Here is a 211,464-nt window from a genome sequence, read left to right on the forward strand (position 1 = left end):
ACATGCAGACCATAGAGGACCGCCCAACCCTACCCCTCCTGGCTACCAGCCATCAATGGATTCACCATCCCACCACTGAGCTCATCTCTGTGGAACCCAGTTATTCTTTTGGTCTACACAGCATCCCCTAGCAGAAGGTTTGGGATAAGAAACAACTTCCATGGGAGGAAATTAACAAGCTTGCCCCCAGGCTGGTTGCATTGTGTGAGGTGCTTCCTTGCCTTGGGTTTAAACCTGCTGCCCAGTAATTCCATGGGGTGGCCCTGGTTCTTGTGTTACTCAAAGGGACAAATAACACTTCCCTCCCTTCCAGGCCTCTGATGGTTTTATACACAGCTGTTGTGTTCCTCCCTTGCCTCCAAGGCTACGGCTACACAAGCCCCAAACTTCGAAATGGCCACACAAATGGCCATTTCGAAGTTTACTAATGAAGCGCTGAAATGCATATTCAGTGCTTCATTAGCATGCGGGTGGCCACGGCACTTCGAAATTGATGCGCCTCACTGCCGCGCGGCTCGTCCCAACAGGGCTCCTTTTCAAAAGGACCCCGCCTACTTCGAAGTCCCCTTATTCCCATCAGCTCATTCCCATGGCCATTTCGAAGTTTGGGGCTAGTGTAGACACGGCCCAAGTCTTATTAATCCAGCCTCATATGGAAGCTGTTCCAGTTCCCCTTCCCTGGATGTGTTCTAACAGAAGAATAAGAAATAAAAAAGGCTTTTGTGTTTACTGACTCAAAGGTTCGCAAAACAAATATTCATGTCAATTTGTCTGTAGTAATTGGATTTAGCCACAGAAATATGCTGGCAATTGATTATGTAAGTTGCTAAAGTTTTCCCACAGAACATACTTTCTCACCAACGCTACTTTTTCAAACGCTGTTTTGTTTTCATCTATTGGAGGAATACGAGGCTGAGTGTTGGACACTCAGATAATTTTTTACAATTCTTTTAAAACATCTTATTTTAAACTCCAGCACCTACTTCTCTTGCACGTGAGCAGTTGGAGAAATGCTTTCCTAACAGGCCAAGCATCTGATCCAAAGGTACTTGTCTGTTGGCAGGGTTGCCTCCAAATGCCACTCTTGCCAGGCTGTGTATCAGTGGGAATTCTGGGGCAGTTTCTCCTGTGCACAATCAGGTTCTGCTCCAAAGCCCCAACCAGGCGTTGATTTAAATGGGCTCCACCTAGCTCCACAACCTCACCCCCTTATCCAGGCATAACTCCTACCAGACCTGCTCTTTCTGTTTCTGTGGGTGCACCTCGGACATAGCTCCTCTGCGACACTGGCAGCCAGGTGCAGCTCATGCCGAAGTGTGCATCACCACAGCAGTCTGACAGATGGACCCAACCTGGCCTGTGTGTCAGAATTGTTAAACTAATAGAGGCTGAACCTCTCTAATCCGGAACTCTCTCATCTGGCAACCTCCTTAATCTGGCATAATTTTAGTTAGCTGAACAGCCATGTATCATGGGTGTGACCAAATTTCCGACAGTCCCATCAAGTTTGTTTCTAGCTGCCAGTCCTGCCCCTCAGTGTTCTGTGCTGTTATTTATCTGGAATTACCCCTAAATGTCTTCAAAGAGCCCAGTAAGCAGTGGAAGTGTTGGTAATGTGCTAGACAATATTGACCTCTCATGATCAGGCAAATTCTCTTGTTCGGCACCAGTCAGGTCCCCAGGTGCTGGACGAAAGAGGTTCAACCTGTGTTAGGATGATGAGAATGTGTCTGGTGTTTAGACTTTATGGTAAATTGCTGCTGGTGTGAATCCCCCAGACAACATCCATGTCCCATATTGTAAGTGAACATCTGAGTGGTTGCATTGTGAGCCTCTGTAACCAAAGGTGCTGGAACTAAGGGGGCGGGGTGCCGCAGCACCCCTGCCTTGATGTGGACAGGATTTCTGGTTGGGTTCAAGAGCTCTCAGCACCCCTACTCTAAAAACTGGAACTGTGTCTGTAACTCTGTAAATCACCAGACAGGAGAGACGTTAACTAGTGTGAAACACCGGTCCCCGCACAAGGTGTTCCAGCCTGCCTGATCCGCAAGGCCCAGTAACACCCGAAGGACTAACATGGATGGTTAAAGAGGACAAAAGACTTTGTTGTTTACTTTTCTGCCCCCCCTCCCCACCCGCCATCTTATGAAGATGAATCTGGCAAGAGCGTTCTGCCCATCTGCTGAGTTTGCGGGGCAGAGCGGATGGGGAAAGGGACCATTGGCCTGCTAAACCGGGGGGGGGGTGAATGCAATTGTTAAGGGGGTCATTTAGGGACCTGGGGCAAGTAAATTTGAAAAAAAAAAACCAAAGGGGCTGGTGCTTGGTCCTGTCAAGAGGGCAGGGGACTGGACCTGCTGTCCTCCCAAGGTCCTTTCCAGTTTTAGGAAATGTGTATCTCCATATATACAAACCCTAGTAAGGGGACAAAATCTTTATGCATATGCTTGGCCTCTGGGGCTGGGTCTCCACGGAGCTCAGGCATAAGGGACTGGCAACAGAGGGGGGTTTAGCCAGCAGAGGCACATCCACACAGCCTCTGCAGTGCCGGCACCACCTTCTGCCAGCACCGAATTTTCGCGTGGCTATCGTCATGAGCTTTGGGAGTATGCAAATAAGCAGCTATTTACAATCTCGAGAAGCTCACTTTGCATAGCTCTGCTGGTAGTGGCGCTGAGCAGAGCTCTGTGTAAAGCCAGTATGGGGGTTTGTTTGTACAGCAAAGTTATTTCGGAATAGTGGCCAGTATTCTGAAATAACTTTGCAAGAGTTTACACAATGCAACTGCAATTTGGAAATAATTTCAAAATGGCGGATGGCTTATTTGATTTCTGTAAACCTCATTCTATGAACAACAGCGCCTATTCTGATATAGATATTTTGGAATACGGGCTGTGTAGACAGATAATAGGGGCTATTTCAAAATAAACTATTCTGGAATAACTGCGTAGACATGGTATTTTGGATTAGAGCCCCAGTGCTTCCAGGGGCTGTAATTTGAAATAGGCTCTATTGTATGTGGACACACTATTTTGGAATAAGGTTTGCTTATTTTGGAGCTTCCCTGTGGTGTAGCTTCATTATTACAGAATAGTTTATTCTGGAATAATAACTCTGGAGTAAGGTATTCAAGAATAACTCGGTAGTGTAGACATACCCTGAGGGGCCAGGAGTAGTAGGCATAAGCAAAAGATCCCCAGCGCTTGGGCCTGAGTTGGACATAAAGGACACACAGGGCTTGCTTATTGTAGGAGCGTCTATTACTGCTAAAACCTTAGATTGGCATTCATTCACGTGCATCTGTGTGTCCCACCTTCAACCTTGCGTGCAACTCTCTAGGCTTCTTTTCCTACATTATAAATCCGTAGATAGTTTATCAGAGGATTGGCTTCTGGTGTGAGGTCTGAGGTGCAGATGAGCAGGGGAAAGTGAGACTGAGAGTGACCTGAATATAACTGCAATGCTGGGTGTAAGGGCCCAGCTATCACAAACACAGGCTTACCTTGTGGCAGGACACAAGTGCCCATAGAGTGTCTCTGACTCCATCTTCAAGCTCTCAAATCACCTGAAAGGTTTATACTTGGTATATGGACAGATCGTGCCGCCGAGGTGGGGTTCATGCCCTGATTCCCAGCACTCATCCAGTGGCTGCGACTCATGATCTTGAGTCATTGCAGATTAGCTTGACACTGTGTTAGGGAAATTGCCCCAGATTTGCATCTGCAAAACTGGCAGCAGAATCTGCCTCGTGAACTCCAGCCAGTGTTTCCCTGGGTCCCACAGCTATGCCCTGTCCAGACCCGTTGAGTTGTGTGGAGAATGAGACCCAATAAAATCAAACTCCAAGAGGCAAATTCTGATCTCCTTCATACCATTTTTGGTTTTGCAATTGATTAAAATTCCAAGATTATTTCTCCCTCTTTCTGAGCTTTAAGGAGAAACAAAGGCCTCATTTTTGTACTCCAGCAGCTGCCAGAAAGCACGCGCCAAACACTGGCCATGTAGTTCCTTTGTGACGCAGATATTTAAGAGTTAATCGTCCATGTGTCTGAGCCATTTTACAAGTATTACTCCAATTTGCAGAGACTTGTTGTATGCAAATATTTGTTCCTATCACACCAACTTTTAAAAGAGACAGTCTCCTCACATCACTACTTTCATTTTCTGATCTGGGTGAGCTAGAACAAAGCTGTCGTACCTCCCCTTCTTCCAGTGCTGCAAGGGAATGGGGAAATTCCTTTGCCACCAGAAACTGTTTGAAATGAAATATTAATATTTCTATTTATACTAGGATCTTTCCCTGCTGCTTTTGTAAATCCCAGTTTTGGGCCTGAGGCTAGCTGACACTGCTTCTTTAATTGCTGTAACATAGAGAAATGTCTGCAGTGTCTCTTGGCTACCACCATGGCTACTTGGAGCTTTTTGGTGGTAACAGGGTTTGACCTGAGATCCTCTTGCTTCTAAAGCACAGATTCCTCCTATCCTTTGACCTAAAGGAGGACAACTATTACCTGTGAGCAGTACAAAGCCTATGAAATATGCTTCCAGCTAGCAGGGGAGCGCCAATGACACCTACTGAGTAGTCATCTTAAGGTCTCACTATGAAATAAAGTTAAGAGTTTTATATGACTTAGATTGCGAGGGACAGTCTGTTCTGCACCTGGTCTGGGGAGCAATTAATAATAATAATAATAATAATAATAATAATAATAATTTGGACCTGTTCAACAAATGAAAAAAACTCGCACAGGCTAATTTTCAAAAATGTTTTCATTAAAAAAAGTCAACACTTCAGAAAATTTGTAATTTTTGAAAAAAGGTGCCCATCCTGTAAAAAACTAGCATACTAAAGCTAGTCAAAAATGAAGGGACTTTTTTTGTAAATATTTTGTGGCAAGGTGTGAATTGTTTTTTAAAAGATTGTGCTGAGATTTCTGAAAAATATCAATCTACCTACCTTTTTTACAAATGTACAATTAGAATATATATTGCAGAACTACATAAATATATGTAACAGAGGACCAGATCCAAAAATCTACTGATCGTGACCATTGATATAATATAATATAATATAATATAATATAATATAATATAATTCGAATCCTGTAAACACTCATCAATAAGGCTTAGTTCTAAATCAATCAGTGCTTAAAGTTAAGTCCATGTAGGACCCAACCACTAATTTTGCAGTTGACTATAAAATGCAAAAAACTCTGCTGGTGAAAGTAATTGAGGTTAAAGTTCTCTTTTTGTCAGGTAAATCCAAGATCTCCAATGTTGATCAGAAGCAAGCCTGGTCACATAGCAAAATCTCTCAATCTGGAGGAATTATCACAAGCAGTTTTTGCTGGCTGGCTGTTTTCTGATATTTTCTGGTTTCTGGAAAAGCAGTAGGAATGAGAACTGTCTCAAATTTCCTGTGAAAATAAAAACTGCCCGCAAATGTGCAGAAAAGAATTTGCAAGAATCTCTTTTTTGATTTTTATCAGAATTCCCCAATAGTAGGAAATTTTGGAATAGACATAAAGGTGGTTAAAATAATATGTAAATACAGGGGCAAGTCCACTTACAATTTTGCAGAGTCCTTCACTCCTTTTCATCTAGATTTTGAACTTTTCATGTTTTTCAATCAAAGACAAGCACACGTGTATACAAGAATACAACGAAAAAGGAAAATAGTTGTATAGCTAAGACTTACAGACATTCAGCCAACGTAAGTGATCAGAGCTCTGTTTACTTCGTGATTTATGTAAGTTAAGGATCTGGTCCAAAGAGCTCTAAACGTTAATGGCTTTTCCAGAAGCCAGCAAAGGAAGAATATTGCTCCTTAGATTTAATCAAACTGCATACAAATTATGCAAATTAATCCAGACATGAAAGTCCCAAAACTTCTCTACCACAGTCTCATTTCAGGGATCCAATTTCCCCCAATTATCACTTCGTATGTAAGTCTGTGACTTGCGTGGCAGCCGTACACTGGAACCAAGAGTCGAATTCTACCACAACTGGGGACAGCGCAAGAGCGAGGGAGACGCTGCTATTCTGAGAGTAAAAAGTTGCTGGTGACTGTGTTGTCTTCCCCTGGGTGATAAGGGAATCGGACACAGCAGCTCATTACTGAAAAGGTGACTGGGTGCATTTTGCTGAAACCAGCATCCTGACAGTTGACACAAGAGTGCTTGTCCCTATAAATAAATCGGGAGATCCCTCCCCGCACACACTTTTCTTTAAATAAAGCTTTTGACAGGGATGTTGTCCCAAACACAACGTTTTAACCTGGATCTGAAGTGCCTCAAAATTCAGGGGATGCTTAGTTCTGAGGGATTGATTTGGTCTCTTAATGGGGGGGAGGCAAGAAAGTAAGACAAGGCCCTGGGCTTCCTCCATTTTGTAGAACCTTCAGAGCTAGTGTTTCGGCCTCGTGCTCCCAACCAGCACAAGTGCTAGCTATCACTTGGGGGGATTTAAGTCGTGCGTAGGCTTTGCACATCAGTGTCTTTATTTCCATGTAGATCCCATTTGGGGAGTTGTCTCAGAGGTGCTCTGGAAAAGAAAAACTGGTTCTGATTTGACCCCTCACCCTGTGGCTGCTCTTCATGTCCATCAGCTAACTGAACAATGTAGTGAAGCCGGGATAAAAGCACATCCAGAAAGAGGAGACCCCCCCGCCGACCCACCCAAAACATAAATTTGTTTATTTTAAAGATGACTTGCAAAGATAAATTAAATCGGGCTCATGTCTGTTTCTGCTGCCTTAAAGAAGGCTTAGAAAAGGATTTTTGAAAAACATGTTCTCATTTTGTCCGGGGATTATACATGAGTAACTAAGGGCACAGCTACTTGCAGAAGGCCTGTGGCTCACAGGGGAGCTAGTGGCCTGAGCTGACAGAGAACTAGACTTGAACAAAGCCCTGGAGTCTGGCCCTGCTTCCTGTTCCATGTCCATGGGACTGTTCATCATGGCAGGTACAATCAGGCACACACATACATTTTTGCAGGATCAGGGCCTTAGATTGTAAGATCTTTGAGACGACGACTTTCCTTTCCTGATATTTTCCCTGCCTTTGTGCATTTCCCTCCAGGTGCTACAATTACAATCGTTAATATATTTATATGTTAGAGCAGGTCAAAAACAGGAGAGGGGAGAATTGCACAGACATATTTTCAGTTTTTTCCTCTCTTTTTAGTCAGTATCTATCACTGCATCTCCCTCACTGTGGTTTATGAAATCTTTCTAATGGGTGGTGAGGGATGTTAATTCCTATTTGGCCTGTCTAAAGCCCTCTAATACTTGTTCCCCTCTCATACTTGTGCAATAAGGTCTCTTTGATGATCCAGTACAGTACTCCCAGTCTTCCAGTTTAGGGGTGAAAAGGGCCCACTTTTGAATAATCTGACAATTGTTTAACAATAGAGGGAAATGTGGGGGAGGAGGAAGAAACATGCTTTGCCAGTCCCGATTATACACCCCGAGATGCAGACACAAGAATCTGGCAGAGATCCATGCACCAAAGAGGAAAAACCAAAACAAAATGGGAAGGGCACGACCCCATTTCTTTGCCCGCTTTGCAGATATCTTTTGTATTTCCCTTCAGACCCGTGGACCCACACTATCGCTAGCTGGTCCCTACATTTACATGTCGTGGGGATCCCAGCCTGCCAGCAATCACAAGTGCCACCTCTTGTTTACAATCCTTTCGGCTTATGCGCTTCAAAAAGCCAGCAGTTATTAAAAACACCCTGTCCATGTATTTCATGGCACACCTCTGCTGATACAACCTTGGGAACTTTCAGAACTGCTGAGTACTTTCCCTTTATGCCTCAGATTTGGCCTGAGAACAACTACGATTTATTAAACCAGATTTGTGTGGTGTGGAGGTGAGAACATCAATTTTGATGCAAAACCAAAAGATAATGAAAGTGCCCAGCATAATGAAGTCACAATTTTGGGCTGGGCTTCCAGGAGCCACAGTGATACAAAATAATAATATAAAAACATTTTGGGAAGAAATTCAAACTTCTAATACTCTGCCCAGCACAACTCCTAAACCACTGAGTCAGAAGCATTAAGAAATTAGCAAGTTCTTTTCAATATTTATTTTTTCTTAGTTTTTTTATGCTAAATATATAAATTAAAAACTATAGACTCCTTAGCAAAGCAACGGTCACTTTCAGATTTAATTTGCATGAGACTTATTTAGTTGGGACAATACAAATTAATTACTTATTTTAACCATGAGGTTGTTTATACTCACAACAGGGAAGTGCTTTTTGTTAGGGAGCAGATGGTGATTTAAAAAAAGTTTTACAGCTGTAAATATAAATGTTTTTGGATAAAAAGTAAAAGCAAAATTAGATCTTCATTTACCTAAGGCAAAGTCAGTGATTGACAGACCACAGACAAATTGAACAGCAATAAAATATAGATGATATCAATACACAGATTACTCCATGCAATATACATGATTTTATTATGTGCAGTGTGTATTTTTATGGGCATGGTGTGTGTGTGCATGCATTAATCTTCAGAGTATACATACATTACCCCTGTTAAAAATTATCATTATTCTCTGATCTATTTTGCACCAGAAAAAAATAAATGGAAGAAAACTCTAAAATTAAAATATTACAAAATAGTGCCTATGCAGCCTTCTGTAATTTAAAAACAAAAACAAAAGCAAAAACAAGCTATTTAGTCTGTTTTACCATTTTAGGATTTTAACCAGAAAAATAACACTAGATTATGGTATATTTTGTTAAATATGCCATATGTATTAAATATAAAAATATAAACACACATTTAACCGCCACAAACACTAAAAAAAAAATCCCAATTAGTTCCCTTTATATAAAAAATTAAAAAGCTTTTGCTGGTTGTACTACTGCAATAGAAATATGTGTTACAAACACAAGCCCTTGTCAGAGAATTCAGCAAAATTATGTCTTTAAAATATTTCACTATCACTAGACCTTTGTAAATTACCATAGAAATAAATAAATATGGATGTTGGTGCAAAATAGGGTTTTAAAATATTTTTTAGTTACAGCTAATATTTATACAGCTACGGATTAGTAAACTCCAGACTGAGAGACAGCGTTAACTTTTATACTATAGCCAATGTGTAACTTCACAACCCAACAGTCGTTTGGCCAACCCAGTTAGCCTGCTGTTAAAGTTATACCATGGGGTTGAAGATAAGTCACTGATCGCCTGGGAGTACGATGAACCCAGCTGGCCCCAATGGGAAGTTACCCCCCAAAAAGGAGCGTTCCTCTGAGTTAAATATTAAGAATTTTAGGAACATTCAAATGCTCATTAATTTAAAAGCCATAGCAAATCAGCAGTCAGAGATGAAAGTGGAGTGACAGACTCCAGAACATCTGGCAGATGATTCCAACCAAAGAGTCACTTTTTCCTCCTCACTCTGGTCTTTGTACCCACTCGGTGTGGTGTAGAGGAAGAGGAAGGGTGCCTGTCTTACATGCGCCCCACTTTCCCTTTTCTTTGCACTTCACAGGCTGCACAGGGGGCCTGTTTTTCCCAAGTAGCCCAGGGGAAGTCAGTGACAGCTGAGAACAGGCCTCTAGCAGCCTAGAAGGGCTGGGTGCACCCGCAGGCCTTCCTGGCCTCCCTAGCCAGGCTCCCTCCTTTGCTCCTGCCCTGCCAGCCACTCAGAAGTTGGAGGGCACGTTTCAAATGAAACCACTTGCCCGCTGGTGCGTGGCAGGCTCCTGCCCTGCCCGGCCTGAGCTTCATTGAGTTCATGGAGGAAGACAGTCGTTAATGTTTGGTGCTGTATTTTCACACGCACACACACGCACACACACAGGCAGAGCTTTTATTCAAGGGGGGGGATCTGCTGGGAACTCGGATCCAGTGCACCAGCCTCCCTTTTGACAAGGGTGTGTAGCTTTAAGAGAGCGATGGGGAGGGCTGAGCAGAGGGGGAGGGGTGCCCTGATGGGGGGGGGGGGTGAGGGCGCTCTGTGATGCACAACTCTCCAGCTGGCCTGACAGTGTCACCTCTACAGCAAGGGGGTGGATGCCGCCCGCCCCCCATGTCACCAGCCCCGCAATCCCCGCCGAGGTGCCTTCGCCTGCACAAAGCTGGCGCGTCTCTGCGGCCGGGCGCGCACCCTCTGCAGCACGCGCAGGTGTGTGTGCGCCCGGCGGGGGGTGCACGCCCGGTGCGGTGACACGGCGGCTCACACGCGCACACGCACACTCACACTCCCCCTCCCCCTCCCCCCCATGGCTCGGTCTCGCCTGCGGGCTGCTGCTGGGATGCGGGCACAGCCCGGCCCCGCCGCCAGCCCGCGGCCCTACCAGCGCGGCATCCCGGGGGCTGCGCAGCGGCGCCTCTTCTCCCCCTGGGCGCGTGGCGTGGGGGGCGAGCGACCCCGTTCCCCGCCCCCGCCGGGAGAGGGATCCCCGCGCGGCTCTGCCCGGTGTCCTGGCGAGGGGGAGGAGGAAGAGGAGGAGGCTGCGGAGCGGCGGGGGGAGGAGAGAAGGGGAGGGGGTGCCGGCGGGCGGCTGCAATCCGGAGCGGGGCCTGTCCGGAGCTGGGGAGGGGGGGACCTTTTATTTTCCATAGCCGGCCCGAGACAGAGGCAGCGCTGCCTTCCCCCAGCCGCGGGGCCGCCATCCCCGGCCAGCCGCCGCCGCCCGGCACGGAAGAGCCTTGGCAAGGTCGCTCCGCCGGAGCCTGGGGAGAGCCGGGAGCGCGGCGGCGTTTGCCCGGCGCCCGCGGCCGCCTGCGCGCCACTCGATCCCGCTTGCCAGCCTCCCGCCGCGCCGAAGAGCGAGCCCGTGCGGGCTGCCTGACAGTGTCTGTGCTCCCCACCAGCCCAGCCCCTGCCAGCCCACAACAGTCCCACACACGTGGAGAGGTGGGGGCATGGCCAGCCCCAGCGAGCCGGAGCCGGAGCCGGAGCCGGAGCGGAGCCAACTCTGAGGACACTCCGGGGGTTTTTCTTCCTCTCTCCTTTGGTTGGTGGAAAACACAAATCGCAGAATTTTTCTTTTCCTCCCCCCTGCCCCCCCCTTGGGCTGCAACTTGGGCCGGAGCCGCGTTAATATCCCCGGGCGATGGTAGGTCCCTGTCAGTTTCATTTTCTCTTCTGCCCCCCCGCGCCGGTGCGGGTACCAAACACCAAAAGTTTCGGGGTGGGGGAGGAGGCGGGGGGGGGGGCGTTGTGGCTTGGCCCGGACTGGCAAAGTCTGTGCGTGGAGGCCCGGGGGGAGGGGGCCGCCCTGCATGAGCCGTGCGTGGGGCTAGGCGGGCGGATCGGGACCCCGGGCCTGCGCGCTCCGGGCAGCCGGGGGAGGGCGGGGGGGTGCAGAAGTGGCCAGGGCCGGCTCGGGGGCAGAGCCGAGCGCTGTGCTGGGGGCAGGGCGGCGGCGTGAAGCTGGTTGTGGCTGGGGAAGGTCCTCGGGCGCTCCTCTCCGCCCCCTCCCGCCGGGGCAGAGGCGGAGGGAGGGGTGGGGGACTCTCCGCAGCCCAGGGCGGCTCAGCAGGCGAGGAGCTGGATGTAGCGGAAAATGGCCGCTACAAAGGGGCGGAGAGGACTGCAAGCCGCACCGACTTGAACTTGGCAGTGACGCCCAGCAGCGGCGCGATCCAGCCCCGGCTGCGCACCCTGCACGGCTGTCCCCCTCCCCCGGGGCGTTTTCGTGCCCACCTGCCTGGGCTAGCCCGGGTCTGCCCGACAGGGCCCGGGGGGGACGGAGCGCGATTCCCCCCCCCCCCAGCCAACTCCCCCGCCCCCGGCCTGCGCGCCAGCGGCAGAAGTAGCTGCTGCTCTACGCAGCGGGCAGCCCGGCCTGCCAGCCCCAGCTAAGTTGCAGTTTGCGAGCTGCGGGGAGGCGGGAGCCCGGGCGCGTGAGCCGGGCCCCAGGCCACCGCCTTGCCGGCCAGGGCTGCGCCCGGGCCCCTCCCCGCCCCTCCCCCAGGGTCACTACAAGCAGTTCTGGGGCGGCCACGGCGCGGTCCGGTGTGGATGTATTTTTACCCCTCCCCCCCAGGTGCTCCAAGCAAATCTGCTGCCCCGGCCCGGGGCCGCCCAGCCGCTCACCCCGAAGGGCTTTTCTCTCGGCCCCACGCGAGTTTTCTTAGTGCCCAATGCCGCCGGGGGTGGGGGTGGGGTGTCTCCGGCTGCTCTGCCCCGGCCGCGAGCGGGGCTGGCGCGGGGGCGCTGCTGCGGGGTTCCCGGGGTCGGGGGGACGCGCCCCAGCAGTTGTACCCGCGCAGAAGCCCCTGTGGCCTAGGCGCGGAGAGCGAGGGGGTGGGGGAGCCGCGGGCCGGCGTCTGCGGAGCGAGCTGCCTGCTGCAGTGGCTGGGTGCTGGGCACAGAACGTCTCACCGCAGGGCCTCCTCGGGCGGGATCGATCCGAGCCGGTCTAGGCCTTGAATCCCTTCCCGGCTGCCTGCACTGCCGAGGGCAGCCCGGTGCCTCCTCCCCCGAGCTTGGCGGCGGCTGCTCGCTCGCTCCCCGCCGACCAACTTGGCGGCCCGGAGTGTCTTGGGGCGTCTCGGGCGAGCCCTGCTCCCTGCGGGCGGAAAACCGAACGTGCGGAGCGACTCGCAGGGGCTGCCTCGGAGCTGTCATGCCGGGAGAGGCTCGCGGGCACTGTCCCTGGGGCGCGCCAGTGTCCGGGTAAAACAAGGGGCTGTGATTTAATTAGGCTTTTGAACTAGCAGGAAAATAAGGTGGCAAAGGCGCGACTCCGTTCTGCCCGGCTCGAGCACTAAGGAGACGCTCCTGCCTTTGCGTCCTGGAGAGGGGTGTAGTTGTAACCTGGGTAGCCCACGGAGAATGGGGACCTGCCTACAACTCAGAGCTCAGCCAGGGCTGCAGGGGGGCGCTGCCTTTCAGAGCCCTCTCCAAAGTGCGGCTTAGCCCGTGGACCCGAACCCCCGAGAGGGACGTTTTGCCCGGGCCCTGGAGGACTCGGTTTCGGAATTACGCAGCAGGGATCCCCCGGGTTGCTCTGTCCGGGCTCGCTCCCCTCTCGCTCTAATTACTGTGATTAAAGCCTCCCGAAAGGTTTGGTCGCTGTGGTGTGGTTTGGAGCCGGCTGCGGGGCTGGGCTGGGCGCTGTGTTTCCTTTGGGGGCTGCTTGTTTTGAGGAAGGAGGCGAAAAGCGGTTTCTAATTCGGACCGGATCCGCTGCCTTCCCCCCGGCGCTGCGAACGCGGAGCTGACCGACGGGCCGGGCTGCGGGAGCGGAGTATCTTGGCGGTGGTTTTCAGCCGCGGTTTCGCTGCGTCTCGCCCCGCGCCCCTTCCCGACGCCGAGTGGCACCAGGAGAAGTTGCGCGCTCTGGCTGCGGCGAGGCGAGGGCCGGGGAGTCCCTGAGGCAGGGCAGGGCAGGGCAGGGCGAGCGCGGGTAGTGCCCGGCGGCGGCTGGACGGTTGCTGGGGGGCACTCGGAGGCAGAGCGCTCGGTCACGGTTTCGCATTGGGGCTGCTTCGGAGCGCTGGGGGCGCGGGAGGCGGGTCTGGGTTTAGCTGTCAGCGGTTTTGTGGCTGTGCCTGGGCCCCGCGTCGCTGGGGTCGCTTGGGGTCTCGGCTCTTTCCCTCCGAGCTGGCGGCGGGGTCGGAGGGAGGAGGCCGGCCGCGGCTGACTAGCTCCTGGGTGGTTCTTGTTTTGTCTACGCGCCCTCAGTCCAGATGTTAACAGGAGATTCCCCCCGACATAACATGGGGGCGGGGGACGAAACCTCCGGCCATGCCCTCCCTCAGCCCCTTTTCCAGGGGGCACTGACCCCCCCACAGCAGTGTTCCTCGGCTGTGTGTGTGTGTTTATGTGCCTGTGTATGTGTGTGTGCTCTGTGTGTGTTTCCGTGCCTGTGTGTGTGCTGGTGGGCCTGTGTGTATGTGCCTGTGTTTGTGTGTACCTGTGTGTAAGTGCGTTTTGTGTGTGCCCGTGTGTGTGTGTTTATGTGCCTGTGTGTGTGCTGGTGGGCCTGTGTGTATGTGCCTGCGTTTGTGTGTGTGCCCGTGTGTGTGTGTTTATGTGCCTGTGTGTGTGCTGGTGGGCCTGTGTTTGTGTGTAGCTGTGTGTAAGTGCGTTTGTGTGTGTGCCCGTGTGTGTGTTTATGTGCCTGTGTGTGTGTGCCTGTGTTTGTGTGTGCCTGTGTGTAAGTGCGTTTGTGTGTGTGCCCGTGTGTGTGTGTTTATGTGCCTGTGTGTGTGCTGATGGGCCTGTGTTTGTGTGTATCTGTGTGTAAGTGCGTTTGTGTGTGTGCCCGTGTGTGTGTATTTACGTGCCTGTGTGTGTGCTGGTGGGCCTGTGTGTATGGGCCTGTGTTTGTGTGTGCCTGTGTGTAAGTGCGTTTGTGTGTTGGCCTGGGGGGCAGTGAACGCGGTGGGGGGAGATGAGCGTGGCTATCTAGACATGAAGTTGGGGACATGTTAGCAGACCGGTGTGACACTCGAGGGTCTGGGAAGCGGGTGTGAGTGTCCGCGTGTCCCCGGCCCAGTGAACCCCCACGAACCCATAGCCCTGAATCGCCCGCGTCCCCTTGGGCTTCTGCCCGGCGGAGGGACACGAATCTGCAGTTTAGAGCCGCTGGGCTCTGTGCGGCGCCCCCCGGCCCTGGCTAGTGCAGCTCCTGGCCCGCGAGTCGCCGGCCCCCGCCAGGGACTCCCTCTCCCCTCTCCTACCCCGCCCGCACGGCCCTCCCGGGGCAGCTCTGCCCTGGCGCGGCCGCAGCCCTCGGCCGAAAGGGGGATCCTGCATCTTTAAATGGGATGTAATATTTTGGGATGGGCTTTTTCATCACGTCACTTCATTCCTCGCTCCTTTTTTTTTTTCATTTTCTCATTCTTTCTTCCCTCGCTCTCGCGTGCCTCTGTCTCCAATGGAGCGGACTGCCCCGTAACTCCCCGGGCTCTCCCCTTCTGCCCCCCATTTGACCGGGGGGGTCTCGCGGGGGGCCGGAGATCCTGCCCCTCCCCCCACTTTCTGAGGATGGTTATTTTTTGTCCTAAATTTTAGTCTGCTTTTTTTTTTTATCCCTGTGAAAGTTGGATCTTTTGCTCCTTCTTTTTTGGGGGGCCCCCACCCCGCCGCCCGCGATCCATCTCCAGGCAAGAGAGAGACTCCGGAGAAGGAGCGGGCGGGGGGGACCCGGCTACAGCCTCTGAAATGACTCAGTAACTTTTGCGCCTTGGCTCGCTCTCTTCTGCAATTGCTCGGGTTCCCAGGTCGGCTCGGGATGTATTCCTCTCCGCTGTGCTTAACGCAGGTAACACTCCTCACCCCTCCCCCGCCCGCCCGGCCCCAGATCCCCTTCGGCGGCCCCCCCTTCGCCCCTGCTTGGTTACTGGCTGGCCCCGAGAGAGACGGGCTTGCTCTGTGGCTGCCGAGCAGGGTGGGATCCTTCGCTGGAGTCATTTCTCAGCCACCATTATTAGTGCAAAATAGTTTTGCAGTGGGGGGGAGGGCGGGATTTTGTGTGTGTGTGTGTGCGCGCGCGGGCGGGCGGGCTCTGCAGTCGAGGGACGATCAGGTCTTGTCATTTGTTTTTATGAGGGCGGTTGGGGGTTCCTGCGAGGCGGTGGTGGGTTTTTTTTTCACTCCCCGCCTGGCGATTCCCCTCTTCCCTTTCCCCGGCTTGGGTTGCGCGCAGCCGGGCTGCGAGTGCGGGTTTGTGTAATGCGGCGGGAGGCGGGTGGGTGCGGGGCGCGGGTGCCCTTCGGGGGGGAGGGGGGAATGGGGGTGTCATTAAACAGGGCGGCTGGCGGCTCGCAGGCGGCTGGCCCCGGGGCACGCCTGCCTTCCCGGCACTTCAGGGGAGATAATCAGGCTTGCTTTTACCCCTGGCCTGCGGTAGCACACTCGGGGCTCCCCTCCGCGCGGAGCCTCACAAGTCCCCGGGCCGGACCGGCGGGGAGCGCCGCTGGTTTTTCTGCGAAATGAGTTAAACTTTGTCCGAAGTTGGAATCACATGGGCTCCTTTTTGTCAGTGTGTGAGTGTGCGCGTGTGAGTGTGTGTGTGTGTGTGTGCGCGCGCGCGTGTGCTCTCCGGAGCCACTCTGGGCGTGCGCGCGCGTTCTCTGAGGGGGATCGCTCTGCGCAGGGTGGCGAGTGTGTGTTAGGTCCCCAATATTCACGGCGTGTGATCTGTGTGTGGGATTCTGAGGGCCAATATTCTGGTGCATATTGTGTGTGTTGTAACACATTCATTTTGTGTGGTACTTTATAGGATAACCTGTTCCTCTTGGGCGGTTGTGTTACTTTAGGTGATGAAATAGCCTCTGGACGTTGTGTATTTTTATGTGCAGGTTATTTGCAAGGGGGTGGTAAGGCTCACTGCCTGTGTTGTGCATTGTGTCATTAAATAGTCCCTCCCTGCGCCTTGTTGGAGGGGATCGCTGTTGTATGAGTTCAGATCCCCTTGGGTTATAACATACTGAACACAGGTGTTACCGTAGAGGACAGCACAGTCACCCTGTGTTGTGTGTGTTAGTTCATAAATTATAGGCTGCACTACATGGGTATGAGGTTGTTAAATTCTGTTCACAGTCGGTGTTGTGTGTGTGTATTTGACAGGAGAGACTATTCCCTGGTTATGTTGTGTATTTCCGTTGGGGGCTCTGTGAGTATTGCTGATTTCTTTGTGAGGCTAAAATATTCACTTTACCTGTTTCTCCCAAACTCGGCAGAGGCAGGAGCAGGCTGCGGGGGGGGTGGGGTTTGGATGGCTTCTTCTGTCCATATTGATTTTTGATATGTATTTAATTATTGAGCAGCCAGCCTTCCCTTTGCACTGGCGTAACCCTTTCCCTGCTGCTGGGCCAGCTGGCTGCAGCCACAGGAATCTCTTCCGCCCAGTAGTGAGAGTCTGTTCCAGGTTTGGGAGCAACACCAGAAGAACAGTTCACGTGCCGCCCCCTCGGCTGAGTGTGGGTCAGAGCCCACAGATCTGCACCTGGAGGAGACGGACAACCCGGGAAGGGCAGGAGGACCCCTTAGGTTTAGCTGACTCCACAGGAGGCAGTACTTAGGAACAGGCTAACCTCCCTTGTTCTAGCCCCATCCCCTATGCCAAATTTGCCAGGTATTACACCTGCCTGTATCTGCGTCTGGCCCCTGCTACGGGTGTTCGTATTTCTGGGAGGTTCACAAACCTTGTGTCTAAGATGGGCCTCAGGCTCCTGCCCCGGGACCATGGCAAATGTCACTGTCCCCCACCTCCCCGCCTTTTGTAAATAAAGTAACGGAGTTTGCACAAGGCCTCATCTGGAAATAGAACCCAGGGGTCCCAGCTGCCACACCTGCATCTCCTCCAGTCAGCCAGGTTGCCTCTTGGAGGGAAGGTGCCAAATCTGTGTTCTTAACTTTGCCGGCTGCAATCAGTGCTCTAACCGCTAGACCACAAGCTGCTCCCCACCTCAGGAAGGGGACCCCGGCAGCCCAAGAACTGCAGCCGCTGTGTAGCCCGCTGGCAGAGCGTGCACCCCGCCCCTCGCCAGAGCTCTAGGGGGACAGGTCTGTGGCTGGGATCACAAGGGCCTAGGTTTAAAGGCTGCTGTTGAGCCACATGGGGGGAAGATGGTGTGTGGTCAGTTAAGCACATGTGCGAGCAGCTGAACCCTTTCTGAGGGTTAGACTTTGTAACCTGCCAGGTCCTTAACCCAGGCCATCGTTTCTCCCCACCTCCCCTTCCCTCCAGGGAGCTATTGCTGGGGGACAGATGCCTGGGGGAGCTGACAGTGGGCTTCCACCCGTCAGTCTCCAGTGAGAATCTAGCCCAGTGCAGCAGGGACGCGCACCATGCCCATCGGGAGGGACTGAGACAGGCCACGAACATAAGCTGCCATCCATTGCTCGTGGGGCTTAGGGAGCTGCTGGTATGGGCCGAACTCCTACCTGCCCTCCCCACCCCTGCACTGATGAGATGGACCTGGCCCAGGTCTGGCTGTGCAGGACTCCCTACAGCCAGCATACTCTGTCCTCAATCATGGGCTGGCAGAGTCCTGGCCAGGGAGGGGGATCAGGAACAACAGCTCTGGGATTGTCCCTTCCCTGCCAGAGCTTGTCCGAGGCTGGCGCTCATAGACTCTGAGATCAACCCAGCAGCACCAAAATAGCCCTGGCAAGGCACCACCACCTACTGCTGCGCTGGCCAGGGCTCTGCAGTGCTGTGCTTGGTTCTGATCCAGACGCGCGATGACGCCAGTGCACTCGCTCCAGCTATCTCCCTTGCTGGGGCTTCCCTCCACTGAGACTCAGATTCACCGCTGTCCCGACGCAGGGAGGGAAGGGGCAGCAGCAGGAGCTAGTGGTTAGCGCAAAGCGCTCTTGGCACTGCAACTAATTCCTGGGGTGCGACCTCCAGCCAAATATTTCTCCCTCCTTTGCCTTGGTTTGTCCATCTGTAAAATAGGAGCAGTGATAATAACCTGCCTCCACCGAGGGTGGAGCTGGGAGACTGAATTAATAACTGCAAAGTGCTTTGAGATCCTCTCATGGAAGGGCCTTAGATGAGCAATTTATTATGAGTGCAGTTGATTGTTGGGAGTGCAAGGAGCCCTGGGTGTGTGCAATACGCTTGGCCTACAGAAGCCAGGAAGCATGTGACGTGCTGTTAATTAGGATTATTTTATTATTATTATTTCTGGTTGAGTCCCTTCATCTTCTGGTTTTCCATAATGCGGGACTGGCGCAGCTGGGGGTTGGAGAGGTCACTTTTGTCGTGACTTTCTAAAGTTATTTCTGAAGAGCAAATGTTTCTGCTTTGAAATCCCTCAGTGGCACCAAATCACAGCCCCACCCCACCCTCACCCCACGTTTCTGGGGAAGAGTCCTCCAGTTTAAGGGCAAAGGGGCCCACTGTGATCTGCCTCCTCCACAGCATGGGCCAGAGACTCCACCCAGCAGTTTGTGCACCGTGGCCACATCTGCTGTGGGCAGCCACCCCTGACCATGTGCCCTCAGTTGCCAGTGCATGGTGAGTGTAAACTGTGTGCCAGGCTGGGGTAAATGGCCAAATGCAGCGCTGGAGAAAATGTTCACCTCCGGTGTTAGCTCCCACCGTCTTATTCCAGGTCTTGGCCTCAGACAGGCTTTTCACTGGCCTTAGAGGGCCCTTTATGAGCTGTGCTTTTCTCCCCTGCTGTGGGTTTGGTCCCATCTCAGGCCCGGGTTCCATGCTGAGTGTGGCAGAGCTGAGAGATGCTGGTGGGATTTCAGAGAAGGGCAGGCGTCAGGTGGAGGGTCCCACAGGGCTGAGTTGGGAGTAAGGTGAAATTCAGGCCCAGAGTCGCATTCAGGTGCAAGGCTGGAGGGGGCTGGATTCTGGTTCTGGGTGGATCAACCTCTGGTTTGTGATGAGAGCCCAGAAGCAATGTGAGCCCAGGACAGCCCTGCGTGAGGATTTAGAGTGCCCTACGGAGGGGGCGCTGATGCCTGAGGTCTTTCCCATGTGTCCTTGCTACAACTCTGGGATACAGACCTGGGCCCTGCAGCCACATGGCCTTGCAGACTCATTCGATAAGCTCCCACCTGCTGGGCGCCGTCCCACCTTGGATAGTCTTATCTGGGTGGGGGTGGGGCGGGAGAGGTGCTTAGCTGTTGGGCCCTTCTGGCCTCATTCCCCAGCCTGGGCAGGGGTTTCTGGGAGGCAGCTGGACCTTTAGCTCCACTCACACCTGGGTTCTGCAGCTTTACGGCCACTGGTCCCATTCATGCCTTCAGGACAGTGACACCTGATTTACCCTGGCATCAGGCAGAGAACCAGATCCCCGGGTGCGGGTATCAGTGGAGGAATATTCCTCCCTGGGAGGGAGTGCCGTGAAAACTCACTTCACATAACGCTCAGTCGAATTGTGCTGGAGAATGACTTGGCAGGGCTGGTGGCTCAAAGCCCAGGTCGGAGAGTGCTGGCTGGCTGGGCGCCAGGGCCCTGCGGAGCTGGGCCCTGGAGGTTCCAAAAGGGGAGCGCTGGCACCTTGTTGCCAGGGGAGGGCAGACGAGATGGGGGAGTCGGTAGGGCAGTGAATTCCAGCCTTGATCTCCGATCATGTGCTGAACCATGAGGAGTAACTAGCTAGGAACTCGTGGGCTGTGTGTAGTGGGGACAGGACGGGAGGTTGCAACATACTTTCATTTCTCCCATCTGCTGCACATTGTTTGGGAAAAACAATGGGCCCTTCTCTAGATGTAACCTTCGCCTTTCTCTCGCTCATTCAGGCTGCCACCGCCTGTGCCCACCCTCCAGCGTGCAGGACACCGCTGGCTGGGGGCCCGGCCATGTTTCCCCGCTGGGCTCGGCAATGGCTTAGCCGAGGATTTGGCTCCTTCTGCCCGTTCTAATTTTAAAACCTAGGTCGATAAAAATAGATCCCCTTTTGAGTGCAATTTACAAACCCGGATATGAGCAGAATCACAGGCAGCAGAGCAGGCAGGGAGCTCAGACCTGGCACTGGGGAGACGAGTGGTGGATCAGCATCATGGAGCTGGCAGGGTCTTGCATTGCACACGATGGCATACAGATGCCTATGTGTGTGTGCACCAGAGCCACCGTCCTCTCTCAGGGTAATTCTGTGGACTCCCAGGGAGCTGGGGCCGACTGGACTCCTCTGTGAGCCCTTTTACACACGGTTCCTTTAAAGCCACCGGCCAGATCTGTTTGGATTTACAAACTGCGTCAGTTTCGATGGACTCACAGGAGAGCTAAGAGCAGACTTGGGCTCCATACATTAAATTATTAACCCTCATCTGTGTTACCAAAATACCGTTCAATAATTAATGTGAGGCATCTAATTTTCTTTTCCTCCTCGCTGCGGTTGGTTTAGTTGCAGCATTTCACTCAGCCTGGCCAGGAAAACAGGCTCCTCTCTCGGCAGCCTCAGCTTCCCCTGTGCTGGCACCACACTGCAATGGTTGTGGGTGGAGAGATTACATTAAGATAAAGAAACTGCGTCCAATGACGTTTGGGGGGGAATCAAGAGAGTGTCTCTCTTAGTAAGGGATTTTAATGAACAAAATCTCACAGCTGGGCCTGGCTGAAGGGACAGTGTCTCTTTAAGGGCTGCTGGGAACTGATAAACAAGGTCTGTGGCTTTATTTTAGGGCTGGTCACAGGAGCATTCTGGGAGCTGTAGTTCCAGTGGCCGCAGTGGACCAGCTGCCTTGTGCTGCGCCCTTTCTCTCTGCCCAGCAGCTCTGGCAGTTCAGCCAGTTCTAAAATTAGAGCTGGGCCCCAGCAGCGAAATCAGGAGGCGGATCATAAATAAGGGAGGTGGGAGCGGGGTGCCTGCACCAGGAAATGCAGCAGTGGCAGCGAAAGAGAGGAACTGGCCTTGTGCAGTGGTCCCTCTCTTTTTCCATCCATGGGTGGAATACATTTTGCTACCTGCACCGAGGCATGTGTAAGTGTGTACCACCAATACAAACACACGCTGGCGGCTGTGGGTGCTGTGCCAATCAGCTGGGTGGCATTTGAATCTCTGCAGGGCAGTCCCCCCAAGCTCTCTGCAGACCGTGCGCCAGTTTTTCCCCTCTGTGATGGTGGAGGAGGGCCTGACTGCTGTTTTATTTTCCCCTGGCTTGGCTGGGCTTTGTCTGAGAAACTCTGGCAGACGGGGGGTGGGTGACTGGCGTCCCCAGGCGCTGGCAGAGCTCCGCCTTGTGCTGGCCTGGACCCGCCGGCCGGTCATCTGTGGCGCCTGGCGAATTTGTGAAATTGCGTTTGCAAGGACCTGGGGACCTTGGTAGGAAAGTGCTCATACCAGCAGTGAGCCCCATGCAGGATGGGCTGTGCTGGCCGGCACCTTTACATCAGCTTGCCTGCACCCACCGGTGAGGTGGTAGGGGGGTAACAGAGCCGATGGTGCTCCAGGCTGGGGATCCGCTGGCTAAGTAGCAGTGCAGCAGAAGAGGACACGGAGATTTAACTTAGGCTCCAACCTGACTCACTCCTGCCCACCAACAAAACCCTCTGGCCAAAGCGGGCAGTGGTGGTGGAGCCCTGAGCTGAACTGCCCAGCTGGTCAGACATCAGGCCCACTCACTTTGCAGTGTGGCTGTGGTCAAACCACTGTATGCCACTAGTCCTCCAGCGCCGGCCCACAGTTCCCTGCTGTGCCCCGCAGGCCAGAGGGTTCTCCCACAGCAAGCTGGGGGAAGGGAATTACCACAAGCCTCAGTTGGCCGCAGCAGGGTATGTGCCCAGGGTATGTCCCAGCAATAGGCTGGGCAAGTGCAGTGCCAGTGAAGGCCCAGCCTTGGGCAGGGCTTTACAGTGGGGCTGCTCCCCACGAGGCCCCCCTAAGCCGTGGGCTCACACCTGGGCACTACGCTGTGAGAGGTGGGTTTGGTTTTATTCACCCTGGGGCCTGTGGTGGTGGACAAAGACTGAGCACCCCCAAGCAGAGGGGGCCAATGCATGGCCCCTGAGGTCCCAAACAAGGCCCCAACTCAGCTGGCTCCTCCCTGCTCACCACAGTACCAGGTGATTCGGCACTTCCCACCTGCCTGCCTGGCCCACCCCAGCAGCATGGCCTGAAATGCATGGGGCGGTGGGGCCCGAGCAGCAGGCTGCCTCAGGAGCCAGGTGAGCAGCTACCCCTCCTCCAGCGCACCAGGGAATGGCAGCGCTGATGCTGCTGGCACTTCTCCAGTAAAACCAAGCCCCCTGGTGTCACGCCCTGTGCACACTCATAGTGAGCCAGCCCCTACCCTGAAGTGTGTCCATCTAAACAGACCAGGCCCACCAAGGGAAACTGAGGCACGCAGCCTTACAAGCCAGCAGAGGGGCTGAACCCCTCCGAGTGCCCTCCCCCAAGACCAGAAGCTAACCTGACCTTACTCAAACCCATGAAACCCAGGCCCACATCTGGCCCTGCCCTCCTCAGCACAGCTTCCAGGCAGACGGGGGGTGGGTGACTGGCGACCCCGGGTGCTGGCAGAGCTCTGCCTTGTGCTGGCCTGGCCCCGCCGGCTGGAACAGGCCAAACCAACCCCCTCAGGAGCGCAGGGCGGGTTGTGACCTGGGGCTGAACTCTGCGGCTCTGGTTCCCTCTAATTAGAAGGGGCTCAGCAGAGTCCGGCCCTCTGCGTCTGAGCCCACGCCCGGCCCAGGCGCGCTGTAGGCCTGTAATTTCTCCGCGGGCAGATCCGACCTGGCCGGCCGGCCGGGGACTCTGCTTTCTGGGTGTCTGCTGTCCGCAGGGCTACAGCAGCTCCCCCGGGCTTGGGCAGCGCCAGGGACAATCGCTTCAGCGCAGTGGGGTGCGCTCAGCCGCCGCCGGCCTCCCGGCACAGGGCACCTTTTCCGGCCCCGCTGGTTCTCCCGCGCGCCGGCCCTGGCTGTGCAGCGGGGTGGACGGACAGCCGGGCGTCGCGAGAGGGGAGGGTGCAGGGAGGGCCACCCAGCTGGGCGGGGGGCGGTGCAGCTCCCGAGGGCTCCCAACGCTCAGCCCCGCCCGCCCAGGCACTGCCCCCCATTTGAGCGCCGGGAGGGGGCTTTCGGTGCACCCCCTTCACAAGGGGGGCAGGGGCGGGACCTGAAAGCAGCAGGGGCCGCTGGGGGCGGGGAAAGGAACTACTTCCCAGCCCAGCTGAACGCCCCCAGCCCCGGGCAGCACGGAGCCAGCCAGTCGGAGTCGCCGGAGCGGACAGATCCCCTGGTACCCGCGCACAGCTGGACTCGGCTCCCCTGCAGTCCTACGCCCGGGCGTGGGGCCCGTTGGCAGGCCGCTCCCTGGCCCCGCCAGCCCCAGCGCTCCCAGCCGGGCTGCAGGTGGGGCCGCCCCGAGCTGCCCACTTGGCGCCTCCCCGGGCCCCGACCCCCAGCGCAGCGCTTAAGGCCCCAAAGGGTCCGACGCTCTCGTCCGCCTGCGTAGCGCCCGGGAATCCCTCTCCCCAGAGGCGCCGCCGCTAGCGGGTGGCCTGGATGGGCCGGGGGTGCTCAGGGCTGATGGCCGCAGCTGCGCCAAGCCTCCCCAGGCGCCTGTCACGGCGCTGGCCTATCAGGCTGGCCGGGGCACCGCGGGCCAGACCCTGATCCCTCCCTGCTCCAGGCCCGGGCAGAAATCAGGGGAGAGACTCCCCCGTTATCCCCGTCCCCTGGCAAGCTGCTCCCCGCCCGGCTTGTCACTGCGGCCCCAGCCCTGTGCCGGGGCCGGGGATACCGGCAGGGCCCCGCTGACCTTGTCTGATCTCCAGGCCCGGGGGGCGCGGAGCTGCTGTGCCGGTCGGGGACTTTGGACACCCTGGAACACGGAGAGGGGCGCAGGTCCCGCTGGCAGCCGAGAGCCGGGCTGCGCTGGTGCCTGCGTGTGCCCCTCGTGCTGACCGGGGCTGTGGCAGACCCCAGCAGTGAGGGCCCAGGTGGCCTCCTCCATCCATCCTGCTCCCTGCACCGGCTCAGCTCCCCGCCTCCCGGGCCAGCCAGAGCAGGGGCTCCGCGCGGGGGCGGGGGCGGCCCGACGGCTCCCTTCCCTCTGGCAAAGCCCTGCTAGGGAATTTGGCCTGGGTTCCCGCTCCCCGGCCTAACGCAAACCGGGCCCACGTTTGTGGCATGGAAAATCCTGCGCCAAGGATTGATTTATTGACCAGCGATCTCTCTCCCAGCGCATTAACGCCCGTGGCTCCCGCCTCTCCTGCCGGAGCCCCTCCGTCCACTGCTACTGCGGGGCTGCCGTCCCCAGGGAAACGGGGGGGCAGCTCTTTCCACAGCTTTTCACCCCGGTCCTGCGAGGTGCCGAGCGCTGGGGGCTGCGAGCCCAGGCTTTCCTGCAAACGGGCATCTGGGGCGCAAAGTGTCTTGCTGTCCAAATCCCACGCCCTGGGGGCGTCTGGATCCGGTCACATGTCAGGGGAAGCGGCTCGTTGGAGTCCCTTTCCCTCCGGCAGCGGCTGGAGAGAGAAGAGAAGTTGGGTTTGACCAAAGCCTGAAAATCAACGAGGGGAAACTTCTGGGAACCTTTTGGGGAGTTCGCTGACATTTTTCACACCTCCAAAAGCCCCACCCTGCTGCCGTCTGTCATGGGCCTGGCCACTGAGATTACTGACTCGTGGTCTGTCAGAGACTCTGCGCCCCACCAGCCCCTCCAATGTCTGCAGCAGCCGTGCCCTGCAGCTGGGCAGGCCAGTTTGGTAGCTTGCCAGCTTTTTCTCGGTAGCTTCCTATCATGGCGTTTTCGGCACAACGCTGGGCTGAAACTCCAGCAGCTTCAGCTCCCCCTGCTCACGGGGGAGACAAATCAGGGCTGGATGGGCTCAGCCCCAGCCGTGCTTGCCTGGCGCTGGGCCCCTCGTGCCTTCCCCGGTTTCACCTCCCGCAGGGCCAGCGAGACAGTGGAGAGAACTGTAACGTGAACCTTTCCAAGGAGGGCTGTAAAATCTCCGCTAGTAACCTGTCGGCCTGGGCTGGAGCGCACCGCCGGGCGCATACAAATGAGGCGGCGCAGCTGAAAAGTGCCGAGTAAAGGGTTTTCTGATGGAAGTGGCCGTGCATGCAAGATGCTATGGGCGTGGGGGGGAGGGGGCTGGAGAGAGTGTCTGAGGCAGGCGGCAGGATGGCGCGTTTGTGTGCAAGGGGTGCGTGCACGAGGGAGTGTGTGCGCAAGGGCTGCGTGCACGAGAGGGTGTGTGTGCAAGGTGTGCTCGGGGGCGTGTGTGTGTGTTCCTTGGAGGGGGCAGGCGGGGCGCGTGGCGATGCCCGGGCCCAGGCTGGTGCGAGGAGTGTGTGCAGGCTGGTGCCAGGGGAGGGAGCGTGCACCGGCCGGGTGGGTGCGTGTGCTCGGTGATGAAGGGAAGCCTTGGGAAGCTCCCATCCGAATGCTCATTGCCACCTACCTGGGCTTTGCAGGCCGGAATCGCTTGGTTCGGCCCCTAGCTGCGAGCAGGAGCAAGGCTCAGTGCGGCCGGGGCCTGTGGCGGCCCCCCTGGGGCCCGGGGTAGGTTTGCTCTTCCCATGGTCCCCCAGGGGGCCTGCCCGGGCGGGGGAGTGGGCACTGTGTCCCGCCGGGGCGAGGGGCGGAGCAGCGGGCAGCCCGGGAGGGGCGCTGTGCGCCACCAACGGCGTGTTCCGACACACGCGGGTGGGGTAAGTCTCTGCCGGGATCACTGCCCCAGACAGACGGCAAATCCCCACCCTCCGGGGCGCATCCGGGAAGCTGGAGGAGCTGGGAGCCGCTGAGCGGGGCACGTCTGAGCACAGCCGCTGGCTCCGGGCCCATCCCGCCTTCCCGCCCTGCCCTACAGGGAGTTGATTAAACAAATCTCCTTAATTGCACCTGGAGAGCAGCTCGCAGGGAAAGCGAGGGAAAATCCCGGCCGCCCCGGGATCAGCCGCTTTCCCAGCCCCGGCCCGCTCTTTTCCTCCGGCTTCTCCTGCAGCAGCGCCCGGGGTGCTCGGAGCTGGGCGTGCAGAGGAGACACGGTCCCGGCCTCGCCCGCGCAGCGCCCCCGCTCGGGTGGGAACGGCGAAGGCCCTGGCGCGCAGAGCGCCGGCAGAGCTGGGCTTAGCCCCCGGGCCGCTGGCCCATTGCACCGCCCTGGCTCGCCGCTGGGACCCTGGGGCGCGGAACTCCGGGCCTTGGGCAGGTCTCCGCGCTCGTTTCACCCCGCTGGGCGGCGCCCCGGCTGGCGCAGGGGGCACAGATCTGCCCCCTCCCGGGGAGCATCGGCGCCGCCCAGCTCCGGCCGTAGGCCTAGCCCGTAGGGGAGGCTCCTCTGGAGCCGGCGGTGGGGAGCACAGCGTGCCTGTGGGAGCAGGAGCAGCTCAGCTCTTCGCCGGCGGCCACTGCCGCGCACAGCCCGCGACAGCCCTGCCGCTGGTGGTTGCTGTCCTGCGCCGCTGCCTGCAGCCCGCATTGTCCTGGGCAGTGGCTCCCTTGCCTGGCCGCCTCCCCTCCCGTCTGCCTGCAGCCAGCTCTGCCGCTGCTCTGGCCAAGCCCTGGTCACCAGCCCTGCAAAGGCGCCGGGCCCGCTGGAGCCCCTGTGCAATAGAAGCGGAACAGGCCCAGGGAGGTGCCCTGCCCTGTCCCTGTCCCTGGGGGCCCAGGGAGAAGGGCTGGTGCTGACCCCTCCCTCCTCAGGCGGAGGGCAGGGGCCCAGAGCTTTGCCCTTCCCTGAGCCACCGGCCCAGGAAGGACCAATGTGTGAGAGTTACCCCAGGGTGAGAGCTGCTGGTGGCCCCCATCTCTCTAGGGTCAGATTTCCCAAAGGTCCTAAGTGACTTAGGAGCTGAACTCCCATTTTCAAAAGTGATTTAGGCACATAAAGCCCAGGTTACTAAATGAATTTAGGTGCCCAAAAATGCTGATGGGAGCCTAGTTGGATTTATTACCCCGTCCTCCAGCAGGATGGGTGTCTCGGGTTGACTTTTAGTGGGAGTTAGGTACCCAAGTCACTTAGGCACTCATAAACTCCGCATTGTACTTAAATCCCTTGCAGAGTCTGGCTTTGAGCCTCACAGAAAGTCAGTGGCTCCTGAGCGAGCTGCCGTGGTACAAACTGCTAGGCAGACGTTACTGCCTGGGCCCTGACGCCTGCAAGGAGGCATCCTTCAGCCTTGGGTCCTGGAGGCAAAGCTACAGGCGCCCCTCACTGTGCAGACGTACCGTGGGAGCTCCCAGACCTTGAGCCTGGCTCTCCAGCTTAGGCCGCCTTGAGCTCGGCAGCTCCCCGGTTCTGGGCCAAGATGCTGGTTGTCTCATGCCAGGCTCCAGATCTGGTCCCAATTTAAACCAGAGAATTAGCTGTCCTCTCTTGGACTGTCTGACATGCATCATATGCCAGCCAGCAAGCAGAGGCCCTGGCCAGGCCCCTGCCCTGAACAGAGCTGCTGGTGCTGAGGGCAGAGGGAATTTCTTGGCCTTTGGAGGCTGACGAGGGAGCTGGGGCAGGGCGGATGGGAGGGAACCACACATTTAAGGTACCTATGGGCTGATGGGGGACAGCTGCGCCAATTCAGGTCTGCCCTGCCCAGTTGAGTGCTGCACCAGATAAAGCAGGGTGTCAGATTCACTTTTGTTGGAGCTTGTTGCCAGTCGGTCTCTGTTCTTGGCTGCGGGATTTGCTGGGGAGATGTTGGCTGTGGAGCGGTTGATTGTCGAAAGAAGCCACAGTGGACTAAATTCTGGTCCCAGTCAGCAATCTGGCAAACCCTTCCTGGAAGACTCTGGGCTGCGCCCATTGGAGCAGTAGGCCTGGTGCCTGGCTTCATGTGCTGCGCCCAGAGCTTTGTCCTTGCCTGAGTCGCTGGCCCAGGAAGGACAGATGTGTGAGAGGTGCTGATGGCCCCCATCCCCCTAGTGTCAAATTTCCCAAAGCTACTATGTGACTTAGGAGCTGAACTCCCATTTTCAAAAGTGATTTAGGCACATAAAACCCAGGTTGCAAAGTGAATTTAGGTGCCCAAAATGCTGATGGGAGCTTAGTTGGATTTATTACCCCCCCCAAGCCAGATGGGCATCTCAGGTTAACTTTTAGTGGGAATTAGGTACCCAAGTCACTTAGGCACTCATAAACTCCACATTGCACCCAAATCCCTTGCACAGTCTGGCTCTGAGCCTTGCAGAAAGTCAGTGGCTCCTAAGGCCATTTAGGTGCTTTTGGAAGTGTTGCCCAAGTGGCTGCGGGTCCTTTAAGGACTTTGTGTAACAAGGTGGGGATGTGTTTTGGAGGAGGCCTTGTTGATGAGGGTTCTAAAAATAGGCTCATACTGGGATCTTAATGGGACTTTGTGGGAAACCTGGAAACATTTCCTCATCTCTGTAAATGCACCCAGATGCATTAGCAGCGACTGCAGCGCATCCTGAGGTACCACCGGAGGAAGCAGGGCCAGGTTTCAATTTCTCCCCTGGTTGCGGCAGCAAAGCGGCTCAGAAATGGGCCGCCACCTCCAGTCCCCCAGTCAGCCCTGCAGCTGCCTCCTGGGCTCTGCCCAGTGCCGTGGCTGCGGGGGACACCGGGACCGAAACTCTCTTCCTGCTTCCACCGGTGGTTGGTGCAGCCTCAGGGCTCATTCACGCTCCGCGGGAGCCGCCATGGAGGTGGCCTTTTGGCTAGGAGAGGAAGAGGCGCTGCAGAGTTCCTGTGTGCTGGGGGGTGGCCTAGGGCACTGCCCTGCCCACAGCTGTCCCTCGTGCTGTGAGAGCCGCTCCCCAGGGAGAGCGAGGCCCCTCCCAGAGCCCGCGGAGCCGGGCATGCTGCGGTGGTCGCCAGTGTGGCTGATGGAGGTTGGCCTGCAGCCCCCGCTCACCACTGCCTGGCTTCACAGCCCGGCCCCAGCCCGCCCAAGCCATGGAGGCGCCAGCCGCTGGGCAAGGCCCCGCTCGAGCCCCAGAGCGCCCCAAGCTGTGGGTCTTGGGCGCATTCTTCCGGCAGCTGCCGCAGAAGCAGGGTCGTGGCGGGGCTGTTCCCTGGGCTGGAGCCACACTGCAGCATCGCAGCTTGACCCCAAGGCTGGGAAGCCAGCAGGCGCTCAGCACAGCAGCGCCCCACTGGGGGTGGCCCAAGCGAGGACAAGGCCCCAGTGGAGCGCCAGGACAGGTGCAGGGTGCTGCGGGTGGGGCTCATGCTGGAAAGGGGCAGGCAGGGAGGGGGCGGAAGAGGCTGGCTGCCCTGCCGCAGAGCCATTCAGTGTGGGGACGGGGTCCTGTACCTCACCCCTCCCCACACCCACCCACACCCACACCCATACCCACTAACACACCCACACACACCCATACCCACTCACCGACACCCACCCACCTCCCCACACCCACTCACCGACACCCACCCACCTCCCCACACCCACACCCACTCACCGACACCCACCCACCTGCCCACACCCACACCTGCCCACACACCCATACCCACTCACCCACACCCACAGCACACCTCCCACTCCCACGTCCACACACCAATCCTGTACCCCGTCACTCTCCAACCGCACACACCCCTGTACACACCTACCTTGTACCCCATCACTCCCCACACCCACCCTACACCCCACCTCGCCCACCTCCACATTGGACCAAGAACATCCCACTATCTAACTGCTTTGTGCCCCCCACACCCCTCTGGGCTGGGGCTGCCCTCGCACCTCCCTGCGCGGTGCCATGCGGGGCTCAGGCTGTGAGCAGCACTGCCCTATCTTATCGCTGACCTAGAGAGGGTGTGATAAGGGCCCTGCAGCCTGGGCCGAGCAGATAACGCGCCAGCCCGACACTTTCCAAGTTTTCCAGCCGCCCTTCTGCCCCGAGCTCCGCTTTGCTGCCACCAGATCCACCTGCCTCCCTCGCCCGGAGGTGCCTGGTGCGGCCGCCGCCTCCACCCTGGGCCTGCACAGGTGCAGAAAGCGCCCGAGAGCGGGGCTCTGGGGTCAAGTGCCGGGTGCCACTCCAGGGTGTGGGGCTGTGGCCAGGCGGGTCCCACACCACTCCAGGGTGGGGCAGACCGGCCCCATTGCCCCGCTGAGAGCGCGCACCATGCCAGGCCTCCCGGGGAGGTGGTGGGGTCCCCGCTGCTGCGCTCTCCACCGCTGAACCGGGGCTGCTCCCCAGCGCTCTGACTTGCAGCTCCTGCCTGGCCCCAGCCTGGCCTGGTGGTCTCCCTCCCTCCCTCCCTTCCTGTGGGCTGGGCCAGGCCGGGCCAGGCTGAGCTGAGCACTGAGCTGGCCCCTGGTGCTGTCCTGCGGGTGGCACTGGCGGGGACCGAGCCCGGATCGCCCCGGTTGCTCCTCAGCCCTCCAGGGCCCTGTGACCAAGCGCAACTGCTCCCCGCTGGCTGGAGCTGGGCGCTGGGAGCTGGGTCCCGTTTGGGGGGCTGCGCCCAGCTGTGTGTCTGGGAGCCAGGCCCCACCCGCCGGATCGGGCCCCTGGTGCCCCTTGCACCTCTCACCCTCCTCGGGGCAGCCTGCGGCGTGGGGCGCAGAACACTCGCTCCTTCCCTGGGGCGTCCCCTCTGGAAGTCCCGGCTCAGAGCCCTGGGACAGAGTGGATCCCATGGGCGCTGTGCGAACGCCCGCCTCCAGCCGAGCCCTCAGCCAGCCAGGACCTCAGCTGCTCTGCTACCCGGCCCCGCTCCCCAGCCAGGCACCGGGCACAGCCCCAAAGGGGAGACCTGGGGTGTCTGGACAGAGCCCTGAGCTTCCCCGCCTGGCTGGGATGTTAATTGCTCCTCAGTCTGCCCTGTGGTCAGGGCCCTGGGAAAGCCCTGCAGCTGGGCCTTGCCAACGGGGCTCCACCACCCCTCTCACTGGTTTCCGAGGGTGCAGCCAGCCCTGGCTGGCCTCCATTAGAGGGAGAGGGGCACGGGGGGTGGGCCAGGGGAGCCCTGGTTCTGTGCTTGTAGGAACCTGCTCGGTGGCTAGCAACTAAGCTCGGTCCTTGGTTCTGCCACTGATGTGACCTGTGGCCATGGGCATGTCACTCGTCTTTGCTTGCTGGTTGTTTGCTTGATGAAACCATGGGCTATTCAGAGCAGGGTCTGTCCCCCTGGCTGTGGGTGCTGTGCCCAGTGAACAAAGTAGTAACACCCATTTCAGTGATGGTGGGGTGGCAAGAGGTTAACACAGACTTGAAACGCATTTACTCCGTGAGCCTGGGGAGGTCATGCTCCTGGTCTGCGCCTCAGTTTCCCAAACAGGCATCCTACTGCTGAGTGAGAGAAGTTTGCCAAGTGCTGCCCCTCTGGCTGCACTGGTGATCAGTGGGGCTGTGAGAGCATGTGTGTGTGTGCAGGAGCCAGCTGTGGGGCCTCTGGGGCAGGCCTGGGTTATGTTAGTAGGTTTTATGTCCTGTTGGAGTTTGTATTTTCCAATTTTTCTCTATATCTTTAAAAAAAGTGTAAGCCACTTTGAATATTTTAAACAGACAGGTGGGGTACAAATATTTTAAATAAATAAATAAATAAATAGATGCGGGGCTGACCCAGGCCTTTATGGGGATGGAGCCTGCTCCACTCAGTTAGCACACACACGAGTGAACCGGGTGGCTCCTCTGGTTTCTGAGACCTCCATGGATTTGTGGCTCTGACTGGAGCAATGGGGCTGCCAGAGGGTTGTGTTACCAGTGCTGGGAGAACCTGGCAGTGATCTGATATGGGCAGATAGGGACCTTCAGGATCTGAGTTTTGAAGCTGGGCTCTGAATCAGATCCTTCCTCACCATTCAGATCCAGAGGTTTGGGTTGTCCAGGTGTCGAGATGGGCCTAGCTGCCCAGCATTGCTCTGGGGCAAGACCAAACCCCGCCAAGGTTCTGAAGTGGCTACATTTTAGTCCAAGCCTCTGCCTTGGAGCATTTCATAACCAACATATAATTGTTTTGTTTCGGTAGCCTCCGGTGGTGGGACTGTAACAGCCCCATCTAGTGGAGGTGTGATTGCATAAAAACATGTTTGACCCCTGCAGGCTCCTTGCCCTCACCAGCCTGCATCTTTAAATGTCTTTCAGAAGGTCAGCATGATACTAGGCCCAAGCTCACCCTGTATGTCTCTGTGAACCCAGGTCTAACCCCAGCTCTGCCACTGCCTGACTTTGTATCCATGGGCAACTCACTTAATGATGCTGTGAAACAGGGATATTGTGTTGATACCTGCTCACTGTGGTGAATGGCTTCGAGACTGTGAGATGAAAAGAACTATGTAAGGCCCTCTGCAGACAACCTAAGCAATGTGGCTGGACCGCAACTGTTTGTAGCAGGGAACAAAGGTGTGCAAGCCTCCATGCCAACCTTTGTGAACGTGTCTGCTCCCTGCCGTTTGCTCCAGGTAAAACTCTCTCATGTGGACAAACCCCCGCAAAGCACTGTTGTTACTTGTGAAAAGTTCCCCGTGATTCTCCTCTGGCTGATCCAAAACCCCAGGTCCCCAAAGCTTTTGATGTCTCTAGAACTTTTCAGAAAGGCTGTGTTTCCACCCCTGGCAGCCCAAGCCCGTGAGAGAGCCCTTCAGATCAGGAGAGTAACTTAAAAATCGGCAGCTGTTTTTAAAAATAATCCAACTGGGGTTCTTTTTATTGGCTTTTTAGCCTTTATATCACCCAGAGGCTCCTCTTTTCAGCTTTTCTCTTTAACCAGAAGGGGTAAAAAGCTGAGAATCACAGGCTTCCGGGAGCTGAGGCTTTAATGAAAACAGACAGCTGTGAGAGTTAGGAGAATGTGGTGAGAGTTATCAGTGCTGCCAATGGAGTTTACAGCTCCTCCAACAAGAACATTGGCGCCTCCAGGCTGAAGGGCTTAGACAGCAGAAAGCCCGTGCCACTTCAGTTCAAATTCCCAGCTGGCAATGCAGTGCCATGTGGCATGCTGTGAGATCTGTAGCCACACAGGGGTATTACTGTCTGCAGGCGGCAGGTTTAAGTGTCCAGGAGGCGGCTGTTGGCAGAGGTTGGCTGTCATTTTGTGCGGCCAAGTGCATACAGCGTGGTACAAAACACACGCTGTGCTCCCTTTCTCGGAGGGACTTTACTTTGGTCTTTCTTGATTTAGACCCTGCCCTGCTTATCAGGATATGTAAAGAAGCCAGCCCACGTTTTTTGTTTGGACAGAAATAACAAAATGAGAGAAGAAAAATAAAATCTAAAGACACAGTGCAAGAGCCCCAAGTGCTGTGTAACACATTGCACCCCCCGTGCCTCAGTTTCCCAGTCTGATACTTCCTTGTAAGGATTTTAATGGGAAGTGCTAGACGTGTGCTGAGTATTCTTTGAAAAAGAGCTGAGTGAAGCCAAGTGACTGAAACCTTCCTGGGGGTGACAGTAACCCCTTCCGTCTGGGGATTAACCAGCCTTCATGTACTAACCCAGTCTACAGATGAGGAAACTGAGGCACAGAACAGCCGTTAGCCCAGGGTCACCAGCAACACTGGGAACAGAGCTCAGCACTCTTATTCCCCAGCCTGTCCTCCTACCACTAGGCTGTGCTTCCTCTGCTGAAGGGAGCTAAGCCCTTGAGTCTGCCTGACGCTATGTGCACAGGTGTCCTCTCGGCTCCCAGCCAGGCTGCTGGAGCGCATGTGGCTGCGTCACGGGGACGTGCTGAGCCGCTGCAGATCTTCCGTGTCCCAGGGACTCGGCAGCTTTGCGCCTTGCCGGGGCCGTGAACTTTTCACCTCCGGCTGTAGGGACAGGAAGGCTGTCGGCCTGCGCCAGCCAATCCCCTCGCCATGCTGCCAGCGCCCCTGCAAAAGGCCTTGGTTATTTTTAACCAGTGACAGGCTCCTTCTGCCCGCCCTGCCATTCCAGTGCTGAGCCCACACCACACAAGGCGGGAGAGCAGAGAATTCACAGCCTGCCCTGGCTCTCGGCCTCGGCCTGGGGGATGGAGCTGGGCTGTGGGGTGTCCATGCATGTGGCTGGCCTGTGGGGTTAGAAAGCTGCAGGGTGGGTGTCGGGGTGGGAGCTGGAGCCTCCCCAGCTGCTGGGGGTGTCCCCAGTCCCACGGGTGCACTTTGCCCCCAGGCTGCCCAGGAAAGCCCAAAACTGCATCGTAGCTGTGGCCCCGGAGCCAGCTGAACTGGGGGGGTGCAGCTCCTGGCCTGGGGGCTGTGTGTGTTGTGGGGTGGCCGTGTGGTTCTTGGGCCAGGGGCTGTGTGTGTTGGGGGGCGGCCGTGTGGCTCCTGGGCCGGGGGCTGTGTGTGTCGGGGGGGTTGTGCGACTCCTGGGCTGGGGGCTGTGTGTGTCTCAGGGGTTGTGCGACTCTTGTGTTGGGGCTTGTGTGTCGGGGGGAAGCCGTGTGGCTCCTGGGCTGGGGGTTGTGTGTGTCGGGGGGCGGCTGTGCGGCTCCCGGGCTGGAGGCTGTGTGTGGCGGAGGGTTGTGCAGTTCCCGGGCTGGGGGCTGTGTGAGTTGGGGGGGTTGCGCAACTCCTGGGCCGGGGGCTGTGTGTGTCGGGGGGGTTGCACAACTCCTGTGCTGGGGGCTGTGTGTGTTGCAGGGCAGCCGTGCGACTGCTGGGCTGGGGGCTGTGTGTGTCAGGGGGGTTGTGTGACTCTTGTGCCGGGGGTTGTGTGTGTCGGGGGGAGGCCATGCGGCTCCTGGCCTGCTGAGTGTGTTGTGGGGGTTGCGCAACTCCTGTGCTGGGGGCTGTGTGTGTCGGGGGCCAGCCGTGTGACTCCCGGGCTGGAGGCTGTGTGTGGCGGAGGGTTGTGCAGTTCCCGGGCTGGGGGCTGTGTGAGTTGGGGGGGTTGCGCAACTCCTGGGCCGGGGGCTGTGTGTGTCGGGGGGGTTGCACAACTCCTGTGCTGGGGGCTGTGTGTGTTGCGGGGCAGCCGTGCGACTGCTGGGCTGGGGGCTGTGTGTGTCAGGGGGGTTGTGTGACTCTTGTGCCGGGGGTTGTGTGTGTCGGGGGGAGGCCATGCGGCTCCTGGCCTGCTGAGTGTGTTGTGGGGGTTGCGCAACTCCTGTGCTGGGGGCTGTGTGTGTCGGGGGCCAGCCGTGTGACTCCCGGGCTGGAGGCTGTGTGTGGCGGAGGGTTGTGCAGTTCCCGGGCTGGGGGCTGTGTGAGTTGGGGGGGTTGCGCAACTCCTGGGCCGGGGGCTGTGTGTGTCGGGGGGGTTGCACAACTCCTGTGCTGGGGGCTGTGTGTGTTGCGGGGCAGCCGTGCGACTGCTGGGCTGGGGGCTGTGTGTGTCAGGGGGGTTGTGTGACTCTTGTGCCGGGGGTTGTGTGTGTCGGGGGGAGGCCATGCGGCTCCTGGCCTGCTGAGTGTGTTGTGGGGGTTGCGCAACTCCTGTGCTGGGGGCTGTGTGTGTCGGGGGCCAGCCGTGTGACTCCTGGGCTGGGGGTTGTGTGTGTTGGGGGGTGGCCGTGCAGCTCCTGGGCTGGGGACTGTGTGTTTTGGGGGGGTTGTGCGACTCCTGGGCTGAGGCTTGTGTGTGTCGGGGGGCGGCCGTGCGGCTCCTGGGCTGGGGGCTGTGTGTTTTGGGGGGGTTGTGCGACTCCTGGGCTGAGGCTTGTGTGTGTCGGGGGGCGGCCGTGCGACTCCTGGGCTGGGGGCAGTGCTTGGGGGCGGCCATTGGCTGGCTGGGTGGGTCTGATGGAGCTGGTGACCCTCTTCCAGGCTGTGTGTTATGGAAGGTGCTGTCTGTTTGTGGGGACAGTCCACCTGTTCTTAGGGCAGGGGGCACCTCTCACTGTGCGGGACTGTGGGCTTGGGGGGTTGCACAGACCTCTGACTGGCCCTGCTGCTCCCCCAGAGAGGGCACAGGGGTCCCCACTCTCTGGTTTGAGGGATTAGAATCCCTCCACCACTGGGGACACTGCCCCCCAATTGCAGCGTCTGCCTGGTCCCCTCGCCGTGCTATGGGTAGATAAGTCCTTGCACTGCCAGGCCTGCCCCCGGGAGCCCTGTGTGTCCGGCTGGCCGTCCACTTCCTTGGGCATTCCCATGTCAGCCTCCCCCGAGAGGCACCCCCCAGCTGGAACGAGACGTGATTGTCCCCAAGGGGGGAGCTCACTGCAGCTGGGCTGATCCCATTGCTCCCCTGTGGGGCCCAGGGATCGGCCACTCTCCCACTCACCTCCCCCCATACCCACCCTGCCATCCCGTCCGTCAGTCCAGCCAGCCAGCCACCTGGATTAAGTTAGACAAGAGCAGGAAGTCCCACTGGGGCCCAGAGATTCCCTAGGCAAAAAGATGTGCCACAGATGGGGACTGTCACTTGGGTGGGGGGACAAGGGGAGACCTCAGAGTAACCAATGTGGGGAGCTCCCTGCCCAGGAAACCTTTGAGCTCAAGAATTTAGCAAGAGTCCCCAGGGACTGGGCATTTCTAAAGCGAATGGGATGTCCCAGGGAGTGGACCTCCTAGGTCAGGGCTTAAAACAATCTCTGCTGGGCTCTGGTGCCAATGTCAGAGCCAAGTGGGCTGGCCCCAGTGCCCAGCAGCCCCCAGAGGAGAAGTGGGGTTGGCACTGGATGGCCTGGGGGCATCTGGGCCTTTGGGGGAACTTTGTGCAGCTTTCCACAGCTTCTGTTCTTGATCTAAGCCAGGAGCGAGGCGGGGGCTGGGGGAGATCGGGGCTGAAACTCGGGGCCTGGGACTTGCTGTGGCTTCCCTAAGGTGCTGCTTGCTGTGGGAAAGGGCAGGGCTGCCCCACCCCAATCACAGACTATTAGGGCAGGAGGAGGTCTTAGGAGATTCTTGTCCAACCCCTGCTCAAAGCAGGATCAACCCCAACTACATCATCCCAGTTGAGGCTTTGTCCAACCAGGCCTTAAAAACCACTAGGGATGGAGATTCCACCACCTCTCTGGGTAACACATTCCAGTGCTTCACCACCTCCTGGGGAAATAGTTTTCCCTAATATCCAACCTGCACCTCTCCCTCTGTAACGTCAGCCCATTGCTCCTTGTTCGGCCATCTGTCGCCACTGAGAGCAGCCTCTCTCCAGCCTCCTTAGAGCCCCCCTGCAGGAAGTTGAAGGCTGCTATCAAATCACTCTTCAATCTTCTCTTCTGTAGACTAAATAAGCCCAAGTCCCTCAGCCTCTCCTCGTAGGTCATGTGCTCCAGCCTCTGAATCATTTTCATTGCCCTCCGCTGAACCTTCTCCAATGCGTCCACATCCTTTTTATAGTGGGTGGCCCAGAACTGGACACAGTACTCCAGATGTGGTCTTACTGGTGCTGAATAGAGGGGAACAATAACCTCTAGATCTGCTGGAAATGCTCCTCCTAATGCACCTCAATATGTCATTAGCCTTCTTGGCTACCAGGACACACTGTTGACTTATGTCCAGCCTCTCATCCACGGTAATCCCCAGGTCCTTTTCTGCTGCACGGCTACTTAGCCAGTCAGTCCCCAGCCTGTAACAATGTTTGGGATTCTTCTGTCCCAGACACAGGACTCTGCACTTGTCCTTGTTGAACCTCATCAGATTTCATTTGGCCCAATCCTCCAATTTATCCAGGTCACTCTGGATCCTATCCCTACCCTCCAGCCTGTTCCTCCGCTTAGTGTCATCCGCACACTTGGTGAGGGCGCAATCCATTCCCTCATCCAGGCCATTCATAAAGATGGTGAACAAAACTGGCCCCAGGACTGACTCTTGGAGGACTCTGCTTGATACTGGCTGCCAGTCAGATATCAGGCTGTTGATCACAACCCACCGAGCCAGAGGACCTAGCCAGCTTTCTATCCACGTTACAGTCCATTCATCTAGACCAGGCTTCTTAATAATTTGCTGGCAAGAATACCGTGGGAGACCTTATCAGAGGCTTTCCTAAAATCCAGGTGTATCACACCCACCAGTTTGCCCACATTCATGCAGCCAGTTCCCTCATCACAGAAGGCCATCGGCTGGTCAGGCATGACTTGTCCTTGGAGAATCCAGGCCTCTTTGGTGAAGGAAATCCGTAAGCTGCATCCCCGCTTCTCACTGGCTGCAGTGATCACCGCGGTTCAGGCCCACAAAGAAACCCAGTGAATTCCTGCCTGACTCTTCTGGGAGGGCTCCGTTTCTCCATGCCCCAATGCAGCCTCTCGCTCCTGCTCTGAACAACTCCAGTCTCAGGTGAAGGGGAAGTGACAACAAACAAGAATAAGAGAAACACCCTACACACACACACACACACACACACAGAGCACATCCAGTGCAAAGAAGCATCTGGCTGCACTGTGAGTTTCTCTTGCTTTCGCAATCCGGGGAGCTAGGCCTCTGATACAACCTGCTGTTGGTTCTGTCTGATCTGGACTCAGAGAAGAGCCCTCTCCTGCCTCCATCTCTGGGTATGTATCTGCTGCAGTCAATTCGCTGGCTGGCTCCCTAACCATTAGGTCATCTTTCCCCTCCTGTCCCTGCTGTATGGCAGCTCAGCCGGCTCCTCGCTGCCTTCGGGAGCCCTGGCACTGACCCAGCCAATGGTCACAGCAGCAGAGAGCCAAACCTCCAAGGAAGGGGTGGCCTTGCAGCCCTGAGACGCCTTGTCACAGCCACCTCCTGACGGTGTCCATGGACCAGCACCTCTGGAGAAGTTACCAGCCCCTGAGCTGGCCAACCATGTGTCCTCTGGAACACTTTGGGCCCTGAGGGATGCTGCTCCTTCACCCTCTGGGTGGCTCTTCCCAGCCCTGTTCTCCTGTTCTCTCACCTCCGTCTGTCCATCCGTCCATCCGTCCGTCTGCCCCACAGGGGTGGGCAGCCCTCAGGCCTCCAGCTGCCCATCTGTCTCCGCCGCTTCCCCACGGCAGGCCGGTTTGGACGCTGTCCCTGTGCCCTCTGCGCAGAGACTGCTCAGGAGAGGGTCTGTCAGGACAGGAGAATCCCAGGTTGTTCCTCACTCATCGTGCCCCAGCCGTGGCCATCACGGTGCTGGGTCTGCGCTGCGTCTTGGCTCCTGCACGTCCTCCTAGGGTAGGGACCCACCCGCGTCCCTGGGGCTCTCGGCAGCCAGAGGGCTCTTTCAGCCCTTCATTTCCAGGCTTCCCACTGCCACCCCCTCACAGGCCAGCCATAGCAGCTAGCGAGCCGCCGGCCAGCCAGGCCAGGAGCCCACCTGTGAGCTGCCTGGGCCAGCGGTGCCTCAGGGCACTGCCTGCAAAGGTGGGAGGGGACCTGCGTAGTCCCAGAGCAGCACTGATAGGCCTCGCCCCTCCTGTGTGGGGCAGACTGCAGAACCCCCACCCCATGTACCCTGCACTGTTTGGCCCTTGGCACGGGGCCAGGGACCGGCCTTGCACACGCTGGGATTGGATGGGAAATTGCTTGGAGGAGGCAATGTGCTGTCCTAGCACCTAGCGCCGTGGGGCTGGGCCTGTGTTCTGTGTCTGTGCAGCACCCAGCGCCGTGGGGCTGGGCCTGTGTTCTGTGTCTGTGCAGCACCCAGCGCCGTGGGGCTGGACCTGTGTTCTGTGTCTGTGCAGCACCCAGCGCCGTGGGGCTGGGCCTGTGTTCTGTGTCCGTGCAGCACCTAGCGCCGTGGGGCTGGGCCTGTGTTCTGTGTCTGTGCAGCACCCAGCGCCGTGGGGCTGAGCCTGTGTTCTGTGTCTGTGCAGCACCCAGCGCCGTGGGGCTGGGCCTGTGTTCTGTGTCTGTGCAGCACCCAGCGCCGTGGGGCTGGGCCTGTGTTCTGTGTCTGTGCAGCACCTAGTGCCGTGGGGCTGGGCCTGTGTTCTGTGTCTGTGCAGCACCCAGCGCCGTGGGGCTGGGCCTGTGTTCTGTGTCTGTGCAGCACCCAGCACCGTGGGGCTGGGCCTGTGTTCTGTGTCTGTGCAGCACCCAGCGCCGTGGGGCTGGGCCTGTGTTCTGTGTCCGTGCAGCACCCAGCGCCGTGGGGCTGGGCCTGTGTTCTGTGTCCGTGCAGCACCCAGCGCCGTGGGGCTGGGCCTGTGTTCTGTGTCCGTGCAGCACCCAGCGCCATGGGGCTGGGCCTGTGTTCTGTGTCCGTGCAGCACCGAGCACCATGGGGCTGGGCCTGTGTTCTGTGTCCGTGCAGCACCGAGCACCATGGGGCTGGGCCTGTGTTCTGTGTCCGTGCAGCACCGAGCACCGTGGGGCTGGGCCTGTGTTCTGTGTCTGTGCAGCACCTAGCGCCGTGGGGCTGGGCCTGTGTTCTGTGTCTGTGCAGCACCTAGCGCCGTGGGGCTGGGCCTGTGTTCTGTGTCTGTGCAGCACCCAGCGCCGTGGGGCTGGGCCTGTGTTCTGTGTCCGTGCAGCACCCAGCGCCGTGGGGCTGGGCCTGTGTTCTGTGTCTGTGCAGCACCCAGCGCCGTGGGGCTGGACCTGTGTTCTGTGTCTGTGCAGCACCCAGCGCCGTGGGGCTGGGCCTGTGTTCTGTGTCCGTGCAGCACCGAGCACCGTGGGGCTGGGCCTGTGTTCTGTGTCTGTGCAGCACCGAGCACCGTGGGGCTGGGCCTGTGTTCTGTGTCTGTGCAGCACCCAGCGCCGTGGGGCTGGGCCTGTGTTCTGTGTCCGTGCAGCACCTAGTGCCGTGGGGCTGGGCCTGGGGGCGGCTGGGTTTGTTCTGTGTCTATGAGGACCCTAGAAGGTGGGGTCTGGGCTGGGTCCAGGCAGGAACCGTGATTGCTCAGTGTCTGTGCAGCACCTAGCACGGTGGAGCTGAGTCGGGGCCGGGGCTCTGTTTGTTCCCTGTCTGTGCAGTGCCTGGGGCTCTAGGGCTGGGCAGGACCAGGGCAGGGGCTGTGTTTGTTCTCTGTCTGTGCAGTTCCTAGAGCCAGGGGCTGCTGGGTACTACCACAGTCCAAACCACTGGCACTAACTAATCATCTGCCCCTCACTTCTATTGAGTAGGAGCCTGTCTGAGACGCTCTGGGATCGGGAACTGCCACAGACCCCTGGGGACTGGGCCCTGCATGACTCTGGGGAAGGGGCGGCGGATCAGACCCAGGGATACTGCAAAGCTGCTGGTCAGCTGTGGCTGACTCTGCCTGGGGGTCTGGGAGTCGTGACAGCTGTAGCTGCTGGCTGGGCTGTGGCTGGTGCCTGCTAGCAGCCGGGGGCGTGGGCAGCCGTGCCCATGTCTCACACCACCCATGGACCCTGCATTGATGTCAGTCGTGAGACCCCAGCCCTGTCCTCGCAGCCATGCTAGCACCCTGCTGCACGAGCCAGCCTGGGGCGATTGCTTTCCACTCGCTGGGCGGCTCAGCCTGCCTGCACAAAGCACTCCGCATGGCTCGACCTGAGTGACTCTCGTGACCCTGCATGTTCCACCCCAGAGGTGGCTGCAGTTGAGTGTTCCCTGCCTCGCTCTGGTTGGTCAGGGCTGCTCAGGTGTGTTCTGATCACACCCCATGGCCTCCAGCCAGGCCAGGAGGAGGCACAAAGGCACATTTTATGTTGCTCCTCTGTCTGCTTTCTGAGCTGGCTGGGGACTTGGGATTCACTGCCACCCGCTGAGCCTCAGAACAGGTGCTAACTCGGGGTCTGGGTGTGATTCACCCAGCAGAGATCACAGCCCAGAACCAGCAATTCCCAGGCCCTGAGCCTGCAAAGGCTGCCGGCTTATCACCCCAGTACCTGATCCCTGCTCTGCAGGGTCAGATTGCGCTCTGCCCAGGGCCCCTCTCCTGTGCCCAGGGGGTGCTCAGACTCTGGGCCCTGTCTGCAGGGGCTGCGAGTGTGAGGCAGCTGATTGATCCTGCGTGTGCTGAGGCCCAGGCTCACTGCTCTCTAGGCGGGGCCCATGCCTGCAGGCTGTGGGAGCATGAGAGGCCAGGCCCTGAGGGTACCACTCCCCCTGCTCCTCCCCGCCCCCCTGACTCTAGATCCTAGCAGAGCCCCTGGATAGCTCACATTCAGATACCAGCATTTCTGGCCTCTGAAGACCCTGTGGCCTGGTGGTTAGAGCAAAGGTTCCCCTCCGGGAGGCTGCTGCATTCAGTGAGTGCAAGGCCAAAGCTGCTGGGGCTCTGGCATCACCAGGCACACCAGGCTCCCTCCTCCACTCCTAGGGGCACAGCTGCAGCTCCCTTGGCCGGAGGCTGCTCTGCATGGCTACTGGAGAAGCCCCATGGGCTCAGCGCCGTACAGCCCCATAAATGGCGTGTGTCCAGGTATTGGTCGTTTCCCATGCCTGGTGGAATCCTCACACCCCTGGGGGCAGGTGGGTCTCAGATCCCCCCAGAGGGCACAGGGAGACACCAGAGGAGCAGAGCAGAACAGGCCAGGGGTGGAATGCAGGTCTCCCCAGCTCTAGCTCAGCCTGTCCTGCTGTGCCCTACACAGCCAGCGGTCTCAGTTCAAACTTGCCTCACAGACAGTCTGGGACTCACCAGGCCCCATTGGGGATTGGAGGCCTCTCTGCTAGGTCCTTGGCTGGCTACGGGGGGCCTTGTCAGTCTCTCTTCCCTGCAGGCAGCTTCCCGGTCGGGGTGGGGGTGAGGTTGAAATTTCCCAATTGCTGTGCTCCTAACCTTGTCCTGCCAATGGGAAATGACAGCAGAGGAAATCACCCCAGGCCTTCCCCAGCCAGAACCCCAGCCCTGTGCCCTCCCCGACCTGAGCACCAGCCCCTTGCTTTCCCCATCTCAGCACTCCCTCAGCCCCAGGCCTGCCCGACTGCACACTCTCCCGCCAGAACTGAGTAGAGATCCTGTGTTCCAGAGTTTCAGGTTCTTTCTGCCCCCGGGACAGCAGCGCCTGGGGGCCAGGCTGTTCATCTGCGGCCAGAAATCTGTGCTGGCGTGAGCTAGGCTGTGGTGGCAGTTGAACCTCACGCCATCGGGAGAACTTTGCTTTGGGCAGTGCAGGCCAGTGGGCCCAGCCAGGAGTCAGGAGCGCCTGAGTTCTAGACCAGGCTCTGCAACTGACTCAGGGCATGTCCTTGTGTGATGCCCTTTGCTGTGGATTCTCCATGTGTAACTCCCTGCCCTAGCAGGACAGTGGTGGCTTTGGTCTGCCCGGGCAGGGCTCTGAAATAGCCATCTGGACAGGGCTATGGAAGAGTAAGAAAAAGATGGGCTAATTCTGCTCCCAGTGAAATCAAATGGCAGCTGTGTGAGCAGGATCCGGCCCCATTTTGACAAGAGCAGCGCCTCCCAAGCTGGCGCCTTTCCCCCGATCTCGTGGGCTCTATAAAACGGGCTTGGCCGTGGCCCAAGGACAGGATCTCCTGCCAGACTGCTGGCCGGAAATGCCACGAGAACAGCCTCTCAGTGGTATTTCAGCGCGGCTGTCTCCAAGCCCAGCGCGAGTGCAGCAGCACAAATGAAAAACAACAGAGGAGAAGTTAACCAAACTTCTGCTGAGCCTCAGAGACCGGCCAGTGGGAGTCTGAGACACAGGGGTGTCCAGCTTTTAGCAAAGCCTGGCCTCCCATCCCTGATTGTTTGGCGCTGTACCAAACCACCAGTGCACCATTGCCCTCTACTGGATGTACCTGGAGGTGCTCCATGTGTGCCATATGCCCTATACTGGTGTCTGATACCCCAGATCGTCTCTTTGAGGGGGAGGGCTCCTGGAGCCAGGCGGTGGTGTTTTCTCACCAGCAGCTCGTGCTGTGAGTGTTCAGAGGTAGCGAGAGACAAAGCGATGGTCGGTGGAGCAGGCTGGGCTCGGAGCTGTCTTTCTGCTGGGAGAGGAGGCCAGTAAAGGAACATCTCTTGGGGGTGAATTCAGCATCATCTGGCTCAGAGGTTACAGTCCCAAGGTGGGACCCTGCTGTCTGGGTGCTGACAGAGAGAGCCAGACAGGGCCTGCCCCAAAGAACTTGTGGTCAGGCAGAGATGGGAGAGGAAACTGAGGCACAGAGAGGGCCATGGACCTGCCCAGGCTTTTCCAGCATCAGCAGGCCAGTAGCAGAGCCAGGCATAAACCCACAGGTCCCATCCAATGTTCCCGCTGAATATTTTCCATCCAGGCAGAATAAATTTTGTTGTGTGCACCAGCACCCCTGCAGGTGTACACCACCCATAGGAATACATGCTGCTGGCTGTGGGCAGCTGTGGGCATTCTGCTGAGCAGCACCTGACTCTCTCCTGGCTGGCTGCCTTCCGCTCACCTTTACAGGGGACACACTATCCCCTACCAGTGCCTGTCTTTCTCTCTGTTCTCTTGTGCACCCACTTCCATTCAGCCCCACAGTGCCTCAACCGCCTACTCCTGTCCATCGCTCTGTCCTGCCCACATGTATTTAGATTGTCAGCTCTCTGGGGCAGGGGCTTTTTGTTTGGGGGCCTTGGGGCTCTCATGCTACCAGGCTGTACCTAATAGATCATGTACAGCCCCTAGCACAGTGCCAGCCTGGGCCCTGGCTGGGGATGTGACAAACGAAGGGGATGCAAAGAAAAACAATATCAGAGCTCCACCCTGCCGTGGCTGCTCCCGTGAGGGCCAGATCCTCCCCAGCTGGCCCCGGCGTGCGGGAAAACACGGGAATGGGACGCTTAGCCCTCGGGGAAGTATTTTCCTCTCCTTACGCACTCACCACAGGGACTGCTCCTTACACATTTCAGGGCCTTCCTGCTCACACAGAGCACCCCTCTCTGGAAGGGTGGGAAAGACCTGAGGGTTCTCTCAGGCTCCTTGGCTGAGGAGATTGGGCATGCGCACCCCCCAAGTGTGGCAGGCAGGGCTCCCCCAGTCGCAGTGCCTGCCCATCTGTTTGTGGGCCCCCCAGTCTATATTTACAGCACATGAAGTGGTGCCTTGTTGGGCCTGGCCCGCTGAGGCAGATTAACGAGATGTGGCGTCTTTGTTCAGCGCAGATAATCCGCGAGGGAGGGAAAGTTGTCAGAGGGGCTGATCGGATTTCAGGGGCTGCCCCGGCTTTCAGTCCATCGCTGGTCCTGGCTTAATCCCAGTGTGGAAAGCAGCCTCCGGGGCCTGGGGGCTTTGCTGCCCCAGGGGAACAGCGTGTGGGCAGGGGGTAGCCGGGTGAACTGGGATGCAGCAGAACCTGGAGCGGCGGGCCCTGGGGGAGCCTGGTCTATGCTGGGGACTGGGACAGCCGCCCGCAAGGAGTTCTTCACAGTGAAGAAGGCCAGGGAGATGCCCCAGAGCAGGAGGGGCCAGAACTGGGGCTGGTGTTGGAGCTTCAGGGCCAAGACTTAGGGACCCAGCTGGAGTGGGGAGGCTGCCCCATTGCCCCTCGAGCACAGGAATGCTCTGCCCCACTCTTGAGATTCCCTGGCTAGGCCGCAGCCCTGGGGGAAAGCAGAGACACCAACTCCCAGCCTAGGACGCCCCCGACTCGCTGGGCTGCCCCTTGCTCTGCACTCCCAACCTGCAGCCCTAGCCTGGCCCCCCAGCTGTGCCGCTGCCCCTCACTGCACTGTGCCTGGTGCTGCAGAGGGACACTTGCTGCCCAATGGGTTGCAGGAGCCAGCTGTGGGGCCTCTGGGGCAGGCCTGGGTTATGGTGCACAGATGCCGTCCCTCAGGGTGCAGGAGGTGACTGTAGGCAGGGAGCCCACAAACCTTCAGGATGGAATGGGGCTCCCAGTGTCCAGCCTGCAGACTCAGGGCAGGGCCTTGTCCTCCAGCCTGTGCTCAGCCGCCACCCAACCTCCTCAACCAAGGAGCCTGGGAGCAATTAACCCTTGGGTCCTTCCAACCCTGCCAGAGAAAGGCGCCCTATGTGTGAGCAGGAAGGCCCTCAAGTGTTTAAGGAGCAGTCCCTGTGGTGGGTGTGTAAGGAGAGGTGCCTTGTTCTCAGTGTGCAAGGAGACGTGCCTGTGGTGGGTGTGTAAGGAGTGCCCCTTGTGGTTGTGTAAGAAGCACCATGTGCAGGGTGTGTGAGGAGAGGTGCCAGCAGTGGGTGTGCAAGAACTGTGACAGGCTGGCCGGGGGTGGAGCTGGGGCAGGGAAGCCCCCCCCGGCCCAGGTGGGGGAGTGACCCTGAGCTGGAGAAGGGGTGGCCAGGCAGGTTGGGGGACCTTGGGTGTTTGCGGAATGGGCGGCTGCTGGTTTCAGCTCCTGTCTTGCTCTGCCTCGACCTCCGCCCTGACCGGCTCCCGGATTAGCAGCTGCTGCTGGAACCAGTGGGCAGCCAGGCTACCTGCTCCTGCCACTTGCTCCACCAGGCACTGGGATGGGCACAGAGGGGCAGCACCCAGAGCCCTTGGTCCCCACTGACCGAGTGGCCCTAAGATTTGGCTGTGTGCCCCACCCATCTGCCCCCCCACCCCGACTTGGCTGGGCTGCCCAGCGAGACAGCACCATGCGCCCGGCTGTCTGAGCCAGCAGCCCATCACCACTGAGCTCTGGCAGTGGAGCGGGACTGGGACATCAGGTTGCAGCCACTCGGCACTGCTGTCCTGGGGCACCCTGATCCAGTGGGGGCTTCGTGGGGGAGGGGGAGCAACTGAAACCGAACCTGTAGCAAGGGTGTGGGGGGTGGGTTCGCTGGGTCAAGGTACAAGGGGGTCAGTGCTGGGGTCCCTGAATCTGGGCACTGCAGGGTCGGTATTGGGCTGATTGGAGGATCCCTGGGTCAGGGCACTGCAGGGTTGGTATGGGGCTGGTCAGAGGATCCCTGGGTCAGGGCACTGCAGGGTTGGTATGGGGCTGGTCAGAGGATCCCTGGGTCAGGGCACTGCAGGGTTGGTATGGGGCCGGTCAGAGGATCGCTGGGTCAGGGCACTGCAGGGTTGGTATGGGGCTGGTCGGAGGATCCCTGGGTCAGGGCACTGCAGGGTCAGTATTGGGCTGATTGGAGGATCCCTGGGTCAGGGCACTGCAGGGTTGGTATGGGGCTGGTCAGAGGATCCCTGGGTCAGGGCACTGCAGGGTTGGTATGGGGCTGGTCAGAGGATCGCTGGGTCAGGGCACTGCAGGGTTGGTATGGGGCTGGTCGGAGGATCGCTGGGTCAGGGCACTGCAGGGTTGGTATGGGGCTGGTCAGAGGATCGCTGGGTCAGGGCACTGCAGGGTTGGTATGGGGCTGATCTGGGGGCCCCCAGCCAAGGCATTTCAGGGTCAGGGTCAGGGTGAGCTGGGGGATGGTGAATCTAAGATGGGGATCTGATGAAGCAGGTCTTTGCCCACGAAAGCTCATGCTCCAAAATACCTGTTAGTCTATAGTCTACCTGCCACTGGACTTCTTGTTGTTCTGGGGGTGGGGTATCCCTGGTCTGGAACTAGCAGATTGTGCCATGGGGTCTGTGGGGCCTGCCCCATGCTGAGCTAGCTGGGCTGTGTCCCAGCCCTGGACCATCTCCTTTGCCAGCTCTGATTGGCTGTGTGCATCCCCAGCCCTCTCTCACCAGCCACCCACAAGGCAGCGAGTGCCTGGCACTGTGCAGAATGGCGCTGCCCATGGGCCTCCCCCTGTGCCCAGCGGAGTGTGTGCCCCCACCCGGCGCCCTCAGAGGTGAGGGGCTGACTGGTCTGTGGCCAGCACCGCCGGCTAAAAGACACGGTGGCTGTGTTGGCCTCTTGGCCCAGCTGGGGATCTGAGTCCAGCTGGGCCCCTTCTTTGCTGCACCCCCTGCTTGGGCTGGAGCTGGGGGCTGGGGGGCTGCAGCAGACAGGGAGGTTCTATCCGGCCCTGCTTGGGACGCCCCGTTTCTCATGGTGCCGCTCTCAGCAGAGGCTGTCCGCGATGCCCCGAGAGAAGCTGGGGGCTGGGCAGGCAGCTGGGTCACTTGCCCCAGCACCGGCCAACCCGGGAGGCCGAGGGCGTCAGGAGCAAAGGGTCACCCAGCCCAGCGCAAAGGAAAATACTTCCCCGAGGGCTAAGCAGCCCATTCCCTTGTTTTCCCGCACCCTGGGGCCAGCTGGGAAGGATCCGGCCCTCGCGGGAGCAGCCAGCAGCTCCTGTGCGAGGCAGCTCCTGGTGAACCCCTTGTGGCTGGGGGCGCCAGGCCCGTCCTGATGCAACCTGTCCCCCGGCCGCCCCGGGCCACATTCCCCGCAGCCCATGCCCGGAGGAGCTGGGAGGTCGGGCACAGAGTGTGGCCTCGGGGGCAGCCGAGCTGGGGCCGGGGGCAAACGGCTCGTGAGAGTGTCTCCCCCAGGCTGGGAGGAGGGCCCTGGCCCCCGGTGCTGCAGCATGCTCCCGGTGTGCCCCCGCGGGAGGGGCTCTTCGCTGGGCCAGACTCTGCCCGAGCTGCTGGCCAAGTGGAAAAAGCCCGTCAGCCCGTGACTCACCAGGGTGGGGGGGGCGTTCCCTGGCCGGGGCTGTGATTGGCCCCATGGTTCGGGGGGCACACAGCCTCTGGCAGCCTGAGGCCGGTGGTCTGGGAAAGGGGACGCTGCTCCTGGACCCGGGCCCTGGCCCATGTCCCCGGCCCGTGGGCTCAGTCTGCTGCCCGGGGCCGCTGATCTCAGGCTCCGGGGCGGGCTGGGCTCACGCCTCTGGGCTGCTGGCCTGTGTGCAGCCCCCCAGCTCTGTCCGGCTGGGCAGAGAACACGGCGATCCCAGCCTGGCACTGGGCCCTGGTGTCATCAGAGGGAGCTGTGCACCTAGTGCGGCCTCGGGGAAACCTGAGCCTGGATTTCTGGGCTGGGCAGGAGGGCAGGGGAGCAGTCCGGTTACAGCAGCAGCAGCAGCAAACCAGGCAGCGACCCCTGTCCTGCCCCGAGGCTGTTCGCTCCCTTACACTTGGAGTCAGAGTCTCCCCCAGGCTCTTCTCACCCCGACCCCCCAGGCCCATGGTCATGGGAATTTGAGTGCCTCCAGAGGAGCCAGGGGGACCCCCAGCCCCACAGGGGAGCAGCCCAGAGGTGCAGGGAGGCACAGGAGCTCCCAGCTGGGCAGCAAAGGGTCTGAACTCCTAGCAGGGGAGCCCACCACCTTCTCCAGGCAAGGCCCAGCCAGGGCTGGCTGAGCTTCTCCATTGCACAGGGAAGAGGATGACCTTGCAATCATCTACCTTATCAAACAGCTGCAGCAAAATTCCCTGCATGAGGGAGGGGGGAACATCCCCAGTGCACCAATTCCGCGTCTTCTCCCAGCCCCCGGGAGCCTCTGCCCCTGCGCTAGCCTGGCCCTGATCGGACACTCCCATGGCGGGGGTGGAGCTCAGGATTCCCCAGGTCTATCCACTAGCCCCCACTCTCCTCCCATTGCTGGAAGCAGAACCCAGGCATCCTGGCTCCCAGTGCTGGGGAGAGAACTCAGGAGTCCTGGCTCCCAGCCTGCCCTGCCCTAACCACTAGACACCACTCCCCTCACGTCCAGCACTCCTGAGGCCCTGGTCCATGGTGGAGACCAGTACTTAGTGTGGTAAGGGGCTGGAGCCAGGACACCTGGGTTCTGTTCCAGTTCTGTCAGAGAACCCAGGTGTCCTGTTTCCCCATCCCCCCACTTTAGTAGCTGGAGTCCCCTCCTTTCCCATGGCTGGGAAGATAACCCAGGAGTCCTGAGTGCCCCCAGCCATACCCCACTGAGCAGGGGCTCTGCAGAATCCCCCGGCGCAGCCTAGGCCCCGCCCCGTCATCCGTGCATCTGTCTGACGGTGGCCCCGTCTGCTTGCTCCACAGGATGAGTTCCACCCGTTCATCGAGGCACTGCTGCCCCACGTCCGGGCCTTCGCCTACACCTGGTTCAACCTGCAGGCCCGCAAGCGCAAGTACTTCAAGAAGCACGAGAAGAGGATGACGAAGGACGAGGAGCGGGCAGTGAAGGACGAACTGCTGAGCGAGAAGCCCGAGGTGAAGCAGAAGTGGGCGTCCCGGCTGCTGGCCAAGCTGCGCAAGGACATCCGGCCCGAGTGCCGGGAGGACTTCGTGCTGTCCATCACGGGCAAGAAGCCCCCATGCTGTGTCCTCTCCAACCCTGACCAGAAGGGCAAGATGCGACGCATCGACTGCCTGCGCCAGGCGGACAAGGTGTGGCGCCTGGACCTGGTCATGGTCATCCTCTTCAAGGGCATCCCTCTGGAGAGCACAGACGGGGAGAGGCTGGTCAAGGCCGCCCAGTGCACCAACCCCGTCCTGTGCGTCCAGCCCCACCACATCAGCGTCTCTGTCAAGGAGCTCGACCTCTACCTGGCCTACTTCGTCCGCGAGAGAGGTGGGTGCCCGGCGGAGGCGTGGGGGTGGGGACTGGGGGCTCCCAGGGTCCAGCCCCAGGGCACTGGAGTCCAGCCCAGGCACTGAGCTCTCTGCAGGCTTGTCCCTGCGCCCCTTCTATTGAGCATGTAAATCCGCGGCCGAGGCGTCCCTGGCTGGCTGAGCCCTTCCCAGCAGGCAGGACTCCTGCTGGTGAGGCCCTGCAGAGGAACCTAGGAGCCAGCTTGCCCCCAATTGTCTTCCTGGCAGACAGGTGCCCCTGCCAGCCCTCCCCACTCCCCGAGTGCAGTACAGCCCCCACTGCCCCGATCCCCACTTTGCAGAACTACCGGCCTGCCTGGGCTACCTCTTGCCCCTGGGGATGGGTCCTGGCTGCCAGGGGCATGGGGTTGTCCTTGAGGAGTTGACAGAGGCAGCTGCATGCCAGTGAGGGTGGCTGTGTGCAGTATGGGGGGCCCTTGAGAAGACTTGTGGGATCTAGGTACTGGCACCAGGTGCTCTCTGCCAGCAGCAGGGGTTTGTTCTCACGAAGAGCTGTGGGGTGCTTTGGAGAGTAGGCAGGTGGCCTGGGCAGTGCAGAGACAGCCTCTTCCCAGCACATCTCTGGGGGGCCAGATGCTGGGGGGTGGGGTCTAGCAATGCCAGGCACGGCCCTGTCACCAGCCAGGCTTGGGGGCTCTCACCCTGCATCTGTAGCAGCTCCCGGCCTTGGCAGGACTGGACTCAGCTGCAAGAAGTGCCCCGAAGGGTGGGTGCTGAGCCAGGCAGCTCTCGTGGCACAATGGGGTGAGGGCAGGCAGAGGGGCTGCGTGGCTGGAGCCAGGGCAAGAATCAGGCACGGCTGGGAATGTGGGTGAGCAGGTGGAATGCCAGGGGAACATCAGTCCAGCACTGCTGGGAGCCAGAGGAGGCAGAGGGCTGTGAAGGGGATGTGGCAGACAACGGGGGCTTGGGAAGCCTGGCAGGAATACCAGCGTTCCTTTGGCTCCCATGGTGCTGCAAGGAGTGCCAAGGGTGGGCATTGTGCCCTGGTTACAGAGCCCTGATTTGCTGAGTGCCTAAAGCCAGGGGTGCCACAACCCCCCGACTTCCCTGGGGCCAGGGACTCGTGAGCTGAGCTGGGCTGTGGTGGGAAATCCCCTTGAGTGATTTGGAGGGGAGCCAGGTCTGGACCAGGAGCACTGGGCTGGCTCTGCAGTGGGAGTGCTGTTGGGGCTGTGGGATGGGACCAGGAGGCAGCGCCCACCCTGCGAGGGGCCAGAGGTGGCTGCCTTGGGCTGCCCCAGCATTAGCTCCTCGGGTTCTGCAGGCGGTTTGTCCCTGGTGCCTGGGCATGCAGCAGGGAGCTCTTGTTAGCTCTGGACTATAACACCCCAGGTTCTGCTGAGCTGAGGGTCCCATTGCACTTGGTGCTCTACAGGTGTCAAGCGAGAACTTGGCTCCATGAGAACGCTGGATGGGAGTGTGGGCATCTCTAGCCCCTGGCCCTCAGAGATACTGAACCCCCTCCCGGCCACCGATTGCAGCGCAAAGGCCTCGGTGGAACTGAGCAAAGAGATGGCGCTTCCCGGAAAAGCTCTGTCCCAACAGCCGAAACACAGAGGGGAAACTGAGGCACAGTTCAGGAAATTGACTTGCCCATGTTCTAGCAGCAGGTCCGTGGCAGAGCTGGGCCTAGAGGCAGCTGTCAGCCCTGTGCCTTGGCCACTCGTGTGTCAGAGCGGGTCCAGCAGGTGTGTGATGCAGGAGGGCAGGTGTGCTCCAGGGTCGCTGTCCCAGCGCAGGAGGTTTGAGGCCACAGGAGACTGGCTGCAGCGTGAGCACTAGCAGTGATGTGCTGGGCCTGGCCTGACTGGCCGCTCTCCCTGGGTTGTGCCTGATGCTCCAGAGCAGAACCTCCGGGGCCAGCTGGGCCCTCTTCCCGCTAAGCTGCTCCCAGAACACAGTGTGTAATTTGCCCTGGCCAGCGGCAGTCCCCTGCATGGCTGGGGTGGAAGGAGAACTGGCAGGGACCAGGCAAAACTCAGGAATCAGGGCTGGCCACACCCTGGGAGGTTCTGCACCTTGCCTGGGGTTTGCTCCTTGTTTACTGGTAGATGCTGAGACCCTGGCCAGGGTCCCTCTCATTTTTAACATTCGGGGCAGAATAAACATTGTTCTGTGCACCAAGGCCTATGTGAATGTGCACCACCAATAGAAACACAGGCTGCCAGCTGTGGGCACTCTGCTAAGCAGCTGGGTGGTGTTGGAATCTCTCCTGGTGGTCACCCCAGCGCTCAGCTCCCCACGAACTCTGTCCTGGCTGTTTTCATTCCAAGCCTCGCGTCATGCCTGGGGCCAGGCCAGGGCTCCTGGTGTCCATTCCCCTGGGGAATGATAGGGGAACCAGCCAGGCAGGAAGGGGCTTCCCCTCAGGACAGCCCCCAGGGCCTAGGGGAGAGGGCCTGGGCTCCATCCACCGCCACAGGTGGGTAAGGACCAGAGTGGGCATTTCAGTAGCTGCTGTCTGCTGCAGGGACCCAGCAACACCAGAACGCACCCAAGGAGCAGGCACTTCAGGCGGGGTAGTGGGAGGTTGGGCTTGTTCCGTGCTGGCCCTGCCCCCTACAAGGGGGTTGCTCCTGCAGGCGCTGGGGGTGGTGGGTAGCGGGATGGATGAGGGACAGGGGAGATCACCGGAGATCAGGGCAGAGCCTCTTGCTGCTGGGCATTGAGCACCAGTCCTGGGGCCTGCTGGGCTGTGGTGCAGGGTGAGCCGGCTGAACTATGCTTTTCTCATCCAGTCAGTGCCTGGGGGGCTGGAGGAGCCCAGACTGGGCTGAGCGTCACCTAAAGGATGTGCTGTGGAGGCAGCTGGACAGGCGCTGTGGCTCTCTCCTGGCCCAGCGCAGGGTCTGCTGCCTCCCCTGAGGAGGAAATGAGGTTGACACATGTCTGATTGATGCTGGGCCTGGCTGAGGCCAACTGACTTTCTCACATTGCCCCTGGGGGCGCTGGCTGGGGTGCTGGGACAGGCACTTCTGCCGCTGTCCGGCTGAGCGCAGGGATGCGGCAGGTGAGCAGCGTGCTCTTGGGGGCAGCACTCACCTCAGGAGCCTGCTGAGAGAGCAGCTGGGACAGGACTGCCCCATACACGCCGTCTCACCCCCACCTCCCCCAGCGCAAACCTGCTGCAGTGCAGGGAGCATCCAGGAGCAGAAAACAGCAGCACCTGCACCTTCTTACCGCCCCACTCTGGAGAGACACAGCTGGGCAGGCTGGGGGGGCCCAGGGCCGCTCAGAGAAGTGCCCCCCGAGCGGGGGTGGGGCGGCCCCGAAAGCTGGCAGGCTGTGGGGTGCAAGCGGCTGGAAAAGCCCGGTCAGGCCTGGGGAGATGGGCACCAGCATCCTGTTGGGTGCTTCCTGCCCACGCTGGCACCCGTGGCAGGCACAGACGAGCTGGGAGCGTGCGGGGGGGGACCCCGGAACATGCAGGAGAGTGAGAGCCAGGGTGGGGGGCACAGGGGACCCGGGAGGCCTTGGGTGGCCGGGGAGGACCCTGGCTGGCCTGCATGCCCACAGCGCACACCCGGTCACCCCAGGCTCCTACAGAGAGTGCGCCCCCAGCTCCGCCGGGCCCCGGAGGGGCTCAGCGCTGGCAGGATCTGAGCCGTGCCAGGCAGCTGCACAGTCCCACGGGCGCGGTGGTGCTACCCAGGGGCCCAGCCAAGCTGGGGCCGGCACTGGGTAGAGGGAGACCCCGGCCCCCCAGAGGAGAGGCAGCCGGGCAAGAGGGAGTGATGGGGGCCCGAGAACCCCCCCCCCCCCACGCTGGGAGACCCCGGGCAGGCCGGCGGGGACAGCGTGTGGCCCCCCAAGCTGGGAGCGGAGCAGCGGGGGGAGGGGCGGCCCGACCTTGACCCCAGCCGTCTGGGTCCCCGGGCAGCGCGCCCCGCCCCGCCCGGCTGCAGCGCTCAGCTGATAAGGCTCCGGAGATGTCCCCGGCCCGGCCGGCTCTTAAGGTGGCGCCGCCGCTCCCGTTAAGGTGGGACGGAGCGTCCGAGACGTGTCTTGACTACCCGAGAAAGAGGCGGCCCCGGGGCCTCGGGAGCCGGGCGGGCTGGATCTGCACCCCGCAGTTCTGCGTCCCCGAGCCGCGGCCGGGCGGGGCAACGCCTGGGGCCCGGTGTGCTCCCCCTGCCGCTGGTGTGAACCCAGGGTAACCTGACTGTCAATCCAGATTTACACCTGTGTGAATTTAGTGTAACCCAGCTGTCACTCCAGTTTTACACCCATTTGAATACAGGATAATCCAGCTGTCACTCCAGCTTTACACCCATGTGTACCCAAAGTAACCCTGCTGTCACTCCAGATTTACACCCATTTGAATCCAGGGTAACCCTGCTGTCACTCCAGATTTACACCCATTTGAATCCAGGGTAACCCTGCTGTCACTCCAGATTTACACCCATTTGAATCCGGGGTAACCCTGCTGTCTCTCCAGATTTACACTGGTGCAGCTGAAATTGGGCTTTAAGGCCCTGATCCTGCAGGGGGACATGAACTGGCAGGGGAGGGAGAACCCAGGAGTTCGGGCTCCTAGTCCCACACTGGAATCACTAGAGTGCATTTCCCCAGGTGGTCTGATGCTTGGTCTCCTGCTCCATCCACTAGAGCGGGTCTCAGGGAGGGGAACTAAGGATTCTCCCTCCAGGGGCTCAGGAGCTGGGCCACAGTCCCTGGGGAACAGGCTAATTAGCAATGTGAGCTGCAGGGGGAGATGTCTGCAATCCCCCCAAAGCGCCTTTGGTGCTGGTCTCCTCTGCGGCACAGACATGAGTCAGGACGGAGCATTGCTGAGGCCCGAGAGGCCCCATTCGCACCAGGGCAGGGCAGCTTGACAGGGGTGTCCCAGGAGGATGTGTGTTCCAGGGCACCAGGCCTTTGCCGCGGTGGTCAGCTCCCTGCCCCAGCCGAGAGCAGCAGTGTTGTGCTGGCTCTGCCAGGCTCCCGCACAGGGCAAAGCCGCTGGATGAAACCCTCAGAGCCTCTGGCATTGGGCACCTCCATGGAGCTGGGCAGGGCATTGCTGGCTGCCGGCGCAGCTTTGCTGGGCCTGTCACTGCTGTATCTAACCACTGGGCCACTCTGTCCACCCCGCCTCCAGGCCAATCTCCCAGCTCCCCGGACTCCTGCTCCCTGGGCTACTGCTCTGTCCACTCCAGGCTGTCACCTCCACCTCGCCAGGGGTCCATGGTTCCCCCAGCAGCACAGCCCGGTGCTCCCCCCAGCTCTGCCGGTGCCCCTCACCGGGCAGGGACTGTCGGCCATTCCAGCTGCCAGGGCATGAGGGGACGTCTGGGGCAGAGGAGGCGAGAGACCCCTCCCTGCCCTCCTCTCCTGACCTCGCAAGAGTTAAAGGTCTCCAGGAGGCCAAAACTCATCAATTATTCCTCAGGCCCTCTGTGTTCCTGGCAGCCTGCCAAATCCTCCCTCCACCCCATAACTTGCCCCTGCCCCATAGCCAGACCGTCCCTTTCCCCTCCCCCGTCCCATAGTCAGCCCCTCCCCTGACCCATAGCCACCCCTCCCCCTGCCCCACAGCCAGCCCCTCCCCCTTCCCCCTCCCCCTGCCCCAAAATTAGCTTGCCAAATCTTCCCTCCATTGCCCCATAGACAGCCTGCTAAATCCTCCCTCTGCCCCAAAGGCAACCTTTCTCCCCTCTTCCCCTGCCCCACAGCCAGCCCTCGCCTCTGCCCCAAAGCCAGCTTCTCACACAACCCTTCTCATCCCACCCTTAGTTCCCAAGCTCAGGCCTGCCCCCCCATCTCTCTGTCTCCCTCTCACTAGTGCTTCCTCGCACCCCCCATTTGCTCCTGCCCCCCATCTGACTCACCCACTCACTGCCCCAGGGAGCTGCCCCCAAGTGGCACCTCAGGAAAGCCAGCTCCTCTGGCCCAGTGGGTCTCCATGGTCGCTGGTGGAGCGGGGAGGGCTGGAGGTTTTGCCCACCCCAGCCCCAGCATTGCTGAAGGGTTAAGGCCAGGTGGTCCCTGCCCGGGATAGCTGCCCAGACTCCAGCCCCCGGGGGGACCCCGCCATCAGCCCAGTGCCACCTGCACTGCCCCCCCAAGAAAATGGGCTGAGCCCAGAACTGTCCTGGTGGGGGGGCTGGGCCTCTCCACCCCTTCCACCCACCCCCAGAGCCTTTGCCCTCCCCTCCCCCCAGGTCCCCTACTCCCACCCCTCATCCCACCCCTACCATGACTCTTTGCTCAGAGGTCCAGGAGGCCCACGAGTCCTGGCTGGGGGTGGGGAGCGGGGCAGGAACCCACATCCCCAGTGAGACCATCAAGCCCTGTCCGGCCCATGGGAGAGGCCTGGCACCTTGGGGCTGGGACCAGAGGGCTGCAGTGGGGGCTGGGAGCCCTGGGACAGGCGCTAGGGAGGTGGCGGATGACAGGCAGAAGCTTGGCAGGACACCAAGAATCGATGGCCGGATCGTTTGTGCTGGGGCCTGCGGAGCATCCCGGGAGGTTCCTGCAGAGCCGCGAGCAGCTGATGCCGGCCTCAGGGGAGCCTCCCAGGCTGGGGGAGCACTGGGTACTGGGCTACAGTGTGGGCGGGTGGGGCCTGGGGGAGAGGCAGCAGGGGGCAGTGAGCTACCCTCCAATAACAGAGCCGTGCGTACGGCCCTGCCGGGCCAAGCTACCCTACGATAACAGAGCCATGTGTACGGCCCTGCTGGGCCCAGCTACCCTATGATAACAGAGCTGTGTGTACGGCCCCGCTGGGCTGAGCTACCCTACGATAACAGAGCCGTGTGTATGGCCCTGCCAGGCCAAGCTACCCTACGATAACAGAGCCGTGCGTACAGCCCTGCTGGGCCCAGCTACCCAGCCGCGTGTACGGCCCTGCCGGGCCCAGCTACCCTACGATAACTGAGCCATGTGTACGGCCCTGCTGGGCCCAGCTACCCTATGATAACAGAGCTGTGTGTACGGCCCCGCTGGGCTGAGTTACCCTACGATAACAGAGCCGTGTGTATGGCCCTGCCAGGCCAAGCTACCCTACGATAACAGAGCTGTGTGTACGGCCCCGCCGGGCCGAGCTACCCTACGATAACAGAGCTGTGTGTACGGCCCCGCCGCGCCGAGCTACCCAGCCGCGTGTACGGCCCTGCTGGGCCCAGCTACCCTACGATAACAGAGCCACGTGTATGGCCCTGCCGGGCTGAGCTACCCTACGATAACAGAGCTGTGTGTACGGCCCCGCTGGGCTGAGTTACCCTACGATAACAGAGCCATGTGTATGGCCCCGCCGGGCCGAGCTACCCTATGATAACAGAGCTGTGTGTACGGCCCCGCCGGGCCGAGCTACTCTACGATAACAGAGCCGTGTGTATGGCCCCGCCGGGCTGAGCTACCCTATGATAACAGAGCTGTGTGTAAGGCCCCACCAGGCCCAGCTACCCTACGAAAACAGAGGAGTCTTCCAGGTCCAGCCCTGCATAAGGGACCTGGGGGAGCTGGGGTGTCTGAGGGTGCTCAGCCCGGCCCACAGCCCTGGCCAGGTCCCAGCCAGTGGGGGGAGGAAGGTCTCCAGCTCTGTAGGGCTGAGTGACAGCAGAGGGCTCTCCTGGGAGAAGGCCTGGAGCTGGGTTCTGCCGCCCACCTGGAATAGACTCTGCCCACAGATTTGCAGAACTGGCCTCAGGGATGAGAGAAGAATCGGGGCGTGTTTGGTTCACCAGTGAAATGGGCCCAGCCAGGCTTCCTGTCAGCTGAGCACTTGGGTGGCCATGATGGGGTTCAGGGGTCCCCAAGCTCTGCCCCCATCTGCAGGCAGGAGTGACTCTCACTCAGCAGGAGAACAGTGGGTTTATTAGCCAGCAGAGCACAGCATTGTGCAGAGGTGTCAATACAGCTGGCAGGGACAGCCAGTCCAATCCACGTTGGGGAGAGGAGTCGCTGAGAGGTCCCCTGAGCCAGGGCCTTGCCCCCTCCTTTGTCTCTCTCTCTCCCAGCCCAGACTCACTGCTTCCCAACTCCCAGTTCCAATTCAAACCCCTCAGGCTCCACCTCCTCCTTTGTCTGCAGCCCAGAGGTGTCATCTGTTGGCCTAGGTTACCCTCAGCAGGAGCCCCCCACCCTCTGTGAGCCCCCACCCCACATATCTCCCACATCACAGTGGCCACCAGGAGAGATTCAGGCAGCGCCCAGCGGATCAGCAGATGACCCAGCCGGCAGTGTGTGGTGCACCTTGGTGCACAGAACAGCATTTATTCTGCCTCTGGATGTTAAAAATGAGAGGGACCCCTGGATCCAACCCCACTCAGGAGGGAAACGTGGTCTGGATTTCTGTGCCCTGGGGAATGGGCTCTTCCCATGGCAAGGCTCAAACCCAGCAGGCTAGTTCCCGTTACCGAACCCTGCTGCAGGGCCCGATTCTGCAGAGCACTTAGCCCATGCTGAGCTGTCAGCATAGGTTCAATCCATCCCAATTCATCGTCCTTCCACCCAAGCCTCACGTGCCAGGCTGACCTCGGTGGCGCCGGGCTGCAGGGCAGGCACCCCCACAGTGCTCTGCTGAGTCAGGGGTCAGGGCACGGCTGGCCGGGGTGATGGCAGCCACAGCACTGCTATTCTCTGGCTGCTTCCTGGCCTCTCCCCTTGCGGGGGCGGGAGGCAGCTGCCGACCCTGTTCTGTGGCTGAGCATTTGTGGGTGGATGGAAAAGAGAGAGGAAGATGCCCAGATTCAGGGAGGGGCACTTGCTGTCCCAGGGCCCCAAAGCTAGTTCAGCTCCTGCCGGCCATTGAATTTGAGGCCCTGAGTCTGGGCCTTGAAGTCTAGATGGCCTGAGGGACACGGAGCAGGGAACGGGCTTGGCAGAGGCTGCGTGGCACTCCCGTGTGCCAGCTGCTGCTACGTGTGCCGCAGGGTTTCTCACTGGGGACGTGAGAGGCCGTGTTTTGTGTGTGACACCCCCTTTCCCAGCTCCTCCCAGTGAGCTCCCTCCCTGGCATCTCCCCAGATGGGAAGGGAAGGCCACGGGGGAAGCCAGCGTGTCTGAATTCCTCCCTGGCTTGGCAGCTGCGTCGCCGACTCCCAGGCTTGGCGTGAGCCTGGAGAGAAGCAAGGCAGCTGGCAGCAATCTGCCTGGTACCATATGCCAAGCCTCTTGTCCAGAGCATGCCGTGTGTCTCCAAGAGGCCCCCCGCCAAAGCTGCACTGCCCTCCCATCTGGAATGCAGACTTCTCTCGCATGCTGCAGCACACTGAGCACCGGGCTCACTAGGAAACACACACTTTGCCTTTGGCAGAGGTATGCACGTGCATAACCAGCGCCCAGGGGCATGTGCTTGTGCATGTATTGTTTCACACACACACACTGGTGCACATCCAGCTTCATATCGATACACACACACGTGCACACCTTCCCGTGCACACGTGTATTTACCTGAACAGGTGTGCCCATACACACGTATCAGTGCTGGTGCACATCTATTCTTGCTCACCCACATTTCCAGACCAGAGGACTGCAAAGTACATCGGGGAGGAGAACTGCCAGCAGCTGTGATTATCCCCAGCCCAGCACTACGGCAGGAGGAAATGCAGAGCCGAGGTTACGCTGACGAGCAGCCACCTGGAATTGCACATGAGCAGCGTGAAGCTGCCCAGTCGTGAAGCGCACAGTCCTCCTGAGGTTAGGGTGTTTAGGGCGAGTGGCTCTGTTGTTCGAGGGCTCTAGTCCGGATGGGGGTTCGTCTTCCCCCTCTTCTTAGAGCCAGTCCTGGAGGGAGAATTGGCCAGGAATAGCCTTTGCAGTTGATGTGGAATTGTGCTGTGCTCCTGTAGGGCGGGGATGTGGGGTGACTTGCTTTGGGCCGACTGTTGCTTGCCGCCAGGTGTTTGACCCGCCATATGTGTGCACCCAGTGTTTTTTTTTATGCTGGTACTTGCCGGGCACCTCGGCAGCCCCAACCGTGGGATTGGCTGAGTGTCGGCTCCTCTTTTTTAAAGCTGTGTGTGCCTCTCTGCAGGGCAGGGTGGTTACACAGCCTGTTTCTAGAGCACATTTAGGAGGAAAAGATCAAGGCCTGCCTTAGGAGCGGGCCACCTGGGCCACCAGCCCAAGGCCACCTGGGCAGCCCCCTGGGACACTGAGTCGGTATAGAGGTATGTGCAGCAGTGCAGAGGTGGCTGTGAAAGTGCAGGGGTGCTCAGGGCCGTGCAGAGGTGTGTCTGGCAGTGCAGAGGTGCATGTGGCACTGCAGAGGTGTGTGCAGCAGTGCAGAGGAGTGTATGGCTGTGCAGAGGGGTGTGCAGCAATGCAGAGGTGCATTCGGCAGTGCAGATGTGCTCATGGCACTGCAGAGGTACATGTGGCAGTGCAGAGGTGTGTGTGGCACTGCAGAGCTGTACACAGAAGTGCAGAGGTGTGTGAGGCAATGAGGAGGTGTAGGTGGCACCGTACAGGTGCACGCAGCAGTGCAGAGGTGCATGAGGCAGTGGAGTGGTGCAGGTGGCACTTCAGAGCTGTGAGGTGCATGCAGAGGAGCAAGTGACAGTGCAGCAGTGTGTGAGGCCCTGCAGAGGTGTGTATGGCAGTGCATACGTGCATGCGGCAGTGCATGAGGCAGTGCAGAGGTGCATGTGGCAGTGCAGCAGTGCATGAGGCAGTGCAGAGGTGCGTGTGGCAGTACAGCAGTGAGTGTGACAGTGCAGCAGAGGTGCATGTGGCAGTGTAATGGTGCATGAGACACTGCAGAGGTGCATGTGGCAGTGCAATGGTGCATGAGACATTGCAGAGGTGTGTGTGGCAGTGCAGAGGAACATGTTGCAGTGCAGAGGTGCATGCAGCAGTCCAGCAGTGCATGAGACACTGCAGAGGTGCATGTGGCAGTGCAGAAATACATGTGGCAGTGCAGAAGTACACGTGGCAGTGCAAAGGTGCATGCAGCAGTACAGAGGTGTGTGCGGCAGTGCAGCAGTGCGTGTGGCAGTGCAGAAGTGTGTGAGACACTGCAGAGGAGTGTGCAGCAGTGTAGAGGTGTGTGCAGCAGTGCAGAGGTGCATGTGGCAGTGCAGAGGTGCGTGAGGCAGTGCAGCAGTGCGTGCAGCAGTGCAGCGGTGTGTGCAGCAGTGCAGAGGTGCGTGAGGCAGTGCAACAGTGCATGCGGCAGTGCAGCGGTGCGTGCGGCAGTGCAGAGGTGCGTGCGGCAGTGCAGCAGTGTGTGCTGCAGTGCAGAGGTGCGTGCAGAAGTGCAGCAGTGCGTGAGGCAGTGCAGAGGTGCATGCAGCAGTGCAGCAGTGTGTGTGGCAGTGCAGAGGTGCGTGTGGCAGTGCAGAGGTGCGTGCGGCAGTGTAGTCACAAGCAGCACCTGGCTGGCAGGGTTGCGCTGCATGGGAAGCTCCCAGCTTTCACCTCCTGGAAGGGAGCCCAGCGGGGGTGGAGAAGCGGTGACACGGACACGCCATACCCAGGCCTGTGCCCCAAGAAGCATGAAGAGAAGCTGCTCCCTGCCCTCCCCTTTGCTGTCCAGTGGTGGGGGAGAGCCGGATGCAGGGAATCCGGACAGCCCTGCCCCATGCAGGGGGTGTTTGAGGAGGGAGCAAGGAGCAGGGCCCAGGTACTCCATGCACCCAGGTCGGCTCCCCACAGGGAGGCAGGAGGGGAGTGCACCAGGGGTGTGGTGGTGGAGGGCAGGAGTTAGGGACAAAGTAGGCACGTGGCAGGGATTAGGGATGAAGCGGGGTGACGAGCCCTGTGGGACAGGGACAGGGGAGGGGCTGGGGACGGTGAAGGGGCCGTGCCGGGGGGCTGGGGATGGTGGAGGGGCTGTGCCGGGGGACTGGGGACGGTGGAGAGGCCGTGCCGGGGGGCTGGGGACAGTGTTGGCTGAGGATGGTGGAGGGGGGGCTGCAGGGGGTGGGCGTCTGGCTCAGGTGGGTCCCACCCAGCCCCATGGCAAATGCCCCGGATGCTGCTGGGCACAGGGGAGCACTCCCGGCCCCACACGTCTGCCTTATTCACAGCCAGCCAGGCCGCCGGGCCCGGGGCGGGGAGCTCTGTGTGGAGGTGCTGTGGGGGGGCAGGGCAGGATTCTGGGGAGACTTGGGACAAGGAGGGCGGTGGCAGCAGGTGGGGAGTGTAGATGGGGGTGAGGGGCAAGTGCTGGCCCATGAGGCAGAAGGGCACATCTTGAGGGACTTAACACATGCTGGCCCATGGGGGCTGGAGATGCCCTGGTGGTTGGGAGCTGGCTGGGGGGCACATTCACCAGTCAGGGCAGGGGTGACCCACTGGCAGCTCAGAAGGGGGCAGGCAGCCAGGTCTCTATGGGGCCCATCTCCTGCGTTGTCTGACCCCTTACTGCACCCCACTCTGCTGCGGAGGGTCTGGGCTGCTAAGCAGGGACGCTACCGACCCCTTGCACCCGCTGTGGGGCTGGCCTTTTGCTCTGGCCATGGGGCTGACCCCTGCTGCAGCTGTGGGAATGACCCCCTGCTCCGGCCATGGGGCTGACCCCTGCTGTTGGGAGTTGCTGTTGCAGCCTGGAGGCAATGCAGGTGGTGAAGATAATCTCACACAACCCACCCTGCCCGCTGGCGCCCAGGCACAGGAATGGGGGGAGGCAGGTGCATGGGGTGCAGGCTGGGCAGGGGATCGGCCCCCCAGGAAGGGGTGCACTCAGAGCGGAGGGGCACAGACACAGGGGCCAGAGCCCTCCCCCCCCGTGAGCAGGGGCCACAGTGACTCCCAGGGGCTGTGTGCACCCAGGACACGCCGCTGGGCACGCCCGGGCGTAGGGGGCAATCCCCGGCCAGTGCTGCAGGGCCAGTGAGTTAGCGCTGAGCTGGCTGCTCCGTGCCGCACTGGTTAGCAGGCGCCGTGCCCACTAATGGGTCTGCAGTCGCAGCTGGCAGGCTGCCCGTGCTCGCTCTGTGCTCCGCAAGGGGAGGGGTGCTGGGCTAGCAGATGCTCCCCACCTCCTTGGCACCCCACCTCCCGGCACTGGCCAGAGGCTAGCACAGGCTGGCACTGGGGCACTCCTGCCCTCCCAATGGCCCTACGCAGGCCCCGGCCTGGGGACACTCCTGAATGGCCCAGCAGAGCCTTTGCTGCAGGGAACTGGGGCTCCCCAGCCAGGCCCAGAGAGCTCCCAGGAGACCCCCGACCCAGAGAGAACCAGGGCTGGCCCCGGCTCGCCACAGGGGACTGGCAGGGCTGAGGTGAGACACGCTGGTCTGGCAAACCTCCTCCCTGCAGATCTGTCTCACCCCCCTCGGGCCGGTTCCGGTACCAGCTGCGCTCAGCTGGAGATGGACTGCCCAGCCCGGCTGACAGGTGCCAGAGGGAGTGGCTGGTGCCAAAGCCAGAGGCCTGTTCTGTGGCCACGCCTCCGAAGGTTCGGGAGCAGCAGCTCACAGGAGCTGGACTCACTCCTGCTCTGTCCAGGCCCCTGGGTCTGGGGCAGGATGGAGCTGAGCCAGGGCCAAGTTCAGGGGAGCTGCTGGCGTGATGGGGTGGGGCTGAGAGCCGGGGCCCAGGCCGTGAGCTCATCCGGCAGCTGTGGAGCTCAGTGGGAAAGGCTGGCAAACAGCAACCCCCTCTCTGCTGACACCAGAGCAGCCTGCTGGTTCCCACCGGCCCCCCGCGAAGGGGACTGGAGCACGTGCTGGGAGCTGTGTGCGTGGGATCGCCCAGGAGAGATTCAAATGCTGCCCAACTGGTTAGCAGAGTGCTCACAATGGCAGCAGCCAGCAGCACGTTTCAACTGGTGGTGCGTAGCCATGCATGCTTGGGCGCACATCACAAAATTTATTCTGCCCATAGGTGCAAAAACTGAGAGGGACCCTGGCAGAGGGACACTGCTCAGGCTGGAGTTGTGATTCCCTGGAAACTTCCCAGCTGCTTACAGCCTCTCTAGGGATTGCTCTTTCCTTCCTGCCCCCCCCGACCCTGTTTGCCCCACCTCAGCTCCCGACCCACTGCTTAGCCCCCAACCCAACGCCCTGCTGCCTCTGGTGCAGCTGCCAGCCTCTGGATTCTCCTCAGGCACCCAGGGGGACACGCTCGAGCTGGTTGAGACGGGGTCAAGTCTGCTCATCCTGTTTCTGCCTAACTCGGTGCGTTGTGCCTCAGTTTCCCTCTGTGACCTGGGGCTGGGGCTGATGCCTGACCGTGTCAAAGTGTGTTGGGACCCTCAGGAGAGGCCGGCGTCCTGCTCAGCGTACTGTCCACCGGCCCGGAGGCAGACACCAAGCCGCAAGACTTCGCGAAACGCTGGTTCCAAAGCTCCCACCCTCGTCACAGTGAAGCTGGGAGCTTGTACCACCCAGGCCCATCCCCTCCCTTTTCACCCGGCGCCACTGGGGGAGCAGGAGGGGACCCGCTCACCCCGGCCGGCTCTCACAGCACCGTTTGCTGGCGTGGTGCCCGAGTGCCCAAAATCACGGCCTCGCCAGCTCCGTGCTGGGCGGGGGTGGGGCTGGGCGGGGGCAGGGCAGGCCCGGCTAGCGGGGCCGGGGAATGTGGGGCTGGGCGGCACTTTGCTCACGAAGGTCCGTCTGCCCTGGGGGTGATTCCAGGGCCCCTGAGAAGCGCCGGCTCCTGCTGGTCCCGGGGGGCCGTCCAGCTGAGTTGCTGCAGCCCGTTTTGTGCCCACCCGGTGTTACTATGGTAACCACGTTGCCAGGGTCCAGCCTGGTGCAGTGCTGCCTTCCCGTGCCGAGAGCCCCGGCCTGGCTGGCGGGCATCCCACAATGCCCTGGGGTGCTGCGTGCCTGGCAGGGGCACGAGAGATCTGCCCAAACTTTCCCAGAATGCACCAGAACAAGCCCCGCCCCCAGGGTGCGGGGGCCTGCTGTGAGAGGGGGGTCCCAGAGCGCTGGGGCCTGGTGGCAAAGGCTGTGCGGTGCTACCAGGGTTAAGTGCCCCCCGGGCAGGTTCTGCCCTGGCCCCTCCTCTGGTGAGTCCCCGGGAAGGCCAAGTACTCAGTGGGGCAGGGGACCTCCCCTCACGCCCCCCCGGCCGTTTTTCCTATGTGTATAATAGGCGGGAGAGCCAGTCCCTGCCCCAGGCCCCACAGCTACATGGACCCAGCTGAAATATTCCCCACGCACCCACCCGCTGCAGGGAGCAGAGAGAAGCAGCGACCGGCCCAAGGTCTCTTTGCAGCACCTTACACCCCCAGAGCCGCCGGTCGGTCGGCTGCAGGCGGGGTCAGAGTCCCCCCTGACCCCAGAGCCAGAGCGGGCTCCTGGCTGACCTCAGGGGCTGCCCTTGGCTGCGTGGGCTGGGCTGGGAGTGGGCTCCAGCCAGCCAGCAACTCGACTCCCCAGCTACCCAGCCCGGCTGTGGCTGCCGCTCTAATGAGAGATCTGCCGGGGCAGCAGGAAGCTCCCTTGCCAGCTGGTGGCACTCGGAGGATGCCAGGAGGGTGGAGCGGCTCAGAGCCGGGAGGGCAGGCAGGTGGCTGAGTGTGTCTGTGACATGGTGGGATGCACCGGAGTCTCCCAAGCCATTACTTGATCAAGACGCCCTCCTGCAGCTGGCTGCCCTGACAGCTGGCACAGGAGCCCCCAGTGGGATGCTGCAGTCAGGCCCAGGCAGGTCCCTGTCTCCAGGCTTGTCTGCCAGGCCCAGGGCTTGCAGTAGCACTGCCAGGAGGGAGGCTGGTTGTTTTCTTCTTCCTCGTTCAGGTCGTCTCTCCAGCCCGGCCGGGCCGGGAGCGCCAGCATGCCTGAGTCACAGAGCGGGACAGGGATGAGCGCAGGCAGAGCTGCCTCCCACCCCAGGCTGTTTGGGTGCCCAGGGACAGTGCAGTGCCCCCAGCGTCCTGCCCGCCAAGTGCAGGTGTGAGCCACAGGTGGAGGGCGCAAGGGCCCAGATGGCTGTGCCAGGGGCTGCAGGCAGGACAATCAGGGCAGGACTCGGGGGAGGGGGGCCAAGGACACACACCAGCCCCTCCACATCCTGGTGCACCCACGTGATGCCAGCGCTGACTGGGAGAGAGGCGATGTGGCTCAGGCAGAGGGCACTGGTGTGAGGGTGGCACGGGGGAGGGTCACAGGCAGCTGGCTCTTGGGAGAGCAGGGTGGGGCTGGTGCCCGTCTCAGACGCAGGGAGCTCCAAACTGCTGCTTCTTGGGTGACACTTTGGGGCATTAGACACCCCACAGCCTCTTCCCTAAGAACAGGCTTAGCCCCAGATGCCTCGGCCACGCACTGGTGGCCAGTCTGATGCTGCCCTAGGGGTTACCATGTGCTTAACTTCTTGTCCCGGCTGCAGAGTTGCTGCGCGCTGTTTGGCTGTGCTGCGTTCCACCCCAGCAGTGGCTGCATGTCAGCCCTGGCTGACTTAATCTTCAGTGGGGGGTGGAGGGGGCTGTGCTGTGTTCCACCCCAGCAGTGGCTGCATGTCAGCCCTGGCTGACTTAATCTTCAGTGGGGGGTGGAGGGGGCTGTGCTGTGTTCCACCCCAGCAGTGGCTGCATGTCAGCCCTGAGTGACTTGATCTGCAGTGGGGGGCAGGGGGGGCTGTGCTGCGTTCCACCCCAGCAGTGGCTGCGTGTCAGCCCTGGGTGACTTGATCTGCAGTGGGGGGCAGGGGGGGCTGTGCTGCGTTCCACCCCAGCAGTGGCTGCATGTCAGCCCTGGGTGACTTGATCTGCAGTGGGGGGCAGGGGGGGCTGTGCTGCGTTCCACCCCAGCAGTGGCTGCGTGTCAGCCCTGGGTGACTTGATCTGCAGTGGGGGGCAGGGGGGGCTGTGCTGCGTTCCACCCCAGCAGTGGCTGCATGTCAGCCCTGGGTGACTGATCTTCAGTGGGGGGCAGGAGGGAGCTGTACTGTGAGAGCTCTGTGGGGCTGTGGAGGGTCAGATACGGCTGTTTTGTGAGGCAAAGGGGGATGTAAATGAACCAAGGCTGTTGTTTCCCAGCCCTCCAGGCCTGCAAACTGCCTGCTCCCCTCACCCACTCCCCCGTGGGTCCCCAGTAGTCTGTAAGGCACACAGCAGCTCCAGACCCCTGCCAGCCGCACCGGCAGGCATCTGCTGCCTGCAGCCTGGGAACTCCCACCGACCCCCCAGCCTTGGCTCCGCCAGTCACCCACTCAGGCTGCCAGCAGCTGCCAGTCGGCTGCTTGAGGCATCTCAATGAGAGGCCGAAGCAGCTGGTGGTGCCAGGCCCTGGCAGATGGCAGCAGGTGGCGAGCGCCCAAGAGCCAGGACCCATGGGCGAGCAGAGTGGCTTTCTCAGCTTGGCAGGCCGAGGCTTTTATGGGCTGGCAGATGTCTCCCTGGCCCGGCACGCACTGCGCCTCCCGCCGCCTGCCAGCCTGCCCCGGCCATCACGTCACTGCCCACCCAGGAGAGACCCACGCACATTCCTAGAGCTGCCTGGAAACGCGCTGGGGCCTGGCCCACTCAGTGCCACTTTCTGCCGCTCCCCTGACGTGGGTCAGGGCACCTCCCGCCAGCCTTGCTCCCTCCTCTCCAGCCTTGCTGGGTCCCCCCGTGCCCCGGCTCTTCCTCCCTTCCTCCGGCTCACTCCTTCCTTCTCCGTCCGTCTGTCCTGTGTTCTCCCTCCCAGCCCCTCATGGGAATGCAGCCCCCCTCGCGCCCACGGCGCAGGGTAACCGTGGCGCAGTGATGTCCCAGAACAGCCCTGGGGACTGCTGCCGAGAGGGGCTGCTGGGGAAGGAGAGCGGGCCCAGCTGCCTGGAGGGCCTTGCAGTGTGCCTTGCCTGGCAAGAGCTGGGTGGACTGGGGCCCTCCCTTTGCCCCGGGGAGAGGCTCGGGGCCATGGCATCCTGCAGCAGTGCTCCTGGGTGAGCCAGGCCCTGTGGTGCTGTGGGAGGAGGCCTTGGCGTCAGCCCTCTCGCTGGGCATGGCCAGCGCTCGGGGGCTCCCTGACACAGGGTTCACCCTGGCTCGGGGCAGGAGGGGCCCCAGACAAGGCAGACGCCATGGAGCTCAGCCGTGTGGGAGTGGGGACAGCAACAATGCAGCCAGGCGGCCCCCCCGCAAAGCACCAGCCCCCCAGGCTGGCAGCTTTAGGGGGTGCCCAGGCCCAGCGCTCTTCAGCCACAGTGAGGGGCCACAGGCCACCACTCAGGGTCTTCCCCAGAGATGGGGGACTCGGGGGTGGCAGGTTTGTCAGGCCCCTGGAGTCCCACTGGGAGTCCAGACAAGCCCCCAAGCCCCCCAGCCCAAGCCAGGCGAGAGACCAGGCTCCCTCCGGCAGGGCTCTCCTGGACAGACTGGCCCCGTACCCAGGCGCCGTGCTCCAGCACCGTCCAGCAGGAGCCACGGAGGGGCCATGCAGAGCCCAGTGTGACACTGGGTGTCGGGTTCCCCCTCACACAGATGAGGGCCGGCCCAGCCCCTCTGGTTCTCACTGCCCCAGGGCCGAGGGTGGCTCGCTGCCCCGCTCGGCTCCACGTTCCCAGGGAATGGGCCACCTGCTGGCTGCCAGCCTCGGGGTTCTGCCAGCCCTGCCTTCTGCCTGTGGCTCCTGGAGAGCCCAGAGGCTGCCCGGCAGTGCAGGGGGGGGTCTGTCCTTGTGTCTGTGCCTTCCACCCTCTCCCTGTCACACTGACCCCACTTACCCTTCCCACCCTCCCGCAGCTTACCGATCCTCCCTTGCCACCCAGCCTGCACCCCCTGGCTCGGGCCCAGGCCTGGCAGGAACCAGCCCCCACCACGACCTCCCTCTGAGTGGTTCCCAGCTCAGAGCCCCTGAAGACACCTGCAGGGTCTGGTCCTCCTGGTTTGCAGCCCGTGGCCAGGTGGGCCCTGCAGCTTGGGGTGTGACCAGGCTGCCGCAGGCCTGGCTCACTGGCCCTGAGCAGGCGACTGGCCACGTAGAGGCGTGGGGTTGCTCCCAGTCAGCACAGGCCAGGGAGGTTGCTCTGAGGTGCTGGGCTGGCATCCCTTACCCAGGAGCCTAGGGCTGAGGCTGGTCTCTGCCTTGTAGCTTGGCTCTCATGCAAGACAGAGAATTCTGGCCAGCACCAGGAAACGGGTTCTTGCAAGGCCCCTGCACCAGAGCACTGATGTTGTGATCTTCCTCCGCGCAGTGCCATACAAACACTGACTGGGAGCCTCTTTGGACCTGGGGCACTGGTCACAATGGGCCAGGAGAGGCAGCCCCGAAAGCTGCAGTGCCGGGAGTCCTCCCTGTGAACTTCCCCACCCACCCAGTGTCTGCAGGCACCCTCCCCTGGGAGCTTCCCCAGCAGTGACAGCCAAAGTGGGGAGTGCTGCGCTCTTCCTTCTAGCAGTGCCATGATCGGTTGTTTTTCCCAGCTCCTTTGCAGGGCCTGGGGATGAGAGCACCGTGTGCAGGGGGCACTGGCGGGGCGGGGGACGGGCAGGTTGATGCTGAGCCAGAGGCAGCTTTATAGCGCTTAGGCCCAGTTGCAAAGGCCGAGCTGGGGGGAGAGATGAGTTGGAAAAACTTGACTTGGTTAGAAATCTTTAGAGGCTTCCGGAGGGCACCTGTAGCAAGCAGAGCTGGGGCCCGGGAGCCTCGGCCAGGACCAAGGGAATGCGGATGTCTGCCCAGGGGAGTGGGGAGAGCCAGGGAGCATCTGTGCCCTCTGCGCTCCAGCTGGAGAAGCAGCCAGAAAGGTGGGTGTTTCTTGGCCCCCAGCATGGGCAAAATCAGGTCCCATCAGGCCCCTGGTGTTTCCCAGCTCCTGGATGTGCAGCCAGCAAGGCAAGTGGGGACCCAGCCGCTGGCTGGTGCAAAGCGGGGAGCTGATGCCTGAGGAGGGGGAAGGCCTCCGAGCCCCAGGCAGGTGGGGGCTGATTTGGGGCTGAGGTTCCATTGGCTCAGAACCGGCTGCTTGGCCCTTGCCCAGAGAAAGGAGCTTTTCACCCCGCCCCAGTTCTGCCTTCCCATTCGCTGCACGCCTGGGCTTTGGGCCCTGGCCTCCCTTCCAGTCGGCAGCCAAGTCCTCGGGGTGGGGGGACCAGGGCCCTGGGGTGAGGCCTCGCCCGGGGCCTGGTGAACAGCCAGGGGACAGCGCCCCGGTGTTCCTGTCTGTCGCCAGCGCGGCAGCAGTTAATAGCAGCTGCTCTGCCGGGATTTCCAGTCCAGCCTCTGGAAAGCTCTTAATGAAATGAGCTGACAGCCCCTCCCACCTGCCCACTCTTCCTTTGCCATGTTGAGCTCCTGCCACCCAAAGCCCAGAGGCAGGGCAGGGCGCCAGGATGGGGGGTGCCGGAGGCTGCCTTGCCGCAGTCCCAGCTGCAAAGCAGCCAGGCAGGAGGGAAGCTCTCCCCGGGATGGGCTCTTGTGCCCAGTTTGGTAACTGGGGTGCTGGTGCTGCCCCATTAGTGTATTTACCCTAGGGGGTGGGGACAGGGCGGCACTGTTACCTTCACTGGACAGATGGGGAAACTGAGACCCAGGAGGGAGAAAGCACAGTGGTGGCTCGTCAGCTCTTTCTGCAGAGGTGCAGCACAGCGTCTCCTCAGCGCGTGGGATGGGGAGGAGGGTAGCCTGGGTCCCTTCTGCCCAGGGCAGGCTGGGCTGGCCTCACAGAGGCACTGGGTTGGTCTGAAGGGCTCGTGGCATGCCAGGCCCCTTAGCCAGCACCCATGCTTACTCCCTGCTCCCAGGGCTTTATTAACCTGCAGGGGGCCCTGGGCTGTTAGGCTTTGCAGAGCCCCCAGGCTCTGGGGCAGGGCCAAAACGGACGGGATCCAAGTGCGAGAGGGGCTGCAGGATCCGACTGGGGTGCAGGCTCTGGGGTGGGGCTGGGAATGAAGCATCTGGGGTGCAGCAGGTCTGGGAGGGGCTCAGGGCTGGGGGTGGAGGGTGCAGGCGGCTCAGTGATGGGTGAGCAGAGCCAGGCGTTATCCCATGAATTCTTTCCCAGGTGTCTTCCGGGTGGCTCCTGCCCAGCCAGTCGCCAGAGTTGGGGCTGGGAGGGAACTGTCTCCCTTTGAGTCCCACCTTCTTCTGCAGCCTGGTCCTGGCTGGTATGAATGGGGCCGGCATCGGGGTGTCTGAAATAAGGAGGTGTGAATGGGATCAGCATCGGGGTCTCCGAAATACGGAGGTGTGAACGGGAACGGCTTTGGGGTCCTTGTACTACGGAGGTGTGAACAGGGCCGGTGTCGGGGTCCCTGTAATATGGAGGTGTGAACGGAGCCAGCGTCGGGGTCCCTGTACTACGGAGGTGTGAATGGGGCCAGTGTCGGGGTCTCTGTAATATGGACGTGTGAACAGGGCCGGCGTCAGGGTCTCTGTAATATAGAGGTGTGAATGGAGCTGGTGTCGGTGTCCCTGTACTACCGAGGTGTGAAGGGGGCCGGCGTCAGGGTCTCTGTAATATGGAGGTGTGAACAGGGCCGGGGTTGGGGTCCTTGTAATACGGAGGTGTGAACAGGGCCGGCATCAGGGTCTCTTTAATACGGAGGTGCGAACGGGGCCAACGTTGGGGTATCTGTAATACGGAGGTGTGAAGGGGGCCAGCGTCAGGGTCCCTGTGCTATGGAGGTGTGAAGGGGGCTGGCGTCGGGGTCCCTGTAATATGGAGGTGTGAACGGGGCCAGCGTTGGGGGTCCCTGTACTATGGAGGTGTGAATGGGGCCGGCGTCAGGGTCCCTGTGCTATGGAGGTGTGAATAGGGCCGGCGTCAGGGTCCCTGTAATACGGAGGTGTGAACGGGACCAGCGTTGGGGTCCCTGTACTATGGAGGTGTGAACGGGGCCGGCATCGGGGTCCCTGTAATACGGAGGTGTGAACGGGGCCACGTCGGGGGTCCCTGTACTATGGAGGTGTGAATGGGGCCAGCGTCGGGGTCTCTGTAATACGGAGGTGTGAAGGGGGCCGGCGTTGGGGTCCCTGTAATACGGAGGTGTGAATGGGGCCGGCGTCGGGGTCCCAGTAATGCGGAGGTGTGAAGGGGGCCAGCGTCGGGGTCCCTGTAATGCGGAGGTGTGAACGGGGCCGGTGTTGGGGTCCCTGTAATACGGAGGTGTGAACGGGGCCGGCGTCAGGGTCTGTGTAATGCGGAGGTGTGAACGGGGCCGGCATTGGGGTCTGTGTAATACAGGGGTGTGAACGGGGCCGGCATCGGGGTCTCTGTAATACGGAGGTGTGAATGGGGCTGGCATTGGGGTCTGTGTAATACAGGGGTGTGAACGGGGCCGGCGTCGGGGTCTGCGTCATACAAAGGTATAAACGGGGCCGGCATCGGGGTCCCTGTAATACGGAGGTGTGAACGGCGCCGGTGTCGGGGTCTGTGTAATACGGAGGGGTGAACGGGGCCGGCGTCGGGGTCCCTGTAATACAGAGGTGTGAATGGGGCCGGTATCGGGGTCTGTGTAATACAGAGGGGTGAACAGAGTCGGCGTTGGGGTCCCTGTAATACGGAGGTGTGAAGGAGGCCGGCGTCGGGGTCCCTCTAATATGGAGGTGTGAACGGGGCCGGCGTCGGGGTCTGTGTAATACAGAGGTGTGAACGGAGTCAGCATAGGGGTCCCTGTAATACAGAGGTGTGAATGGGGCCGGCGTAGGGGTCCCTGTAATACGGAGGTGTGAATGGGGCCAGCAGTGATGTCTCTGGAATGAGACACGGGGTGAAGCCATCATAGCCCAGCCTGAGCTTAGGGCATGTGACGGGAGCCGGGTTCAAGTCCTGCCATAGGCTGGCGTCTGACCTCAGTCCCACCGCTCCCTTCTGGCCGCTCCAGTGCGCTTTCCCTGTGTGCCAGTGGGCAGGCAGGAGAGCCCCCCAAATGCACACTGCCCGGCAGGGCGCCCTGGCAGCAGGAGACAGCCAGTCAGGGGTGGTGCTACGCAAAAGGTGACCCAGGCAGCTCCTGGGAATCCACCTGTTCCCCAGCCCTGGCTGGGGTCTGACCTGGCTCGGCCTCCTGCCTTTGTGCTGGGCTGGCCAGTTGGCCTCACAGCCCCAGAAGCAGCTGGTGGCGGCTTTCCTTCTCCATGGGCTGCTCTCCCACCTGCCTCACTCTGGCTGGTCGGGGCCAGAGGTGCCTGGGCTGAGCCACACACCTGGCTTGTGGCTCCTGCACCGTGAGCTGGTCCCCTCTGGGCAACACAGAGTGTGTGGGAGGCTGAGGTGGCAGGCCAGAGGCACCCCTCCACCCCGCAGTATGAGCCCCTGCAGGCCCCAGGCTGGGGAGCCTTGCCGGTCATTCTCCAGCCAGCTCACAGCTTGTGGTTGGGCCAGAGCCGCCTGTACAGCTGGCTGGTCCAGATACAGAGAACCTGCCCAGCAGGGAGTCTACCCCTTTCTGTGCCAGTGTGTCCCCAGGTTAATTGCTCTCTGCTAGAAACAGGCACTGTGATGCTTACCCTGCATGCGTTTATTCCAGCAGCCCCGGCAGAGTCACCAGGTCAGCGCTGCCTTGAGCCAGGTGCGGTCCAGACCCTGCCAGAGGGAGGCCCTGCCTTACACAGCTCTCCAGAGCCTGGGCTGGGCGCATCCGTCATGCATCAGTTTCTGGTCACTGGCCCAAGCCTGGCTTGTGAGCTCTGCACTCCCCACTGCCCATACCAAGGTCTGGAGCTTCTTCTGCAGCCCTGCGGTTTCCCCACGGCTTCCCCACTCCCAGTCCGGGCTGCTGTAAACCAAGTCAGTTGTTAAGGGCAAGGATGGGTAAGAAATTTTTCCCCAGCCCGTCCAGGCCCCTCCTGCCCTAGCTCAGACCCTCCTCTGCCTCCTAGCCCAGCTGGCCCTCTTGTGCTTGGCTGTTTCCTGTGGGCTGCATGTTAGGATCATCAGTGACTTGTCCCCCACATGCCAATGTCCCATGAGACCCAGCTGGGCCTTCCCACGTTGAGGCTGGTCCCGATGCAGCACACGCTGGGCATGCTGGCCCCAGGCCCCTCCCAGAAGGACTCAAGCAGCATCGCTAGGTGGTGTTTTTCCTAAAGCCCTAGCTCCTGGAGTCATGTGAACGCGTGGGGTGTCCGTTGCTCATATTTGCCCAGCCCAGGGTGGTAGGTGCTGGGGCAGGGGGTAGCGAGGGGCAGAGGCACCCGCTTGCTCCGTGCTGAGGAGTGGGAGTGAAATGTTGCCGGCTAGCACACACAGAGCCCGCACCCAATCCCAGGCCAGATGGGCCCTGATGTTGGGGGAGGGACTCTAAATGCACCCCCCATGGAACGGGACAAATGGGAATCTTGGCCCTGCACCAGAACTGCCCCTTTGGGGGCGGGGTTTGAGGCGGGCTCTGTCATTTCCAGTGAGGTTCTGGTTGCCCCTGGCTGCTGTCACCCCCAGCCACCCTGGAATGGTGTGGGAGACACATCTCCCAGCTCGCGGTCCAGCCTGGGTCAGTGGTTCTGCGCTGGTCCCTCTTGTGCCAGAATCAACTTTGTCTGGCACCAAACGAAAGAGACGCTCTGAGCGAAAGGTTTAAAACACATAAGGCCCAAGCCCTGGGGGGGATGCAGGTGGGGGAGTCACGTCTCTGCAGCCAGGCTACAGGCAGTTGAAGATTAAAGGGGCCTTAAAGAGTACAAGGAACATCTGTCATAGCAAATCCATCAGCTCCATCAGCCCTGTGCTGCCTAGCCAGTGGAGTTGACATCTTTAATAGAGACATATTGAGGGGTCAGGTTCTGCTTCCAGCCACTCTGGGGTAAATCAGGAGCAAAGCCATGAAATCAGTGGAGTCATGCTGCGATTGACACTGGAGTAACTGAGATCAGAATCGGTCCCCTTGCGGACAGTGGGAGCAAAGGCAGTGACCTTCCTGCAGTGAGGTGATGTGCTCACAAGTGGGGTAACGGGGAGGGAGAGCTGCTCGCTCCAGCAAAGAGAGCAAAATTCAAAGCCAACCCCCGCCCCCCCCAGTGCAAAGTTGCCTTTGATCTCAGAAGTGAGGGGCAGGGGGCTCAGTGGGGCAGGAGCAGAAGAACAGAGCAGCTTTAGTTCTAAGGGAATTCTCCCTTCCACATTGGAAGAGAGATTCCTTCTGGGTTGCTTTGCAAAGAAACCCAGGTGTTGTCAGACCTCAGGCCGGTCTTGCCTGGTGCCCTCTGACCACCGACAATATCAGAGCCTACAGAGGCAGGGTCATCAGGCCCCACGTTACAGCCTGTGATCTCTGGGAGCTAGCAGCTGGCTTGAGGCGCAAGTGGTTGGTACAGCAGCTACTCTGGCTCTGGTGGGTTAGAGCACAGTCAGGCCTGCTACCTCCTAACAAGGGCGCTGGGGAGGTCTCTGCCCTTCTGCAAAGCTATTACACTTCCCCGCCCCCAAGGATCTGCCCATAGGGCGGCTGAGCTCTGGATGGGCCTGGAGCACCCAGCAGAGCTGCTTTGTTCCCAGTTCTTGCTGCTGCCACACACAGGCCAAGCTGCCTCCGTGACACTACCTTGAAGGAAACCCGGTGCCTGGTGCGGGGCTGTTTGAAGGCTGCTATGGCCAGCAAAGCACCAGCCCTGAGGCTGGCCATGTTCGGAACTGGCCTGTGCGTGTCAGGGCTCGTGACTGAGCCGCAGGCCGAGGGTGACACACACAGGGCCAGCGCGGGGAAGCTTCCCGTGTTGAAATGGGAGCGGTTCCCAAGCCCAGATGGTTGCCTGAGAATCCCGACGCAGGAGCAGCCAGCAGCTGGGCCTGGGAGGCAGCTCAGATGCTTTGGATGGGACAGCTTGGCACAGCCTCGCAAAGGCTTTTCCAAACACCGGGGGAGCAAACTCCGGGCTGAGCGCCAGGGCTGAGGGGCCATATTCTGGGCCCACCTCAGCCTTATACTGTGTGTCCACAGCTCTCAGGGTGGGGGGAGCACATCTCCCTATGCTGAATACAGGAGGCCTGGTAAAATTACTCATCTTCGAGTGACTTCAGCAGCAACCAATCAGAGCTGCGCAGTGCAAATATGCAAATGACCATCCTGTTGACGGAGCCCCTGTAACACATGAATACTGTGTAGCTGGAGTCGTTGCCTCAAGGCATCGGGGTTCACCCAGGGAGAGGAGGGACACGCTCCCAGTGCCGCTCGCCAATGGCCAATCCACCTGACTGTCCCTGGCCGGTGCTCTCACCGTCCTCGCTTGGCTGGGCCCTTTGCACAGACTCAGCTCTCCTGGTCCCAGGGGAAGGGACGCACTCTGCAGGAGGGATACGGGGAGCAGTGGGGCAGGGGAGCATGAAGGGATAGAGCAGGGGAGGACAGCAAGGGGGCACGGAAGGGACAGCGGAGGCCACAGGTCAGTGGCAGCCCCGTGGCATCGGCTCACGCTCACCAGCCATTGCTGCTGATAGCACGCCGGCAGTGCCAGACAGAAACGGGCCCGGGGCAGGGCCCTGCTGGCCGACAGCCAGCACGCAGCAGAGGCTGCCCCGATGGCACAGCGCCGCCAGCCGGGCACACCACCACCACTGCTGGGGGGCGGTCGGCTGGCAAGCAGGGATCTGGGCAGCAGCAGGACTTGCCAGTCATGAGGTGGGGGAGACAGACAATACGGGGCCAAAAGCTGGGAGACCCTGAGAGGGATGCCAGCTTTGGAATTGCACAAAAGTGCCCCGCCCCTCTGCCAAGGCCACACCCCTCTGCCAAGGCCACACCCTTCTACCAAGGCCACGCCCCTTGGAAGCCTCATCCCCCATGCACCCCATCCTCCCTCCCTCTATCTGTTGTTCGTTCTCCTGTGCCCGCACTCACATTCACCAGGCAGGGGCAGAGGGCTGAGATGGGGGGGAGGGCAAGGGCTCTAACTGGGGGGGCCCAGGTTCCAGGGTGGGGCTGAGGATGAAGGGCTCCGTGTGCAGGAGAGCTCTGCAGGCTGGGACAGGGTGCCTGAGGAGTTTGGGCTCTGGGTGGGGCCAGAAGTGGGGTTTGGAGTGCAGCAGTGGCTCCAAGCTGGGGGTTGGGTGCAGTGGGGTGAGGTCTCTGGCAGGGGGTGCAGGCTGTGGGAAGAGGATGGTGCCCGGGGGTTGGGTAGGGGAATCCAGGCTGGGGCAGGGTGTTGGGGCGCGGGAGGGGGTTGTGGCATTTGTCGGCTGGTCTGAGAGCTATGTGCAGCCAGGGCAGGAGGGAACCTGTCTCAGCACCACTGGACGGATGTAGCCAGGGCAGCAGTGCCGCCTGGAGCAGGCAGGGTCCTTTCCAAGCTCTGCTCGCTCAGAGCAAGGCTGGCACGTGCACCAGGAGCTGCTGGCTGCTTCCCACAGCCTGAGTAGGGCCACGTTTACATGTCCCAAGCTGGTGGCTGCAATGGGAGACAAGTGCGGGGCAGGGGCTGGTCTGCAGCCGGGTTGAAGGCCTCGCTCCAGGGTAGGGTGTGGCCTGCAGCAAGGCCCGTGGCCGGTTGTTAAGGGTTGGCAGGACTAGGCTGCTCAGCACCTGGGGAGGGGCTGGGCTCGGGGCTTCTCCCCAGGGGTCCGAAAATATTTCCCAGAATCTGCTCTGGCTGAATTTGAGCCATGGTACGAGACCTACCTGGCTGCTCCCCTTTGCCCTGAGCTCTGCCACCTAAGGATCTCACAGCTCTTTGCAGCAGCCCCCCTCCCACTGTCTCCCTGTAGTCACTTACACCTGTCATGTAGTATTATCCCCATTTTACTGATGGGGAAACTGAGGCCTAGGTTAGGCCAGAGAGCCAAAGCTGGGCTCGTGGCTCCTGGCTAGTGGAGTGCTAACTGCTCACTGACGCCCAGAGCGTCATGCGTTGGCAGGCCTCCATCGCTACGGATGAGCCCAGCTGCTGCAAGCATTTGGTTTTTAAGCGGGGAGGAAGGAGGAGTATGTGTCTGCCAGGGAGAGCCCACGTGTGTGCATGTGCGTGTGCGAGGATGTGCACTTGTGTGAGCGCACACTTGTCTGTTCAGGCATCCGTGTGCAGGGAGGGTTAACAGTGCGAGCCTTTGGCTCGCTGGCTTGCTGGCAGCTCTAGTGGAGGACAGCTGGGCGATCCTTCCTTCCCTTTCCTCTCTCCGCTGGCGCAAGGCGCTGGCTGGCCTGGCGCTGCTGCTCCCAGCCCGGAGAGTGACGTACTTTGGCAGAAAAGGGAAAGGGGAAAGTATGCAGAAAAGCCCCGCCCCCTCCCACTCCTCCCGCCTGGGCCCTGGCACCCACCCTCGCTCCCCCTCCGGCGCTTGGCTGCCAGGGCTGATGGAGGAATTCGTGCCACCTAAAATGGCTGCCAAGAGGAACCTTGGGCGGGGGTGTTTGGAGTGCGCGTGCACCAGTGTGTGCATGGGCGCTGGGCTTCTCGGCCCTCGTGCTTTCAGAATGGCTGCCGGCGGCACCAGAGGCTGCGGGCTTGTGGGGGGCTGAGATGCCAGAGGGGGGGAAGCAAAGCCAAGTGCTGGACCCACACGCCGGGCGGGGGGGCAGCTTCCTGTGGCTTCTTCCCCGACCTCGGCTTTCCCCTTTCCCTGCTTTCCTGCCCATGCCCCCCCCCGCCCCCCCAGGGATCAAGCTCATTTGCACGCTTGAGGCCAGGCCGGTTATTTTTAACCTGGCTCGTGTTGTGTTTGTGTTGGCCAGGATCTGAGGAGGGCCGGAAAACCCAGCAGGGCGGGGAGAGACATGCGAGCCCAGTGTGGCACACCAGGCTCCGGGTGCCCCTTGCTGGGCACAGCCGTGAGAGGGTCCGTGTGAAATATGGCCGGGGGGGCTCACCCCCCCCCCGCTCCATGCAGTGTGGCTCTATGGGAGCGCAAAATGGCCGCTGGGCCAGTGTGGAGGAGTAACCTGGAAAAGTGGGGAGGGGAGCGGAACAAAATGGCCGCCCTCAGCGGTTCCGCCGAGCAGCACCGTCCCCGTCTCTTTCCCTCCCCACCCACCGAGTCTGCGCCGTGGGGCAGCGGCACCCCTGGCCTGGCTTTGGGCGCGAAGAGCGCGTTCCCAGGTGCCCGATTCCAGGCGTCCCGAGGCCAAAAGGAGCAAGGCTGCCCTCCAAGCACTGCGCCACCCTGCCAGCTCCTGGCTCGGGCCTGACAGGAGGGAGGGAGGGAGCAGAGCTCGGCTGGCAAGGCTGCGGGGTTTGCACGGCTGCAGCCTCTTCCCAGCGCTGGCCCAGGCTGGGAAAGGAAAACGCTGAGGGCCAGGCAGGAGGGCGGAGGGGAAGATGGCGAGTGCGGGAGGGGCAGGGAAAGGGTGTGGGGAGAGACCTCCAGCTGCTTTGCAGCCAGCCTGGCGTGACACCAGCTCCCCGAGCCAAGCCACGGCGGCGGCCGGAAAGCCCCGTCCTGACTCCTGGCAGAGGAGGATGAAGATTTATCAGGGTCCTGGACACAGAGAACAATTAAGCGCCTTGGGCATCTGACCCTGAGGGGCCCTGGACGCTCTCTGTTTAGTGTGAGCCTGCCAGGTCTAGAGCAGCAGCCACAGGGCCAGAGCTTGGATAGGCGACAGGTGTTGGGCCTCCCCAGACTTTCTCAGAGCAGAGGGAACAGGAGGATCAGCTGGTATGTGCATTGGGCACAAAGCCAGGTGGCAGCGGGAGCCGGAGGGACCAGCTGGGGGCACCTGGCAGTGAGAGCCGGAGGGACCCGGTGGGGGCACCTGGCAGCGGGAGCCAGAGGGACCCGGTGGGGGCACCTGGCAGCGGAAGCTGGAGGGACCCGATGGGGGCTCCGGGCAGCGGGAGCTGAAGGAACCCGCTGGGGGCACCTGGCAGCGAGAGCTGGAGGGACCCGGTGGGGGCACCTGTCAGCGGGAGCCAGAGGGACCCGGTGGGGGCACCTGGCAGCGGGAGCTGGAGGGACCCGCTGGGGGCTCCGGGCAGCGGGAGCTGAAGGAACCCGCTGGGGGCACCTGGCAGCGAGAGCCGGAGGGACCCGCTGGGGGCACCTGGCAGCGGGAGCCGGAGGGAACCAGTGGGGGCACCTGGCAGCGGGAGCCGGAGGGACCTGCTGGGGGCACCTGGCAGTGGGAGCCGAAGGGACCCGCTGGGGGCTCCGGGCAGTGAGAGCTGGAGGGACCCACTGGGGGCACCTGGCAGCGGGAGCCGGAGGGACCTGATGGGAGCGCCGGGCAGCGGGAGCTGGGGGAAGCCCAGGGTGGGGAGATGCAGCTACTGGGGGAGTCGCAGGGCCTGGGCCGCCTCGCAGAAAGGCAAAGCCGGGAGGAAATTAGCAGGAGCCTCCCCACAGAACCAGGGCACCATCCCCCCTGCGGAGCCCTCATGGAGCACTGACCGGCTGAGTCGCCTCCTGGTCCTGGAAGGGCTGACATGAAACCTTGGGTCCAGATTCCCAGGAGCTTTGGATCCGGATCCCAACTTTGGTGCCTCTCCCGGGGGGCAGGATGGCCCCTCCCACCCCCAGGGCTGGGCCACAAGCAGCTGCTCCCCCAGAATCACCTAGATGAGGAGTCAGGGCCTGTGAGGTGCTGAGCTCCTTCTGCTCTCATTGACCTAGCAGGATCAGGCCCTCACACGGATCTTCCCTCCCCTCTGGGGTCAGCAGAGCCTCGGGCTAGGGCTGGGCAGCAGGGCTGAGCAGGGCTCTCAGCCGGGGGAGCCAGGCACCTGGCCCCAGGGAAGGACCTGGCCGGGGATCTCGGGGAGCTCCCAGGAGGGAAGGAAGGAGCTCTGCCCACAGAGCTCTTTTACCTTCGGGACCTGCAGCCTGGCTGAAACCCCCACGCTCTTGCCATGGGTCTGTCTGCCCCGAGCGCTGTGCCAGAGCCAGCATGTTCAGAGCGCCGGAGCTGCCCCCGGTGGCACTCGAATCTTTCCAGTCCTTGCGCTTAGCACAAAGGAGAAGAAAATCCCAAAGGGTCACTGGGGACAGGGGCAGCCCTCAGCCCCATTTCCATGCACCTCACCCCATGGAGCAGCTTGCCCTGCCCCCACTCACCTCACCCCTCATGTAGAGGGAGCAGAAAACGAAACTCAACCCCCTCTCCCCCTTTGTGACGGGGCTGGAGAAGCCCAGAAGTCTCCTTCTCACCACTCCACCACCCCGCATGGGTGGCCCCGGTATGTCACTGGAGCTGCGTCTACACGTGCACGCTACTTCGAAGTAGCGGCACCAACTTCGATGTTAGGCGGCGAGACGTCGAAGTCGCTAACCTCATGAGGAGATAGGAATAGCGCCCTACTTCGACGTTCAACGTCGAAGTAGGGACCGTGTAGACGGTCCGCGTCCCGCAACATCGAAATTGCTGGGTCCTCCATGGCGGCCATCAGCTGGGGGGTTGAGAGATGCTCTCTCTCCAGCCCCTGCGGGGCTCTATGGTCACCGTGGGCAGCAGCCCTTAGCCCAGGGCTTGTGGCTGCTTCTGCGGCAGCTGGGGATCTATGCTGCAGGCACAGGGTCTGCAACCAGTTGTCAGCTCTGTGTATCTTGTGTTGTTTAGTGCAACTGTGTCTGGGAGGGGCCCTTTAAGGGAGCGGCTTGCTGTTGAGTCCGCCCTGTGACCCTGTCTGCAGCTGTGCCTGGCATCCCTATTTCGATGTGTGCTACTTTGACGTGTAGACGTTCCCTCGCTGCGCCTATTTCGATGTTGGGCTGAGCAACGTCGAAGTTGAACATCGACGTTGCCGGCCCTGGAGGACGTGTAGACGTTATTCATCGAAATAGACTATTTCGATGTCGCAACATCGAAATAAGCTATTTCGATGTTGGCTGCACGTGTAGACGTAGCCTGGGTGTCCAGGGCCTGTGGGTGGCCCCAGTAAGTCACTGGGTGTCCAGGGCCTGTGGGTGGCCCCAGCATGCCACTGGGTGTCCAGGGCCTGTGGGTAGCCCCAGTAAGTCACTGGAGCTGCGTCTACACGTGCACGCTACTTCGAAATAGCGGCACCAACTTCGAAATAGCGCCCGTCACGTCTACACGCGTCGGGCGCTATTTCGAAGTTAACTTCGACGTTAGGCGGTGAGACGTCGAAGTTGCTAACCTCATGAGGAGATAGGAATAGCGCCCTACTTCGACGTTCAACGTCAAAGTAGGGACCGTGTAGACGATCCGCGTCCCGCAACGTCGAAATTGCTGGGTCCTCCATGGCGGCCATCAGCTGGGGGGTTGAGAGATGCTCTCTCTCCAGCCCCTGCGGGGCTCTATGGTCACCGTGGGCAGCAGCCCTTAGCCCAGGGCTTCTGGCTGCTGCTGCGGCAGCTGGGGATCTATGCTGCAGGCACAGGGTCTGCAACCAGTTGTCAGCTCTGTGTATCTTGTGTTGTTTAGTGCAACTGTGTCTGGGAGGGGCCCTTTAAGGGAGCGGCTGGCTGTTGAGTCCGCCCTGTGACCCTGTCTGCAGCTGTGCCTGGCATCCCTATTTCGATGTGTGCTACTTTGACGTGTAGATGTTCCCCCGCTGCGCCTATTTCGATGTTGGGCTGAGCAACGTCGAAGTTGAACATCGACGTTGCCGGCCCTGGAGGACGTGTAGACGTTATTCATCGAAATAGACTATTTCGATGTCGCTACATCGAAATAAGCTATTTCGATGTTGGCTGCACGTGTAGACGTAGCCTGGGTGTCCAGGGCCCATGGGCCGACTGAGACTCAGGCCATCCTAGTCAGCTGCGAGCCAGGTGGTGCTTTGCGGCTGGGCACTCAGCTGTGGCGATCTTGTTACCCCACGTGGGGTCATTGCCACGGACTGGGGGACTGACAATCAGCTGTGTCCATCCCTCCCCGCTGTAGGCCCCAGCCCGGCGTGTTTCGCTGGCAGAGCAACCTGGTGCTGTGTGTGACATGGGCCGAGGTTCATATTTACAGCCACATCTGCAGCTCCCAGCCGTAGTCCCCAGCTGAGACAAACGGGAACCCCCCAGCTTTGGTGCCCTCAGAGCAGGGCAGTGGTTTCCCTGCGTTTGACACGGGCGAACCGCTGCACGTGGCCGTGGGACAGGGCAGCCCAGACACCGTCCTCGGGTTGCACAGGGCCTTCCAGCCCTGCCGCTGTTCAAGGGTACAGCTGGACATGGGTGGCTCTTCCAGAGCTCTGTGGCTCCTGTGGGGCTGCCCCAGCTCAGCCCAGAGCAGCTCTGCCCACACTCCTGTCTCCGTGGTGCGCGCTGGCATGGTGCTCCAGAGCCAGCTGTGCACCGGACCAGGCTTCAGGGCTCACCTCCAGGCCCCGCCGCCCACACCCACCATTACAAATGGCACAGCCTTGGAAATCAGCCAGGCCTGGGCTCGGCAGGTGAACTGGGCTTACCCTCTGGCTCCGCCCGAGAGAGGCTGGCGCGACACCCAGAGACTGCAACGGAGCTGTTCCGGCCTGGCTGCAGCGCAGGGGTGCCTCTGCCTGGGTACAGCTCCCTGCCATAGAGGTTTACCTTCCCGCATTACCAGGCTACCCCAGCTCCTCCCCATCTTTGGCATACTGCGCCTCCTGGGGTGGAGGCAGAGCTGTTATCCCCGTGTACAGGTGGGAAACTGAGGCACAGAGACATGGTCACATGGGAAATTGGTGGCAGAGCTGGGACTTGAGCCATAGTCTCTGAAGACCCAGGTTAGGCCTCTAACCACCGGACCATCCCGAGCCCCCTGGCAATGCCCAAGCACAGGCAGCAGCGGGGATTTCCCATGGTAATGTAGTTCCTGTGCCTGCACTTTCACACAGCCCAGTGTGCACCACCGGAAATCCATGCTGCTGGATCTGCTGGGGCATTACAACGGGGGCCTGACATTTGGGGCTGTGGGATGCAGAACCATGCTGTGCCCAGAGCTGGAGGAGCCTTGCAGCCGGGCCACGGTTCTCCATCCCTCCACCCCAAATCAGCCCCCAGGTCCTGCCAGGACTGCACATACAGCCCCCAGTAGTGCCAGGTCCCACCCCTGGGCTTTGTGCGTGGTGAGAGGGGACGACTGTGCATGAGGGAGGGGGAGAGGGAACCAGCCTGGAAATCTTGTCCAGACTGCTCCAGGAACCAAGAGTGCTGAGCTCAGCGTCTGCCAGCCTGCCGAGGATGGGATTATTTTTAGCCGAGCTGGAGCAGGACTGGCGTGCGGGATGCAGGCTGCCCAATGCCTGCCCGGCTGACGAGGCAGCGAGGGGGGAGCCTGCAGCAGGCGTCCCCTTTGCACCGCAGCTCTTGCACACGTAACCCAGGCTGCAAGCGCTCCGCAGCTCCCACTTCTCTGAGCGCCTTCCCGCTGGGACAGGCTGGGGCACGCTGGCCGGGGAGGTCGGGGGAGTAGCTCAGCGTTTAGCTGGGTGTCAGAAGCCAAATGGCACCATGCAGTCCTCGCTCCAGCCCAGCTCCCACTGAGACGGGGCGCTCAGGCACGGTGGGGGGTGGCGCCCTGGGGGATGGTGCAGCATCTGGGGTCTTGCTGAGAGCCAGTTTCCCAGCCCTGCGAAGATGCAGCTCTGCAGATGGGGAGAGGAAGCGCTGAGGGCTGCTTCGTCCTGCCGAGAGGGCGGGGGACTGGACTCGGTCCCCTCCAGCTCTGTGAGATGTGATGAGACACAGTGGCTCTGCCTCTGCTGTAGCACGGCCAACTTCCCATTGCTGACAAGCAAACGGTGATGCCCCGCCCCTTCTCTGAGGCTCCTCCCCTTCTCACTCCTTCCTCCCCACATCACCCTCTCACTCTCATCTTCCTCACTCTCTCTGTTTCGCTGGGCCGGGCAGGGGTTCGGGTGTGGGCTCCAAGCTGGGGCCAGAAATGAGGGGTTCGGAGTGGGGGAGGGGGCTGGTGAAGGGGATAGGGTGCAGGGGTGGGGCTCTGGCTGGGTGCACAGGCCCTGCGGTGCATGTGGGGCTTCAGGATGGAGGCTCCATCCCACACTTTACACGGGCAGCTTCCAGAAGTGCCTGGCATGTCCCTGCCCCCTAAACTCCTCACGCTGCCCCAGTCTACCGGCCTATCCCTGCAGCTCCCACTGGCTGCAGCTCCCAGCCAACGGGACCTGCAGAGCCGGCCATTGGGGAGGGGCAAGCACACAGCCCTTGTGGGCACGCCCAGGGCAGGCAGGGAGTCTGCGCCGCTGACCGGCCGTTTAAGCCCACTCCGTGGTTCCGGCCAGAGCTGCCAGGGTCCCTTATCGACTGGGCATTCCACTGCGAAACTGGAAACCTGGCAGCCCCAGCCTCCAGCAGAGCAGCAGCACTTGGGCTTAGCCCAGCATTACCCCAGGTTTGTGGGGGAGGAGTATGGAGCAGCCTCTTGGCTGCAGGCCTCCCAGTGCAAAGGGTTACACGTCTGCGGTGACCACATGGCCTGGCTGCAGCAGACCTGGGTTTGCTGCACATCTCATTCATTGCTGCTGAGGTGGTACATGCACTATCCAGGCATCGCGGAGGTCAGCGGCAGCAGAGAGACAGGGTGCCGGCGCAGTCAGGGGACGGGCATGGGGCTGCAAAGTCTGACAGCCATGACATGGAGGGTGGCAAAATAAAAGGCTCGCAGCTAGGCTGTGTGACAGCAAAAGGCACATCCCCCGCCTCAGTCAGGGGGACATGAGAGAGGTTCAAGCAGCACCAGGCACAGGCGGGGAATGCTGTGGGGCTGTCAGAGTGGAAGAGGAGCTAAAACATGGGTGTGACGCTTGCTGGGAATCTGGTCCAGAACGATGGGTACAAGCATTGAAACAGGTGTGTGTGGTGCATACAGCACTGGCTACGAGCGCTGGGCACTGCGACAGGGGTGTGTGGTGCATACAGCACTGGCTACGAGCGCTGGGCACTGCGACAGGGGTGTGTGGTGCATACAGCACTGGCTACGAGCGCTGGGCACTGCAACAGGGGTGTGTGGTGCATACAGCACTGGATACGATCGCTGGGCACTGCGACGGGTGTGTGGTGCATACAGCGCTGGATATGAGCACTGGGCACTGCGACAGGTGTGTGTGCTGCATACAGCGCTGGGTACGAGCACTGGGCACTGCGATGGGTGTGTGGTGCTTGCAGCGCTGGGTACAAGCACTGGGCACTGTGATTGGTGTGAGTGTTGCATACAGCACTGGGTACAAGCACTGGGCATTGCGACAAGTGTGTGTGGTGCATACAGCACTGGCTACGAGCGCTGGGCACTGTGACGGGTGTGTGGTGCATACAGTGCTGGGTACGAGCGCTGGGCACTGTGATTGGTGTGTGTGTGGTGCATACAGCATTGGGTACGAGCACTGGGTACTGCGACGGGTGTGTGGTGCATACAGTGCTGGGTACGAGCGCTGGGCACTGCGACAGGTGTGTGTGGTGCATACAGTGCTGGGTACAAGCACTGGGCACTGTGATTGGTGTGTGTGGTGCATACAGCGCTGAGTACGAGCACTGTGCACTGCGACAGGTGTGTGGTGTGTGTGGTGCATACAGTGCTGGGGACGAGCACTGTGCACTGCGACGGGTGTGTGGTGCATACAGTCCTGGGTACGAGCACTGGGCACTGCGACAGGTGTGTGTGGTGCATACAGCGCTGGGTACGAGCACTGGGCACTGCGACAGGGGTGTGTGGTGCATACAGCGCTGGGTACGAGCACTGGGCACTGCAACAGGGGTGTGGTGTGTGTGGTGCATACAGTGCTGGGTACGAGCACTGTGCACTGCGACGGGTGTGTGGTGCATACAGTCCTGGGTATGAGCACTGGGCACTGCGACAGGGGTGTGTGGTGCATACAGCGCTGGGTACGAGCACTGCGCACTGCGACAGAGGTGTGTGGTGCATACAGCACTGGGTACAAGCTCTGGGCACAGTGATTGGTGTGTGTGGTGCATACAGTGCTGGGTACGAGCACTGAGCACTGTGACAGGGGTGTGTGGTGCATACAGCGCTGGGTACGAGCACTGGGCACTGTGATTGCTGTGTGTGGTGCATACAGCGCTGGGTATGAGCACTGGGCACTGTGACTGGTGTGTGTGGTGCATACAGCACTGGGTATGAGCACTGGGCACTGCGACAGGTGTGTGTGGTGCATACAGTGCTGGGTACGAGCACTGGGCACTGCGACAGGGGTGTGTGGTGCATACAGCACTGGCTACGAGCGCTGGGCACTGCGAAGGGTGTGTGGTGCATACAGTGCTGGGTACGAGCGCTGGGCACTGTGATTGGTGTGTGTGTGGTGCATACAGCATTGGGTAGGAGCGCTGGGCACTGCGACGGGTGTGTGGTGCCTACAGTGCTGGGTACGAGCGCTGGGCACTGTGATTGGTGTGTGTGGTGCATACAGCGCTGGGTACGAGCACTGTGTACTGCGACAGGTGTGTGTGGTGCATACAGTGCTGGGTACGAGCACTGGGCACTGTGATTGGTGTGTGTGGTGCATACAGCACTGAGTACGAGCACAGTGCACTGCGACAGGTGTGTGGTGTGTGTGGTGCATACAGTGCTGGGTACGAGCACTGTGCACTGCGACGGGTGTGTGGTGCATACAGTGCTGGGTATGAGCACTGGGCACTGCGACAGGGGTGTGTGGTGCATACAGCGCTGGGTACGAGCACTGCGCACTGCGACAGAGGTGTGTGGTGCATACAGCGCTGGGTATGAGCACTGGGCACTGTGATTGGTGTGTGTGGTGCATGCAGCGCTGGGTATGAGCACTGTGCACTGCGACAGGGGTTTGTGGTGCATACAGCGCTGGGTACGAGCACTGGGCACTGCGACAGGGGTGTGTGGTGCATACAGCGCTGGGTACGAGCACTGGGCACTGCGACAGGGGTGTGTGGTGCATACAGCGCTGGGTACGAGCACTGGGCACTGTGACTGGTGTTTGTGGTGCATACAGTGCTGGGTACGAGCACTGGGCACTGTGACAGGGGTGTGTGGTGCATACAGCGCTGGGTACGAGCACTGGGCACTGCGACAGGGGTGTGTGGTGCATACAGCGCTGGGTACGAGCACTGGGCACTGTGACTGGTGTTTGTGGTGCATACAGTGCTGGGTACGAGCACTGGGCACTGCGACAGGGGTTTGTGGTGCATACAGCGCTGGGTACGAGCACTGGGCACTGTGACAGGGGTGTGTGGTGCATACAGCGCTGGGTACAAGCACTGGGCACTGCGACAAGTGTGTGTGGTGCATACCGCACTGGCTACGAGCGCTGGGCACTGTAACGGGTGTGTGGTGCATACAGTGCTGGGTACGAGCACTGGGCACTGTGATTGGTGTGTGTGGTGCATACAGCGCTGGGTACGAGCACTGGGCACTGCGACAGGGTGTGTGATGCATACAGCTCTGGGTACAAGCAGTGGGCACTGCAACAGGGGTGTGTGGTGCATACAGCGCTGGGTACGAGCACTGGGCACTGCGACGGGTGTGTGGTGCATACAGCACTGGGTACAAGCACTGGGCACTGCGACAGGGGTGTGTGGTGCATACAGGTCTGGGTACGAGCACTGGGCACTGCGACGGGTGTGTGGTGCATACAGCGCTGGGTATGAGCACTGGGCACTGCGACAGGGGTGTGTGGTGCATACAGCTCTTGAGTACAAGCAGTGGGCACTGCGACAGGGGTGTGTGGTGCATACAGCGCTGGGTATGAGCACTGGGCACTGCGACAGGGGTTTGTGGTGCATACAGCTCTGGGTACGAGCACTGGGCACTGCAACGGGTGTGTGTGGTGCATACAGCGCTGGGTACGAGCACTGGGCACTGCGACAGGGGTGTGTGGTGCATACAGCGCTGGGTACGAGCACTGGGCACTGCGACAAGTGTGTGTGGTGCATACCGCACTGGCTACGAGCGCTGGGCACTGCGACAGGGGTGAGTGGTGCATACAGCACTGGGTACGAGCACGGGGCACTGTGACAGGGGTGTGTGGTGCATACAGCGCTGGGTACGAGCACTGGGCACTGTGACTGGTGTGTGTGGTGCATACAGAACTGGGTATGAGCACTGGGCACTGCGACAGGTGTGTGTGGTGCATACAGCGCTGGGTACGAGCACTGGGCACTGTGACAGGGGTGTGTGGTGCATACAGCGCTGGGTACAAGCACTGGGCACTGCGACAAGTGTGTGTGGTGCATACCGCACTGGCTACGAGCGCTGGGCACTGTAACGGGTGTGTGGTGCATACAGTGCTGGGTACGAGCACTGGGCACTGTGATTGGTGTGTGTGGTGCATACAGCGCTGGGTACGAGCACTGGGCACTGCGACAGGGTGTGTGATGCATACAGCTCTGGGTACAAGCAGTGGGCACTGCGACAGGGGTGTGTGGTGCATACAGCGCTGGGTACGAGCACTGGGCACTGCGACGGGTGTGTGGTGCATACAGCACTGGGTACAAGCACTGGGCACTGCGACAGGGTTGTGTGGTGCATACAGCTCTGGGTACGAGCACTGGGCACTGCGACGGGTGTGTGGTGCATACAGCGCTGGGTATGAGCACTGGGCACTGCGACAGGGGTGTGTGGTGCATACAGCTCTTGAGTACAAGCAGTGGGCACTGCGACAGGGGTGTGTGGTGCATACAGCGCTGGGTATGAGCACTGGGCACTGCGATAGGGGTGTGTGGTGCATACAGCACTGGGTATAAGCACTGGGCACTGCGACAGGGGTGTGTGGTGCATACAGCGCTGGGTACGAGCACTGCGCACTGCGACAGAGGTGTGTGGTGCATACAGCGCTGGGTATGAGCACTGGGCACTGTGATTGGTGTGTGTGGTGCATACAGCGCTGGGTATGAGCACTGTGCACTGCGACAGGGGTTTGTGGTGCATACAGCGCTGGGTACGAGCACTGGGCACTGTGACAGGGGTGTGTGGTGCATACAGCGCTGGGTACAAGCACTGGGCACTGCGACAAGTGTGTGTGGTGCATACCGCACTGGCTACGAGCGCTGGGCACTGTAACGGGTGTGTGGTGCATACAGTGCTGGGTACGAGCACTGGGCACTGTGATTGGTGTGTGTGGTGCATACAGCGCTGGGTACGAGCACTGGGCACTGCGACAGGGTGTGTGATGCATACAGCTCTGGGTACAAGCAGTGGGCACTGCGACAGGGGTGTGTGGTGCATACAGCGCTGGGTACGAGCACTGGGCACTGCGACGGGTGTGTGGTGCATACAGCACTGGGTACAAGCACTGGGCACTGTGACAGGGGTGTGTGGTGCATACAGGTCTGGGTACGAGCACTGGGCACTGCGACGGGTGTGTGGTGCATACAGCGCTGGGTATGAGCACTGGGCACTGCGACAGGGGTGTGTGGTGCATACAGCTCTTGAGTACAAGCAGTGGGCACTGCGACAGGGGTGTGTGGTGCATACAGCGCTGGGTATGAGCACTGGGCACTGCGACAGGGGTTTGTGGTGCATACAGCTCTGGGTACGAGCACTGGGCACTGCAACGGGTGTGTGTGGTGCATACAGCGCTGGGTACGAGCACTGGGCACTGCGACAGGGGTGTGTGGTGCATAAAGCGCTGGGTACGAGCACTGGGCACTGTGACTGGTGTTTGTGGTGCATACAGTGCTGGGTACGAGCACTGGGCACTGTGACAGGGGTGAGTGGTGCATACAGCGCTGGGTACGAGCACTGGGCACTGTGACAGGGGTGTGTGGTGCATACAGCGCTGGGTACGAGCACTGGGCACTGTGACTGGTGTGTGTGGTGCATACAGAACTGGGTATGAGCACTGGGCACTGCAACAGGTGTGTGTGGTGCATACAGCGCTGGGTACGAGCACTGGGCACTGTGACAGGGGTGTGTGGTGCATACAGCGCTGGGTACAAGCACTGGGCACTGCGACAAGTGTGTGTGGTGCATACCGCACTGGCTACGAGCGCTGGGCACTGTAACGGGTGTGTGGTGCATACAGTGCTGGGTATGAGCACTGGGCACTGTGATTGGTGTGTGTGGTGCATACAGCGCTGGGTACGAGCACTGGGCACTGCGACAGGGTGTGTGATGCATACAGCTCTGGGTACAAGCAGTGGGCACTGCGACAGGGGTGTGTGGTGCATACAGCGCTGGGTACGAGCACTGGGCACTGCGACGGGTGTGTGGTGCATACAGCGCTGGGTACAAGCACTGGGCACTGCGACAGGGGTGTGTGGTGCATACAGCTCTGGGTACGAGCACTGGGCACTGCGACGGGTGTGTGGTGCATACAGCGCTGGGTATGAGCACTGGGCACTGCGACAGGGGTGTGTGGTGCATACAGCTCTGAGTACAAGCAGTGGGCACTGCGACAGGGGTGTGTGGTGCATACAGCGCTGGGTATGAGCACTGGGCACTGCGATAGGGGTGTGTGGTGCATACAGCACTGGGTATAAGCACTGGGCACTGCGACAGGTGTGTGTGGTGCATACAGAGCTGGGTACGAGCACTGGGCACTGCAACGGGTGTGTGTGGTGCATACAGCACTGGGTATAAGAACTGGGCACTGCGACAGGGGTGTGTGGTGCATACAGTGCTGGGTACGAGCACTGGGCACTGCGACGGGTGTGTGTGGTGCTGGATATGGGGGATAGGTAGAGCACTGGGGATATGCAATGAGTCGATGCAATGGGTATAATGCTGGCTCTGGCAGGTGGGCGTATGGAAAGTCTACAAGCCATGGGTGGAGCGCCGGGTACATGCCCTGGGAGTACCTGCTAGCCTGAGCCCGGGGCGTGCGGGACAGGTGTGCCACTGTGCATGTGCTGGTTCAGGGGCTGAACACACATGATGGATACAGTGCAGGGCTTACGCGACGGGTCTTTGCACTGGGCAGGCAGTGGGTGTGTGCTGCTGAGCACGTGCAGTAGCACAGGGACGATTGTAACAGTGCAAACGTGCATGGGGGGTGGGGCAGTGCAGGGGTCGCACTGGGCGCCAGGCTGCAAGTTGAGCTGAGAGGGGGGGAACTGTGGAAGGAGCTGTGCAAAGTTCTGGGGATCCCAGGACACATAGCAAGGGTCTGGGGATCCCAGGGCCCTAGGATGGGGGCTTCCCTTTCCAAGGCCTGGCTTCCCCAGGAAGGAGCAGTTCATTGTCTCCCCTTAATGGTTAACGAGGCCTGTCTCGTGAGCTGGCCCGTTGTGGGCCAGGCTGTGATGTCCAGCGCTTGCCAGGTGCTCGCCCATTCTGACGCTGGGCTCCGGACATACCTGGCTAGCAGGCCGCTCGCTCTGGGCTGGCCCGGCACAGAGCTGCCGAGGGCCCTTGCCCAGGCAGCAGGGCAGGGAGAGGGGTGAGTGCGTGGCGGGGAGTCCTGAGTTCGAGCAGGGAGGGGAAAGCTGGGTGCAGCCAGGGACCTGCCTTGACAGGGAGCTGGCATGGCAGGGGAACGTCCGGCTTTTGGCGCTCAGGGGTGGAGACCACAGTCAGCCGGGTGCCTGGGGGAGGGCAGAGGCTGAGCTGCAGGGCAGGGGGCTGTGCCCCAGAAGCCTGGCTCGCTCTGCCGGCCCTGAGGGAAGTCCTGGCTGACAGGTGCCCCAGGAGTGCATCTTCCTGGGTTTGCCCCTGAGGTCTCCCAGCTCTCTGCTGGCCTGGGCCGGCCCTGCTCCGCTTGGGGGGTTGGCCTGCATGCAACCTGAGGTGTCGCCATTACCCGTCCCTTGCCCACCTCTGTCCGCCAGTATGCCTGGCCAGTCCCCCTCAGACCCCCGCCAGGACCCCTGCAGCCACGCCGTGCCCAACGTCACTGACACGGCAGCAGTGGAATCCCGCAGCCCCAGCCAGGATGGCTCTCTGGGGCAGCTCTGAGCCCCCTGGGTACTGACTGCCCTGCCCATGCCAGGCTGTGGCTGTGCCCGGGGGATGTGGGCCCAAAGCAGTGGGCAGGTTGGGCAGAGCTGTGTGCTAGTGGGCAGGGCTGCCTGGCACAGGGGCTGCAGCCACAGCAGAGCAACTTGAGGCTGTTCCATGGCGCCATCAGTCCTGAGGCCAGGAGCTTCCTCCATTACTGGCGGCAGGCAGGCAGAGGTGAGGGCAGGAGGCTCTGTGGGGCACGGCAGCCCATTAATCACTGCCCAGGAGCAGCAAAGTGGTGAACGTATGCAGAGCACGCTGGGGCCATCAGAGCAGCAAATGATATTGCATAAGGCAGCCATTAGCATCTGTCTGTTGCCAGGGGAACTAGGGGCTGCCTGGTCATGGTCACTATGAGGGGAGGGGGAAGGGGTATTCTTTCTTCCTTTCTTTCTTTACTCTCCCTGCCCCCCCAACTTTTACAATTCTTCCCCAATTTGATTCAGATTCAGCATTCCTGTCCTAGCCTCTTGCACAGCGTTCCTGTGCGCTGTTATACTTGTATGTTCCACCCCAGAGGTGGCTGCATTTCGTGGCCGGGTATGGGAACCCTTTTTTGAATTACCAGGCCTTGGTTTCCATGCTGGTGAATCAGAGCTGATGGGAGCTATGTTACTGTTGTCTGGGCCGTGGAAGAGCCAGGGCTGGTACAGGGTGGATAACACTACCAGACCAGTGAGGACCAGTTTCCTCCAACAATCTGATGGGCCCTTTGGGGACGCACTGTGAAGAGGAGCACAGAGCACTGGTGCAATTAGCTGGGGAGGGGGGAAGAGGGGCTGTGTGGCCCTCTAGGGGATTCTAGGGCAAGTGTCAGAGGGGTAGCCGTGTTAATCTGTAACTTCCAAAACAACAAGAAGTCCTGGGGCACCTTATAGACTAACAGATCTTTAGGAGCATTTGCTTTGGTGGGCAAAGACCCGCTTTGTCAGATGCATGGGGAGTGAGTTTCAGAGGAGGGTTTAAAGAGGGAGTCCCAGTGCAGGAGAGGGCCAGAGCTGACAAGGTCTGTTCAGTCAGGGTGGATGTGGCCTGTTATCAGCAGTTACTGCGGAGTTGTGAACCGCAGGAGAGGAGAAATCTGGTCAGTTCAGTCAGGGAGGACGTGGCCACATTTCATGTCCAGCATTCGGTCAGGGCCACGTCCTCCCTGACTGAACAGACCTTGTCAGCTCTGGCCCTCCCCTGGACTTGGACTTCCCCTTTAAATCCTCTGAACCCCCGTCCCCACACATGCATCTGATGAAGTGGGTCTTTGCCCACAAAAGCTCATGCTCCAAAATACCTGTTAGTCTATAAGGTGCCACAGGACTTCTAGCGCAGGCTCCACCCAACACCAGGTCTCTCCACTCTAATGCAGCCCCCAGCTCCTTCGATGGCTGCTGTGTCCAGGCCAAGAGTTGGAGTGACTCTGTGGCAGCCTCAGGCTGGGGCAAGGCAGCAAGGGGGCCTGTGGGTCCAGTCGTCTCAGCACGTCACCCCCTTTCTGCATGGGGCAACCCTGCTTCAGCTCTGCCTGCCCCCCAGCTGGGATGTGAGCATCCTGCAGCCAAGGCAGGCTTGCCCCAGCCACCTGGAGAAGAGGCTGGGCAGTGGCATGGGCTGGTAGCTGCCGGCATGGGACACTGCTCAGAGTGGTGCACAGGGGCTGGGCTGGGCTCAGGATGGGGGGTCAGGGCTGCCAAGGGGGTGCTGAGCTGCAGAGCCTCATGCCTGGTTTTCCCTTTCAGAGCCGGAGCAGAGCAGCAGCCCAAGGACAGGGATCGGCTCGGACCAGGAGGACAGCAAACCAATCACATTGGGTATGTGGGGCACCCCAGAGCCTGGGTGGGCTGAAAACTCAGCCCCTCTTCCACCTGCTGCCCTCTCCCTTGGCAGCTCGCAAGGGCAGCTCTCGCACACAGCCCCCAGCAAAGGTCTGTCTGCAGACCCTTCTGGTGCGGGGAAGGGGGCCGGCCAGTGCTGGTCACACCCTCCACAAAGCCAGGAGCCAGGCCTCTCACTACCCACCCGACGGGGGAGTGTGGGGCTCTCTCAGCCAAGCACTTTGTTTTGGAAACCTCTGCACAGCCAGACCTGGGAACAGAGCCAGGGTTCCTACAGCCCCAGGCCCAGGACCGGTGCTCTCGGCTCCTGTCTAAAAACTCCCCGTGGGGTTTCTCACCCTCCTGGCTGGGGTGAAGCTGCGAGCAGTTGGGGAGCACAGTGCTGAGGGCATTAGACCTCTTCAGTCAGTGCCCAAGCCAGCGGTTCTGTGTCTGGCTGCCAGGCTGAGTGTGCAGGCCAGGGCTCTCCCTTGGTGCCTGCGTTCACAGGAATCAGGCTCTGCAGGGAGCGAGCGCCGAGCTCAGATGTGGCACCCTGGTTTGCAAGCCCTGGTGTTACTCCGGGGGCTGAGGCTGGATGGGTGCAGGAAGTAGCACTGTTGAGAGGGGCCGAGGTTAATGGAGTGAACCCTCCCCATAGCCAGGCAGGAGCATTTCGGCCCTTGGCTCGAGGAGAGCCCCTTGCTGGGGCAGGTGGCCGGGTTCTGTGAATGAGGGGGCACCCCAGGGCTCAAGCTGGGAACACCAAGGGAGGGGTGTCTCCAGTGACCCCCTGACTACACAGCTCTTGCCACAGACAGTCTTGGCCCCTGGAGCAAATATGACTTGGTGGCGGTGGTAGAGAGGCACTAGAGCCCCCATGGGAGATCAGAGCCCCACTGTCAGGCACCGCCCGACACCTCAAGACAACCCGGCAGCTGCAGGGTGGGAAGGGGAGCACTGGCCCAGAAGCAGGGCAGTAGTAGCACCAAGAAGAGAACTCAGGTGTCCTGAGGCCTGGGCAGGCGCCCAGTGGAGCAGGGAGGCAGGAGCCCAGTGGAGCGGGAGGCAGGAGCCCGGTGGAGCGGGAGGCAGGCGCCCGGTGGAGCGGGAGGCAGGAGCCGGGTGGAGCGGGAGGCAGGCGCCGGGTGGAGCGGGAGGCAGGCGCCCAGTGGAGCAGGGAGGCAGGAGCCCAGTGGAGCGGGAGGCAGGAGCCCGGTGGAGCGGGAGGCAGGCGCCCGGTGGAGCGGGAGGCAGGAGCCGGGTGGAGCGGGAGGCAGGCGCCTGGTGGAGCGGGAGGCAGGAGCCGGGTGGAGCGGGAGGCAGGCGCCGGGTGGAGCGGGAGGCAGGCGCCGGGTGGAGCGGGAGGCAGGCGCCGGGTGGAGCGGGAGGCAGGCGCCGGGTGGAGCAGGGAGACAGGAGCCTGGTGGAGCGAGAGGCAGGCACCCGGTGGAGCAGGAAAGAAGTAATTGGATTGTCTAGATGGGACAATGCCAGGGAGAGGGAACCACTGAGCCAGAGCTTTGGCCTCCATCTCCGGCTTTGGCCAGCAGGTTCTCGGGGCACCCAATGGGGAGACCCAGCCTGAGTCCGTCTGCTGTGGGTGCCCGGCCCCACACTCTAGTACTCTGCAGTGGAAGAGCTGACTGCAAACCCCAGCTGCAGCAGGGGGCTGGCTTCTCTGCGTCTGGGGTGAGGTATGCTCCCAGCAGACACTGAATAGCTCCTCTCTAAGGGGCTGGGCTGGCTGATGGGGAGGCCTCAGTGCTGGCTGGCCAACATAACAGCTGTCCTTGAGCTCCTTGCAGAGTTCATGGGAGCATTTGTGTGGACCTGTAGCAGCAGGCAGGGGCACTGCAGGGGCATGCCCTGGGATGCAGGTGCCGGGGGACTGGAGATGGTGCCAGAGGTGGGATTGGGCACCCAGAAGAGGGCCTGGGGCCCAGCCAGCCAGTTTGCCGTTTGCCCTCATTCACTGACTTTGCTCTCATGTCAGTGCCAGGCTCCCTCCACCCACAGCTGCTCTCTACTGAGTCACGCCATGGCTGGGCTTGGTTTTCTGAGTCACCCCCCACATGCCAGAGGCCCTGCACACAGCTCTGCCAGCACGCCAACCCCAGGCACTTGGCTGCCAACTGCGGGTGGATGTCTCCGGGCCGTTGGAGCTGTCGGTCATTGCTGAGACGTGGCACACTCCATGCCAGCCCGAGGCCTTGGTGCCAGCGCTGCATGAGCAGTCCAGCCAGCCCCCTCCCAGAAGAGCTCACCATCCAGCCAGGTCGTTCTAGTTCCTCTTCGAGACAGGTTGCAGAGCCCTGGAGAGCCAAAGGGACTTGCCCTTGGTCGCACTGGGGGTCTGTGGCAGGGCCGGGGTCAGACCGCTCAGCCTTGTGCTCTTCTCAGACCCAGGCCAACAGCCTCACTGCACAACCATCCTTCCTGTGGGCTGGTTAGTGGCTAAGACTGCAGTTCTACTGAGCCTGCTCAGCTCTGCCAGCCCCGGCGGGTGAGAACTGCGAGCACCAGCCTTCCTGCAGTCCCCAGGCGCCCGCCCGCCCATCACCGGCCCAGCGTCGGAGAGGAGGAACTGAGGGGCAAAGCTGCTCACCCTGCCACGGTCGCTTTCCTCGAAGAGCTCGGAAGTCTGACCGCCGAGGGCAGCAGTGCTGGGGAAGGCAGTTGGGCTGCTGCTGCAGGAGATTTGGATTAAAAAACTCGAACCCTGCAAGACCCACATGCTCACGTCGTGTGGCCTCAGGAGAGGCTGACTGATGGGTCTCGGAACGAAACCTGGCATGGGGACTCCTCTGGAACAGCCTTTGCGCAGGGGCCGGCAGGGATCCAGGCCCAGCCCCGTGGTGTTTAGTGGTTTTCGAAAGCCCATAAGGCGTTGCTGATAAAGTTTGTGGGTGACACAAGGATTGGGGACTAGCGATGCTGACCAGCCAACAGTAAGGAACAGGCTAGTTTGCCGGGGGAGCCAGGCACAGCCCACCAACCCACTAAATCACATGTCAAGGCTCACCGAGCCCAGGCCACCTGGACAGGAGCCCAGGAAGACGGGCAGAAGTTTTCTGTCTTGCCACATAGGGCAGGACGAGAGGCCACGGCTTCCACCTGCCACAGAGTAGCTTTGGGCTAAATCTCAGCTCAGCCAGTGGGGCAGTGAAGCAGCCTGCTGGGGCGGGTGTGGCAGCTCCGTCACTGGAGGTTTGCAAAGGCAGACGGGAGAGCTGTGCGTCTGGGGTGCTTTCGACACAACCCCCCAGTGCTGAGGACTCCTGAGTGGGACTTTGGGGGCCTGATGGTGCAGGGGTGGTGGGTTTCTGTGATCCCCAGCTGTAGCAATGGGAGCCTCAAGCAAGACTAGGGAGGTTCTGCGACTTCTGGTTTTGATCCTGGTGCGACCACTGGCGGGATCTTGCCTCCTGGTGCTGATGCTCAGATGGGGGGATACCTGCCTTGTAGCGCTAGGCTCTGCTCCGCAGAGAGGGCTGAGGAATGACCTGGTAAGTCTCTCCTGGGGAGCAGACAGCTGATACTAGAGGGTTACGCAGCACAGCAGGGCAAGGCCTAAGGAAATCCGACAGCTGGATGGCGAACAAGGGGCAATTTTTACAGGGAGTTAATTAACCAGTGGGGTGACGAGGGGAGGACACCATCCCTGGAGAGCTTTAAGTCAAGAGTTCTTCTACCCCCACACCCCCACTGCCCTCAGTCCCCAAGAGTTAGTGCAGGGGCATCTTCAGGCCATGCTGGGCAAGCCAGGAGCTCAGGTACCATGCTCACATGGTCCTGGCTGGCATTTAAACTCGAGCCCTCCACCAAGCCGAGGCTGGGCCCGGAGTACCTGCTCCCCTGGGCCCACGCCACTGCTTCAGCTCCGTGGACAGCAGGAATATCCAGAGTAGCTCTTTTAAAAGCAAAAGCGCCTAGAAGGGAAATGAACCTTCTGCGTCAGGGCAGCAGCTGCAGGGGGCAGGAAGGGGCTGGGACAAGCCCCCCTTCGCCACGGGGGTTTCCTCCCTGCCTCGGAAGCAGCTGTTGGAGACAGGGTGCCCCTGGTCAGCCCTGGCACGTCCTGGGCTGCCTCTGTTATCTCCCAGATTGAAGCAACATTCTGGCTCAGAGTTTCGCGTCCGTTCCAGCTGTGCTGAGCGCTGGTGGTGCTCCTGGAGCGGCTGGAGCTGCCATGCCCCGGGCTGGGGTTTCAAGTGGTGTGTGTGTGAAATGAAAGCAGGTCAGCGTGACACATGCATCACTTTCTGTGCATCTGACGCACAGGTGCAGTATGTGGGAGCCAGCGTGAGTCACGCAGACGGGAAAGCAGATTTCACCACCAGCGCCTGGGGCTCTGGGCTGGGGATCCTTCACCTGCTCCGGCTTCCGGCAGGAGTGGGCGGTGCTGCGGGGGCAGGGAGGCTGACAAGGGGAGCCCCTGAGCACCACCAGCCCTGCCTCAGCTCTGAGGAGCCAGCCAGCTATCCAGCTCCCCACCCCCACCATCCCAGGACACCTGACCCCCGTGCTGCACACCCCTCGTGTGACACGCCAGCTATCCAGCTCCCCACCCCCACCATCCCAGGACACCTGACCCCCGTGCTGCACACCCCTCGTGTGACACGCCAGCTATCCAGCTCCCCACCCCCACCATCCCAGGACACCTGACCCCCGTGCTGCACACCCCTCGTGTGACACGCCAGCTATCCAGCTCCCCACCCCCACCATCCCACGGACACCTGACCCCCGTGCTGCACACCCCTCATGTGGCAAGGAGTGAGAAGGGCAGGGAGGAGCCAGGCTGGGCCCTGCCAGTGCTGCGCCGATGCCCGTGGGGAACAAGGTCCTGGTTCCTCACACGGGGATCAGGGAAGTTGGCAGCTGCTGGGTGGGGGTGGGGTTGCAGTTTATGGCATGCAGCAGGGTGTGATGGAGTGGGGGGGGGTGCATGTGTGAGTCAGGCTGGATGTGTGAGACAAGCAGAGCAGCTCCCAGCAGCTAAGGATGACCCTGGGGCTATAACCTAGGCTATCAGGTAACACCTCTGCCCTGAACAAAGAGGAGGGTGGAGCCGAGCTGGTTTTTGAATGGGGGGGGGGGGGGGCCGGCAGTTGGAGGCTGGAAGGAAGAGGGAGCTGGAAGGAGCCAGCCTGGTGAGGGGGGAAGCTACACCCCAGAGGGGCACCCCTGGGGCTTCTCTCCCCAGGACGGGTTGGAAGGACTGTCTCTGACTGCGGTACTGACGCTTCTGTGAGAAACTGGGCATCTGTTGCCTAATAAACCTCCTGTTGTACCTGCTGAGTGAGAGTCACTCCTGCCTGCGGACGGGGTGCAGTGCATGGGGACCCCTGAACCCCATCACACGGGATGGGAACGTCTGCTCCAGCCTCTGCCCAGCGCCCACCATGGCAGGCCCTGGGGAACCTGCATCTCGGGCAGCTACAAGCAGCCACTCTCCATTGGTCCAAGAGCGACGCCCCCCTGGCATCCCCAGCCAGGCAGCAGGGGGGTTCCGGGGCCCTGCCCGCCTTGGTCTCTCTGTGGGGGGCAACAGTAGCTGTGGCCAGGAGCTGAGATGTCGTCTCCACTCCAGAGCTCCTGCCCCCAAGGTCAGGCAGAGCAGTGGCTCTGTGCCGAGGGAGAGAGGGGAGCTGGGCCCCTGGCAGACCCAGAGCCAGCCCTCCTCCAGCCTGGAACCTCAGTGAGCGGATGGGCAATGGCCCCAGAGAGCCAGCGCTGCAGGAAATGCTCCTCTGGGCCAGAAACTTCGCCCCCGTGCACTGAGTGTGGCCTGGCCGAGGGGAGCCCCTGAGCACCACCAGCCCCTGCCTCAGCTCTGAGGAGCCGGCCAGCCAGCTCCCCACCCCCGCCATCCCACGGACACCTGACCCCCATGCTGCACACCCCTCGTGTGACACGCCAGCCAGCCAGCTCCCCACCCCCGCCGTCCCTGGACACCTGACCCCCATGCTGCACGCGCCTCGTGTGACACGCCAGCCAGCTCCCCACCCCCACCATCCCAGGACACCTGACCCCTGTGCTGCACACACCTTGTGTGACACGCCAGCCAGCCAGCTCCCCACCCCCGCCATCCCACGGACACCTGACCCCCGTGCTGCACGCCCCTCGTGTGACACGCCAGCCAGCCAGCTCCCCACCCCCACCATCCCACAGACACCTGACCCCCGTGCTGCACGCGCCTCGTGTGACATGCCAGCCAGGCAGCTCCCCACCCCCACCATCCCAGGACACCTGACCCCTGTGCTGCACGCCCCTTATGTGACACGCCAGCCAGCCAGCTCCCCACCCCCGCCATCCCAGGACACCTGACCCCCGTGCTGCACGCCCCTCATGTGGCACGCCAGCCAGCTCCCCACCCCCACCATCCCTGGACACCTGACCCCCGTGCTGCACACCCCTCGTGTGACACGCCAGCTATCCAGCTCCCCACCCCCGCCATCCCAGGACACCTGACTCCCATGCTGCACGCCCCTCGTGTGACACACCGGCCAGCCAGCTCCCCACCCCTGCCATCCCACGGACACCTGACCCCCGTGCTGCACACCCCTTGTGTGACACACCGGCCAGCCAGCTCCCCACCCCCACCATCCCTGGACACCTGACCCCCGTGCTGCACACCCCTCGTGTGACACGCCAGCCAGCCAGCTCCCCAACCCCACCATCCCAGGACACCTGACTCCCATGCTGCACGCCCCTCGTGTGACACGCCAGTCAGCCAGCTCCCCAACCCCACCATCCCTGGACACCTGACCCCCGTGCTGCACGCCCCTCATGTGACACGCCATGGGCAGCTCTTGCTCAGCATAGTGGAGGGCTGTGACATGCTGCTGGGCCATGCCACCCCCAGGGCCACGCGAAGCGCCGCGCCAAGTGGGCAGGTCCCCAGAGCGATGATTTGTGGGTGGGGGGAAGGGCAGAGGCCCACCTGGTTAGAGCCGCGGGGCGGGGGATGGGGGGGCAGCGGCTCGGGTGCCACTGGGTGCCCAGAGCCGGGTCTCAGTCTCTCCCTCTCCCTGCACAGATACGACAGACTTCCAGGAGAGCTTTGTCGCATCGGGCGTGTTCAGCGTCACGGAGCTCATCCAGGTCTCCCGAAGTGAGTACTGGCTGGGGGGGGGGGTCCCTCGCAAGCACAAACGCACCAGTGCAAGGGGAGGCAGAGCCACGCCAGATGCTTCCTGTCTCCCCCGCCGCCCCTCCTTCCGGGGACAGCAGGCGGCTCAGGACCTGGCGAGCAGGTCTGGACCCAGCCTGGCAGCCTCCCGCCAAGGGCCATGCTCCCGAGCCCCTTGGGGGTGCCAGCCCTGGCTGGCAGAGCAGTCGGGTGCACATTCCCCCAGGGGTGGGGAGCAAATGCCGCTCGCTCCTGGGACAGGGACGGGAGCTCTGGCTCGCGGGAAGGTGCCTGCCCGGCTTCCCATTGCCCTGACGCAGGTCTGTGTTGTGCTCCGCAGCGCCGGTGGTGACCGGCACAGGGCCAAATTTCTCTCTGGGTGAGCTGCAAGGTCACCTGGCCTATGACCTGAACCCCTCGAGCACAGGCATGAGACGGACGCTACCCAGCACCTCCTCCAGCGGGTACGTACAGCCCGGCATGGGCGCGGGGGCAGCCTGGCCGGGCCGTCTCTGTGCCGTACGGTGTGGGAAGGGCAAGGCAGGTTCTGTCCTGCTTCTCCCTGACTCGGGGCCTGCCGGCAGCCTCGTCACCAACCCGGGAGCACCGACCGGGCACACGTACTCTGCTGTGTGCACACGGGCCGGACGCAGGTGGAGAGAGATGGGCGTGCGTGGGGGGCCGGCCCAGGCATGGCCCCAGTCACACTCCAGCACAGCCGCCCAGGCAGACACACAGGGCAGCAGTGTGGGCCTGGGCTGGCCTAGTTGGGTCCAGTGAGAATCCAGGGCAGGTTTTCCCCTTTGCTGAGTCCAGAGCAGGGGCAGAGCCATGTTAACTTCCCATGTTTAACCCCAGCCCCGGCCCCTAGCCCCTAACTGGAGCTCAGTGCTGCAGGCGGCCGGCCCTGGGCTGGGTCAGAGCAAACCCAGCAGCGACAGTGACAGGTTAGCCCCTAACTGGAGCTCGGTGCTGCAGGCGGCCGGCCCTGGGCTGGGTCAGAGCAAACCCAGCAGCGACAGCGACAGGTTAGCGGAGGGTTTGGGCTCGGTGCCTTCCAGGGCAGCCCTGAGCTTGGCAGCTGCAGCTCCCTGGCAGAGTGGGCCTGTCCCAGGCGAGCTGAGCCGGGCCAAGGCTGCACTGTAGTTGGATGGGAGGCAGCTGCAGGAGTCCTGCAGAAAGTGCAACCCCCCCCCACCCCAGTGCCTCTTCTGTCTGACATAGGCCTGGACCCTGCCCCAGCCTGATGCTCCTGGACCCTGTTCCTGAGAGCTGTTGTGTGTGGCCTGAGGAATGGGGGTGGGGGGTGTTAGCAGCACCAACACATGACTCCCTTCCTCCTCCTTGGCATGGGGCTTTGTGCCTCCCCACAGTCCCCCTCCCAGGGAATATGGGCTTTGCCACTTCCACCGCTAGACCTGTGTGGCTATTAACAGCTGCTGTGCTCCACCCCAGAGGCAGCTGCCCATACGTGGCTAGCTGGCAAGGATGCTCTGTGGTGGCTGTGGGCATGCGCTCTGCACATTTGGCTGGCAAACTCTGAGAGCCCAGGAAGCTGGGAGATGCTAAAGAAGCAGAGTGCTTATGGTGTGAGCTGGGGGGCTGTGGGGACCACTGAGCCAGGCCTGGGGTGTAGCTCCCTGGCCTGGGGGTGAGAACCCAGCTCTGCTGCGACAGGGCTTTGCCCTGCCCTGAGGAAAGGGGGGTTTCCTCCCTGGGGTCACACACAAGCCAGCTGTCCTGAGTGCGGAACATGGCAGCGGTCAGGCCCAGCAAAGGGCTGGATCCTGCCAGCCTGGCGGGGCGGATGAGGCCTCAGCAAGTCCCGTCCTTTCTCCTGTCTTCGGTCAGGGCTGGGCGTGCTCAGAGGTCGCTGCTGCTCACTCGGGGCCTTGCTGCAGATGGCGCTTAGCTGCTCTGGGGCCTGTTTTCAGTTGTGTCGCACGCCTGTGCTGGTATCTGTGCCGTGCATGGGGGTGTCAAATCCCCACGCCCCGCCTGGCTCCAGGCAACCCCTCCCCGTGAGGCAGTGGGCGCAGCGTGCACGCAGGCAGGCCCCAGGCCTCCCTTCCTCTGCAGCCCACTGGGGTCACGCGGGTGTAACTGAGCACAGAATTCAGGCCAGCGGCTTCATTCCTTCCTGGCTCAGTGCTAAGGGCTCCTCCGGGAGCCCTGGCTATGCAGAGTCCCAGGGAAACAGCTGCAGGGTGCTGCAGCCGTACGGCCTGGAGCCAAGGGCCCCCTGGCAGAGGAAGTCAGTCACCTCCTTTTCTGCCTGCCCCGAGCAGTGACTCTTCCCAGCTGCCCTGCCAGGAGCCCCTGCCCCACGCCCGCAGCCCTGACCCACAGGAGGTGGGTTGCTCACTTCAGGGACTGGGTGCAAAGGACTGGGCTGGTGCCTCGCCTGAACCTGAGCGGCCACGGAGAGGCAGCCCCTTACGCTAACCACTAGACCACACTCCCGCCCCAGCGGTGGGTGCAGGACCCAGGCGTGCAGCCTGCGAATGGCTGGCTCTAGCCACAAGACCACACAGTGCAGCCAGGGACAAGGCCCCTCTCGGCAGGAGCCTCTGGCAGCGCCCGGCCCGGGGACGCCGGGACCCAGCTCTGCAGTGACGAATCTCCTCCCCCCACTTCCGCAGGAGCAAACGGCACAAGTCTGGCTCCATGGAGGATGACATCGACACGAGCCCGGGGGGCGAGTACTACACCTCGCCCAGCTCGCCGACAAGCAGCAGCCGCAACTGGACTGAGGACATGGAAGGGGGTAGGTGCTGGGTGGGGCCCTTCCCAGCCTTGTCCCCCAGCCGGGGCACTGGCGGCTCACCACAGCCAGCTTCTGCTGGGGTTTGCGTCCCTCGCCAGGGTGCCCCGGCTGCGGCTGTGTGGGTGGCATGGGGGGCGAGCCGGCTGCAGCATGAGGAGCTGCCACCTGCAGGGCCCCTGTGCGAGGGGCACTGGCTTCCTGGGGGCTCCCAAGGTGTCTCTGCTGGTTGGGCCAGGAGCTTCCCTGGGTGGTCACCCCCAGCACAGGTGCTCTGCGGGGGAGGGGGCGGGGTCCCACAAAGGGACAGTGACGGTCAGTCTGCTGGGTGGCCAGCAGCACTTCCCAAGACCTGCCCTCGCCACTCTGGAGCACAGCTGGCACCCTGCCCTGCACTGCTGGTACCCCACACTGCCATGGGGGGCCCTCACATCTCTCAGGCGGCGAGCTGCTGGCTGGGGCCAAGGGGAGAAGAGTCAAATGACTGGGAAGGAGTTGGGGAAAATCCGGGGCTGCCTCTGATCTCTGCCCCCACTGCGCACTGCCAGGTCGTATCCCTGCCCCCAATGCGCACTGCCAGGCCATGTCCCTGCCCCCAATGCGCACTGCCAGGCCATATACCTGCCCCTGGGCAGAATGGTCCAGAGCCCATGTGAGGAGGTGTTTTGGAGCTGTCCTGTGTTAGCAGCTGCAGGGAGCTTTGAGATCCACTGTGGGTTGTACCTAGCATGGGAAAATCCCAGAGCCTCCTGGGAGTCTGTGTGGTTTTGGGGTGAAAAGGGCCTTTTTCTTTTCCTAAGTGAAATTTTTTCACAGAAATTGCTTTATAAATTTGGGGAGTGTTTTTATATAAATCCCCCCAAACCCAAGGCAGCTTGTTACGTCAAAATCAGACACGTTGTCGCTTTCCGCCTTTGTCCTGGGAAATGCCCTTTCCCAGCCAATTTCCCAGCCAGATCAGCTGAGGCTGGGGAATGTGAGTTGTCCTTTATAGCTTGCCAGGAAGGGTTATTCGCCTGCCACTGCCCAGACCTGGGTTTTACTGGCCCCTTTGACGTTTGCTCGAGGTGGGCTGTGTGGCATATTATGTATACACTGGAAGGAAATAAGAAGTGGGATTCCTCAGGGGTCAGTTTCGGGGCTAGTTCCGTTCAATATCTTCATCAACAATTTAGCTAACGCCTTAGCGAGCTCACTTATCAAGTTTGCAGATGGCACCAAGCTGGGAGGGGTTGCAGCTGCTCTGGATTAGGCCTCAGTAGATGTACAGTGTCCAGCTGTGGGCACCATGTTTCAGGGAAGAGGTGGAAAAACTGGAAAGGGCGCAGAGGAGAGCAGCTAAAGTGATCAAAGGTCTAGAAAATATGACCTATGTCGGGGGGAGCAAACTGTTTACATCAGGCCCCACTTTTCATCCCTGCAATTAGCAGGCGTCGTCCGTCCCGCCCCCACGATGGCCCTGGAAGTGACGCACTGTGGGGGTAGAAAATATTAGCAGGAATGTCGGTCCAGGTGAGATTTTAAAAGTCTCCTTGGAACACACAAGTCCAGTGCTGGGAGCCAAGTTACAGGGGCTTCTTCCCCCACCGCTGTGCACCCAGGCCCCTACTCACTGCCGTGCCCGGGGGCTCCCTAGAGTAGTAGCGGCCGTATAGGCAGGGGCAGGAGCTGTTCCACTGGCACGTCTCCGGTTACCTGAGTGTGGCCAGGCAGGGAGGGGACGGAGGCAGCAGCCCCACTGCCAGCGAATGGCCATGCAACGGCAGCTGGAGGAGTCGTGGGGCAGGCTGCACGCCAGGCTCTGTCCGTGCATGGGGCAGGAACAGGGCCGGGTGCCAGGCTGGGAGGCAGTGGCCATGGCACATGTCCTCCCCAGCGTGCAGGGGGGAGCGGCCCATTGCGAGTGAGAGCAGCCAGGGCACGTGCCTGGCCTGCCCTCTCCTGCTGAGCCGGCTCTGTCCCCTTAACGAGAATGCCGCTGCAGGGAGCCGGACTTCGCTGCGCCCCCATAAAAAATGTCACCCCCCCCGCCTATGGGAGAAGACGAAAAGAACTGGGTTTGTTTTGTTTGGGGGGCAGGACGGGATCGCCGCTTTCAATACCTCAAAGGGTGTCACGAGGAGAAGGGAGAAAAATGGTTCTTAACCTCTGAGGGCAGGACAAGGAGCAATGGGCTTAAACTGCAGCCAGGGAGGTTAGGGAAATTTCCCAGCTGGCAGGCTGGTTAAACACTGGAATAAATGGCCTAGGGAGGTTGTAGGTTCTCCCTCACTGGAGCTATTTAAGAGCAGGTTGGATAAATGTGTAACACAGGGATGGTCTGGATGGTGCCTGGGCCTGCTGTGAGGCCTGGGGGCCGGGCTTGAGGACCGCTTGAGGTCCCTTCCAGTTCTGTGATTCTATTTATTCTTTGCAACTTCCTCCCAGCCCAGGTCCCTGGTGCTACCTGCTGAAGAAAGTCAGAACAGAGACGCTCACTGCCTCAGCCATTGTGCTGGGTGTGCTGGCTGGTCCTGGGAGGGCCAGACTGTCCTGGGCCTGGTGGACCAGCCCAGAGGTTCCTTTGCGTTAACCGGCTGCCTACAGACTGCAGGGCACTGTGAAAGGCCATGAGGGCCCAGCTTTCCAGATGCTGTAGGCATTGTGGCCAGGGGAACAGCGCCTCAGCGGCAGCATGGGGACAAAGCACAAGCGTTTGATAATAGTTCAGCATTCCCTGCAAGCTGAGCACCTGGGTGGCCACCCAGGAGAGATTCAGGTGCTGCCCAGCTGATTGGCAGAGCGCCCCCGGCTAGGTTTGTGTTTTTGCTGGTGGTGCACATTTGCACATGCCTTCCTGCACATAAAATTTATTCTGCACATGGATGATAAAAATTAGCGAGACCATTGGTTCATAGCCCCGGTTTCACCCTCTGTGCTGCATGGCGCTGCCTGTGGGACATCTTCCAGAGCAAGGGGATTGCTGAAACACAGCTTTTCAAAGGCCAGGGTTGTGCTCATTGTAAGGGAAGTACCGTGGTGGGACGCCCCACTGGCTTTCCCAGAGCCAGGAGCTCGGGAGTCCCAGTTCCCAAGTGCCCACAGAGCTGCCACTCACAAGCTCTGCCAGCTGTTGGGGTCTGGGGAAAACCTCAGCTCTGGGGGGGTGCGTGTGAGCCCCCCTCACTCTGAGCTTCCCCCCTCCCCTGAGCCTGGGTGCGGGAGAGCTTAAGCCAGCTGAGAAGGGTTGTGCTTAGCCAGTGCGTCGCTGGGGAGTTATTTCAATCCTGCACTGGATGTTCTGTGAAATCCTCCTAAATGAACGTCTGAGAAAGGGCTAAAGCCATTAACGTTGCGGCTGGACGAATGGCTGGAGATTAAACTTCTGTGGTGGCTGGATTAACTCCCTCCGAGAGCTGCCCACTTTGGGGCAGAGCCACAAGGGAGCCCCAAGTGCTCTGGGCCAGATGCCCTCTCTGGGGGATACCCAGTGCCTGGAGTGGGGAAAGTACTGCCAGTGCCCATGGGCCGGGGGGGCACAGAGCACGTGGGGCTGCAGGGGAAGCTGTGCCTGGGGGCTGAATGCAAGAGGCGGCAGAGGGAGGGCACAGGTTGGAGGTGAGTTGGGAAGGAGCGTAAGGGGAATGGCAGGGAAGTAGAACCCAGGGGCACCGAGCAGGATGCACAGGGTAAGTGTTGGTGCTGGGTCGGGGAAGGAGCAACTGCCCCTGCTCAGTCCACATCCAGACCAGGGGGAACAGAGAACCAGGCGCACCAGCCAGAACCCCTGTCCTCCTGCAGCAGCGAGGGGACCCAGCACGGGCTGCACACAGCCTGCCGGCCGGCCCCCTCCTTGCACCAAATCCCGCAGGGCTGCAGGGGAAGCCCAGCCACAGGGCAGCGAGGTGGAAGACAGCGAGTCTGTGGGCAGTGGAGGGTTGGAATAGAGGCCGAGCAGACGCGACGTGCACTGGGGGGCACTCGGGGAGCTGCTGCACACTGGGGGAGGGCACCACTGTTCCATGTCGAGGCGGGTGCCTGGTTCCTTGGGGAAAGGCAGGCTAGTGCCTGGCCTCTGCAAGCAGGGAAGAGCCAGCCAGAAGAGCTGCTGTGCCCAGGAGAACCCAGGCATCCGAGCCTGCTTTAAACACAGACCCCGACCTTGGCTAGTGCTCCCGCGGCGCTCAAGCCTTCCACCTGGTCAAAGCCCTTCGCCAGAGCTTCCCCTGCTCACCGGCACAGCCAGCTCGCCGCCGGGGGCACCACTCTCGGCACGTGCAGCCTGATGGGAGGCAGGGCCTGAGGGGCTGTTCTCCAGCAGATCTGGCTGGGAGGAGATTCCCACCCTGCATTCCTGGACCAAAGTGTAACCACCGCAGTGTTCAACCAGGTCCTGGCCAGCGGCCCTGTGCTGCCTCCTGCTGGGGGAGCCCAGGGGACGGGGGGTGGATAACAAGGCCTCGGTGTGTGTTGGTTTTCTTGCCGGTTGGCTCTGGTGCAGCTGGGGAACAGCAAGCTGTGCAGACAAGGGGCCAGAGAGATGCTCCTGCCAGTTCAGTGCCATTGGAGAGCTCCAGCAGCTGTATTACCGCATGCCACCAAGTGGAGCTGCAGGGTCGGACAAGGCAGTGACAGGCTGGCATGCGCCCTGAGAGACAGCGAGCAAACGGGGCTTTATACCACCCGTGAAGTGCTGGAGTGCTGGGCCGCGATGGGGCTGCACTGCCCCTGGGGTGCTAGAATAGCCCTGGGGCTGCTCTACCTTACCCCTGCACTGGCCACAGTACAGCCACAGATAGCTGCGGCCTCTCCCCCTCCTGTCCCCCCTACGCCTGTCCCCCCCGTGTGTGGGGGAAGGGGGCCCAGGCTGGCCCTGGGGAGACATTTCCCCTGCTCAGTGACCCTGTTGCCTCCCCCGTGGGGTGTTTGTGCCTTTTGGCTCCTTGTGTGCAGGGCTCAAATCCCCCGGCTCAGCGCCCTGCAAAGCTCCATGTATTTTTAGCTCTCCTAATCTTCCCTCATAAATCAGCAGCCAACTATCCCGGCTGGGGCCCAGAAGGGGCTGGGCTGGGCTGGGCTGGGCTGGGGCTGGGCGGGGGTCTCCTGGCTCTCGGGATGCCAGTGACTCAGCATTCGAGCTCCAGAACCGGAGGGTTTGCTTTCCGTGGGGTGACACTCAGCAGCAGAGGGATAAATGGCAGCTCCGTCTGTGCGCTTAGACAGGGCCTGACAGAGGGAGCAGAGGCTGGCAGCAGGGGAGCCGGGGCTGGGGCCTGGGGCCTGGGGCCTGGGGCCTGGGGCCAGCGTCACAGAGAACCGGAAAGGCGCCTCTGGGGCTTAGGGGTTCCTGGGCGGCTAACTGCCAATCACCACACAGGCACATGCTCTGCTACCCCTGCGAGCCTGGCCCCAGGCCCTACGGCCCCATCCCGCCCCACCTCGCCCCACCCCGCCTTCCCAGGCCAAACAGCCCCACCCCCGCCTTCCCAGGCCAAACAGCCCCGCCCCCACCTTCCCAGGCCCTACAGCCCTGCCCCTGCCTTCCCAGGCCATATGGCCCCAACCCTACCTTCCCAGGCCCTACAGCCCTGCCCCCGCCTTCCCAGGCCATACAGCCCCACCCCCGCCTTCCCAGGCCCTACAGCCCTGCCCCCGCCTTCCCAGGCCATACAGCCCCACCCCTGCCTTCCCAGGCCCGAAAGCCATGCCCTCGCCTTCCCAGGCTGTATGGCCCCACTCCGCCTTCCCAGGCCCTATGGCCCTGCCCCCGCCTTCTCAGGCCATACGGCCCTGCCCTGCCCCGCCCCGCCTTCCCAGGCCCTACAGCCCCACCCCCACCTTCCCAGGCCATACAGCCCCCACCCCCACCTTCCCAGGCCATACAGCCCTGCCCCCGCCTGGCTGGGCCCATGAGATCCTGCCCCGCCTTTCCAAGCTGTACGGCCCTGCTCCCACCTGCCCAGGCCCATACCACCCTATCTCTGCCTACTATGGCCAGTACAGCCCTTCCCTCCTGCCCCAGGCCCATATGACACTGCACCTGCCTCCCCAGGCCTGTACAGCCTGGCCCCAAGGCCTGCAACCCTGCTCTCATCTGCCGGGGGCAGTATGGCCCTGCCCTCACCTGCATGGTACCTCTATGGCTCTGCCCTGGGCCTGGATTCCCCCTGCCTTGGGCATCTGTCCTGCCACTGCTGGGGCTGGGCTCACAGCTGGTCTGCGCTGGGGCTGTCCCTAGGGCCTCTGCCGGTCAGGCAGCAGAGCGCTGGGCCATGCTCAGGGTTCCTGCCAAGCAGGAGGCTCCCCCAGCGGCCCAGGCTTGCAGAGAGAGGGCGAGGGTGCAACCCCGGTGGGGATGGCTCAGCGAGGGGCAACAGGTCACCCAGAGGGGACAGGGTGAGGTCGGGGTGGGTGGCCTAGCGCAGAGCTCACCCTCCCTCCAGCTATCCCAGGTTGGGTCCCCCTGGGTCTGTGGCCCCGAAGGGGGACAAGCAGGTCTGAAGCATGGGGCCGGAACCGTGTGCAATGGGGTGAGGTCCCTGTCGGGGGAGAGGCCCGCGCACGCAGGGTGGATAGTCCTGCCAGTGCGTGCACAGCCCTGTACCGATCTGTACATGCGTACACACACTTGTGCACAGGGACATGCATTAATTAGCCTGCGGGGCACACACATCACTTGGACGCCCTTCGTAAGCACCTGCCCCTTCCTCTCTCCCAGCCTTCCCCGGGAGACCTGCCAGTGCACCTGTGATGGAGTGGGGGGAGTACATGTGTGAGACTCAGGCTGGATGTGTGAGACATGCAGAGCAGCTCCCAGCAGCTAAGGATGACCCCAGGGCTATAACTTAGGCTGGCAGGTAACACCTCAGCCCTGAACAAAGAGGAGGGTGGAGCCGAGCTGGTTTTGAATGGGGGGCGGGGAGCAGTTAGAGGCAAGGGGGAGAGGGAGCTGGAAGGTAGCCAGCCTGAGGAGGGGGGAAGCTACACCCCAGAGGGGCACCCCTGGGGCTCCTCTCCCCAGGACGGGTTGGAATGATTGTCTCTGACTGCTGTACTGACGCTTCTGTGAGAAAGTGGGCATCTGTTGCCTAATAAACCGTTTTTCCTGTTGCACCTGCTGAGTGAGAGTCACTCTGCCAGCAGACGGGGTGCAGTGCATGGGGACCCATGAACCCCATCACACTGGTGTCAGGAGTGGGATGCACTGCACCCACGGATGAGCTCCCAGCAGTGGCTGACTGAGCGCAGGAGAAGGAAGGGGCCTCACAAGAGCCAGAGGTGGAACAGAGCAATTCCTGCAGCTGCTGCTGGTGAGTGGATACCCCGGGAGACAGTGGGGAGATGGATTATACCTGACTCCTGAAGGCAGAGCTAGCGGGGCTGTGCAGAGAGAGGGGCCTGACCACAGGGAGGGCGACCAAGGCCCAGCTGATTGCCCAGCTGGAAGAGAATGACCGATCAGGGGGGCCAGAGCCTGTCCCGGCAGGAAGTGGCCAGTCACGCTTGGGAAGCGTTTTGGATTCTCCGACAGGAGCGGAGGCTCGACGCCGTCAGACAGACACGGTGCCCTCCAGGTTGCACTCAGCTAGCGGTGGTCCATCGCGGGCAGAGTCCCCCGCCGCAGAGCTGCGACGGCTGGAGCTCGAGGTGAGATTAAAGAAACTGGAAGCCCAGGAACAGCAGAGGGAACACGACTGCCAGGAACGGGAAAGAGAGCGTGAGCACAAGCGCCAGCTACAAGAGAGACAGCGGGAGGAGCGAGAGCGGGAGCATGAGCAGGCCATGGCAGAGGCGAGACACCAAGAGGCCCCAGCTGTGGTAAGCGGGGAGAGGGCCAGGAGGCTTGGGGTCGCCAGTCACTTGGAGACGCGCGTGCTGGCCCAGTGTCAGGACCCAGGGGACATGGACGAGTTCCTTACCGCCTATGAGCAAGCCTGTGAGTTGCACGATGTTCCCCCAGCCAAATGGCTCTGACACCTCACCCCCTTGCTGGGCCAGAAGGCCGCAGCGGTGCTCAGCCACCTGGAGGGGCTGCAGCCTGGGGACTATGAACGGGTCAAACAGGCCCTGCTGCATAAGTTCGGGCTGACTCCGGAGGTGTACAAGAAGAGGTTCCAGGAGGCTCAGAAGAGGCCAGAGGAAACCTATGTAGATGCGGCCTCCCACCTGAGGCAATACTACCAGACGTGGGTGTTCGGGATGGGAGCCCAGTCTGTAAAGGACCTGGTCGAGCTGGCGGTCGTGGAGCGATTCTATGAGATGTGCGCACCTGACCTGAGGGTGTGGCTCATGGACCGGAGGCCTGGGGATTCACACAATGCAGGGAAACTGGCAGATGACTTCACAAACAGCCGGGCCAGGTTTGAAAGTGAGCCCCACAAAGAAAGGGAGTCCCGGAGAGAGAGGGAGTCCCGTAAAGAGAGGGAGTCCCGGAGAGACCGAGAATCTCAGAGAGACCAGTTCCTGACCGTACGACAGAGGGGACCACCTCTTGGGCGAGCCCAGGAAAGAGGGGCCAGCCACCTACCCCCCAGAGAGCCAAGCAGAGCCTGGACAGAGCAGCAGGCCCAAGGGACACAACAAGACCCGGGCTGTTATCGCTGTGGACGAAAGGGGCATAGATCAGCCCAGTGCCCCAAGCTCCCAGACAGGTTGAGCAGGCCGGGGGGTCATGGAGTCAACTGGGTGGAGTCCCAGAAGCCAGACGGGCTGGCAGCCAAGGCGGGTGGTGCTGACAGTGGGTACTCGGATTGGGCCGAGTCCGACCCACAGACCAGCTCCTCAGGGGGACCAAATGCTCAGAGGTCAGTTTACAGAGTGGGGGCGGCAATGCCTCTGCGGAGCAAGTGTCTCAAACACCTCGAGGTAGACGGGAAAAAGGTCACGGGGTTCTGGGACACAGGCGCTGATGTGACGCTGGCCTGACCCGGGGTGGTGGCACCGGGCCTCATGATACCCAATTCCCCCCTGACTGTAACAGGAATTGACGGGACCCCTTTCAAGGTGCCCATGGCGAGGGTGCACCTGAAATGGGGGGACAAGGAAGGCCCCGAGGAGGTGGATGTGCACAGCCATTTGCCGGCAGATGTACTGATGGGGGGTGACCTGGAGAACTGACCAGGTGAACGCCCTCGTGCCCTGGTCCTGACCCGTAGCCAAAGAAAATGAGGGGTGCGTTCCCCAGATTCGGGGGTACATGCCCAACCAAAGCCACAGAAGCCACAGGAGCCAACCCTGAGACAAAGGGGGCCCCCAAAAACCAGATCTCACAGGCCAGGGGTGCTGGAGCCAGGCAGGGAAGGGGAAGTGGCTTCCGCCCCTGCCCCGGCTGAAGAGTTCCAGGCAGAGCAGCAGAGAGACCCCTCCTTGCAGAAGCTGAGGGAACTGGCCAGTCTCAGCCCAGCTCCACAGCTGGGGGAGGGCTACAGGCAGAGATTCCTGTGGGAGAAGGGATTCCTATACCGGGAATGGGTTCCCAGACCGAAAGCGGAGCCATGGAAGGTCCAGAGGCAACTGGTGTTCCCCAAAAGTACCGGCGCAGGTTGCTGTACCTAGCCCATGATGTCCCACTCGCAGGACACCAGGGGACCCACTGCACCAGGGAAAGGTTGTTACAGAACTTTTTTTGGCCAGGGATCTTTGCAGAGGTCCGTCTATATTGCCTGTCCTGCAATCCCTGCCAGAGGGTGGGGAAGACCCGGGACAAGGGGAAAGCTGCCCTGAGGCCACTGCCCATCATAGAGGAGCCTTTCCAGAAAGTGGCTATGGATATAATGGGACCCTTCAGCAAGGCAACACGTTCGGGGAAGAAATATATTTCGGTGGTGGTAGATTTTGCCACGCGATACCCAGAAGCAGTGGCCTTGACCTCTGTCGACACTGACACCGTGGCAGATGCACTGCTGTTCATTTTCAGCAGAGTGGGGTTCCCCAAGGAGGTCCTCACAAATCAGGGGTCCAACTTCATTTTGGCCCTGCTGCAAAGCTTGTGGGACAAGTGTGGAGTCTGGCACACCTGGGCCACAGCCTACCACCCACAGACCAATGGGCTGGTGGAGAGGTTCAATGGGACTCTGAAGCAGATGCTGAGAACCTTCATGAATCAATACCCCCATGACTGGGACAAATACTTACCCCACCTGCTGTTTGCATACAGAGAGGTGCCCCAGGAATCCACGGGGTTCTCCCCGTTTGAGCTGCTGTATGGAAGGAGGGTACGGGGACCCTTGGACTTGCTCAGAGAAGAGTGGGAGGGGACGGCCTCTCCTGAAGGGGAGTCAGTGGTACAGTATTTACTGACCTTCCGGGAAAAGCTCACCGAGCTCATGGGCCTGGCCAGGGAGAACCTCTCCATGGCCCAACAGAAGCAAAAGGTCTGGTATGACCATAACACCCGGGCCCGAGCCTATGCCACCAGGGACCAAGTGATGGTTCTCGTACCTGTGCAGCAGAACAAGCTGCAAGTGGCCTGGGATGGCACCTTCAAGGTCGTCAAACAGCTGAATGAGGTGAACTACGTGGCGGAACTGTCGAACCGGGCCCACAGCCACCGGGTCTATCGTGTGAACATGATGAAACCTTACTGGGACAGGGAGAACCGGTGCTGGCTGTGTGCAGGCACTGGGAGGGGCGGGGGATGATCCCTTGGTGGATTTGCTCACAGGGACTGGAGCCAGCTCCTTGCTGGAGTCTGTTCCCCTCTCAGACCAGCTGACCCCTGCCCAGCAGACGGAGATCAAGGAGGTGCTGCATTCACACCAACAGCTGTTTTCTGACAGACCCGGATGCACTGACCTAGCTGTCCACCAAATAGAGACAGGCACCCACGCCCCTATCAAGTGTGAGCCATTCAGCGCCACAGGGAAGACGGCTCAGGACATAGAGCGGGAGGTTGAAGACATGCTGGCTCTGGGGGTGATCCAACCCTCCTCCAGCCCCTCGGCCTCTCCCGTGGTGTTAGTCCCTAAAAAAGATGGGTCTGTTCGGTTTTGTGTGGACTATCGCAAGCTTAACGCCATCACTGTATCGGACGCCTACCCCATGCCCAGGCCTGATGACCTTTTAGACAAGCTGGGGGGAGCCCATTACCTCACCACCATAGACCTCACCAAGGGGTACTGGCAAGTGCCATTAGACGAAGATGCCCGGCTCAAGTCAGCTTTCATCACTCCTGTAGGGCTCTACGAGTTCCTGGTCCTGCCCTTCGGCCTCAAGGGGGCACCTGCTACCTTCCAGCGTCTGGTGGACCAGCTACTGAAAGGGATGGAGAGCGTTGCCCTGGCTTACATGGACGACATTTGCATCTTCAGCCAGACGTGGGAGGACCATGTGTCCCAGGTCAAGCGGGTGCTGGACTGACTTCAGAAGGCCGGGCTGACTATCAAGGCAGGGAAGTGCAAGGTGGGGATGGTTGAGGTGACCTACCTGGGCCACAAGGTGGGCAGTAGCTGCTTAAAGCCAGAACCAGCTAAAGTGGAGGCTGTCAGAGATTGGCCAACACCTCAGACTAAGAAGCAGGTCCAGGCCTTCGTTGGGATGGCGGGGTACTACCGGAGGTTTGTGCCCCACTTTAGCTCCATCGCAGCCCCCCTCACAGAGCTGTGTAAAAAGGGAAAGCCTGACAAGGTGATCTGGACTGAGCAGTGCCAAGAGGCCCTCTGCGCGCTGAAGGAGGCTCTGGTCAGGGCCCCAGTGCTGGCAAATCTAGACTTCGACAAGCCCTTCCTGGTGTTCATCGATGCCTCAGACGTGGGGCTGGGGGCGGTGCTAATGCAGGTGAACGACAAGGGGAAGAAACACCCTGTCGTGTACCTGAACAAGAAGGTGCTGCCCCGGGAGCAGAACTACACGGGCATAGAGAAGGAATGTTTGGCCATGGTGCGGGCGCTGGGGAAGCTGCAGCCGTACCTGTTTGGACGGTGTTTCACCGTGTACACGGATCACTCACCCCTGACCTGGCTACATCACATGAAAGGGGCCAACGCCAAGCTCCTGCAGTGGAGTCTGCTCCTGCAGGACTACAACATGGAGGTGGTCCACGTCAAGGGGAACAACAACACCGTAGCGGATGCCCTGTCACGCAGGGAGGGCCCCGAACTTCCCCAGGTCACTGGCTAAGTGACCCCACTCAGTTCGGTCTGGAAGAGGGGAGAGATGTGATGGAGTGGGGGGAGTGCACGTGTGAGACTCAGGCTGGATGTGTGAGACATGCAGAGCAGCTCCCAGCAGCTAAGGATGACCCCAGGGCTATAACTTAGGCTGGCAGGTAACACCTCAGCCCTGAACAAAGAGGAGGGTGGAGCCGAGCTGGTTTTGAATCGGGGGCAGCAGTTAGAGGCTAGGGGGAGAGGGAGCTGGAAGGCAGCCAGCCTGAGGAGGGGGAAAGCTACACCCCAGAGGGGCACCCCTGGGGCTCCTCTCCCCAGGACGGGTTGGAAGGACTGTCTCTGACTGCTGTACTGACGCTTCTGTGAGAAACTGGGCATCTGTTGCCTAATAAACCTCCTGTTGTACCTGCTGAGTGAGAGTCACTCCTGCCAGCAGACGGGGTGCAGTGCATGGGGACCCCTGAACCCCATCAGAGCACCAGTGCTGCTCCTGCCAGCCACTGCCTGGGTCAGGCCTGGCAGCTGCCAGGATGGCACCCTCTTTGCTGGTTAATGCCAGGCAAGCCAGAGCCCTTCCCTGCCCCATGGGCACTGACCTGCACAGGCCTAGAGCAGCCCAGGGTAGCGCCTTCCATAGGGTCTGCTCCCCCCAAGTCCTGTCTCAGTCTTGGACGGCCCCCCCCATTGACCCCCCTCTATTACAATGGTGATTTCACTGGGCCGTCAGCACCTTGGGTCACTGCTGTCAGGAACCCACACATTGGCCATCGCCTCCAGCATCTGGCTTCTGAGCTGAGCACTCCAGGGGAGTTTTGTGCCTGGTGGGGAGATACCCTCCCTTAAGTCCGTCCTGACGCCGGGCCTTGAGCTGTGCTTCTGATCAGCAGAGCCGTGTGTTTTAAGTGCGGGCTCTGCGAACAACTCCTGCACCGCGGTTACCTGGTGGGCCAGAAGGGCAGAGCCAGGCCCTCATGGTGCCGCTTCGGCTTTTCTCATTGGTCACTAGGAATCTCCCCAGTGAAAAAGACAGAGATTGACAAATCGCCCTTCAACAGCCCATCGCCGCAGGATTCCTCCCCAAGGCTGAGCTTCACCCAGCATCACCGTCCGGTCATCGCTGTGCACAGTGGTGAGTTTGCTGTGTGTGTGTGTGTGGAGGGGTGCCCAGACCTTCCCAGAGCATGATGGGATGGTTCCTTTGGGGAGGGCTGCTGGGCAGGTGGGTCCCAGGGGCTGCACCGACGTAGCCGCAGCTGGAATAATTCCTGCAGCAGAAGGAACCCTGCAAAAAGCGAAGGCCCTGGCGAACCAGCTGGGGTCTGCTCCTCATTGCCAGCCACATCCTGCTGGCAGGACCCGCGTTACCCCTGGGGGCTGAGAGGCAGAATGAACCCAGCTCGGTTTTCAGCCTCCGGGGCTCTGGGGATCAGCGTTCCTTGATTTGTGGGCTGTGCCCTGCATGATAGTGGTGGGGAGGGACGGGGAGTTTAAAGAGGGTCGTTTCTGCGAGCGGGACTGGGTTGAAAACGACAATGCTGCGCGTCGTTCATCTGCCAAATGCTTCAGCAACATCCGCTGATTCCTCTACGCCGCTCCCCCTAGCCTGAGAGGCAGGTAAGGGTCAGTATCCACGCCACCGATGGGGAAACTGAGGCACAGAGCAACGTTCAGTGACTTGCCCAAGGCCATAGAGGGGCCTCGGGGTCAGAGGCAGGGGGCATGCCTGGAACTCTCTGGCTCCCTGACCCCACCTCGATGCCCCAAGCATTGTAGGTGTAGGGCGGCTGGGCCGTGTGGAGCTGCCAGCTGACCCCTTGGGACCAGAGCAGAGTGCCCATGAGGCAGGAGGGGCGCTGAGGCGCTGCCTGGCCTGGGGCTGCACATGAAGGCCGCCCGGTCTTCTCTTTGTCTCTCTCCTGCTCCAGGTATCGCTCGAAGCCCACACCCTTCATCTGCTCTGCACTTCCCCACCACCTCGATCCTCCCCCAGGCGGCCTCCACCTACTTCCCCCACACGGCCATACGGTACCCGCCTCATCTCAACCCGCAGGACCCTCTGAAAGATCTCGTCTCACTGGCCTGCGACCCGTCCAATCAGCAGCCTGGACCGGTAAGGAGCTGGCTAGGTGGCCCCCTCCACTGCTCCCCAGTTTGCGGGAGAGTCCTGCCGGACCAGCCTGCCCCGCCCCCCCGTCTGTGAGCTGGGGACAGCTTTGCACCCTCACCCTGGCGTGTCCAGCTCCCCAGGCTGCGGCCAGCCCAGGGCGCTCAGTGTTCAGACCCTGCACAGCCCGGAGCGGCATTGTAGGCACCCTGGGGAGGTGATTAAACACACAGGGTTTCTCTGGGCTCCCTCGGGGTGAGATCTCCCCCCAACCACATGCCTGTGCACTGCTCACACCCAGTGTGCAGCGTCTGGCTGGGGCACAGGCCTTCCTGGCCCCTCTGTGGTGGGGAGAGGCTGCCGCTTGGCTGAGGGAGAAAACCCCTACGAATGGAGTTTATTATTTTGAAGACTAATTAGGACACTTTCTCCTTGAATTTGGCTGAGAAAGGGCCTGGGAAGGGATGTTGCTGGATTCAGGCTGTCCCCTCTGCGCCACCACACCCTGCCAGGGGTGAGAACCGGGAAGTGAAACTGACAATAAATAGAAAGCGAAACTGACCCCGTGCAGCAAGGCTGGAGTAAACAGCCTCCTGGCAGGAAGGAAGTGATCTCAGTCCTTAGCAGTGGAGACCAGGAGTGAGGCAGCCTCAAGGGAAGGGGCAGGAGGGGCCATTTGTCCTCCCTCGAAGCCTAAGCAGTCATTTGCTAAAACTCATTGGAAGAGCAAAGGGGCTTCGGCCCACGAGCTGGCTGGGTGGCGTCCGTCCTGCCGCTCGCCTGCGGATACCCCGCTTACCTGTGCTCCCTGCACTGCCAGGTTCTTCCCACGCTCTGGCCCCAGCCCCCCACCTCCGTGAAGCTGCTTCTCCTTGCTCTGGCCTTGTCAGCGCTGCCTGGTCTGTCCTCTCTCCATGTCGCCTTCTGCTCCGAAACCTCCTTTGCTTCTGCTCTGGCCCCTCCTGCCCCACGGCAGGGCCCAGGACCCTGGACAGTTCCAGCGGGGCCAGAACTGGTATCAACTCGTCAACCGACTGCGGATACAGCCTGAGCCCCTGGTCAGGCCTAGAACCCCATCCTGCCGCTCCCACGCCAAGGGAGCGCTTGCCACGCTGGCAGCGGTAGTAGGTCTGGCGTCCTCTCTCACAGGCCTTCAGCTCCTCTCTTTAACCCTGTCCTTGGGCTCTCCTTGTCCTCAGTAGCAGACCCGCCCTGCTGCCATTGGCTCCCGCCCAGGGGGGCATGGCTCTCCCCTTGCCCACCACGTCCTGTGAGATCTCACCCTCCCCTCAGGCTGGGGTTAATTTCACACACCCCAGGAGAAGGGGCTGCCAGCCGACTCTGTCCTCTGCAGACTCTCCGCTACCCTGGCTTCTCTGGCAGCAGAGATTCCCCCCATCTTTCGCCCGCCCCTTAGTGGAGCCCCTCACGTCCAGAGGGGGCTGACAAACCGTGGACAGACACCTGCACCAGCAGGGTCAAACCCTGTGACCCTCTCTGCTGCAAGCCCCAGCTCCTGCCGCAGCAGCACCTCTCCAGCCAGGCACCCGCAGCAGGTTGTGATCGTCCCCGAGGCTGGCCAGCGTTCCCTGGGAGCGGAGAGCTGGGGCTGCCATGCAGGGGAGATTCAGGTGCCACCCAGCAGCTTAGCAGAGCAGCCCCAGCCACCAGCCTGGGTTCCTGTGGCTGGTGCGCATCCACACATGCCTGGGTGCGCATAACAAAATTTATTCCATGCACAGATGGAAGAAATTAGAGGGGCCTTTGCTGGTCACAAGGTGGCAACAGGCTCTCAAGTGCTAAGCTGGCAGAGCCCTTTTGCCACAGTTCTGCAGGACCCCTCCCTGGAGTCCTGAGGGGATGGGTGTCTCCCCTGCCCAGTCGCGTCCCCCTCCACTGCAGAGTGGGGAGCGTTGGCACTCAGGGTCCATTCATCAGCCTTCTGTGCCGGAACTGGGTCTCCTTGCTCCACGACCAGCAGCCTCTGGGCCAAGAGACCAGTGACCAGAGGGGCACAGCGAGAACCCTGCCCTGGGGCCCAGAGGCCGGCATGACCTGCTGTGACCTGCTGGCGGCTGGGCCCTGGGGCAGTGTCTTCAACATGTGGGGCTGTGAGCCCATGATCAGGGCCAGCGGGAGCGGCAGAGCCCCTGCCGGGCAGGTCGGGGGGAACAGAGGAGAATGCTCCAGCTCCGCAGCCTTTGCAGCCTTCTGCGGGGTGTCTCCATCCTAGCCCAGGTCCTAGCCCTTCGCAGTCGCTTCCCAGCTGGCTCCGAGCCTCTTTGGCTGGGAGTTACCCCCACCCCAGGGCTGGCTCAAAGGGCCGCCTGCCACGGGGCTCTCAGGGGGGTGCTGGCCTCAGAATTCACCACGTCGGCTTCACGTCCAGGCTCGGAGGCAATTTGGTTGGTGTTAGGGGGGCTAAGCTGGGACGCCTGAGCTATGCTGAGTCCCTCAGACCCAAACCACAGGCCCTCCTAGTCCAGCGCTGGGCTCCCCCAACGCGGCTCTCCCAGTGCCCCCAGACCCAAACCACAGCCCCTGCTAGTCCAGCGCTGGGCTCCCCCAACCCGGCTCTGCCAGTGCCCCCAGACCCAAACCACAGCCCCTGCTAGTCCAGCGCTGGGCTCCCCCAACCCAGCTCTGCCAGTGCCCCCAGTCCCAAACCACAGCCCCTGCTAGTCCAGCGCTGGGCTCCCCCAACCCGGCTCTCCCAGTGCCCCCAGACCCAAACCACAGCCCCTGCTAGTCCAGCGCTGGGCTCCCCCAACCCAGCTCTGCCAGTGCCCCCAGTCCCAAACCACAGCCCCTGCTAGTCCAGCGCTGGGCTCCCCCCACCCAGCTCTGCCAGTGCCCCAGTCCCAGTGAGTGTGGGTGTGTGGGCCTGTGCAGAGCTGGGACCACTCAAGCTGCCTCCCTGCACAGCCTGGGCTTTGCATCTGCTCTTCCCTCGTCCCTGCCCCAAGCAGCCCCGGCGCCTTGAGGTCTCTGTGTGGCTCAGACCCCAGTGTTCAGGCAGGGGGTCACCTCTGCCCATCTCTGTGCTGCTTCTGTGCCTCTCCTCCTGCCGCCCAGTGGCAGCTCCGGCCACGTGCCCAGCTGCGGGGCCGGGGCAGGCGCCGTCTGCTCTGGCTTCCTAATGGCTTGCTGTTTGTTTTTGTCTGTGTTGTGTCCCCAGTTAAATGGAAGTGGTCAAGTGAAAGTGCCCAGTCACTACATTTCTACCCAGATGCTGGCGCCGCCGCCTCCCCCTGGCATCCCCCGGTTGGCTCTCTCTCCTGACACCAAATCCACCACGACAACTTCGGAGGGCGGGACGACTTCGCCGACGTCACCCAGTAAGCAGCCTGTGGCGTCGCCCGGCGTCGCGAGGGGCCAGCCTGGCCCTGGTGCCATCCACCGAGTCCCCCCGTCGCCTCCTCCCGCCCTCCAGCCCTGCAGCCAGCCCCTCTCGCCCGGCAGCCGCGCTGGCACCGGGGAGCGACAGGTGCCGTCTGCAGCCTTGTCCCTGGAGCCAGGGGTTCGGGAGACTGGGCACCGTGTTGTTCAGGACCCAGGGACCCCGGCCGCTAATAGGCAAAATAGGTCGGTGTCTGACAGCCTGCATGGAACGAGTTTGCTGGGTCTCAGGTGGCTTCTTAGTAAGCAGGTGTTGGAGTCGCACCCCTGCTTGGCCTGTCTGGCATTCCAAGGCACTGAATGGCCCATGGCATGGAGCCTGGGAGGGGCCTGTGCTCCAGCGAGCAGCTGGCCATACGCCCCTACGCTCTGCTAGACGGGGTCTCGGCCGGGGTCCCTCCGATAGTTCTAGGGAGGCCGTTCCGACCTGACCCTGCGGGGAACGTTCGCTCCATGCTGCTTCTCCACTCTGCCTGGCAAATCCGCCTCCGTCACCAGCCTCTCCACAGCGCGTGTGTCAAGGCCTGTTTCAGCCCCACCATGCTAGGGATTGTGCACCAGGGTGGGAGGGGAGCTGGATCCAGCCTTCTCCCCTCCCCCACTTCCTGGCAGCCCTTGGGCAAGTCGCTGCGTCGCTCTGTGCCTCAGTTTCCCCCATCTGGAAAAGAGCTGTGGGGTGGAGTCAACCCCTGTCCCATGGTGCGTTGAGCTCCTCAGATGACTGGTGGTTGGTGGATTAAATCCACGCGTCCATGGGCATCCACAGTGCCCCAAACTACAGGGGCATTCTCCCAATCGCAAAACTAGACAGCAGACTGCACGTGCCTTGGAAGCTTCAAAGAGAGAGTCCACGAGGGGTCCAGCCAGCCAGTGGCTGTGTGCCTTGTTAGCGAGGGCAATCAGTGGCTCTTTCACCCGTCAGCTTCCAGCCCAGGCGGCTGGTTCAGGCTCTTCGTGCGGTGAACATGTGTACAGGTCCAGCCAAAGCCCCACAGCCATCAGGGCCCAGCTTCTGCAAGCCTGTGAGCACCAGAGCAGGGGGCATTCTCGGGACAGGCTGCTCTGCAGGAGGCATGCCCAGCTGCCACCCCCAGCCCAGGGAGAAGGACATGGCAGCTGGTGCTGCATGAAGCCCGACTGCCCCGAGCTCCCAAGCCCCCCCTGGCTCAGCTGCAAGTCAACAATTCCTGGCCAGTAAACCGTACTCGCCGCTCGAGAGCCTGGAGCGAGCTGCTGGGCGCGAGCGAGGAAAGCCTCGTCAATTATGGATGGGACAACTTCGTGAGGCCGGCGGGAGCCACCTTCCAGCCAGCGCGGCGGAGGCGTGTGTGGAAGGAGCCGGCGCCGGGAGGGGCAGCCTTCAATATTTCATTGGCATTGATGAGTTATGAATTCTTCATCCACTCCCTCCGGTCTGGGCATCATCAGCCAGAGCCCCAGCCCGCCCCAGGGAAAGGGCCCAGCGCTCCGGGGCTGAGAGCGAGGGGAGAACAGGCAGCTCTGCTGGGCCGTCCGCAGCCTGCATTGTACATCCCCAGTGCCTCTGGGATGGAGAGATGCAGGGCTCAGCCATGGGGGACATACACCTGAGCCCCCACTGGATCCCAGCTTCCGGCTCTAATCAACTGGCACGTAGAACGGTGGCACTGCAGCGTCCTTAGCCTCTCTGCACGGCCCAGCCAGTGGAGGGGGCCAGGGAGCCGCCCCCACAACGGGTCTGGCTGCAGCCCACACTGCCCAGTGTTTCCCCATGGGGCTCCCTGGGTTCCTAGAGCCACTGCCCTGAATTGCTCCCATCAGCCACCCCGGCCAGGCCCAGGAGCACTGGGTGGCACCTCCTTGTCCAGCTGGTATCACCCGTCCCCACACGGCTGCTCTCTCCCCGCTCGGCCAGGCTGAGGGCCAGGCCACGTCTGCACTGCCCTACGCAGCCCCAAGCAGAGAGGCTGCCTGCCCCGAAGTTCTGAGAAGTACAACTCCCACCACGCCTCTCCCTCCCCCACCTCCCACAGCGGGTCGCTGATGAAAAGGTGGCAGATTAAGTGGAGGCTGTGTGGTGTAGTGGGCAGAGCAGGGGCCTGGGAACCAGGCCTTCTGGGGACCAGTCCTGCCTCTGCTACAGATTTGCCGAGTGGCCTTGGGCAAGTTGCTTTACCTCTGAGTTTCCCCATGAGTGGCGAGGGGCTGCAGATCGAGGGGCTTTGGGGAGCTCGGAGATGCTGGTACAGGATGCGCCAAGTGTTGTGTGCATGATCCTGCTCTCTGGAGGGTGGGACTAGAACTGTGTGTCCTGGGCCCTGTACTGCTTCTGCCCAGTCCCCAGGCCTTGCCCCCCAAGCCCACAAGCACCATCCACACAGAAGAAGCAAAGCCCTTTGGGACAGGCAGACAGGCTGGGTAGGGTGCACGTGCTGTGGCAGTGTGGCCTAGCAGATGGAGGCCAGGAACGCCTGGGGGCTGCCCCAAGTGTTGTCACCGGGTGACCTCTGCTGAGTCCCTTTGCACCCTCTGCAGGGCCCGGTGCTGGTGCTGGGCCGTGGTGACCGATCGGTGTGTTCACCAGGCTAACCGGTTCTCGTTTTTGTCCCCAGCCTACTCTGCACCTGGCACGCCCCCTGCGAATCGTTCCTTCGTGGGACTAGGACCAAGGGATCCTGGGAGTATGTACCAGGCACAGGTGAGAGCTGCGTGCGCTGGGAGCCTCCCGGGGACGGGGTGCTGGCCTCCGGCCTTCAGGCTACCCAGCACAGGCTGATAGTGCGGCAGGGAGGCACCAGCAGGTCGTGTGGGGCAGGGACCTGGTGTCTCCCTATGACCACACCCGGGGCCGGGAAATAGCCAGCCCCACGGCCTGGCGGCTCAGCCTCTCCAGCAGCCTGGTGATCAGGCTGCCATGGGGGACTCTGGAATGGGATCAGGCTAGGCCCTGGGCTGGTGAGAGGCAAGTCAGGCCAGGCTGTGGGCGAGGAGCCTGTCCCAGCAGTGAGCGGGGAGGGGGCCCTGCCTGGCAGCATCCTGCAGCCTCATTCCCTGCCAGGTCGGAGCTCACCATTGTGGGGCCTGGCTCTCCAGGCCCCAGGCACGGGGGGCACAGAGGGCCCAGCGTGGGGAGGTGGGGTTGGCAGCACCAGGGGCAGGGAGGCCAACTGGAGCCAGGCTCAGAGCCTCTAGCCTCAGGGCCCTCCAGCCATGCCCCCTCCGCCTGAGATGGGCAGCAGTGCCCTTCCCCCAGCTCTGTGCCAGCCAAGCCGGACGCTCAGGGGGCCCTGGGCCCACTTTCAGAGCCCTCAGAGCCAGACTGGCCCAAGGGGCCCCACGCGGACCTGGGCATAGGGCTCTTGCCATGTGCCGCGGCAGCTGTGCTCTCGCATAGCCCGGCCAAGGTCCCGCGTGGGCCATGCAGCAGGCCAGCTCCCTGTGTCTGTGCATCTGCCCTGCCCTCCACTCCCACACGCTGCCGCAGTGGGTCCGGATCAGGGCTTTCTGGCGAGTCCGGGCAGCCGTCCCATTCAGCCTCGCCCAGGGGCACATGTACAGAGTGGCACCCGCGTGGCAATGCATCCTGGGATATCCTAGTGCACACACAAGAGCTCCCAGCTCAGTTACAGGGAGACAGCCAGGAACCAGCCTGGGCCTCTGATGAGGGGGATCCAGCTGTGGCGGGGGCCTGAGCCCTCGTGCGCCTGGCGCTGTACAGCCTGCTCCACACAGCGAAACTTGACTGCACACCCAGGAGCTGGGGGAGGGAGCCAGGGTCCCACTCTGCTAGTCACTGCAGCTCTGCAACCTGCTTGGAGGCAGAGGGAGGCCCGGGGTCAGAGAGCGGGTGGTGCTCAGAGGGCAGCTGGCCGGGCAGCACCTGCAGCCTTTGCCCCTCGGGCGCTGGCTGGATGCCAGCCTGGAGGCGGCCCGGTGCTGTTTCTGTTCCGGGCTGCAGGCAGCGGGGCAGAAAGGGCCCGAGGGCCAGGCTCGCGGTGGGTCTGGTCGGGTGCCCAAGGGAGGGAGGTGGATGGCCCGGCCTGGCCTGGGTCTGAGCTCACGCTGGACTCTGCATCTCGGCTCTGCTCCTGCCTCCTCGGGCAGTGCAGCTCCCTGGAGCCTGGCTCCGCCTTGGCACCCGCCCAGCAGGTCGGAGCCTCGTTAAGAACATGCCGCTAAAAAAAAAGCTGGCAGCTGGCACCGAGTGGCTGCTGAGCCGGTGCCCCCAGCCGCCCCCACCCTGGCCAGATGGGCACAGCCGCCACTTGGCATCTGATTGGCTGGCTGCGTAGCGTGATGGCTGTCAGCCAATGGGATTCCTCCAGCAGCGCTGGCACTTGGCAGAGATGCTAGGCAGAACAGGGCTGGCAGTGCAGAGAGGAGCCATCGCCCCCCCCGGCTCCCACGTGAGCTCGCTCTGGGAGGGGCAGCTCTGCTTTTAAAGAGACAGGAGATTGAAATAACACCCCAACCCCTTCAGAGATGCCTCACCCCCCGCCCTGACTCCGAGCCTGCCCCCGCTGCCAGGAGCGGCTGATCCCTGCCATGCCGTGGGCACATGCATGGCCCCTCTCTCTTGCCCCGAAGGCCTGTCCCAGCTGGAGCTGGGGGCAGCAGTCTGGCTCCTGGCCTGCTTTAATGAGCATGGCTCATTATTTAATCCATATTTCATTAGCGGGCATTGGCAGGGCTCAGAGCGAGAGCCCCAGCATGTCTCCCAGATCCGGCACTGCCCTGCCTCTCTGGGTCCCTGCTCCCCGGCCATGTGGCCAGGGGCCGCGTGGCTTTAGGCGGGAATTACAGTTTGCTGTGTGGACTGTCACGGACCTGGGTGCACCGGGCACTGGACGCCCGCGCAGCAGAGACGTCGTCCTGCCCGCGAGCTTACGGTCCGAGGGTGGCAGGAGACAGCGCCAGCAGGGAGTGGGTGACGGAGAGACTGGGAGACCTGTAACAGATAGTTACCGATCCGAGGGGCCCTGTAAGGGTCTGAGGATGGGATCCCGGCCAGGGCCCTAGGCAGAGACCTGCTGTTGGGATTCCATGGGGCTGCCCTGAGTGGCTGCTGTTAAATGCCATGCTCCACCCCAGAGAGAGTTGCATTTCAGAAGCTGGTGGAATGAGCCCTGCATATTCCTCCCCTCCCTAATGGGCAGTGGTGGGTCTGTGTTGGAGGAGCCTGGGGTGAGCCCTGCAGGGAGAAGGCCCCGCAGTGGGGCTGGTTAGGGAATCACGTGCTAAGCAAGGAGCACTGACACCAGCCTGGCACCTCTGGGGATGCCCAGCTGTCACCCAGCAGTCCAGTTAGACAGTTGCAGCCCTGCTGCTCAGTGTCAGCCACTGAAGCACGCTCTCCTGCAGTTCCCAGAGTGCCAGAGGACACAGCTGGGCCTCCCTCGCTCCCACGGAGTGCCAGCGGGGCTGCCAATCAGCGCCCGTTGTTCTGGCGCCGTCTGTGTGGCAGACAGTTTGCAGCGAGGAGGAGGTGAGCCCAGTACTGCCGGGAATTCGCTCCCCCTCTGCTTTTCCCCTCTCCCTTTGTCCACGTGTCAGCAGAACGAATGCAAGAGATGTATACACTGAGCTGTTTGTCTGGCCTCTCTGGGGAGGTCGGAGGCTGGGAGGAACTCAGGTGCACACTGCACTCATTCATTGTGATTTGACCCCCCAGGGAACAAAGGTATGTGCAGAGAGACCAGGTGCCATGTGCTGCTGGCTGCCTGCACCCCAAGTTCTGCGTAGCACTGCCTAATGTACACTGCAGCTCGGGGCTCTCTGCTGGGCCCGTCCGGGTAATGCCAAGCAGCTGCCGACCTAGCCAGGCCCAGCTACGTGGGCCGTCAATTAATCTCCCTTAACTCCAAACAAAGTGACTCAGTTAAAAAAATGAATCGCGCTGTTCGACAATCATAGAATCCCGATGGACATTTCTTACACATATTTTGGGTGTATTTCTACATTTTCCACTGTATTGATTTTGATTACAACCCAGGCTGCGAAGCAAGCTGGTCCCACTTCATGTTATTTTCGATCATAAACGTTTGGGCTGTAAAAGTGATAAATGAAAGAAATGGTATTTTGTAATTCACAGAAGTGCTGCAGTGCAAACTCTCCATTGTGAAATTGCAACTCAGCAATGTTGATTTTTTTGTTCCATGACTGCACCCAAAGACAAAACAATGTAAAACTTTTGCCTTTACACGTCGGCTGAGTCCTACATCTTGTTCAGCCCAGCGGTCAGGCAAATGGGTCTGTGCCCGTTCACAGGGTCCCCTGTGTAATTCCCCACCCACCCAGGAAAGCACTTTCAGGACCAAGAGATTCTGCTACGGCACTTGTGCAAGGTGAAGTGAAAAATACCACTTCTTCATCTTTTTTGCCGGGCAAATATTTGCAGCCACAAATTGTAATAGGCAGTGAGCGCTGCACTTGGTAGTCTGTGTTCTAGTTGAAATCCACTTTTGAAAATGTAGAAAACCCCCCAAAAATGTGTCCATAAAATGCTGCTCTGTGAGCATGTGACAGGGCAGTTCAAAGCTGTGGCAGTCCGGTTAAAGCTGCGGTGAATTGCGATTACTGGGTTTGACTGTTTGCCAACTGCAGACGAAACTCAAAGTCCCAAACTCCATTTGGGCTGTAGCACAAGTCACTCCCCATACCACGAACAACAAGAAGTCCGGTGGCACCTTATAGACTAACAGATATTTTGGAGCATAAGCTTTCGTGGGCTTTGCCCACGAAAGCTGATGCTCCAAAATATCTGTTAGTCTATAAGGTGCCACCGGACTTCGACTTCTTGTTCTCGAAGATACAGACTAACACAGCTCCTCTCTGATACTTGTCCCCATCCCCTGGCCGCTCTGTGCTGTTCCTTGGCCTGCAGTGAGGGTCTGACCTCTGCTTCATGGCACAGCTTCTGCAGGACCAGTGCCGGATGTGGCTCAGCAGCAGGGCCTGAGTTGCGTTTCCTGGGACACGGGGACAGCTGGGAAGCCCCCGGCACCTATGCATCCGGTTGCAACACACTGTGTGGTGGAGCCACTGGTGGGAGGCCGGGAACAGTCCGAGTTGCCCCAGACGGCCGTGCCGGGAATTCACCCTGCAGAGTCACCCCAGCAGCTGTGGCGAGGATTGCTCTTCCCTGCGGGTTGGGCCCAGTGTCGCAGGGGCACTAGGGCTGCTGTGGGGTTGGTGACTCCGGAGGGCTGCTTTGCCCTCGGGGTTTCTTGCTGTAGCGCTGGGGCTGCAACGCTGACTGGGTGGGAGGCACTTTCCCCTCAGAGCCCGAGCACGGAGCCAGGGGACACTTTCCCCCAGGTGCAGCTGGAGGGTGCTGTGCCGGGGGTCTTTGGGGTGTCTCTGTCCCCTCTTTTTTAAACATGCAGATATGTGCCTCTGTCACAGAGCTGGAGGGAACCTGGAGCGCTCATCGAGTCCAGTCTCTGCTCTCACAACAGGACCTAGCACCATCCCTGACCGATTTTTTTTTAAACCTAACCCACCCCAGCCCCCTGAAGGCCTCCTCAAGGACTGAGCTCCCAACCCCAGGTTTACAGTTACAAGGCCAATGCTCTACCCATTGAGCCATCCCTCCCGCCTGAGCCTGGCCTGCCCACCGCTCCAGAGTGCAGCGGAGACAGATGATCCCAGAGCCCCACTGGGCCAGAGTGACCATCCCAGAGCCACCCGTTGTCCTTGGCTCTGGCTGTCCCCTTCTTCTCGCCCCCACCCCACCTGGGCCCGGCCAGAGCCAGGTGAGGCAGCGCTGCAGAGCGCCAGCATCTCCGGAGCGCCAGCCGCCCCCGTGCACCCCGAGCTCTCGTCTCCCCTGCTCCGTGCTGCTCCCCCGCCCCCGCTTGCTGACTCGGTTTCTCAGACACTTAGAGAGAGCTCCAGCGGGTCAGTTCAGGTCCCAGCGAGCGGTGGGCAGCAGGAGTGGGGCTGGACTTCCACTGGGACAGTACTCAGCAGTGCCCCCCCCGGCCCTCCCAGGGAGGAGGGTTGTGCTGCCACCTGCTGGGAAAATGCAGAACTGCATCGTGGTGACTGCCAGTGTCTCCCACAGAGGCAGTGCCGCAGTGACCTCAGGGCGCTGCCACGTCCCTGCCGGCTGCACACAGGCTGCCCAGGTGGCTGCGGCTCCTGGCTTTCCTGATTCCGGCCAGGACATCATCTGTCTGGAAAGTGGGGTGGGGGGTGGCTTCATTTGGTGATTCCCAGTTCTGCTCGTTCCCTCGGGGGTGCCTGGCCCTGGAGACAGGACACTGGGCTGGATCATAGAACCACAGAATCCCCGGGCTGGACGGGACCTCAGAGGTCGTCGAGTCCAGCCCCCTGCCGAAAGCAGGATCAACCCAACCAAGTCATCCCAGCCAGGAACGTGTCAAGCCAGGACTTAAAAACCTCTAGGGATGGAGATTCCACCACCTCTCTGGGTAACACATTCCAGAGCTTCACCACCCTCCTGGTGAAGTAGTTTTTCCTAATGTCCAGCCTGCACCTCTCCCTCCATAATGTCAGACCATTGCTCCTTGTTCTGCCATCTGTCACCCCTGAGAACAGCCTCTCTCCATCCTCCTTAGAGCCCCCCTTCAGGAAGTTGAAGGCTGTTATCAAATCGCTCCTCATTCTTCTCTTCTGCAAACTACATAAGCCCAAATCTCTCAGCCTTTCCTGATAGGTCATGTGCTCCAGACCTCTAATCATTTTCGTTGACCTCTGCTGGACCCTCTCTAATGCATCCACATCCTTTCTATACTGGGGGGCCCAGAACTGAACGCAATACTCCAGATGAGGCCTCACCAGAGCCGAGCAAAGGGGAATAATAATTTCTCTAGATCTGTTGGAAATGCTTCTCCTAATGCACCCCAATATGTCATTAGCCTTCTTGGCTACAAGGGCACACTGTTGTCTCACGTCCAGGCTCTCATCCACTGTAATCCCCAGGTCCTTTTCTGCTGCACTGCTACTGACCTAGTCGGTCCCCAGCCTGTAACAAGGTTTGGGATTCTTCCATCTCAAGTGCAGGACTCTGCACTTGTCCTTATTGAACCTCATCAGATTTCTTTTGGCCCAATCCTGCAACGTGTCTAGTTCACTCTGGACCCTATCCCTACCCTCCAGTGTATCTACCTCACCTTAGTGTCCTCTGCTAATTTGCTCTGGTTGCAATTCAGCTTCTCATCCAGGTCATTAATAAAGATGTTGAACAGTCCTGGCCCTAAAATTGACCTGACCCCATCTGGCTGCTCTTACATTCTTATTTAAAGCAGTTCAATGCTGGCCTGAACCAGTTCAGTGTGCACTGGCAACTTACAGGCTTACACTGGTTTAGTTTAAGTGATGTTAAACCAATCTGAGTGTGTCTAAACATAGGGCTTCTGCTGCTTCACAAAGAGGGATTTGAAGTGGATTCAGTAACATCAGGGCCACTTTTCTAGCATGGACGAGGCTTGAGCCAGGCTGTTGTCATGCATCATTCCTTGTGGTTATTTAGCAGCTACACCTAATGATCTCTTGTGAGGCAGAGAATCTTTGAAGGATTCACCTTCTCTTCCCTTCAGTTAAAGGGCAAGTGCCCACCTGGTCCACAGCTGAGAACCCTGCCACAGGTGAACCAGAGAAGACAAGATCTCTCAGTGCCCTCAGCTCCCTGCCCTGGTCCCATCTCCTGACCCAGACCCCCCTCCTTGTCCCACTTCAGCCCCATCAAGCTGTGTCCTCTCTCTCCTTCCACTGCCGGGGGCGGAAATGGGATTGAGCGCACAGGACAGACAGCCCATCCCTGGCTCCAGCACCCAGAAGGAGCAATTGCCGTTTGTCCCCTGCAGCTCAGCTCTGCAGGGATAATGCCCACAGGGCCCCTCAGCACACAGGAGCTGTTGGGGTCTGGCGTGTGCTCAGTGCAAGTGGAATCGTCACAGCATTTAGCTGCCAAACTTTGCCAGGTCTGTGCTGAGCATGTGTGAGCTGAGATTGCTGAGTTCAGGCAGGTTTCCACAGGGATGGCAGAAAGCAGCTACCTGGGCAACCCCCCACCGCTACTGAATTTAAAGTCCCTGCTCCAAAGCATCAGCGAGCCAGAGCCGCTCAGCCAAACAGCTGTAAGAACTGTTTTAACGTGGGCACAAAAATGGGGCTTTCCCAGCCTCACTTAAGGGAACGGCTAAACCGTTGGGCTGGAATTTTGCTTAAAATCCAGGCCAGAGCAGAGACCCGACGTGAGACCTTGCAACCCAGGCAGCGCAAATTTGGCAAAATTGCGAACAACTGAAGACAGAGTCATCAGTTTTCATTGCCTGGCCCCGTACAGCCAGCAGCCACCGTGCACAGCATGAAGCATGCATAGAAATGAGCCAGTCCAGGCTCAGAGCTGGGCTGCTGGAGTCCCTTGAAGCCACAGATAATTCATGGCACTCCCTAGCAGGATGGAAGCTCAGAGTGATACCTCACCCCTCCACTCTGCAGGCAGCCTGAACTTCAAGGTGGGACTTGGCTGGAGCCCCTCTGGTGCATGGAACAGCAGGGGATGTTGCAGAAGGACCCCAGGATGGGTTGGACAGTCTCGCAGGAGGCTGGAGCTGTTTTCTGGGGTCTCAAAAGCAAACCGAATGTCAAGAATCATTTAAAAAGGGATAGAGAATGGGACTGAGAATATCACATTACCTGTATATAAAACCCTGGGGCGTCCACATGGTGAACGCTGCACACAGCTGTGGGTGCCTCGTCTCAAAGAAGAGATCTTGTCATTGGAAAAAGTTGAGAAAAGCGTAGCAGAAACGGGGAGGCCTTCGGAACGGTGCCCTGTGAAGAGAGATGTTAAGAACTGGAACTTTTCAGCTTAGAAAAGGGGCGACTGGGGGGGGGTCTAGAAAATCATGGCTGGGGTGGAAAAGTTTGCCGTGCTGCTGGGGCTGAGTGAGGGTTTGGTTCTGGCCTTCGTGCAGGGCCCAGGCAGTGCAGAACTGGCCTTCCTTGCTCCTCCCCCCACCTCGCGTGCGGGGCTGGCTGGAGAAGCCGCCTCGTCCAGACCAGCTCAACTTGGTCTGCAGGGCTCCTCCATAATGACAAACCCTCCCTCCCCCAGGAGTGGTGAGCAGCTTTTAACCATACCCGAGGGCACCTGCTGCCCTGGGGCTGATCCTGCAAGCAGGGTGTGGGGTGTCCGTCTCCAGAGCGACTCCCAAATGGCTGCTGGGCTGTGACCCAAATGCTCCCTAGCATGGGGAGGTGAGCCCGGAAGTGTCCCACTGGCTACGGGGTGGTGGTGCTGAGCTTCCGAGCTCCTCCCATGGCCCCAGCTTTGTTCCAATGCCAGCAGAGTCCTCCCTTTCAGTGCCCCCTCCGGGCTGTTCTCACAGGGAGACCCACTGTGCCGAAACCTCCCCTCCAGCTCCAGCAGCCCCCAGGCCTGCGCAGAACAGGGGGGTCTTGCTACGATTGCAGTCGATCAACAAAACTTGTTGTCCTCGGGTGCGTCACACACACCCCTGAACGAGACAGGTTTGCCACTTGCGGAGCTCGAAGTATTTTGTCGGCAGAATGGCCAACAAAACATGCTCGCTTGGGCTGACTCACAGCCTGTCACTAAAAGCTGCATAGAGCCTGAGAGCCAGGACATCTGTGCTCTGTTTCCAACAGCGGGAGAGGAGCGGGTTGCTTGGGGTGCTGTGGATATCACGTGTGTAACTGGGAGCAGACTGCAGCCCCAAGCTGGTGTATTAGCTCACCACACACAGCACGCACACCCCAGGCCTAGGATTTTAGCCGTGATCTGGGTGCTGCGGACTGGAGGGAAGAATCTGACGGTGCATTTTGCTGAAAGGTTTGAGCTAACAGAGGTGAATCACTGGGCGGCCGGGGTGGGACCCTGCTGTGATATTAAAGCCACAGGCACAAGGGTGTGAGTTTTTCAACTTCTGTGAATAAAGGTTTCCTTGTTGTAGGGATTTCCGTGAATGTTACAACAGCCCGAACTAATCCCTTTCTAATGTTCCTTTCTATTTCCTCAGTAGGGCTGGACTTCCGATTTTTAACAGAGGTCTTTTTGTCTCTAAGCACTTCTTTAACGCTGTTGTTCAGCCATGGTGAGACTTCTTTGGCCCTCTTACTGTGTTTTGTATCTGGGGCATGCATTTCATTGAGCCACTAGTACGGTGTTTTTAAATCGGTTCCATGCAGCTTGCAGGCATTTCACTTGTGTGACTGTTCCTTTTCATTTCTGTTTAACTAGCTTCCTTGTTTGTGTGCAGCTCCCCATTCTGCAGTTAAATGCTCCTGTGGTGGGTTTCTTTCCTCCCCCTCCCTCCCCACACCTCACTTCACCCTGTCCCAAGGGTGTTGCAGTTAATTACCCTATGGGAGCTGTTACTGAGCAGTTCAGCTCTGTTCACCTCTCAGAGCAGATCTGTGTACCACCTCGCCCCGGGTAGGTTCCAGGACAAGCTGCTCTAAGACGCAGCCATTAACAGCGTCATGTTTTGGTGAAATGTTCCCCGGTCAGTGTAGGGACAGAGGTGATCCTGCATTATTATTGGGTTTCCTGTTATTGTAGCCTCTCTGATCTCCCCGAGCCACTCACAGTCCCAGTCACCTTCCTGGTCGGGTGGTCAGTGGTGCATTCCTACTGTTCTGCTCTTATTATTCAGGCCTGGGACTTTCTGTCCTGAGAGATTCTATGGTGCCATTTGAGTCCCTGTATTTGACTCTGGGCTTTCTTCCCTATGCCGTGGCACTCCCCCACCAGCGCAGCATTCTCTGTCATTCCTGTCTGTCGTGTTCCCTGGTCTGACCGTGTCCCTTTGATTATCATCGTTCCACCCCGTTTCTGTGATGCCTGTTATATCGATATCGTTTAATTCCAGGCGCGCAACGTCACCCATCATAGCGGTTAGACTTCTCGCATCTGTGTACAAGCACTTGTGACGTGTGTCGCTATTCAGTTGTCTGCCCTCGTGGGATTCTTTTTAATTTGACTGTTTCTCTCAAGTTCCTACCTGCACTTGATCAAGCTCTGTCCCCTCCTCTCCAGCAGGGTGCAGAGAATCCCCGTTAATAAATGCTCCCCGAATGGATGCGTCTGTCTGGACCACAGGCTCCTCCACGCCTGTCGGCTTTCCCCAGCCCTTGGTTGAAAAACTCCTCCGTGATCTCTTTGATTTTCCAAGCCAGCAGTCTGGTTCTGCTTTGGCTTCGGTGGAGCCCCTCCTTCCCGTACAACCTCCTCCTTCCCCCCATGGCTCCCCAGTTCCTGTCAAACCCGCACCCCTCCTCCCAGCACTCGCCCCTCCCCGGGCATTGAGGCCCTGCAGTTCTGCCTCTGTGTGGAACAGGAAGCCTGTCAGAGGCCCTGGACTTGAATCTCTGAGCGAGCCACCTATGTTTGGCTTCCAGGAGCTGCCTCCTGCCTTTCCCTGCATCACGGGTACCCAGACACACCTCAGCCAGGGGCTCCTCCCCAGCACTGCACACAAGTCCGTCCAGATGCCTGGAGAGGTTCACAGCCCCTCACCCAGCAGGCAGCTCCTGAGCGATTCTCCCAGTCACCACACCCCAGCTCGCCGTAATTCTGATGACCACATCCCCCTTTCCTGTCACCCAGCTCCTCCTAACCACAGGGTCCCCTCCCAGAGAGGTGTGCGCAGCACGCGAGGGACCCACCACATCTTCTGGGCCCAGCAATGGGATCCTTCTCCAGAAAAGGGCACCTAAAATGATTAGGGGATTGGAACGGTTCCCCTGTGAAGAGAGATTAAAGAGACTAGGACTCTTCAGTTTAGGAAAGAGGAGACTAAGGGGAGATATGAGAGAGGGCTATAAAATTATGAGTGATGTGGAGAAGGAGAACAAGGAAAAATTATTTACTTGTTCCCAATGTATAAGAACCAGGGTCAACCAATGAAATTAACGGGCAGCAGGTTTAAAACAAATAAAAGGAAGTTCTTCTTCACACAGCACACAGTCAACCTGTGGAACTCCTCGCCAGAGGAGGCTGTGAAGGCCGGGACTATATCAGAGTTTGAAAAAGAGGTAGATACACTCATGGAGGTTAGGTTTAATGGCTATAAACCAGGATGGGTAAGGAACGGTGTCTCTAGCCTCTGTTTGCCAGAGGCTGGAGATGGCTGGCAGGAGAGAGATCGTTACCTGTTTGGTTCACCCCCTCTGGGGCACCTGGTATTGGCCACTGTCGGCAGACAGCATACTGGGCTAGATGGACCTTTGGTCTGACCCAGTGTGGTTGTTCTTGGGTTCTTATGACGTTCACTGTTCCCGCCACACAGACCTGCCAGATGAGACTGGGCCGCTCTAGCTCCTCCAGGTCAGCTCCTCTGGGCTCCAGAGCCTGTACTCGGTGCGTGAGAGCCAGGCACCACATGTACATGCATACGGCCTTCCCACAAGGCAGGTAATCCTACATGCTGCGTTCAGTGCAACAGACTGGATACCCTCAACCCTGCTGCTAGCCTGCCTGCATTGCTTGGTTTGCTACAGGGGGAGGAGGAGGCCTATTATTTGTTCTTTGAGGAGTGTGGTTTTCCTCTGGGCTCGTTTGGGTGTGGGGTGTCATTGGCCTGAGTTTAGAGAATATTTATGGCATAGGGGGGGTGGAGATTAGACAGACAGACAGACAGATAGATAGATAGATAGATAAGCTCAACCTTTCATGCAAGGATTTCAAGGTACTATTATAACATGACTGACTGCAGTTCCAGGAGAGACAGAGGAGTTTTATTATTATTTCTGTTTTCAGGATGGAGAAGCTGAGGCCTGGGTGCAGAGTCAGTGATGGGAATTGTTTGTGCTCATAGTGATTTGCAGAATTAGAAAAAGTACCTGGAAAGTTACTTGAGTGAAAATGCAGCTGCTTTCACTTCTGGATACTTGAGTACAATCAAGACACTCAAGTAGTTTTCCAGAGGGACACCAGAGACGTGTACTTCATTACACTCTGCCCCCCCACCAAGCAGTTGTACTTTTACTCAAGTAACTTTTTGGATACTTTTTCCACGTCTGGTGATTTCTGTCACAGCCTCACTGCAGGTCAGAGCCCTGCGCTGCCAGGCATTGCGTGAAGAGTGGACAAAGGCCTTCCTGGACCTGAAGAGCTCACAAGGCTCAGAGATGCAAGCTGGGAAGGGAAACCGAGGCACGCAGCAGGGCAGTGATGTGCTGAAGGGCGCATGAGGGCTCAGTGAGAAGCAGAGCTCAGGAAATGGCGGTGACGGGTATGGGAGACCTGCAGCCCTAGGAATTCTGGTTCCCTGTAACCACTAGGCAGCCAAAGCACAGTTCAGCGGCAGGGTTACAGAGGGGCGAGCGAGGGGCCAGGGAGAGGTGGAAGGAAGGGGGCAGGGAAGGCAGGCGGGGAGAGCAGAGTCCGGAGCGGAGCGGGCTGCCTGCAGCAGGAGGGTCACGCCCAGAGCTGTCTGGTTGCCAGCGGAAACCAGACATGAGGTAATCGCAGGCTGAACTTGAACTTGGGCGACTTAGGGTGTGAAACAATAGAGGAGGCCAGTCGAGGGCAGCAGCAAGTCTCTCGGGGCCTCGTCAGCGAGCGGCGGCTCCGCCGCAGGAGCCAGAGCCGTCGGGAGCTGCCTGGAGCAGGCTGGCAGCGCCCTCCCGGCTCTCGGCTGGGGAGCCACTTCTGCCCCAGCGCGCACAGCCCTGGCAGCACGAGGGGCCGGTGGGGACCGGCACAGCAGCAGGAGGGAGCCCCCTGGCAGCCTGGCACACAGCCCTGCAGGCGGTGACCGGGCTAGCGGCTGGGGAGGGGGCAGGCCCAGGCAGTTCAGCCAGCGAGGGGCGTTGCAGAGGGAAATCCCTGCTGGCCACGTCTGGGGGTGACCCCCGGACCAGCACTGCAGCAGGGCAGGCAAGCTGGGCCCAGTCTCTCAGCGCGGGAACCAGGAGGCACGGCCACAGCTGCAGCTGGAAAGCAGCAACCCCAACGGGTCCCAGTGACCAGTGGCCCGAGGGGAGCTCCCCACGAGCCCCTGGGGCTGGCTAGAGGGGAGTGTTGTTACCTCCGCGTCCGGCACTGGGGAGACACTGCCAGGCTCCGCAGCTGGTTGTGGCACCACAGCTAACGAGGGCGTGGGAACCGTGGGGCAGGTGCAAGGCGGGGAGCAAGGGGCAGGGCTTTGAGTCGCCAGGTGTCGGGGGTCTCCCTCCCATGCACTGAGGTCTGGGGGAGGTGACCAGGAGCATCCGCCGCCACAGAGAGGGGCTGTTGGAAAGGGAGGTGGGAGCCCTGGCTGCCAAGAGGAGCCTGGCTCTACCACCCTGCTGCTCCATGTCTGGAGGGGTTGGCCCTGACCCCGATCCATCCTCTCCTGGGCCTATTATGACAAGCCACTGAGTGACCCAAAGCTCTGGCTCTCTGCAGCAGGCAGATGCTGTCTGCCCCAGGCTGAATACAGGGCAACCCCACACCTGAGGCTGTGCTGGATGTGCCCCGGAGATGCCCTTAGGCACAGCACAGTCTGTGTGCCCCCCAAATGCCATCACAGACCCAGGCACAGGCCTGCCAGGCCGCTGGGGAAACCCGGCCCTGACCACAGGTACACACAGCCAGGAGGGGAGGGGCCTCTTGTTAGAGGCAAATTGCAGCCCTGGCGCTCAGGCTGACACCAGTTGGCCATGATACTAACAGAGGCTTTTCCATCCCTTCAGTCCCTGTCTGCCAGGGGAGCTATCGGCAGACCAGTGGCAGAGGCCTGGCCCAGCGAGGGGCGAGCTTGCATTGAGGACAATGCAGTGGGTTTGCTCAGCTCCCACTTCACTCAGCTAACTCCCCCTCCCAGGCTGCAAACACTTCAGCCCCTCCCTGGGCCAGCCCCCCCCTGCTCCTGCCCAGGGGGCGTGAGCTCCCCCACTGTCACCTCTGGGCTACAGAGCCTGCTAACACCCCAGCACAAGGCAGGGCCCTGCTCTAACCTCAGCTGTACGACTGAAGCCTCTGGCCCCATGGGCAAACCTCCCAGGCAGGTCAATAGCATCACCATCCAGAGCACAAGCGTGTAGTAGTAGAAGGACCAGAACTCGAGTCAGGGGTGCCTGCGCTAACCACTAGACCATGCTTCCTATCCCCCTGTCCTGCAGCAAACAGCAAATCAGCCCTTTCCCCTCCATGAGCACCACCCTGCAAGAGGCCTCAGACCTGAGTGGCTGGGCTCAGCTCCTTGTCAGAGCAAGGCCTGAAGCCCTTCCGCCCACTCAGGGTCAAGCATCACAGGCCGATCGCGGGCTGATGGAGTGTCGGACCAGGCTTAGCCAGTGCTGTCTGGGTTAGCAGCGCCTGGACCTGGGGTCCCAGGAGGTCCTGTAGACCCTGTGGCCTGTTCCTCCCAAACACACCTCTCAGGCACGTCCCTGACAGGGCCCCCTGAGTCCCCGTTTCCTGTTGCTCACAGGGCTCCTGGGGGATGAGCATACCCGCGTTTGCTCTTCCCACCTGATTGAAGTGGGTGCTGCTTCTTAAAGGGGTCAGTGGTGCTGCCAAGAGGGTTATCTCCCATTCTGTGGTGCTCGAGCGGCAGAAGGGCTGGCCAACGAGACTCAGAGCCAGGAACCCACCATCCAGTGCCGTTCTGCCAGTGACTCGCTTGGCATCAGGCCCTTGTCTGCAGAGATGCTGCATTGGCAGCTTTGCGCCTTAGATGTGGCGCCTCAGTCTACCCAGCTGTAGAATGGATGCAGTACAGACATCTCGCACAGGAGCATTGTGCAGCCCTCGTGCAGGGACCTCCTAGCCCCACCCAGAACACCATACATCCCTGGGGCAGGGAGCAGAGGCAGTGTGGCATGAGACCAGTCAGAGAGGGAGGAGGAAAGCAGAGCAGGCAGAGCGCTGATGTGGTGGGAGTGGGGGTTGGATGTGAGCACCCATGGAATGGGGTGATGTGGGGGGGCACCGACTGTGGGCGAGCTCTGACCTTTGCTCCTCCCTGCCCCAGACCCCACCACACACCCTCATCCTGATGGAAACGTCAGTGCAGCAGATAGGCCCTCGCAGGGAAAGTGAACAAGCACAGGCACTCCAGAGCTCAAAGCAGCTGTAAATCCCTGTAATGGCAGAGGGGGAAACTGAGGCACAGCAAGTGCATGGTTTGCCTGAGGTGGGCCAGGAATAGCTCTGTGTCCCCTCAGTCCCAGGCCAGTGCCCTTCCCCTTGTCCTAGCTCAGAGCTAGCCAGAAGAGGGCACCAGGCAGTGCCTGTCTGGTCCCAGTAACACCTGCAGTACAGCAGGTCTGGGCCCCATTCAAACTATCAGGTAAAGGGGCCAGACACCTCTGCCTCTAACACACCGAAAGCTGAGTCTTGCGAGCTCCCAACAGCCTTTGCTGGGCAGGGGAGGGAGACCCTGGCATGCAAATCAGTAACCTGAGATCTGTCTTTTCTTTCCTGCTCAGTCCTGGTACCTGGGATAATCACAGCTGCCCCGTCTCGTCACCTCCCTTCTCTGCTTTGGGCATCCCGGGAGGAAAAAAGTAACCCAGCAGCAGGCCCACCCAGAGCCTTTCGGTGAAGGTGGAGAGCGCGAATTAACGCTGAGGATGACGACAAAAAGAAATAAAGAAAACCGTACGCCAGACATTACAGGATGGAAGGAAGGAAGGGAAAGGTTCAAACTTTTTTCAAAAGTAAAAACAAACCGAATCCTACAGACAAAACAGCGATCCATGCACACGACGATGCAGAATCCCGTTGGCCAGAAACACTCTTAGCCCTGCCGGCTGACCTCCTGGGAAGAGAACAAACACAGCTCGTGACACAGGTCTCTTCCAACAACAACAGCAGCAGCAGCAGCAGCACCGCTGGAGTCTCCAAAGGGTTGTATATGCAAAATTGTCTTTTTCATTTACTCTTTCATTCTTGCCTCTCGTGAGTAGAAAAGAACAAATTTCCCAGGCTCCCCTGCCCCACAGCCGCCCACCTTCCCTCCGCAAACTGTTCCCTGTCTGGGAAGGGTGGGGCTGAGCACGAGGGCTGAAGAGCCCAGGCGCCCTGTTGGTTCTGAACCTTGAGGTGCTGGGGGGGGGGGGGTAGGGGAGCCCTCCTTAGTGTTGTGCTCCCTGTTCCGCCCCCAAACGACACCTCCAGCCACCTGCTGGCCCAGAGCTCAGACCGCGCTGTCGCCTGTTCTTTGTTTCTTAAATACTCTGTGCCGTTAAATGCTTGTCTTTCGGTGGGGGATTGGAGCTCTCCTGGACCCTGGCACTGCCTCCAGTGCGCAAAGGGAGTGGCCTTGCGGGAAGGTGGGTGGGAGGAGTACATGACCAAGAGCCCTTTAATCCTTCCCTTCCTCTGCTTGCCTTGGGGCACTCCGGGCTGCAGACAGGAAGGGGAGTATGGCCACTGACGGACCTCTGCTGCTCCGGGCCTGAGCCCTCGGCCGTGCATCTGGGCTACTCTGCGCAGAGCCTGTGTTTCCAGTCCAGAAACATGCGGGCACCTGGGAGCAGGGCACGAGCGTCAGGGGAGACCTGGCACGAGCCCGCACTGCAGAGAGGATTGGGGCACGTCCCACCCGGCTGGCAGGAACAGACGGGCCAGGCTAAGGCACTTGTGGATTGGCACTAATGGGCGCGGGGAGGTAGCATGGGACGCCCTTTGGAAATCGAGGGTCAGAAATTACAGACTGGCTGAAACAGCTGAGTCCAAATTTCCTCTGGGCGTAACTCTCACAGTAGCATCGACCATTCCCTAGGTGCCTTCCCCTGCCAGCTGGGAGAGCGTCCCTCCGTCCCTCTGCAGTGAAAGACATGAGGTCAGCTTCCTGCTCCTGGTTGGGTACAGCGTGGCTCCGTCAAAGTCGGTGGGCGGGGCATTGTGCCCGTTGCGCCAGGCTTTGCCAATGTAGCACGTCATCCTGGGAAACAGCCCATCCTGGAGCTTACGCCTCGTGGCTCCTGGCAAATGCAGGGCCCGTTCCAATGCTCCGCGTCTGCCCTTGCGTGGGGACATGGCAGGGCTAGACTCTGCTACCAGGGCACAGCCTGGGAACCACGTGGGCCAACTCATCTTGCGTGGCTCCGGGAGCTCGGGTGGGACAGGCCGGCAGAGGGGAGGGAAGGTTGGAGCGAGAGTTCTCCACGCACCTGTGTCCAAAGCTCTGTGCACCCCTGTGGACTGGTACCATGTAGACTAGTGGCGAGAGGGTTGCGATTGTGTTGCACATTTTCTAGGAAATGCACTTTTACGAGGGAGTGATACAGAACGAGCAACAGGAGGCGATTGGAGCTCCTGGCACTGGCTTGCTGGGAGATTTTTTTGTTTTAAAGAGAAGTGATTCGCGTTCTGATTGGATGAGCCACAGATGGGACCCCCCCTTTGTGGGGCTGGAGTAGGCCTTGGATCTATGGCTTGGGTAGGCAAGGTGCCCTCAATTCACACAGAGAGGGGACGGCAGCAGCACCAGGCTCCACCCAACTCAGACCCTCCCATTTCCTTCTTCCCTGTCAGTCGCTCCTCAGCCCCCACCACCGGCAAACCCAGCAGGGAGGTAGAACCATTCCTGACTGCTTCCAGTGCCTGGATTGCCTCCTGGGGCCGGGGCCCGGGAAGGTGCAGTGTCTCAGCCTCCACCATCCCTGCAGTGCCCACCTGCCAGGAAAACGTGGGTCCCCGCATGGTGGCCTGTGGGCCGTGGGAGCTGCGTGAGTCCCAGGACATGGGCAAGATGTGTCGGAGGCAGGAAATGGAGCAGCTGGGTGGTGAGCTCTGTCACCCTGCTCCGCCCGCAGCTGGACTGCAGAGAGCTCCATAGCCTCGTTCCACCTGTGGCTGGACTGCGGAGAGCTCCGTCATCTTGCTCTGCCTGCGGCTGGACTGCAGAGAGCTCCATAGCCTCGTTCCACCTGTGGCTGGACTACAGAGAGCTCTGTCGCCTTGTTCCACCTGTGGCTGGACTGCAGAGAGCTCCGTCGCCTTGTTCCACCTGTGGCTGGACTGCAGAGAGCTCCGTCATCCTGCTCCACCTGTGGCTGGACTGCAGAGAGCTCCGTCGCCTTGTTCCACCTGTGGCTGGACTGCAGAGAGCTCCGTCACCTTGTTCCACCTGCGGCTGGACTGTGGAGAGCTCCGTCACCCTTCTCCGCCTGTGGCTGGACTGCAGGGAGCTCCGTCACCTTGTTCCACCTGTGGCTGGATTTCGGAGAGCTCCATCATCCTGCTCCACCTGTGGCTGGACTGTGGAAAGCTCCGTCGCCTTGTTCCGCTCGTGGCTGGACTGCAGAGAGCTCCATCGCCCTGCTCTGCTTGCGGCTGGGACACATCAGACACCTACACACCATTCATGTGCTGTTTCTCGTCAGGGATGAGACTGAGTCTGCTCCAGAGAGTCAGGAAATGCCCCCTTGGCCCTCCAGTCCTGTGCACAGCAGCCCAGCTCGCCCAGCCCCATGCCGCCCAGGCGGAGCACCAGTTCTGGCTCCTCCTCCCCCACTGCTCCCTCAGTCCCCTCTGGGGTCCAGGGAGCGACCGGAAGGGACTCGAGGCTGCAGACAGCACTGATCACCCGTGACAATCATTTCTAAATCCCCAGGCCTGTCGCCACAGTGCAGTACCCCTCTGGCCCTCTCGCTAGCCATCCCCAGGCACTGCATCCAGCCATCCCCCCACACCCCTCTACCTACCCACCTATCTGTCTGCTTCCCCAGAGCGCAAGGTGAATTAACCTGCCGCGGCAAACGCCCCTGGGCTGACAGCTGCATCTCCCTGGGTCTGGGGGCCTAATGGACCAACCAAAGCCAAAGCTGGGCAGGGCTGGATCAGAGCAGCTGGGGTCCCCATGCCTGCGTTTTCTGGGGGTGGGGGCTGTGAAGCAGCGTTGGGCTTTGGGGCTAGACTGGCTGTTTTCACAACAGGGCTCACTAGGAGGGCCAAACCTTGCATACCAGGTCCATCTCCAAGGTGGGACCTTCTCGGACAGGGGGATGGAGGGACTTCGTTTCTGGTGCCCGCCCATGGGACGGGCTGACACAGGAAGTCCAAAAAAAGCAATTGATGGAGAGGGGGAAAAATTAAAAATACAAAAAAAGAAAAAATAATCAAAAATAAAATAAAATAAACTGCATGGTGCTTTAACAGGAACTCATGTGACCTAGCTCAACCAATCAGCTCCTGGCTGATAACGTGCATGGCAGACTGTATAACTGGCTCTACCTTCCCCCCGACTAAAAATTATGTATAAAAGGAAAAAAGTTAAAAAATCCATGTTTCCTAATTTGCACGGAATTTGATACCACATGATGTGCCTTGCCTTCTCAGCCTACGCATTCACTGTACGATATCACTGCACAGGAATAGCTGCATGCACTGGTTCTTGTCGTAAAATTACAAGGGGGGGCGGGGGGGACTTTTCGCCATTTGTCAAACCCTTCTGGGGTCCGTCAGGGGCTGTTGTTCGTTGACTTCCTTTGTTTAAGTGTGTGTTGCGGGGGGCCCTGGGGAAGGCGCGGCGCGGCCCGGGAATGTTGGCACGGCATCACTGAGAGCTGGGGGCCGGGCTCAGCTATGCAGGCGTAATCCAGGGCGTGCCCCCTCCTTACGATCCTGCTTCTGCCTAACGTGCAGCCTTTGTAACCCTGTTGGCTTCAGTCGGGCGCCTCTGGTTTCCAGCCATTGTGGCCCTGTTCACATCCGTTGGAGTTGCTCCGGTTTCATGCCAGCATAACTGAGACGATGCGTCTGCCCCCAGCCCGCATGGTCGGGTGTAATCAGGTGCTGGAGCTGCCACACGCCTCCGTGCTGGCAGGAGGGGCACAGAACTAAGCAAGCAGGGAACCTGCTGGGGCGTCAGTGCAGAGCAAAGGACCTTTGCGAGGGGCATGTAAACGGAAGGGAGCCTGGGCCTGGCTCGGTTTGGTGGATTGTCTTTGCAGACTTCCCAGGTTCCTTTCCCCCTCCCTGCAGTCCCCCCTTGTCCAGGCTGGACTAGGCAGTCCCTATCCGTACCTTAACCCAGCGCAAGGCTCCTGTGCCTTGCATTAGTCCCTTGCTGTGACCAACCAGCTTCCCTTGTATATGTCTTCCAGCTGTTCATACACCGTGCACCCTGTGTGAACACATATATGCAATCCTCGGGGGGGTCTGCCTCGCTACCCTGGAGCTGCAGCTCTCGGTGCTGGGCCTGGCCCGGCAGGTAGCAGGGTGCTGGGCTGCATTCGTGGCTTGGGGCGAGGGAGGTGGGAGTCCGTGTGGTTTGCCTTTTCCTCCTCTTTGTTTTAACTGACCAAAGCTAATGGACGCAGCGTCGGACTCCCCTCCTGCCCTAGCAAGCTGCTGGCCGAGGGACACCCCCAGTCTGGTGTGGGCTGGGATTTGTCACTGGCGTGAGCAACGGAAGTTTGCGGGGGGCAGGAGGAGGGGACCAGTTCTTCCTTCCCAGGGACGTTGCTGTTCAATCCGATTGAGTTCCCTCCTGGCTCCCTGCTGTGCTGAGCCCTGGCCCTGGCTGGAGAGGGGAGCAGGTGGCCTGGCCCTGGCTGGAGAAGGTGTGAGGGGAGTCGCTCGGGACAGGCATGGCCAGGCTCTTGGGTGACCCCTGCCCTGCCTGCCTCCGTCTGACAGGAGTTGGGGAGGAGATGGGGACCTGGTGGCCAGGGCCCCAGGGATTTCCAGGGCTGGGACCAGGCAGCAATAAGGAGAAAGTCAGAGCAAGGGATGAGGGCATCCGGGCTGCAGACTGAGCTCATGTCCAGGTTGGGAAAGCTCCTGCCTCCTCCGGCTGCTTACAGGGAACCCAAGATCACAGCTCCTCCACGCCCGGCTGGCGCCATGCCCCTGGCTGGCCATGCCACCAGGCTCCCCATGGGCTCGGCAGCCAGAGAGTCTCTCTCCTGTCCTGTCCCTGTGACAGGGACCACCAGAGCAGCACCTCGCTCCTCTCAGCCCTGAGCCCAGACCAGAGACTCTTCACCGCCAGGCAGGGGTCACTCCCTCAGTCTGACCACTCTCAGCCCTGCGGGGGACTCGCTTGGGGCTGCCAGGGGCTGTGGAGAGATGGGAACATGGCAGCTGCCCCAGCCCTTGCCCATGCCAGGAGCAGTCTGGCTGCGTGGGCTCCACAGCTCCTCCACGTGGGGAGCAGGAGGAGGAATTAGAGTCACTTTTTTGGTAATATTAGCTACAAAACCCCTCACACCCGGCAGTTACCGCGGCCCTGGCAGGTGGGGCTGCACCAGCCGTGGGCGTCCCACCAAAGACCAGCCCACAGGTCACCACCCACAGCAGAGCGCCCCAGACATTTGCACGTTCCTCCACTCCCTGCACACGCCTGGCCCTGGCCAGCCAGCCCGAAACCCTTCCTTTGCCTCTGGAAAGCAGGCCAAGTGTCCCGCCAAACCCTCAGCCTCCAGACACAGGGGTGCCAAGGGAGACAGGCTGGCCAGCACCACTGCAATGCTGGGAGACACTGGGAGCGCCCCCTAGTCCCAGCTGGCCGTGACGGCTCAGCATCCATCTCCACGCCCCAGGGTCTCCCTGTCTGCTTGGGTGGCTTCAGCCAGGTGACACCTGAGTTACACCAGTGCGGCTTAGATCTGGGGCAGGCCCTGTGCTTCCCCAGGAGGGGCAGGGGGACCGAGCCGTCTGCAGGACTGGCTGCTTTGAGAGCAGCCTGGGCTAAGCTCTTGCGCTAGGAGGTGGCCTCAGCCGGTAACTGGGGGGACTTGTGCTGGCCCTCTACAGAGGGGCACGTTTCATCCCAGTACAGCAACCCACGACAGCAGCAGGCAGTTCCTGCCATCCGCCAGCCTGCCACTGCAGCACGGTCGCCCCCTCCAGCTAGCGCTTCCCTGGCGAGACACAGCCCCAACCGCCAGCAGCCCCCAGCCCCACTGCTGCCAGTGCCACACACACACGCTTTCGTGAACAAGCAGCCCGAGCCGGCATCCCTGGCTTCGCGGGAGGACAAGCGGGTTTTGTGTCACAAGTGCTCGCGGGTGGTTCAGAGACGGGGGGGTGCAGGAGAGGGACTGAGGAGGCTGGAATAGTAGACGGCTCATCACAGGCTTGGTTGCTTCACAGGTGTATATTTGTACTGTTGTGTTCTCCGGGCCCTGAGCCGGAGAGGGAGGGACTGGAGCAAGGGGCGCACGTGAGGATGTCCGGGGGGGGGGGAACCGTTTTTATGCAATGCGCAGTATTGTTTTCTGCAAGGACAATGCAAGGTGGGAGCTGTAGTTTATTTTAAAAGACAAAAACTTCTAGAAACGACCCGCAAAGCTGATAATGTTTTAGAAACGGATTCAATGTAAAAGAAAATCAAAAACCACCAAAAAAAAAAATCACCCACAACCTAGTGGACACCCAAAGGGGCTTGCAGGTCACACGTCCGCTACGACCGACCTGCAGGCGCCGGGCTGGCGGTAACCTCCACAACAACCCACCTCCTTAGTGCAAGAGCTGCGGACACAGCGCCAAGCTTTGTCTCATGCCACGGAAAAGAAGGGGGGAGGCAGGGGCGCAAGGCACTTTCTCGGTGGGCGGGGCACGGTGAAGGAGAACCCGCCTCCTAACCAGGTGAACCCCAACCCTACGTCGGCCTGCAGCCCTGCCCAGAGGCTCTCATGGGTCCGCTGGGCTTGGCCTGGGCACAGCTCCTGCAGATCCGAGTGCATGCGGCCACGTACGCCAGTGACGGAAGAGGCAAAGCACTGCTCCTCTTCTGTGGCCCACCCAAAACGCACCAGCTGTCGGGCGGGTAAAGAGTGGCTGCGGGTTGTCCATGCCTGGCCTTCAGGCTCTGGCACCTCTTGAGCCAGTGCCATCTATGGGCCCACTCAGGGCCACCAGCCCACCCCCAGGACTGCCTCACTCGAGCACTTCCTTTTCCCTGGCTCGTTTCACAGGCAGCCGCAGCCCCCGGCCCCACCCCCGAAGAAATGCACCTTAAAGATGTTCCAACCAGTGCGGAAGGGCGCTCAGCACAGGGCCCTAGGGCTGGGCTGGTGGTTTTCCTGACAGCCGACGAAGGGAGCATGTGCACCGCCCCCTCCTCCTCCCCAGGAAAATTTGCACTGTTCCACTCACCACTTTTCTTGCCGTTCATTAGTTACCCCACCCGAGGGGAGGGGCCCAGCTGGACGGGGAGGAGAGCCAGAGGCGAGAGGGATCGTGTGACCAGACTGCCCAGCGGCAGGGCCCAAGAGTTGAGATCCAGAGCCCCATAGAACTGACCTCCAGGCCTGGCTGGAGCCAGAGATTTGGTTCCAATTCTAGGGGGATGTGGGCCTGAGGCTCTGTCTCCTTGCTAGAGCCCAGCTGAGCAACACTTCGCCGCTGCCACCTCCATGTGAGGCCGCTGAGCAGGGGCTTGATTTTCCCTGGTGTATGTGAGGGCAGAATTCGGTCCACAGGCCTCCCATTCAGAACAGCTGGACAGGCAGCTCCCAGCGTCCCCTCCCTGCTCAGACCTGCTCCAGGACCCCCCCCCACCTCCAAAGAGAATATGCAAATTCCATCACAGTCTGCGTCTCCATTGTCTTGTGTACCCACTGGGCCTTCTGTTGGGTTTGCTCTGGGGCTTGTTATTTTTTTCTGTGACTGTTGAACTGGAAGCCGGGCGACAGGCCTGGGCTGGAAAGCGGAGGTCACTAAGCACTGGTGGGGAAGTGGTTGGTTGTTTCATTTCTTTTCTTTCTCTGCTGCAGCAACACAATCACAGAGGTCAGCCGCTGCAATAGACACGTAGCCGTTCACAATGATCTCTGCGAGTAGTTTGGCAAGGCTGGGGGTGGGGGGTGCTCACGGGCACAGGCAGGACAGGCCCGGGAGGGAAGGTGTGGGGGGCTGTAGAGAAATGCACCCTGTCACCCTCAAGCTCAGCTCTTGCAATTCCATGTAAACTTTTAGCTCTTCTAGCGTCACTAGACAATCAGGTTGGGGGGCAGCTCGTGCAGCCTCGGCTGGCGTGGAGGGTGGACAGGGACTGGGACAGACCCAGCCCAGACCCCCTCCTGGAATTCTGAGCAGCCCCGAGCCCTGACTCCCACTGAGAGACAATCCCAAGACATGGCCTCAGCCAGAGGAAATTTTCCCTCCAGCCTCCAGAGTCAACCCTTCCCAGCCAGAACGAGCTCCCAGCCCTGGCACCCTCCATGCACAGCCTGGCGAGGGTTTCATGCACTACACTTTCTCTAGAGGGGTCGTGACTTTTTCATTGTTGTCATTGTCGATGTCTTTAAAAAAACACAAGTTCTCCGTGACCTGTAACTAGAAACCCATGTACATAAATCTCTCTCTATGGTGCTACAGGGGCTGGATCTCAGAGCCTGGGGGACCTGGGCACTAGGTCACGTGTAACCCTGCCTGCTCCGCCCTGGAGAAGATGCTAATCAGCTGTCCCAGGTGTAATTTTGCTGGGTTTGTTTAGGGAAGGAGGCTGGGGTGCACAGGACCTGTGCATGCAAAACCTAAGAATGGGAAACCCTTGTCACAGCCCCCAGGTTCCCCGAGCAGCCACACAAGAGGGCTTCTTTGGGGCGGGGTGAAATCTGAGATGGAAATTGCTGCTTTTTGCCTCTCCAGCTTACTCGTGGATCGGGGCGTGGGGGGCGGGTGTTGGCCAGGCTGTGTAGAGCAAAGACATGCTTGGCTGCCACTGGGGGCTGGGAGGGGGCAGATCCACAGCAGACGAAAGGCCCCGATCCGTCCAGAGAAGCATCGCAGCCCGTGCTCAGGTCCGGCCATGTTCTGTGCAGCACGGCGGTGACGTGGAAGCCTTCGGCAGCCGGGTCTCAGTGAAGTGACTGGGCTGTCCTGAGAGCCTCCTGTAGGTGCCCCAATGGGTGCGAGAGACAGTGGGCAACGCCTGTGGCTGCACTGAGACCAAGCTGGAGCTGTGCCGAAGGACCCCGCAGGGATCGGGCCCCTGGGGGGAGAAGTAGAAAGTACCGAAGTCCCTTCACGATGAACGAGCCTGGAACTCCTGCTGGGAACGCCGCCGTTGTGGCCCGTTGCAGCTGGAGGTTCAGAGCCCAATCCACTGTGAAACCCCCCCAAGGTTCTGCCTGTGCTAGAGTCCGGCCTGACCTGGTTACTGACGATGATGCTCATTTCACGCACGCACACGCAGAAAGAAGCAGCCAGCAGGACTCTGAAATACACCGATACCAAAAATTCTGACAAAGTAGTGCCTCTTACGTTACTGCTGGTTCGCCTTTCGTCTCCCCCTCCTCCGCCGCCCGGGTTCGGGGGGGTGGGAGGGCAGCTGTGGGCCGGGAGGGTTTCTTATGCCACCATCTTGTATGTTTCCTACACAGCACTGCCACTGTCCTGGGGAAAGCCCAGCTTCCTCCGTTGCCGTGATGTCAGTGTGGGGCAGGAGGGTGGGAGGGGTCAGGAGTTGAGCCACACCCACCTAGCAAGACCTTTGGGTCGGGGTGCGGGGAGAGGTGGGTTTTTTTTTTAATGGAGCCTCTAGAACTTGTCTGGAAATGGCTCTGGAGGAAATCTAGGGCTTTCCTAGTGGGAAGGCCATGAGGGGCAGGGACATGCAGGTGGGGCTGATGTTCGGGGGTCGCACTCGATGCTCTTGTTCCTGAGGGTCTGAGCCAGACTCTCCTGCAGCCAACAGGAAGCTGTCCCAGCCCCAGCACGGGCTTGGCTCAGGCGCCCAAGGCACTGCTTGGCCATGGATGGCCAGGCGCACACGGCCCCATCCCAAGCCGATCCCACCCCTGCCTCGGGCAGGGCCCAGAACTGGTGACATGGCCCTGCAGGGGCGAGCTCGGCAGCAGTTCCTGGGGGGCGAGCGGCACGCCCCTGCCTGCTGGGCTGAGGCCGGCCTGGCTCGCTCCAGCCAGGCAGGCAGGTGTTCTCTGGAGATGCGCCGGAACCGAGTGGGACGTTCTTTCTTTTCTTTGGTTTTTGTTTCCTTTGGAAGCTGTTTCGTTCCTTCCGTTTCATTGCTGTTGGACCGATATTACAGTCATAGATATTCTGTTTCTCGCTTCTTGCTTGCAGCGCCACATTACACACAAGTACCAAGGCACCAGGGAAGGCCAAGCCGCGGGGTCTATATCGCATGGGCGGCTGCTTAGCCAGTGCCTTGTTGGCAAAGCTCTCCGATCACCCCCCTCCACTCCCCTGGAGCCCCAGGCTCTCCCCTCTGCATGTAGGGCCCCTTCCCCTGCCTGCCCCACCCCCCATGGCTGGATAGCTCCTTTGGTCGCTTCCCTGGTGCCTGACAATATTTGATTATAACATTGTATGCAGCCATTATTGTTTAGCCAACGCTCCTGCCTACGTACAACTTACTGAAAGCGACTATGGGTTTTTCCCCCCTATGCAAAAAACAAAACAAAAACAAAAAAAAGTTTAAAAAAAAAGAAAGAAAAGAAAAAAAATATAAGAAAAAATGTATAAAAATTAAACAAGCTATGCTTCAACTCTCCGCCGTGTCTGGGTCTCATTCTGGCTGCCGGCCAGCCAGCAGCTGGAGAAACTGAGGCGCAAACTGGGGCAGTGGTTTTGTAGCTCAGGATGCAGCAGCGTTAGGAGAGACGCCAGGGAGTTCAGCTCGCTTATTCCTGTTCAGCAGCCCTTTGGCACAGCCCTTACCAGGCTGGCATGCAGGGCTTGTTGTCCACCAGCCTCTGCTGGGCCTCTGTTTCCCCTCTGTGCAGTGGGAACAGCAAGCTGGACTCACTCTGGGCCGTAGTGTCCTCAGCCCTGTGGGTTTCACAATTTGGCTTCATGTCCAATAATCACCCCCTTCCCTCCGTTTGCTCCTGAGGAGACGGAGCGCAGAGATCCCGGCTGGAAGTGCCCCGGAGGAGGCGCGCGCGCGCGTTTGTGTGTGTGTGTGTGCGTGCGTGCGTCGTGTGTACCACAGACAGCTTTCTGAGCCCCAGGGGACTGGTCCTAACCCTTGCAGGACACCAGGGGAGCCTGCGCACCAGGAAACGGTTGTTACACAATTTTTACTGGCCAGGAGGCTTTGCTGCTGTCCATCGGTATTGCTGGTCCTGAGACCCCTGCCAGAGGGTGCAGAAGGCCCAGCACAAGGGGACAGCCACTGTCCATCATAGAGGAGCCTTTCCAGAAAGTGGCTATGGCCATAGCGGGGGCCCTTCAGTAAGGTGGCCTGATCTGGGAAGCGCTACATCCTTGACTTCTGTCGAGGCCGTGGCAGACACGTGGCTGCCCATTTTCAGCAGGGTGGGGTTCCCCATGGAGGTCCGTCCTGACCAGAGGTCCACCTTCATGTCAGCCCTGCTGAAAGGCTTGTGGGAGAAGCGTGGGGTCTGGCACACCTGGGCTGCAGCCTACCACCCTCAGACCAACGGGCTGGTGGAAAGGCTTAATGGGCCCCTCAAGCAGATGCTGAGAGTCTGAGAGATGCTGAGAGTCTTTATGAACCAGCACCCATGAGAGGGGGGACAAGTACTTACCCCACCTGCTGTTCGCATACAGGGAGGTGCCCCAGGGATCCACAGGGCTCTTCCGGTTTGAGCAGCTGGAGGGGAGGAGGGTGCTAAAAGATGAGTGGAGTGTGGGAGGGGACGGCCGCCCCTGGTGGGGAATCAGTGGTGGAGTACATATTGACCTGCCAGGAAAAGCTCACTGACCTCATGGGCCTGGCCAAGGAGAATCTGGCCCAGGCCAGAGGAAAACAAAAGGTCTGGTATGACCGCACTGCCTGGGCCCATACCTGTCCTACCTACCCATGGGGCAAAACAGGCTGAAAGCTGCCTAGGACAGCTCCTTCAAGGGCATCACACAGCTGAATGAGGTGAACTAGGTAGTGGAACTGTCCAAGCTGGCCTGTAGGCAGCGGGTGAACCATGTCAACATGATGAAACCGCACTAGGACGGAGAATTTGGTGCTGGCCGTGTGCAGGCACTGGGAGGGGAAGGGGGTTGATCCCTGGGTGGATCTGCTCCCTGGGACTGGAGCTGATGCTTTGCTGGAATCTATTCCTCTCTCTGGCCAGCTGATCCAGCAGATGGAGACCAGGGAGGTGCTGTGTTCACACCCGCACCTGTTCTCCGACCAGCCGGGCTCGCTGACCTGGCTGTCCACTGCATAGAGAAAGCCGCTGGGATAGGACAGGGTTCTGGACACAGCTAGAGACATCAACCCAGGGCACCTTTGCTTAAAATCCAGGCCACTTACAGCCCCAGGCTGGGACTTCTTTCTCACTAAGGCAGCTCCAACCAGCCACCACAGCTCCTCTGCCAGCCCCACTGGCCGGTCTGAAGCCACACAAGCAAACCCACAGACTTCCCAGCTGCTCTACCAGCCCAGACCAACAACCCCCAACTTTAGGTGAGAGGCTCTAAAGTCTGTTTCACCCAACACCCCACAGATTCTTCCAGACCCCAAAGGGCCCAGCCCCAGACCCTAGTCAATGTATACTCGGATCTTACCCAAACAACTTGCTCACAATCCTTTAGATCTACATATCTAAAGATTTATTAATAACAGAAAGACCAGGGCTAGAGAGGCATTGGTAAGGCAATACTCTACATGCATCAGTCAGAACCATTGCCACAGCTGGCGATGTTATTTGCTGATTCTTGAGAGTCTCTGAAAGTTCATTTCAGGTTACATAGATTCAGTCATTGGAGCAGTGTAGATCCGGCCTCCGGGGTCCACAGGCTGGACAGGGACCCTTGGAGACTACAAGATAAAGGATCCAAGATGGACACTACTAAGTCTTCTCTTCTTGTTGTCGTCTTGTGTTGTCTCCTGTCCAGGGACTCTTCTCCCCGTGGTCCCCTGGGGGTCCGCCCCCGCCTGACTCAGGTGGGCTGTTGTGGCAAACTGCCACTGGACGAATCCCAGGAGACAGTCTCCAATTTCTGAGCTGGACCAGTTCCTTTGTCTCAGCCCAGGTCACTCGACCAGCGGGCGGCATCCCATTGACACGGCCCAAGTCTCTGGGGTGTGCATTTAGAGTCTGAGCACCTGGTTTCCACCCTATTGTTTAGCCCAATGTGCTGGCTGGGGCTGAGGTCGCACCTCCAATCGTGAAGCTCAGCCCTGAAACATTTTCTAATGCAGCTACACAGCTAAAAGCTATAACTTTACCTACGTACATGATGCAGGCATGTGTGTAGCATACATTTGTAGTGCCCAGAGGCACTGAGACCTCATCTGGGGTGAACAAAGTGTCTGCTCTACAGCCTCGGCTGACAGCCAACTGGTCTTTAGCTCACGTGGTAGGGTGCAGGGCTTTAGACCCTATGCTTGCAGGTTCTATCCCTGGAGCTGGCAACCTGGGTCTGTCGGCATTACGCACAGATTCAGAGAATCATCAACTTTCATTAGACACCTCACACAGCCCACCTAGCACAATATTTGGGGCCAATGGCCATGTTGGGCATTAAAATGGCTTCCAGACCCGGGTTCAGCCACATGACAGGCACCCACCCTCCTGTAAAGTGTTCCTGGTTCAGAGCCCCAGGGAAAAAGGCCCAGGACCTAGAATGGGAGATCCAGGACATGCTGGCCCTGGTGATGATCCGGCCATCCTTCAGCCCATGGGCCTCTCCTGTGGTGCTGGTCCCAAATACGGATGGGTCAATAGGCTGAAAGAATTGGGCTTGTTTAGCTTGGAAAAGAGAAGATTGAGGGGGGACATGATAGCGGTTTTCCAGTATCTTAAAGGGTGTCATAAGGAGGAGGGAGAAAACTTGTTCTTCTTGGCCTCTGAGGAGAGAACAAGAGGCAATGGGCTTAAACTGCAGCAAGGGAAGTTTAGGTTGGATGGACATAAGTAAAAAGTTCCTAACTGTCAGGGTGGTCAAGTACTGGAATAAGTTGCCAAGGGAGGTTGTGGAATCTCCATCGCTGGAGATATTTAAGAACAGATTAGATAGATGTCTATCAGGGATGGTGTAGATAGTGGTCGGTCCTGCCGTCAGGGCAGGGGGCTGGACTCGATGGCCTCTCGAGGCCCCTTCCGGTCCTAGTGTTCTATGATTCTATGAATCTGCTTTGGAGTGAACTACCGCAAGCTCAGTGCCATCACCATGTCGGATGCCCACCCCATGCCCAAGCCTGACGACCTCTTGGGCAAGGTGGGGGGAACCCACGACCTCACCACCCTCGACGTCGCCAAGGGATTCTGGCAAGTACCATTGGACCAAGATGCCCAGCTAAAATCATCTTTCATCCCCCCTGTGGGGCTTTATGAGATCCTGGTACTGCCTTTTGACCTCAAGGGGTGCCTGCCACCTTGCAGCGGCTGGTGGACCAGATGCTGAGGGAGATGGAAGGTTTTGCCCTGGCTCACCCTGATGACGTTTGTGTCTGCAGCCAAACATGAGAGAACCATTATCAGAGAGGTAGCCATGTTAGTCTGTATCGTCGAGAACAACAAGAAGTCCTGTGGCACCTTATAGACTAACAGATTTTTTGGAGCATAAACTTTCATGGACAAAGACCCGCTTTTTGCCCATGAAAGCTTATGCTCCAAAATGTCTGTTAGTCTACAAGGTGCCACAGGACTTCTTGTTGTTATGGGAGGACCATGTGTTCCAGAATCACAGAATCACAGAATCATAGGGCTGGAAGGGACCTCAGGAGGTCATCTAGTCCAGCCCCCTGCTTCAAGCAGGATCAACCCCAACTAAGTCATCCCAGCCAGGACCTTGTCCAGCTGGGACTTAAAAACCTCAAGGGATGGAAAATCCACCTCCTCTTTAGGCAACACATTCCAATGCTTCACCACCCGCCTGGTGAAGTAGTTTTTCCTAATATCTAACCTACACCTCTCCCTCTTCAGCTTCTGACTATTACTCCTTGTTCTGCCACCTGACACCACTGAGAACAGTTTCTCACCCTCCTTTTTAGAGCTCCCCTTCAGGAAGTTGAAGGCTGCTATTAAATCACCTCTAAGTCTTCTCTTCTGTAAACTAAACAAACCCAAATCCTTCAGCCTATCCTCATAGGTCTTGTGCTCCAGACCCGTAATCATTTTTGTTGCCCTTCGCTGAACCTGCTCCAGCAAATCCACATCCTTTTTATACTGGGGGGCCCAAAACTGGACACAGTATTCCAGACGTGGCCTCACCAGTGCCGAATAAAGAGGAATAACTACTTCCCTAGATCTGCTCAAAATGCTTCTCCTAATGCACCCCAGTATGTCGTTAGCTTTCTTGGCTACAAGGGCACACTGTTTACTCATATCCTGCCTTTCATCCACCATAACCCCTAGGTCCCTTTCCATCGTACTGCTGCTGAGCCAGTCAGTCCCCAGCCTGTAACAATGTTTGGGATTCCTGCGCCCCAGGTGCAGGACTCTACACTTCTCCTTACTGAACCGCATCAGATTTCTTTTGGCCCAGTCCACCAATTTATCCAGGTCCCTCTGGATTCTCTCTGTACCCTCCAACGTATCTACCTCTCCCCCTAGTTTTGTGTCATCTGCAAACTTGCTGAGGGTGCAACCCAGTCTCTCATCCAGGTCATTAATAAAGATGTTGACTAACACCGGCCCCAGAACCAAGCCTTGCAGCACTCCGCTTGAAACAGACCACCATCCAGATATTGAGCCATTGACCACTACCCGTTGGGCCTGACCATCAAGGCAGCTTTCTATCCATCTTATAGTCCAAGGACCCAATCCATAGTTCCTTAACTTATGGACAAGAATGTTGTGGGAGACCGTATCAAAAGCTTTGCTAAGTCAAGGTATATCACATCCACTGACTTCCTCATGTCCACAGAGCTTGTTACATCGTCATAGAAGCTAATCAGATTGGTCAGGCAGGACTTGCCCCTGGTGAATCCATGTTGGCTACTTTTGATCACTTTCCCCTCTTCCAAGTGCTTCAAAATGGATTCCTTGAGGATTCCCTCCATTATTTTCCCAGGGATTGCGGTAAGGCTGACGAGTCTATAGTTCCCTGGATTGTCCTCCTTTCCTTTTTTAAAGATGGGCACTATGTTAGCCTTCTTCCAGTCATCTGGTATCTCCCCTGATCTCCAAGAGTCTTCAAGGATAGTGGCCAAAGGTTCAGCAATGACCTCTGCCAATTCCTTCAGTACCCTGGGGTGCACTAAATCCAGACCCATGGACTTGTGCACATCTAGTTTTTCTACATAGCTCAGAACTTGTTCCTTCCCCACAGGTAGCTGCCCTTCACCTTCCCGTACTGCATCATCTAGGACCCTCACGGGGAAGTTGACTTTGTCCGTGAAGACTGAGGCAAAAAAAGCATTGAGTATTTCAGCTTTTCCTGCATCATCTGTCACTAGGTTACCTCCCTCATCCAGTAATGGCCCCACACCTTCTCTGATAACCTGTTTATTGTTCACATGCCTGTAGAAGCCCTTCTTGTTACTCTTCACATCCCTTGCCAGCTGCAGTTCCAATTGTGCTTTCGCTTTCCTGATTACTGCCCGGCATTCTCCAGCCGTATGTTTATACTCCTGCTTAGTCAACTGTCCTCGTTTCCATTTCTTGTGTGCATCCTTCTTGTATTTAAGCTGACTAAGGATTTCCCTGTTAAGCCAAGCTGGTTGCCTACCATGTTTGCATTTCTTACTACGCAGCAGGATTGTTTGTTCCTGTGCCTTCAGTAAAGCTTCTTTAAAATACTTCCAGTTCTCTTCAACTCTTTTCCCCTTCATCTTCCTTTCCCAAGGGAGCCTGCTCATCTGGTCTCTTAGGCCGTGTCTACACGTGCCCCAAACTTCGAAATGGCTATGCAAATGGCCATTTCGAAGTTTACTAATGAAGCGCTGAAATGCATATTCAGCGCTTCATTAGCATGCGGGCGGCAGCAGCGCTTCGAAATTCATGCACCTTGCCGCCGCGCGGCGCGTCCAAACGGGGCTCCTTTTCGAAAGGACCCCGCCTACTTCGAAGTCCCCTTATTCCCATGAGCTCATGGGAATAAGGGGACTTCGAAGTAGGCGGGGCCCTTTCGAAAAGGAGCCCCATCTGGACGCGCCGCACAGCAGCAAGGCACATCAATTTCGAAGCGCTGCTGCCGCCCACATGCTAATGAAGCGCTGAATATGCATTTCAGCGCTTCATTAGTAAACTTCGAAATGGCCATTTGCATGGCCATTTCGAAGTTTGGGGCACGTGTAGACGTAGCCTTAGAGAGTCAAAGTCTGCTCTTCTGAAATCAAGGGTCTGTATGCTACTGCTCACCCTTCCTTTCGTCCGGATCCTGAAATCTACAATCTGATGGTCGCTGCAGCCCAGGTCCCTTCCCACTTCTATTTCTTATACTAGTTCTTCCCTGTTTGTGAGCAACAGGTCAAGTTGTGCACGGCCCCTGGTCGGTTCCTTCAGCACTTGTACCAAGAAGTTATCCCCTACATTCTCCAAAAACTTGCTGGATTGTCTGTGTGCTGCTGTATTGGTCTCCCAACAAAAGTCCGGATGATTAAAGTATCCCATGAGAACCAGGGCCTGTGATTTGGAAGCTTCACTAAGCTGCCTGAAGAAAGCCTCATCTATCTCCTCTCCCTGATCTGGTGGCCTATAACAGACACCAACTACAACATCACCTCTGTTACTTCCACCTCTAAGCTTAACCCAAAGACACTCAGCTGGATTTTCTCCTTCCTCATACTGGAGCTCTGAGCAATCATACTGCTCCCTCACATAGAGCGCAACCTCCTCCTCCTTTTCTCCCCCATCTGTCCTTCCTAAACAATTTATAACCTTCCTAGCCCCTGTGTGGTGCCGGGGGCCAGGCCTGATATGTTGCTGGGGAGTGTGTGAGGGGCAGTGAGCTCTGCTAAATCTTGCCCAGCTTGATGCAGCCTGTGCTGGGCAGAACATGGCCGTGATGTCTCCTCCCTTCTCTGATGCCTGCCAGGGCTGGCCACAAGCCCGGGCATGAGGAAACACTTTATTGGTCCAACTTCTGTAGTTAAGAGGGAAACAAGGGCCCACGCCAGCCAGAGCATGCCCGGCCCGAGCCCTGCCCCTGCGGGATCAGACTGCTGGGTGCCAGAGGGTGGAAAGGGGGCACCACGCACACATCTTGTCTCCCCACCCCAGTGCTGGACCCTACAGGGATCAGCTGATGGGGGTGGGAAGGCTGGGTGCCCGGAGACAGGCAGTGTCCCAGAAGTAGCAGCCAGGTGCCCGGAGACAGGCAGGGTCCCAGAAGTATGAGCCGGGTGCCCGGAGACAGGCAGGGTCCCAGAAGTATGAGCCGGGTGCCCGGAGACAGGCAGGGTCCCAGAAGTAGCAGCCAGGTGCCTGGAGACAGGCAGGGTCCCAGAAGTATGAGCCGGGTGCCCGGAGACAGGCAGGGTCCCAGAAGTATGAGCCGGGTGCCCGGAGACAGGCAGGGTCCCAGAGGTACCAGCTGGGTCCCAGAGACAAGCAGGGTCCCAGAGGTAGCAACCGGGTGCCCGGGGGCAGGCAGGGTCCCAGAGATACCCAGGACACTGAGGATCCCTTCTGCCAGGATACCAGACCTAGAGCTGCCACAGCCCTGTAGCACAAGGGACGTCCCTGATTTCACCCCTGGGCCTGGCCAGCAGGCAGGAGACAGAGTGACAGAGCGGAGCCCAGCAGCCTGGGAGATTGCGGTCACTGCGGCCAGGTGAGCTGCCGCCTGAGGGGCTGATCCTGTATTGGCCCAGGGAGCCTTGGGGGCGGGCGGTGCAGGGAAAGGCCATTGGCACTGCCTCATTAGGCTTTCCAGGGGCTCGACTCTGGGGGCCGGGGGTGCAGGGCCTGCCCTGAGGGGGTGCTGGTGGTAGTAGCCTGGGAGGGCGGGAGCAGAGCTTTGCACCTGAGGTCTGGATGGGCCAGACGCATGGACCAGCCTCGCACAGCAGGGCCCAGCTGAGCCATGCACAAGTGGGTGGTGCTTTCACATGGCTCAGCTGGCACTGCCCAGGGCCCGACCGGCTGGTGCAATGGGCAGGGATGGCAGTGTGTGGCCCAGGGCATGGCAGGCAGGCCGGCCAGCCAGGGGCAGGGGGGTGGAGGGCACTGAAAAAGTGGAGGTTCAGCTGGGATCTGACACCCCCCCTGCCCCGCAACCCCAGCTCTTCATGCGCCTGAGAAATTCCCATCAGCTGCCCAGGCTGGAGCCCTGAGCTGGGGTGTGCAAAGTGGGGGCTGGGCCCCCTTGGTGGGGCATGACATCCTGTGGGGGGGGGGGGCCAAGCACAAGGGGGTCCTGGGTCTCAGGCTTGTCTGTGGCATTAAAAATGCTGAAAGCTGTCGCTGCTTTTATGTCAGTGTGGTCCCATTTCTTTACCACTTAATAACGGTTTTACATTCTAGAGACTTACTTGCTTATACTTGCTGAGAAGAGTTTTATTTTTCACACGAACATAGCCGAAATTGCCCTCGGTGTGGATTACATCGGAGTGATTTGATAGCAGCCTTCAACCTCCTGCAGGGGGGTCTAAGGAGGCTGGAGAGAGGCTGCTCTCAGTGGTGACAGATGGCCGAACAAGGAGCAATGGGCTGACGTTACAGCGCAGGAGGTGTAAGTTGGATAATAGGAAAAACTATTTCCCCAGGAGGGAGGTGAAGCACTGGAATGCGTTACCCAGAGAGGTGGTGGAATCTCCATCCCTAGAGGGTTTTAAGTCCTGGCTTGACAAAACCCTGGCTGGGATGACTGAGTGGGCGTTGATCCTGCTTTGGGCAGAGGCCTGGACTCGATGACCTCCTGAGGCCTGTGATGCTATGATTTCACGGGTCTATAATTGGGGGGCGGGGGCTGGTAATTGCAGGGATGACAAGTGGAGCCGGATGTAAAAAGTTTGCTCACGCTGCCTTGGGTGACCCCACGTCCCCATAGCCAGGACTTCGTCTTAGCCACAGCCACCCACCCCACCCCCAGGGACTCACTGTGGGGTCGGGCTCAGGGTGGCCTGGGCGGAGGGGCTGCAGTGTGCTGGACTCAGGCAGACGGCCCTGGCTCCTTCCCACTCACTACACCTGCCCTTAGCTGTTCCTCACCGCTTATTGCTGTCACTCGTGTCAATCAAACGCAGCCCAATTCTGCAGCGGGGGGCGGGGTGGATCTGCCAAGGGAGGGAGCAGTAATTGGGTGGGCGGTTCACGGTGTGGCCCAGGGATCGTGCAGGCGGCTCTGGCAGGGCCCAGGGATGGCGGTCGGTGTCTCCAGCTGCCGCTGTCCGGTGCAGGGGCAGGCTGGCGGAGTGGGCAGAGACAGGGGGACATGAACTGCCCGGGCAGCAGCACAGCGGGGGGATGCAGCAGCAGCAGCCGCAGCATTTCCAGGCTCCCTACAGGGAGGTGGTTTTGTTTGCCTTCCTGGTCGGCTCCTTCTCGTCATCCTCCTCCAGTGCCTGGTTCTCACAGGGGGTCAGGACGCGCCTGCTGAGCAGAGCAGACAGAGCAGGGCTGGGCTGGGCTGGGGGCGAGTGGGCAGATCCCCCGGGCGCCGGGCGCAGGCTAGAGCCACGTTCATTGATTCCCTCAGGGGAACAGCTGCGGGTGGCTCCCCTGCCCCTCATACCTGTCCAAGCCCAGCTCGACCTGGCCTGGCTTTAGGCTGGGAGTTCAGCAGGGCAGGGCTGGGCCTGGCTTGGGCTGTGCAGCACCCAGCCAGCAGGACACTGACGTGCCAACAACAGGGGCAGGGGCGGGACACCGCTGCTAGGCTGGGGCGTGAGCTGCCCAATCCAAGGGGCTCTGCCACCGTCCCCTCCCAGCAGGCCAGTGGCCACATAGGGCACCCATTTGCCACTGCACTGCTGGCCACAGCCCCTGTGCCCTGACAGTAGCAGTAGGGGTGAAACCAGAGCCCCCTGCTCCATGGGGCTCCACTGCTGAGCAGCAGGAGGATCCTCACTAGTCATTAGCATTACGGGGCACATGACATGCACTGGAGTCAGCCCAGTCACCACCAACTGCAGAGTCTGGCTGGGCAGGAAACCCCCCCGAGGAGATGTCTGCTTGTCACCGCTCCCACCAAGGGCCTGCGCTGGGAGCTGCCCTCACCTGCCATCGTTACCAGCCCACGGGGCATGCACAAGCACCCACCCACACTCACAAAACATGCACACACACGCACATATGCACACGGGCTCGCACATACACTCACAAAACATGCACATATTCACACATACACTCACACAAACACAGTCACGAAACACACGTCCACACACATGCACCCCACACACATACACACACTCACAAAACACACACACCCACATACACACTCGAATGGCCACACCCCCCCCACACACATGCCAACAGGCATTGCTGTGGTGAGCCAGGTGCTGGGCCCTGCCTGGGGGTCCCTGGCACGGTGGGGCCAGGCGCTCACTAGGGGCTGGGATGGCGCTGCTCAGGTGTCCCTGGCGTGGCAGAGCCCAGCACGCTGGGGGGCGGGTGGGCTGGCAGGGCAGGTGAGCTGCCCAAGGGAGGGATGTGCCAGGTAAGACAGGCCCCAATACGAAGTCCAGCAGGGATGGGCCCTGCTCCCTCCCCCTCCTGCTCCAAGTGCCCCGGGGCAGGTCCCTGCAGGGAGAGCCGTGCTCAGAGCCGGGAACACCGGCCATCCTGCTCCTCGCCTGGCCTGGACTCAAGCTGCTGCCTCCTCCCCTGGCTGGCTGAAGGGACCCCAGGGGCTGCGGAGATGGGGGGGGGCAATCCCCCAGACAGCCCCCACAGGGTGGCAGCACCAGGCAGCAGCCAGAGAGGCACAGCTCTACCTGGGTTTGTCAGGTTCTCCCAGCGACTCCTCCTCGTCCCTGTGGGAAGAGTAGGGCAGGGAGTCAGAGAGCAGCGGGGGGCAGGGGAGGGAGTGAGGGGGCAGCGGAGCATGGGGGCAGCGGGGGGCAGGGGAGGGAGGGGGGGCAGCAGGGGGCGGGGGAGGGAGTCATGGTCAGCGAGGGGCAGGGGGAGGGAGTGGGGGCAGTGGGGGCAGGGGAGGGAGTGAGGGGACAACGGAGGCAGGGGAGGGAAGGGAGTGAGGGGGCAGCGGAGTCAGGGGAGGGAGTGAGGGGCAGCGCTTCCTCCCCTGGCTGGCTGAAGGGACCCCAGGGGCTGCAGCCAGCGGAGGTGGGGGGGCAATCCCCCAGACAGCCCCCACAGGGTGGCAGCACCAGGCAGCAGCCAGAGAGGCACAGCTCTACCTGGGTTTGTCAGGTTCTCCCAGCGACAACTCCTCGTCCCTGTGGGAAGAGTAGGGCAGGGAGTCAGACAGCAGCGGGGGGCAGGGGAGGGAGTGAGGGGGCAGCGTGGGGCAGGGGGAGGGAGTGAGGGGCGGGGGAGGGAGTTGGGGGCAGCGGGGGGTGGGGGGCCCAGGCTATACTTCTGAGGAGCCCCAGCCCACGCCAGCGGGAGCTTTTCCATTGGTTGCAGAGGGCTGTGGGGCAGAGCAGCGCCTGTCCCTGCTGTGGCGGGGCATTGCGCACAGAGGCCGTGTCTACACGTGCCCCAAACTTCGAAATGGCCACGCAAATGGCCATTTCGAAGTTTACTAATGAAGCGCTGAAATGCATATTCAGCGCTTCATTAGCATGCGGGCGGCCGCGGCGCTTCGAAATTGACATGCCTCGCTGCCGCGGGGCGCGTCCCAACGGGGCTCCTTTTTGAAAGGACCCCGCCTACTTTGAAGTCCCCTTATTCCCATGAGCTCATGGGAATAAGGGGACTTCGAAGTAGGTGGGGTCCTTTCGAAAAGGAGCCCCGTCGGGATGAGCCGTGCGGCGGCGAGGCGTGTCAATTTCGAAGTGCTGCAGCCGCCCGCATGCTAATGAAGCGCTGAATATGCATTTCAGCGCTTCATTAGTAAACTTCGAAATGGCCATTTGCGTGGCCATTTCGAAGTTTGGGGCACGTGTAGACGTAACCAGAAGGTGCTCGCCCCAGAGCACTTGGCCGGCAGAGACACCCCTCCCGTCTGACCCACTCCCTGGTCATTTTGCTGGATATTTTTGATTCCCACCGGGAATGCGCCGGGGGACCAATTAGGTGTGTGGACACCGCGCACTGTCCCCACAAGAGCTGCTAGCTGGGCCTGAGCGCCTCAGCATGGTGCCAACGTGCTAACTAACTGGGCCGGCAGAGGTAGTAGGTTGTTATCCTTCCCTGACAGGCCTTGCTAGTGCCTGACATGACTGTTTGGGGCAGCTGGCTTGAGGTGCTGCTCCTGGCTCACCAAAGACCTTAGCTAGCCCTGGCCCATGGCAGCTGCTGCAGCTCCTGTCCCATGGGATGAGCTCCCTGCGCTAGGCGCTGCAGCCTCCAGGGTCCCCGCACAGGAGGCGGTAGCTGGCAGCTGTCATGGTGATGAGAGCCCGGACAGGCCAAGTCTTAGTGAGGGACACTGCCACCCTGTGAGCCACACCACAGCTCCGCTCACACTGGCTTGGCCCACTCAGGGTGGGGCCAAACCTGAGCGGTACTGCCATCCTGCAGGTTGCAGTGTCTGCAGTGCCCAGCCCAGCCCCATGTGATGGGGTTCAGGGGTCCCCAAGCTCTGCACCCCATCCGCAGGCAGGAGTGATGCTCACTCAGCAGGAGAACAGCGGGTTTATTAGCCAAAAGGGCACAGTGTCATACAGAAGAGTCAGTGCAGCAGGCAGGGACAGCCAGTCCCATCCACACTGGGGAGAGGAGGCACCCAAGAGGCCCCGAGGGCCCCCGGAGCCAGGCCCTTGCCCCCTCCTCTGTCTCTCTCTCTCCCAGCCCAGACTAACTGCTCTCCAACTCCCAGTTCCAATTCAAACCCTTCAGGCTCCACCTCCCCCTTTGTCTGCAGCCCAGAGGTGTCACCTGGTTGACTCGGTTACCCTCAGCAGGAGCCCCCCACCCTCTGTGAGCCACTCAGGTACACACACATATCCCCCACTCCATCACATCTCTCCCCCCTTCCAGACTGAACTGAGTGGGGTCACTCAGCCGGTGACCTGGGGAAGTTCAGGGCCCTCCCTGGCTACGTCTACACGTGAAGCCAACATCAAAATAGCTTATTTCGATGTAGCAACATCGAAATAGGCTATTCCGATTAATAACGTCTACACATCCTCCAGGGCTGGCAACGTCGATGTTCAACTTCGACGTTGCGCGGCACCACATCGAAATAGGCGCTGCGAGGGTACGTCTACACGCCAAAGTAGCACACATCGAAATAAGGGTGCCAGGCACAGCTGCAGACAGGGTCACAGGGCGGACTCAACAGCAAGCCGCTCCCTTAAAGGGCTTCTCCCAGACACAGTTGCACTAAACAACACAAGAGCCACAGAGCCGACAACTGGTTGCAGACCCTGTGCATGCAGCATGGATCCCCAGCTGCCGCAGCAGCAGCTGAAGCCCTGGGCTAAGGGCTGCTGCCCACGGTGACCATAGAGCCCCGCAGGGGCTGGAGAGAGAGCATCTTTCAACCCCCCAGCTGATAGCTGCCATGGAGGACCCGGCAATTTCGACGTTGCGGGACGCGGATCGTCTACACAGTCCCTACTTCGACGTTGAACGTCAAAGTAGGGCGCTATTCCGATCCCCTCATGAGGTTAGCGACTTCGATGTCTCACCGCCTAACGTCGAAGTTAACTTCGAAATAGCGCCTGACGCGTGTAGCCGCGACGGGCGCTATTTCGAAGTTAGTGCCGCTACTTCGAAGTAGCGTGCACGTGTAGACACAGCTCCTGAGTGATAGGGCATCGGCTGTACCCTCGGTGCTCCCCTTGATGTGCACCACCTCCATGTCATAATCCTGCAGGGGGAGGCTCCCCGTCAGGAGCTTGGTCTTGCCCCTTGCATGTGATGAAGCCAGGCAAGTCCCATTGGTTCCCTCAGGTTGGTTGGTCTCCCTGCTTCGCCCCTGGTCCGTGAGCCATGTTCTCAATTTGGGCAGGCAGAGCCCATACAGCTGCTGCAGCACCAGCAGATCAAACAGTTCTTCTCTGTTCTGGGCCCTGCCCCATCTGCCCACCAGCCCATACAGCTGCTCCAGCAAATGTTTGGAATTCAGTTACAGTCCAGTTCAGGAAGGTACAAATGCTTTCCACCCTTGGCATTTAGCCGTACCACCAAAATGGCTGTGTGCCTCAGCTTCCCCTTCCATGCCACACGATAGGTTTGGAATGTTCCTCCTCATGTGAGAGGTTGCAAGACTAGTAACAGGGAACAACGGTGCTGACATTTCAGAATTACAAACTCCTTCAACATACAGTTCATGCTTATACATCAATGTCAACATGTCACATGGCTCTTTCCAAACATTCAGTACATGGTACAATTCCACAGCTTCTGGTAAAAACACCCATTGGTTACAGCAGTCAGTGTGAGTAACAAGAACAAACCCATTGTAATTATACATTTATAATGCTCTTTGGTAGACCACAACCTTTGTGTAACATCCTTGAGAATCTGCCATTTTGGGGCTAAATGGCTGAGGCCTTTCTTTGCACCATCGAGTTCTAATCTCTTCCTCCACAGGCGAAGGACCGGCTCTGGCTCTCACAGATAAGCACCTTTCCTGTTCACTCTCCTTCACGTCACTCCCATTTTCTGCAGTCCCCACAGATTGCTCAGGAAAAGTTTCAGGGAAATTCTCTTCCTCAAGAGCTCCCCCAAACAACAACTCACCCTTGTCTGGCTCCACAGAGGCACTGCTCCCTTGAGTCACAGCCAGCTCCTGGGTTTCACCTACACCCAGGATCATTTCTGGCCCATCAGGCAGATTCCCACAGTCCCCCTTCCAGGCAGACAGCCAGTACCACTAGACAAAAGGTTAGGATCTCTTTCCTCCCTTCTGCTACCAGCTTCTCTATTTTCATCAAGCAGCATAACTCAGTTGCCAGTCTGCTCTTCCTGTGTCCTGCCTAGAGGATAACAAGAAGTCCTGTGGCACCTTGTAGACTAACAGATATTTTGGAGGATAAGCTTTCGTGGGCAAAGACCCGCGGACTGTGCCCATGAAAGCTTATGTTCCAAAATATCTGTTAGTCTATAAGGTGTCACAGGACTTTTTGTTCTCAAAGCTACAGACTAACATGGTTACCTCTCTGATACCTGGTTAGAGGATGACTCTGGTCAGACAGAGACCTCTCACCCCTTCCCAGTAACACCTCAGCATCAGGCAAAGAACAAGTACCAGAATCGTCTCGTTTCTGGGATTTTCTGATGATACTAACTGGATCAGACCAAGTTAAAGCATCATCCTCCCTGAGAGAGACAGAGGCAGGCCCACTTTCCATCTGGGCTTCAGCTGCACTCAGATCCAACTCTGGGATCTTGGCCTCATCTCGAGCCCCCACAGGCTCAGACAAAGGATTCACTTCCCTAGAAGCCGAAGCACTTTTCTTGCACCAAGGACCAGTGTCCTTATCAGGGATACCACTGCCCATCCCAGAGCCATTCCCTGTGTTCCAGCCCCCATGGCTGGATTCAGAGTCACACCTGGAATGATCTTTCCTGGTGGTTCCCTCTCCAGCCACCCCAGGCTGGGGAAATCTTCCTCAGACAATGGACTAGTTTCCTTGTTGGCACCTTTTTCAAATGCAGGCTCTGCTCTCTCCCCAGGCTGCTGCTGCTGTTCAACACAGACAGACAATCGAGACACTCTCTCCTTTGTCCCAGCCCTCCTGGCTGGTGTCGACACACACCCAGAAGGTGAGGCAGCTTCTCTCATGGACAACTTGCCATTCCCAGTAGACAAGCTGCTTTCCTGCACAGACACACAGGCACCTTCCTCGGCCCAGGCCTGGAAAACTCTTCGCAGGCCTGTCTTGGCCACTAGTAGACAATGGGTTAGAATCGCTCCTTCCCTCCTTGAGCTGTGGCAGGCCACTCGGTTCAGAGCTCCACGCAGTCCAGGGTTCCCTGCCCTGATCTGGGCTCACCCCTGCAGGAGTTTCCATGTACATCCACGCTGCCTAGTCCAGCTCCTTCAATCTCGATTCAGTTTCCAGGTGCTGCCGCTTCACAGTGGAGTTGCTGAGCATAGTTGCAGGCCCACAGGCCGATGCCCTCTGCACCCACAATCCCTTCAGTGTGCCAGGCTCCTTGCGGGTCACAAGCTTCCCGAGGTTAGGCTGTAAGCCCCTCCGCCCTCTGGGACCAACTCCAACAGACTCCCAGAAGAACCCCTTCTTCAATGTGACACGCGCTCTCAAGGACCATGAGCACACTCTCTTGGGAAGAACTCATTCAGCGTGTCAGCCTCCTCGCAGGTCACTTGTTCCTGGGGGTTGGGCCCTCGGCCCCTCTGCCTTCTGGGGCCAACTCTAACAGACTCCCAGGAGTAATCTCACCTTGGGTGTGAAACCCCCTCTCAAGGACCACGACTGCAGTTGCTCGGGTTCAGCCACAGGCCCCTCTGCCTTAGGGAACTGCACCTCAATGCCCATGAGCACACCTGGGTCTCACTGGCCCCCCTTCTTCCTCTTGGGCCCCTGTCACTTACTGCTGGATGCTCCATCCTCAGGGTGCAGTACATCCCACTGCTGACACCAGTGTGATGGGGGTCAGGGGTCCCCAAGCTCTGCACCCCATTCGCAGGCAGGAGTGACTCTCACTCAGCAGGAGAACAGCAGGTTTATTAGTCAAAATGGCACAGCATCGTACAGAGGAGTCGGGACAGCCAGTCCAACCCACGTTGGGGAGGGGGGATGTGGGGAGAAGAGGCCCTGAGGGGGTACCCAGGAGCTGGGGCCTTGCCCCCTCCTCTGTTTCTCTCTCTCTCAGCCTAGACTAACTGCTTTCCAACTCCCAGTTCCAATTCAAACCCCTCAGGCTCCACCTCTTCCTTTGTCTGCAGCCCAGAGGTGTCACCTGGTCCACCCTGTTACCCTCAGCAGGAGTCCCCCACCTTCTGTCAGCCACTCAGGTACACACACATATCCCCCACTCCATCGCACCCAGCCCAGCCAGACCCACAGCACAGGAGCTGCAGCCGCCACCATTGGGGGTGAGCGTCAGGCCTCCAACCAGCCCAGCACCTCCCCTCAGACTATTTACAGAGAGTTTCTGAGTCACAGCCGGGGAGCCCCACTGGCCCCGTGCATGCAAGTGCCACAGCCAAGCACTTCGATTTGGCCGGTTGCCCTGTGTTGATGACGCCAGCGCCCGCTCTGTAAGGGACGGCTCTGCCCCAGCTCCGCTTGCCTGTCCCGCTCAGCAAAACAGTGGGCAGGCCTGGAACATGCCTATCAACAGCAAAGTGAGCCTGGAGCAGGCTCAGTGTGGCTGGAAGGGCCTGAGACTTTAGCAGCGAGTTGCCTACAAGCGCTCCGGAGCTCGTGCACATGGCCGTTCTCGCTGGCTTACAACTTGCCCAGCCTGGGTTAGTTTCATGGGCACAGCAAAGGCGCCTCCTGAGCCCTGCCAGGCGCTGACATTTCTGCGCCGGAGCATGGACCCGATAGAGCTCTGCAAAGGAGTGGGCACTTCCCACCTCCCCCGCAGTAGCCTGGGGCTGCAGAGCTTGGTAGCATACACACCCTCTGTGCCCCATGCCCCCGAGGCTGCAGTACCAGCAGAAAGCAGAGCCAGGGTGTGTCCCGACGCACAGAGTGCACCACCGATAAGCACCAAACTGCTGAGTCCAGTGCTGGAGAGACCAGAGCAGAGGGCAACCTTCACCAGGCAACGGGCTCCGCTCCTGAGGTTCCAGGGAGCTGCTGCCTTGTGCCCTGGGCATTTCGTTCCTGGGTCTCAAATATGTTTTGCAAGTACGGTCAGTGATCGCACAGAGCATCAGTGCTCCACGGGCCTTGACCAGAGCAGCTGGTCACCACCCTCCCAATATCCTCCAGGGGCTAGCAGCTCTGGTATGCCCATTAAACAGATGGGGAAACTGAGGCACAGAGTGGGCCAGGCCCTTGCCCATCTGTGAAGTCATTTGCTCTGGCAAGTCACTAATACCGTGGAGGATGGAGCCAAGGAGCCCTGACTGCCCCACCCTGCTCTGAGCCAAACATCGGATCCGCTCCCCAACCCGAGCCGGCAGGAGAATCCGGGAGTCCTGACTCCAGCCCTGCAACCCACCCCCCGTGTAACCAACACTGCCTGGAAGTCACAGTGCTTTGTGGTCTCAGACGCGCCTCGCCAGTGACCCCAGAGAGCACAGTGACCCAGGAGACTGGAGGGGCGGGGCAGGGGGGCTCAGCACCATGCAGGAGGGGGCCAAAGGGAGGGTACTGTGGAGTCTCTTGCATGGGTTGGGGGGACAGACCAGGCGCTCACCTCTGCTTCTTGTGGCACCACATCCTGTTGATGATCATCAGCACGACGACGATGATGAGGAAGACGACGACAGCTGTGAGCCCCACCAGCCAGGGCTGCAGCGCCTGGGAGCCCACGATGGTGCCCTGCACCGCACCTGCCAAGCCCAGGAAAGGGTTTGGTGTGGAGGGGGCCAGATCCCCCGAGGAGCTGCTGCCCAAGGGGGCTTCCCTGGGCTGCCCTCAGCCTCCTGCTCCACCCACAGGGCTGGGCTGAGGGACTGAGCCCTCCCTGAGCCCCCGCCAGCACCCGCCGCCCTTCTGCTCGGGCAGGTCCTGCCCCAGGTGTCCCACAGCCCAGAGGAGAGAGCTGGGAGCCTGTGGCTGGGCCCTGCTTGGCCCCATCTGCTGCCTGCTGCCCAGCCCCTGCCAGGCTCCCTCCCTACCGTCCTGGGCCCATGAGGAGCTGACGAGCAGAGCCAGCAGCAGGGCTGGCAGAGGAGACATGGTGTCCGGCTGGCTCGGCAGTGCCTGTTGTGCCAGGCGCAGGGATCGCACGAGGCTGAACCTGGATTCAAAGGCCAGCGCCCCTCCCATGCCCAGTGCCGCCAGCCCTCCGCCTGAGCGCTCAGGGACGCCAGCCAGCCCCGGGTTTATTGTGCTGGGGGGTGGGGGTGGGGGGGGCAACTACCAACTTCTGCCTTAAAGGTACCATGGCACCCAGATTCCTTTAACCCTGCGGGGCAGGTGAGACCCAGCCCTGCACAGACCTGGGTGATATTTTTCAGGCAAATCATTTGCCTGGCCTGGTTGCCAGGGTCCCCCCCCGAAGTTCCTTCTCTGGAGCAAAGACATGAGCTGAGCTCTGGAGCACCCCCCCGCCCGTTCCAGGCTGTGGACACACTCAGTCCTTCATTGGCTGAGGTGGGCCCCCGGGTTCTCCCGCTGTGGTTTCAAATCCACTGGGCCACACAGGCACAACAAACACACACACGTGCAGGGACACCCCCACACACACACCCCAATCACACACAGGTGTGTAGACACACACACACACACACACACACACGAGCGGTGCCTGACACATACCCAATGTGCACAGGTGTGTGTGGCCACACATATAGGTGTGTGGGCACACGCAGGTGTGCAGGGACACATATACACAGTGGTGCATGAACACACAGACACACCAAACACAGGCGTGCGCAGGGACTCACACAGGTGTGCGGGGGTGGGAGGATGTTTCCACAAGTGTGCAGGGCACATGCCAAACACACAGAGGTGTGGAAGGGGACACACGCATGTGTGCAGGAGGACATACCCCACAGGTGTTCACGGACGCACGCACACACAGAGGTGTGCTCACACACACACACACACACACACACACACACACACACACACACACACACACACACACTTTGCTGTACCAAAGTGGACGCTGATGTATCCTGACCATTCCAAGCCTGACCTGCAGCTTCCTGTGATTGTCATGTGCTGCCCTTCGCCCCGCTCCAGTCCCAGCCCGAGGCCAGCAGCACAGCACGACCTGGCTGTGCACCCTGGGGAGCGGCCCGGGGCTGGCTGCCCTCTGTGAGCTCAGGCCCAGGCGTGAGTGGGCCATGCCAGGCCTTAGCCAGAGCCTGTGAGGGGCTACCAGGCTGAGCACTGGGGAGCCCACAAATCCCCAGGGGCTGCCTGTGTCCAGCCCTCGCCTCGAGGCTGAGCCATGGAGAGGGGCTGCTGGGGCCGTGTGTGGGGCAGGGAGCATGGAGCATCACTCAGCCAGCCCTGGAAGCACTGTGGGGGCAAGGGATGGGGGGTTTCTGGCACCACCGTGGTTGTGGACCCCCCATGGTCCTTCCCATAGCACTGAGCTCCCCCCACACCAGGGCCTGGAGTCTGGGGCGTGGGGAGCAGTTTGCATGTTAAATCTTAGGGATACTGACTGGCCCCAAGAAGAGGCAGCCTGATTGGTCTTGCTGCCACCCCAGCTGCAGGGCCCATCCCGACCGAGGGCCAGCGGGAAAGGCCTCGCCAAGCCACCAGAGCAACCCAATGTGCAGTTGCCCCTGGGCTCCCAGCTGCACTGAAGGGGGCGTGGGGGCTGAAGGTGGCTCTGCCCGTTGGCACTGGTGGGTTGCACTGGGGCAGCTACACCAGGGGCTGAGCAGCAATGGGCCCCCTCTCGGGACCCACAGCCTCTCCCTAGCTGCTCGCCTGGCCCCCTCCTCCCAGCCCTGCGCACCCCAGCTCAGTGTCAGTAGCCCTCTGCACTGAGCCCCAAGGCCAGGAGCCGGCAGCACATGCTCTTAGCGCCCGAGGGCCCCGGTCAGTGCCCAGGGTGCTGGCTGAGTGCCCCAGGGAGCAGGGCCCCTCACTGTCACTGCTCTGGGATGTGAACCAGGTGTGGTGCTCAGCATTCAGGCTGTTAGCTGGGCACCCTGGGGTGCGTCACACTGGCTGGAGACTGGGCCCCAGCACCCTTAGGTGGTGATGCTCAGAGCAGGCAGCCCAGCAGGGGGCGGGGGCGGAACCCCCAGGCAGGGGGGAATCTGAGACATGAGTGGGGTAAAGCTGAGCGTTGGGGGTAACCAGCTGTCAGCAGATGCAGAGGAAGTCCAGTAAGAACAAGGCCCTGGACCTCCCCAGCTCTGGGGGTTTGCTTCAGGGCCTCCTTCCCAGCCAGGCCCACATGATGACCCCCCCAGAACACCCTCTGGGGCACCAGGGCCACAGCTGAGGGGTGGCAGATGCTGCCCACTCACTTTGACCCCCCCTGTCTGTCTCCCAGCCTGCAGCACCTTGGTTTGAGGGCAGCCACTCATGAGCAGCTGTGATGGGGTTCAGGGGTCCCCCTGCACTGCAGCCCGTCCGCTGGCAGGAGTGACTCTCACTCAACAGGTACAACAGGAGGGTTATTAGGCAACAGATGCCCAGTTTCTCACAGAAGCGTCAGCACAGCAGCCAGAGACAGTCCTTCCAACCCGTCATGGGGAGAAGACCCCGAGGGGTGCCCCTCTGGGGTGTAGCTTTCCCCCTCCTCAGGCTGGCTGCCTTCCAGCTCTCTCTTCCCCTAGCCTCTCACTGCCGTCCCCCGATTCAAAAACCAGCTCGGCTCCTCCCTCCTCTTTGTTCAGGGCAGAGGTGTTACCTGCCAGTTGTAGCCCCAGGGTCATCCTTAGCCACTGGGAGCTGATCTGCTTGTCTCTCACATCCAGCCTGAGTCTCGCATTTGCACCCCCCCCCCCGCACCCCTCAACTCCATCACAGCAGCTCAGCCCCCTGTGCTGCTGCAGGTGCTGGGGGGGCAGTGGGGGGGGGGCAGGCAGCTTGCTGCAGTCTGGACTTTGACATGGCTGCTCAGTGCCCCAAGGTAGCCTGGCAACGGTGCCAAAGTATAGTGAGAGCTAAACGCTGGCGTCTTCGGCGCACCCTTGGGGAGGCGGTGGCCTCGGGCCCGTGCTGGCGCTGGGGCCGGGGCTCACTGGCACTTCCACCCCAGCTCAGCAGGGGCAAACTGCTGGGCCCGCCAGCTGGCTGGAAGCAGCATCGTCCAGCACCAGAGAGCCCCGGTGCCTGGCCCCGGCTCTGCCTTGGGGAGTGTCTCCCCTCAAGCTGTTCCCGGAAGGGTCTTTCCCCGAGTCCCAGGCCAGCAATGGGCTGGCACGGATAGGCCAGACAAAGGCTTCAGTCCTGGCCCTGGACACCTGTGAAAGGTGCCAGCCCCAGTAACCGGGGCGCTGCGGGGGGGGTCCCTCTGCTTCTGGAGCCTCCAGACTGCCCCAGAGCAGCCGGCCCAGCAGCTCGCTGCACGTCTGGGGCACGAGAGGGACCCTAGCCAGGAACAGGCTCCGGCGTGGGAAGGGTAGTGGGAGTGCGTGCCTGTGCCTGCGCTGCGTGTGCTTACGGCCGCAGTGCGGGCAGGTATCTCCATAGCGGTGAGTGTGCACGCACACGTGTGTGGGTGTGTGTGTGCGTGTGCGTGTGGTGTGCGCGTGGGTCAGGGGAAGGTGTGGGCGAACCCCCTGCAGCCCAGCTGTGCCCAGCCCAGCCACGCCCCCTGCAGCCCAGCTACACCCCCCCCGCAGCCCAGCCGTGCCTGGCCCAGCCACCCCGCTGCAGCGCAGCCACCCCCTGCAGCCCAGCTACACCCCCTCCGCAGCCCAGCCGTGCCTGGCCCAGCCACCCCCTGCAGCCCAGCTACACCCCCCCCGCAGCCCAGCCGTGCCTGGCCCAGCCACCCCGCTGCAGCGCAGCTACACCCCCACCCGCAGCCCAGCCGTGCCTGGCCCAGCCACCCCCCTGCAGCCCAACCACCCCGCTGCAGCGCAGCCACCCCCTGCAGCCCAGCTGTGCCCAGCCCAACCACCCCCCTGCAGCCCAGCCACCCCCTGCAGCCCAGCTACACCCCCCCCACCCCCACAGCCCAGCCATGCCTGGCCCAGCTACCCCCCCGCAGCCCAGCCATGCCTGGCCCAGCTACCCCCCTGCAGCCCAGCCACTCCATGCAGCTCAGCTACACCCCACCCCGCAGCCCAGCCATGCCTGGCCCAGCCACCCCTCTGCAGCTGAGCCACCCCCTGCAGCCCTGCTGTGCCCAGCCCAGCCACCCCCCTTCAGCTCAGCTACACCCCTCTCCCCGCAGCCCAGCCGTGCCTGGCCTAGCTACCCCCCTGCAGCCCTGCTGTGCCCAGCCCAGCCACCCCCCTGCAGCCCAGCCACCCCCCTGCAGCTGTGCCCTTCGTGCAGTGGTGGGTTTTCACTTACAAAGCGACAATGTCTCTTGCATCTCCATGACTAGGGCTGGGGGCAGGTCAGAGGGAACAAACACGCTCTTGGGTGAGACCATTTTGGGCAATAAAGCTCGTTGCAAAGACTTGAAACAACAAGGCTCCGTCTGGGGCACAGGCAGGGGCTCCCCGTCCCCCTCCTTGGGATTAGCCAGGCCGACCTGAGGAGGGGACCCCGCCCTGCGGCTGGAGCCCAGCAGGGGGATGAGGCTGCCCAGTGCCCGCCTGACTACTTGGGCTACAGTGTGGAGAGCTGCGAGTGCTGCAGCGGGTTGGCTGGGCTGGGCACAGCTGGGCTGCAGGGGGTCACTGGGCTGCAGGGGGGGTGGCTGGGCTGGGCTGGGCACGGCTGGGCTGCAGGGGGGTGGCTGGGCTGGCCACGGCTGGGCTGTGGGGGGGTGGCTGGGCTGCAGGGGCGTGGCTGGGCTGGCCACGGCTGGGCTGCAGGGCTGGCTGGGCTGTGGGGGGGTTGGCTGGGCTGCAAGAGGGTGGCTGGGCTGCGGAGGGGTGGCTGGGCTGGCCACAGCTGGGCTGCAGGGGTGGCTGGGCTGCGGGGGGGTTGGCTGGGCTGCAAGAGGGTGGCTGGGCTGCGGAGGGGTGGCTGGGCTGGCCACAGCTGGGCTGCAGGGGTGGCTGGGCTGTGGAGGGGTTGGCTGGGCTGCAGCGGGGTGGCTGGGCTGGCCACGGCTGGGCTGTGGGGGGGTGGCTGGGCTGCAGGGGGGTGGCTGGGCTGGCCACAGCTGGGCTGCAGGGAGTGGCTGGGCTGCAGGGGGTGCTGGGGTGCCGGATGAAATGTGCATGCTCAGCATGAGAGGTGCAGGTACTGCGCTGCACAATGCTTTTCTGCTGCCCTTCGCCCCACACCTGTATGTCCTTCCCCTAACCCACGCATGCACGCGCACACACACACACACACACACACACACACACACACACACGTCACTATATTCATGGTGCCAGTTCCCTGTCAGCGCTATTTCCAGATCTGCAGAAGTAGGGGGGGGGCCCTGCGAAAGCTCATCACCAAATCAATTCTTTCGTTAGTCTCTAAGGTGCTACAGGACTGGCGCTCTTTTGTCCTGGCTCTCTCTGGGACTGCCTTGGTAGTACTAGCAGGCTTCCTTTAGTCTACGTAGACTATGGATCGCGCCCTTTATAGTTTCAATTTAGGACTTCATTTACAGCGTCTACTGTGCCTATGAAGACCCACACGACAGTGACAGTCCTTGCTGCACCTCTTGCAGATGTGGTGGGTGTCTGGCAAGTCCTTAGTGTGCTTTCTGTGGGCTCACTTCTCCTCTGCTAGCTGTCTGATCCCCATCTCGCCCTTTTGAAGGCCCTTGTGTAACCCCTGCCTCCATCTGCTGCGGTTGTCTTCTAGTTCCTCCCAGTTGTCCAGCTCGATGTCTACCTCTCTGAGATCTCTCTTGCAGACATCTTTGTAGCGCAACTGGGGGCATCTGGGAGGTCTTTTGCCAGAGGCTAGCTCACCATACAGGATGTCTTTTGGAATCCTTCCATCATTCATCCTGTGGACGTGGCCAAGCCAGCGGAGCCGACGCTGCCTGAGGAGGGTGTGCATGGTTGGGATTCCAGCTTGCTTGAGGACGGCGGTGTTGGTCACTCTGTGCTTCCATGATATTCCAAGGATGTGCCTGAGGCAGCGCAAGTGGAGACGTTCAGCCTCTTTTCCTGGCGGGCATACAGGGTCCAAGTCTCGCTGCCATAAAGGAGGGTGCTGAGGATGCAGGCTCTGTAGACTTGCATTTTGGTGTGAGTGTACAACTTGTTGTTATTCCACGCTCTCTTGCTGAGTCTGGACAGAGTTGTGGCCGCTTTTCCGATCCTCCTATTTAGCTCAGTGTCCAACGACAGGGTGTCAGTGATGGTGGACCCGAGGTAAACGAACTCGTGGACGTCCTCTAACGTATAGTTGTCAATGCTGATTGATGGGGATTCAGCCACATCCTGACCGAGTATGTTTGTCTTCTTTAGGTTGATGTAGCAACGAAGGGTCCTGTGGCACCTTATAGACTAACAAAAGTTTTGAGCATGAGCTTTCGTGAGCACAGACTCACTTCATCAGATGTTGGTCTTGGAAATCTGCAGGGCCAGGTATAAATAAGCCAGAGCCAGGGTGGGGATAACAAGGTTAGCTCAGTCAGCAAGGGTGAGGCTTACTACCAGCAGTTGATCTGGAGGTGTGAACACCAAGGGAGGGGAAGCTGCTTCTGTATTTAGCCAGCCATTCACAGTCTTTGTTTAAGCCTGAGCTGAGGGCACTGAATTTGCAGATGAATTGTAGCTCAGAAATTTCTCTTTGGAGTCTGGTCCTGACATTTCTTTGCTGTAGGACAGCTACTTTTAAGTCTGCTATTGTGTGGCCTGGGAGACTGAAGTGCTCTCCTACGGGTTTTTGTATATTGCCATTTCTGATATCTGATTTATGTGCGTTTATTCTTTTACGTAGAGACTGTCCAGTTTGTCCGATGTATATAGCAGAGGGGCATTGCTGGCACATGATGGCATAAATTATATTGGTAGATGTGCAGCTGAATGAACCCACGATGGTGTGGCCGATCTGGTTAGGTCCTGTAATGGTGTTGCTGGTGTAGATATGGGGGCAGAGCTGGCAACGAGGTTTGTTGCATGGATGGGTCCCTGAGTTAGAGTGACTGTGGTGTGGTGTATAGTTGCTGGTTAGGATTTGCTTCAGCTTGGCAGGTTGTCTGTGGGCAAGGACTGGTCTGCGTCCCAAGGCCTGTGAAAGTGGGGGATCATTGTCCAGGATGGGTTGTAAATCCCTGATGATGCGCTGTAGAGGTTGATTGCATAGGCCTAGCTAACAATAACAAACCCTTTTCCCCTTGCTGTTGACAGACTGTGCTGAGTTCTGGCAACAGAATGCATTTTTAGCATGGATGAGCCATGGGTTTTCTTGCCAAAACATCTGTTTTGTCAAAAACACAATTCTCCAGTGTAGATGTAGCCTTAGATTTTAGATTCTAAAGGATTAGCATAGCATGCTCTTTTGGGTAAGACCTATGTACATACTGACATGGGGATGTGGCTGGTCCCTTTGGAGGCTGGAAGAACCTGTGGATTTGGCAAATTAGGTTTTCGTAACCCCTCACCTGAGTTAAGGAGGGTTACTGGGTTGGGCCTTAGGAACAGCTGGAGAATCTGTGGGTTTGCTTGTGCAGCTTGTGGCTGGCCAGTGGGGCTGGCGGAGGTACTTTTGGGGCTGGCTTGGTTCACCTTGTTGAGAAGGAAATCCCAGCCTGGGCTGTAAGTGGACCAGTTTTAAACAGTTTGCCCAGGATTTGTTCTCTCAACTTGTCCCAGAAACACAACCCCCCCATCACATAATATTACACATCTTCAGCTAAGTGTCCTCAGTTCTGCCTCTGAGATCCACACCTATGTCCATTTCTTTTCCTTGCTCCTCTGCTGCTCACGGCACCTCCCCCTCGTCTTCCTCTAACATGCCACAGTGCACCAGGCTCCCTCTGCTCCGATGGGACATCTGGAGGCCCATGGTTAGTGTGATGTTACCAGACTTTATGCTGCTTCTATATCATGTTTGTAGGTCAAGTTATGGCTATTGGCTGTATAACTGTATTAGAAACGTTCTAGCCCGAAGGATTCCCAATGGGAGGTGTGCTCACCTCCCTGTCAGGTAACAGGGGCTGAACAAAGTAACAGCCTCGTTAGACTTCAATCCACACCTCAGGAATTTGACGGAGACCTGTCGCCCAGGAATTGGCCAGTTGGAAGGAAGCCCCAACAGGAGAAGGACAAGTGACCAAATCATGTAACTCTCCACTGCCTTTATGACCCAAAATAAAAGGAAGCTGGGTCAGGATTTCCCTCCATAGGGCTGGACTCTATAAAGAGAATCCTGGCAGTGGCCATCTTTGGCCTACAGACCTCAGACCACAATTCTCAGCCTCAAGACTCCATCATGGGAGCGGTTTGCAAGACCATCTCTGCTATGAGCTGAGTCTGTATGGATCCATCCTCAGAGGATGTATTTTCAGAGACTTTCAAGTTAGCAGCTTTTACCATCAGCTGTAGCCTGCACCGAGATTTAAATGGTGACAGGGACGAGCTTTGCCGCAACTCAAGAATTGGCACATGACCGCCAAAGATGGAGAGACACTATAAAGAACGTTGTCATGAAGGTGCCCCAATGACCTCGGTCAAGGGACTGATGATGGTGATATAATGTACCACTTTAACAAATTCTCTCTCACCCTGTTCTTTCCTTCTTTATTGATGAATCTTTAGCTTTTAGATTGTAAAGGATTGGCCCAGTGTGCTGTTTTGGGTAATATCTAAGTACGCATTGACCTGGGACTGTGGCTGGTCCACTGGGGGCTGGTGGATTTGGTCCAATTGGTTTACATAACCTCTCACCTGAGTAAGGAAGGTCACTGGTTTGGGCATAAAAGTGGCTGGAGAGTCTGAGATTTGCTTCTGTAACCGCTTGCTAGCCAGAGCAGCGGCAGAGGTGCTCTTTGTGACTGCCTTGGTTTGCCTAGTGTGAGAAAACCCCAGCCTGGGTCTAAGCAATTTGCCCAGGTTTGCCAGGCTCTTAGCAGTAGCTGACAGAAGTTGCTGCCTGTTCAGGCTCCATTCTCCTGTCCTTGTTTCCTTTTCCCACTTGTTCCTGAATCTCTCAAAACACTGCCACTGCTTGAAACATCTCCTGTTCAGCCCTGGGTCTCCCCTCTCTGGACCTAGGAATCCTAAATTCACTTTCATTTTTGAATTCAAACTGTCTAACGGTGCAGTGTTAAAAGCCAAAGCATTGCAGTCGGAGCAGTTCCTGGGACCAATGGCATGAGCATAACGGTCCTGGCCGTATCTCCTCCTTAAAGACATACGGTTCTGGGGAGTCACCAGGGTCCTGTTCTGTTACATGGAACAATTTCCCCAGTAGTCTGGTTGACATCACAACCTTCATTACTTCCTTCCTCCAGTCCCATCCAGTGAAAATGACATCATTCCACATACCCACCCACCCAGCACCACATATCACCGCCCAGTCAGAAGCATTAGCACAGGCTTTGGCTAAGATCACTCAATCCACTGGCCTCCACCCAGTTCATGACAACATGTTCACCATCTCACCATCCAGTGTAGACCTGAGTCCCTTTCTAGGGGTCCCAGTAACTGAGCTGATGCCTGTACCTGGTCTGGGGTAAACACACAAACCTCAGTAATGGTTTGCCTTGTTTCCCTTTGTCACTGAGCACCATTTGGGGTGTTGTTCGAGGTCAACCATAAAATATTGGCACACTGTGGGGCCAGGTGGGTGCCCTTAGAGATGCAACTAATTTGAAGGTATAAATTGTCCTCATATCTGAAATAGTTGTGGGTGAGAACAAAGTCACAAAGCTCTGCCACCTTGGCCTCATCAGGGATATTGTTCCAAACAGCTTGAAGTCCATCCTCATGTGGGATATTGGTGTAAAGGGCCGCTACAGCCATGGTGGCCAGGATGGTGCTTTCAGGAAGGTCACCAATGGATTGTAGTTTCCTCAGAAAGTTGGTGGTGCCTCAAAGATAGCTGGGAGTGCTGGTAGCATATGATCTGAGTAGAGCGTTCACATATCAGACAATCCTGTAGTGAGAATGCCAGTGCCTGAGCTGATGGGGGGGTCCGGGATTTCCAGGTTTAGGGATCTTGGGCAGTAGATAGAATAAACCTGGGGGGCGCTGTATAGGGGTTTTTCTGTGTAGATTTGTTCCTGTGCTTTCGTAGGGAGGGTCTTGAGCAGATGGTATAGTTTCTTTATATACTCCTCAGTGGGATCAGAGGACAGTGGCTTGTAGAACGTGGTATTGGAGAGTTGCCTGGCAGCAGACTTTTGGTAGTCTGTCCTCTTCATGACGACAACAGCACCTCCTTTGTTGGCCTCTTGGATTATAATGCCAGAGTTGTTTCCGAGGCCATTGATGGTGTTGTGTTCTGCGCGGCTGAAGATATGGGACAAGCGATGCTGCTTTTCCACTTTCTGACCGTGCATGTCGGCAGAAGCAGTCGTCTGTCACTTTGACTGTTGGGGGAGTCCATGCAGAATTCTTCTTCTTGAACTATAGGTGGGAGGGATTCCCTGACCCTAGAGGGTGCTGCCACCACCCAAGTAGAACAGAGGAATCAAAAAAAACCCTTTAACCCAACAAAAACCACTTGGGAATGTCTCCCAGTAGGATGAACCCCAGTTCCTATCCCTCCCTTAGGAAAGAGCTTGGGAACTAGAGCTGTAATCTGGCAGCTGACCTTTCGGATTAAGGCACGAATATACCCAGCCTCTCCTCTAGGACACAAAGATCAAATCGTTTGCTTAAAAACATATTTATTCACAAAACAAGAGGAAATAAATTATACCGGTTGCAGCACAGAGAATTACTTCCCTGGGATTCAGCTTAAAAGTACACATTACAGGGGAAGGAAGCAAATCATTAACCAAAGCCACTGAAAAAAAGATAGTCCACACCCAATCCGAAATAACTGTAACCTGATGGCATCTGTCTACCCCTTTCCCTTCAACTTACATATGTATGGCTGATTTTTGAGACAGTCAGGATATTTACTGGATTCATTCCATCTGCTTAGGAGTAATCATCTCTCTGTCCCTGCTAAACCTGCCACGCAGACAAAAGACCCCTCAGACTGCAATTGTTCTCAGTTCAAAAAAGTCTCTCTCCCCGCACTGGCTTACCTGACTGCCTCCTGCTGAGAGCTGGCTCTGTGAGGGTCAACCCTTTCCCTGCGTTCAGTCATTCATGACAATCCCCAATGCTAGGTGCACCCCATTGCCCTGTGATCCCCAATACTACGGGCACCCCCTCCCCTGTGATCCCCAGCTCTGGTACTCAGTGATACCCCAGTCCTCAGCTGTCAGTGGGAGTCATCTGCCCTGGTTACTACTGCCCCTGTAAATGCCCAGCTCGTGCCACGACGCCAAGCAGGTGTGCGTAGGAAGAAGAGGGCCCTGGAAGGCAGAGAGCAAACGGGACACAACTGGTTCCAGAGCAGAGCAGCATCCCACCAGGAGAGCCAGGGCCTGTGCATGAGACCTGCTCTGTTCCTACCAACCCCAACAGCATCCCCTGCCCCTGCCCCAGCTCAGGCCATTGCTGGCTTCAAAACAACCACCGAACAAACCATCGTCTTGGCGAGCAGATGCAGAGCCTCTCTCCTGCTGCATTGTCCCAAGACAGCCTCTGGCTCTGGCCCCAGGCAGGGCCAGCCCGGTGCCTTACACTGACCCCCTTTCGCCCCCCAGCAGTATCCATTGTTTGCAGCTCTCCGGGGGCGTTCCATGGCCTGCTGCGGGGCAGGGCCAGGAGGGGGATTGAGCCCTGCGTGCGAGGGTAGTTAAGCAGGAGCATGGCGGACCTGCATAGCCCTGACAGCCACAGGTGGCAGTGCCACCTGGGCTTCTTTCCGCCATTAGCCACGTGGGCATAAACTGCAGGGTTTGGGGTCGTGAAGGGTCGTGCGTTTGTCCAGATCGAGGTGCTGGGGCTGGCAGAATTGACGCTGCGGGTGCTGGGTGTCACTTGCCGAGAGCAGTGACCCGTCCTGCCCTGGCACCAGCGACAGCCCAGCGTGGGCCGGGTGGCTCAACCTGGCCTTGAGGGGCTGGGTCCCAGCCTGAGCAGGCCCCTCTCTCCGCAGGGGAGCCTGCATCGGCACAGGCCCATGCCGGCACTGGTGCCGAGGGTGCCAGCCCCACGGAGCTGCTGCGCCCTAGTGGATGGTGGAGGCCCCTTTGGGAGGAGAGGACCCAACCCCCACAGCCTCGCATCTCCCCACTGCCCGCTCCCAGAGTGCAGGGAGAGCCAGGATCGCACTCGGGTGCCCTGGTTCCCAGGGCCACCTTGAGACAAAATGCTGCCCCGGCAGGACAGACGCAGCCAGGCAGTGCAGGCCTCAGGGGCTTGGCCGTGCCCACTAGGCCTCCCTGCCCTGGCTGCACCAGTTAGACCAGCCCAGAGCAGGTGGCTACAGCGGGGCTGGGAGGGAGGGGGCTGTCAACATGCCAGGGAGACAAACTCATGGGCGCTGGGTCCCTTTGGGCCCAGCCCTGCCCAGTGGGGTGGGAGGAGAAAGGGGCCTGATCTGGGAGACAGGGTCTCAGATCTGGATGGGGGCAGGATCCAAGCAGGACACACAGCCCATCTCTGCTACCGGTCCAGGCCCAGACTGAGAGAGCAGCGGCCCAGGGTGAGGGACGGGAGTCCAGAGCCACAGGTGACTCTTCCAGCTCATGACCCCCTCTGGCTAAGGGAGCGTGTGCCATGTGACTGCCACTGCCTCTGGGCCCTCCAGAGCCTGCTGCCTGCAGTACCCGCTTCGCTGGCCCCAGCACCGGCCCCAGCACCCGCTGTACCAGCACCAGCGCCCGCTCTGCCAGCCCCAGAGCCCCCAGCGCCCGCTCTGGTGGCCCTCTGCCCCCACAGGACCAATTCTGCCAGCCCCAGCACCTGCTTCACCAGTCCCTTCACCTGAGCTGCCCCCAGCACCCGCTCCCCAAGGCCTCTGCCCGAGCTGCCACCAGTGCCTGTGCCAAGCCGTCCCCTGAGAATTTCTTTGGTGTGAGGCTGTGGAGGTGATGGACCCACAAGGAGTGGGCGGGCAGTGCCAGGGGATGCCAGGCAGGCTGTGGGGTGCTTCACAGCCCCGTCCCTCCTCCACCTCCCTGGCGGTCTCCTCCTCTCGCTTCTCCTGCACGCCCATCGCCTCCCCACAGCAGCCCCTCACCAGCCTCCTGCTGCTCCTCCAGCTCCGACCCAAAGGCCCAGTCTAAACATGCGCACAGCCAGGGAGGCGGGAAGGGACGTGGCCCACCCCACCTGAGAGGCCGCACGGTGGGCTCCAGGGCTCCAGCTGGGAATAGCCCAGAAGCTAAACCACCTTTACCGCAGGCGGCTAGAATCTGGCAACCCTGCACATGGGCAACAGCAAACCAAATACCTCATGGGCAACACGCACAACCCCCGGGCTGCTCCCTACCCACCACGGACCTGCAGAAGGGGGTCGGTTTGCAACCTCAGCAAGTTCATGGGGGACACTAAGGTGAGGGGAAGATTAGATACACTGGAGGGTAGCGATAGAGTCCAGAGTGACCTCGAGAAATCACAGTTGGGCAAAAGAAACCTGATGAGATTCAACAAGGAGAAGTGCAGAGTCCTGCCCTTGGGACGGAGGAATCCCAAGTATTGTTACAGGCTGGGGACGGACTGGCTAAGCAGCTCTGCAGCAGAAAACGACGTGGGGATTACAGCGGATGAGAGGCTGGACACGAGCCAGCAGTGTGGCCTGGTAGCCAAGAAGGCTAATGGCACATTGGGCTGCGTTAGTAGGAGCACTGGCTGCAGATCAACCCTTTATTGGGCTCTGGTGAGGCCGCATCTGGAGTACGGTGTCCAGCTGTGGCCCCCCCAGTACAGAAAGGATGGGGATGCATCGGAGCTGGTTCAGCAGAGGGCAACGAAAATGACTGGGGGGCTGGAGCACATGGCCTCTGGGGAGAGGCTGAGGGATTTGGGCTTATTTAGTTTGCAGAAGAGCAGAGCGAGGGGCGATTTGACGGCAGCCTTCGACTTCCTGGAGGGGCTCTGAGGAGGATGGAGAGAGGCTGTTCTCAGCGGTGACGGATGACAGACCAGGGAGTGGTTGGGGGTGGGGGAGTGCCGGTGTTGCCCAGCAAGGACTCGGTGTGTCTCGACCTGCCAGCCCCATGTCCCGGCTTGCTGACTGCTCCCACCCTTCCCATGGGCACTGCCAAGCCTGCCCATGGCCCTGCAGCTACTTACCAGTAAAGCTGTACACCAGGTCCTTGACCACCTGGCCCACAACAGGATAGGCCACACGCCCACGAGTTAGTGGCAGGTACAGGATGGAGCCGGGCAGGTGGCTGGTGTCCAGGGCTCCTAGTCCACATACAGGGTCTTCTCCAGCCCCGTGGCGTCCGGCAGCACATCCCAAAGGCACCATCAGGTGCCACCTGGCCGGGAGCTGCTGCCTGAAATGGGCTCTCCCAAAGAGCCTACGGAGCCATGCCTGCCCCAGGGACCCTCTGGAGTCCATGCAGCCCTGCGCCACACTGCCCAACGTGGCTCAAATCCAGCCAGTAGAGCAGCGCCAGGCCCTGCCAAAGGCAGCACCAGGCAGTGCCAGGCCCTCTGCCCCGTTCTGAGACGCTGCTGCCCATGAGGTCTGGCCAGGCGCAGAACACTGCACACAGGCAGTCCTTGAATTCCCCATCCCGTCACAGGGCCAGCGGGAAAGCTGTGGTGACGGGGCAGGCTACCGGGTGCAGCTGGTGTGAGGAGCTGGGCAGGGGCTCCCATCCACCCCACCTGGGGAAGCAAATCACCCCACAAACCTCCTGCACGGTGGATGCCTGGGAATCAGAGAAGCTAGTGCAGCCACCTCTGGGGCAGGGCGCAGCGGCTGTTGAATGGCAAAGGAGTTACACTGCCCCAGACCTGACAAACCCTCAGTGCGTACCACAGGAAGCGACCAGGGAGCCAGCCAGGAATTACCCAGGTTGAGCCCCGGGGCCACCTCTTGCCCTCCGTAAGGACTGACAGTTTTACAGCGCAGCTGAAAGTGCACGAACTCAGGGAGTCTGGGAACAGCGTTGCCAAGGGGCCAGGAACCAGCCAGGCTGGATAATATGGTGGCTGGGGTCTTGCAGCAGAGGGCTCTGCCAGCCACTCTTCTACGGATTCAGGGTTTCTTCCCTGGACCTTCAGGCAGCATTGAACTTTCTACTTTCCACACTTCCCGTGCCCCATCACTAGAAAGTTCATGAGTCCTGGGCTCTAGTCCCATCTTTGCCCTTGACTCCCCAAGTAATTCTCTGTGCCTTATTTTCTCCCAGCTGCACAGAAGTCAATAGCGGAAGCTCTAAAACACAGACCAGCTGAGACACCATCAGTGACGCCTACCAAACTCAGCCACACAAAATGTCCCAGACTGTGAAATCTGGTGTCCTGCCATGAAATTGGGCTTTGTTTTGCTTTTACCCTGTATGGTACAGATTTCATGGAGACCAACGTTCCTCATATGGGGGGTCCTGACCTAAAAGGGAGTTGCTGGGGGATTTCCAAGTACTTTTAGGAGGATCACGGTATTACCACCCTTAAATCTGTGCTGCCTTTGAGCTGAGCAACTGGAGATCAGGGGTTGTAATGTTGGCTGGAGGCCCAGCTTGGAAGGCAGCACCCAACCAGCGGCAGCACAGAAGTAGAGGGTGGCGATACTGTGTCCTTGTTGCCCTCACTTGTGTACCACTGCTTTCATCGCTGGGAGGCCAGAGTGTAGCAGCTGCTGAGTAAGAGCCTGGCTCTGAGGGCAGCAGTGGAGAAGGAAGACCGGCAATACCATACCATGGCCAGCAGCTGCTGCTCTCCAGCTGCCCAGCTCTGAAGGCAATGCTGCTATCAGCAGCCACACAGAAGTAAGGGTAGTGTACCACAACCTCCCTCCACAAATGGTAACCTTGCAATACCCTCCTTCTCAGCTCTGGAGCCCAACAATTACACCATTACATTTAAGATTTAAATATCCAAAATCATGGAGTTTACTGCTGTGAAATTTACCAAAATGGGCCATGAATTTGCTAGGGTCCCACACAGCTACCAGCAATACTGCTCCTGGGGTGCACAGTGGCCCCCGCTGGTAGGGCAGCTCCCAGGCTGTGCTGAACATTGCCAATGATGTGACCTCGCAACACAGGCTTTGTGTCAAACCCCAAAACACCCACAGAGACGTGTTGGCTTCCTGGACACGGGAAATCCCTGTCCCAGCCAGGGAGCTTTCCCTCAGGGCTAGAGAGGATCAGACTCTCCCCCTCCCGCCAAAGCCTTCCTGGGGTGCAGAAAAGGCAAAGGGTTTCAGTCCCACCCTCACCCCCACACTGCTGAAGTTGGGAACTGCAGTAACACACCTGCTGCCTTCAGCTGCCCCCCCGAACTCCACATAGCCCCCCCCATCCAATGCATGCCCTCACCCCCACTACCCGGCAAGCCCCACGGCTGCAGCACTTTCCTTTGCCAGTCTCTTGCCCATCTGGTGCACGGGGCTGGCATGGCTCTCCCAGTCAGTGCCCTGGCCCCTGGGACACATGCCCCTCTCCCTCAAGCGTTGGGGGGGCTGCGGCTCTCTGTCCCTCTGCCCCACCAAGGGCCACAGCCACATAAAAGGGTTCAGGAAATTAGAGGACTGAGGGAGGGTGACTCACAAAGGGCTTTTGCCGAGGAATATGCCTGTGTGAACAAACTGGATACAGCTCCCCAGCAGGGAGCAACCCAGGAAGCAGCAGGAGCAAGCAAGCCTGATGGATCCCCAGCAGCTGGTCTCTGACCCCACACAGCCCACCAGGCTCAGGCTCACTCCAAGCCCCCACGAACGGCTGTGACCCGGCCCCTTTGGCCTAACAGCAGAGAGCTCTGCTGAAGCCGCTGTCCCAGACGGGCCCCCAGTCCCAGGGAGCTGTTAACAGGAGCCGCAGGAAGGGCTGGAGAGGCTCAAAGAGCACAAGCCATTCAGATGACCCAGGAATGAGCATCTACAAGGGGAAGACGTCTTTAGGCCAGCAGAGGGGCTGCCAGGCCCAAGCCCATTCACTGAGACTGGGAGTGTAATTAACAGGGGGACAGGCTGGTCCCCTCCCAGCTCCGCTCCAGGTGGGTTCAGGGCAGCCATGCTGCACACATCAGACCAGATGATCCCAAGGGGCCCAGCTGGCCTTGGAAGGAAGCAGTGCTGGTTTCTGGGAGAGCAGCTCAGGCCCCCTGTGACAGGCACAGTGCATGTGTCCACCCCCAGGGAGCAGGCTCACAGCCAGACCGGCCCCATGCCCACTGCCCCCAGGCTGGGGTGACTTGTTAAAACTGTGCTGTGCCAATGGGGCCAGGCTCTGGGACCAGGCAGCAGGGGACCAGGCCCAGCCAACCTGTGCCAGCTATTCTGGGCTCCACAAGCATCTGCCCTAAGCACATCTCAGCAGTGAGCTGCTCCGCCCAGGCCGTCTGCAGCAACCCCTCCCCCCGTGTGCCCCCACTGCTAAGGCCCCGCTCCTACTTCCCAGGGCAGCAACTTGCCCCTGGCCAGTCTGCCTGTGTTAGAACCCCCCAGCTCTCATCTGGGTCTGGGTGGGGACCTGGCTCACCCCACAGTGGGTCAGTGCCCAGCACAGCAGAGCCCACCTCTCGGCTGGGGCCACCCCAGCCAGGGCTGACGGGCTCCTGCCCATGGGCGAGCCCTTCTCTGCTGCACCAGCAGTGCATGTGCAGCCCAGCCTTTCCACAGGCCACCCGGAACCACACGGCTGCTGGCAAGAGGCTAATGGGTGAGACAGCCTGAGCTCTGGGCACACACTGCCGGTGGGAGGGGTAAGGCCCAGCGGGTGAGAGAGCCTGACCTCTCGCCCCAGGGCTGCTGGCGTGGAGGAGGTGGGGTAAGGCCTAGCAGAGACAGTCTCCCTCCCCAGCTCATTGCTCATCAGAGGCAGGTCACAGCCAGATTTTGCACCACTGCATTTATTCCCCTGCAGGCTTTCTCCAGCCCAAGTACCAGCCAATCACTGCGCCTGACAGGCCCCCGCAAGCTCCATCCACTCCCAGCCCCTGTGGCAGGACACTCTTATCCCCATGGAGAGACAAGAGCTGTTCTACCAGCTCCTGCCCTCCTGCCACCCGCTAGCTGTGATGCACTGTAACCCCCCCATGGCAGAGCCCCCTGAGGGCAGCCTCCGAGAAGGCAGCTGTGGCAGGGGTTTGCCTTGCCCTACAACGTCTGATCCCCCGCTGGCACTAGAGGGCAGCTCTGGGGTAAGGCAGCTCCCCTCTCTTGCCACCACTGCCTGGCCCCTTTGCAGAGCAGGCGCCCAGCAACACGGGCAGCGCACATCAGGATCCGAAACAAAGCCAGGCTGGGACCCTTGCAATCTCAGGGGCTCAGCCGCTCTCAGAGGCTCAGCCAAGGATGCTGCAGCGGAAGGGGCAGAGACTGTGGCTGGTGCTTGGTTCCAGCACCATGCACAGGCTCTGCCAGGCTGCTGCAGCCCCCACCTCGAGGCACTGCCTCCGTCAGTAGCATGCACTCTCTTCCAGAGCCCAGCACGCGCAGACAGACACACAGACACCCCACCATCCCCCGTTGGATCTGGGCTTCTGGACCATCCCAGGGACCCAAAGACGCCAGCTAGTGCGAGCAGCTCCCTGCTGCCAGGCACAAAGCGCGCAGGAATGCGTGGCTCTGGCCTCCCCCCCACTCTGCCCAGGTGCAAGGGGCGAGCTGGGCACAGGGGCTGCCTCCAGCACACACCCAGCCCCCTGCTCAGCCCGAGGCCTGCAGCTTGCTCAGCCCGTCGGCGTACTGGAATTCGGAGCTGTTCGCGTAATCGTACATGTCCAGGGCCACCTCGCAGCTCTCCCTCACCACCCGCTCCTTGTCCCGGGCGAATGCCCGCAGCGTCTCCAGGCAGGAGGCCTTGGCGATGGAGCCCAGCGCCTCCGCGCACTCGTGCCGCACCATGGGGTTCTCCGCAACGCTCGCCAGCGCCGCTGTCAGCTGGGGCACACAGGCCTCATGCTGCATCTGGCCCAGCACAAAGCCGATCTCGTGGCGGAAGAGGGCACTGCTGCACGTCAGGCCTGGGGAGGCGGGAGGAGAGGGATGGAGCAGGTACAGCGAGGAAGCGCCCTGAAGCGTTCTGGGATGTTGGGCCCCATCCTCCCCCCGAGTTGCTGGGGGGCTCGGCTGGCTGGAGGCTAAGAATGGCAGGTGCAGCCTGGACCTTCAGGCTAGGGAACTCAAAGCCAGGCCACCTGTGCCAGAAGCAGCCTGGGGGAAGGAGGGGTGCAGCCAGGCTCTGCCTAGGCGGCCGCACGGCACCCAACCTGCAGACAACCTGTCAGGACTCTGGCTTGTGCAGAGTGCTGGGGGGTTGGGCAGTGAGGAGCTGGGAATCAGTGAACTGTAAACCCTGGAGCTGATGGACACCCCTTTCAGCCAGCGGTGCTGCAGGGGTCCCCCTGAGCATGGCCAAGGCATGAGAGCAGTGGGTGAGGGAGGCACTCACCCTGATCCAGAGCTCTCTACCCGTCACAGGCCTTCCAGAGACCCCAAGCCATGTCACCAGCACCAACCCAGCAGGAAGGCAGAGGGCCTGGCCAGGGGGTGGTGGGGAGTAGTGATCCCAGGCTACGAGCCCCAAGGGACTCTGCAGTGGGACTGGATTTGGCCCCACAAAGGGCCCATGCAGCTCTGTCCATCCCTGCCAGGGGCCAGAACCAGCCTGGCAGCAGCAGGGTGCCTAGACTGCAGAACGAGGTCTTGGTCACCCACAGCACCGAAGCATCCTTCACACGCCAACCCGTCCACTAGATCGGGGTGAGCGCCCCCTCTGAAACACTCCGAATGTCTCCCATTGTACTGGGCCCTCCCCTGCGGGCTGGGGACTGGCCCAGGGGATCTGCAGGTGGGTGGGGAAAGCAGGCACGTCCCCTAGAGCAGCTGTTCTCGGTAAGGACCACCCCAAAACTAGAAGTACAGGGGCAGCCTCCTCCCCCCAGCCAGCTCTGGGCTGCCCCAGGGAGTTCTCATGCCCATCGGAGGGCGCAGCACAAGCAGAACCAAGAACAGACATAGCGGGGGTTGACTGCCAACTCCCCAGCCGGCCCTTTTGGAGAAGGGAAAAGCGGGATGGGGGCTCCCCTTCCCCCTCTGCAGCACTGGGGTTCAGCTGCCCAGGGCCAGCCCGGGGCAAACTCCCTTGCCAGGAGGAGCCTGAACGCTGAGGTGACATCCAGCAGGGCAGGGGGGCTGTGGACTCTCCCACCCAGCAGGCAGGGGACGGGGCAGGCACATGGCACAGGGTCCAGTGGTGCTGAGTCCCGAAGGAAAGCGTGACACAAACCATGGACCGGTCAGGGGAGGGGCCCTGCTCCTCCTGCCCTGGAGAGGTGGAGATGGGAGCGGGGAGAGCTGCTAACACTGCCTTGAGCCCGCACAGGTGAGGCACCACCCAGCTGACCCCAGCGGACAATGCTGGGAGCAGCTGCTCATACGGGGAACAGTCCTAGGACGGCACAGCAGCATGGGGCCCCACGGAGGATCCCTGGGCTCAGCGAGGGGACCTTGCCCTGGGAAGATGGCACGCAGAAGCCATAGCACCAGCTACCTGGGGCTCTCTTACCGTCAGCCAGCGCCAGCGCTGCAGCCTCGGTCCCCAAGTTCCTCAGGGCGAACATGGTGCGGTACCGATCGAAGAGTGGGCGCGATTCGTCCAGCAAGGTCCCCCGCAGCTTGGTGACATCCTTCTCCTCAGCAGGGGGAGCGGGGTCCACAGACAGGTAGGGGCTGGCGCTGGGGTCTTCCTTGTGCTTCTGCAGCCACTCGAGCCTCTTGACCGCCAGCTGGCAGGTCTCAGCTACCTGCCGCGGAATAGGATGGAGACACCTTTGTGGGGATCCCTTGGGGAGAGCAGAGTTCTGCCAGCCAGGCAGCAGCACACACTGGCCAGAGCACAGGACTGGGGGTCCCAGCTCTGCCACAGGCACTCTGCGATACCACCAAGGTGTGCTCCCCTCTGGGACAACAGGGCTTCTTCCCAGCCATCAAGCCTCGCCCGAAAGGAGCAATGGACCTGCCAGGAGTCAGGCATGCAGCTCTGACCTGCTCCCTCCAGGTCTGGCTGTCCAGAGAGATTAACAAGGACAGGAGCCACTTCTTCTTACACCTCTGCGGTGAGCAACTGGGCCTTGTGGGTACAAATAACCCCTTACTGGGACTACTTCCGCTGCTGATCAGTGAGAATCCCAGCAGCAGCAAACATGCTGGGTATCAAATGGAGCTCCGCAGCCAAGGCCCCGCGGCACGGCCAGCAGGACCGGGGTGTTATCCACACATGGGAAAACACACAGGTGTCCATCAGCACAACACCCCAAAAACTGCTGCCCTCGCACTGCCACATTCGTGCCAGCATTACAGCACAGCCTGCAGCTCCCAGCCAGATCAAGCGCCCGCTGGGTCAGGTGCTGGACGGACAAACAGGAAGAGGCTCTACCCTGAAGGGCTCAGTCTCAATAGATGGACAGGGAGGGGAAACTGAGGCACAGAGCAGGGAAGAGATTTACCCCAGGCTGCCCAGCAAGCGAGATGCGGGGCTGGGCAGAGTGGGGTCTCCACAGCCCCTGTGCGAAGTTCTGCCCACTGGCCCATGCTGCCGGGCGGGATGATCAGCGGTGCCGGTGGCAGGGGAGTGCAGAGAAAGATTTACCTCGATCACCGGGTCCTCCGAATAACGCTTCAGCACATGCAGCACCTGTGGGTTCCCAATGGCTCCCAAGGCTTCCCCTGGAACACAGGGCAAAGTCTGTCTCAGCCAGCTAACCCGAGGGCTGAGGGCAATGCCCAGTTTGCGCAGGGGGGCCGGGCACAAGCTGGAAACTCCGATATGCTGCTGGCACCTTTAGTGAGGCCTAGCCCCTCTCCCGGGGCGGGGAACACAGCCCTAGAGTGTGCCTGGCTGCAGCACGTCTAAGGAGCGACAGCCAAGCTACGGAGGAGGGGGAGGCAGCGTGGAGCACTGATGCACAGATGAACTTGGGCCCACCATCAAGATGACATGCGACACATCAGCCCCAATGAGCCCCGCATCGACCCTCGGAGCTTGGAGGCACTGGACACACACCACCACGTGGCGTCAGCTCTGGGAGCTTGGCTGTCTAAGGGAGTTAGGAGCCGCCGTGCACCCTGCATGGCCAGCCACTGCGCAGGAGGGAGCAGGCGAGTTGGGGCGCCGGCTCTGCCCCAGGGGCGCCAACCAGCACAAGTAAGCTGCACTAGGGAAAGGCTGGCACGCTCCCGCCCTGCAGGCCCAAGCTGTGACTCAAAGCGTCGATTCGGCCCATCCCTGCCCGGCTCCGGCTGTGCCAAGGGGAGTAGACTGGGCCTGTGCTCCAGCAGAGCCCCCCTACCTGCCTCATGGCGCACCATGGGCTCCTGCCTGGTGTCCTGCAGCACCTGGAGCAGGCAGGGGATGGCGTGTTCGTCCTGCATCTGCCCCAGGCAGTACGCCAGCTCGTGCTTCAGCAGGGCCGACTCGTCCCCGAAGGCCTGGCTGATCCAGTCCACGGCAGCACGGCCGCCCACGTTGCGCAGGGTGAAGAGGGCTCGGAAACGAGTCTTCAGGGGCTCCGTGGCATCCACCAGCGTCCGGCCAATGGCCTCCACTTCTTCCTCCGTGACCATGGCGCATGCAGGGGGAAAGCCGGGGTCCAGGGTCCCAGCAGCGGCTCCTACTCCACAGCCAGCGGCTCGGCCGCAACCTGGGCAGGACAGGGGGTTCAGGAGGCGGATACCCAAGGCAAGGCGGCCCCACAGCTCCGGGGGGTGCCAGGCGTCCCGTCTCTCCCTGGCAAGCCCCACGGGACACGGAGCCCCGGCTGGCAGCCCCAGCTGTGGAGTCCCCGGCTGGGGGCGGGGGCAGAAGGACCCCACTGGAGCCCCACTGTGCAAATGGGGGAGATCACGGAAATTCCAGCTGGGGCTGCTGCCAGGGGCTCGGGCACCAACTGGCTCCCAGAAGGGCCCCCCGCTCCCGGCCGGGGGTCCCGCTCGGTCCTTCTGTCCCCCCCCAGCGGGGACCCCTCGACTGGGGCTGCCGGGCGGAGCTCCGCGCCCCAGCCGGTTTCCAGCTGTGGGATCCCCCCCGCTCCCGGCCGCGGACCGCGGGGCCCAACTGCAGGGCTCCGAGGTCCAGCCGTGGGTCCCCCGCTCCGGGAGCCTCACGCTGGGGATGCCGCGGCCGGGGCGGCCTGTCCCGCGGCTCCGAGCCCGGCGGACACCCGGGAGAAGGGAGGGGAGGGGAGGGGAGGGGCCTCGCACGGCCCGGCCCGGCCCGGCCCCGGGCAGGGGACCCCGCCGCACTCACGCGCCGTCCGGCCGCGACCAGCGCTCCACTCCCGGCGCACGTGCGGCCGCCCGGCTCCACCACTACAGCGCGGGGGTGTCGCACAGTCCAGGCCGCGGCGGCGGAAGAGGCGGGGAGTGGTACGACCCGGCGGGGCGGGGCTTTTGCGTCACCGGTGGGCGGGGCGAGCTCCCAGTCGCTGGACCGTGGTACGTGAGGCACCAGCGCGCGGCGGCTGGGCCGGTGCCCCGGCACGTGCCTGGAGCTGCGACGGCAGGGAGCGGAACGGGGGTGTCCTGCCAACTCCGCGTGTGCGGCGTCCCTCGCAGCCTCGGGGCTCCCCAGACCGTCCCCCTGCAGCACCCGTCCTGCACCCCTGTATCCCACCGCACCCCTAGGCTGACTGCGCCCTGTGAGTGTAGCCCACTGCACCCACGTGTCAGCAATGTGCCAGCCGGAGCTCAGTGCTGCTGAAAGAGTTGGGGACGTGTCCTGCAGAGATCATTTGCATGAAAATACAAAGGTGTGCATATTAAATACCTTGTAAACAAAGCCTTGTAATGGGCCAGGTAATTGCAGCTCCAGTTCAAAGGCTGCACCACAGGCTGCACCCCTCCCCCACTATGCCTGCTTACCGCTCCCCCAAGACAGTGAGGCCCGCGATTATCTGGGGCAGAGAGTTGTGTGGTGGAGGCAGCAGGGGTCACTTCCCTTCCCCCCACACTCACCACATGGGCGGCAAGAGTCTCTGTGCCATCCCGCACCACCCCCCGCAGCCTCTGCACCTCACTTCCCCAGAGTGGCGGGAACGAGGGGGTGTGCCGCATCCTGCCGCTGCGGAGGAGCCAGGCCCAGTGGACGGGGAGGGCAGCAGGCACAGCACAGCAGGGTGGAGCAGGGTGCTGCTCCCACCGCCCCCATGGTGTGTGTGTGGTGGGGGGGGGAGGTGGCCCCTGCTGCCTCCGCTGCACCGGGCCCTGGGCCCCAGAAAAGCCCCATCCCTGCTGTACATAGGATGGTTGGGGTGGCTGCTGCAGGGCCCCCAAAAGCACAGAGCTTGGGCTGGTGTCCCCAGAACATCCTATGGCTTTGACTTCAGGGGTTTTGCAGGGCTCCATAGCACAGAGCACACTGGAGTCTGGGCTGCTCTGGTCTGTGGAGAAGCCCATAAGCCACTCTCCAGAGGCTGCTGGACATTAGAGCCCCTTGGGGCTGCTCTGATTTACACCGGGGCAGCCTAGAGTCAGGAATGGCTGAAAGCCGCCTTCCCCCTCACTGCCCTGCGGGCTGCAGCTCCTGGAAGAGAGTTTCTACAGGGGGGTGTCCAGAGGCCATTTCCTTGTTCCTTCCCTGCTCTGCCTTCCCCTTCCTCTGCTCTCTCTCTCCCCATTGCCTTGCTTTTCTCCCCTCCCCACCCCCACTTCTTCCCCTTACTCACACTCCTGCATCCCTTCCCCTCTGCCACCCTTGTTCCTCCTGGCTCTTCTGGTCTGGCTATGGTCTGAAGAAGTGGCTCTGTCCCACGAAAGCTCACCTAATAAACTATTTTGCTAGTCTTTAAAGTGCTGCTTGACTGCTTTTTGTTTACTAACTGAGGCTGCTCTGGCTCATTCAGACACACTGAATCACCCACCCCAGATGCCCACAGGTCCCACCTCCCACTGTGGGAAGGAATGGTGGGGTTCACGCTCCTGACAGGAGCTGGAGCCTAGGACCAGCCCATCAGACCACACTGGTAATGGTGGGAGGCCCAGGAGGCAGCTCATTGAACAGGGCAGCCAGCTCAACCCTCACACTGTCTCGTTCTGAACCCACCCCTCCCTGGAGAGATGCTGGCACCCCCCTGGGGTGTCCCCCTCTCTCTCAGCCCTATGGCCTGGTCAGCTTGCTGCATCCCTCCGGCCCCTGTTCTCTCCAGCACGGGCCTGGCCTTGCAGCAGCAGGATGAGCTCTCCCTGCCCTTGGGCCTCAGCCCGGCCTGCCCAGTCGCCAGCCACATTCACTCCTGGGCCTCCCAGCTGCAGGGTGGAAGTAACCCTGGCTGGTGGCTCGGGTGACAGGGACCTGGGTGGGGCCTGTGGGGCAGGCGGGAGAGGCTCCAGAGGGCATTTAGGGGCTCTGCTGACCCCCATCCCCCAGCAGTGCTGGAGAATCCCCCTCCCCTCCCAGCAGCACCTGCTCTGGCTCACTCCCACCAGGCTCCCAGCTGCCAGGCCAGCACATGGCCGGAAGGGGAAGGAGGCCCCAGCCCTGCCTCAGTCTCCTGCCTCTCCTCGGCTGCTCACCGTGTTGCCCCTCAGCTGCCGGGCTTGCTGCAGGAGGGAGGAGGCCACGAGCAGCCCGGCCTGGCTGACGCGCACCAGGGGGGAGTGCACGGCCAGCACCGCCGCCCGAAGGAAATACCACCGCTGCTGCGCCGACAGGAGCTTCCCAAAGACCTAAAACCCAGAGGGTGGGAGGCTTTAGCCGACAGCCCAGAGCCAGGCTGCAAATCCAGGGGACTAGAACAGCCTCACCCACCGGCGGCCCTGGGGCAGAGGCAGAGAGCGGCTGCAGCTCCCGGGCGGCTCTCAGGGGCGCCTGGCTCAGGGAAGCCCCTTTCTTCCAAGGGAGGGTTGCCAGAGTTTGGGAAAATTTCCGCAGGACGGGCAGCCTCAGCCCCGGGATCCCCAGCGTGGCTGCCTGTCCTGCGTCAGTTTTGCCAGAATGGGAAGGAGCAGGGGGCCCCCACAAGCCTGCAGCTTGGAGCCGGCTGGCACAGCCAGCCCTTGCCAGGAGGTCCACCTATCTGATCCCCGGCTGGGACGTAGGGATCCTGCAGCCCCATAGCTTGGAACCGGAGTCACCAGGCGGATGGACCCTGCAGCCCTGCGGGATCTCCCGGCTGGGAGCAGGGAACCTGGAACCTGAGGAAACCGCAGCCCTGCAGCTGGGAACCGGTTGAGGTATGGAGCTCCGGCAGGCAGCCCCAGTTTGGAGGGGGGGGCCGAGGGACACCACAGCCCTGTGGGACCCGGGCCCAGAGCGGGGCACCTGAAGCCCTGCAGCTGAGGACCACCTGGGACACGTGCCCCTGCCAGCAGCCCCGACTGCAGGATGAAGTTTCCCTGACAAGTCCCACATCCCCATTTACACAAAAATCTCCAGCGAGCGGCGGGACTTGTGGAGGAAATTCAGGACTGTCCCACAACCCTGTTCCAAGGTGACAGGCGCTGAGGAGTCCAGAGACTGCCCCACACCGGTAACTTCTAACTATGCGGGGAACCCAGCCAGCCCTGCCCCCTGAGCCTGTCCTGCCCTGTCTGCGTGTCCTCACCTCCTTACAGGAAGGGGAGAGGGGCAGGGTGACTCTGGGGCCTCCTGTATGGAGGGAAACATCTCCCCTTCCGGGCTGGGTCCTGCCTACCCAGCTGCAGCCTGGGCCAGGGCCTTCTGGGCCTGGCCACTGCCTCATCCGCCTCAGTGCCCGTGCTGGCAGCGGGTTTCTTCCGGCAGCAGCAGACTGGGAGCTTCCAGCCCTTAACCCAGCTTGGAGCTGCTTCCCCACCCGTGGGGACGGCGGAGCCGTTCTGCTCCTGCGGAAGGTGGGGGCTGCTTCGTGCAGGCTCTGGCTCTGGGGCCACCTTGAGCGTCTCCCTCCTCAGCACCCTCAGGAGCCTGGCCATCCTGGAACCCAGCGGGGAGCCGGCGTGAGGCTGGGTCAGGGCAGCCCCTCGCTGATGGGCCTTTTCCATCCACCTCACCCCTCCCCCAGCCACAGCAGCACCCGCCCCCCATTTCCTGGAGAGTACCAGCAACACGGCCAAGCAGCAGCTCACTGCACGGGCTGCTCCCAACCTCCCCCTCAGCACCTCTGGGCTGCGACCCCCGGGGAGTCTCCTCCTCCTAGAGCAGTGGGTCAGCCACAATGACCCTCAATCCCTTTGCAGAAGCAGACACTCCTCCCATCCTGACCCCACCCCCACCCAGACAAGAGACGGAACTGGACCCAGGAGTCCGGGCTCCTCCTGGGACACCGTTCCCCACATCAAAGCCCCAAATCCCAAAGCCACAGGGCAGCCAGGGCCCCTTGTTTCCTACTGATTTCCATGCGCAGCAGCCCACAGGCCCAAGACTGCGCTCCCTCCATTTTCCAAACACTTCATGACAATACGGAGCAGCCCCAGAGGCTGGACTGATCCCTGCTGGACCTGCCAGGGCCCCTCACGCATGGACTGCCAGACATGGGGAAGCAACGGGGAGTCCTGGGGCACCTCACAGACTGACCGCCCTACACCCTAATCAATCTGTCAGTCTGCAAGGTGCCCCAGGACTCCTCCTTGTTTTAACATACAAATTTGGCATGACCATTTATTTCTTCCATCCTCATATGGGTCATTTTAGTCGCGTTTAAGGTTCCTTAGTGCTCAAGTCGTTGAAACACGGATTTCTCCTTCACACGGGTGTCAATGCTCCTCCCCCAGGAGTCAGCGATATACGGGGATCCCAAGGCAGAGAGAAGGGAAGCCATCCCAGGGTCCAACACAGCAAGGGGATGGCAGAGCCAGAAGAGGAAGTTGACTTCTGTTCTACCTGACATGGCACAATCCCTCAGGCAGGGACAGAACCCAGGAAACCAACGGGTGGGGAAAACTTTCACTGGGCTTGGTTTTGGTCAGAAAATCCCTTTCAGAGAAAACCAGTTAGTTACTTCAGACTACAGCCAGGATGAAAATTCATTGCCAAATCGTCTTGTGGCCAAAGCAAACCAGCAGGTGTCATTGTCTCGTGGCACACAAAGAGGAGATGAGGGGAGACAATGGGATCAAGGGAATTCCATGAGCTGCTTCAACCTGCTTTGAACAATGTCAAAACAATGACATGGAAATGATGCCAAATCTTCCAGCTCTTCTCTTACGTCACAAGCTGACGGGACGGAGTGTGAGGGGACACCTCCTATTCTGCACTGCTGCAAGTGCCACTCTGCAATGGACGCCTTCCCCGCAGCCACCCCACTCTCCCTGAGGTAGGCAGCAGAGGGTTGTGATCCCCGCTTGACAAAGGGAGAAACGTTGGCTGAGAAAGGAAAAGTGACTGTTGCTAGGTCACACAGCCAGGCCATCGTGGTGTTGGGAGAAGCCCCCAGGAGCCCTGACCTTCACACCAACCATCCCAGCTGGAATTTCGTATGTTCAATGGGCAGACGACAGTCCCCTGAGAGGAGCTCCCAACCATCTGTTGTTGACTGTGATGATTCAGCGAGTGCTCTAAGAGAACTGCAATGTCTGAGAAAATCATGGAACTCTAGAACAGGAAGGGACCTCGAGAGGTCATCAAGTCCAGTCCCCTGCCCTTGCGGCAGGAGCAAGCACCATCTAGATTATCTCTGAGAGATAATCTGCTCTTAAATATCTTAAATTATCTCTGAGAGATAATCTGCTCTTAAATATCTCCAGCGGTGGAGAGTCCACAACCTCCCTAGGCAATTTATGCCAGCGTTTAACCAGCCTGACAGTCAGGAAGCTTTTCCTAATTTCCTACCTAAACAGACCTTGCTGCAATTGAAGCCCATTGCTCCTTGTCCTATCCTCAGAGGTCAGAGAGAACAATTTTTCTCCCTCCTCCTTGTAACAGCCTTGTAGGTGCTTGATAACAACTATCATGACCCCTCTGAAACGTCTCTTTTCCAAATTGAACAAAACTACTTTTTCCAGGTTTCCCTCACAGGTCTTTCTATCTAGTCTTTTAATAGTTTTTGTAGCTTTTCTCCCTGGCTTTCTCCAATTTCTCCATCTCTTTCTTGAAATGTGGTACCCAGAACTAGACCCAACACTCCAACTGAGGCCTAATCAGTGCTGAGTAGAGGAAAGAATGACTTCTCCTGTCTTGCTCACAACACTCTTGTTAATGAATACTGGAATGATATTTGTATCTCATAGTTAGCCTGAGATCCACTATGACTCCTAGATCCCTACTCCTTCCTAGCCAACCATTTTCCATTTTGTGTGTGTATGTGATGGTACCTTCCAAAGTGGAGTATTTCACATCCTGAATAGTCTCAAGATAATGAAGTCAGAGAAGCACCAACATTAGTAAAACACATCCTTGCTTGTGACCTCCTGGTTTGGTCTTGCATGAGAACAAGGACCTGAGTTTTACCCGTCAAAAGCCCCAGCTCAGCCAGTCAGGGAAGAAACTGAGAGGTGGGGTGGGCGGAACAGTCATACTCAGGAGCCCAGGACATGGCTCAGGTGTCAGGGGGCGATCTCTGTCAGAGCACTATTTCAGCCCCAACTTTTATGGGTCCCCCCACAATGGGACCTGCCTGATCCCCCCAACTCCCACTCCTGGTGGCAGGAGGGGATCAGGGGAAGAGGACAAAGGAGGCAAGAAAAGAAGAGAAATATGGGAGAAATGGAAGAAAAGAGAAACCAAAAAGGAGAAACCCCTACAGCCCAAGGGACAAAGCCCCAGGTGGGGAATGCCCTTCTGCCACCTTAACCTAGTGTTTGCCAGACCCACAATCCAGCCAGCACCAGGTGGGGGAGACCGAGCAGGTTTCCCACCCCTCAGAGGCTCTTAACTTCTCAACGCAGATGTCCATTTGGAAGTGAGATCCGGTAAAGGAATAAATCGCCAGCCAGTTGGGTGATGCGAAGGAGAAGTCTCTCAGACCTCTCAAAGAGAGACCTCGAGGAGACTCACTGAAGCCAAAGCTACAGGGATCTCCGAGGTCATCCTGGCCTCACAGCCCTTATCTGCCTGGCTGATGTCAGGGTCACCTGTGAGGTCACCACCTCCCCACCACCTTTGCCTTATTTGCTGAGGTCCTGCCAAAGGCTTGTGTGATATTAGTGCCACAGCCGTCCCTCCCCTGCAGGGCGGATGTCCTGCCTCTGGCCAGCCCCTCTGGATGTGTGAGCTGTTCCCTGGGGATCACCCCATTCAGCAACTATTCATTCTAGAAAGCCAGCTGGCTGCACAGTGAAACCTGAGGCTGCTCCCTCCCTCAAAGCATTTGTAAAAAGAGAAATTGGGGGGGCAGTGCATGGGTACAGCACATAGTGGTTGAACCAGCTGGCTGGAAGCCTTTTGCCTCTACAGCTGTAAAACTGGCTTAGCTAGTTCTCTCTCCGCTGTTCAAAGGTAGATCTAAAGATGGGTTTAGAGTTACTCTGTGAGAATCTGCTCTGTGAGATGCTGTGGCTAGGTGCAGAGCTGAATGCTACTATGGCTGTCTACACTTGCTTTCCTCTTTTGAAAGAGGTATGCAAATGAGGGAAATCAAAAATGCCAATGAGGTGCATATTTGCATATCTGGCACCTCATTTGCATATTCTTATTTCAAAATAGCTTCTTTCAAAAGATGAAAACCAGTATAGAGACTGCTCTTTTGAAAGTAAACCCCGGCTTCTTAAGAATCTTTCTTCCCTTTTTTATGATCTCTTTTGAAAGAATATGCAAATGAGGTTCCAGATATGTAAATCTGGCACCTCATTTGTATTTTGATTTCCCTCATTTGCATACCTATTTCAAAAGAAGAATGGAAATGTAGATGCAGCCTATGGCCATGTCTACACTGGTACAAATCTTCAAAATAGCCATGCCAATGGCCATTTCGAAGATTACTAATGAGGTGCTGAATTAAATATTCAGCACCTCAGTAGCATTTTAGCATGCTTCTGGCCACGATGCTTCGAAAGCGCTGTTCAAACATTGGCGGCTCGGTGTGGCTACACAGGGGGTCCTTTTCGAAAGGACCCCGCACGTTTCGAAATCCCCTTATTCCCTTCAGCTGAGAGGAATAAGAGGATTTCGAAATGTGCGGGGTCCTTTCGAAAAGGACCCCCTTATAGCTGTGCCGAGCCGCAGACGTTTGAACAGCGCTTTCGAAGCACCACAGCCAGAAGCATGCTAATGCTAATGAGGTGCTGACTATTCAACGGCTATTTCGAAGATTTGTGCCAGTGTAGACATGGCCTACGAGTTGAAGTCACTGAGAGCTGGAATTGCAGGGTTTTGCCTACAGCAAAACCACAAGACAGCTGTGGGTGACCCACTGCTTCTCTTACCAGCTGCCCGCCAGTGGCACCTACCGACCATCCGCTGCTCCTCCTGCTGACTGCCCACCGATCACACCTGCCATCTATCTGCTGTTTCTCCTACCAACCGGCTGCCAGTCACCCACTGCTATCTTGTGAGTTTGTGCTGTAGGCAAAGCCCTGTGATTCCAGATCATAGTAGCACTCAGCTCTCGGCCTAGCCACAGCATCCACCAAGATGTATTCTCACATACAGACCTATCTCTAGGTCTACCTCTGAATAGTAGTGGGGACAACTTGTAAAACCAGTCTTACAGCTGTATGGCTGAAAACCTTCCAGCCAGCTGATTCAATGGCTGTGCCTCCCTGCTTTCACCCTCACCATGCTTTGAGGGAGGGAGCCCTCTGCAAGCCATAACTTACAGAGCAGTGATGACTGTCTGGTACCCCTACAACAACTTCAAGTGTTGTTGAGACTCCACAATTCTTACACCGGGTGATAACATAAATTGTGACTTTACAACAACATGTTGCTTACAAAAGACAAAACCTCATTGCTTTGCCTGCTCCCACCAGGCTTTGTTTACAAGGTATTACACATGCACATCTTTGCACTTTTATGCAAATGATCTCTGAAGGACACATTCCCCAACTCCTTCAGCAGTATGGAGCTCCTGCTGGCGCATTCCTTACACCCGTATCCTACTGCACCTCCAGGCTCAGTGTGCCGTATGACACAGCACCACTTCACTCCCATATCTCACTGCACCCCTTGTCTCCCAAGACCCCTGCATCCCCATATCCCACTGCACCCCTTGTCTCCCAAGCCCACTGCATCCCTGTATCTCACTGCACTCTGTGTCTCCCAAGCCCCCTGCATCCCCGTATCTCACTGCACCCCTTGTCTCCCAAGCCCACTGCACCCCTGTATACCACTGCACCCCTTGTCGCCCAAGCCCACTGCACCCCCGTATCCCACTGCACCCCTTGTCTCCTTTTCTGTCCCCACACCCTCATGTCCCACTTCACCCCTAGTCTCCCTGCCCTGTATGCTATAGCACCCCCAATTCCTTTGCACCTCCAGGCTTGTTCCCTGCACTCTATTCCCTTTAATCCTCCTTCCTGCCCCTTCACACTCCCCCCTGCCCACAGCAGGCTCCTATCGTTCCCCCTCTGCACCTTTACAGTTTTTCCACCCAGCGCCCTAGACATGGAGGGCAGAGGGCCCTCATCTTCTCTAAGGGTAGCATGGCTTCAGCCCCACTGGAAATAATGGAAGCTCCCTGCCATAGGGAAATGGCAGCCATCTTAACTGAGGGCAGGCTTTGGGCCTAGTGGAAGTCAAGGGAACTGCCCATGTTGATGTCAAAGTCAGACTCAGGGCTCACAAATTTGTCAGACCACTCTGTTTATTAGCAAAGCTGCTCTGCTAATGCACCCAGAAAATGTGAGTGCCACACAGGGCTCAACCCCCCCTTGACTGATACAGATGAAAGAAAGCAAAATTAACACAACTGCAAAAGGGGCAGGACTCACATGTTTCCCATGAGACTAGTCAGTATCTTCATTTCCATATCAAGCCTCAGCAATCTCTTGTCCATATCTCCCTGGTTATCTCAACTACTTTCTGTCTAACACCTAATGTTCCTTTTTCTGTTATACCAGACACCCCTGGCTCCACTCTGATCCATCCTGCATACCTACAAACAACAGTAACATAATCTTCTCTTTCCTGTTCTTGAATTTACCCTGTTATTACAGTATAATTCATCTATCTCTTACAATATAATTCTTTCTTCTTTCACAATCCCTCCTTTTGGTCAAACAACATCTGTGACCAACAATTACTGGGTTCCACACATTAACCGTTCTTTGTCTCTCTGTTCATCAGTGATATTTAAAATCATCAGATTAGCACTCTGGTTGGGGGTAGCTAGCTGTGTGACGTGTCTTGCACAATTTTGGATACAACAGGAGATTAACTCAAAACATACAAAAATCATTAAGATCCCAAATAGGACAGTCAGGGCTCTCTGAAACAACCAATTTCCTGTGCCAGAGAAATTGAACAAGCCACTTAGCCATTTCCACAGAGAACATGGCTCTTCGTGGGGAAGATATGCGATCTGTTCCAAGTGGCTAGCGTGATCTGTTATGTCATTGGTATTATCAGGTATATATACACCACATTCTTTTCCAATGAGAGCACAGGTCCCTCCTTTTGCTGCCAGCACTATACCCAATGCCTGATGCTTTTGGAGGGCCACCCGTCGGATCGCTCCTGTTTCTTTGGCCAGGGCCCTTAAACTTTCTCCGGTTTCATTTGTCATGATTTCAACTACTGCTTGTAACCGCAGGAGCCTTTTGGCATGATGCACTACTCCCCCCAATGGGACAAAGGAACCACCAACAGCCTCTTCCCAAGTTCAGGGGCTTATGTGATTCACATACCATTGGGCACCTGACAAGTCCCTCCTTTTTCACCTAAAATTATAGAGCCGTTCTCGTGGGAGGGACTCTAGCACTCGGAATTGTGGGAAGAGTTGGGCAGGATAACAGATACCCTATCAGCTAACTGGTAACACGGTATAGGCTTTTGTCCCACAGACCCAATGATGCCCTATCAAAGCTCGGAAGGGTTGGTTGCACCCATTTGCCATATAGGTGTCTACAAAAGAGGAGTAATATCCCCCGAAGGGCAATTAATAATTCTTCTTACAGGGAGAGGTGTTATTTGCATGGAATTGAAAGACTGTACTGTTCTCACTAGGGTGGTTGTAGGGGGAGCATGAGATTGATTTCCTTGTTTGATCCCAGGTTGAGAAAAAATTCAAATCCCCATACCCGGTCTGCCATTCTCCAATCTTGTTTGAATAGTCCTATACACCACTGGTTACAATATAATGGAGACAACTGCTCCTCCCCAGATTCAGCCCCGTCCCATTACACACCCAACACCAGTGACCCTTTCCCTCCCCCACACTTATTCATTTAGATACATTTATTCCCACTGCTTCCCGAGTGTCATTACTGTTCCATGTCTTGTTAAACGGATGAGGTCGTCCGGGGAGGCCTGGGGAATTAAGTGGGATTGCCAAGACAAGAACACCAGGTTGTGAGTGGGCTGGGATGTGGCTGCAGACCCAGCAATTACAGATATTAAGAGTCTGAGCCATCCGTACTTGCTGTTGAATAAGAGAATTATTGTCATTGTGGACTCCCCAGATCTTAAGACACCAGAGGCACATGTTGGAGGCAAGACCCTTTGGTTCTGACAACCTTAATTGAGGGAACCACAGTCACGGTTTTATGTCCACCAGGCAGCAGGCGCTAGGCTCGTGACTGCTTGTTCTCGGGCCTTGCCTTTGGTCATCGTCTGCTTCTGGCAACACTTATGAGCGCGTAGGTTGTAAGGTATTGCAGGCTGTTCCTCTACGTCTTCTTCTGGAATCAAAACTGACTCTGCGTGGTTCTGAGGTGATGAGTGGTCCGCCGAGGGTGGTGCCTTCTTACACCGCGGGGCACGTATCCACGCTGCAATGTCGGATCACTTAACAGCCGTTTGGATAGTAAGCAGCACCTGATGCGGGCCCTTCCACCGGGGCTCCAAGGCGCGTTTTCGATGGTGGTGTTGTATGTAGATCCAGTCCCCGGGCTCGGGGTCATGGCAAGCGTCAGAGGTGGGTTCCGTCAGCCAGGCGGCTCGAACCTGCGAATGGAAGTGACTTACAGGTTGTATCAGTCCCTTGCAATACGGAAGAAGTGTGCTGTGGGTCAAGTTCACGTCTGAGATTGGAGTAATGGTAGCCATTGTTTGCATAGGGCGCCCCATAACAATTTCAAAAGGGCTCAATTTATGGCTTGGGATGGGGCGGATCGAATTTCCATAAGGGCCAACGGTAAGGCCACTGGCCAGCTTCACCTTGTAGAGTCACAAATTTTTGCAAGCTTATTTTTTGGCATGCCATTTCGTCTTTCAACTGCACCTGTGCTCTGTGGGTGGTAGGGACATTGCAACAGGTGTGTGATATGTAAAACACAATCCAGGTGCTGAACAAGTTGTCCACTAAAATGTGTACCCCGGTCACTGACAGAATGGCAGGAATTCCTTTGGCAGCCATAATATGATTTAACAAACATTTGACAACAGACAGTGAATCAGCTTTGCGACAAGGAAAGGCTTCAATCCAACCTGAAAATAAGCATACGAGAACCAAAATCAAGTCATATGATTGACACTTAGGCATCTGTACAAAATCAAGCTGCCAATGCCAGAACAGTGCTCGGGGCAGGCCCCGGAACCCTTGAGCTACCTTTACAGGGTTGCCAACATTGTAGCTTTGGCAAGTGGTATGGGGGCACAGTGGTGGGCTGCAAAAGAGCTGAAATGGGGGGGGCCACCGTCCTGCCTTAGTTGCAGCAGAGACCATCCAACATGTGAAACACTGTGTAGTAGGGTGGCCAGAGACGGGTAGAGTGAAAAGGGGGCCACAAAGGCACCAGTAGATGAGCGCCAAAGGGAATCAGGGTGTAGGGAGCAACCTTGGGCAATCTAGGAGTCTTTTTCTGCTTCTGGGGCAGAGTCTTGGAGCAGGGTGAAGTCAGAAAGGGAGGACGGTGGTACAGAAACAGAAAGGGAACTGAGAAACACATCTGGGGAAGGTTCTCGGGCAGCAGCATGTTTAGCAGCGACATCAGCAAATGCATTACGCTTTAGCAACCTCAGTATCTCCTGTAGAGTGGCCAGGGCACTTAACAGTAGCTGAGGCAGATGGGAGTAAAATCACATACAGGAGAGCAGCAATGTAGGGGCCATTCTTGACAGGGGTACCAGCAGAGGTAAGAAAACCCCGAGTTTCCAGAGGGTGCCAAAGTCATGTGCAACCCCAAAAGCGTATCGGGAATCGGTGTAAATGGTGGTGGAGTGTCCCTCAGCCAGAAAGCAAGCGCGGGTTAGGGCAACTAGTTCAGCGACTTGCACTGAGGTCACAGAAGGTAAAGGCGCAGCTTCTAGGGTTTCAGAGCATGATACCACAGCTTATCCTGCAAGGAGACGACCTTGGTTGTCTCGAAAACAGGAACCGTCAGTGAACAACACAAGGTCAGAGTTAGGGAGAGGGACATCAGAAAGGTCGGGGCGCGGGACAGTGACAGCAGAGACAGTTGCAAGGCAGCCATGGGGTTCACCATCGTCAGATGAAGGAAGGAGAGTGTCAGGGTTCAAGTGAGAACAGCGCTTTACAGTGGTACGTGAAGCCGAAAGCAGTAAAAGTTCGTACCTCCTGGGGGGCGGGGCGGAGGAAAGGTGAGCTGTATTACGTTGTAGCAGGAGAGTTTCTACAGAGTGAGGGACCATGAGAGTAAGAGGAGAGCGGAGGACAAGGGACTCAGACAATTCGACTAGGCGTGCCACAGCAGCCACAGCACGCAGGCAGGGGGGTAAACCCTGGGCAACAGGATCCAAGTTGGCAGAGAAATAAGCCACTGGACGATTTTTGTCACCATGCTCCTGAGTAAGAACCCCATGTGCACAACCAGATTGCTCGTGGCAGACAAGGGTAAGAGGCTTACAGTAGTCAGGTAACCCTAAGGCGGAGGCAGAAGCTAAACTCTGTTTGAGAGAAATAAAAGCAGAGTGGGCCTGGGGGGGCCATGGCACGGGGTCAGGTACAGAGAACCGAGTGAGTTCCTGGAGCGGTTTAGCAAGAGAAGCATATTGGGGAATCCATTGTCTGCAAAAACCAGCCATGCCCAAGAATTTTCTGACCTGGCGTGGAGAGCGAGGTCCAGGAAAGCTGAGGATGGCTTGGACATGGGTGGGAGGAAGCGTACAGGAACCCTGTGAGAGAAGAAAGCCAAGGTATGTGACGGAGGCTTGGCAGAGCTGTAGCTTAGGGCGAGCAGCCTTTTGGCCTTTGTTTGCTAGGGCAGTGAGGAGCACTAAAGAGTCAGTTTCAGAGGCAGATAATGAAGGGGAACAGAGGAATAGGTCATCTACATATTGGACCAGCGTGGACCCTGACGGGAAAACCAGGTCGGCGAGGTCTCTGGCTAATGCTTGGGAAAAGTAAGATGGGCTTTCTGTATACCCCTGGGGAAGCGTGGTCCATGTGTACTGCTGCCCCTTGTAAGGAAAGGCAAAAAGATACTGGGCCTTAGGGTGAATCGGGACAGAAAAGAAAGCAGAGCACAAACGCACAACAGTAAAATAAGTTGCATCTGGCGGGATAGAAGCCAGAATCGTAGCTGGGTTGGGGACTACAGGAAAGGTGGATATGACAATGCAGTTAATGGCTCGAAGATCGTGAAGAAACCGCCATGATTTACCATCAGCTTTTCAAACTGGAAGGATAGGGGTGTTACAGGGGCTGGAACAGGGGACAATAATGCCTTGTTCGGGCAGTGCGGTCATGACTGGAGCAATGCCAGCCTCTGCTTCAGGGTTTAGAGGGTACTGGGACAGGCAAGGCAGAGGTTTGGAGTTGTCAACGGTAATGCGAACGGGGTCAGTATTTAAATGGCCCACTTCAAATGGGCGTAATGGCCATAGAGAGGACGGGACCTGCAAAATTAGATGTTCAAGGGACAGGACCAATGGGTAGCAGGGAATCGGAGTGGAAAGGGAAGTTTTGGACAGCAGGGAGGCCGCAGAATCACACAGGGAGGACTGGAGAATTTGTAGGTAGACACCATGTGGGGAACAGTAGATGGTACAGCCAAGTTTACATAACAGATCCCAACCCAAAAGGTTTACCAGAGTGGAGTCAGAGAGAAGGAGCGCATGATCCGCAGAAAGAGGACCAACCTGGACCGGTTGAGGTTTTGAAAAAGGATAAGGGGTTGCGCTTCCCGTAATGCCCACAGCGGACACGGTTTTTCCAGAGCGGGGAACCGCAGGCAGGTCGGTAGTACGGACTGTAGAGAGCAACGCTCCTGTATCAACGAGGAAAAGGAGAGAAAGATCATTGATAGTCAGGACAATTCCCCAGCAGGGGAGAGAGGTAATAAGGGAGCTAAAATTTCCTGAGGTTCCCCGGCCTCCCATCATTGTTGCAGTGCAAAGTAAGGCTGGGGACCACCTGGCAGGGCCGGCAGAGAGTCTAGCTGGTTGCTTGCAAGGTTATTAGGTCGATGCGGACACTCGTTCTTCCAGCGTCCGGGCTGCTTACAGTAATTACAAACACCTCCAAAACCCGAAAATCCAGTTCCACGGCCTCCCCTGTGACCACGTCCCCGTCCTTGGAACCTTCCCTGTCCCCGGTACTGTCTGCCCTGCTCTGAATAATGCTGTATTTGCAGAGCCATTAACTTTTAGGAGGACTGTTCCTCTTTCCCTTTCAGAGTGTGGTGGCAATGCTCTGCCACTGCTTGCAATTTGTCCATGGTTTCAGTCTCCCACCCAACACTTATTTGCTTTAACATACTGCCAATAGCAGGGAGAAGACCATCAACAAACGCATGCGCCAGGGCCCCCTGTCCATTTTCATTGGGCTGTTGGATTCCTGAATGTTGTACAAAAACGTCAGGTAGCCAAGTCCGATAATCTCCTGGACTCTCCCCTTGCCTTTGTTTACAACAGCATATGGCTGCCCAGTTTGCATTGGGGGACCACCCTTGGGGAATGGCTTCGTGTAGGCACCTCCATATAACCCTACTCTGGTGTCTATAGGAGGTGTCGGCACCATTATCTTTCATGGTCGAATGACATGCCGCAGCTGGCCAATTTGCTGCAGTCAGCCACTTTTCATACTGGCTGGTAGAGACTAACAGTTTACACAATTGGCAGAGGTCTGTCTCAGAGGGTTTGTAGGTTTCACAGACCAGCAAAAATTCCTCAGCAAATTTAATAGGATTTTCCTGTGGCTTAGGAAAACCTTTAATTACTGACAAAAGTTCTGTACCAGTCCAGGGTTTATGACTCCAAGTGGGGCCACCCCCTTCCGTCTTAAGGACCTGCAAGGGTGCCAGAACAGTTTCATCAGAGTCCTTTTACCACCTTCCATCAGGGGCTCTTCTCCAGGAAGCGGAGGGAAGAGGGCGAGAGGGTGACGGTGAGATCATTAAATTGGGAGTATCAAAAGAGGAATCAGGCGAATCTTTGCAGTTCAAACGTGGAGGGTTCTTTGTGGAGTTGTGGGACCTGGAACACTCTGCAGGGCTGTGAGGCCAATGAGGGTATTTTCTTCGTCCTCGTCATCGGAAATTACCGAAGGCCTTTCTTCCTCTTTTTCCTTACTGGGGCGGGAGTATGGAGGGGGTCGGGTTTGATCCAGATCATTACACAGAACTGGGTAAAGGGGAGCTCTCGGGCTGGTGGTGGGAGAGGCTGCATCAATAGGGACCTTTAATTTATCATTAGAAGTTTTAAGGGAGGCGAGCTTCGATTTGGTCCATCTACAATTTGCCTCTTCCCACCACTGCATGAAGCAATCCACCTCTCCTCTAGCCAATTTAGTTTTGGGGAGGCCAAGTTTGTCTTTTAAGACATCCACTTGGTCTTTGTCCCAAGAACCTAACAGTGGCCACTGTGATTTGGGATTCCCCCAGAGTCAATCTAGACCATTTTTCCAGAAGTTTACGGGAGTCTGGACCCTTCTTAAAATACATAAGATGAGCCGGCGTCCCTTTGGGGAACTGCCCTGACTTTGGTGTCCAGTTACCCATGCAGGAGGACTTCTCACACACCAATCAAACATGAAGGAAATTCAGGTTCATCAGAGTGGTACCCAGTGCAGCACACAAAAGGAGCTCACCGGCTACTGCCTCAGTCGCCCTAGTCGTACCCAAGGTGTGGTGCAGCTGCGACTGTGCAGATCTCACTTATTCAGACCGTGGGGATGGGAACCCCTTGGTCGGCCAATCCCCAGATGGAGATGGCATCCAGACTCAAACACTCCACCGGGAGGACGGGTAGACACAGGGACAGGACAGTCCTCAGGCTGGACAAAACATAGAAATAATTACCTGACCAGAGTCCTGATGTCAGGTTCCAGGATCCCTACCAGAACAGAGTGGGAACCAATACGTTTGCGGCCGTAGACCACGCCATGGTCGTGCACCTTTCCGTTCTGGCGGAGGACCGCTCGGCCCAAATGCTCAGGTGCCGGCTGCCACAGTCGTTCTGCAAGACAGTCAGGGATCACACAGCCTCAGCGAAGACGGTTGCCATCTTGGTGGAACCTCCAAATTGTCAAAGTTAGACTCAGGACTCATAAATTTGTCAGACCACTCTGATTATTAGCAAAGCTGCTCTGCTAATGCACCCAGAAAATGTGAGTGCCACACAGGGCTCAACCCCCCCTTGACTGATACAGATGAAAGAAAGCAAAATTAACAAGACTGCAAAAGGGGCAGGACTCACATGTTTCCCATGAGACTAGTCAGTGTCTTCCTTTCCATATCAAGCCTCAG

At 59.5% G+C, this 211,464-nt stretch overlaps 3 protein-coding genes across 11 annotated transcripts; 1 reads left to right on the forward strand and 2 right to left on the reverse strand.

Moving 5' to 3' along the window:
• Positions 1 to 10,057: 10,057 nt before the first annotated feature.
• Positions 10,058 to 151,596, forward strand: NFIC (nuclear factor I C). 4 transcript variants are annotated; one of them, XM_074978062.1, is made up of 11 exons: positions 10,058 to 11,091; positions 49,833 to 50,364; positions 94,653 to 94,724; positions 101,770 to 101,844; positions 102,203 to 102,326; positions 104,505 to 104,629; positions 117,719 to 117,841; positions 118,638 to 118,822; positions 121,995 to 122,154; positions 124,807 to 124,892; positions 140,609 to 151,596. In XM_074978062.1, the coding sequence occupies exons 1-11, from the start codon at positions 11,089 to 11,091 to the stop codon at positions 140,624 to 140,626; spliced, it is 1,503 nt and encodes a 500-aa protein (XP_074834163.1). In that variant the 5' UTR covers positions 10,058 to 11,088; the 3' UTR covers positions 140,627 to 151,596. The 4 variants fall into 4 exon arrangements, with proteins under 4 accessions (XP_074834163.1, XP_074834165.1, XP_074834164.1 ...); XM_074978061.1 differs by lacking the exon at positions 10,058 to 11,091 and adding an exon at positions 14,800 to 15,252; XM_074978063.1 differs by lacking the exons at positions 10,058 to 11,091; positions 121,995 to 122,154 and adding an exon at positions 14,731 to 15,252.
• An 8,839-nt stretch (positions 151,597 to 160,435) lies between these two features.
• SMIM24 (small integral membrane protein 24) lies at positions 160,436 to 170,805 on the reverse strand. 6 transcript variants are annotated; one of them, XM_074978452.1, is made up of 5 exons: positions 170,739 to 170,805; positions 170,315 to 170,450; positions 163,258 to 163,296; positions 162,835 to 162,873; positions 160,436 to 161,491 (listed from the first exon to the last, which is right to left on the reverse strand). In XM_074978452.1, the coding sequence occupies exons 1-5, from the start codon at positions 170,797 to 170,799 to the stop codon at positions 161,401 to 161,403; spliced, it is 366 nt and encodes a 121-aa protein (XP_074834553.1). In that variant the 5' UTR covers positions 170,800 to 170,805; the 3' UTR covers positions 160,436 to 161,400. The 6 variants fall into 6 exon arrangements, with proteins under 6 accessions (XP_074834553.1, XP_074834552.1, XP_074834557.1 ...); XM_074978451.1 differs by having other exon boundaries at positions 160,436 to 161,494; XM_074978456.1 differs by lacking the exon at positions 163,258 to 163,296.
• Positions 170,806 to 188,196: 17,391 nt separating this feature from the next.
• Positions 188,197 to 194,173, reverse strand: DOHH (deoxyhypusine hydroxylase). Its single transcript, XM_074978269.1, has 5 exons — positions 194,054 to 194,173; positions 193,098 to 193,448; positions 192,398 to 192,474; positions 191,315 to 191,552; positions 188,197 to 189,770 (listed from the first exon to the last, which is right to left on the reverse strand). The coding sequence occupies exons 2-5, from the start codon at positions 193,369 to 193,371 to the stop codon at positions 189,454 to 189,456; spliced, it is 906 nt and encodes a 301-aa protein (XP_074834370.1). The 5' UTR covers positions 193,372 to 193,448; positions 194,054 to 194,173; the 3' UTR covers positions 188,197 to 189,453.
• Positions 194,174 to 211,464: the final 17,291 nt, after the last annotated feature.

This window comes from Carettochelys insculpta, chromosome 27 (genome assembly GCF_033958435.1).
Source record: "Carettochelys insculpta isolate YL-2023 chromosome 27, ASM3395843v1, whole genome shotgun sequence".
Lineage (NCBI taxonomy): Eukaryota > Metazoa > Chordata > Testudines > Carettochelyidae > Carettochelys > Carettochelys insculpta.

Bases quoted from the DNA above. Each gene is read 5' to 3' on its own strand.
- DOHH (XM_074978269.1), bottom strand. From the start codon at position 193,371: ATGGTCACGGAGGAAGAAGTGGAGGCCATTGGCCGGACGCTGGTGGAT. The intron at 192,475-193,097 runs GTAGGGGGGCTC...CCTGTGTTCCAG, and splicing joins CATGGTGCGCCATGAGGCAG to GGGAAGCCTTGGGAGCCATT. The intron at 191,553-192,397 runs GTAAATCTTTCT...ATTCCGCGGCAG, and splicing joins CGGAGGACCCGGTGATCGAG to GTAGCTGAGACCTGCCAGCT.
- NFIC (XM_074978061.1), top strand. From the start codon at position 15,223: ATGTATTCCTCTCCGCTGTGCTTAACGCAG. The intron at 50,365-94,652 runs GTGGGTGCCCGG...TTTCCCTTTCAG, and splicing joins CTACTTCGTCCGCGAGAGAG to AGCCGGAGCAGAGCAGCAGC. The intron at 117,842-118,637 runs GTGAGTTTGCTG...CTCCTGCTCCAG, and splicing joins GGTCATCGCTGTGCACAGTG to GTATCGCTCGAAGCCCACAC.
- SMIM24 (XM_074978451.1), bottom strand. From the start codon at position 170,799: ATGTCTCCTCTGCCAGCCCTGCTGCTGGCTCTGCTCGTCAGCTCCTCA. The intron at 163,297-170,314 runs GTGAGCGCCTGG...CTCTTCCCACAG, and splicing joins TGGTGCCACAAGAAGCAGAG to GGACGAGGAGTTGTCGCTGG. The intron at 161,495-162,834 runs GTAGAGCTGTGC...TGCTCTGCTCAG, and splicing joins GGAGAACCTGACAAACCCAG to CAGGCGCGTCCTGACCCCCT.